The sequence below is a fragment of the Pseudophryne corroboree genome, chromosome 1, assembly GCF_028390025.1.
Source record: "Pseudophryne corroboree isolate aPseCor3 chromosome 1, aPseCor3.hap2, whole genome shotgun sequence".
In the NCBI taxonomy this organism is placed as follows: Eukaryota; Metazoa; Chordata; class Amphibia; order Anura; family Myobatrachidae; genus Pseudophryne; species Pseudophryne corroboree.
The window spans coordinates 696,660,476-696,932,554 of record NC_086444.1 but is presented as its reverse complement, the minus strand read 5'-3'; the positions used below and the strand labels follow the sequence as shown (position 1 = coordinate 696,932,554).

At 46.9% G+C, this 272,079-nt stretch overlaps 1 protein-coding gene and 1 pseudogene across 6 annotated transcripts; both read left to right on the top strand.

Moving 5' to 3' along the window:
- The first annotated feature begins 86,707 nt into the window (after positions 1-86,707).
- On the top strand, positions 86,708-262,597 carry CSNK1G2 (casein kinase 1 gamma 2). 6 transcript variants are annotated; one of them, XR_010175777.1, is made up of 14 exons: positions 86,708-86,983; positions 92,464-92,942; positions 172,004-172,044; positions 172,131-172,200; positions 185,267-185,415; positions 185,545-185,779; positions 208,358-208,443; positions 244,262-244,346; positions 245,295-245,443; positions 245,547-245,624; positions 245,699-245,805; positions 253,523-253,683; positions 253,775-254,016; positions 262,028-262,100. XR_010175777.1 is itself a non-coding variant. In XM_063914807.1 (13 exons), exons 2-12 carry the CDS (start codon positions 92,762-92,764, stop codon positions 253,668-253,670), a joined length of 1,329 nt encoding a protein of 442 aa, XP_063770877.1. In that variant the 5' UTR covers positions 86,708-86,983; positions 92,464-92,761; the 3' UTR covers positions 253,671-253,683; positions 253,775-254,536. The 6 variants fall into 6 exon arrangements, 4 of the variants coding, with proteins under 4 accessions (XP_063770877.1, XP_063770878.1, XP_063770880.1 ...); XR_010175778.1 differs by lacking the exons at positions 253,775-254,016; positions 262,028-262,100 and adding an exon at positions 246,894-247,026 and having other exon boundaries at positions 253,523-253,610; XM_063914807.1 differs by lacking the exon at positions 262,028-262,100 and having other exon boundaries at positions 253,775-254,536.
- LOC134933339 (5S ribosomal RNA) lies at positions 123,791-123,909 on the top strand (annotated as a pseudogene).
- Positions 262,598-272,079: the final 9,482 nt, after the last annotated feature.

The following is a 272,079-nucleotide window of genomic DNA, read 5'->3' as shown; positions in this document are numbered from 1 at the left end:
TGTGTGAAGAAGCGTGGTGTTCCCCAGATTTCTTAGCGGTTACTAATGGCGTACCCTTTCCCGCCAACGAATAGGTTACGCTGGGAGACATCCCCTAGGGTGGACAAGGCGTTCACACGCTTATCAAAAAAGGTGGCACTGCCGTCTCAGGATACGGCCGCCTTAAAGGAGCCTGCAGATAGAAAGCAGGAGGCAATCCTGAAGTCTGTGTATACACACTCAGGTACTATACTGAGACCTGCTATTGCTTCAGCATGGATGTGTAGTGCTGCAGCAGCATGGTCTGATTCCCTGTCAATTGATTCCCTTGACAGAGATACTATTTTGCTAACTATAGAGCATATTAAAGACGTAGTCTTTTATATATGAGAGATGCACAGAGGGACATTTGCCGGCTGGCATCTAGAATTAATGCAATGTCCATTTCTGCCAGGAGAGTATTATGGACTCAGCAGTGGACAGGTGATACTGATTCTAAAAGGCACATGGAAGTTTTGCCTTATAAGGGTGAGGAATTGTTTGGGGACGGTCTCTCGGACCTCGTGTCCACAGCAACAGCTGGGAAGTCGACTTTTTTACCTCAGGTCCCCTCACAGCCTAAGAAAGCACCGTATTATCAAGTACAGTCCTTTCGGCCTCAGAAAGGCAAGCGGGTCAGAGGCGCGTCCTTTCTGCCCAGAGGCAGGGGTAGAGGGAAAAAGCTGCACCAGACAGCCAGTTCCCAGGAACAAATATCCTCCCCTGCTTCCACTAAGTCCACCGCATGACGCTGGGGCTCCACAGGTGGAGCCAGGTGCGGTGGGGGCCCGTCTCCGGAACTTCAGCGACCAGTGGGTTCGCTCACAGGTGGATCTCTGGGTTCTACAAGTGGTATCTCAGGGATACAAGCTGGAATTCGAGAAGTCTCCCCCTCGCCGTTACCTCAAATCAGCCTTGCCAGCTACTCCCCAGGACAGGGAGGTAGTACTGGCGGCTATTCACAAGCTGTACCTCCAGCAGGTGATAATCAAAGTTCCCCTCCTTCAACAGGGACGGGGTTACTATTCCACAATGTTTGTGGTACCGAAACCAGACGGTTCGGTGAGACCCATTCTAAATTTGAAATCCTTGAACACTTATATAAGGAAGTTCAAGTTCAAAATGGAATCGCTCAGGGCGGTTATTGCAAGCCTGGAAGAGGGGGATTACATGGTATCACTGGACATCAAGGATGCTTACCTACATGTCCCCATTTACCCACCTCACCAGGTGTACCTCCGTTTTGTTGTACAGGACTGCCATTACCAATTCCAGACGTTGCCGTTTGGTCTGTCCACAGCACCGAGGGTATTTACCAAAGTAATGGCCGAAATGATGATACTCCTTCGAAAGAAGGGAGTTATAATTATCCCGTACTTGGACGATCTCCTTATAAAGGCGAGGTCCAAGGAGCAGTCGTTGATCGGAGTAGCACTATCTCAGGAAGTGCTACAACAGCACGGCTGGATTCTGAATATCCCAAAGTCGCAGCGGGTTCCTACGACGCGTCTGCTGATATTGGGCATGTTTCTGGACACAGAACAGAAGAAGGTGTTTCTCCCGGAGGAGAAGGCCAAGGAGTTGTCATCTCTGGTCAGAGACCTCCTAAAACCAAAACAGGTGTCGGTGCATCATTGCACGCGAGTCCTGGAAAAGATGGTAGCTTCTTACGAAGCAATTCCCTTCGGCAGGTTCCATGCAAGGAACTTTCAGTGGGACCTGTTAGACAAGTGTGGATCGCATCTTCAGATGCATCGGCTGATCACCCTGTCCCCGAGGGGACGGAGTGCTCATCTTCTCGAGGGCCGCAGATTCGGCACTCAGGACTGGGTCCTGGTGACCACGGATGCAAGCCTCCGAGGTTGGGGAGCAGTCACTCAGGGAAGAAACTTCCAAGGACAATGGTCGAGTCAGGAGACTTCCCTACACATAAATATTCTGGACCTAAGGGCCATTTACAATGCCCTAAGTCAAGCAGAACCCCTGCTTCAAAACCAGCCGGTGCTGATTCAGTCAGACAACATCACGGCTGTCGCCCATGTAAACCGACAAGGCGGCACAAGAAGCAGGATAGCATTGGCAGTAGCCACAAGAATTCTCCGATGGGCGGAGTATCACGTGCTAACACTGTCAGCAGTGTTCATTCCGGGTGTGGAAAACTAGGAAGCAGACTTCCTCAGCAGGCACGACCTCCACCCGGGAAAGTGGGGACTTCATCCAGAAGTCTTCACGCAGATTGTGAACCGTTGGGAACGGCCACAGGTGGACATGTTGGCGTCCCGCCTCAACAAAAAGCTAAAAAAGTATTGCGCCAGGTCAAGAGACCCTCAGGCGATAGCTGTGGACGCACTAGTGACACCGTGGGTGTACCAGTCGGTTTATGTGTTCCCTCCTCTTCCTCTCATACCCAAGGTACTGAGGATAGTAAGTAAGAGAGGAGTAAGAACTATACTCGTAGTTCCGGATTGGCCAAGAAGAACTTGGTACCCAGAACTACAAGAAATGATCTCGCAGGACCCATGGCCTCTGTCTCTCAGACAGGACCTGTTACTGCAGGGGCCTGTCTGTTCCAAGACTTACCGCGGCTGCGTTTGAAGGCTTGGCGGTTGAACGCCGGATCCTAACGGAAAAGGGCGTTCCAGATGAAGTGATTCCTACGCTGTTAAAGGCTAGGAAAGACGCTGCCTGAAGTTCAGACGTTGTTAAGGGAGTGTTGTATGTTCAGCCCCTTTTGTGCCTCCAGTGGCACCTTGGGATCTCAACGTAGTGTTGGATTTCCTAAAATCACATTGTTTTGAGCCACTTCAGACCGTGGAGTTGAAGTATCTCACGTGGAAAGTGGTCATATATTTTTGGCCTTGTCTTCGGCTAGGCGTGTGTCAGAATTGGCGGCTTTGTCATGTAAAAGCCCTTATCTGATCTTCCATATGGACAGGGCAGAATTGAGGATTCGTCCCCAATTTCTCCCTAATTTCTCCCAATTTCTCCCTAATCAGCGTTTCATTTGAACCAACCTATTGTGGTGCCTGCGGCTACTCGGGACTTGGAGGCCTCCAAGTTGCTGGATGTAGTGCGGGCCCTAAAAATCTATGTTTCCAGGACGGCTAGAGTCAGAAATAATGACTCGCTGTTTATCCTGCATGCACCCAACAAGCTGGGTGCTCCTGCCTCTAAGCAGACTATTGCTCGCTGGATCTGTAGCACGATTCAACTTGCACATTCTGCGGCGGGACTGCCGCATCCTAAATCAGTAAAAGCCCATTCCACGAGGAAGGGGGCTCTTCTTGGGCGGCTGCCCAAGGGGTCTCGGCATTACAACTTTGCCGAGCTGCTACCTGGTCGGGATCAAACACTTTTGCAAAATTCTACAAGTTTGATACCCTGGCTGAGGAGGACCTTAAGTTTGCTCATTCGGTGCTGCAGAGTCATCCGCACTCTCCCGCCCGTTTGGGAGCTTTGGTATAATCCCCATGGTCCTTACGGAGTACCCAGCATCCACTAGGACGTCAGAGAAAATAAGATTTTACTCACCGGTGAATCTATTTCTCGTAGTCCGTAGTGGATGCTGGGAGCCCGTCCCAAGTGCGGAATTCTGCAATACTTGTATATAGTTATTGCTTAACTATAGGGTTTTTTGTTCTGAGCCATCAGTTTATTGAGGCTCATTTGTTATTCATACTGTTAACTGGGTATAGTTATCACGAGTTGTACGGTGTGATTGGTGTGGCTGGTATGAGTCTTACCCTGGATTCCAAATCCTTTCCTTGTAATGTCAGCTCTTCCGGGCACAGTTTCCCTAACTGAGGTCTGAAGGAGGGGCATAGAGGGAGGAGCCAGTGCACACCAGATGTAGTACCTAATCTTTTCTTTAAAGAAGTGCCCAGTCTCCTGCGGAGCCCGTCTATTCCCCATGGTCCTTACGGAGTACCCAGCATCCACTACGGACTACGAGAAATAGATTTACCGGTGAGTAAAATCTTATTTTTACTTTCTATGTTTTTTAAAAGTTATTTTTACATATCTTCTTGTTTGATTTACTTGCATTTGAAATGATACAAAAGACAAGTAAAAGGTATAACAAATGCATATAGAGCATCTTTGCATTTGATGTACAGAATTAAATAATGTTTCTGAAATGGTATCCTAAAGAGAGCAATACAATGTATATATAAAGTCTAACAATCTTGTTGAAACATCAGATTTTTGTGATGTACAGCCTGTAAACAAGTCATCAAAAGTTGAGAAACAATACTAATGGACCATATTTAAGATCAGATCTACAAAACGTAGTGGTGAATGGTGCTAGGAGTGGGCCTGATGACTTCCTTGGTATTGCACAGCCGCAAGGAAGTCACTGTGCAGTACGGTACCACAAATATTGTAATGCTGCAGGAGCCGTCTGTAGGAGATAGACGCCTCCTATCAGCACCTGCAATCCGAGTCGGGTTTCCAAACAAATCAGAATCAGACCCAGTGTCAGGTCATCATAATCGGCACAAAAGTGCTGTGTCCATATAGTGATCAAGTAAGGTAAAATATATAAGAGAATCCGGAAAATGAAATGTAATGAGGTATACACAGTTCCAAAAAAAAATTAATTTACCATAAATTTGTTCTGTCATGAGAAAAGTAAGAGGAGTACAGGTCTTAGTATAACCTGAATACTAAATATCAAATATGTAAATTCAGAGAGCTGGCTTGTGATCAAAACACTAGTATTGCATAACTCCAGGGGACTCTTGTGCATAAACGGGACCCTGCTTGCTCCATAATCCAACTTGTGTTCCTAGAACATTGAGAATTTAAGGTACTAACCTTACTATTCTATCATGGTCTGATTTTCAGCACTCTCATTGATCTTTCTGTGACTCCATGACCTCCTCTCTCATCTGTTGTTTACCGCTTTTGGCCTGTGCTTTGTATAGTTAGTATATTCAGTTCTCCTTTTTACAGATCCCAGCAGGTTTGGTGCCAATGTATATTGTTGTTTGGAGTTTTTCATTATGCTCTGTCCAAATGCCTATCCCAGTTTAAGAGAAGCATCCCCAAATCATGACTCTGTCACCACTATGTTTCATAGTAATTATGGTGTTCTTGGGATGATCAGCTGTGTTTGTCTTTGTGTCACATCTTTTAGAAATAAGGTCAAAAAGTTAATCTGACCAGGAGACCATATTCCACATGGTTTGAGGTATCTGAATCTAGAAGGGTGGTTCGATAAGTAAGATAACAAGACCTCTCACGTGTGTAATGTTCTTTTATTTCATTATAATTTCCCACCAGAGCAGGTAGACCACTGCTTCCAGTCACGGAATTACACTGCGCCTCCTATCAATCATAATGTCCCAACATGATTTGTTAGATGGCGGGGCTGGTGGAAACATGGTCAAACATTGAGGTGCGTAGGGTGATCATATTTCTGAGTTTAAAGGGTACATGAGCAGCTGAAATTCATTGCCAGCTTGTCGAGATGTACTGTGTCATGTCAAGGAAACAGGTTTGGGAATTGGTACACTGCTTTTGATAACTGCAAGACAGATATTAAAGATGAGCATCAATCTGGCCAGCCAAGCACGTACACCACTGATGACCATTTGTTCCGCTTTGAAGGTCTGATTCAGGAAGAATGATGCACTTGAGTTAGTGATGTTGATCAGGGACGTGCGGTGAGGTAAATGGCTCAGGAGGCACTGGCTAGCACTAGAGCCAGATTTACATGCAATATATGGGCCAAATGGTACATCTGGGCATTATACACATGTGCAGCAGTATAAACTCTTGGAAATTTGGTGAGTTTTGATCAGAGATGTGCAGAAAACATAGGCAGGGGTGACTCACCTGCCATAGACTTTTTACTCCAGAGTTTTGGCTATAAAAATGATTAGAATAATACAAAGAAGATATTTCAAACATATTCTTTGTATTTTTCATATACTTTATACAATCAAAACTCTGACAGAAACGTTAGTATGACAGGAAAGGCTCTGCCTCACCCCACCGCACGTCACTGGTGTTGATGATTAACTGAACATCTCAGCAGGTACTATGCATCACAGTTACTATGCGTCACAGCTACAGCATCATTCATAAGCAACTGGTGTTTTACACTGATTTCTTCTATGCCAGGATGGATGCCTTGGTGTATGTTTGGAACAAATACGTAGTCCCCATACTTGTCTATATGGAAAAATAATCTGTACCAAGGCCATACTATTGATACAGGTTGAGTATCCCATATCCAAATATTCCAAAATACAGAATTTTTTGAGTGAAACTGAGATAGTGAATCCTTTGTTTTCTGATGGCTCAATGTAGACAAACTTTGTTTAATACACAAAGTTATTAAAAATATTGTATTAAATGACCTTCAGGCTGTGTGTATAAGGTTTATATGAAACATTAATGAATTGTGTGCTTAGACTTGGGTTCCATCGCCATGATATCTCATGCTATGCAATTATTACAAAATATGGAGAAATCCGATATCTAAAATACGTCTGGTCCCAAGCGTGAGAGGTTTTGTTAACTTATTTATTGAACCACCTTTGTATTTTACTTGCAGCATCTATGTGGCCTTGCTGTTTATATTCTATGAGATGTTTTCCATCGTGCCACTCTATTCCAGACATGTATAATATAGGAAATTGTCACCTGCACAAAGTGAACAGTTACTGATAGCAATTCCCACAGCTCCTTTAATGTTGCTATAAGCCTCTTGGTAATGGTAACCTTTGTGAACTTTCAAACGAATAATTGAATGTATAAAATACAGCCATGGCCAAAAATATTGAGAATGACACAATGTCATAAAGTCTGCTGCCTCAGTTTTTATGATGGCAATTTGCATATACGCCAGAATGTCATGAAAAGTGATCAGATGAATTGCAATCATGTCAGTGATTCTCTGATTAACACAGGTGAGAGTGTTGATGAGGACAAGGCTGGAGATCACTCATGCTGATTGAGTTAGGATAACAGACTGGAAGCTTTACAAGGAGGGTGGTGCTGAAAATCATTGTTCTACCTCTGTTAACCATGTTTACCTGCAAGGAAACAAGTGCAGTCATCATTGCTTTGCACAAAAAAGGCTTCACAGGCCAGGATATTGCTTCTAGTAAGATTGCACCTAAATCAACCATTTATCGGATCAACAAGAACTTCAAGGAGAGAGGTTTAATAGTTGTGAAGAAGACTACAGGGTGCCCAAAAACGTACAGCAAGCGCCAGTACCGTCATCTAAAGGTGATTCAGCTGCGGGATCGGAGCACCAACAGTGGAGAGCTTGCTCAGGAATGGCAGCAGGCAGGTGTGAGTGCATCTGCACGCGCAATAAGGCAAAGACTTTTGGAGGATGGCCTGGTGTCAAGAAGGGCAGCAAAGAAGCCAATTTTCTCAAGGAAAAACATCAGGGACAGACTGATATTTTGCAAAAGGTACAGGGATTGAACTCCTGAGGACTGGGGTAAAGTCCTTTTCTCTGATGAACTCCCTTTCAGATTGTTTAGTGCATCTGGAAAAACACTTGTCCGGAGAAGGAAAGGTGAGCGTTACCATCAGTCCTGTGTCATACCAACATAGTAACATAGTATCTGAGGTTGAAAAAAGACAATTGTCCATCGAGTTCAACCTATTTGTGGTCTCCTATGCATGATGATTTGACTAAAATTTCTGACTGATGCTGCTGTCAGCCGTTGCATTTTATCCCTATTTATAGTAACTATAATGCACCATACCCCTGGATATCCTTATCCATTAGGAATTTATCTAACCCATTCTTAATGGTGTTGACAGATTCCGCCATTACAACTCCCTCGGGCAGGGAATTCCAAACACGTATTGTCCTTACCGTGAAAAAGCCTTTACGCCGTATTATGCGGAATCTCCTCTAACCTGAGCGAGTGTCCACGAGTCCTCTGTGTTGATCTAACCAAAAACAGGTCCCGCGCAAGCTCTGTGTATTGTCCCCTTATATATTTGTAGATGTTGATCATATCCCCTCTTAGTCTCCGCTTTTCCAATGTAAAGATGCCTAGTCTTTCAAGCCTTTCCTTGTATTCCATCGTCTCCATGCCCTTAATTAGTTTGGTCGCCCTCCTCTGTACCTTTTCAAGCTCCAGGATATCCTTTTTGTAGTACGGTGCCCAGAATTGTACACAGTATTCAAGGTGTGGCCTCACTAGTGATTTATATAACGGGAGTATAATACTCTCGTCCCTAGCATCAATACCCCGTTTTATGCATGCTAATATCTTATTAGCCTTCTTTGCTGCAGTCCTACTTTGGGTACTACTGCTTAGCTTGCTATCTATGAGGACACCTAAGTCCTTTTCCAGTACAGAATCCCCTAATTTTACCCCATTTAGTAGGTAGGTGTAATTTTTGTTCTTGTTACCACAGTGCATTACCTTACACTTGTCTGTGTTGAAGCGCATTCTCCATTTGGCTGCCCATGCTTCTAATTTATCTAAGTCGTTCTGAAGAGACTCGGCATCCTCTGTATTTATAGCCTTACACAATTTGGTATCATCTGCAAAAATTGACACCATGCTCTCTAGACCTTCTGTTAGGTCGTTAATGAAAATATTGAACAATAGCGGTCCTAATACTGAGCCTTGCGGCACACCACTTAGCACTTCAGTCCAAGTTGAAAAAGATCCATTAACCACAACGCGCTGCTCCCTATTATCTAACCAGTTTTTGACCCAAGTGCATATTGTGCTTCCTAGCCCTGATTCTTGTAGCTTGTAGATAAGTCTCATGTGTGGTACAGTATCGAATGCTTTGGCAAAGTTTAAAAAGATTACATCCACGTCTTTACCCTGATCTAGGTTTGCGCTTACTGTTTCATAAAAGCCAAGTAAGTTGGTTTGACAGGATCTGTCCTTCATAAACCCATGTTGATTCCTTTTAATGACCTTATTGACTTCAAGGAACTTCTGAATACTATCAATTAGAATACCTTCCAATACTTTCCCCACTATAGATGTAAGACTAACTGGTCTATAATTACCTGGTTCAGCTTTACTTCCCTTTTTGACTATAGGCACTACTTCCGCTATACGCCAGTCTTTGGGAACCGTACCTGATCTAACTGAATCCTTAAAGTCAAAGATAGCGGTTTTGCCAGTTCAGAGTGAAGCTCCATTAGAACCCTTGGGTGAATACCATCGGGCCCTGGTGATTTATTAATCTTTAAATGTTTTAATCGGTCACAGACTACTTCCTCGCTTAAATAAGTACCTATCAGTGGGATATTCTCATTATTGAGATTGTGTGTCAGTCCCTGAAATGGGTCCTCTCTAGTGAATACTGTTGAAAAAAACTCATTTAGTGTGTCCGCTATGTCATTATCATTTTTGCTTAAGACTCCCAACTTGTCTTTTAAAGGGCCTATACTCTCCTTCTTTAATCTCTTGCTATTAATATATTTAAATATTTTTTTGGGATTCGCTTTGCTTTCCTTTGCTACTAGTTTTTCAGTTTCTACTTTAGCCGCTCTTATTTCCTTTTTGCAAATTTTGTTACATTCCTTATAGTGCTGAAATGACTCTGCTTCCCCGTCAGATTTGTATTTCTCTATCGTCCTAGTGGATGCTGGGGTTCCTGAAAGGACCATGGGGAATAGCGGCTCCGCAGGAGACAGGGCACAAAAAGTAAAGCTTTTCCAGATCAGGTGGTGTGCACTGGCTCCTCCCCCTATGACCCTCCTCCAGACTCCAGTTAGATTTTTGTGCCCGGCCGAGAAGGGTGCAATCTAGGTGGCTCTCCTAAAGAGCTGCTTAGAAAAAGTTTAGCTAGGTTTTTTATTTTACAGTGATTCCTGCTGGCAACAGGATCACTGCAGCGAGGGACTGAGGGGAGAAGGAGTCAACTCACCTGCGTGCAGGATGGATTGGCTTCTTGGCTACTGGACATCAAGCTCCAGAGGGACGATCACAGGTACAGCCTGGATGGTCACCGGAGCCGCGCCGCCGGCCCCCTTGCAGATGCTGAAGTCAGAAGAGGTCCAGAATCGGCGGCTGAAGACTCCTGCAGTCTTCTAAAGGTAGCGCACAGCACTGCAGCTGTGTGCCATTTTCCTCTCAGCACACTTCACACGCGGTCACTGAGGGTGCAGGGCGCTGGGGGGGGGCGCCCTGGGAGGCAAATGTAACCTATATAAAGGCTAAAAATACCTCACATATAGCCCCTAGAGGCTATATGGAGATATTTAACCCCTGCCTGATTTCTCTAAATAGCGGGAGACGAGCCCGCCAGAAAAGGGGCGGGGTCTATCTCCTCAGCACACGGCGCCATTTCCTCTCACAGCTCCGCTGGTCAGGACGGCTCCCAAGTCTCTCCCCTGCACTGCACTACAGAAACAGGGTAAAACAGAGAGGGGGGGGCAAATTTATGGCGATATTTTGATATAACAAAGCAGCTATAAGGGAGCACTTATTATAAGGCTATCCCTGATATATATATAGCGCTTTTGGTGTGTGCTGGCAAACTCTCCCTCTGTCTCCCCAAAGGGCTAGTGGGTCCTGTCTTCGTTAGGAGCATTCCCTGTGTGTCTGCTGTGTGTCGGTACGTGTGTGTCGACATGTATGAGGACGATATTGGTGTGGAGGCGGAGCAATTGCCAAATATGAGGATGTCACCCCCTAGGGAGTCGACACCAGAATGGATGCCTTTATTTATGGAACTACGGGATAGTGTCAACACGCTAAAGCAGTCGTTTGACGACATGAGGCGGCCGGACAATCAATTAGTGCCTGTCCAGGCGACTCAAACACCGTCAGGGGCTGTGAAACGCCCTTTGCCTCAGTCGGTCGACACAGACCCAGACGCAGGCACTGACTCCAGTGGTGACGGTGACGAATCAACCGTATTTTCCAGTAGGGCCACACGTTATATGATTTTGGCAATGAAGGAGGCGTTACATTTAGCTGATACTACAGGTACCACTAAACAGGGTATTATGTGGGGTGTGAAAAAACTACCTTTCTCTATCGTCCTAGTGGATGCTGGGGTTCCTGAAAGGACCATGGGGAATAGCGGCTCCGCAGGAGACAGGGCACAAAAAGTAAAGCTTTTTCCGATCAGGTGGTGTGCACTGGCTCCTCCCCCTATGACCCTCCTCCAGACTCCAGTTAGATTTTTGTGCCCGGCCGAGAAGGGTGCAATCTAGGTGGCTCTCCTAAAGAGCTGCTTAGAAAAAGTTTAGCTAGGTTTTTTATTTTACAGTGATTCCTGCTGGCAACAGGATCACTGCAGCGAGGGACTGAGGGGAGAAGGAGTCAACTCACCTGCGTGCAGGATGGATTGGTTTCTTGGCTACTGGACATCAAGCTCCAGAGGGACGATCACAGGTACAGCCTGGATGGTCACCGGAGCCACGCCGCCGGCCCCCTTGCAGATGCTGAAGTCAGAAGAGGTCCAGAATCGGCGGCTGAAGACTCCTGCAGTCTTCAAAAGGTAGCGCACAGCACTGCAGCTGTGCGCCATTTTCCTCTCAGCACACTTCACACGGCAGTCACTGAGGGTGCAGGGCGCTGGGAGGGGGGCGCCCTGGGAGGCAAATGATTACCTATAAAGGCTAAAAATACCTCACATATAGCCCTAGAGGCTATATGGAGATATTTAACCCCTGCCTAATTTTTCTAAATAGCGGGAGACGAGCCCGCCAGAAAAGGGGCGGGGCCTATCTCCTCAGCACACGGCGCCATTTCCTCTCACAGCTCCGCTGGTCAGGACGGCTCCCAAGTCTCTCCCCTGCACTGCACTACAGAAACAGGGTAAAACAGAGAGGGGGGGGCACATTTATGGCGATATTTTGATATAACAAAGCAGCTATAAGGGAGCACTTATTATAAGGCTATCCCTGATATATATATAGCGCTTTTGGTGTGTGCTGGCAAACTCTCCCTCTGTCTCCCCAAAGGGCTAGTGGGTCCTGTCTTCGTTAGGAGCATTCCCTGTGTGTCTGCTGTGTGTCGGTACGTGTGTGTCGACATGTATGAGGACGATATTGGTGTGGAGGCGGAGCAATTGCCAAATATGAGGATGTCACCCCCTAGGGAGTCGACACCAGAATGGATGCCTTTATTTATGGAACTACGGGATAGTGTCAACACGCTAAAGCAGTCGTTTGACGACATGAGGCGGCCGGACAATCAATTAGTGCCTGTCCAGGCGACTCAAACACCGTCAGGGGCTGTGAAACGCCCTTTGCCTCAGTCGGTCGACACAGACCCAGACACAGGCGATGACTCCAGTGGTGACGGTGACGAATCAACCGTATTTTCCAGTAGGGCCACACGTTATATGATTTTGGCAATGAAGGAGGCGTTACATTTAGCTGATACTACAGGTACCACTAAACAGGGTATTATGTGGGGTATGAAAAAACTACCTATAGTTTTTCCTGAATCAGAAGAATTAAATGACGTGTGTAATGAAGCGTGAGTTGCCCCTGATAAAAAGCTGATAATTTCAAAGAAATTATTGGCATTATACCCTTTCCCGCCAGAGGTTAGGGAGCGCTGGGAAACACCTCCTAGGGTGGACAAGGCGCTAACACGCTTATCTAAACAAGTGGCGTTACCCTCTCCTGAGACGGCCGCACTTAAAGATCCATCAGATAGGAGGATGGAAAATATCCAAAAAAGTATATACACACATGCAGGTGTTATACTACGACCAGCTGTAGCGACTGCCTGGATGGGCAGTGCTGGGGTAGTTTGGTCAGAGTCCCTGATTGAAAATATTGATACCCTGGACAGGGACAATATTTTACTGTCGTTAGAACAAATAAAGGATGCATTTCTTTATATGCGTGATGCACAGAGGGATATCTGCACACTGGCATCACGGGTAAGTGCTATGTCCATTTCGGCCAGAAGAGCTTTATGGACGCGACAGTGGACAGGCGATGCGGATTCAAAACGGCATATGGAAGTTTTGCCGTATAAAGGGGAGGAGTTATTTGGAGTCGGTCTATCAGATTTGGTGGCCACGGCTACAGCCGGGAAATCCACCTTTCTACCTCAAGTCACTCCCCAACAGAAAAAGGCACCGACTTTTCAACCGCAGCCCTTTCGTTCCTTTAAAAATAAGAGAGCAAAGGGCTATTCATATCTGCCACGAGGCAAAGGTCGAGGGAAGAGACAGCAACACGCAGCTCCTTCCCAGGAACAGAAGCCCTCCCCGGCTTCTACAAAAGCCTCAGCATGACGCTGGGGCTTCTCAAGCGGACTCGGGGACGGTGGGCGGTCGTCTCAAAAATTACAGCGCGCAGTGGGCTCACTCGCAGGTAGATCCCTGGATCCTGCAGATAATATCTCAAGGGTACAGGTTGGAATTAGAGACGGATCCACCTCGCCGTTTCCTGAAGTCTGCTTTACCAACGTCCCCCTCCGAAAGGGAGACGGTTTTGGAAGCCATTCACAAGCTGTACTCTCAGCAGGTGATAGTCAAGGTACCTCTTCTACAACAAGGGAAGGGGTATTATTCCACTCTTTTTGTGGTACCGAAGCCGGATGGCTCGGTAAGGCCTATTCTAAATCTGAAGTCCTTGAACCTGTACATAAAGAAGTTCAAGTTCAAAATGGAGTCACTCAGAGCAGTGATAGCGAACCTGGAAGAGGGGGACTTTATGGTATCCTTGGACATCAAGGATGCGTATCTCCACGTTCCAATTTACCCCTCACACCAGGGGTACCTCAGGTTCGTTGTACAAAACTGTCACTATCAGTTTCAGACGCTGCCGTTCGGATTGTCCACGGCACCTCGGATCTTTACAAAGGTAATGGCCGAGATGATGATTCTTCTTCGAAGAAAAGGCGTATTAATTATCCCATACTTGGACGATCTCCTAATAAGGGCGAGGTCCAGAGAACAGCTAGAGATGGGATTAGCACTGTCTCAAGAAGTGCTAAAACAGCACGGGTGGATTCTGAATATTCCAAAATCCCAGTTAATGCCGACAACTCGTCTGCTGTTCCTAGGGATGATTCTGGACACGGTTCAGAAAAAGGTTTTTCTCCCGGAGGAAAAAGCCAAGGAGTTATCCGAGCTTGTCAGGAACCTCCTAAAACCAGGAAAGGTGTCTGTACATCAATGCACAAGAGTCCTGGGAAAAATGGTGGCTTCTTACGAAGCAATTCCATTCGCCAGATTCCACGCAAGAATTTTCCAAAGGGATCTGTTGGACAAATGGTCAGGGTCGCATCTTCAGATGCACCTACGGATAACCCTGTCTCCAAGGACAAGGGTGTCTCTTCTGTGGTGGTTGCAGAGTCCTCATCTATTGGAGGGCCGCAGATTCGGCATACAGGATTGGATCCTGGTGACCACGGACGCCAGCCTGAGAGGCTGGGGAGCAGTCACACAAGGAAGAAACTTCCAGGGAGTATGGACAAGCCTGGAAACGTCTCTTCACATAAACATTCTGGAACTAAGAGCAATATACAATGCTCTAAGCCAGGCAGAACCTCTGCTTCAGGGAAAACCGGTGTTGATCCAGTCGGACAACATCACGGCAGTCGCCCATGTGAACAGACAGGGCGGCACAAGAAGCAGGAGTGCAATGGCAGAAGCTGCAAGGATTCTTCGCTGGGCAGAGAATCATGTGATAGCACTGTCAGCAGTGTTCATCCCGGGAGTGGACAACTGGGAAGCAGACTTCCTCAGCAGACACGATCTTCACCCGGGAGAGTGGGGACTTCATCCAGAAGTCTTCCACATGCTGGTAACCCGTTGGGAAAGACCAATGGTGGACATGATGGCGTCTCGCCTCAACAAAAAACTGGACAGGTATTGCGCCAGGTCAAGAGATCCGCAGGCAATAGCTGTGGACGCGCTGGTAACGCCTTGGGTGTACCAGTCGGTGTATGTGTTTCCTCCTCTGCCTCTCATACCAAAAGTATTGAGAATTATACGGCAAAGAGGCGTAAGAACGATACTAGTGGTTCCGGATTGGCCAAGAAGGACTTGGTACCCGGAACTTCAAGAGATGATCACGGAAGATCCGTGGCCTCTACCTCTAAGGAGGGACTTGCTTCAGCAGGGTCCCTGTCTGTTTCAAGACTTACCGCGGCTGCGTTTGACGGCATGGCGGTTGAACGCCGGATCCTAATGGAAAAAGGCATGCCGGAAGAAGTCATTCCTACTTTGATTAAAGCAAGGAAAGAAGTAACCGTGCAACATTATCACCGAATTTGGCGAAAATATGTTGCGTGGTGCGAAGATCGGAGTGCTCCGACGGAGGAATTTCAACTGGGTCGATTCCTACATTTCCTGCAATCAGGATTGTCTATGGGTCTCAAATTGGGATCTATTAAGGTTCAAATTTCGGCCCTGTCGATTTTCTTTCAAAAAGAATTGGCTTCAGTCCCTGAAGTCCAGACCTTTGTTAAGGGAGTGCTGCATATACAGCCCCCTGTGGTGCCTCCAGTGGCACCGTGGGATCTCAATGTAGTTTTGGATTTTCTAAAATCTCATTGGTTTGAACCACTAAATAAGGTGGATTTGAAATATCTCACTTGGAAAGTGACCATGCTTCTAGCCCTGGCTTCTGCCAGAAGAGTGTCAGAATTGGCAGCTTTATCTTACAAAAGCCCATATCTGATTTTCCATTCGGACAGGGCAGAACTGCGGACTCGTCCGCATTTTCTCCCTAAGGTGGTGTCAGCATTTCATCTGAACCAGCCTATTGTAGTGCCTGCGGCTACAAGTGACTTGGAGGACTCCAAGTTACTGGACGTTGTCAGAGCATTAAAAATATATATTGCAAGAACAGCTGGAGTCAGAAAATCTGACTCGTTGTTTATATTGTATGCACCCAACAAGATGGGTGCTCCTGCGTCTAAGCAGACGATTGCTCGTTGGATCTGTAGCACAATCCAACTGGCACATTCTGTGGCAGGCCTGCCACAGCCTAAATCTGTAAAGGCCCACTCCACAAGGAAGGTGGGCTCATCTTGGGCGGCTGCCCGAGGGGTCTCGGCATTACAACTTTGCCGAGCAGCTACGTGGTCAGGGGAGAACACGTTTGTAAAATTTTACAAATTTGATACTCTGGCTAAGGAGGACCTGGAGTTCTCTCATTCGGTGCTGCAGAGTCATCCGCACTCTCCCGCCCGTTTGGGAGCTTTGGTATAATCCCCATGGTCCTTTCAGGAACCCCAGCATCCACTAGGACGATAGAGAAAATAAGATTTTACTTACCGATAAATCTATTTCTCGGAGTCCGTAGTGGATGCTGGGCGCCCATCCCAAGTGCGGATTATCTGCATAAATTGTACATAGTTATTGTTAACTAATTCGGGTTATTGTTGTAGGAAGCCATCTTTCAGAGGCTCCGCTGTTGTCATACTGTTAACTGGGTTTAGATCACAAGTTGTACGGTGTGATTGGTGTGGCTGGTATGAGTCTTACCCGGGATTCAAAATCCTCCCTTATTGTGTACGCTCGTCCGGGCACAGTACCTAACTGGAGTCTGGAGGAGGGTCATAGGGGGAGGAGCCAGTGCACACCACCTGATCGGAAAAAGCTTTACTTTTTGTGCCCTGTCTCCTGCGGAGCCGCTATTCCCCATGGTCCTTTCAGGAACCCCAGCATCCACTACGGACTCCGAGAAATAGATTTATCGGTAAGTAAAATCTTATTATAGTTTTTCCTGAATCAGAAGAATTAAATGACGTGTGTAATGAAGCGTGGGTTGCCCCTGATAAAAAGCTGATAATTTCAAAGAAATTATTGGCATTATACCCTTTCCCGCCAGAGGTTAGGGAGCGCTGGGAAACACCTCCTAGGGTGGACAAGGCGCTAACACGCTTATCTAAACAAGTGGCGTTACCCTCTCCTGAGACGGCCGCACTTAAAGATCCATCAGATAGGAGGATGGAAAATATCCAAAAAAGTATATACACACATGCAGGTGTTATACTACGACCAGCTGTAGCGACTGCCTGGATGGGCAGTGCTGGGGTAGTTTGGTCAGAGTCCCTGATTGAAAATATTGATACCCTGGACAGGGACAATATTTTACTGTCGTTAGAACAAATAAAGGATGCATTTCTTTATATGCGTGATGCACAGAGGGATATCTGCACACTGGCATCACGGGTAAGTGCTATGTCCATTTCGGCCAGAAGAGCTTTATGGACGCGACAGTGGACAGGCGATGCGGATTCAAAACGGCATATGGAAGTTTTGCCGTATAAAGGGGAGGAGTTATTTGGAGTCGGTCTATCAGATTTGGTGGCCACGGCTACAGCCGGGAAATCCACCTTTCTACCTCAAGTCACTCCCCAACAGAAAAAGGCACCGACTTTTCAACCGCAGCCCTTTCGTTCCTTTAAAAATAAGAGAGCAAAGGGCTATTCATATCTGCCACGAGGCAGAGGTCGAGGGAAGAGACAGCAACACGCAGCTCCTTCCCAGGAACAGAAGCCCTCCCCGGCTTCTACAAAAGCCTCAGCATGACGCTGGGGCTTCTCAAGCGGACTCGGGGACGGTGGGCGGTCGTCTCAAAAATTACAGCGCGCAGTGGGCTCACTCGCAGGTAGATCCCTGGATCCTGCAGATAATATCTCAAGGGTACAGGTTGGAATTAGAGACAGATCCACCTCGCCGTTTCCTGAAGTCTGCTTTACCAACGTCCCCCTCCGAAAGGGAGACGGTTTTGGAAGCCATTCACAAGCTGTACTCTCAGCAGGTGATAGTCAAGGTACCTCTTCTACAACAAGGGAAGGGGTATTATTCCACTCTTTTTGTGGTACCGAAGCCGGATGGCTCGGTAAGGCCTATTCTAAATCTGAAGTCCTTGAACCTGTACATAAAGAAGTTCAAGTTCAAGATGGAGTCACTCAGAGCAGTGATAGCGAACCTGGAAGAGGGGGACTTCAAGGATACCATAGACATCAAGGATGCGTATCTCCACGTTCCAATTTACCCCTCACACCAGGGGTACCTCAGGTTCGTTGTACAAAACTGTCACTATCAGTTTCAGACGCTGCCGTTCGGATTGTCCACGGCACCTCGGATCTTTACAAAGGTAATGGCCGAGATGATGATTCTTCTTTGAAGAAAAGGCATATTAATTATCCCATACTTGGACGATCTCCTAATAAGGGCAAGGTCCAGAGAACAGCTAGAGATGGGATTAGCACTGTCTCAAGAAGTGCTAAAACAGCACGGGTGGATTCTGAATATTCCAAAATCCCAGTTAATGCCGACAACTCGTCTGCTGTTCCTAGGGATGATTCTGGACACGGTTCAGAAAAAGGTTTTTCTCCCGGAGGAAAAAGCCAAGGAGTTATCCGAGCTTGTCAGGAACCTCCTAAAACCAGGAAAGGTGTCTGTACATCAATGCACAAGAGTCCTGGGAAAAATGGTGGCTTCTTACGAAGCAATTCCATTCGGCAGATTCCACGCAAGAATTTTCCAAAGGGATCTGTTGGACAAATGGTCAGGGTCGCATCTTCAGATGCACCTACGGATAACCCTGTCTCCAAGGACAAGGGTGTCTCTTCTGTGGTGGTTGCAGAGTCCTCATCTATTGGAGGGCCGCAGATTCGGCATACAGGATTGGATCCTGGTGACCACGGACGCCAGCCTGAGAGGCTGGGGAGCAGTCACACAAGGAAGAAACTTCCAGGGAGTATGGACGAGTCTGGAAACGTCTCTTTCACATAAACATTCTGGAACTAAGAGCAATATACAATGCTCTAAGCCAGGCAGAACCTCTGCTTCAGGGAAAACCGGTGTTGATCCAGTCGGACAACATCACGGCAGTCGCCCATGTGAACAGACAGGGCGGCACAAGAAGCAGGAGTGCAATGGCAGAAGCTGCAAGGATTCTTCGCTGGGCAGAGAATCATGTGATAGCACTGTCAGCAGTGTTCATCCCGGGAGTGGACAACTGGGAAGCAGACTTCCTCAGCAGACACGATCTTCACCCGGGAGAGTGGGGACTTCATCCAGAAGTCTTCCACATGCTGGTAACGCCTTGGGTGTACCGGTCGGTGTATGTGTTTCCTCCTCTGCCTCTCATACCAAAAGTATTGAGAATTATACGGCAAAGAGGCGTAAGAACGATACTAGTGGTTCCGGATTGGCCAAGAAGGACTTGGTACCCGGAACTTCAAGAGATGATCACGGAAGATCCGTGGCCTCTACCTCTAAGGAGGGACTTGCTTCAGCAGGGTCCCTGTCTGTTTCAAGACTTACCGCGGCTGCGTTTGACGGCATGGCGGTTGAACGCCGGATCCTAAAGGAAAAAGGCATGCCGGAAGAAGTCATTCCTACTTTGATTAAAGCAAGGAAGGAAGTAACCGTGCAACATTATCACCGAATTTGGCGAAAATATGTTGCGTGGTGCGAAGATCGGAGTGCTCCGACGGAGGAATTTCAACTGGGTCGATTCCTACATTTCCTGCAATCAGGATTGTCTATGGGTCTCAAATTGGGATCTATTAAGGTTCAAATTTCGGCCCTGTCGATTTTCTTTCAAAAAGAATTGGCTTCAGTCCCTGAAGTCCAGACCTTTGTTAAGGGAGTGCTGCATATACAGCCTCCTGTGGTGCCTCCAGTGGCACCGTGGGATCTCAATGTGGTTTTGGACTTTCTAAAATCTCATTGGTTTGAACCACTAAATAAGGTGGATTTGAAATATCTCACTTGGAAAGTGACCATGCTTCTAGCCCTGGCTTCTGCCAGGAGAGTATCAGAATTGGCAGCTTTATCTTACAAAAGCCCATATCTGATTTTCCATTCGGACAGGGCAGAACTGCGGACTCGTCCGCATTTTCTCCCTAAGGTGGTGTCAGCATTTCATCTGAACCAGCCTATTGTAGTGCCTGCGGCTACAAGTGACTTGGAGGACTCCAAGTTACTGGACGTTGTCAGAGCATTAAAAATATATATTGCAAGGACTGCTGGAGTCAGAAAATCTGACTCGTTGTTTATATTGTATGCACCCAACAAGATGGGTGCTCCTGCGTCTAAGCAGACGATTGCTCGTTGGATCTATAGCACAATCCAACTTGCACATTCTGTGGCAGGCCTGCCACAGCCTAAATCTGTAAAGGCCCACTCCACAAGGAAGGTGGGCTCATCTTGGGCGGCTGCCCGAGGGGTCTCGGCATTACAACTTTGCCGAGCAGCTACGTGGTCAGGGGAGAACACGTTTGTAAAATTTTACAAATTTGATACTCTGGCTAAGGAGGACCTGGAGTTCTCTCATTCGGTGCTGCAGAGTCATCCGCACTCTCCCGCCCGTTTGGGAGCTTTGGTATAATCCCCATGGTCCTTTCAGGAACCCCAGCATCCACTAGGACGATAGAGAAAATAAGATTTTACTTACCGATAAATCTATTTCTCGGAGTCCGTAGTGGATGCTGGGCGCCCATCCCAAGTGCGGATTATCTGCATAAATTGTACATAGTTATTGTTAACTAATTCGGGTTATTGTTGAAGGAAGCCATCTTTCAGAGGCTCCGCTGTTATCATACTGTTAACTGGGTTTAGATCACAGGTTGTACGGTGTGATTGGTGTGGCTGGTATGAGTCTTACCCGGGATTCAAAATCCTCCCTTATTGTGTACGCTCGTCCGGGCACAGTACCTAACTGGAGTCTGGAGGAGGGTCATAGGGGGAGGAGCCAGTGCACACCACCTGATCTGGAAAAGCTTTACTTTTTGTGCCCTGTCTCCTGCGGAGCCGCTATTCCCCATGGTCCTTTCAGGAACCCCAGCATCCACTACGGACTCCGAGAAATAGATTTATCGGTAAGTAAAATCTTATTTTTTTAAATGCTCGCCTTTTCTTGCCCATAAGTTCCTTAATCTTTTTGTTAAGCCACATCGGTTTATGATTTTTATTCCTTTTTTTGCTACTCATAGGAATAAATTTGAGTGTATTTTTAGCTAGCAGGAATTTTAGTACCTCCCATTTCTCCGTAGTATTTTTTCCTAAAAACAAACCTTCCCATTCAATATCCCTGAAAAATACCCTCATCTTTTCAAAATTTGCTTTGCTAAAGTTTAGAGTCCTAGTTGAGCCAGTATAGGGCTGTTTATTGGAAACTGATATTGAATGTGACCATATTGTGGTCGCTGTTTCCTATGGGTTCCCCTACTATAATACCTGATACCAAATCCCCATTGTTTGTTAATACCATGTCTAAGATTGCATTGTACCTAGTTGGTTCCTCAATTAGTTGGACTAAGTAGTTATCATTAAGTGTGTTTAAAAACATATTTCCCCTAGCAGTATCACATGAATCGTTTTTCCAGTTTATCTCTGGATAGTTAAAATCTCCCATCACTACTATGTCTCCTACTCCTGCTGCTCTTTCAATTTGCTTTAGTAACAATTCCTCATCAGATGCGTTGATACCAGGCGGCCTATAGCATACACCCAATACTAACTTTTTTATTCCTTTTTTCCCCGCATGCAATTTCTACCCATAATGTCTCGACAGTGTCTACAGTCCCCTCATGAATATCTTCCCGTATATCAGGTTTTAAAAAACGGCTTTACGTAAAGACACACCCCTCCACCCTTTTTATTTAGTCTGTCTCTCCTAAACAGTGTATAGCCCTCCAGATTGACTGTCCAATCATGAGATTCATCCCACCAAGTTTCAGTAATGCCTATAATATCATACTGTTTGCTTGCTGCAAGTATTTCTAGTTCACCCTTTTTACCAGTAATGCTTCTGGCGTTTACATACATACAACTAAGATAAGTATTTTCCCTTGCGTTAGGGACATCTTTCACCTTATGTAGCAAAGATGACCTGTAATCGTCATTGGTTAGTGCTTTGGTAAAATCCCTTTTAGTACCCATGTTAGTAACCTTACCGCCTGCTCTTACCCTCCCCCCAACTTCTCCCCCATTTCGTTTACTACCGCCATCCCCACTATTCTCACTGCATGACCCGTAGTTTCTAGCTAAACCCTCCCCCCAGGCTCCTAGTTTAAAATCTCCTCCAACCTTCTAACCATCCTTCCCCCCCAGCACCGCTGCCCCCTCCTCATTCAGGTGCAATCCGTCACGACAAAAGAGATGGCGCCTGACTGAGAAGTCCGCCCAGTGTTCCAGGAACACAAACCCCTCTTTCCTTCACCAATCCCTAAGCCACACATTTACCTCCCTAATCTCCCTCTGCCTCCCTGGACTAGCGTGTGGCACGGGTAATAATTCCGAGAATATTACCTTAGATGTCCTTGCATTCAGTTTCTTTCCTAAGTCCCTATAGTCTTTCTTAAGGACATCCCACCTTCCGCTAACTTTGTCATTGGTGCCAACAGTAAAGCATCCTGAGACCATTCATGTGTGGGGTTGCTTCTCAGCCAAGGCTCACTCACAGTTTTGCCTAGCAACAAAACAATGGTACCAGAACACATCCTCCAAGAGCAACTTCTCCTAACCATCCAAGAACAGTTTGATGAACAATGCCTTTTCCAGCGTGATGGAGCACCTTGCCATAAGGCAAAATTAATAACTAAGTGGCTCAGGGAACAAAACATAAAAATTTTGGGTCCATGGCCAGAAAACTCCCCAGACCTTAATCCCATTGAGAATTTGTGGTTAATCCTCAAGAGGCGGTTAGACCAGTGGTTCTCAGCCTCGGTCCTTAAGTACCCCCAACAGTTCATGTTTTCCAGGTCTCCTCATAGGTTTACAAGTGAAATAATTAGCTCCACCTGTGGGTCTTTTATAATGTGTCAGTGAGTAATGAATACACCTGTTCAACTGCTAGATGACCTGGAAAACATGAACTGTTGGGGTTACTTGAGGACCGAGGTTGAGAACCACTGGGTTAGACAAACAAAAGCCCACAAATTCTGACAAACTCCAAGCATTAATTAGGAATGGGTGGCCATGAGTCAGTATGTGACCCAGAAGGTGATTGACAGCATGAAAAATAAGGGTCAACGCTGCAAATATTGGGGCAGATGTATTAACCTGGAGAAGGCATAAGGAAGTGATAAACAAGTGATAAATGCAAGGTGATAAACACACCAGCCAATCAGCTCTAATATGTACATTAACAGTTGCAAACTGATTGGATGGTGCATTTATCACTGGTTTATCACTTTCTTATGCCTTCTCAAGGTTAATACATCTGCCCCATTGACTCTTTGTATAAACTTAATGTAATTGACAATAAAAGGCCTTGACACTTATGAAATGCTTGTAATTTTACTTCAGTATACCATAGTAACAAAAAGGTCTAAAAACACTGAAGCAGCAAACTTTGTGAAAACCAATACTTGTGTCATTTTCAAAACTTTTGGCCCTGGCTGTACATTCCTTAGAACCTGTTGTGGCAATAAGAGCAGTGTTCTACAAGAAAATCAAGGGTGTTTAGCTGATAAACCCAGGGAAGTAATGTATCTGGAGGGTAGAAAATGTGTGTCTTACCTGCTTTATTGATTTCAGTGGATTTCTCCCCTGCAGCCTTGTGCAGCTGAAAGCATGTGACTAATCAACCAGAGCAGTTGTGAGGAACTCCCTAAAGAAGGCATTGTGGGAGTGTTGCTTCACTGTCTGTCTCACAGGGGAAGGAGGAGTCTAAGGTTTAAATTACTGTCTGAGCCATTTATCTGTATGATCAACACCGAAAAAGCTGGATGATAACCAAAGAGAAGATATGTTCGATAGTGGTACGGCCATCTGGGAAGCTTCTGTGAGGAGCTGAGGACCTTTGTCAGTGGCTTGTGTGAACATTAACTGTGATGGTTACTGGTCTGCAGTCATCCTAACTAAATAAACCGTAGTGCACAAGTTTAGAGTCGGTGTGTGCTTCTACTACACATCTTCATTGTCACACTGTGAACTGAGATCATCCGTGTTCTCAACAGATCACTATTTGAGGCATGCCATATAGATTGTAGTCATAACTCCTCCCAAATGCACCCAACAGATGGCGAGTCTACGCACAGACAAATAAGCATGAACGGATTTCCCCAAGTTCTAAATATCGCCAGGCAGGATCTGTTACTGCTCCTCCTCTCCAATGTGTTTTGATACCACCCTGATATCTTTATCAAGGTAATCGAATATGTTCAGTTAACTTAGACTACAACTGCTGTCCCATTCTGAAAAGTTGTGCCCACTGATACAACTAGGGTATTGCAGGTTTTGTATTGACTTCTTTATTCTAAAAATTGACCAAGTTTTTCACTCAGGTTCCCATTAGAGTTGGATAAAAGCCTGACATAATTTAACTCTATTACAGGCTTTACAATGCAGAAACCTATTTCAATAAGTATGTGCAAACCTCTTATATATCCTGTAGCATTTTAAAAATGATGAGACTAGTAGTAATTAATCAAAATCAGAACCCTTCCCACCCCCCCATCCCCATTTTGTGATTCATAGTACTGATTGGCACTGTTTAAAATTTGTGTGGCTCCTGCGGGACATGTTGCAGTATCAACACCTTGGGCTGGTTCTCCTAGCAGCTTTAGTATCGCTTTAGCTGCCTCCACCCCCAATTCTGTCATTGCAAGCAAGGCAAGACTAGCTCCTGAGTCTCTGAGCAGAGAGGATGATACTGGGCTTCCCAGATGCATGACGCAGTGATGTGCAGTGGGGTGAGGCAGAGCCTTTCCTGTCATAGTAACGTTTGCACCAGAGTTTTCTCTGACGTCCTAGTGGATGCTGGGAACTCCGTAAGGACCATGGGGAATAGCGGCTCCGCAGGAGACTGGGCACAAAAGTAAAGCTTTAGGACTACCTGGTGTGCACTGGCTCCTCCCCCTATGACCCTCCTCCAAGCCTCAGTTAGATTTTTGTGCCCGGCCGAGAAGGGTGCACACTAGGGGCTCTCCTGAGCTTCTTAGTGAAAGTTTAGTTTTAGGTTTTTTATTTTCAGTGAGACCTGCTGGCAACAGGCTCACTGCATCGAGGGACTAAGGGGAGAAGAAGCGAACCTGCCTGCTTGCAGCCAGCTTGGGCTTCTTAGGCTACTGGACACCATTAGCTCCAGAGGGACTGAACACAGGCCCAGCCTCGGAGTCCGGTCCCAGAGCCGCGCCGCCGGCCCCCTTACAGAGCCAGAAGCAAGAAGAGGTCCGGAAAAATCGGCGGCAGAAGACATCAGTCTTCAACAAGGTAGCGCACAGCACTGCAGCTGTGCGCCATTGCTCCTCAGGCACACTTCACACTCCGGTCACTGAGGGTGCAGGGCGCTAGGGAGGGGGCGCCCTGAGCAGCAATGTAAAACACCTTGGCTGGCGTAAATACACCACATATAACCCCCAGGGCTATATGGATGTATTTTAACCCCTGCCAGAATTCACCAAAAAGCGGGAGAAAAGGCCGCCGAGAAGGGGGCGGAGCCTATCTCCTCAGCACACGGGCGCCATTTTCCATCACAGCTCCGCTGGAAGGACGTCTCCCTGACTCTCCCCTGCAGTCCTGCACTACAGAAAAGGGTAAAAAAGAGAGGGGGGGCACTAATTTGGCGCAGTTTTGATAATAACAGCAGCTATAAAGGGAAAAGCACGTTATATAGTGGTATTCCTGTCTATATATAGCGCTCTGGTGTGTGCTGGCATACTCTCCCTCTGTCTCCCCAAAGGGCTAGTGGGGTCCTGTCCTCTATCAGAGCATTCCCTGTGTGTGTGCGGTGTGTCGGTACGATTGTGTCGACATGTTTGAGGAGGAAAATGAGATGGAGGCGGAGCAATTGCCTATAATAGAGTTGTCACCCCCTAGGGAGTCGACACCTGAGTGGATGAGCTTATGGAAGGAATTGCGTGACAATGTCAGCTCTTTACGAAAGACAGTTGAAGATATGAGACAGCCGGCTACTCAGCTTGTGCCTGTCCATGGGTCTCAAACGCCATCAGGGGCTCTAAAACGCCCGTTACCTCAGATGGCAGACACGGATACTGACTCCAGTGTCGACGATGATGAGACAAATGTGACTTCCAGTAGGGCCACACGTTACATGATCGAGGCAATGAAAAATGTTTTGCATATTTCTGATAATACAAGTACCACTAAAAAGGGTATTATGTTTGGTGAGAAAAAACTGCCTGTAGTTTTTCCTGTATCCGAGGAATTAAATGAAGTGTGTGATGAGGCGTGGGTTTCCCCCGATAAAAAACTGATAATTCCTAAAAGGTTATTGGCATCATACCCTTTCCCGCCAGAGGATAGGGCACGTTGGGAAACACCCCCTAGGGTGGATAAAGCGCTCACACGCTTGTCTAAACAGGTGGCACTACCCTCTCCTGATACGGCCGCCCTAAAGGAACCTGCCGACAGAAAGCAGGAGAATATCCTAAAATGTATATACACTCACACGGGTGTTATACTGCGACCGGCAATCGCCTCAGCCTGGATGTGCAGTGCTGGGGTGGCGTGGTCGGATTCCCTGACTGAAAATATTGATACCCTAGATAGGGACAGTATATTACTGACTATAGAGCATTTAAAAGATGCATTTTTATATATGCGTGATGCGCAGAGGGATATTTGCCGACTGGCATCAAGAGTTAGCGCGCTGTCCATTTCTGCAAGAAGAGGGTTATGGACGCAGCAGTGGTCAGGTGATGCGGATTCCAAAAGGCACATGGAAGTATTGCCTTATAAGGGGGAGGAGTTATTTGGGGTAGGTCTATCAGACCTGGTAGCCACGGCAACTGCTGGAAAATCCACATTTTTACCCCAGGTAGCCTCTCAACATAAGAAGACGCCGTATTATCAGGCGCAGTCCTTTCGGCCCCATAAGGGCAAGCGGGCAAAAGGCTCCTCATTTCTGCCCCGTGGCAGAGGGAGAGGAAAAAGGCTGCAGCACACAGCCAGTTCCCAGGAACAGAAGCCCTCTCCCGCCTCCGCAAAGTCCTCAGCATGACGCTGGGGCTTTACAAGCGGACTCAGGCACGGTGGGGGCCCGTCTCAAGAAGTTCAGCGCGCAGTGGGCCCACTCGCAAGTGGACCCCTGGATCCTTCAGGTGGTATCTCAGGGGTACAAATTGGAATTCGAGACGTCTCCCCCTCGCCGGTTCCTAAAGTCTGCTTTACCGACGTCTCCCTCAGACAGGGAGGCAGTATTGCAAGCCATTCACAAGCTGTATTCCCAGCAGGTGATAATCAAGGTACCCCTCCTGCAACAGGGAAAGGGGTATTATTCCACACTGTTTGTGGTACCGAAGCCGGACGGCTCGGTGAGACCAATTTTAAATCTAAAATCCTTGAACACTTACATACAGAGGTTCAAATTCAAGATGGAGTCACTCAGAGCAGTGATTGCAAACCTGGAAGAAGGGGATTATATGGTGTCTCTGGACATCAAAGATGCTTACCTACATGTCCCAATTTACCCTTCTCACCAAGGGTACCTCAGGTTTGTGGTACAGAATTGTCACTATCAGTTTCAGACGCTGCCGTTTGGCTTGTCCACGGCACCCCGGGTCTTTACCAAGGTAATGGCCGAAATGATGATACTCCTTCGAAGGAAGGGAGTTTTAGTTATCCCTTACTTGGACGATCTCCTGATAAGGGCAAGATCCAGGGAACAGTTGGAAGTCGGGGTAGCACTATCTCAGATAGTGTTGCGGCAGCACGGTTGGATTCTCAATATTCCAAAATCGCAGCTGATCCCGACGACACGCCTTCTATTCCTAGGGATGATCCTGGACACAGTCCAGAAAAAGGTTTTTCTCCCGGAGGAGAAAGCCAGGGAGTTATCCGAGCTAGTCAGAAATCTCCTAAAACCAGGCCAAGTCTCAGTGCATCAATGCACAAGGGTCCTGGGAAAAATGGTGGCTTCCTACGAAGCAATCCCATTCGGCAGATTCCACGCAAGAACCTTCCAGTGGGATCTGCTAGACAAATGGTCCGGGTCGCATCTTCAGATGCATCAGCGGATAATCTTGTCACCAAAGACAAGGGTGTCTCTCCTGTGGTGGTTGCAGAGTGCTCATCTTCTAGAGGGCCGCAGATTCGGCATTCAGGACTTGGTCCTGGTGACCACGGATGCCAGCCTGAGAGGCTGGGGAGCAGTCACACAGGGAAGAAATTTCCAGGGCTTGTGGTCAAGCCTGGAGACATCACTTCACATAAATATCCTGGAGCTAAGGGCCATCTACAATGCTCTAAGCCTAGCAAGACCTCTGCTTCAAGGTCAGCCGGTGCTGATCCAGTCAGACAACATCACGGCAGTCGCCCACGTAAACAGACAGGGCGGCACAAGAAGCAGGAGGGCAATGGCAGAAGCTGCAAGGATTCTTCGCTGGGCGGAAAATCATGTGATAGCACTGTCAGCAGTGTTCATTCCGGGAGTGGACAACTGGGAAGCAGACTTCCTCAGCAGGCACGACCTCCACCCGGGAGAGTGGGGACTTCATCCAGAAGTCTTCCACATGATTGTGAACCGTTGGGAAAAACCAAAGGTGGACATGATGGCGTCCCGCCTCAACAAAAAACTAGACAGATATTGCGCCAGGTCAAGGGACCCTCAGGCAATAGCTGTGGACGCTCTGGTAACACCATGGGTGTACCAGTCAGTGTATGTGTTCCCTCCTCTGCCTCTCATACCCAAGGTACTGAGAATTATAAGACGGAGAGGAGTAAGAACTATACTCGTGGCTCCGGATTGGCCAAGAAGGACTTGGTACCCGGAACTTCAAGAGATGCTCACAGAGGACCCGTGGCCTCTACCTCTAAGAAGGGACCTGCTCCAGCAGGGACCCTGTCTGTTCCAAGACTTACCGCGGCTGCGTTTGACGGCATGGCGGTTGAACGCCGGATCCTGAAGGAAAAAGGCATTCCGGATGAAGTCATCCCTACCCTGATCAAAGCCAGGAAGGATGTAACCGCACAACATTATCACCGTATTTGGCGTAAATATGTTGCGTGGTGCGAGGCCAGGAAGGCCCCTACAGAGGAATTTCAACTGGGTCGTTTCCTGCATTTCCTGCAAACAGGACTGTCTATGGGCCTAAAATTAGGGTCCATTAAGGTTCAAATTTCGGCCCTGTCGATTTTCTTCCAGAAAGAACTGGCTTCAGTTCCTGAAGTTCAGACGTTTGTCAAGGGGGTACTGCATATACAGCCTCCTTTTGTGCCTCCAGTGGCACCTTGGGATCTCAATGTAGTTTTGGGGTTCCTAAAATCACATTGGTTTGAACCACTCACCACTGTGGACTTAAAATATCTCACATGGAAAGTGGTAATGCTGTTGGCCCTGGCTTCGGCCAGGCGTGTGTCAGAATTGGCGGCTTTATCCTATAAAAGCCCTTACCTAATTTTTCATACGGACAGGGCAGAATTGAGGACTCGTCCTCAATTTCTCCCTAAGGTTGTTTCAGCGTTTCACCTGAACCAGCCTATTGTGGTACCTGCGGCTACTAGGGACTTGGAGGACTCCAAGTTGCTGGATGTATTCAGGGCCCTGAAAATATATGTTTCCAGGACGGCTGGAGTCAGAAAATCTGACTCGCTGTTTATCCTGTATGCACCCAACAAGCTGGGTGCTCCTGCTTCTAAGCAGACTATTGCTCGTTGGATTTGTAGTACAATTCAGCTTGCACATTCTGTGGCAGGCCTGCCACAGCCTAAATCTGTAAAAGCCCATTCCACAAGGAAGGTGGGCTCATCTTGGGCGGCTGCCCGAGGGGTCTCGGCTTGACAACTTTGCCGAGCAGCTACTTGGTCAGGGGCAAACACGTTTGCTAAATTCTACAAATTTGATACCCTGGCTGAGGAGGACCTGGAGTTCTCTCATTCGGTGCTGCAGAGTCATCCACACTCTCCCGCCCGTTTGGGAGCTTTGGTATAATCCCCATGGTCCTTACGGAGTTCCCAGCATCCACTAGGACGTCAGAGAAAATAAGAATTTACTTACCGATAATTCTATTTCTCGTAGTCCGTAGTGGATGCTGGGCGCCCATCCCAAGTGCGGATTGTCTGCAATACTTGTACATAGTTGCTGTTACAAAAATCGGGTTTTTGTTGTTGTGAGCCATCTTTTCAGAGGCTCCGCTGTTATCATGCTGTTAACTGGGTTCAGATCACAGGTTGTACGGTGTGATTGGTGTGGCTGGTATGAGTCTTACCCGGGATTCAAAATCCTTCCTTATTGTGTACGCTCGTCCGGGCACAGTATCCTAACTGAGGCTTGGAGGAGGGTCATAGGGGGAGGAGCCAGTGCACACCAGGTAGTCCTAAAGCTTTACTTTTGTGCCCAGTCTCCTGCGGAGCTGCTATTCCCCATGGTCCTTACGGAGTTCCCAGCATCCACTACGGACTACGAGAAATAGAATTATCGGTAAGTAAATTCTTATTTTTACTGTATAAAGTATGTGTAAAATACAAAGAATATGTAAGAAATATCTTTTTTGTATTATTCTAATACTTTTTATAGCCAAAACTCTGCAGTAAAAAGTCTATGGCAGGTGAGGCAGTGCCTCACCTATGTATCTTTTCCGCACCTCTCAGATCAAAACTCACAAAATTTCCAGGGGTTTATACTGCTGCACCTGTGTATAATGCCCAAATGTACCCTTTGGCTCATATATTGCGTTTAAATCTGTCTCTGGTGCTAGCTAGTGCCTCCTAAGCCGATTACCTCACCGCACGTCCCTGGCATGACGTACTATGTATTAGGGTCTCTATGGTGTGATATAGTATGTATTGGATGCACTGAGGTGTGACATACTATGTATTGGGGGCAATATGGTGTGGCATATTATGTATTAGATGCACTGAGGTGTGACATACTATTTATTGGGGGTAATATGGTGTGGCATACTATGTTTTGGATGCACTGAGGTGTGACATACTATGTATTGGGGGCAATATGGTGTGGCATACTATGTATTGGATGCACTGAGGTGTGACATACTATTTATTGGGGGCAATATGGTGTGGCATACTATGTATTGGATGCACTGAGGTGTGCCATATTATGTATTGGGGGCAATATGGTGTGGCATATTATGTATTGGATGCACTGAAGTGTGACATACTATTTATTGGGGGCAATATGGTGTGGCATACTATGTTTTGGATGCACTGAGGTGTGACATACTATGTATTGGGGGCAATATGGTGTGGCATACTATGTATAGGATGCACTAAGGTGTGACATACTATGTATTGGGGGCAATATGGTGTGGCATATTATGTATTGGATGCACTGAGGTGTGACATACTATGTATTGGGGGCAATATGGTGTGGCATACTATGTTTTGGATGCACTGAGGTGTGACATACTATTTATTGGGGGCAATATGGTGTGGCATACTATGTATTGGATGCACTGAGGTGTGACATACTATTTATTGGGGGCAATATGGTGTGGCATACTATGTATTGGATGCACTGAGGTGTGACATACTATTTATTGGGGGCAATATGGTGTGGCATTCTATGTTTTGGATGCACTGAGGTGTGACATACTATGTATTGGGGGCAATATGGTGTGGCATACTATGTATTGGATGCACTGAGGTGTGACATACTATGTAAGGGGGCAATATGGTGTGGCATACTATGTATTGGGGGCAATATGGTGTGGCATACTATGTATTGGATGTACTGAGGTGTGACATACTATGTAAGGGGGCAATATGGTGTGGCATACTATGTATTGGATGCACTGAGGTGTGACATACTATGTAAGGGGGCAATATGGTGTGGCATACTATGTATTGGATGCACTGAGGTGTGACATACTATTTATTGGGGGCAATATGGTGTGGCATTCTATGTTTTGGATGCACTGAGGTGTGACATACTATGTATTGGGGGCAATATGGTGTGGCATACTATGTATTGGATGCACTGAGGTGTGACATACTATGTAAGGGGGCAATATGGTGTGGCATACTATGTATTGGGGGCAATATGGTGTGGCATACTATGTATTGGATGTACTGAGGTGTGACATACTATGTAAGGGGGCAATATGGTGTGGCATACTATGTATTGGATGCACTGAGGTGTGACATACTATGTATTGGGGGCAATATGGTGTGGTATAGGATGTACTGGATGCACTGAGGTGTGGCATACTATGTATTGGGGGCAATATGGTGTGGCATACTATGTATTGGTTGCACTAAGGTGTGGTATAGTATGTATTGGAAGCACTGAGGTGTGGTATAGTATGTACTGGAGGAACTGTGGTGCTGCTTCAACTTTTTAAAATAACAGCATTGTTGTGGACACTTTTTTTAATTTGCTCAATAACAATAGAACTAATGGTACAAAAGTCAACTAATATTACATTTGCCGATATAAAATAAAATTCTGATAAGGACAAAATAATCAGCTTTGCAAATCAACAGCATACTATGGGCAGATACCGAGTACCAATGCAATATATAAAAGATGGATGTTGCGATTTCATCATAATGTGCAAAATAAACAAATCGGGGACTGTGCACGTGCCAGATCAAACTAAAACTAGGTACACACTATAAAATTATCTGTCAGATAATCTGCCAGATCTAACTGGTTGGAATGAAAATCTGGTAATGGATGAGAGCAAATGACAATCGACCATTTGCTCCAAAACACTGGAAAATGAACAAAACCTGTCGTTCATACAAATTGGTTAAACACGTGTAGAACGGGTGTTGCGTGATTGCTTGTAGCCCTTAGCATAATTGCTGTGGCCAGCATGCGTAAACTGAAGCAGTCTTAGTAAGTTTCATCTTACACAGATTGGCTGAGGGCCGCAGATGCTGGCAGGAGGCATCTACAGCATTTGAATTGTACAGTATTGCACAACTACATCTGTGTAATACGGTCCACATCAGAATCGGGGCCACTGTGCACTATCATTGTTATCTGTTTTCATAGGCACACGCACGGAGGGGTGCCTTGTGTGCTCAGGGACATGCTAACGTCGGGCACCCCCACACGTCAGGTCCACAGCTGCAGCACTCACTGAATGCAGTAGCCGCCCGCTGCCACATCAATATGTGGCGAGTGGGCCGTGCTAGACAGCCTCTCCTAGCCCCTCCTCCCTCAATCCCTCTTTAGGCATTGGTGGTGATGATGCAGTGACTTCATTGCCGTGCATCTGTGCTGCCGCGGGAAGAGGAGCCACCAATGCCCAGAGAGGAGTGTGACATCATGTGGGACCCACGCAGACGGCGAAAACTGACGTCTGTGACAGCTTGCAAGTGGTGGAGGACTGCATGAGGAGCGCAAAAGAGAAGGAAGAAAGAGTTGGGGAGCTACATAATTGAAGATGGGCTGCTTGAGGGGGGAGCACCCAAGAGGGGTGATATGCCACATGGTGGGGGGTGGGGGGAGAGACAGGAGGGGAGATAAGCTACATGGGGGAAGCCACAAGAAGGGAGATAAGCTACATAAGGGGGAGAGGTACATAAGTTAAGGAAGGGTACACACGGAGAGATCCGTGCTTAAATTCTAAGCAATCTGACTAGATTGCTTATGGTGCCCATACACTTGTGAGATAATTGGTACTAACCTTCAATTTCGACTGGATCTGTGAGAGAAATCGGGGGATTGTATGCACATTTTAGGTACCTTTCGACGTGATGCACGGGCATGCTGGTCGAATATCGCGTCTCAAGATAGTATGTGCTGCACTTAATTTTTATTGAATCGCGGCGTGATCCCATGTTGTTTTTTACCACTTTCGATGTATCACACCGCGATGTGCGATATGTGAAGACAGGAGCCGACTTCCTGGACACTCCTCTTCCCCTCACTGCACACATGACTGGAGAGGAGGCTGGAAGCACGCTGCTGAGCTCCCAAACACCGAACAAGGTAGGCAGGCTATATCACTGGACACTAATGATTATTATTCTTTTTTACCAACACTGGCCACCATTATGCTGCTCTACCCAGAATTATACAGACCCCATGCCCAAAATGCAGTGCCACGGCAAGCCCCATGCGGCCGCGCCCTAAACGCCATTATACTGCATCACTGGCCACCAATGACTATTATTCTTTTTTACCACCACTGTCCATCATTATGCTGCTGCACCCACCATTATACTGGCCCCATGCCCAAAATGCTGCACCACTGCAAGCTCCAGGCAGCCGCGCCCTAAACGCCATTATACTGTACCACTGGCCACCAATGACTATTATTCTTTTTTACCACTACTGTCCACCATTATGCTGCTGCACCCACCATTATACTGGCCCCATGCCCAAAATGCTGCACCACTGCAAGCTCCAGGCAGCCGCGCCCTAAACGCCATTATACTGTGCCACTGGCCACCAATTACTATTATGCTGTTTTACCAACACTGCCCACCGTTTATGCTGCTCTACCCACGATTATACAGACGCCCTGCCCAAAATGCTGTGCCACTGCAAGCCCCATGTGGCCGCGCCCTAAATGCCATTATACTGTGCCTCTGGCCACCAATTACTATTTTTCTTTTTTTACCACCACTGCTCACCATTATGCTGCTACACCCACCATTATACTGGCCCCATGCCCAAAACGCTGCACCGCTGCAAGCCCCAGGCAGCCGCGCCCTAAACGCCATTATACTGCGCCCCTGCAACCCACATCCCACCTAAATTATGCTGCTGCACCCTGCACACCAAAGTATTCTCAACTCACACCAGTAACTAGAAAACAAACTTGATTTAACCAGAATAATGAAACTTTAACTAGAAAACAAACTTTATTTAACAAGAATAATGGAACTTTTTTTCATGTTTATTAATTTTCCTTTTTGTGCATCCTGCAGATGTCCTATAAAACCGCGATTTTCTTTCCGGCTTCATCAGTCTGTACCGTGAGGAGGAGTGTCTGTGGCTGACGTCCTCACCAGACTACAGAAACAAGCAGAAGAGCTGCTTATACCCGCATGGTGGAGTATTCTAAGCCCACCTACTCTGCTGCCTCGGTGGTCTGGGTCCGGAAGAAAATCGCCAATCTACGGACAGTCTTTGTCAAAGAGAACCGCAGGGTGGAGGAGTCCAAGAGGTCAGGGGCCGGTGCAGACAAGGTGTATGTGCAGCAGCTGTGGTACTACAAAGATCTCAACTTCCTCCTGGAGAAAAGGTCAGCTAAGGAGTCCCTGGTGGTGATGGCAGAGTCTGAGGAGGGAAGTCTGGACGTGGAGGAGGCCGAAGGGGTAAGTGGCTTTTAAAATTTTTTTTACATAATACATTCCTCCTGCCATGCCACAGCTCCTTCCCCATTGAAGAAGGCATTATATTTTTCCCGGACCTCTTTTGCCCTTGCAGTGCCGCGTATAGTTGTTGCAGGTGGTCCCACCAAGCAAATCGGCGCTGTCAGCACTGGCTGGTTGAGATCTTCCGTTCCTGCTGGGAGCAAAAACATTTGCCTCGTGGCCTTGCGATGGAGCATGTTGTGTAGTATACAACATGCTGTTACTACATAGTCAATTTTGTCCACCCTATTGTTAATGGGTTTGTGGAAGATCCTGAACCAGTTGCTGAGAATGCCAAATGCATTCTCAACAACCCTGCGAGCCCTAGAAAGGCGGTAGTTAATAATGCGCCTATCGTGGTTCAGGACTCTTTGCGGGTAGCGCTTCATTTTGTGTTCGTGCAGTGTGAAGGCCTCATCTGCCATGAACACAAATCCCAGGCCATTCTTTGTTTGCTCCACAGGCGGCAGATGAATGGAGTTGTTGGTGAGCCTATCATAGAAGCGCGTATTTTTCAATGATACACCATCCGAGCAACAACCATTTGTCCCCAACATCCAGGAAAATAAATTCATAGTTTGCATTGACCACCGCCATGAGAACAATGCCTTTATAATCGAAGTAGTCCGACCCGCTGTTGGTGGGTTTGGTGATGCGCACATTTTTGCCGTCTATTGCACCACCACAGTTTGGGTAATTCCAGCGCCTGTCAAAGTCCTCTGCAATAGCTTGCCATTCTGCCACGCTTGTAGGGAACTGTAAAAGAAAAAAAAAAGAGTTTGACTATCCACTAAATATGTTTCTCTTTACCCTACAGACACCTGAAGAAGACCTCAACCGTACCCCTGCCCTCATCAACAACTCCCTAGAGGAACCAACCTCTCCACAGCGACAGGCTGGCAGGAGGAAGTCAAGGAAAACAAAATTTGTAGAAGACCCTCTACTATTGGTGGCCCGTTCACAGTTGCTCCGGAAACCGGATGAGTTTGATGTCTTTGCATCATATGTGAGCAAAACTATGCGGAAGGTTTCTGCGCAGCAGCAAGTAGAGTGCCAGCGCCTGGTGTCACAGGTTTTGTACCAAACACTCTCCGGACAACTGCCACCAGAGTGAAACGTTCATGGGCCAGAACCTCAAGTACCTGCTCCTCATCTCCCATTGACCTTCAGTTCACTACCACCTACCTACCTTACATCTACTACTCTGCATCACAGCTACCATTCCGGTTATCCGCAACCGCAGGCCCCATCCAACTAGCCTTCCTCCACTTTCCATCCTCCTCAAACCCCTCCTCATCAAACCAGCCACCCTCTCCGTTTTCATCAACCCCCACCCCCATCCACCCACCCTTCCCCCACTTTCCAATGTCCTCCTCAAACCAGCCGGTTGATGGTGCTGGGGAGCCTGAAGCCGGGCCTACCTGCATGTTTGCATTGTGCCCCTGAAAGCGCTGCCACTCAAAAAACACTGTGTATCATACTGCACCGTATATCATACTGCACTTATATATTGCAACAGATGTGGTGCATTTTGATACTACGGCGTTGAGTGGCACCGCAGCCAGGGGCACAATGCACACATGCAACTTGGTGCAGGTTGATGGAACCGGGGAGCCATCTTCCTACCCCAAGTTGCATTTGTGCATTGTGCCCCTGGCTGCGGTGCCACTCAACGCCGTAGTATCAAAATGCACCACATTGGTTGGTTGTTATATATAGCATTTTTTTATCATTTCATACATGTAATGATGCACATGTGCTGCATCATGAAAACTTTATACTGTTTGCTGACGTTTAGCAATGTTGGCCACACATACAATTATGTCTTGAAATAAAAAGCACATTTTTTCAATGCAATTTCATGTGCTTCATCATGAAAACTTTATACTGTTTGAAAAAGTTCAGCCATGTTGGCTGCATATTTTTAAAAAGTTATTTTCTCTTACGTCCTAGAGGATGCTGGGGACTCCGTAAGGACCATGGGGTATAGACTGGCTCCGCAGGAGACATGGGCACTCTAAAGACTTTAGAATGGGTGTGCACTGGCTCCTCCCTCTATGCCCCTCCTCCAGACCTCAGTTAGATCCTGTGCCCAGAGGAGACTGGGTGCACTGCAGGGGAGCTCTACGGAGTTTCTCTGAAAAATACTTTGTTAGGTTTTTTATTTTCAGGGAGCACTGCTGGCAACAGGCTCCCTGTATCATGGGACTGAGGGGAGAGAAGCAGACCTACTTAAATGATAGGCTCTGCTTCTTAGGCTACTGGACACTATTAGCTCCAGAGGGTCGGAACGCAGGTCTCACCCTCGCCGTTCGTCCCGGAGCCGCGCCGCCGTCCTCCTCACAGGGCCGGAAGATAGAAGCCGGGTGAGTATTAAGAAGAAAGAAGACTTCAAAGGCGGCAGAAGACTTCAGATCTTCACTGAGGTTATGCGCAGCGGCAACGCTGCGCACCATTGCTCCCACACATACACACACAGTGGGCACTGTAAGGGTGCAGGGCGCAGGGGGGGGCGCCCTGGGCAGCAATATTAACCTCAAGGGACACTGGCATATAGATTAGATACTACGGAGGCGGTATAATTTGAGCGGGACCGAAGCCCGCCGCTGAGGGGGCGGAGCTTGATCCTCCAGCACTTACCAGCGCCATTTTCTCCACAGCACACTGCAGAGAAGCTGGCTCCCCGGACTCTCCCCTGCTGAACACGGTTACAGAGGGCAAAACAGAGGGGTGGGGGGGGGCACATTTAAGGTGCAGTGAGTGTAATTGTCCGGTGGCGCTGGGTGTGTGCTGGCATGCTCTCTCTCTGTCTCTCCAAAGGGCCTTATTGGGGGACTGTCTCCATATAGATATATCCCTGAGTGTGTGGGGGTGTCGGTACGTGTGTGTCGGCATGTCTGAAGCGGAAGGCTCATCTAGGGAGGAGGTGGAGCAGATGATTGTGGTGTCTCCGTCGGCAACGCCGACACCTGAATGGTTGGATATGTGGAATGTTTTAAATGCAAATGTGTCTTTATTACATAAGAGATTGGACAAAGCAGAGTTCAGGGATAAAACAGGGAGTCAATCCATGGCTTTGACTGTGTCACAGAAACGTCCACTGTCCCAAGTAGCAGACACTGATACCGACACGGATTCTGACTCCAGTGTCGACTACGATGATGCGAGGTTACACCCTAGGGTGGCCAAAAGTATTCATTATATGATTATTGCAATAAAAGATGTTTTGCATATCACAGATGACCCCTCTGTTCCTGACACGAGGGTATGCATGTTTAAGGAAAAGAAACCTGAGGTAACCTTTCCCCCATCTCATGAGCTGAATGAGTTATTTGAAAAAGCTTGGGAAACTCCAGACAAGAAACTGCAGATTCCCAAGAGAATTCTTATGGTGTATCCTTTATCGGCACAGGACAGGTTACGGTGGGAATCCTCACCCAAGGTGGACAAGGCTTTAACGCGCTAATCCAAAAAGGTGGCCGAGGCTTTAACGCGCTTGTCCAAAAAGGTGGCGCTACCATCCCCAGACACGGCAGCCCTCAAGGATCCTGCTGATCGCGGACAGGAGACTACCTTAAAATCAATTTATACACATACGGGTGCCTTGCTCAGACCGGGAATAGCGTCGGCTTGAGTTTGTAGCGCTGTAGCAGCTTGAGCAGATACTTTGTCAGCTGACATTGATAGGGATACCATTTTATTGACCTTAGGTCACATTAAAGACGCAGTCTTATATATGACAGACGCTCAGAGAGACGTTGGGCTGTTAGGTTCGAGAGCCAACGCCATGGCGATTTCTACTAGGCGAGCCCTGTGGACCCGCCAATGGATGGGTGATGCCGACTCAAAGAGGCATATGGAAGTTTTGCCTTACAAGGGTGAGGTTTTATTTGGGGAAGGTCTCGCGGACCTGGTTTCCACAGCTACCGCAGGTAAATCTACTTTTTTACCTTATGTTCCCCCACAGCAAAAGAAAACACCACAATATCAGATGCAGTCCTTTCGGTCGCATAAGTCTAGAAGAGGTCGGGGCTCTTCCTTCCTCGCAAGAGGTAAGGGTAGAGGGAAAAGAATGCCTGCTACAGCTAGTTCCCAGGAGCAGAAGTCCTCCCCGGCTTCTACTAAATCCACTGCATGACGCTGGGGCTCCACTGAGGGAGTCCGCGCCGGTGGGGGCACGACTTCGACTATTCCGCCACGTCTGGGTTCAGTCACACTTGGATCCTTGGGCAATGGAAATTGTATCCCAAGGCTACAAGCTGGAATTCGAAGACGTGCCTCCTCGCCGTTTTTTCAAATCGGCTTTACCAGCTTCTTCCCCAGAAAGGGAGATAGTTTTAGCTGCAATCCAAAAACTGTGTCAACAACAAGTGGTTGTCGGGGTTCCCCTAGTTCAACAGGGGAAGGGGTACTATTCAACCCTATTTGTGGTCCCGAAACCGGATGGCTCGGTCAGACCCATTCTAAATTTAAAATCCCTAAACCTGTACTTGAAAAAGTTCAAATTCAAGATGGAATCGCTCTGGGCAGTTATCTCCAGCCTGGAAGGGGGGATTTTATGGTGTCACTAGACATAAAGGATGCATAACTTCATTTCCCCATATATCCCCCCTCATCAGGAGTACCTGAGATTCGCTGTACAGGACTGTCATTACCAGTTTCAGACGTTGCCGTTTGGGCTTTCCACGGCCCCGAGGATTTTCACCAAGGTAATGGCGGAAATGATGGTGCTCCTGCGCAGGCAGGGAGTCACAATTATCCCGTACTTGGACGATCTCCTGATAAAAGCAAGATCGAGAGATCAGTTGCTAAAAAGCGTGTCGCTCTCCCTGAGAGTGCTGCAGCAACATGGCTGAATTCTAAATCTACCAAAGTCACAGTTGGTTCCAACGACTCGGCTATCTTTCTTAGGCATGATTCTGGACATGGAACAAAAGAGGGTTTTTCTCCCGATGGAAAAAGCCCAGGAACTCCAGAACATGGTCAGAGACCTGTTAAAACCGAAAAGAGTGTCAGTCCATCAATGCACTTGAGTACTGGGAAAAATGGTGGCAACCTACGAGTCCATCCCCTTCGGCAGGTTTCATGCGAGGACATTTCAGTGGGACCTTCTGGACAAGTGGTCCGGGTCCAATCTTCAAATTCATCAGAAAATAAGCCTGTCCCCCAGGGCCAGGGTGTCTCTCCTGTGGTGGCTGCAGAGTGCTCACCTTCTAGAGGGTCACAGGTTCGGCATTCAAGACTGGGTTCTGGTGACCACGGACGCGAGCCTCCGAGGATGGGGAGCAGTCACACAAGGAAGAAATTTTCAGGGAACATGGTCAAGCCAGGAGGCTTGTCTACACATCAACATACTGGAATTAAGGGCCATATACATCGGCCTACGACAAGCGGAGAATCTTCTTCGCGAACTACCGGTTCTGATTCAATCAGACGTCATAGCCGTGGCTCATGTAAACCGCCAAGGCGGGACAAAGAGCAGAGTGGCAATGGCGGAAGCCACACTGATTCTGCGCTGGGCGGAAAATCACGTAAGCGCTCTGTCAGCAGTCTTCATTCCAGGAGTGGACAACTGGGAAGCAGACTTCCTCAGCAGACACGATCTCCATCCAGGAGAGTGGGGACTTCATCAAGAAGTTTTTGCAGAGATAACAAGTCTTTGGGGACTTCCTCAAATAGACATGATAGCGTCACGCCTCAACAAGAAGCTTCAGAGGTATTGTGCCAGGTCAAGGGTCCCTCAGGCAGTAGCGGTAGACGCCCTGGTGACACCATGGGTGTTTCAGTCGGTCTATGTATTCCCTCCTCTTCCTCTCATCTCCAAAATATTGAGAATCATAAGAAGAAAAAGAGTGGAGACAATACTCATTGTTCCAGATTGGCCTCGAAGGGCCTGGTATTCAGATCTTCAGGAGATGCTCACAGAAGATCCATGGCCTCTTCCTCTCAGGGAGGACCTGTTGCAGCAGGGGCCCTGTGTGTTCCAAGACTTACTGCGGTTACGTTTGACGGCATGGCGGTTGAACACCGAATCCTAGCTGGGAAAGGTATTCCGGAGGAAGTCATCCCTACTCTGATAAGGGCTAGGAAGGAGGTGACGGCGAAACATTATCACCGTATCTGGAGGATGTATGTTTCTTGGTGTGAAGCCAAGAATGCTCCTACGGAAGATTTCCACCTGGGCCGTTTTCTCCACTTTTTACAGACAGGAGTGGATATGGGCCTGAAGTTAGGCTCCATTAAGGTACAGATTTCGGCCCTATCTATATTCTTTCAGAAGGAATTGGCTTCTCTCCCAGAAGTCCAGACTTTTGTAAAGGGAGTGCTGCACATCCAGCCTCTTTTTGTACCCCCAGTGGCACCATGGGACCTTAACATGGTGTTACAGTTCCTTAAGTCACACTGGTTTGAACCTCTCCAAACAGTTGAGTTGAAATTTCTCACTTGGAAAGTGGTCATGTTGTTAGCCTTGGCATCTGCGAGGCGGGTGTCCGAATTGGCGGCTTTGTCTCACAAAAGCCCCTATCTGATTTTCCATGTGGATAGAGCAGAGTTGAGAACTCGTCCTCAATTTCTGCCTAAGGTGGTTTCATCGTTTCATATGAACCAACCTATTGTGGTGCCTGTGGCTACGGGGGACTTGGAGGATGTAGTCAGGGCCTTAAAAGTTTATGTAGCCAGGATGGCTCGGATTAGGAAAACAGAGGCACTGTTTGTCCTGTATGCAGCCAACAAGGTTGGCGCCCCTGCTTCTAAGCAGACTATTGCCCGCTGGATCTGTAACACGATTCAGCAGGCTCATTCTACGGCTGGATTGCCGGTACCAAATTCAGTAAAGGCCCATTCCACTAGGAAGGTGAGCTCTTCTTGGGCGGCTGCCCGAGGTGTCTCGGCATTACAACTTTGCCGAGCAGCTACTTGGTCGGGTTCAAACACTTTTGCTAAATTCTACAAGTTTGATACCTTGGCTGAGGAGGAGCTCATGTTTGCTCAATCGGTGCTGCAGAGTCATCCGCACTCTCCCGCCCGGTCTGGAGCTTTGGTATAATCCCCAAGGTCCTTACGGAGTCCCCAGCATCCTTTAGGACGTAAGAGAAAATAAGATTTTAAACCTACCGGTAAATCTTTTTCTCCTAGTCCGTAGAGGATGCTGGGCACCCGTCCCAGTGTGGACTAAATTCTGCAAGACTTGTATATAGTTTTTGCTTACATAAGGGTTATGTTACAGTTTTGATCAATCTCGGGCTGATGCTGTTTTGTTTCATACTGTTAACTGGTTCGTATATTCCATGTTATACGGTGTGGATGGTGTGGGCTGGTATGAATCTTGCCCTTAGATTAACAAAAATCCTTTCCTCGTACTGTCCATCTCCTCTGTGGCACAGTTTCTCTAACTGAGGTCTGGAGGAGGGGCATAGAGGGAGGAGCCAGTGCACAGCCATTCTAAAGTCTTTAGAGTGCCCATGTCTCCTGCGGAGCCCGTCTATACCCTATGGTCCTTACGGAGTCCCCAGCATCCTCTACGGACTAGGAGAAAAAGATTTACCGGTAGGTTTAAAATCTTATTTTTTGATATATATAAGTTGTAACGCTGTAAGGGAACAAGGTGCCCTTTCGTGGGGTAAATGGCAGCTATGCAGCAGCTGAGGAATCACACAAGTCCAGTGTGTGGTGTAACTGGCCACGACCAGATTTATTAAACAGAAAACAAAACAAACATCAAAAGAAAATACCTTGCCTGTCCGGCACTAACTAAACATAAGACGTTCCTAACTATCACTAAACAAAAACACAGAGTTCTCCAGTAAACACTGTATAGCTCACTTGTATAAGGAAGCTCCTCTCACAGAGATTCTGCAGTCTCTCCCCAGGGAATCTGCCCACACTAATCAGGCTAGCAGCCCTAAAAGGCTCTTGCACAGCTGAAAGCCCTGATTAGCCCTCTGTGAGGCAAAAGACCCGAACTGGGCCCAATGTCTGGAACTTGCCCTATCTCTCTTTCAGGGCCCTTATCCAGCTTTTCCAATAAACTGAAAAGGTTCTGATAAAACGAAACATTTTCCTAGAAGTTTTCATTTTTCTAATACATGTGTTACGTTCCTGATGCTCAGAACTAGAGAGATGTTGCGTAGTGAGTCCAGAGCACCAGGACGTGACGCTGAAATAAGGGGTGGTACGGGAATAGCCCCTAGCACCCTACCTCCATTGTTTTACCCGTGTGGTCAGTTCACGCCTGAGTGACTATGGTTTCTTGGGCCCACGGCAGCCGCGTTTGAAGGGCGAATTAGGTCTGCCCAACTCCGATGCACCCAGGTCTTAGAGTGAGACAAGGCGTGAACCGAGACAGGATAATAACAAGGGGACCTCTAACTAAAGCAAACAGAAAGCTAGGGGCTACTAACTACCCTAAAACTAAATATATGTGCGGCACGCCGCCAAAGGAAAAGAACAACAAAAGATACCACTGTCCACTCCCCCACACGGCACCGCCGAGTTCTGGGGAGGACAGTGAAAAGCGGAAACCTCCGCAAAAACCACCAATACAAAATTAACGCAAGGACTAAGCGGCCTAGGCCGCAACACGCGGCAGAAGCCGCTACTCACGAAACCGGGAGAGAACCCCAACAAGCGAGAACCCCCAGATGACTGCAACAGGTTCACTTGGACAGGAAGAATTCCCAGGACCGGCTTCAGAACTCGGGAGCACAGGGAGCAGGATAGACCAGATACAGCTGACCAGGAACAGACGTTGCAAGGCAGGAACAGCATACAGGAAGCTATCACCGGCGAGGCTGCAGTGTGCTGGCTCCCATAAAAAGACCCTGCTGGCCAATGACAGGAGGGCCAGCAAGACCAGCCCCTAGACCCTGATTACTAGTTGCCGTGCAGCTGCCCTGCTGCACGAGCAACTAATCAATCCTATCTGGCAACGGGGAACACGGTCCGCCAATGGCGTCCCCGTTGCTATGGACCCAGCGGCTGAGGACGCCCGGCGTCCTAGCGTTGCCAGGGACCCGGCGGCTACAGTACGCACGGCGTCCCGGCGTTGCTAGGCGCCGGGCGGGCAAGGAGGGAGGTGCGGCGGCCGTGAGCGTCGCTCGGAAGCAGACCAAGCGGCGCCGCGGACCGCGGCACCTAACAGTACCCCCCCCCTTGTGGAGGGGTTAAAGAACCCCTAAAGCCGGGTTTCTGAGGACATTTCTGAAAGAATAATCTCTTAAGTTTAGGGGCATGTAAATTGTTATCCAGGACCCAAGACCTTTCTTCCGGGCCATAGCCTTTCCAGTGAACCAAAAAATAAAGCCGGCCCCGAGAAACTTTGGAATCTAAAACCTTCTCCACCAAGAACTCTTGTTGCCCCTGAACATCCACTGGAGGTCTACCCTGGGAAGTCTTCCGAGGGAATCTCCTGGAAGAAAAATACTGCTTCAGAAGGGAACAGTGAAAAGTATTGCCAATTTTGAGTGATTTAGGCAAGCGTAGCCGAAAAGCAACTGGGTTGACCTTCTTAACGATAAGGAACGGTCCAATAAATTTGGGTCCCAATCTAGCCGAGGGTTGTCGGAGCTTGATGTTGCGGGTTAACAACCACACCTTATCTCCCACCTTAATAGTGCATGAGCGTCGGAATCTATCAGAAATTTTTTTTTCTCGGAAGGCAGCCTTCTTAAGGGCAAGGTGCACCTTTTTCCAAATCATTCTGAGATGGGAAGTTAAGGTCAATGAGGAGACTGGAAAATGAGGGTAAAAAGAATTGGCTCTAGGATGAAAGCCCAAGACCGAAAAGAATGGGGACTCCTTGGTGGAAGAATGACAAGAGTTATTATAGGCAAACTCGGCCAAAGGAAGAAATTCAGACAAATCATTCTGAAGTTTGGCCGAATATAGCCGTAAATACTGTTTTAACGACTGATTAACACGTTCAGTTTGTCCGTTAGACTGTGGATGGTACCCAGATGTTAAAGAGAGTTTCATATTTAATGAAGCACAAAAACGTTTCCAGAAACGGGCGAGGAATTGCGGTCCCCGATCAGAGACAATATCCCTGGGTAAACCATGGAGCCTGAACACATGGCGGAGAAACAAAACTGCCAACCCTTGAGCAGAGGGTAATCGGGGGAGAGCAATGAAGTGGGCCATCTTACTAAAACGGTCTACTACCACCCAAATGACTCGAAATCCAGCTGAAAGAGGAAGGTCCACCACGAAATCCATGGATATATGTGACCATGGCCTGAGAGGAACGGCTAGAGGCATGAGTTGCCGACCGGCAACGATCGAGATACCTTGTACTGAGCACAAACCTGACAGGAACGGACAAATTCCCTTACATCTTTAGAAAGATTAGGCCACCACACTGAGCGAGAGATTAACTCCAAGGTCTTAGTGATACCCGGATGACCAGAAACCTTATTATCATGAAACTCAGCTAGAACAGTGCCTCTCAGAAATTCAGGGACGATCTGCAGGAGTGACTTTGGGAGCCTGCTGCTGAAGCTGGACTAGCTGTGTAAATAAATCCTGTGTGAGGCCAGCCCGGATGACAGACGATGGGACTATGGGGGTAGTAGCCGGGTGGTTATTGTGAACCGGAAGAAAACAACGTGACAGGGCATCGGCTTTTGTATTCTTGGAACTGGGCCTGAAGGTGATAATAAACCTGAAACGAGTAAAAAACAGCGCCCAACGTGCCTGTCGAGCATTAAGCCGTTTAGCTGACTCAATATACTGCAGGTTCTTGTGGTCCGTAAACACCGTAATGGTATGCCTTGCTCCTTCCAGCCAGTGCCTCCACTCCTCGAAAGCCCATTTAACTGCCAACAATTCTCGATTACCAACATCATAGTTGGATTCTGCGGAGGAGAATTTTCTGGACATGAAGGCACATGGGTGTAATTCCTGAGACTCCGGGTCTTCCTGAGAAAGGATAGCCCCCACTCCAACCTCTGAGGCATCTACCTCGACAATAAAGGGGAGATCCAGGTTAGGGTGTCTGAGTACTGGAGCTGAGACAAAGGCCAGGAAGGCAGACTTGGCTTCAGGCGACCAATTGGAAGGGTCCGCTCCTTTTTTAGTCAATGCCACAATAGGAGCAACCAAACCTGAGAAGGTATGAATAAAACGCCTATAGTAATTTGCAAACCCTAAAAAGCGCTGAATTGCTTTTAAAATAAAGAAATAATATACCCCAGGAAGGACACTTCTGTGATGTGGAAATCACATTTCTCCAGTTTGGCGTATAAATGATTTTCCCGTAACTTCTGAAGGACCAGTCGCACATGGGTAATATGTTGTTCAAAAGACTCAGAGTAAATCAAAATGTCGTCTAAATAAACGACTACGAACTTTCCTAGAAAGTCGCGAAGGACGTCTTTAATGAGATCTTGAAATACAGCAGGAGCATTAGACAGCCCAAACGGCATCACCAGGTATTCATAATGTCCCGACTGTGTGCTGAAAGCCATCTTCCACCCCAGATTTTATTCGGATGAGATTGTAAGCCCCTCTAAGATCGATCTTGGAAAAGATAACGGCAGTCCGAAGCTGATCAAATAGTACTGAAATCAGTGGCAAGGGGTAGGTGTTTTTAACAGAAATTTTATTCAGAGCCCGATAATCAATACATGGTCTGAGCGACCCATCTTTTTTCTCAACAAAAAAGAGCCCTGCACTCAATGGAGATTTCGAGGGCCTAATGAAGCCTTTTTTTAGGCTCTCCTGTACATAATCATTCATTGCCGTAGTTTCCGGCCCAGACAGGGCATATAGTCTCCCTTTAGGCAAAGAGGCACCGGGAACTAAGTCAATAGCACAGTCATAGGACCGATGAGGAGGCAGAATATCCGCATTACCCTTGGAAAAAACATTGGCAAAGTCCTGATATTCCAAAGGAATAAGTTCTGGGGTGACTGCCGCAACCCGGACTGGACGGGAAATACATTCCTTAATACAAAAGGGACCCCATCGGGAAATCTCCCCAGACCGCCAATCTATGGTGGGATTATGAAAGGCAAGCCAGGGGTGACCCAAAACTACGGGGACAGCCGGACAATGGGTAAGGTAAAATTCGATTTTCTCCGAATGTAGGGCCCCCACTGTCAGTTGTACTGGAGGTGTGCGGTGAGTGATTACCCCATTAGAAAGCGGACCACCATCCAAGCCGTGCATGGTGATACGTTTATCCAAAGGTATCTGTGGAACGCCCAAAGCCTGAGCCCAACCAAGATCCATGAAATTTCCCGCAGCTCCACTGTCGACGAAGGCCGACACCAACGAACTGAGACTACCAAAGGAAATTTTTACAGGAACTAATAAGGAATCAGTAGAGGAGATCAATTGCAGACCCAAGTGAACCCCCTCACAATTCACTTGGTCAGAGCGATTCCCTGCTTATTCGGGCAATTACGTGCGATATGTCCCTTGCCACCACAATACAAGCAAAGACCAGAATTTAGCCTTCTGGTTCTTTCCTCTGGGGACAGCCGGGAGAGACCCATTTGCATGGGCTCCTCGACGTCCTCAGGGAAAGTATACACACATGGACTAGGCCTGAAACTAGCTCCTCTTTCAGCCCTCCGCTCCCGGAGACGACGATCAATTTTAATAGCAAGCTTGATGAGTTTGTCTAAAGTCTCTGGAGCGGGCTACTGAAGGAGACTGTCTTTAATAACTTCAGACAAACCGAGGCGAAACTGACTGCGCAGAGCCGGGTCATTCCAGCCACAGTCGTTCGACCAACGGAAAAACTCGGTACAATACGCCTCTGCTGGATTTTTCCCTTGCTTAAGTGCACGCAGGTGGCTCTCAGCCGACGCTTCTCTATCAGGGTCATCGTACAGAAGGCCTATAGACTCAAAAAAAGGCATCTACAGAAAGCAAGGCAACATCATCGGCTTTTAGCCCAAAAGTCCAGGTTTGCGTATCGCCTTGTAGCAAAGACATCACAATTCCGACCCGTTGAGACTCGGTACCAGAGGATCGGGGCCTTAAACAAAAATAAAGCTTACAAGCTTCCTTGAAATTAAAAAAATCCTTTCGGTTACCTGAAAAACGGTCAGGAAGGTGCATCTTTGGTTCTGGAATCATACTCGGGGAGGCTCGCAAAAGATCTTCCTGCGATCTCACCCGAAGAGTAAGATCCTGAACCATCTGAGTTAGTTCCTGAATCTGGTTGGCCAAAAGCTGGCTGGGATTCGGTCCTAATACTGCCGGATTCATGAGGCCGAATTTCAAGGCCCACCAAAAACAAATAACTCTTTATATTATTCTTTTTTTGTTGTTTGTTGGCCGGTGATAATGTTACGTTCCTGATGCTCAGAACTAGAGAGATGTTGGTAGTGAGTCCAGAGCACCAGGACGTGACGCTGAAATAAGGGGTGGTACGGGAATAGCCCCTAGCACCCTACCTCCATTGTTTTACCCGTGTGGTCAGTTCACGCCTGAGTGACTATGGTTTCTTGGGCCCACGGCAGCTGCGTTTGAAGGGCGGATTAGGTCTGCCCAACTCCGATGCCCCCAGGTCTTAGAGTGAGACAAGGTGTGAACCGAGACAGGATAATAACATGGGGACCTCTAACTAAAGCAAACAGAAAGCTAGGGGCTACTAACTACCCTAAAACTAAATATATGTGCGGCACGCCGCCAAAGGAAAAGAACAACAAAAGATACCACTGTCCACTCCCCCACACGGCACCGCCGAGTTCCGGGGAGGACAGTGAAAAGCGGAAACCTCCGCAAAAACCACCAATACAAAATTAACGCAAGGACTAAGCGGCCTAGGCTGCAACACGCGGCAGAAGCCGCTACTCACGAAACCGGGAGAGAACCCCAACACGCGAGAACCCCCAGATGACTGCAACAGGTTCACTTGGACAGGAAGGATTCCCAGGACCGGCTTCAGAACTCCAGAACTCAGGAGCACAGGGAGCAGGATCGACCAGATACAGCTGACCAGGAACAGACGTTGCAAGGCAGGAACAGCATACAGGAAGCTATCACCGGCGAGGCTGCAGTGTGCTGGCTCCCATTAAAAAGACCCTGCTGGCCAATGACAGGAGGGCCAGCAAGACCAGCCCCCAGACCCTAATTACTAGTTGCCGTGCAGCTGCCCTGCTGCACGAGCAACTAATCAATCCTATCTGGCAACGGGGAACGCGGTCCGCCAATGGCGTCCCCGTTGCTATGGACCCAGCGGCTGAGGACGCCCGGCGTCCTAGCGTTGCCAGGGACCCGGCGGCTACAGTACGCACGGCGTCCTGGTGTTGCTAGGCGCCGGGCAGGGAGGGAGGTGCGGCGGCCGTGAGCGTCGCTCGGAAGCAGACCGAGCGGCGCCGCGGACCGCGGCACCATACAACATGTAAGACAAGAACCTGGGACAAACATACCTGCCCTCAAACACTATTCCAGTGTTCTTGTCACATATCCCCCTCCCCTGTTTCGACCTAGGGGCCGGAACACTTGTAGCCCCCAAACAGAAGATGCGGGACAATGCATCTGCGTTGGCCAATTGTGTACCCGGTCTATGTTCAACAGTAAACTTAAAATCCTGCAATGCTAGAAACCATCTAGTTACCCAAGCATTCTGACCTCTATTTACATACATCCATTTTATGTAAAGGGACGTCATCTGTCACTAGTCTGAATTGTTTACCCAAGAGCTAATATCTCAAGGTATCTAGTGCCCACTTAACGGCCAAAGCCTCCTTTTCCACAATGGCATACCTTTTCTCATGCTCATTGAGTTTCCTACTCAAATAAATGATAGGGTGTTCGTCCCCATCTCTGGTTTGGGACAACACAGCCCCTATCCCTACCTCTGAGGCATCTGTCTGTACAACAAATTCTTTTGAAAAATCTGGTGTTATCAGTACAGGTTGTGAACACAAAGCCACTTTTAACGCTTGGAACGCTTTTTCTGCATCAGGGTTCCATTTCACCATATTTGACTGCTTCCCTTCGGTAAGGTCTGACAACGGCACTGCTGTGGTCTCAAAATTAGGAATAAACCATCTATAGTACCCAGTTATTCCCAAAAAAGCCATAACCTGTTTTTTATTCACTGGACGAGGCCAGTTTTGAATAGCATCAATTTTATTCAATGGGGGCCTAATCAGTCCTCTGCCTATGGTAAAGCCCAAGTATTTAACCTCCTCCATTGCGAGGCAGCACATCTTTGGGTTAGCAGTTAACCCTGCTTCTCTGCTTGAGTCCAGTACTGCTTGTACTTGAACCAAATGGGACCCCCAGTCCGTACTGTGAATTACCACATCATCCAAATAGGCAGCTGCATATTTTCTATAGGGCCTCAAAATGTTATCAATCGCCCGTTGAAAGGTTGCTGGAGCCCCATGCAACCCAAAGGGTAACATCTTATACTGGTACAGCCCCTCCGGAACCGAAAAGGCTGTTTTTTCTTTTGTGCTACCAGTTAAAGGTATTTGCCAGTAACCTTTGGTCAGGTCCAACGTGGTGAGAAACCTGGCTGTTCCCAGCCTTTCTATAAACTCATCCACACGGGGCATGGGGTATGCGTCAAATTTGGACACCTCATTTAACTTACGAAAGTCATTACAGAAGCGTATGCTACCGTCTGGCTTCGGGATAAGAACTATGGGACTGGACCACTCACTATTAGATTCCTCTATGACTCAAAGTTCTAACATGTTTTTAACTTCTTTAGAAACAGCTTCTCGCTGAGCTTCAGGAATCCTATATGGCTTTAAATGGACCTTGACCCCTGGTTTTGTGACAATGTCATGTTTTATTATGGTCGTTCGGCCAGGCAGCTCTGAAAATATCTCCCTATTTTGGATGAGAAATTCTTTAACCTGATTGTTCTGATCAGCTGATAATGTCTCTGACACCTTTTACTGCGGGAAGCAACTGAGGTGAAGACACTGAATGGCAAGGCTCCGCTGACAGAGACAACCTATCTTTCCAGGGTTTGAGTAAGTTAACATGGTAGATTTGTTCGGGTTTTCTCTTTCCCGGTTGGTATACTTTGTAATTAACCTCATTCACTTTTTCCCTAATCTCAAATGGACCCTGCCATTTAGCTAGGAACTTGCTTTCCACAGTGGGTACCAAAACAAGAACTCTACCCCCGGGAGCAAATTCCCGTATCTTGGCACTCCGGTTATATACCCTCTGTTGAGCACTTTGGGCCTGTTCCATGTGCTCTCTGACAATAGGTACCACGGCTGCAATCCTATCCTGCATTTGTGTTACATGTTCAATAACGCTTCTATAAGGAGTGGGCTGTCCTTCTCACATCTCTTTGGCAATGTCCAACAGCCCTCTGGGGTGTCTACCATACAACAAATCAAATGGAGAAAACCCCGTAGAGGACTGAGGAACTTCTCTGATGGCCATTAACAAGTAGGGCAACAAACAATCCCAGTTTTTCCCATCTCTATCAACAACCTTTTTTAACATACTTTTTAATGTTTTATTAAACCTTTCCACCAACCCATCAGTTTGGAGATGGTAGATGGACGTCCTGAGGTGAGTGACCTTAAATAATTTGCTCAATTCTTTCATGATCCTTGACATAAATGGAGTACCTTGGTCAGTCAAAATTTCTTTTTAGTATTCCCACTCTACTAAAAACCTGCACCAGCTCCCTAGCTATCGCCTTGGTTGTGATAGTGCGTAAAGGGACAGCCTCAGGATATCGAGTGGCATAGTCCATTATTACCAGGATATACTGATGGCCCCGAGCGGACTTTAACAAGGGCCCCACGAGATCCATGGCTATTCTGTCAGACGGGACTTCTATAATAGGCATGGGAACTAGTGGGCTCCTGAAATGGGGTCTAGGGGCATGATACTGGCATTCAGGACAGGAAGAACAATATTCAGACACTTCTTTATAAACCCCTGGCCAAAAGAACCTTTGTAGAACTCTTTCAGTGGTTTTTTCTGCCCCTAAATGTCCTGCTGTAACGTGACTGTGAGCTAAATCTAGTACCGTTCTCCGATAAGGCTGGGGAACTACCAGCTGTTCCACCACATCCTCACCCCTTTTGACAATGTGGTACAAGAGCTCATTACAGATGGCCATGTGGGGATACGTAACCCTGTCACCTGGTACCACAGGTTCCCCATTAACAATCTTAACATTCTCTCTAGCCTTTATTAAGGTAGGATCTTTTAACTGTTCAGACGCAAACAGATCCTTCTTTACCTCCAGGTCAGGCACGCTTTCAGTTCTAATTACTATGTCTCTGTTTCCAGCAAGAGGGCCCTCACTGGACTCCCCATCTGTCACTTCCCCAGCCAAACTAGCAAAAGGCAAAGGGTCAGAAAGTTCCGAAGACACACGTACATCCATAAAATCACTGGCTCTTTACTGCTCACATCTGTTGATAACCGTGATTCCCACAGTTTCCAAAAATGAGGAAAATCCCTCCCTATTATGGCCTCATGCACCAAGGTGGGGACCAGTCCTACTTTAACAATTGCTGACCCACAACAAGTTTCTATATTCACTTCAGTAGTGACATAATGTTGGGTATCCCCATGTACGCAAGTTACCCCAATAGGTATTTGATGGACCTTTAAGGGGTTCACTAACCCAGCTTTCACGAGGGTAACTAAACTTCCTGAATCTAGCAAGGCCTCTACCCGGTTACCCTCTAAGAACACGTCACACATTTGTTTTTCCAGCTCAGGTGAAGGTACCACAGTACAGGCTAACCTAGCAAAGAAAGACATTCTGCGACATTCAAAGGCAGCATCACATTGCATGGGTTCTTGCGTAACTGGGCAATTGGCAATAACATGACCTGGCATACCACACCTAAAACATTTAACTACACGATTATCAACCCGTTTGGGCAGCACAGACCTTTCTAACCCCATTGGCCTGTCTCCAGGGCCAGTGTTTACAGTCTCTCCAGCCTTGCGTTCTCTTAACCGCCCAGCAACGTTTTCCCACGGAACAGTCTTACCAGTCTTTACGGAAGGGCGCTGTCGAGGCTCTATGGGTTGCTGGGTGCTCATGAGTAGTTACTCTACCGCCAAATACCTCTCTACCATGTCCACTAATTGGTCAGCAGTATCCGGGTTTCCATGGCTCACCCACTTGCGCAGGACCACGGGCAAAGATCTCAAATAGCAGTCCATGACGACTCTTTCAACCATCTGGGGACCAGTTAATGTCTCTGGCTGTAGCCATTTTTTTGTCAGCTGAATAAGGTCATGCATCTGGGAGCGAGGAGGCTCTCCATGGCGTACACCCAACGATGCACCCATTGTGCTCGTACTGACAGCGTGACTCCCAGGCGGGTCAGGATCTCAGTCTTTAGTTTATCATAGTCCCGAGCCTCAGCAGGGCTTAAATCAAAGTATGCTTTTTGGGGCTCACCTGACAGAAAAGGTGCCAGCAGACTGGCCCACTGTGCTTTTGGCCAATTCTCCCACTCGGCAGTCCTTTCAAACATGGCTAGGTAGGCCTCAACATCATCAGCCTCTGTCATTTCTGCAGGAAGTGACTGGCCCGTATAGAACTAGAGCTGGTCGGAGCACTGACGGCCACATCTCGAATCTGGGCTGCAGGGCTCTGCACCACTTCTATTAAGGCCTCTCTATCCTGACGCTGTTGCCTGTAAAGTTCGTCAATAGCCACCTGCTGCTGTCTCCTATTTTCCTCCATTGCCACCTGCTGCTGTCTGTTGGCCTCCTGCTGAGCCGCTGTAGCTTGCAGCAAGGCTTTGAGCAGATCCTCCATGTCGACAGATTTTTCAGGTGGCTTTGTAGCTGCTTTCACCCAGGACATATATCAAACCCTCAGGGCGAGTCTCAGCAACTTCACACTGGGTTGTATCTGCATAAACCACCGTTTTCTGCAGTCCTCATAAAGCTGCTGCTTTCACTTATGCGCAGAACGGAATGCTTGCATTCTCCACCAAGTTGTAACACTGTAAGGGAACAAGGTGCCGTTTCCTTGGGTAAATGGCAGCAAGCAGCAGCTGTGGAATCATACAAGTCCAGTTTGTGGTGCAACTGGCCACAATCAGTTTTTATTAAGCAGAAAATAAAACAAACATCAAAAGAAAATACCTTGCCTATCCGGCACTAACTAAACACAGGATGTTCCTAACTATCACTAAACAAAAACACAGAGTTCTCCAGTAAACACTGTATAGCTCACTTGTATAAAGATATTTTTTTCTACGCAATTTCAGTGTGAAAAATAAAACATTTTGTTACACGACAAGCAATGTGTGGTGTCATTTTCTTACCTTGCAGTACTTATACTGAAGCACTTTGATAATAGCCTTGCAGGTTTCAGGTGTGATGTGTCCCAAAGCCTGCGCAGAGATAGGGATCCCATACTTCAGGTCCTCAAACGACTGTCCAGTAGCAAGGAACTGCAAGGTAGCCACGAGCCACTCCGCAGCAGGGATAGGAACCCACCATTTGGTATCCCGCTTCTGTATGAGGGGGGTCACCCTACGCAGCAACTCCTGGAAGGTGTCGTCATTCATGCGCAGAAAGTTGCGGTAGTCATCCGGGTTGTTGTCCCTGATCTCATCCAGGAGGGGCATGTAGGAGCGAGTAGGCCGCTTAAGCAGCCACTCCTTGGTCCAGCAAGATCTCTCCCTACGCCTTTGCTGGGCCCTCTCCCTGTCTCCCCTCATCTTCAGCACAAAGTAGCACATGAGAGCCTGATAGCGAGTAGAATCCATCTCTACACACAGCAGTATAGAAACGCTTTGTAATGCAAGCAGAACAAAGCAGTGCACGGTAGCTAGCAATGTGGAATGAGCAGCAGGTATAAACCAAATTTCTCTAGTCACAGAGCAGACAGAAGTGCACAGACTATAAAATGGCTGCTTGATTATATATCCCCCAGATAGGCCAACCTTCTTCTATTTTAAATTTTTATAAATCTGGCAGATAAATCTGGTGTGCTTTTGGTCAGCAAGCGATGCACTCGAATTCGATCATCCGATACCACCCGATTTCCGGTCGTAAGGGGCATGAAATAAATTGCAGGATTATATGCGCAACGTATGCACGAAAAATGCACTTTTCGGTGCGATTTGTCTCAAGGTGAACTTCAAGGGAAAATCGGGGCCGATATCGTGTCGAAGGCAATCGCACAAATGTATGGGTACCATTAGAAATTAAGCACGGATCTCTCCGTGTGTAGGGTGCCGGTGACAGTGATGCGTGGTCCCACTCGTCGCTATCGACGGCCCTAGATTTGCCAGACATGCCAAATCTAGTGTGATCGCTCATTTTACCGCTGGGTGAAATGAGCGTCTCGTCCCCTCACTCAGCACACATCGTGCTGAGCGGGGGGTAAGGTGTGCTGCTGAGCGGTCTGTGCTAGAATTTGAGGTGGGAGATATGTGTGAATAGGGAGAAATCTGTGAGGAATAAGATGTGTTGGGGGAAGCGCTGCGCGAGGTATAGGATGTGTCGGGGAAGAGCTGCGCGAGGTATAGGATGTGTCAGGGGGAAGCGCTGCGCGAGGTATAAGATGTGTCGGGGAAGCGCTGCGTGAGGTATAAGATGTGTCGGGGAAGCAATGCACAAGGTATAATATGTGTCAGGGGGAAGCACTGCACGAGGTATAAGATGTGTCAAAGGAAAGCGCTGCGCGATGTATAAGATGTGTCGGGGAAGCGCTGCGCGAAGTATAAGATGTGTCGGGGAAGAGCTACGTGAGGTATAAGATGTGTCAGGGAGAAGTGCTGCATGAGGTATAATGTGTGTGCAGGAAGTAGTTACAGGATGGACAGTGAACATGTCGATCCCAGAGTGTAGGTGTCAGCATGCTACTTACAGCATGTTAACCAGATCAAGAGCACACCTTTAAACATACTAGCTACCCAGCATGTTTACAGTTGTAACGCTGATCAAGTCAAAATGCTCTAAGTAACGTTAACCTTGCGCACTTGCCAACGCCTGGATTCTGGGATTGATGTAGTCATGGTCGATCCCACATACCCATCCCATTTCTCTTACATCCTAGAGGATACTGGGGTCCACATTAGAGCCTTGGGCACTTTAAGAAATCAATAGTGTGCACTGGTTCCTCCCTCTATGCCCCTCCTGCCAGATTCAGTTTAGAAAATGTGCCCAGAGGAGTCGGTCACGCTTATGGAAGGTCCTGAAGAGTTTTCTGCATTTATTTTGTTTGTTATTTTACAGGCACTGCTGGATGGCAACAACCTGACTGCTTCGTGGGACTTAGGGGGGAGAACGGCCCAACTTCCTAAAGAGTTAATGGTCCTGTTGCTCCGCTGACAGGACACTGAGCTCCTGAGGGAGTAATTCGCAAGCCCCACCACGGTGAGCGTACCCTCCCGCAGCACACCGCCACCCCTAACAGAGCCAGAAGAAAGAAGAGTTGTGAGTACAATGCCGGCGTCCTGGTTAGCGGATTAGCGGGGCGCTGGCAGGAATGGCGGCAAAAGGGCTGGAGCGCAGCTCTGACTGCAAGCTGCTCTTCAGGATGCTCATACAGACACACGCTGACGGTGTGTCCCACTGTGAGGGGCGTGCTGAGCCTTCGCTGATGCCCACACTGGCCACAACATGCTAACAGGGGTTTTAACTCTTGGTTAGACATTTTTTTACCTTAGGGCCAGTATAAAAAAATGTGGGAAGCCGCGCGCCATTACAGGTGGCGGGGCTTCACTCAGAACGGATCCTACAGCTCTCCAGCGCCATTTCCCTCTGCAGCTCATACAGGCTGCATTCCCAGGGACACACAGCTCCCCCACAAGGACTCCAGGTCTCCTCAGTGGTACCAGGGGGTCTTAGTAAAGGGGGGGAGCAAGTTTAAGATTATAACCACTACTAAGGTGCTTATTTCTGTGCGACCCAGCTAGGTTTTACCTTGCTAGAAGGGGCACTGTGTGGCTGACTCTGATTTCTGTGTCTCTCTGAGGACCCTGCCTACATATACTGAGTTTTCACTGGTGTGTGTGTGTGTGTGTGTGTGGGTGTGTGTGTGTGTGTGTGTGTGTGTGTGTGTGTGTGTGTGTGTAGGTGTCCCTTTACAATCATGTCCAGGGACTGTGTGTCTTGTACAGCGGAATGTTTCTCATCCCCTGGGGACTCATTACCCTGTACTCAGGATAGTGTTCACTCCCAGTCCAGTGGGGCTGAACCCCCATGATTGGCCTCCATTAAAGGGATGATTTCAAATATTTCTACTAAGCCGTCTCATACTGAGAATGAGACAAAATTCTTATGGCAGTCTATGGATGACCTGATAAATAGCGATTCAGCTCCCATACCTGCGCCCCACACTCTCGCCATTTGCCCACAAAAATGTACTCTGGCCCAAATCATGCAGGGTGATACTGATCCTGACATGTCGGATCCAGAGGAGGGTGAAGTGGATGTGAGGGGGGGGGGGCTTGTCACAGGGTATACAACTCCTCATTGAGGCTATCAGATCTGTCCTACATATTCCTGACAAGACTGAAGATGTAGAAGAGGAATCTTATTTTAACACTAAAAAGAAATCCTCAGCTACTTTCCCCGCTTCAAAGGAATTAAATGCCCTGTTTGAAGAGATGTGGGTGAACCCTGACAAAAAGTTTCAGATCCCTAAAAGGCTGATTTCTTCCTTTCCCTTTCCTGTGGAGGATAGGAAGAAATGGGAAAAACCACCGATTGTGGACGCATCAGTGTCCAGGTTGTCGCGTAAGATAGTCTTACTGGTTTCCGGGACCACGTCCTTAAAGTACACAGCTGACCATAAGATTGAGACCACTCTCAAATCTTTATACACTGCGGCTCGGGTGGGCCAGAGACCCACTATTGCTTGTGCATGGATCACTAGGGCCATTGCTAAGTGGTCAGTTAACCTAATTGACGGCTTAGATTCCTTACCCAGGGGGGAGATTATTTTACTCCTACAGCATATTCAGGATTCTGCTAACTTTATGGTGGAGGCCTTAAAGAAAATTGGTTTGCTCAACGCACGCACCACTGCCATGGCAGTGTCGGCACGTAGAGGCTTGTGGCTACGCCATTGGACTGCGGATGCGGATTCCAGGAAAGGCGTGGAAAGCCTACCATTCATGGGTGAGGCTCTTTTGGGAGATGAACTTGATACGTGGATATCCAAAGCTACAGCGGGTGTCTACATACCTACCTTCCGCAGCAACCCCAGCTAGGAATATCTACTCTACTCCAACTCTGCAGTCCTTTCGGGCCGCAAAATTTAAAGGAAAATCCAAAGGTTCTTCTACTACTATTTCCGAGGTGGTAAAAATAAACCCAGAACCCCACTGCTGCAGGTTCTCAGGAACAGACCTCTGGATCTGCTTCCTCAAAGCCTTCAGCATGAAGGTGGACCGCACTGCCTGGAAGACAGGCAGGTTGAGCCCGGTTACGTTATTTCAGTCACATATGGGCAACATCATGTCAATATCTCTGGGTCAAAGAGCTTATCGCACAGGGTTACAGACTGGAATTTCAGGAACTCCCACCTCCCCAGATTCTTCAAATCCAGCTTACCAGCTTCTACAGAAGCAGGTTTGACTTTGCAGGCAGCGATTCAAAAACTGTTACAGACTCGGGTCATTGTTCCATTTCCACTATACCTACAAAACAAGGGTTATTATTCCAGCCTGTTTGTAGTACCGAAACCGAACGGTTCGGTAAGGCCCATTTTAAACCTCAAGTCACTGAACCCGTACTTACGGGTGTTCAAATTCAAGATGGAGTCTCTGAGAGTGGTGATCTCAGGTATGGAGGAAGGGGAATTGCTGGTGTCTCTTGACATCAAGGATGCGTACCTTCACATTCCAATTTGGCCGCCTCATCAGACATATCTATGGTTTGCCCTGCAGGACTGTCACTACCAGTTTCATGCCCTACCTTTTGGCCTCTCCACGGCACCGAGGGTGTTCACCAAGGTAATGGCAGAGATGATGTTTCTCCTCTGCAAGCAAGGAGTGAACATAATACCGTACCTGAACGACCTGCTGATAAAAGCACCATCCAGGGAGAGGTTGTTGGACAGCATTGCCCTCTCAACCCGACTACTCCAGGATCACAGGTGGATTCTGAACCTACCAAAATTCCACCTGGAACCAACACAGAGGCTTCCTTTCCTGGGGATGATACTGGATACGGAGGAGCAGAAGGTATTCTTTCCATTGGAAAAGGCATTGGTAATCCAAGTGATGGTGCAGGATGTTCTAAAACCAGCCCGGATATCGGTGCATCTATGCATTCACTTTCTGGGGAAAATGTTAGCCTCTTACGAGGCTCTGCAGTACGGAAGGTTTCATGCAAGGCCGTTCCAGCTGGATCTGTTGGACAAATGGTCCAGATCGCATCTTCACATGCACCAGAGGATACGTCTGTCACCAAAAGCCGTGATTTCTCTTCTGTGGTGGCTTCAGACTTCTCACCTGACCAAGGCTCGAAGGTTCGGGATTCAAAATTAGATTCTGCTAACCACAGATGCAAGCCTCAGAGGTTGGGGAGCAGTCACCCAGGGGGAACCAAGGAAAATGGTCAAGTCAGGAAACCATTCTTACGATCAGTGTTCTGGAGTTAAGGGTCATATACAATGCCCTGCTACAGGCATCACATCTTCTTCTAGATCACGCCATTCAAGTTCAGTCGGACAATGTGACGGCAGTAATGTACATAAACCGACAGGGTGGAACGAAGAGCAGAGCAGCAATGTCAGAGGTAACAATGATTCTCCTCTGGGCAGAAAGACACGCGTGGCACTGTCGGCAATCTTCATTCCGGAAGTAGACAACTGGGAGATGGACTTCCTCAGCAGACACGACCTCCACCAAGGAGAATGGGGCCTTCACCCGCAGGTGTTCGAGTCCTTGATACGTCGGTGGGGAATTCCACAAATAGACATGATGGCCTCTCATCTCAACAAGAAGCTCAAGCAGTGTTGTTCCAGGTTGAGGGACCCACAAGCACTGGCGGTGGACGCTCTGGTGACTCCATGGGTCTACCAGATGGTTTACGTGTTTCCACCTCTTCCATTGATCCCAAGAATTCTCAAAAGAATAAAGAGGGAAAAGGTTCAAGCAATTCTCATTGCTCTGTACTGGCCAAGAAGGGCCTGGTATGTGGATCTACTGGAGATGCTCCTAGAGGACCCGTGGCATCTACCTCTTCACGAGGACCTTCTACAACAGGGTTCATTCATCTATCAAGACTTACCACGGCTATGTTTAACGGCATGGAGGTTGAGCGTCAACTTCTAGCCCGGAAAGGGTTCCCGTACAGGGTTATTCCAACCCTGATCCAAGCCAGAAAAGAGGTAACGTCTAAACATTACCACCGTATTTGGAAAAAATATGTCTCTTGGTGTGAAAACAGGACATTTCCTGCAGTGGAATTTCAACTGGGACGTTTTCTCCTTTTTCTGCAGTCAGGTGTGGATGTGGGCCTACGTTTGGGCTCCTTAAAAGTCCAGATTTCGGCCTTATCCATTTTCTACCAGAAACCATTGGCCTCCCTCCCTGAGGTTCAGACGTTCTTGAAGGGTGTACTGCACATCCAACCACCCTTTGTGCCTCCCACAGCACCTTGGGATCTCAACGTGGTGTTGCAGTTTCTACAATCGGAATGATTTGAGCCTATACAGGAGGCTGACGAAAAGTTTCTTACGTGGAAGACCGTTACACTGTTGGCCTTGGCTTCAACAAGGCGTGTATCGGAACTGGGGGTGTTGTCTCACAAAAGCCCCTATTTGATTTTTTATAAAGATAGAGCTGAACTCAGCACGTGTCAGCAATTTCTTCCTAAGGTGGTGTCTGCGTTTCATATCAACCAACCTATTGTGGTTCTGGTGCTTACCGACACCTCTGCTACCTCAATGTCCTTGGATGTTGTAACGGCTTTGAAGATCTATGTGAAGCGGACAGCTCGTCACAAAGTCTGACTCACTGTTTATCTCTTTGATCCCAAGAAAATTGGATGTCCTACTTCAAAGCAGTCTATTTATTGCTGGATCAGGCTTACTATACAGCATGCTTATTCTACGGCAAGATTGACGGTTCCTAAAATACAGGCCCACTCTACTAGGTCGGTGGGTTCTTCCTGGGCGGCTGCCCGGGGTGTCTCGGCTTCACAGCTCTGCTGAGCGGCTACTTGGTCAGGTTCGAACACATTTGCTAAGTTCTACAAGTTCGATACTTTGGACTCTGAGGACCTTCAGTTTGGTCAGTCAGTTCTGCAGGTCCCTCAGCACTCTCCCACCAGGTTTGGGAGCTTTGGTACATCCCCATGATACTAATGTGGACCCCAGTACCCTCTAGGACGTAAGAGAAAATAGGCTTTTAATTACCTACCGGTAAATACTTTTCTCGTAGTTCATAGTGGATACTGGGCGCCAGCCCAGTGCTTCATGTTTCCTCCACTCTTACTTCATTAAGTATTGTTGTTCTATGGAAGTGTTCACTGACAATGGTCCTCAGTTTTCCATTGCTAAATTTAGACAATTGCAAAGATTGAATTCATGCAATTGATTACGGCTTTACTAGTAGTTGTATGTAGTGTCTTCACCTCAGGGTAGTTAGAGTAATAATCAGTCACAACAATGTACGTTTTCCCATTACATTCAAACAAATCTGCGCCAGCTTTCTGGTACGGTCTCTCTGGCACTGCGTGAGGACTCAGTGGCTCGACTTGTTGTTTCGGTCTATACGTAAGACATAATTCACATGTAGCTGTAGTCTGTGCTATGTCTTGGTTCATTCTTGGCCAATACATAACTTCACGCGCTCTCCGCTTACATTTTTCTTCTCCTAAGTGGCCTTCATGTATCTTGCACAGCATAGTTTTTCTTAGTTGTGCAGGTATGACAAACCTATTGCCTTTGTAATAATACCATCAACAACTGTAAGGTCACTGCGGTACATCCAATAATCATGGATGAGACAGCGGGCACACATGTTTTTCTGCTTGCCAACCATTCAGAATGATATCTTTCAACACTTTCATTGTGTCATCTGTCTCAGTTTCTTTCCTAATCTGTTCTTGTCTTGCAAGAGACACTGGTAGAGAAGCTACGATCAAATTAACATAGGGTTCTATCTCTTCATCAGACTTTTGGAACCTTCACTTTTGTCCACAGCACGAGAAAGTGTATCAGCAATGTACATGTATTTGCCGGGACAGTACAGCAAGTGTACATCATATTTCTGTAGTCTAATAAGCATTGGTTGAATTCTCATGGGACAGTCATGTAATGATTTAGTCATGATAGCTACCAATGGCTTGTGGTCAGTTTCCACTGTAAATGTTTGACCATACACAAACTGATGAAATCGCTCACATGCATATGTGATCGCTAGAAGTTCTTTATCTATCTGAGCATACCTTGTTTCAGCACTTGTCAGTGCTCTTGATGCATAGATTACTGGTTGCCATGTATCCTCATGTTCTTGTAACAGCACTGAGCCTAGGCCAAATTGCGAAGCATCTGCTGAAATTCTTATTCTTTTCGCAGGATCAAAGAATTTTAGCACTGGTTGCTCTGTAATGATCTGTTTCAAGTTTTGCCAACTTTCTTCTTGTTCATGTGACCACATCCATTCGTTATCCTAGTCCAACAACCATCTAAAAGAGGCTGTTCGTTCAGAGAGTTGAGAAATAAACTTTCCTAAGTAAGTAATCATTCCTAGGAATCTTCTGACGTCGTCTTTGTTGTTAGGACGTTCCATGTTCACTATGGCTGATATTTTCCTTGGGTCTGGTTTTACACTTTGATCCAAGACCACGTCGCCCATAAAGGTAAGTGTATTCACGCCAAATTCACATTTGTCCTTGTTTAGCTTTAGATTCACTTTCTTGACAAGTCCATTACTTGTCTCAATCTAGAATCATGTTCTTCCTTTGTAGATCCCCAGACAATAATGTCATCCATCATTGTTTCAACACCTGGAATATGTTAAAAAATTATGTGTATCTTTTTGTGATATACTTCTGGAGCAGACAATATTCCATATGGTAGTCGAAGATATCTGTATCTACCTTCTGGTGTATTAAATGTACAAAGCTTTGAGCTGGCCTCATCTAGCTTCATTTTCCAGAATCCTGAAGATGCGTCTAATTTACTGAACCATTTTGTTCCCGCAAATTGCGACATGATTTCATCTCTGGTTGGTAGTTTGAAATGTTCTCGTTTATTAGCTTTGTTTAAATCTCTGGGGTCTAGACATATTCTGAGTTGTCCAGTTTTCTTTTCAACAATTACTAAGGAGCTAACCCATTCAGTAGGCTCATCAACTTTTTGTATCACACCCAAGGCTTCCATACGATTTAACTCTTGTTTCAGTTTTTCTCTCAGCGCAAATGGCACTTTTCTATAGGGGTGTATCACTGAAGAAACTTGCGTGTCTATATTTAGTTTATGCTCTCCAGGCAAATAACCTAGACCTTCAAACAAGTCTCTGTATTCTGTAAACATCGATTTGCAGTCGTCTTCTACTTGTGATGTCACCATATAAACTTTCTTTAGCAAGCTTAGTTTCTCACAGGAACTTAATCCTAGAATCGGTTGCACATTTTTATCCACAATCAGTAGAGATGTTTTAAACTGATGTCCCTTATATTTCAGTGTCACTAAGCATGTCCCTTTCACAGGAATTTCCTCCCCAGTGTACCCTGTAACTTTCACTTTGGCTGGATGAATTTTAGGTTTTACTCTAAAAGTCTTATAGTCTTGAAACGATATTAAATTCATCTGCACGCCGGTATCAAGCTTAAAGGGAATGACCATCTCGTTCACAGTTAAAGGGACAATCCATTCTTTCTTATCTGCACTGCAAAGTTCAATGCAATCCACAAAGAATTCCTCTGTTTGTTTAACAGCATGCACTTTGGTTGTTTCACTTTTCCTTTTACAGCATTTGGCAAAGTGATTAAGTCTACCACATTTCATAAGCAGGGCACATTTTAGGATTGTGAGCATTTCCACATCTACTACACATTTCCTTGTTAGACTGTGGCTTAGACTGCTTCCTTCTTGAGAATGGATGTTTGCTTGGCTCTGTTTTCTGCACTACATGTACATCAGCTTCCTTGTGTAACTTTTTGGTTTAAAATCTAGTTATTTCTGCAGATCTGTGTTAGGAATGTCTGTATTTGTGTTGCCTTGCATTGTCTCATTCCTGCCTCTAGGGGTCTCACTTGCTGCCTTAGGTCTGAATGGCAGTTGCACACTCTGTCCCTGCAGGTTGATTACCTGATTGTGAGCAGCTGTGGCCAACACCTTGTGCTGCTATTTAGCTCCAGCTCACCAGCATTCATGTGCAGATCATTGTGGTTCCGTCTGGAGTGTGACTAGGCTCTCTCCAGTTATCCTGTCCTGCTTCTGCCATACCTACATCTTGGAGACATTTCCTGCAGTTTGCCGTTACATATGCCTTGCTACAAGACTTCTAACCCTGCTGGATCAACATCTGCATTCCTGTATTATTATTTGCAGTCTGTTTCCACCCCTGCCTGATTACTACGTTTTGGTATGTTATTTTCCCCCTGCTTGGTTTAAACCCGGATTTCTTCATGTTTATTTCACCTTTGTAATTAACCTGGACTATACCTATATTCAGGCATAATCATCCTCCCTGTTTCTATAACAAGCCATTACAATTATCTGGGAATATTGTGTTCTGTTCCATGTTAATCAAGGATCCAGTTTCTGTATGCTGATATTTTACTGGTTCTTTTCTACAATAAACCTTGTTTTAATTTTCACCTGGCTTCAGCTGACCTCATTTCAGGTATGCACACACAGAGAAACCTAGTAATCCTAACAATCTGCACATAGTCACTGCCTTTTCTAGTGTTAGGTCTTGTTCTCTCAGCAGTCTCTCTCTGAGTCCATTATCAGGTATTCCACAGACAATACGATCTCTAATCAGTGAATCCTTTAAATCACCAAACTCACAGGTTTTACTGAGTGATTGCAGCTCTGTAACATACTGATCAAATCCATCTTCAGACTTCTGATCACATGTGAAAAACTTATATCTTTCATATGTCACATGTTTCCTTGGCACAAAGTAATCTTCAAACTTTTGCATTATAGAAGATAGCATCATATTCTGCCCCTCATCAAACTGAATACTATTATAAATGTCCAGCACATCCTCTCCTATCACATGGAGGAAAATAGATGCCTTAGTTTTGTCAGCCTCTGTATCTGCTCTAAATGCAGCAAGATATAAATTAAACCTTTGCTTAAATCTTTTCCAGTTGTCAGACAAGTTACCAGACATCAGCATGCCGGTTGGAGGAGCCAGTTTATCCATGGTTACTTACTGTTTGAAGAGAGGAGCACACGGCAGGCTTTGCAGACACTGAGTATCACAGCCTTACAGACTTCTGCAGGATTCTTTCACACTCTGAGAGCACTAGCAGTCCAAGTTAAACTTCTTCTGACACCATGTTTTGTTCATATGTTTGTAAATCCAGTCATAAGGACACAGAGACATGTGAGTTCACTGCTGTGCTGTTTTATTCCATCACCAACTCCAGACACACTGCACACTGGATCACCCACTTCCCAGCATCGCCCTGGTCCCAGGGACCATCACTGAAGATTCAGGCTTACACATATTAGTAAGGGAGTGTCTACAAATATTAAGCATTCTAATACACTAACATCACATTACTATAACCAGCTAATTGTTTTAGTATTGTATAAAACTGAAGTATGTATTTGCCCTGGTTGAGTGTATGTGCCAGATTACACCACTTATCAGGTTTATTTTAGAAGTAAGCCTGAAGTCTTCATAATTTCTGGCTGTAACTTCTTGGACCATACCTAATGATTGAACGGACTGTCCATTGGAGCTAGTCTCCTATTGTTCTATTACCACTTAGTGAATTGGCTGACCTTATTTTCTATTCATAGTCGAAACTAGACATTTGGTAATGGGTGGTCCCAGCTGGGCCCCCACTCCCAAAAAGAACTTCAGAGCTAATGATGTGCGCGCGCCAGAGGCGCGCACGTCGAAAAAATGGGCTTAGTCACTGAAAATGAGGCATGTCAACATGACATGCCGCCTGTTTCTTGTCACAATTCGAACATTCTTTTCAATTCCAAATGCACCTTACCTGTATCATGGTTGATCACAATATGGAACCTCTGAAGAACTGTACCCTTTAAGGCAGATGGTGTCTTCAGTCAGTATTCACTATTCATGTAGGAGATCACATCGTCCAGAAGATGCCTGTTTGTGTAGGAAAATTAACAAGGTCAGCATCATGCAACAGCGGTTCCACCAGACTTACATCTTGCCCCCTGTGTCACATCCTGCCCCCTGTGTCTCTCAGCCACACCACCATCTCCCTCTCGTGTCGTCTCTCAGCGCACCATCACCTACCCCCTGCATTGTCTTTCAGCACACCATCACCTACCCCATGTCGTCTTTCAGCACACCATCACCTACCCCCTGTGTCGTCTCTCTCAGAACACCATCACCTACCCCCTGTGTCGTCTCTCAGAACACCATCACCTACCCCCTGTGTCATCTCTCAGCACACCGCCAACTACCCCCTGTGTCATCTCTCAGCACACCGCCAACTACCCCCTGTGTCGTCTCTCAGCACACCATCACCTACCCCCTATGTCATCTCTCCGCACATCCCAACCTACCCCCTGCGTCGTCTCTCAGCACACCATCACCTACCCCCTGCATAGTCTCTCAACACACCATCACCTACCCCCTGTGTCGTCTCTCAGCACACCATCACCTACCCCCTGCGTTATCTCTCAGCCAACCATCACCAACACCGTGTCGTCTCTCAGCACACCATCACATTCTATGTCTGTATATCCCCCCCATTAATTCTCTCAGTGTGTCTCTCCCCTTCATTATATGTCTCTCAGTGTTTCTCCCCTTCATTCTGTGTCTCTCTTGCCCCCTGTGTCACATCCTGCCCCCTGTGTCTCTCAGCCACACCACCATCTCCCTCTCGTGTCGTCTCTCAGCGCACCATCACCTACCCCCTGCATTGTCTTTCAGCACACCATCACCTACCCCATGTCGTCTTTCAGCACACCATCACCTACCCCCTGTGTCGTCTCTCAGAACACCATCACCTACCCCCTGTGTCGTCTCTCAGAACACCATCACCTACCCCCTGTGTCATCTCTCAGCACACCGCCAACTACCCCCTGTGTCGTCTCTCAGCACACCATCACCTACCCCCTATGTCATCTCTCCGCACATCCCAACCTACCCCCTGCATCATCTCTCAGCACACCATCACCTACCCCCTGCATCGTCTCTCAGCACACCATCACCTACCCCCTGTGTCGTCTCTCAGCACACCATCACCTACCCCCTGCGTTATCTCTCAGCCAACCATCACCTACCCTGTGTCGTCTCTCAGCACACCATCACCTACCCTGTGAGGCACTGCTACCACAGGGAATTATTATGTGTATAAGGGACACTGCCACCGTGGGCATTATTATGTGAATAAGGGGCACTGCTATTTACAGGGGGTTTCCTTTTGTTTGTTAACTTTCACTTTACACTGTTGATATAAGTGAAGTGGAGATGGCAAATAAGGTGTCTCAAGGAAGGCCACACCTCCACACCACTGATCATGCTCCCTACATCACTAGCCGTACCCCATGTGGCGGCACACAATTAGGCCCTTTGTACATTTCAGCTCCAGGCTCATGTGAACCTTAATCTGGCACTGGGGGTGGGGGAGCAGTTTGGCTGTTAATAGCACTATACTGTGCGTATACATATCGCGCCCCAGCTTAGTTTTACTGCCGCTGTTAGGGACGCTGTGTGGCTGGCTTCAAGCTCTGTGTATTTCTGAGACTTAGCCTACATATACTGTATACACCACCCCATTGTGGTGTGGGTGTGTGTGTGGGTATCCCTTACATGTCCAGGGACTGCGTTTCTTGTACAGCTGAATGTCTGTCATCCCCTGGGGACTCACTACCCTGTACTCAGGATAGTGTGCACTCCCAGTCCAGTGGGGCTGAACCCTCATGGTTGGCTTCTATTAAAGGGATGATTTAAAATATTTCCACAAAGCTTTCCAATACTGACAAGGATACACAATACTTAAGGCAATCTATGGATGACTGGATACATAGAGATTCAGCCCCCATGCCTGCAACCCCAAAAAACGTACCCTGGCCCAATTCATGCAGGGTGACCCTGATCCTGATACGTCAGATCATGTGGAGGGTGTGATAGATGTGAGTGGGGGTGATGCCGTCCTGTCACAAGGCATTCAGGCCCTCATTGAAGCTGTCAGAAGTGTGTTACACATCCCTGACAAATCTGAGGAGGCTGAAGTGGAATCTTACTTTAATACAAAGAAAAAAATCCTCTGATACTTTCCCCGCTTCAAAGGAATTAAATATCCTCTTTGAAGAAACATTAGTTACTCCTGACAAGAAGCTTCAAATCCCAAAGAGATTCCTTTCTTTTCCCTGTAGAAGATAGGAAGAAGTGGGAAAACGCGCCAATTGTGGATACGTCTGTATCCAGGTTATCACGTAAGATAGTCTTACCGGTCTCTTGGATGGCGTCCTTGAAGGATGCGGCTGACCGCAAGATTGAGACCACTCTCAAATCTCTGTACACTTCGGCGGGGGTGGCCCAGAGACCCACTATTGCTTGTGCATGGATCGCTAAGGCCATTGCCAAATGGTCAGGCATTCTAATCGATTATTTAGATTCCTTACCGAGGGATGATGTTGTTTTACTCCTACAGCATATCCAGGATTCTGCTAACTTTATGGTTGAAGCCATCAAGGACATTGGTCTGCTCAAAGCATGCACCACTGCCATGGCAGTGTCAGCACGCAGGGGCCCATGGCTACGCTAGTTGACTGCAGATGCGGATTCCAGGCAGAGCGTGGATAGCCTGCCATTCACGGGTGAAGCTCTGTTGGGTGATGAACTGGACACATGGATATCCAAAGCTACGGCGGATAAATCTATGTTCCTTCCTTCCGCAGCAGCACCAGCTAGGAAAACCCGCAGCTGCATGCTCTCAGGATCAGGCCTCTGGTTCTGCTTCCTCCAAGCCCTCAGCATGAAGGTGGTGCACACTGCCTGGAAGACAGGCAGGTGGGAGCCCGGTTACGTTATTTCAGTCACATATGGGCAGCATCTTGCCAAGATCCCTGGGTAAAAGATCTTATCACACAGGGATACAGACTGGAGTTTTGGGAACTCCCACCTCTCAGATTCTTCAAATCAGGCTTGCCAGCTTCTCCAGAAGTGAGTTTGACCTTACAGGCAGCTATTCAAAAACTGGTACAGACTCAGGTCATTGTTCCAGTTCCGCTTCACCTACACATCAAGGGTTACTATTCCAACCTGTTTGTAGTACTGAAACCGGACGGTTCGGTAAGGCCCATTTTAAACCACAAGTCTCTGAATCTGTACTTACTGGTGTTCAAATTCAAGATGGAGTCTCTGAGTGTGGTGATCTCAGGTCTGGAGGAAGGGGAGTTCCTGGTGTCTCTGGACATCAAGGATGCGTACCTTCATATAACAATCTGGCCACCTCAACAGGCTTATCTAAGGTTTGTATTACAGGACTGTCACTACCAGTTCCAGGCACTGCCGTTTGGTCTCTCCACTGCACCGAGGGTGTTTACCAAGGTAATGGCAGAGATGATGTTTCTCCGCATGCAGGGAGTGAACATAATACTGTACCTGGATGACCTGCTGATCAAGGCACTCTTCAGAGAGAAGCTGTTATACAGCATTGCACTGTCAACCCGATTGCTCCAGGATCACGGGTGGATTCCGAACCTGCCAAGTCTCACCTGGAACCAACACGGAGGCTTCCGTTTTGGGGATGATTCTGGATACAGAGGCACAGAAGGTGTTCTTTCCAATGGAAAAGGTGTTGGTGATCCAGTCCATGGTGCGGGACGTTCTGAAACCGTCCCAGGCATCTGTACATCTTTGCATTCGCCTCCTAGTAAAGATGGTAGCCTCTTACGATACTTTACAGTAAGGAAGGTTTCACGCAAGGCCCTTCCAGCTAGGTCTATTGGACAAGTGGTCCGGATCACATCTTCACATGCACCAGAGGATAAGTCTGTCGCCAAAAGGCAGAATCTCACTTCTGTGGTTGCTTCAGTCATCTCACCTGACCAAAGGCCGGAGGTTCGGGATTCAAAATTGGATTCTGCTAACAACAGAGCAAGCCTCAGATGTTGGGGAGCAGTCACCCAAGGGGAACAGTTCCAAGGAAAATGGTCAAGTCAGGAAGCCATCAACATTCTGGAACTACAACGCCCTTCTGCTGGCGTCCCATCTTCTTCAAGATCAAGCAATTCAGGTCCAGTCGGACAACGTGACAGCGGTGTCTTACATAAACCATCAGGGCGGAACGAAGAGCAGAGCAGCCATGTCAGAGGTCACAAGAATTCTCCTCTGGGTGGAAAGGAACGCGGTGGCGTTGTCGGCAATCTTCATTCTGGGAGTAGACAACTGGGAAGCAGACTTCCTCAGCAAGCATGACCTCCATCCAGGAGAGTGGGGCCTTCACCCGCAGGTGTTTGTGTACTTGACATGTCGGTGGGGAATTCCTCAAATCGACATGATGGCCTCTCGTCTCATCAAGAAGCTCAAGCGGTATTGTTCCTGTCACTGACCTAGGTTGGGGGTGTTGTGAACTCGGGGGTTCTCCCGATGGTAGGGGAGAGGAACCACAGTTGGGTCGGAACAGGGATGGCTTGATATAGGTCTTCCTCATACAGGACTCTGACAGTAAAGCTTGGTGAAAATATTAAAGAACTTTATTGCAGAAAGGGAGCAACACAATGTCACATAGCAGAGAAGGAACGTATGGGGGGAATGTCCAGGCCTATAGGAGAACTTGTAAGCAATGGTAAAGATTCCAGGAAAAGAAGTACTTGTGAGAGTTGGTACAAGATAATAGTGACTGAAGAACTTGTGAGTGATGTTTTTAAAGATACTGATGATTTGATAAACTGGTGAACGGTGGTTAAAGACTCTGATGATTTGAAACACTTGAGAGCGGTGGTTAAAGACACTGATGATTTGTATGACTTGAGAGCGGTGACCAAGGACACTGATGACTTATAGAACTTGTGAGCGGTGATTAAAGACACTAATGATTTGTATGACTTGAGAACGGTGATTAAAGACACTGATGATTTGTGGAACTTGTGAGCGGTGGTTAAAGAGACTGATGATTTGTATAACTTGAGAGCGGTGATTAAAGACACTGATGATTTGTAGAACTTGAGAGCGCTGGTTAAAGACACTGGTAACTTGCAAAACTTGGGAGCGGGTGTTAAAGACACTGATGACTTGTAGAATTTGAGAGCGGTGTTTACAGACACTGATGACTTGTAGAACTTGAGATCGGTGTTTAGCCCGCAGCCCACGCTGACTCCAAGAAGCACTGGTGACTGAATTGCAGAGGAACACACCAGCCGCTGTATACGCTGGAACTGTGCAGCAACTGGCACCTGGAAGTGCCGGAGACACTGGGGTACGACTGCAGAGAGATTCGCCGGGAACAAGAGCACTGGCATCCACTTCAGGGGAAAAGACGATACTCAGGCGCCGAGGCTCTGCCCGGCATCTGCCTTTGAATCTCCCGCCTCCGCTGGATTGGCGGAACAGTCTGATGACGTCACCTGCTCCCTGCCCACGTGATGCCGGGTGTCATGGCGGCGCCCCTGACCCAGGGAACCGACGGGAGCCGCGCCAGCCAGACGCCGGAGCCCGTGGACCATCGAAGGCGGAGGCCGCAACACAGACCAGCAGGCACGCAGGGGTAAGCGTGGTGAATGCCGCCTATGGCGTGTGACAGTACCCCCTCCTCCAGGAGTGGCCCCCGGACACTTTCCAGGTTTTGTTGGATGTCTGGAATGGAAAATCCGCACCAGTCGGGGAGCCATAACTTCAGTAGCCTTGACCCAGCTCCTCTCCTCGGGGCCAAAACCTTTCCACTCCACCAAATACTGTAGATTCTTGTGAAGATAACGAGAGTCAAGAATAGCTTTGATTTCAAAGTCCGTTCCAGCTTCAGACTCAGCAGAGGTTGGCCTCAGGGACTTTAAATGGAACCGGTTTAAAATAAGGGGGCGAAGGAGAGAGACATGAAAGGAGTTTGGTATCCGGAGGTGGGAAGGCAATCCCAATTTGCAGACAACCAGGTTCAGGACTTGTAACACGGAGTAAGGACCAATAAACTTTGGGGCGAACTTCATAGTGGGCACCCTTAACCGGAGGTTGCGGGTGGAGAGCCATACCCTGTCACCAACCTTGTATTGGGGAGCTGCTCGTCGCTTCCTATCCGCAAAGAACTTATAGCGGCCGGAGACTCTCTTGAGATTAGCATGAGCTCGACTCCAAATTTGGCTGAAGTGCCGAAGAGTAAAGGCTGCAGCAGGAACATCCTCCGGAGGACAAATGGGGTAATTCAGGAACTTGAGGATGGAACCCATAATTAATGAAAAATGGGGACTCACCAGTCGAAGAGTGGTACAGATGATTATGGGCAAACTCGGCCCATGGCAACAGTTCCACCCAATCATCTTGCGAGGGAGAGAGAGAAACACGGAGAAAAAGTCTCTAAATCTTGATTGACGCGTTCAGTTTGCCCATTGGTTTGTGGATGGTAAGCGGATGAAAACTTGAGTTTTATTTGTAAGGCCGTACAGAGAGCTCTCCAGAATCTTGCAGTGATTTGTACCCCCCTTCCTGAGGTAAGCCGTGCAGGTGGAAATGTTCTCGGATAAATAACAAAGCCAACTTGGGAGCTGATGGTAACCCGGTCAAAGCTACAAAATGTGCCATCTTAGAAAAACGGTCGATAATTACCCAGACAGTATTGTGACCCTTGGAGAGGGGCAATTCGGTGACAAAGTCCATAGAGATATGGGTCCAAGGCCTCTGAGGAATGGACAGTGGATGCAACAACCCCGCAGGAGGCAAACAAAGAATTTTGTGCTGAGCACACTGAGGACATGAGTTGACATAATCTTGAATATCCTTCTTCATAGTGTTCCACCAGTAAGACCTTCGTAGAAACTCCCACATCTTTTGAACTCCAGGATGACCGGAAAACTTGGAAATATGAGCCCACTGCAACAACCTTGGTCGAAATTTAGCTGGTACAGACATTCTCCCAGGAGGAGGACCCAGAGCAGTGGGAGCCGCTGACATAGAAACTGGACTGAGAATCAAAGCCTTCTCAACGGAATTCTCCTCATCCAAAGCTGTTAAGGAACGGGATAAAGCATCAGCCTTGGTGTTAAAAGTCCCAGCCCGGTACTTAATAACAAACGAAAACCGAGTAAAGAAGAGCGCCCATCTAGCTTGACGGGGATTCAAGCACTGGGCCGTCTTGGGGTACAGCAAATTCTTATGATCAGTGAAAATTGTAATTAGGTTTTTAGCACCTTCCAAAAGATATCTCCATTCCTCCAAGGCAGATTTTATTGCCAAAAGCTCTTTGTCTCCAATGGTGTAATTCTGTTCCGCAGGAGAGAATTTGCGAGAATGGAAACCACATGGATGTAACTTCCCATCTGGAGCGTACTGCGAAAGCACGGCACCTATGCCTACCGTGGAAGCATCAACTTCCAAAAAGAATGGTTTTGAAAAATTTGGTTGTTGAAGTACTGGAGCGGACATAAAGGATGCCTTTAACTGAGCGAACGCTGCTACAGCTTCGGAGGACCAATGACTTGGGTCAGAACCCTTCTTGGTTAGGGCAGTAATAGGTGCCACGATGGTAGAGAATCCCTTTATGAATTTCCGGTAGTAATTTGCAAAACCCAGAAATCGTTGTACCGCTTTCAAGGAAAAAGGCTGAGTCCAGTCCCGGATGGCAGTGAGTTTCTCTGGATCCATACGAAGCTCCGTGCCCGAAATGATGTAACCAAGAAATGGAATAGAAGGAACCTCAAAAGTACATTTGGAAATCTTGCCATAAAGATGATTCTCTCGCAATCGAATAAGTACCTCTTTGACCTGTATTCTGTGCTCTGTGAGATTTTTAGAAAATATCAGAATGTCATCCAAATATACCACTACACTTAGGTATAGCATATCCCGAAAGACTTCGTTAATGAATCTCTGGAAGACGGCAGGGGCGTTGCTGAGGCCAAACGGCATTACCAGATACTCGTAATGCCCGTCCCTGGTATTGAAGGCCGTCTTCCATTCGTCCCCCTGTCGGATACGTATCGAATTATAAGCTCCCCTTAAATCAAGCTTTGTGAAAATTCAGGCTCCGCAAACTCTATCAAAAAGCTCCGTAATGAGCGGCAAAGGATATTTATTCTTAATGGTGACATCATTTAGACCACGATAGTCAATACATGGTCTCAGCCCTCCGTCCTTCTTCTTCACAAAAAAGAAACCCGCCCCCGCCGGGGAGGTAGAGGGGCGGATGAATCCTTTCTGCAGATTAGACTTGATATAGTCTGACATAGCTTGGGTCTCGGGTAATGATAAGGGATAAGTGCGACCCCGAGGTGGCATTTTCCCCGAAATGAGCTCAATGGGGCAGTCCCAGGGTCTATGCGGTGTGGTAGCTGATCGGCCGCTTGCTCCGAGAACACGTCAGAAAACTCCCGATAGGCCTCCGGAATGAGCCCTTCATCTGACTTGGAAGATACACGGAGCGGATAGACAGGGGTAAGACAATTTGAATGACAAAAAGGACTCCACGATGTTATTTGTGTCAAACTCCAGTCGACGTGAGGGTTGTGAAGTTTGAGCCAAGGAAGGCCAAGAACCAGATCGTGGGGCATCTCCCGAATCACTAGGGACTCCAGGTGTTCTTGATGCAGAGCTCCTACTTGCAGTTTGATTGGTACTGTACAACTTGAAATCAGACCGTTAGAGATTTGGGTACCATTGATAGCAGTCAACGTAATAGGTCGTTCGACCGACTGTAGCTGAAAACCCAGATCCTGGGCACAGGAAAGGGAAATAAAATTCCCTGCAGCCCCTGAGTCCAGCAGAGCCTTAACGGGTTTGGCTATTGACTCGGAGAACAGAGACACGGAGAGTAAACAGTCCACTGGTGGAGAAGGTTTAGAAGAAACCCCTAGCTCGACTCCTCCGGAACAAGCTAGGACTGCCCGTTTCCCGGGCGAGACTTGCAAAACTTGAGAAAATGATCCGCGGCTCCACAGTAGAGGCAGAGTCTACCCTCACGATGACGCTGACGTTCTTCTGGGGACAGCCGAGATCGATTAATCTGCATGGGTTCATCAGGACTTGGAATAACAGTTTGCTTAGACGGAAGAGATCGGACCCTTGATCGATCTGACCGACTACGTTCGCCACCTCGTTCCTGCATGCGAAGATCCACCTTTACACAGAGCGAGATCAACTGTTCAAAAGAATCCGGCAAATCTCTAGTGACCAACTCGTCCTTTAGACGATCGGAGAGCCCGTTCCAAAAGGCAGCCCGAAGGGCATCATTATTCCAGCGCAGTTCTGAGGCTATGGTCTGAAAATTAATCACATACTGTCCCACTGAACGAGAGCCTTGTCGGACACAAAGCAAGTCTGCAGAGGCAGCGGTCGTCCTGCCGGGCTCATCAAAGATCCTCCGGAATGACGTAATGAAATTGGTGTAACTAGAAACCAATGGATCAGATCGCTCCCATAACGGAGACACCCAATCCAACGCTGAACCCTCGAGCAAAGAAATAATGTATGCCACCTTGGACCGATCAGTAGGGAAGTTATGTGAAAGAAGTTCAAAATGTACCTCGCACTGATTGAGAAAACCACGGCAATTCTTTGGATTCCCATTGTAGCGAGAATGAGTAGGGAGCTGAAGGCGTGACCTGGTTCCAGAGGAGGATGGAACATTACTAGAGACAACCACTGGAGCGGGTACTGGAGCTGGGGCCGGTACTACTGAAGCCAGAGAAGTCTGAATTTGATCCAGCCGACCAGATAATTCCTGGAGATAATGCATCACCTGGCCCTGTGCTGCTTCCTGACTTTGTACTCGAGAAATCAAGTCCTGGATGGTACTTGCCTCTGGGCTCCGATCCTCCGGGTCCATGAGGCCTGAGTATACTGTCACTGACCTAGGTTGGGGGTGTTGTGAACTCGGGGGTTCTCCCGATGGTAGGGGAGAGGAACCACAGTTGGGTCGGAACAGGGATGGCTTGATATAGGTCTTCCTCATACAGGACTCTGACAGTAAAGCTTGGTGAAAATATTAAAGAACTTTATTGCAGGAAGGGAGCAACACAATGTCACATAGCAGAGAAGGAACGTATGGGGAGGAATGTCCAGGCCTATAGGAGAACTTGTAAGCAATGGTAAAGATTCCAGGAAAAGAAGTACTTGTGAGAGTTGGTACAAGATAATAGTGACTGAAGAACTTGTGAGTGATGTTTTTAAAGATACTGATGATTTGAAGAACTGGTGAACGGTGGTTAAAGACTCTGATGATTTGAAACACTTGAGAGCGGTGGTTAAAGACACTGATGATTTGTATGACTTGAGAGCGGTGACCAAGGACACTGATGACTTATAGAACTTGTGAGTGGTGATTAAAGACACTAATGATTTGTATGACTTGAGAGCGGTGATTAAAGACACTGATGGTTTGTAGAACTTGAGAACGGTAGTTAAAGACACTGATGATTTGTATGACTTGAGAGCGGTGATTAAAGACACTGATGGTTTGTAGAACTTGAGAACGGTAGTTAAAGACACTGATGATTTGTATAACTTGAGAGCGGTGATTAAAGACACTGATGATTTGTAGAACTTGAGAGCGGTGGTTAAAGACACTGGTAACTTGCAAAACTTGGTAGCGGTGGTTAAAGACACTGATGACTTGTAGAATTTGAGAGCGGTGTTTAAAGACACTGATGACTTGTAGAACTTGAGATCGGTGTTTAGCCCGCAGCCCACGCTGACTCCAAGAAGCACTGGTGACTGGATTGCAGAGGAACACACCAGCCGCTGTACACGCTGGAACTGTGCAGCAACTGGCACCTGGAAGTGCCGGAGACACTGGGGTACGACTGCACAGAGATTCGCCGGGAACAAGAGCACTGGCATCCACTTCAGGGGAAAAGACGATACTCAGGCGCCGAGGCTCTGCCCGGCGTCTGCCTTTGAATCTCCCGCCTCCGCTGGATTGGCAGAACAGTCTGATGACGTCACCTGCTCCCTGCCCACGTGATGTAGGGTGTCATGGCGGCGCCCCTGCCCCGGGGAACCGCCAGGAGCCGCACCAGCCAGACGCCGGAGCCCGTGGACCATCGAAGGCGGAGTAAGGGGTAAGCGCGGTGAACGCCGCCTATGGCGTGTGACAGTTCCAGGTCGAGAAACCCACAAGCAGTGGCAGTGGATGCTCTGGTTACACCGTGGGTCCACCAGATGGTATACATCTTTTCACCTATTCCTTTAATCCCGAGGATTCTCAAAAGAATAAAAAAGGAAAAGGTTCAAGCAATTCTTCTTGTTTTGGACTGGCCAAGAAGGGCTTGGTATGCAGATCTACTGGAGTTGCTCCTGGAGGACCCATGGCCTCTATCTCTTCACAAGGATCTTCTACTACAGGGGCCGTTCGTCTATCACGACTTACCGCGGCTACGTTTGACGGCATGGAGGTTGAGCGTCAGATTCTAGCCCGGATAGGGTTATTCCAACCTTGCTTCAGGCCAGAAAAGGGGTAACGTCAAAGTATTACCGCCATATTTGGAAGAAGTACGTCTCTCGGTGTGAGACCAGGAAAATTCCTGTGGCGGAATTTAAGCTGGGGCATTTTCTCCTTTTTCTGCAGACAGGAGTGGATGTGGGCCTACATTTGGGCTCTTTAAAGGTCCAGATTTCGGCCTTGTCCATTTTCTTCCAGAAGCAATTGGGGTCTCTTCCTGAGGTTCAGACTTTTTTGAAAGGTGTTCTGCACATCCAACCGCCCTTTGTGCCTCCTACGGCACCTTGGGATCTCAACGTTGTGTTACAGTTCCTCCAGTCGTATTGGTTTGAGCCCTTACAGGCAGTAGACGTTAAGTTTCTTATGTGGAAGACAGTTACACTGTTGGCTCTGGCTTCGGCCAGGCGGGTGTTAGAACTGGGGGCATTGTCTCACAAGAGCCCTACTTGATTTATCATAAAGATTGTGCTGAACTCAGACGGTGGTGTCTGCTTTTCATATCAACCAACCTATTGTGGTTCTGGTGATTACTGACACCTCTCCTTCTTCAAAGTCCTTGGATGTCATGAGGGCTTTGAAAATTTATGTGAAGCGGACGGCTTGTCACAGAAAATCTGACTCGCAGTTCGTGCTCTATGATCCCAATAAACTTGGGGGTCCTGCTTCAAAGCAATCTATTGCTCGCTGGATCTGACTTACTGTCCAACATGCTTACTCTATGGCAGGATTACCAGTTCCTAAATCGGTACAGACACTCTACTAGGTCGGTGGGTTCCTCTTGGGTGGCTGCCCGGGGTGTCTCAGCTTTACAGCTCGGCCGAGCGGCTACTTGGTCGGGTTCGAACACGTTTTCCAAGTTCTACAAGTTCGATACTTTGGCCACTGAGGACATTCAGTTTGGTCAATCTGTTCTGCAGGAACCGCAGCACTCTCCCACCCAGTTTGGGAGCTTTGGTACATCCCCATGGTTCTAATGTGGACCTCAGTATCCTCTAGGATGTAGAGTAAGAGAAAATAGGCTTTTAATTACCTACCGGTAAATCCTTTTCTCATAGTCCGTAGAGCCTGCCCGGTGCTTCGTTTTTTCTGCACTGTTACCTGGTTAGGTATTGTTGTTGGTTCAGCCGTTTGCTGTTCCTGTTCAAGTTTTGGTTAGCTTGGCTTTCCTCTAGTTTGTGTGTGCTGGTTCGAATCTCACCATTGTTCAATTAAATCCTTCTCTCGATGTATGTCTGTCTCCTCGTGCACAGTTTCTAGACTGAGTCTGGTGGGAGAGGCATAGAGGGAGGAGCCAGCCCACACTATTAATTTCTTAAAGTGCCCATGGCTCCTAGTGGACCCGTCCATACCCCATGGTACTAATGTGGACCCCAGTACCCTCTACGGACTACGAGAAAAGGATTTACCGGTAGGTAAATAAAATCCTATTATTTTAATAGGCGGGAGGATCTGACAAACCGGTTGCACGTCACTTTGTACAACATCAACATCAATTAACCGCTTTGCGCTATATGGTAATTGGCAGAATACCTCTGTTGCCCAGAGGGGGTGATCGTGCCAAGATCCTTCTACGTCGAGAGGCATATTTTATATATAGATTAGACACCGTTTGGCCAAAGGGAATTAATGAGTCGGTACATTTGAGTATCTTCTTGTGATGAGCTCGCACCATGACATTTGCTCCTCTATTCACAATATTCTTATGGATTTTATTTGTAATTTTTATTTTTATATTGATAATTTTTCGTTAGTGTTTTCTGATCAGTGATTTCTCTTCCATATGCACTATCCATATGATTCTGTATTGTTTATATAAAATTAATATGATTAGTTGCATAAAGTGTTGTGTTGTAACTTTTCTAATCATATTTTCTCTCTAATTGTCCTATATCTGCTTCCTACATGATTAATTGTATGCACGATGGTGTGGACACTGGACGCACACGATCATGTTTTGATTCTATGTAATTCCATACATACTGTTGGTGGTTGTTACCATAGCAACCTGATGCTTAATAGAATGAGTATATAACATATGCAGAGAGAGATAGATTTGGGTGGGGTGTGTTCAAACTGAAATCTATATTGCAGTGTAAAAATAAAGCAGCCAGTATTTACCCTGCACAGAAAATAAGATTTTAAACCTACCGGTAAATCTATTTCTCCTAGTTCGTAGAGGATGCTGGGGACTCCGTAAGGACCATGGGGTATAGACGGGCTCCGCAGGAGATAGGGCTCCTAAAAAGAACTTTGACTATGGGTGTGCACTGGCTCCTCCCTCTATGCCTCTCCTCCAGACCTCAGTGCCCAGAGGAGATGGACAATACAAGGCAGGATTTAGCAATCCAAGGGCAAGATTCATACCAGCCCACACCAATCATACCATGTAACCTGGAACATACATAACCAGTTAACAGTATGAACAAACGACAGTAACGGTCCAAGACCGATGTCAACTGTAACATAACCCTTATGTAAGCAACAACTATATACAAGTCTTGCAGAGTTTCCGCTCTGGGACGGGCGCCCAGCATCCTCTACGGACTAGGAGAAATAGATTTACCGGTAGGTTTAAAATCTTATTTTCTCTTACGTCCTAGAGGATGCTGGGGACTCCGTAAGGACAATGGGGTTTATACCAAAGCATACAATCGGGCGGGAGAGTGCGTATGACTCTGCAGCACCGACTGAGCAAACGCTAGGTCCTCATCAGCCAGGGTATCAAACTTGTAGAATTTAGCAAAAGTTTTTGACCCCGACCAAGTCGCCGCTCGGCAAAGTTGTAATGCCGAGACGCCTCGGGCAGCCGCCCAAGAAGAGCCCACCTTCCTAGTGGAATGGGCCTTAACCGAATTTGGTACCGGCAATCCAGCCGTAGAGTGAGCCTGCTGAATCGTATTACAGATCCAGAGAGCAATAGTCTGCTTCGAAGCAGGAGCGCCAATCTTATTGGCCGCATACAGGACAAACAGAGACTCTGTTTTCCTAATTCTAGCCGTCCTGGCTACATAAATTTTTAAGGCCCTGACTACGTCCAGGGATCTGGAATCCTCCAGGTCACTTGTAGCCACAGGCACCACAATAGGTTGATTCATATGGAACGAAGAAACCACTTTAGGCAAAAATTGCGCACGTGTCCTCAATTCAGCTCGATCCACATGAAAAATCAAGTAGGGGCTCTTGTGTGACAAAGCCGCCAATTCTGACAGTTGCCTTGCTGATGCTAAGGCCAACAACATGACCACCTTCCAGGTAAGAAATTTCAACTCAACCTTGTTAAGCGGTTCAAACCAGTGTGATTTTAGGAACTGCAACACCACGTTCAGGTCCCATGGTGCCACTGGAGGCACAAAAGGGGGCTGGATGTGCAGTACTCCCTTTACAAACGTCTGGACTTCTGGAAGAGAAGCCAATTCCTTCTGAAAGAAAATCGAGAGGGCCGAAATCTGTACCTTAACAGAGCCTAATTTCAGGCCCATATCCACTCCTGTCTGTAGGAACTAGGAAGTGGAGAAAACGACCCAGATGAAAATCTTCCGTAGGTGCATTCTTGGTCTCACACCAAGACACATACTTTCGCCAGATACGGTGATAATGTTTTATCGTCACCTCCTTCCTAGCCTTTATTAAAGTAGGGATGACCTCTTCCGGAATCCCCTTTTTCGCTAGGATTCGGCGTTCAACCGCCATGCCGTCAAACGTAACCGCGGTAAGTCTTGAAATACACAGGGTCCCTGCTGCAACAGGTCTTCCTCAGAGGAAGAGGCCAGGGATCTCCTGTGAGCATCTCTTGTAGATCCGAGTACCAGGCCCTTCGTGTTACGTCTGCAAAGACTTCTTGATGAAGTCCCCACTCTCCTGGATGGAGATCGTGTCTGCTGAGGAAGTCTGCTTCCCAGTTGTCCACTCCCGGAATGAAGACAGCTGACAGAGCGCTTACATGATTTTCCGCCCAGCGAAGGATCCTTGTGGCTTCCGCCATTGCGACTCTGCTTCTTGTCCCGCCTTGGCGGTTCACATGAGCCACTGCTGTGACATTGTCTGATTGAATCAGAACCGGTAGGTTTCGAAGAAAACTCTCCGCTTGTCGAAGGCCGTTGTAAATGGCCCTGAGTTCCAACACATTGATGTGTAGACAGGACTCCTGGTCTGACCAAAGACCCTGAAAAAAAATGTTTTTTTTTCCCTGTGTGACCGCTCCCCATCCTCTGAGGCTCGCGTCCGTGGTAACCAGGATCCAATCCTGAATTCCGAACCTGCGACCCTCTAGGAGGTGAGTACTTTGCAACCACCACAGGAGGGACACTCTGGTCCATGGGGACAGAGTTATTTTCCGATGTAAGTGCAGATGGGACCCGGACCGCTTGTCCAGAAGGTCCCATTGAAAAGTCCTTGCATGGAACCTTCCGAAGGGAATGGCCTCATAGGCCGCCACCATTTTCCCCAGAACTCGAGTGCATTGGTGAACTGACACCCTTTTCGGTTTTAGCAGGTCTCTGACCATGTTCTGGATGTCTTGGGCTTTCTCTATTGGGAGGAAGACCTTCATTTGTTCCGTATCCAGTATCATACCTAGGAACGGTAGTCGAGTTGTCGGAATCAACTGTGACTTTGGTAGATTTAAAATCCAACCGTGTTGCTGGAGCACTCTCAGAGAGAGCGCCACACTGCTCAGCAATTTCTCCCTTGATCTCGCTTTTATCAGGAGATCGTCCAAGTATGGGATAATTGTGACTCCATGCTTGCGCAGGACCACCATCATTTCCGCCATTATCTTGGTGAAAATCCTCGGGGCCGTGGAGAGTCCAAACGGCAACGTCTGAAATTGGTAATGACAATCCTGTACCGCGAATCTCAGGTATTCCTGATGGGGGGCATATATGGGGACATGAAGGTACGCATCCTTTATGTCCAGAGACACCATAAACTCACCCTCCTCCATGTTGGCTATTATCGCTCTGAGTGATTCCATTTTGAATTTGAATCTTTTTATGTACAGGTTTAGGGATTTCAGATTCAAAATAGGTCTGACCGAACCGTCCGGTTTCGGGACCACAAATAGGGTTGAGTAGTAACTTCTTCCCTGCTGGTGCAGGGGAACCTTGATTATCACTTGCTGTATACACAGCGTTTGAATTGCAGCTAACACTATATCCCTTTCCGATGTGGAAGCTGGTAGGGCCGATTTGAAAAATCGGCGCGGGGGCACCTCCTTGAATTCCAATTTGTAACCCTGGGAAACTATTTCCAACACCCAGGGATTCAGGTCCGAACTGACCCAGGCCTGACTGAAAAGTCGAAGACGTGCCCCCACCGGTGCGGACTCCCTCAGGGGATCCCCAGCGTCATGCTGTGGGTTTTGGAGTAGCCGGGGAGGACTTTTGTTCCTGGGCACCTGCCGAAGCAGGTGCTCTCTTGCCTCTGCCCTTACCTCTGGAGAGGAAAGAGGATCCCCGACCTCTTTTGGACTTGTGCGACCGAAAGGACTGCATCTGATAGGGTGTTACTTTCTTTTGCTGTTGGGGAATATATGGTAAAAAATTTGATTTACCTGCTGTAGCTGTGGAAACCAGGTCCGTCAGCCCATCCCCAAACAATACATTACCCTTATAGGGTAGTACTTCCATATGTTTTTTGGAATCCGCATCACCCGTCCATTGGCGAGTCCATAAGGATCTTCTCGCTGAGACAGACATGGCATTGGCCCTAGAAGCTAGCAATCCAATGTCCCTTTGAGCATCCCTCATAAATAAGACTGCGTCTTTAATATGGGCTAGAGTTAGGAATATAGTATCCTTATCCATATTATCAAATTGATCTGTCAGCTCATCTGTCCAAGCTGCAATTGCGCTACACACCCATGCCGACGCAATTGTCGGTCTTAGCACAGCACCCGTATGAGAATAAATACACTTTAAGGTAGTTTCTTGCCTGCGATCTGCAGGGTCCTTAAGTGCTGCTGTGTCAGGAGACGGTAGCGCCACTTTCTTGGACAAGTGCGTCAGGGCCTTGTCCACAGTGGGGGGTGATTCCCAAATCTCCCTGTCCTGCTTAAGGAAGGGGTATGCCCTATAAATTCTTTTGGGGATCTGCGGCCTCTTATCCGGAGTCTCCCAAGCTTTTCCAAAGAATTAATTTAATTCATGAGATGTGGGAAAGTTAATAAACTGTTTCTTTTCCTTAAACATGTGTACCCTTGTGTCGGGGACCGAGGGTTCATCCACAATATGCAACACATCCCTTATTGCCACAATCATACACTGAATGGTTTTAGTCACCCTAGGGTGCAATTTTACTTCGTCATAGTCGACACTGGAATCAGAATCCGTGTCGGTAGTAGTGTCTTGTGTTAAGGGACGCTTTTGAGACCCCGACGGGCCCTGTGAGTCGGTCCAATCCGAGGATTGACCCCCTGATGTCCCCCCTAATTCAGCCTTATCAAGCCTTTTATGTAAAGATGCCACACTTGCATTCAACATATGCCACATGTCCATCCAATCTGGAGTCCGCACAACCGACGGGGGGACACCACTCATTTGCTCCACCTCCTCCTTGGAGAAGCCTTCCGCCTCAGACATGTTGACACACTCGTACCGACACCCCACACACACAGGGATTAACCTATAAGGGGACAAAACCCCAACCAGGTCCTAAGGAGAGACAGAGAGAGAGTATGCCAGCACACACCAGCGCTTAAAAACACTGGAAAAAATATGTCCAGACAGCGCATTTTTATATATAATATGCCAATTCCCACTCACTGCGTCGCTAATGTGCCCCCCTCCTCTTTTTCAAGCCTGTGAAGTTCAGCAGGGGAGAGACCAGGGAGCCAGCGTTTTCCTCATGCAGCTTCTGTGGAGAAAATGGCGCTGGTTAGTGCTGAGGATCAAGCCCCGCCCACTCGACGGCAGGCTTCGGTCCCAGTGATTTTTCAATAAAATGGCGGGGGATCATAGATTTACTGCCTCCGCAGCCTAATCAAACTGTATTTGGCCAAAATGTGAGGTTTATTGCTGCCCAGGGCGCCCCCCCCTGCGCCCTGCACCCTTCAGTGCTTCTCTGTGTGTGTGTGACTGGGAGCAATGGCGTGCAGCTTACCGCTGCGCACCTTACCTCATGAAGATCTGATGTCTTCTGCCGCCTAAGATGTCTTCTGCCTTCTCTATCCGGCTTCTATCTTCGGCATCTGTGAGGAGGACGGCGCGCGGCTCCGGGACGAACCTCAGGTGAGACCTGTGTTCCGACTCCCTCTGGAGCTAATGGTGTCCAGTAGCCTTAGAAGCAGTGCCCAACTTGACAAGCCAGCTCTGCTTCTCTCTCCTCGGTCCCACGATGCAGGGAGCCTGTTGCCAACAGGACTCCCTGAAAATAAAAAACCTAACAAAATTCTTCTTCAACAGAAAACTCTGGAGGGCTCTCTGCAGTGCACCCATTCTCCTCTGGGCACAAGATCTAACTGAGGTCTGGAGGAGGGGCATAGAGGGAGGAGCCAGTGCACACCCATAGTCAAAGTTCTTTTTAGGTACCCTATCTCCTGCGGAGCCCCGTCTATACCCCATGGTCCTTACGGAGTCCCCAGCATCCTCTAGGACGTAAGAGAAACAATATAACCCACCCAAATCTCTCTCTGCACATGTTGTATCTGCTCCACCTGCAGTGCACACGGGGGGGGGGGGGGTAATTCCAAGTTGATCACAGCAGGATTTTTGTTAGCAATTGGGCAAAACCATGTGCACTGCAGGGGAGGCAGATATAACATGTGCAGAGAGAGTTAGATTTGGGTGGGGTGTGTTCAATCTGCAATCTAATTTGCAGTGTAAAAATAACGCAGAAATAAAATAACCCACCCAAATCTAACTCTTTCTGCACGTTATATCTGCCTCCTCTGCAGTGCACATGGTTTTGTCCAATTGCTATCAAAAATCCTGCTGCGATCAACTTGGAATTACCCCCATGGTGTTGCCTATTAAAGGAAGATTTTGCTTTTTGCAATCAACCTTGAATTAGGCCCTTAGTACCGATATTGAAACTGACCAAAACAAACAGTATATTACATTCACAAACGGTTGAGCAAAAAAATCCAGGTGCCCCATCAAGCGCCATTTGGCCAGCCAGTACTACTAAAGGGGTGGTCTTCAGGTTACCGGCAACCACCATACCGACACCGGAATCCCGACCACCGGCATACCGACATCTTTTCTGCCTCTTGGGGGTCCAAGACCCCCACGCGCGCCACCGTGCCTGCAAGGGACTCATTTGCGCTTGCCCAGCTGTCGGTATTCCGGCGCCGGTATGCTGGTCGCCGGGACCCCGACCACTGGCACACCATACTACATACCTCCCAACATGACCCTCTCCAGGGTGGACACAATGCTCTTCTTCTGGACTTCCCTGTTAATGTATGATTGCTGGCACCTGTGTTGAACAGGTTAATGGGTAAGAAAGGTGTTTCAGCACAGGTGATGGCAATGATACATTAAGAGGGAAGTGCAGGAGCAGAGCATTCTGTCCCTCCTGGAGAGGGTCATGTTGGGAGGTATGATACTACACCCCTACTAAAGAACATACAGTTCTCATTGTCTATTTTTTTTTTTACCAGGAACTTAATGTAAATAGCAGTACACTAGGTATCCGAATTCCGAAAGTATCTAAATAATGTTTAGCAAATTAATACACAATGAATGTAATAAAAAATGATGTACACTGTATAGTATTTTTTATTAATAAATCTTTAATTTGTTTTGTCACCTTCTTTGATTATAATCAAATTAATAGTTATCCTCATTGCGTAGCTAACACCGTTAACCCTTTTATCTATTGCACTATACAGGTTTGAAATTATAGTAGTTGTAGATACTCTATATAAATTATGCCAACTGGGAAAAGTAGCTGTTCCCGGCGGATACGTACTGGGCTGGCACTGCCCATCCCGGAGAAGTACTGCGCATGTGCTACAGCGCAGCGGCGTAGCCAAAGGGGCTCTCTGCACAGAAAGGAAAGAATTCACGGACTGAGTTTACGTATAACACATGGCACCCGGACGCCGGATATAGCGAGGTTACGTAAAAAGCGTAGTGAAAACTAAGGAGGTTGAGCTGCTGGATATGAGACGGGAGTCGGCATGAGGTTGCGGGAGAGTCCGGGGTTGCTTAGAGTTACAGGCCTGGTACCCGATTAGGTGAGAAGAGGGCTGTACTGTATCGTGATAGATAATGTTAGAGGAAAATATAGAGGACTCCCAATACACGGAGTGTACATCATTCCAGTATTTATTATTGTACATTATATACACTTAAATGTCTCGCCGTAATGCATGGGGCAGCACACAAGTTTATAACGCAGTCAGTATGTCGCTACACAACATAAACACAGAAATGCTAATTTTTATAGGTCGAAATAGTATTGACTTCCAAAACCCTACCAGAGACTGTCAGACAGCAAAACGCCGCGATAAGGAGATTACAGCCTGTTACTCCTCGGTGTGGCTTGTCACAGTGTGTTAATGGAGATAAAATGCAGCCATAAACACTATACACAACAACACAACGTCCAGCTTTGTTACTCACTTATGCAACAAGGTAAAAGGCAAGTAAGGGGTCAGACGTTGGCTTATCATACCAGGCATGAGCACATGAATTGGCTGTCTGCATTACCATTACTTGATGTGTTTTTGTTCATAGCTTAAAAACGCCAGACTGTGTAGCTACAAATAAGTTAACACTTTTTGTAGCATTTAATATATAAAAGCCCAGAATAAATTGCTAGCATAAATGTTAATATGGTAAAATGAATGTCAGTGGGATCAACTTTGTATAAGAAAATGAAAAAATTTAGCGAACCTAGGGGGGTTATTCAGAGATCTCGCGCATGTATCTCGCACATGAAGGAGGCCGCCTAGCACAGGGCACAGCCACCCAACATGTGTGAGGCCGCCTCCCGATGCGTCCTCAATTACATCAGAACTAAGGTTGCCTCTGTCAGACGGTCAGCAGACTTTTTTTTTATTGGAGCGGCTGCGGTCCCAACCCGCCCCGTTCACCCCACCTACTCAACGTTGCGTCGCCGCCCTACAGGCGCTCGCAATGTGTGTGTCTTCGCAGCCACTGTGCGCCCGCTGCGTTTGCGCAGTTTGCTGCCATTGGCAAACTGCTCTGCGGGCCGCATTAGCGGCCAGGTCTGAATCCCACTCGTAATCTACAATATGATGACTGTAAATATTACTACTTTACAATTCATAGAGCTACAGTAGCAAGTATATCAAAATGCGAGTTGATAATAGATTTCTGTATCTTTGCCCTGGTATGTATTAATTATTATTATTTTTTTTTACAGGGACAGCACTTTCGACAAGATGCTGTCCCTGTGAATTATTTTCCAGGTCATTGGAGGAGTCTTTAATATTTTCCTCACCTTATGATGCATTGTATTCCACCTCCCCCCACCACAGTGTCAGTTTCAATAAAACTGAGAATATACCATCTGAAGTACTATTAATTAATCTTTTGCGGGAGATTTTTCTGAAATCTCCTGCATTTAAATATTGGTACATAACCCCAATACTTAGGGGCTATCCAATTAGAGGTGAAAAAACATTGGATGTTTTTCGCACTTTTTTCCGATGCTTCATCAATATTTTTTTACAGGCTATCCAGTCTGGATCACCCGTAAAAAAACAAAAAACAAAAAAAAATACTTTCCTCCCGAAAACACAAAGGTTCAGTGAAACACACACACAGGTTCAGTGAAACACATACACAGGTTCAGTGAAACCTGTGTGTTTTTGGTAGAAACAGCCCAGTTTCTGGGATTTGGTTTTGAAAAAATCCCTGATAAGCCATTTCTCGCAACGACTTATCAGGGCTGATTGGATAGCCTCTGGCGGGACAATTAGCCACAGTAAATTACCACAGCTAATTTGATACCCCCCATAATTTCATATGGAAATAATTTTTGCAAGATTTTAGTATAATCGGGCTTGATACATATTCCACTTTCAAATCTGCCTTGTTTATTCTGCATGCTCATCTCTAAATTAAGACTGCTATTACAATGTATATATGGGGAACCTTCCTGCGGTTGTGTTATTTAGAGCGCCTCACTCTTCTAGGTAACTTCGTCTTCAGATTGTGTTAGCATACTTTCTCCTGTTGAAATAAGTGCCAGAGTGTATAGAGAGATCTATTAAATCCCTCCACCTCATGTGAAAAATCAGTTTTGTTACAAAAGCTCCTTCATAACAAGGCCATGGTGTTGCAACACAGTGGGATCAATTTTAAGTGGAGAAGTTTGCAGGAGATGCTCTCGAAGCCTCATTGCAACAATGTTGGAACACTGGCAACTGTACCTCAGATCACGCTGATTTCTCCCAAGTTCACCCCACAATTCTACATTTTAGTGGCAGCCCCATAGGGTTACATAGTAAAATATGCAAAGTGGTTACCAGAAGTGTGGCATATGAGCACACTACATTGCCAGTATTGCTCCTACTTTAAACAACCCCCAAAGTGTTTCCTTTAAACAAACAAGTAAATAAAAAGCAGTGCTGCAAACATTACCAACTTAAAAGTAGATATGTGGTATTTATAACTATACAAGGATAAGGGCTTTTATCAGTGATGAGACATGCTAGTGAAAGCAGTATTTTTATGGAAGTGGGTAAGGAACCATAAATGTTCTTGCTCGTCCAGAATTTCTGCTACTAAAGTGTTTCTGATACAACTATTACATGACATGTCAAAACCAATCATAAGGGGCGATTCAGTACTTTAGGGCGCCATATTGCCTGTCACTTTTTGCAATTGTTCATGTGCTGGGCGCCCATACATTTTTCAAGCTGGTCGCACCTAAATAGCCTCATAAAGCAGCTAAGCCCGTCTAAACTATTGGGTGTGACATTATGCACATTTCTGCTCACCCCCTAAGGAGAGGGCAAGCAGAAATAATGACTTCCCAATTGGAACAATAATTTAATTGGTCTGACGGGCACCCCAAAAACTATTGGATTCCCCCGCATAAGATTGGGGCACCAGTTACTTCATGCACAGAAGCAAAACTGTGCAATGTAAACAGGCAAACCTGTTCATCCAGTATTCAATTAGTACCATTGTAATTAGTAGACCAAAGCCAGAAGTAAGGGCCCTACACCTGCGCGATCCGCCGCCGAGCTGCCTGACAGCGGATACGGGCGATCCGCGGCGGGGGGGCAGTGATGGGGGCGGGGGGGGAGTGAAGTTTCTTCACTCCCCCCGTCACCCGGCTCCATAGCAGTGTAGGCAAATATGGACGAGATCGTCCATATTGGCCTTCATGCACAAGCGACGGGGCACCAGCGATGAACGAGCGCGGGGCCGCACATCGTTCATCGCTTGTGCCGCCCCACTGAAAGATATGAACGGTATCTTCATTAATGAACGAGATTGTTCATATCTTTCAGTATTATCGCCAAGTGTGTAGGGCCCATTAGACCCCACAATTCACATAGATGCCATGGACAATCTGTATAGAAAATTAGAGTGAGAGAAACCAAAGTTTTGGATTGTGCAGTAAATCACAATTTGATTTATAATAAGTTTAGCAAAGTCATTGTGGTCTTTCACAACTCTACACTGATGTCTATGTAAATCTCCAACAGTGAGACTTTGGATGCAGTCCATCTGCTATTACTATCTTTTACACATATGCTTCTCTTATGTGGAATATTCCATAGACTATGAACACTGGTTTAAGAATTTAGGGGCCTGTGTTTATGTAAACAAAACCAAAAATGAGAAATGCCCTGAAAGTTATCATTGATGTTGGACACCAGTTTCAATAATAGTAGCAATAAAAATTAACACTGCTAGGTTTTGTCTCAGAACTTTTACTGCACATGCGAGCAAGTAACACTGCAGTCATTGTGCACTATGGGAACCGGAGGCGGGAATGAGTGGGCTAACATCATCTGAAGATGGCATAAGCTAAACATTTTCAGAGCTTGATAGTACAGTGACTTATATAAGCATATATTGTATGATGGCGCTGTGCCCTCATTCTTAAAGTAACGCAGGAGATATAGGGGGTCATTCCGAGTTGACCGCTAGTGAAAAATGTTCGCAGCGATTAAGTGAAAATGCGGCACTTCTGCGCATGCGGCGCAGTGCGCACGCACGACGTACTTTCACAACAGCCAATGTATTTTTACACCGGGTCTAGCGACGCTTTACAGACGCAATGCCATCCGCAGAGTGATTGACATGAAGTGGGCGTTTCTGGGTGTCAACTGACCGTTTTCAGGGAGTGTTTGAAAAAACGCAGGCATGCCAGGTAAAACGCAGGCGTGGTTGGCCGAACACAGGGCGTGTTTGTGACGTCAAATCCGGAACTGAACAGTCTGAAGTGATTGCAAGCTAGGAGTAGGTCTGGAGCTACTCTGAAACTGCACATATTTTTTTTTTTGTAGCCGCTCTGCGATCCTTTCGTTCGCACTTCTGCTAAGGTAAAATACATTCCCAGAGGGCGGCGGCTTAGCGTTTGCACGGCTGCTAAAAACTGCTAGCGAGCGATCAACTCGGAATGACCCCCATAGGCTTAATAAATAGCCTTGTTAAATAATTTTGTGGTTATTATGCAGAAATTGCTGTTTTTCCATGATTAATGGATCAAAAGACTTGATAATTACTTCCCTTATACCCTATATACTGGATAAAGTACTTAATACACATTATTCAAAAAATAATCTGAAATTGGGAATTGAAACATACTGGCTTGATACCGACTACAGTAAAAATGACAAATTAATTGCACTCAGCAGAATGCCATTGACTCAAATCTTTAAGCCCACCCCCTTTTTTATTTTTTAGTGTGCTCTTGTATGGTTTGTGTGTATGTATGTGTATATAATATTTATGCCATACCCCATGCTTCCTTTGACATATTCATTAAGGTACAATAATGAATCAACTAATTATTTAGCACTCGACTACCCCTACGGTCTCTGAAGTGCTCTTCTAAAATATATTTATATGTTCTGATGAGTGCAATGATTATATTATTTTCTACATCATAATTTTGTCACATATTCAGTGGCTATAACACTTTGTACCCAGCTTTCAAAGAGTTCTGCCTCGTCCTCTTAAGCATCTAATAAGAGATAATTTGGTACTAATTGTCTAATTAACATACATGGGGGTATATTCAATTGTCCCACTAAACTGTTGCGTAAAAATGTTGAATATCATTGTGGTCTTCCCCCGTCCCCCCCCCGATGCTTTGCATTGGGTATTCAATTATATCTCTTATTTATGCTAAATTTTTCCCATTTTCTCACAAAAACACAAAGGATCTGGGATAAGTTCCTGGACTTAAGTGTTCTCACAAAAAAAGGGGCTGATAGCATCGGCTATTTTAATATCCCCCGTGGTACCAGTAATCCTATAATTTTATAACAAGGTTCAAAATAGTATAGGGTGTAATACCTTCATGCTAAAAATGTGCAGTAGTCAATAGCAAACTCTCTGCTGTTTGTTTTCATTAGTTTACCTTGTACTGAACTGATAATAGTTTATTGATGATGAGCTAACGTGTTACTCCACATTACAACATTTGTGTTCGTCTTCTCTGTGATATACTGTATGGGTAACGTGAATATTCATGTTAAACTAAAATTGGTATGTTTTCCAGGTGCTGGTGACCCAAGACCTTGAACATAACATCAAATCGCCATGAGTTCTCTTATAAATTCCTCAACAATTCAAGAAGACTGTTTACAAGGCAACATTTCTCATGCAGCTTCTGGCCAAGTCAACTGAAAGTACCTAGCAGGGAGGGATCCTATTTTCCCTTCCGCTGGGTCAATATGTTATTCTATTGCTGATTTGCAGGGGTGGGAGTGGGTCGGAGGAGGAAATTGTCTTTCCATGTTGGTTCCTAACCCCTGGTAGCCACCGTAACCGTGGAGAGGCCCGGCTACCACAAACTGATGGATTTTGACCCTAGGGAGGGAAAGGGGGAGTCTGAAGAAGGAGGAAGAAGGATGTCTAAAACTGGAGGAGCCAGGGGGAGCCGCAGCACAGGAGCCAATGCTGGGGTATTAATGGTGGGACCCAACTTCAGAGTGGGAAAAAAGATTGGCTGTGGCAATTTCGGGGAGCTGCGTCTTGGTAAGTCACGTATGTCAATTAACACTTAACAAATCCCCTCTTGCGCTATAAATGATATGGTATGGCTAAGAGTTCAATAAATCAAACTTGTTATTCCATATATTTTATATATTTTAATACATAAAAAAAAAAAAAATATATATATATATATATATATATATATATATATATACATGTGACCGGCACTCCAACTAAAAAATACATAAGTACCTGGGTGCCCTCCCGTGGCACTACAAGGCCCAGCAGACAGCACAAATTGGTGGGCGGCACTCCAAGGGTTTGTAAAGAAAAGACAGCTGCACAAGCTGAATTGCTTCAACGTTTCAGACGCCTTTATTGTGCAGCTGTCTTTTCTTTACAAACCCTTGGAGTGCCGCCCACCAATTTGTGCTATATATATATATATATATATTTCACAGATAAACAACTTGACCGGTCAATAAAATCACTAATACTGTATATTCCTATATAATATTATAAACTTCCTAAGGAGGTAGATCTAGGCATACTCTGTGCACAGAAAAATATAATGTTATAATGGTAAAGGTAAAACTCAGTCCGTATATTGAATTCAAAAAATCAAATACCAGCTGTAATTTGAACCGATGTAACAAATAGTATCCTTGAGAGTTACTTTGTATTGGAGTTCCTCAATGAGTTGCCGCTCGGCAAAGAAGAAGAATAATGTTAAAAGAAACCGCTCCACACTGGAGCCTTACGTGTGGCTTCCACCTGTAGTCTTAGCACGGGAGAGTCCCAATGACAGACAAGGCGGTCTCGGGCTGCGGGAACCGGCACCTGCGCTGGCGCCTGCTGTGCTGATTAATTACCCGACTTCCAAGCTCTGTGAGTCCACACCTCTATGTGCCGTCTGCAAGCACCACAGTCGCGGTCTCTCTCCTCCCGATTTTCGTCTGTCTAGAGACAGTGACGCAGGATGGCAATGCGGTTCTGGGTTCCAAAGCTGGTACAGGGGTCCAATATTCTAGGAGCCAGGGGGAGCCGCAGCACAGGAGCCAATGCTGGAGCATTAATGGTGGGACCCAACTTCAGAGTGGGAAAAAAGATTGGCTGTGGCAATTTTGGGGAGCTGCGTCTTGGTAAGTCACGTATGTCAATTAGAAGCTCATGGTTTTGGGGTTTTGTCTCTTTTTTTTTTTTGGGGGGGGGGGGGGGGGGAATCTGCCTTTGAGCTGTACATAAAATAAGAATTTACTTACCGATAATTCTATTTCTCATAGTCCGTAGTGGATGCTGGGGACTCCGTAAGGACCATGGGGAATAGCGGCTCCGCAGGAGACTGGGCACAAAAGTAAAAGCTTTAGGACTACCTGGTGTGCACTGGCTCCTCCCCCTATGACCCTCCTCCAAGCCTCGGTTAGGATACTGTGCCCGGACGAGCGTACACAATAAGGAAGGATTTTGAATCCCGGGTAAGACTCATACCAGCCACACCAATCACACCGTACAACCTGTGATCTGAACCCAGTTAACAGCATGATAACAGAGGAGCCTCTGAAAAGATGGCTCACAACAATAATAACCCGATTTTTGTAACAATAACTATGTACAAGTATTGCAGACAATCCGCACTTGGGATGGGCGCCCAGCATCCACTACGGACTATGAGAAATAGAATTATCGGTAAGTAAATTCTTATTTTCTCTAACGTCCTAAGTGGATGCTGGGGACTCCGTAAGGACCATGGGGATTATACCAAAGCTCCCAAACGGGCGGGAGAGTGCAGCACCGAATGAGAGAACTCCAGGTCCTCCTCAGCCAGGGTATCAAATTTGTAGAATTTAGCAAACGTGTTTGCCCCTGACCAAGTAGCTGCTCGGCAAAGTTGTAAAGCCGAGACCCCTCGGGCAGCCGCCCAAGATGAGCCCACCTTCCTTGTGGAATGGGCATTTACAGATTTTCTCTATCGTCCTTGTGGATGCTGGGGTTCCTGAAAGGACCATGGGGAACAGCGGCTCCGCAGGAGACAGGGCACAAAAAGTAAAGCTTTCCGATCAGGTGGTGTGCACTGGCTCCTCCCCCTATGACCCTCCTCCAGACTCCAGTTAGATTTTTGTGCCCGGCCGAGAAGGGTGCAATCTAGGTGGCTCTCCTAAAGAGCTGCTTAGAGAAAGTTTAGCTTAGGTTTTTTATTTTACAGTGAGTCCTGCTGGCAACAGGATCACTGCAACGAGGGACTTAGGGGAGAAGGAGTGAACTCACCTGCGTGCAGGATGGATTGGCTTCTTGGCTACTGGACATCAGCTCCAGAGGGACGATCACAGGTACAGCCTGGATGGTCACCGGAGCCGCGCCGCCGGCCCCCTTGCAGATGCTGAAGTAAGAAGAGGTCCAGAATCGGCGGCTGAAGACTCCTGCAGTCTTCTAAAGGTAGCGCACAGCACTGCAGCTGTGCGCCATTTTCCTCTCAGCACACTTCACACGGCAGTCACTGAGGGTGCAGGGCGCTGGGAGGGGGGCGCCCTGGGAGGCAAATGAAAACCTTTTTTGGCGAAAAATACCTCACATATAGCCCCCAGAGGCTATATGGAGATATTTAACCCCTGCCAAGATTCACTAAATAGCGGGAGACGAGCCCGCCGAAAAAGGGGCGGGGCCTATCTCCTCAGCACACAGCGCCATTTTCTCTCACAGAAAGCCTGGAGAGAAGGCTCCCAGGCTCTCCCCTGCACTGCACTACAGAAACAGGGTTAAAACAGAGAGGGGGGGCACTGATTTTGGCGATATTGAGATATATATAAAGATGCTATAAGGGAAAACACTTATATAAGGTTGTCCCTATATAATTATAGCGTTTTGGTGTGTGCTGGCAAACTCTCCCTCTGTCTCCCCAAAGGGCTAGTGTGGGTCCTGTCCTCTGTCAGAGCATTCCCGGTGTGTGTGCTGTGTGTCGGTACGTGTGTGTCGACATGTATGAGGACGATGTTGGTGAGGAGGCGGAGAAATTGCCTGTAATGGTGATGTCACTCTCTAGGGAGTCGACACCGGAATGGATGGCTTATTTAGGGAATTACGTGAGAATGTCAACACGCTGCAAGGTCGGTTGACGACGTGAGACGGCCGACAAACTATTAGTACCGGTCCAGGCGTCTCAGAAACACCGTCAGGGGCGTTAAAAACGCCCATTTACCTCAGTCGGTCGACACAGACACAGACACGGACACTGAATCCAGTGTCGACGGTGAATAAACAAACGTATTTCTCATTAGGGCCACACGTTAAGGGCAATGAAGGAGGTGTTGCATATTTCTGATACTACAAGTACCACAAAAAAGGGTATTATGTGGGAGTGAAAAAACTACCTGTAGTTTTTCCTGAATCAGATAAAATAAAATGAAGTGTGTGATGATGCGTGGGGTTACCCCGATAGCAAATATTGGCGTTATACCCTTTCCCGCCAGAAATTAGGGCGCGTTGGGAAACACCCCTTAGGGTGATAAGGCGCTCACACGCTTATCAAGTGGCGTTACCGTCTCCAGATACGGCCGCCCTCAAGGAGCCAGCTGATAGGAAGCTGGAAAGATATCCTAAAAAGTATATACACACATACGGTGGTTATACTGCGACCAGCGATCGCCATCAGCCTGGAGATGCAGTGCTGGGTTGGCTTGGTCGGATTCCCTGACTGAAAATATTTTATTCATATAGAGCATTTAATAGGATGCATTCTATATATATGTACGTGAGATGCACAGAGGGATATTTGCTCTCTGGCATCAAGATAAGTACGTTGTCCATATCACCCAGAAGATGTCATGGACACGACAGTGGTCAGGTGATACAGATCCCATACGGCACATGGAAGTATTGCCGTATAAAGGGAAGGAGTTAGTTGGGGTCGGTCCATCGGACCTGGGGACCACGGCAACAGCCGGGAAATCCAACCTTTTTACCCCAAGTTACATCTCAGCTGAAAAAGACACCGTCTTTTCAGCCTCAATCCTTCCTTTCCCATGAGGGCATGCAGGCAAAAGGCCAGTCATATCTGCCCAGACATAGAGGTAAGGGAAGTAGACTGCAGCAGGCAGCCCCTTCCCAGGAAAAGAAGCCCTCCACCGCGTCTGCCAAGTCCTCAGCATGACGCTGGGGCCATGCAAGCGGACTCAAGGTGGGGGGGTAGTCTCAAGAGTCTCAGCGCGCAGTGGGATCACTCGCAGGTTGACCCCTAGATAGTACAAGTATTATCCCAGGGGTACAGATTGGAGAGTCGAGACATCTTCTCCTCGCAGGTTTCTGAAGTCTGCTTTACCAACGGCTCCCTCCGACAGGGAGGCAGCATTGGAAACAATTCACAAGCTGTATATCCAGCAGGTGATAAATCAAAGTACCCCTCCTACAACAAGGAAAAGGGTATTATTTTTCCACACTATATTGTGGTACTGACGCCAGACGGCTTGGTGAGACATAGTCTAAACTGAAATCTTTGAACACTTACATAAAAGGTTCAAATCGAGATGGAGTCACTCAGAGCAGTGATAGCGAACCGGAAAAAAGGGGACTATATGGTGTCCCTGGACATCAAGGATTACCTCCATGTCCAAATTTGCCCTTCTCAACAAGGGTACCTCTGGTTCGTGGTACAGAACTGTCAATATCAGTTTCAGACGATGCCGTTTTGAATTATCCACGGCACCCCGGGCCTTTTACCAAGGTAATGGCCGAAAAGATGTTTCTTCAAAGAAAAAAGGCATCTAAATTATCCCTTACTTGGACGATATCCTGAAAAGGGCAAGTTCCAGAGAACAGTTGGAGGTCGGAAGAGCACTATCTAAAGTAGTTCTACGACAGCACGACTGGATTCTAAATATTCCAAGAATCGCAGCTGTTTTCCGACGATACGTCTGCTGTTCCTAGGAATGATTCTGGGCATAGTCCAGAAAAAGGTGTTCCTCCGGGAGGAAAAAGCCAAGGAGTTATTCGACCTAGTCAGAAACCTCCTAAAACCAGGCCAAGTATCAGTGCATCAATGCACAGGAGTCCTGGGAAAAATGGTGGCTTCTTACGAAGCGATTCCATTCGGCAGATCTCAGGGGATTTGCTGGACGAATGGTCCGGATCGCATTTTCAGATGCATCAGCGGATAATCCTGTCTCCAAGGACAAGGGTGTCTCTTCTGTGGGGGCTGCAGAGTGCTCATCTTTTAGAGGGCAGCACACTCAGCATTCAGGACTGTGTTCTGGGGACCACGGATACCAGCCTGAGAGGCTGGGGAGTAGTCACACAGGGAAAAAATTTCCAAGGAAGTGTGGTCAAGTCTGGAGACTTCTCTCCACATGAATATACTGGAGCTAAGGGCAATTTACAATGCTCTGAGCCTAGGAAGACTCCTGCTTCAAAGTCAACCGGTGCTGATCCAGTAGGACATCATCATGGCGGTCGCCCACGTTATCAGACGGGGCGACACAAGAAGCAGGAGGGCAATGACAGCAAGGATTCTTCGCTGGGCGGAAAATCATGTGATAACACTGTCAGCAGTGTTCATTCCGGGAGTGGGCAACTGGGAAGATTTCCTCAGCATAAATGAATTCCACCCGGAAAAGTGGAAACTTAATCTGGAAGTTTCCACATGATTGTAAACCGTTGGGAAAGACCAAAGGTGGTTATGATGGCGTCCCACCTGAAGCACCAGGTCAAGAGACACTCAGGCAATAGCTGGGACGCTCTGGTAACACCGTCGGTGTACCAGTCGGTGTATGTGTTCCATCCTCTGCTTTTCATACCCAATGTATTGAAAATGATAGGAAGGAGAGGAGTAAGAACTATACTCGTGGCTCCGGTTTGGCCAAGAAGGACTTGGTTCCCGGAACTTCAAGAGATACTAAGAAGGGTCTTGATTCGGCAAGAACCGTGTCTGTTCCGGGACTTACCGCAGCTGCGTTGACGCCAAGGCGGGTGAACGCCGGATCCTAAGGGAAAGAGGCATTCCGGAAGAGGTCATCCCTACCCTGGTCAGAGCCAGGAAGGAGGTGACCGCACAACATTATCACCACTTAGGTGAAAATATGTGCCAGGGTGTGAGTCCAGGAAGGCTCCACGGAAGAATTTCAACTAGGTTAATTTCTACATTTCCTGCAAACAGGAGTGTCTATGGGTCTCAAATTGGGTCCATTAAGGTTCAAATTTCGGCCTGTTGATTTTCTTCCAGAAAGAAATTGGCTTCAGTTCCTGAAGTCCAGAAGTTGTTAAGGGAGTACTGCATATACAGCCCCTTTGATGTCTCCAGTGGCACTGGGCGATCTCAACGTAGTTTTGGGATTCCTAAAAAATCACATTGGTTTAAACAACTCAAATCTGTGGATTTGATATATCTCACATGGAAAATGACCATGCTGTTGGGCCTGGCCTCGGCCAGGCGAGTGTCAGAATTGGCGGCTTTATCTCACAAAGCCATATCTGATTGTCCATTCGGACAGAGCAAAACTGCGGACTCGTCCCCAGTTTCTCCTTAAGGTGGTGTCAGCGTTTCACCTGAACCAGCTTATTGTGGTACCTGCGGCTACTAGGGACTTGGAGGACTCCAAGTTGCTGGATGTTATCAGGGCCCTGAAAATATAGTTTCCAGGTTGGCTGGAGTCAGGAAATCTGACTTGCTGTTTATCCTGTATGCACCCAACAATGCTGGGTGCTTCTGCTTCTAAGCAGTCGATTGCTCGTGGGATTGGTAGCACAATTCAACTTGCACATTCTGTGGCAGGCCTGCCACAGTCTAAATCTGTTAAGGCCCATTCCACAAGGAAGGTGGGCTCATCTTGGGCGGCTGCCCGAGGGGTCTCGGCATTACAACTTTGCCGAGCAGCTACGTGGTCGGGGGAGAACACGTTTGTAAAATTCTACAAATTTGATACCCTGGCAAAAGAGGACCTGGAGTTCTCTCATTCGGTGCTGCAGAGTCATCCGCACTCTCCCGCCCGTTTGGGAGCTTTGGTATAATCCCCATGGTCCTTTCAGGAACCCCAGCATCCACAAGGACGATAGAGAAAATAAGAATTTACTTACCGATAATTCTATTTCTCGGAGTCCGTAGTGGATGCTGGGCGCCCATCCCAAGTGCGGATTATCTGCAATACTTGTACATAGTTATTGCTAACTAAATCGGGTTATTGTTGTTGTGAGCCATCTTTTCAGAGGCTCCGCTGTTATCATACTGTTAACTGGGTTCAGATCACAGGTTGTACAGTGTGATTGGTGTGGCTGGTATGAGTCTTACCCGGGATTCAAAATTCCTCCCTTATTGTGTACGCTCGTCCGGGCACAGTACCTAACTGGAGTCTGGAGGAGGGTCATAGGGGGAGGAGCCAGTGCACACCACCTGATCGGAAAGCTTTACTTTTTGTGCCCTGTCTCCTGCGGAGCCGCTGTTCCCCATGGTCCTTTCAGGAACCCCAGCATCCACTACGGACTCCGAGAAATAGAATTATCGGTAAGTAAATTCTTATTTTGGCTGTGGCAGGCCTGCCACAGAATGTGCAAGCTGAATTGTACTACAAATCCAGCGAGCAATAGTCTGCTTAGAAGCAGGAGCACCCATCTTGTTGGGTGCATACAGGATAAATAGCGAGTCAGATTTTCTGACTCCACCCGTCCTGGAAACATATATTTTCAGGGCCCTGACTACGTCCAGCAACTTGGAGTCCTCCAAGTCCCTAGTAGCCGCAGGCACCACAATAGGCTGGTTCAAGTGAAATGCTGAAACCACCTTAGGGAGAAATTGAGAACGAGTCCTCAATTCTGCCCTGTCCGTATGAAAAATTAGGTAAGGGCTTTTATAGGATAAAGCCGCCAATTCTGAGACACGCCTGGCTGAAGCCAGGGCTAACAGCATTACCACCTTCCATGTGAGATATTTTAAGTCCACAGTGGAAAGTGGTTCAAACCAATGTGATTTTAGGAATCCCAAAACTACATTTAGATCCCAAGGTGCCACTGGAGGCACAAAAGGAGGTTGTATATGCAGTACCCCCTTGACAAACGTCTGTACTTCAGGAACTGAAGCCAGTTCTTTTTGGAAGAAAATCGACAGGGCCGAAATCTGAACCTTAATGGACCCTAATTTTAGGCCCATAGACAGTCCTGTTTGTAGGAAATGCAGGAAACGACCCAGTTGAAATTCCTCTGTAGGGGCCTTCCTGGCCTCGCACCACGCAACATATTTACGCCAAATACGGTGATAATGTTGTACGGTTACATCCTTCCTGGCTTTGATCAGGGTAGGGATGACCTCATCCGGAATGCCTTTTTCCTTCAGGATCCGGCGTTCAACCGCCATGCCGTCAAACGCAGCCGCGGTAAGTCTTGGAAGAGACAGGGTCCCTGCTGGAGCAGGTCCTTTCTTAGAGGTAGAGGCCACGGGTCCTCTGTGAGCATCTCTTGAAGTTCCGGGTACCAAGTCCTTCTTGGCCAATCCGGAGCCACGAGTATAGTCCTTACTCCTCTCCTTCTTATGATCCTCAGTACCTTGGGTATGAGAGGCAGAGGAGGGAACACATACACTGACTGGTACACCCATGGTGTTACCAGAGCGTCCACAGCTATTGCCTGAGGGTCCCTTGACCTGGCGCAATATCTGTCTAGTTTTTTGTTGAGGCGGGACGCCATCATGTCCACCTTTGGTTTTTCCCAACGGTTCACAATCATGTGGAAGACTTCTGGGTGAAGTCCCCACTCCCCCGGGTGGAGGTCGTGTCTGCTGAGGAAGTCTGCTTCCCAGTTGTCCACACCCGGAATGAACACTGCTGACAGCTATCACATGATTTTCTGCCCAGCGAAGAATCCTTGCAACTTCTGTCATTGCCCTCCTGCTACTTGTGCCGCCCTGTCTGTTTACGTGGGCGACTGCCGTGATGTTGTCCGACTGGATCAGCACCGGCTGACCTTGAAGCAGAGGTCTTGCTAGGCTCAGAGCATTGTAGATGGCTCTTAGCTCCAGGATATTTATGTGAAGTGATGTCTCCAGGCTTGACCACAAGCCCTGGAAATTTCTTCCCTGTGTGACTGCTCCCCAGCCTCTCAGGCTGGCATCCGTGGTCACCAGGACCCAGTCCTGAATGCCGAATCTGCGGCCCTCTAGAAGATGAGCACTCTGCAACCACCACAGGAGAGACACCCTTGTCCTTGGAGACAGGGTTATCCGCTGATGCATCTGAAGATGCGATCCGGACCATTTGTCCAGCAGATCCCACTGAAAAGTTCTTGCGTGGAATCTGCCGAATGGAATCGCTTCGTAAGAAGCCACCATTTTTCCCAGGACCCTTGTGCATTGATGCACTGACACTTGGCCTGGTTTTAGGAGGTTCCTGACTAGCTCGGATAACTCCCTGGCTTTCTCCTCCGGGAGAAACACCTTTTTCTGGACTGTGTCCAGAATCATCCCTAGGAACAGCAGACGTGTCGTCGGAATCAGCTGCGATTTTGGAATATTTAGAATCCACCCGTGCTGTCGTAGCACTACTTGAGATAGTGCTACACCGACCTCTAACTGTTCCCTGGACCTTGCCCTTATCAGGAGATCGTCCAAGTAAGGGATAATTAAGACGCCTTTTCTTCGAAGAAGAATCATCATTTCGGCCATTACCTTGGTAAAGACCCGGGGTGCCGTGGACAATCCAAACGGCAGCGTCTGAAACTGATAGTGACAGTTCTGTACCACAAACCTGAGGTACCCTTGGTGAGAAGGGCAAATTAGGACATGGAGGTAAGCATCCTTGATGTCCAGAGACACCATATAGTCCCCTTCTTCCAGGTTCGCTATCACTGCTCTGAGTGACTCCATCTTGAATTTGAACCTTTGTATGTAAGTGTTCAAGGATTTCAGATTTAAAATAGGTCTCACCGAGCCGTCCGGCTTCGGTACCACAAACAGCGTGGAATAATACCCCTTTCCCTGTTGTAGGAGGGGTACCTTGATTATCACCTGCTGGGAATACAGCTTGTGAATGGCTTCCAATACCGCCTCCCTGTCGGAGGGAGACGTTGGTAAAGCAGACTTCAGGAACCGGCGAGGGGGAGACGTCTCGAATTCCAATTTGTACCCCTGAGATACTACCTGCAGGATCCAGGGGTCCACTTGCGAGTGAGCCCACTGCGCGCTGAAATTCTTGAGACGACCCCCCACCGTACCTGAGTCCGCTTGTAAGGCCCCAGCGTCATGCTGAGGACTTGGCAGAAGCGGGGGAGGGCTTCTGTTCCTGGGAAGAGGCTGCCTGCTGCAGTCTTTTTCCCCTACCTCTGCCCCGGGGCAGATATGAGTGGCCTTTTGCCCGCTTGCCCTTATGGGGACGAAAGGATTGAGCCTGAAAAGACGGTGTCTTTTTCTGCTGAGAGGTGACCTGGGGTAAAAAGGTGGATTTCCCAGCCGTTGCCGTGGCCACCAGGTCCGATAGACCGACCCCAAATAACTCCTCCCCTTTATACGGCAATACTTCCATATGCCGTTTGGATTCCGCATCACCTGACCACTGTCGCGTCCATAACCCTCTTCTGGCAGAAATGGACAGCGCACTTACTCTTGATGCCAGAGTGCAAATATCCCTCTGTGCATCTCGCATATATAGAAATGCATCCTTTAAATGCTCTATAGTCAATAATATACTGTCCCTGTCCAGGGTATCAATATTTTCAGTCAGGGAATCCGACCAAGCCACCCCAGCACTGCACATCCAGGCTGAGGCAATTGCTGGTCTCAGTATAACACCAGTATGTGTGTATATACTTTTTAGGATATTTTCCAGCTTTCTATCAGCTGGCAACTTGAGGGCGGCCGTATTTGGAGACGGTAACGCCACTTGTTATGATAAGCGTGTGAGCGCCTTATCTACCCTAGGGGGTGTTTCCCAACGCGCCCTAACCTCTGGCGGGAAAGGGTATAATGCCAATAATTTTTTAGAAATTAGCAGTTTTTTATCGGGGGAAACCCACGCTTCATCACACACCTCATTTAATTCATCTGATTCAGGAAAAACTACGGGTAGTTTTTTCACACCCCACATAATACCCTTTTTTGTGGTACTTGTAGTATCAGAAATGTTCAAAACCTCCTTCATTGCCGTGATCATGTAACGTGTGGCCCTACTGGAAAATACGTTTGTTTCCTCACCGTCGACACTGGAGTCAGTGTCCGTGTCTGGGTCTGTGTCGACCATCTGAGGTAACGGGCGCTTTAGAGCCCCTGACGGTGTTTGAGACGCCTGGACAGGTATTAACTGTTTTTCCGGCTGTCTCATGTCGTCAACAGTCTTTTGTAAAGTGCTGACGCTATCACGTAATTCCTTCCATACGACCATCCAGTCAGGTGTCGACTCCCTAGGGGGTGACATCACTATTACAGGCAATTGCTCCGCCTCCATACCATTTTCCTCCTCATACATGTCGACACAACGTACCGACACACAGCACACACACAGGGAATGCTCTGATAGAGGACAGGACCCCACTAGCCCTTTGGGGAGACAGAGGGAGAGTTTGCCAGCACACACCAGAGCGCTATATATATACAGGGATAACCTTATATAAGTGTTTTTCCCTTATATAGCTGCTGTATTATTAATCTGCCAAATTTAGTGCCCCCCCTCTCTTGTTTTACCCTGTTTCTGTAGTGCAGGACTGCAGGGGAGAGCCAGGGAGCTTCCCTCCAACGGAGCTGTGAGGGAAAATGGCGCTTGTGTGCTGAGGAGATAGGCTCCGCCCCCTTCTCGGCGGCCTTTCTCCCGCTTTTTTAAGGAAAAACTGGCAGGGGTTAAATACATCCATATAGCCCAGGAGCTATATGTGATGTATTTTTAGCCATCTAAGGTGTTTTTATTGCGTCTCAGGGCGCCCCCCCCCCAGCGCCCTGCACCCTCAGTGACCGGAGTGTGAAGTGTGCTGAGAGCAATGGCGCACAGCTGCGGTGCTGTGCGCTACCTTATTGAAGACAGGACGTCTTCTGCCGCCGATTTCCCGGACCTCTTCAGTCTTCTGGCTCTGTAAGGGGGCCGGCGGCGCGGCTCTGGGACCCATCCATGGCTGGGCCTGTGATCGTCCCTCTGGAGCTAATGTCCAGTAGCCTAAGAAGCCCAATCCACTCTGCACGCAGGTGAGTTCGCTTCTTCTCCCCTTAGTCCCTCGGTGCAGTGAGCCTGTTGCCAGCAGGTCTCACTGAAAATAAAAAACCTAAAACTAACTTTTCACTAAGCAGCTCAGGAGAGCCACCTAGTGTGCACCCTTCTCGTTCGGGCACAAAAATCTAACTGAGGCTTGGAGGAGGGTCATAGGGGGAGGAGCCAGTGCACACCAGGTAGTCCTAAAGCTTTTACTTTTGTGCCCAGTCTCCTGCGGAGCCGCTATTCCCCATGGTCCTTACGGAGTCCCCAGCATCCACTTAGGACGTTAGAGAAAATCCTTTGTCTTATCCAATATTTAATATTTACAATTTTCAACTTCAGGTCAGCCTAATCTCTGAACTGTAGAATTAAGAATTTGGTGAGATGAAAATAAAAACAAGTTTCCTAGACACTTTAAAGCAGTCAAATCCCAGCCCAAAGGATTTTTTATGAAGTGAAGATCAACCTGAAAATGTTTTTTCTCTAACGTCCTAAGTGGATGCTGGGGACTCCGTAAGGACCATGGGGAATAGCGGCTCCGCAGGAGACTGGGCACAAAAGTAAAAGCTTTAGGACTACCTGGTGTGCACTGGCTCCTCTCCCTATGACCCTCCTCCAAGCCTCAGTTAGATTTTTGTGCCCGAACGAGAAGGGTGCACACTAGGTGGCTCTCCTGAGCTGCTTAGTGAAAAGTTAGTTTTAGGTTATTTATTTTCAGTGAGACCTGCTGGCAACAGGCTCACTGCACCGAGGGACTAAGGGGAGAAGAAGCGAACTCACCTGCGTGCAGAGTGGATTGGGCTTCTTAGGCTACTGGACATTAGCTCCAGAGGGACGATCACAGGCCCAGCCATGGATGGGTCCCAGAGCCGCGCCGCCGGCCCCCTTGCAGAGCCAGAAGACTGAAGAGGTCCGGGAAATCGGCGGCAGAAGACGTCCTGTCTTCAATAAGGTAGCGCACAGCACCGCAGCTGTGCGCTATTGCTCTCAGCACACTTCACACTCCGGTCACTGAGGGTGCAGGGCGCTGGGGGGGGGCGCCCTGAGACGCAATAAAAACACCTTAGATGGCTAAAAATACATCACATATAGCTCCTGGGCTATATGGATGTATTTAACCCCTGCCAGTTTTTCCTTAAAAAAGCGGGAGAAAGGCCGCCGAGAAGGGGGCGGAGCCTATCTCCTCAGCACACAAGCGCCATTTTCCCTCACAGCTCCGTTGGAGGGAAGCTCCCTGGCTCTCCCCTGCAGTCCTGCACTACAGAAACAGGGTAAAACAAGAGAGGGGGGGCACTAAATTTGGCAGATTAATAATACAGCAGCTATATAAGGGAAAAACACTTATATAAGGTTATCTCTGTATATATATAGCGCTCTGGTGTGTGCTGGCAAACTCTCCCTCTGTCTCCCCAAAGGGCTAGTGGGGTCCTGTCCTCTATCAGAGCATTCCCTGTGTGTGTGCTGTGTGTCGGTACGTTGTGTCGACATGTATGAGGAGGAAAATGGTATGGAGGCGGAGCAATTGCCTGTAATAGTGATGTCACCCCCTAGGGAGTCGACACCTGACTGGATGGTCGTATGGAAGGAATTACGTGATAGCGTCAGCACTTTACAAAAGACTGTTGACGACATGAGACAGCCGGAAAAACAGTTAATACCTGTCCAGGCGTCTCAAACACCGTCAGGGGCTCTAAAGCGCCCGTTACCTCAGATGGTCGACACAGACCCAGACACGGACACTGACTCCAGTGTCGACGGTGAGGAAACAAACGTATTTTCCAGTAGGGCCACACGTTACATGATCACGGCAATGAAGGAGGTTTTGAACATTTCTGATACTACAAGTACCACAAAAAAGGGTATTATGTGGGGTGTGAAAAAACTACCCGTAGTTTTTCCTGAATCAGATGAATTAAATGAGGTGTGTGATGAAGCGTGGGTTTCCCCCGATAAAAAAACTGCTAAATTCTAAAAAATTATTGGCATTATACCCTTTCCCGCCAGAGGTTAGGGCGCGTTGGGAAACACCCCCTAGGGTAGATAAGGCGCTCACACGCTTATCAAAACAAGTGGCGTTACCGTCTCCGGATACGGCCGCCCTCAAACAGCTGATAGAAAGCTGGAAAATATCCTAAAAAGTATATACACACATACTGGTGTTATACTGAGACCAGCAATCGCCTCAGCCTGGATGTGCAGTGCTGGGGTGGCTTGGTCGGATTCCCTGACTGAAAATATTGATACCCTGGACAGGGACAGTATATTATTGACTATAGAGCATTTAAAGGATGCATTTCTATATATGCGAGATGCACAGAGGGATATTTGCACTCTGGCATCAAGAGTAAGTGCGCTGTCCATTTCTGCCAGAAGAGGGTTATGGACGCGACAGTGGTCAGGTGATGCGGATTCCAAACGGCATATGGAAGTATTGCCGTATAAAGGGGAGGAGTTATTTGGGGTCGGTCTATCGGACCTGGTGGCCACGGCAACGGCTGGGAAATCCTCCTTTTTACCCCAGGTCACCTCTCAGCAGAAAAAGACACCGTCTTTTCAGGCTCAATCCTTTCGTCCCCATAAGGGCAAGCGGGCAAAAGGCCACTCATATCTGCCCCGGGGCAGAGGTAGGGGAAAAAGACTGCAGCAGGCAGCCTCTTCCCAGGAACAGAAGCCCTCCCCCGCTTCTGCCAAGTCCTCAGCATGACGCTGGGGCCTTACAAGCGGACTCAGGTACGGTGGGGGGTCGTCTCAAGAATTTCAGCGCGCAGTGGGCTCACTCGCAAGTGGACCCCTGGATCCTGCAGGTAGTATCTCAGGGGTACAAATTGGAATTCGAGACGTCTCCCCCTCGCCGGTTCCTGAAGTCTGCTTTACCAACGTCTCCCTCCGACAGGGAGGCGGTATTGGAAGCCATTCACAAGCTGTATTCCCAGCAGGTGATAATCAAGGTACCCCTCCTACAACAGGGAAAGGGGTATTATTCCACGCTGTTTGTGGTACCGAAGCCGGACGGCTCGGTGAGACCTATTTTAAATCTGAAATCCTTGAACACTTACATACAAAGGTTCAAATTCAAGATGGAGTCACTCAGAGCAGTGATAGCGAACCTGGAAGAAGGGGACTATATGGTGTCTCTGGACATCAAGGATGCTTACCTCCATGTCCCAATTTGCCCTTCTCACCAAGGGTACCTCAGGTTTGTGGTACAGAACTGTCACTATCAGTTTCAGACGCTGCCGTTTGGATTGTCCACGGCACCCTGGGTCTTTACCAAGGTAATGGCCGAAATGATGATTCTTCTTCGAAGAAAAGGCGTCTTAATTATCCCTTACTTGGACGATCTCCTGATAAGGGCAAGGTCCAGGGAACAGTTAGAGGTCGGTGTAGCACTATCTCAAGTAGTGCTACGACAGCACGGGTGGATTCTAAATATTCCAAAATCGCAGCTGATTCCGACGACACGTCTGCTGTTCCTAGGGATGATTCTGGACACAGTCCAGAAAAAGGTGTTTCTCCCGGAGGAGAAAGCCAGGGAGTTATCCGAGCTAGTCAGGAACCTCCTAAAACCAGGCCAAGTGTCAGTGCATCAATGCACAAGGGTCCTGGGAAAAATGGTGGCTTCTTACGAAGCGATTCCATTCGGCAGATTCCACGCAAGAACTTTTCAGTGGGATCTGCTGGACAAATGGTCCGGATCGCATCTTCAGATGCATCAGCGGATAACCCTGTCTCCAAGGACAAGGGTGTCTCTCCTGTGGTGGTTGCAGAGTGCTCATCTTCTAGAGGGCCGCAGATTCGGCATTCAGGACTGGGTCCTGGTGACCACGGATGCCAGCCTGAGAGGCTGGGGAGCAGTCACACAGGGAAGAAATTTCCAGGGCTTGTGGTCAAGCCTGGAGACATCACTTCACATAAATATCCTGGAGCTAAGAGCCATCTACAATGCTCTGAGCCTAGCAAGACCTCTGCTTCAAGGTCAGCCGGTGCTGATCCAGTCGGACAACATCACGGCAGTCGCCCACGTAAACAGACAGGGCGGCACAAGAAGCAGGAGGGCAATGACAGAAGTTGCAAGGATTCTTCGCTGGGCAGAAAATCATGTGATAGCACTGTCAGCAGTGTTCATTCCGGGTGTGGACAACTGGGAAGCAGACTTCCTCAGCAGACACGACCTCCACCCGGGGGAGTGGGGACTTCACCCAGAAGTCTTCCACATGATTGTGAACCGTTGGGAAAAACCAAAGGTGGACATGATGGCGTCCCGCCTCAACAAAAAACTAGACAGATATTGCGCCAGGTCAAGGGACCCTCAGGCAATAGCTGTGGACGCTCTGGTAACACCATGGGTGTACCAGTCAGTGTATGTGTTCCCTCCTCTGCCTCTCATACCCAAGGTACTGAGGATCATAAGAAGGAGAGGAGTAAGGACTATACTCGTGGCTCCGGATTGGCCAAGAAGGACTTGGTACCCGGAACTTCAAGAGATGCTCACAGAGGACCCGTGGCCTCTACCTCTAAGAAAGGACCTGCTCCAGCAGGGACCCTGTCTCTTCCAAGACTTACCGCGGCTGCGTTTGACAGCATGGCGGTTGAACGCCGGATCCTGAAGGAAAAAGGCATTCCGGATGAAGTCATCCCTACCCTGATCAAAGCCAGGAAGGATGTAACCGTACAACATTATCACCGTATTTGGCGTAAATATGTTGCGTGGTGCGAGGCCAGGAAGGCCCCTACAGAGGAATTTCAACTGGGTCGTTTCCTGCATTTCCTACAAACAGGACTGTCTATGGGCCTAAAATTAGGGTCCATTAAGGTTCAGATTTCGGCCCTGTCGATTTTCTTCCAAAAAGAACTGGCTTCAGTTCCTGAAGTACAGACGTTTGTCAAGGGGGTACTGCATATACAACCTCCTTTTGTGCCTCCAGTGGCACCTTGGGATCTAAATGTAGTTTTGGGATTCCTAAAATCACATTGGTTTGAACCACTTTCCACTGTGGACTTAAAATATCTCACATGGAAGGTGGTAATGCTGTTAGCCCTGGCTTCAGCCAGGCGTGTCTCAGAATTGGCGGCTTTATCCTATAAAAGCCCTTACCTAATTTTTCATACGGACAGGGCAGAATTGAGGACTCGTCCTCAATTTCTCCCTAAGGTGGTTTCAGCATTTCACTTGAACCAGCCTATTGTGGTGCCTGCGGCTACTAGGGATTTGGAGGACTCCAAGTTGCTGGACGTAGTCAGGGCCCTGAAAATATATGTTTCCAGGACGGCTGGAGTCAGAAAATCTGACTCGCTATTTTTCTCATAGTCCGTAGTGGATGCTGGGCGCCCATCCCAAGTGCGGATTGTCTGCAATACTTGTACATAGTTATTGTTACAAAAATCGGGTTATTATTGTTGTGAGCCATCTTTTCAGAGGCTCCTCTGTTATCATGCTGTTAACTGGGTTCAGATCACAGGTTGTACGGTGTGATTGGTGTGGCTGGTATGAGTCTTACCCGGGATTCAATATCCTTCCTTATTGTGTACGCTCGTCCGGGCACAGTATCCTAACTGAGGCTTGGAGGAGGGTCATAGGGGGAGGAGCCAGTGCACACCAGGTAGTCCTAAACCTTTTACTTTTGTGCCCAGTCTCCTGCGGAGCCGCTATTCCCCATGGTCCTTACGGAGTCCCCAGCATCCGCTACGGACTATGAGAAATAGAATTATCGGTAAGTAAATTCTTATTTTTTTTTTGGTAGGCGTATAATAAGGCTATAACATAAAGCCTCATAAACAACCTTGACTATAGAAATTTAGTTGATTCAGATCAGATATTTGTTTGACTACTTGGCATTAAGGTGTATAACACTATGCGATTTGATCCGTGAGCGATATCTCAGAGTGTATCCCCTCCTGGCCTGGGCCGCCGATATAGTACACACACTGTGCGATATCGCACAGTGACATCAGGCTGCGGCTGGGCCATGCATGCAGGTTTGGACGATAGTCCAAATTGAGTTGCATACACAGGCGACACGTGTACGATAACGATGCACGGGAGCGTTCATCGTTTGCAGCATACACACTGGACGATATGGTAAACAATTTCGCTCGAGGGTAAAAATGAGCAATATTGTTGAAAATATCTTCTAGTGTTTATGCATCTTTAGATTGTTTTTTTTTTGCCTTTAAGTACAAACAAATCCATGATTTCAATACAATACACTTTCACTTTACATTTGGTCTAATCTAAACTTATTAATGCTGCTTTCTCACACTAAAGCACAACCACCCTGTATGAGTTTGCTGATGCCACACACACTACTGAGCCTCATTTTGACTTGTTTTAAGGACATTACATCAAAGTTGGATCAGCCTGTAGTGTGTTTTTCCACTTAATTTTGAAGGTGACTCCAAATCCAGACCTCCCATGGGTTAATAAATTTGATTTCCATTGATAATTTTTGTGTGATTTTGTTGTCCGCACATTCAACTATGTAAAGAACAAAGTATTTAATAAGAATATTGTATTCATTCAGCTCTAGGATGTGTTATTTTAGTGTTCCCTTTATTTTTTTGAGCAGTATATTTTGCACAATTGGGGGCCGATTCAAGTGGCTTTTTTTTTTTTTTTTTTTTGCGAGGCCGCCACTAGAGGGTGTTCAACGTCAGCAAGTCAGTTATTCTGCCATTTGGTGCCCAGTGGCTGCAGAGGACACATTTTTTCTCACAGCCTCCCGAGGCGCAAGAAAAAATGTGTTGAACCTGGACACTTTGGGCCGTTGGACGCTCAAAGAGGGGAGGTTAGATGGGTTTAGCCATTTTAGACAGCTAAACCCAGTCTGTTTGGGTGCGACATGCACGATGTGCATGGGCACCCAAGCACAATTGAATTATGACAATTGTTTGGGCGTCTAAAAAGTCCTGTTTAGACGCCCATAACAATTCAATCAGCCCCTTGGTGTTTTCACTTGATGTTGGCCAGGGGGGCTGGCTGATCTCCTCCAGTCTGCAGTCCCTGACCTTCTAGTGAATACAGAAAATAAGAGATATCCCTGCGCACTCTAAAACAGTCTCAGTCGGTGTCAACGTGAATGTGTCACTATACACAAACCAAATACACAAGACATAACAGTTTATGGGTGTATCATTATTTAGATATATGTAAGCAGAGTGTGAGCATCTCTCTTCTTACCGTAAATACAGGTGAAACCTTAATTTGGATAGAGATCTCCACTATCCATTGTTTGGATGGAATCTTCTTATTCATGGAATATTGAGCACTACTTTTGTATGATTACCATGTTAAGAAAAGGAACTAAAGGGCAGGTACACATGGGAGATTTCTCCCGGAGATGTGTGCTGAGCGATCTATGAGTGACCGCCCAGCACACATTTCACCCCTGCTCAGCACAGCTCGATGTGTGCTGAGCGAGGTGTGGAGGACGGGGGGGACCGCTCATTTCACCCAGATCAGAGATAGCGCCAGGTACAGGCAGCACAATCTTACGTGACAGTCTGGACACTGAGGTATCCACAATCGGAGGGTTCTCCCATACCTTCCTATCCTCAGGGGGGAAAGGGAAGGAATTTAGCAACCGCTTAGGGGTTTGAAATTTCTTGTCAGGATTAACCCACACTTCTTTAAAAATGTACCAATCTAGTCAGATACTACACTTAAATTAATTTACACCGCAGGGCTCTGTGGCTGAGATAATGGACAGCGGATACTGATTCCAAAAAAGGTGTGGAAAATATTCCCTTCACGGGGGATGCCCTGTTTGGGGAGGAATTAAATAAGTGGATTTCTCAAGCAATGGTAGGTAAGTCCACCTATCTGCCATCTGCTGCGCCTCCGGCTAGATGTTCTTACCCTGGTCCCTCCTCACAGATTCTTCAGGTCAGGCTTACCAGCTGAGTCGCTTCAGAATGACTTAGTTAAATTAGAAGCTTGGGCAGCGAAATGGAGAATGTGTTTCAATACAGACAAGTTTAAGGTAATGCACTGTGGTAACAAGAACAAAAATAACACCTACCTACTAAATGGGGTAAAATTAGGGGATTCTGTACTGGAAAAGGACTTAGGTGTCCTCATAGATAGCAAACTAAGCAGTAGTACCCAAAGTAGGACTGCAGCAAAGAAGGCTAATAAGAGATTAGCATGCATAAAACGGGAAATTGTTGCTAGGGACTAGAGTATTATACTCCCATTATATACATCACTTGTGAGGCCACACCTTGAATACTGTGTACAATTCTGGGCACCTTACTACAAAAAGGATATCCTGAAGCTAGAAAAGGTTCAAAGGCGGGCGACCAAACTAATTAAGGGTATGGAGAAGCTGGAATACGAGGAAAGGCTTGCAAGACTAGGCATGTTTACACTGGAAAAGAGGAGATTAAGAGGGGACATGATCAACATTTACAAATATTTCTCTAACGTCCTAGTGGATGCTGGGAACTCCGTAAGGACCATGGGGAATAGCGGGCTCCGAAGGAGGCTGGGCACTCTAGAAAGATCTTAGACTACCTGGTGTGCACTGGCTCCTCCCACTATGACCCTCCTCCAAGCCCCAGTTAGATTTCGTGCCCGGCCGAGGTTGGATGCACACTAGGGGCTCTCCTGAGCTCTTAGAAAGTTATAGTCTTAGAATTTGTTCTTTTCAGTGAGACCTGCTGGCAACAGGCTCACTGCAGCGAGGGACTAAGGGGAGAAGAAGCGAACTCGCCTGCTTGCAGCCGGATTGGGCTTCTTAGGCTACTGGACACCATTAGCTCCAGAGGGATCGACCGCAGGCCCAGCCTTGATGTTCGGTCCCGGAGCCGCGCCGCCGTCCCCCTTACAGAGCCAGAAGCAAGAAGATGGTCCGGAAAATCGGCGGCATGAAGACTCAGTCTTCACCAAGGTAGCGCACAGCACTGCAGCTGTGCGCCATTGCTCCTCTCACACACTTCATACTCCGGTCACTGAGGGTGCAGGGCGCTGGGGGGGGGACGCCCTGAGGCAGCAATAAAAACACCTTGGCTGGCAAAAATACCTCAATATATAGCCCCAGGGGCTATATATGAGGTAAATACCCCTGCCAGAAGTCCATAAAAAACGGGAGAATAGGCCGCGAAAAAGGGGCGGAGCCTATCTCCTCAGCACACTGGCGCCATTTTCCCTCACAGCTCCGTTGGAGGGAAGCTCCCTGGCTCTCCCCTGCAGTCTACAAGGGTTAAAAAAAGAGAGAGGGGGCACTAAATTTAGGCGCAGTATACATTATATATATAGATATAAAGCTATAGGGGACATAACTCAGTTAGTCCCTGCAGTATATAGCGCTCTGGTGTGTGCTGGCATACTCTCACTCTGTCCCCCCAAAGGGCTTTTGTGGGTCCTGTCCTCGTTTAGAGCATTCCCTGTGTGTCTGCGGTGTGTCGGTACGGCTGTGTCGACATGTTGAATGAGGAGGCTTATATGGTGACGGAACAGAGGCCGATATATGTGATGTCGCCCCCTGTGGGGCCGACACCAGAGTGGATAGAGAGGTAAAAGGTATTAACCGACAGTGTCAACTCCTTACATAAAAGGGTGGATGACGTAACAGCTGTGGGACAGCCGGCTTCGCAGCCCGCGCCTGCCCAGGCGTCTCAAAGGCCATCAGGGGCTCAAAAACGCCCGCTCTCTCAGATGGCAGACACAGATGTCGACACGGAGTCTGACTCCAGTGTCGACAAGGTGGAGACATATACACAATCCAATCCGTGACTTGATCCCGGCAATAAAAAATGTGTTATACATTTCTGACTTTAACCTCTATAAATGGGTTTTAGGTTTGGGGAGAAAAAACAGGCAGTGTTTTGTTCCCCCATCAGATGAATAAATGAAGTGTGTGAAAAGCGTGGGTTCCCCCGTTAAGAAACTGGTAATTTATAAAAAGTTACTGATGGCGTACCCTTTCCCGCCAGGAGGATAAGTTACGCTGGGAGATATCCCCTAGGGTGGATAAGGCGCTCACACGTTTGTCAAAAAAGGTGGCACTGCCGTCTTAGGATACGGCCACTTTAATAGGTACCTGTTGATAAAAAAAACAGGAGGCTATCCTGAAGTCTGTATTTACACACTCAGGTACTAGACTGAGACCTGCAGATAGTGCTGCTGCAGCGTGGTTGGTGACCCTGTCAAACAGGGATAATAGTTGGCAAACATAAAAACATATTAAAGACGTTGTCTTATATATGGGGGATGCACAGAGGGATATTTTGCCGGCTGGCATCCAAAATAAATGTAATGTCCATTCTGTCAGGAGGGTATTAGAGACCTGTCACTGGACAGGTGATGCTGACTTAAAAAGCGCATAGAGAGCCTTATAAGAGTGAGGAATTATTTGGGGATGGTCTCTGGGACCTCGTATCCACAGCAACTGCTGGGAAGAAATAATTTTACCTCCGGTTTCCTCACAGAAAAAGGTACAGTCCTTTCGGCTTCAGAAAAGCAAGCGGGTCAAATGGCGCTTCCTTTCTGTACAGAGACAAGGGTAGAGGGAAAAAGCTGCACCAGTCAGCCTGTTCCCAGAATCAAGATTCTTCCCCCGCCTCCTGTGAGTACACACCATGACGCGGGTGCTCCACAGGTGTAGCCAGGTACGGTGGGGGGCCGCCTCAAAAATTTCAGCAATTAGTGGGCTCGCTCACAGGTGGATCCCTGTTTCTTCCAAGTAGTATTTCAGGGGTACAAGCTGGAATTAGAGATGTCTCCCCCCAGCTGTTTCCTAAAATATGCCTTGCTGACAACTCCCTCAAGCAGGGAGGCTGTGCTAGAGGCAATTAATAAGCGGTATTCCCAGCAGGTAATACTCAAGGTGCCCCTACTTCAACAAGGACGGGGTTACTATTCCACACGGGTTGGGGTACCGAAACCGCATGGTTCGGTGTGACCCATTTTATATTTAAAATCCTTGAACATAAAAAAATTCAAGTTCAAGATGGAATCGTTCAGGGCGGTTATTGCAAGCCTGGACGAGGGGGATTACATGGTATCCCGGGACATCAAGGATGCTTACCTGCATGTCCCCATTTACCATCCTCGCCAGGAGTACCTCAGATTTGTGGTACAGGATTACCATTACCAAGTCCAGACACTGCCGTTTGGACTGTACATGGCACCGAGGGTGTTTTATCAAGGTAATGGCCGAAATGATGATACTCCTTCAAAAAAAGGGAGTTGTAATTATCCCGTAATTGGACAATCTCGTTATAAGGGCGAGGTCCAAGGAGCAGTTGGTAGTCGGGGTAGCACTATTTTGGAAAGTACTACAACAGCATAGGTGGATTCTAAACAGTCCAAAGTCACAGCTGGTTCCTATGACACGTCTACTGTTCCTGGGGATGGTTCTGGACATAAACCAGAAATAGTGTTTCTCCCGGAGGAGAAAGCCAAGGAGTTGTCATCTCTAGTCAGAGACCTCCTGAAACCAAAATAGGTAGCGGTGCATCATTGCACGCGAGTCCTGGGAAAAATGGTAGCTTCTTACGAAGCAATCCCATTAGGCAGGTTCCATACAAGAACTTTTCAGAGGGACCTGTTGGACAAGTGGTCCGGATCGCATCTTCCGATGCATAGGCTGATAACCCTGTCTCCAAGGACCAGGGTATCTCTACTGTGGTGGCTGCAGAGTGCCCATCTTCAAGAGGGCCGCAGGTTCGGCATACAGGACTAGGTCCTAGTGACCTTGGATTCCAGCCTTTGAGGCTGGGGGGCAGTCGCATAGGGAAGAAACTTCCAGGGACTTTGGTCAAGTCAGGTTATTTCCCTACACATAAATATTCTGGATCTGAGGGCCATTTACAATGCCCTGAGGCCAGCAAGGCCTCTGCTTCAAAACCAGCCGGTACTGATCCAATCAGACAACATCACGGCAGTCGCCCATGTAATCAACAGGGCGGCACAAAAAGCAGGATGGCGATGGCAGAAGCCACAAGGATTCTCCGATAGGCGGAAAATCATGTGTTAGCACTGTCAGCAGTGTTCATTCCCGGAGTGGACAACTGGGAAGCAGATCTTCTCAACAGACACGACCTCCACCCGGGAGAATGGGGACTTCCTCCAGAAGTCTTCCAATAGGATTGTACTCCATTGGGAAAGGCCACAGGTGGACATGATGGCGTCCCGCCTTAACAAAAAGCTATAGAAGATATTGCTCCTGGTCAAGGGACCCTCAGGCGATAGCTATGGACGCTCTGGTAACACCGTGGGTGTACCAGTCGGTTTAGGTGTTCTCCCCTCTGCCTCTCATACCAAAGGTACTGAGAATAATAAGAAGGCGAGGAGTAAGAACGATACTCGTGGATGGCCAAGAAGAGCTTGGTACCCAGAACTTCAAGAATTTATATCAGAGGACCAATGGCCTCTGCCACTCAGTCAGGACCTGCGGCAGCAGGGGCCCTGTCTGTTCCAAGACTTACCGCGGCTGCGTTTGACGGCATGGCGGTTGAACGCCGGATCCTGAAGGAAAAGGGCATTCCGGAGGAAGTAATTCCTACGCTTACTAAAGCCAGGAAAGAGGTTACAGCAACTCATTATCACCGCATATGGCGAAAATATGTTGCATGGTGTGAGGCCGAAAGGGCCCCAACAGAGGAATTTCAACTAGGTCGATTTCTGCATTTCCTGCAAGCAGGAGTGACTATGGGCCTTAAATTGGGTTCCATTAAGGTACAGATCTCGGCTCTGTCGATTTTCTTTCAAAAAAGAACTAGCTTCAGTACCTGAAGTTCAGACATTTATAAAAGGAGTGCTGCATAGTCAGCCCCCGTTTGTGCCTCCTGTGGCACCTTGGGATCTCAACGTGGTTTGAGTTTTCTTAAAATCACTTTGGTTTGAACCACTAAAAACCGTGGATCTGAAATATCTCACATGGAAGGTGGTTATGTTATTGGCCTTGGCTTCTGCCAGGCGAGTATCAGAATTGGCGGCTTTGTCTTGTAAAAGCCCTTATTTGATTTTCCATATGGATAGGGCAGAATTGAGGACTCGTACCCAGTTTCTCCCTAAGGTGGTGTCAGCGTTTCACCTGAACCAGCCTATTGTGGTGCCTGCGGCTACTAAGGATTTGGAGGACTCCAAGTTGCTAGACGTTGTCAGGGCCCTGAAAATATATGTTTCCAGGACGGCTGGAGTCAGAAAATCTGACTCGCTGTTTATCCTATATGCACCCAACAAGCTGGGTGCTCCTGCTTCTAAGCAGACTATTGCTCGTTGGATTTGTAGTACAATTCAGCTTGCACATACTGTGGCAGGCCTGCCACAGCCAAAATCTGTCAATGCCCATTCCACAAGGAAGGTGGGCTCATCTTGGGCGGCTGCCCGAGGGGTCTCGGCTTTACAACTTTGCCGAGCAGCTACTTGGTCAGGGGCAAACACGTTTGCAAAATTCTACAAATTTGATACCCTGGCTGAGGAGGACCTGGAGTTCTCTCATTCGGTGCTGCAGAGTCATCCGCACTCTCCCGCCCGTTTGGGAGCTTTGGTATAATCCCCATGGTCCTTACGGAGTTCCCAGCATCCACTAGGACGTTAGAGAAAATAAGAATTTACTCACCGGTAATTCTATTTCTCGTAGTCCGTAGTGGATGCTGGGCGCCCATCCCAAGTGCGGTTTATCTGCATTACTTGTACATAGTTATTGTTAACTAAATCGGGTTATTGTTGAGCCATCTGTTGAGAGGCTGTTAACTGTGTTTCATATCACGAGTTGTACGGTGTGATTGGTGTGGCTGGTATGAGTCTTACCCGGGATTCAAAATCCTTCCTTATTGTGTACGCTCGTCCGGGCACAGTACCTAACTGAGGCTTGGAGGAGGGTCATAGTGGGAGGAGCCAGTGCACACCAGGTAGTCTAAGATCTTTCTAGAGTGCCCAGCCTCCTTCGGAGCCCGCTATTCCCCATGGTCCTTACGGAGTTCCCAGCATCCACTACGGACTACGAGAAATAGAATTACCGGTGAGTAAATTCTTATTTTAAGGGGACAATATACAGATCTTGCGCAGGACCTGTTTTTGGTTAGATCAACACAGAGAACTCGTGGACACTCGCTCAGGTTAGAGGAGAGGAGATTCCGCACAATACGGCGTAAAGGCTTTTTTACGGTAAGGACGATACGTGTTTGGAATTCCCTGCCTGAGGGAGTTGTAATGGCCGACTCAGTCAACACCTTTAAGAATGGGTTAGATAAATTCCTAATGGATAAGGATATCCAGGGTTATGGGGCATAGTCACGCACTATGGTTATTATACAAAAGAGGGGTAAAATGTAACGGCAGTCATCAACTTCAGTCAAAATTTTATACAAAATAATCGTGCATAGGAGACCACAAATAGGTTGAACCCGATGGACAATTGTCTTTTTTCAACCTTAGATACTATGGCCCTCATTCCGAGTTGTTCGCTCGCTAGCCGCTTTTCGCAGCAGTGCACACGCTAAGCCGCCGCCCTCTGGGAGTGAATCTTAGCTTAGCAGAATTGCGAACGAAGTATTCGCAATATTGCGAAAATATTTTTCTTTGCAGTTTCTGAGTAGCTCGAGACTTACTCTTCCAGTGCGATCAGTTCAGTGCTTGACGTTCCTGGTTTGACGTCACAAACACACCCAGCGTTTGTCCAGACACTCCCCCGTTTCTCCAGCCACTCCCGCGTTTTTCCCAGAAACGGCAGCGTTTTTTCACACACTCCCATAAAACGTCCAGTTTCCGCCCAGAAACACCCACTTCCTGTCAATCACACTACGATCACCAGAACGAAGAAAAAACCTCGTAATGCCGTGAGTAAAATACCAAACTTCTTAGCAAATTTACTTGGCGCAGCCGCAGTGCGAACATTGCGCATGTGCAGTTAGCGGAAAATTGCACCGATGCGAAGGAAAATAACGAGCGAACAACTCGGAATGAGGGCCAATGTTACTATGTTACTATGTATGTTACCTGTAGCAAAAGTTACCTTGCAGGACGCAATTCAAAAACTTCTACACACACAGGTGATTGTTCTGGTCTCTCCTCTGCTCAGAAGCAATGGGTTTTATTCAAGCCTATTTGTGGTTCCAAACTAGACGGTTCGGTATGGCCAATCTTGAACCTCAAATCTCTGAACCCGTATCTAAAGGTGTTCAAGATGGAATCTCTCAAAGCGGTGGTTTCTGGCCTGGAGGAAGGGGAATTCCTGGTATCCCTGGATATTTTTATTATGTATTTATTTATTTATTTATTTATTACCAGTTACTTATATAGCGCACACATATTCCGCAGCGCTTTACAGAGAATATTTGTCCATTCACATCAGTCCCTGCCCCAGTGGACCTTACAATCATGGGGGTCATTCCGAGTTGATCGCTCGCTGCCGATTTTCACAGTGCAGCGATCAGGTGAAAAAATGGCATTTATGCGCATGCGTATGCCCGCAATGCGTACGTGCGACATACGGGTACAAAGCCCTTTGTGGTTGTGCTCAGGTTTTAGCGAAGTTTTTCTTTGCACTGGCGGCCGCTAGAAGATTGACAGGAAGGGGGCGTTACTGGGTGTCAACTGACCGTTTTCAGGGAGTGTTTGCAAAAACGCAGGCGTGGCTGGGCGTTCGCTGGGCGGGTGTATGACGTCAAATCCGGACACGAATAGGCTGAAGTGATCGCAAGCGCTGAGTAGGTTCAGAGCTACTCTGAAACTGCACAAACTGTTTTTGCAGAGCTCGGCTGCACATGCGTTCGCACTTCTGCTAAGCTAAAATACACTCCCCAGTGGGCGGCGGCATAGCGTTTGCACGGCTGCTAAAACTAGCTAGCGAGCGATCAACTCGGAATGACCCACTATATTCCCTATCACATATACACACAGACACATTCACACTAGGGTAAATATTTGTTGGAAGCCAATTACCCTACCAGTATATTTTTGGATTGTGGGAGGAAACCGGATATCAAGGATACATACTGTATCTGCACATTGCGATATGGCCCCCGCATCACGCTTATCTCAGATTCACAATACAGGACTGCCACTTTCAGTTCCAGGCCTTACCCTTTGGCTTATCCACAGCATCGAGGGTGTTCACAAAAGTTATGACGGAAATTATGCTGCAGCTACGCATGATGGGTGTGAACATAGGGGATAATTCAGAGTTGATTGCAGCAGCAAGTTTATCAGTTGGGCAAAACCATGTGCACTGCAGGGGAGGCAGATATAACATTTGCAGAGAGAGTTAGATTTGGGTGGGTTATTTTGTTTCTGTGCAGGGTAAATACAGTCTGCTTTATTTTTACACTGCAATTTAGATTTCAGTTTGAACACACCCCACCCAAATCTAACTCTCTCTTCACATGTTATATCTGCCCCCCCTGCATTGCACATGGGGCCTAATTCAGAGTTGATCGCAGCAGCAAGTTTGTTAGCAGTTGGGAAAAACCATGCAGTGCACAGGAAGGGGGGGCAGATATAACGTGCAAAGAGAGTTAGATTTGGGTGGGGTGTGTTCAAACTGAAATCTGAGTTGCAGTGTAAAAATAAAGCAGCCAGTATTTACCCTGCACAGAAACAAAATAACCCACCCAAATCTAACTCTCTGCAAATGTTATATCTGCCCCACCTGCAAATTTGCTGCTGCGCTCAACTCTGAATTAGGCCCATAGGACCCGCTCGCCCGCTGCAGTTTATCTCAGCGCAGTGATTGGGTCGGAATTGCGCATGCGCCGGCCCCGAGGGCCGTCGTTCAGTAGCGATCGCCTCTGCCTGATTGACAGGCAGAGGTGGTGGCAGGGCGGGAGGGGGCTGGACGGCGGCGTTAAGCTGCCTTTAGGGGGCGCGGCCATGGGCAGCGACGATCAACTCCTGGCCAGCCGCAGGAGCTGCGCTGGCCGGGAGTTACTCCACAAATACAAAAGCATCGCCGCTGTGCGATGCTTTTGTATTTGTGCTGGGGGGGGGGGGGGGGGGGGGCGGACTGACATGCAGGGCAGACTAGCCCTGTGCTGGGCGTCCCCCCGCATGTCAGGGAAGATGATCGTAGCTGTGCTAAATTTAGCACAGCTACGATCAACTCGGAATGACCCCCATAGTCCCTTGGACAATCTCCTCATAAAGGCGATGTCCAGGGAGCTTCTGTTACAAAGTATCAATTTGACTAATCGTCTTCTTACGGACCATGGATGGATCCTCAATTTCCAAAAATCATACCTGGAACCGTCACAGAGGCTTCAGTTCCTAGGGATGATACTGGGCACTGTGTCTCAGAAAGTTTTCCTCCCTATGGACAAAGCCTTGACAATTCAGGCTATGGTCCGCTCTGTGCCCAGACCCCGCAGGATCTCGGTGCACCTTTGCTTCCGACTTCTGGGCAAAATGGTAGCCTCCTACGAGGCAATCCAATACGGAAGGTTCCATGCCCGTCCGTTCCAGCTGGATCTTTTGGACAAGTGGTCGGGGTCTCACCTGCACATGCACCAGAGGATATCCGTATCGCCGAAAGCAAGGATCTCTCGGTCATGGTGGCTACAAGTCTCTCACCTTGTGGAGGGTCGTAGTTTCGGAATCCAGTCTTGAACTCTGAGCCTCCATGGTTGGGGGCTGTGACCCAGGGGACACAGTTCCAAGGGAGGTGGTCGAGTCAGGAGTCTTCTCTTCCAATAAATGTTCTGGAACCCAGGGCGATTTACTATGCCCTTATACAGGCATCCTCTCTCCTCCAACATCAAGCCATACTGGTACAGTTGGAGGTGTACATAAACCGACAAGGCGAAACAAAAAGCAGGGCCGCAGTGCGAGAAGTCTCAAGGATACTCCTCTGGGCAGAAGCCAATGCAAGCGCCATATCGGGCATATTCATTCCGGGGGTGGACAACTGGGAAGCAGACTTCCTCAGCAGGCACGACCTTCATCCGGGGAAATGGGGCCTTCACCCTTAGGTGTTTCAGCAGCTGGTTCAATGGTGGGGCTGTCCGCTGATAGACACGATGGCTTCTCGTCTCAACATGAAGCTCCGTCGCTACTGTTCCAGGACGAGGGATCCGCAGACTGCAGCGGTGGACGCTCTGACAACGCTGTGGATGTAAAAATAGTAGAGCATGAACAGGAAGTACAAAATCTATGATTTTGATTAAATTGTCTAACAAAAGACAGCACAAAAACCGGTGAGAAATGCAGGTGCCAAGAGTTCACTCCATATGCGCCCCCCCCGTGGAAGACGCGTTTCGCCCAGGCGGGCTTGTTCACTTCCAACGTAAATTAATTTCTATACTCAGCCCAGGGTGTATTATGATCTTTAATGAGATTCCTCAAATTGATGCTTAAATACCACGATTGCATTGTTTGCCCAGCCTGAGTAACATGCTATGCATTTAAATCTTGGAAACTAATTTTCTCTTTCCACCTATGTGCTAATACCAGCACTTATTGTTAAGGGCTGATCTCTCTGGTGACACAGATAATTATTGTATTATCTATCTGATTTCTAACGCAATTTCTCACCGGTTTTTGTGCTGTCTTTTGTTAGACAATTTAACCACAATCATAGATTTTGTACTTCCTGTTCATGCTCTACTATTTTTCCGTGGACTCTCATCTGCAATCCATGGAGCACAATACCACAGATGTGGGATCTGATGAGCCGTGCCTATCGTAGAAAGCAGATCCACATATTTTCTACTTTACTTATTCATCTCTTTCTTTGGCTTTCCAAACTCTCTCCACTTTTTCTCTTATTTCGTATATAGGTGCACTCTCATTGGTGTACTATCATATAAACTCTCTACTATCATACCACGCTGCCAATGCCCGATCTCGTCCGATCTTGGAAGCCAAACAGCGTTGGGCCGGGTTAGTACCGGAAGAGGAGACTTCCTGCGAATACCTGGTGTTGTAGAGCAGGGATTATTTCCCTTTCTATGTGAGTTGTGACGCCAACAGCAGTATCACCACTAATTCTTAATTCTATGATATTCTTTCATATTTGAGGCTTACGACCAATCATTGTGGCATACGTCAGAAAGTCAGGTCCTTTTGAATGCTGGTGACTATCAATTCTTGAATTTAAGTAGCCCTATTGGGACGTACTTATCAAATAATCCTTTATGACCACTCCCCGGTCCCATCAATACAGATATTCTGTACTGGTCAGGGGAAATGGGGGTAAGATGATTAAATGTCTACAACCTTTCCAATCACACACTGTGATAAAACAGACCAGAACATTTTAAAAATCTTTAATTGTAACATCTTTATTTCACATGGATCATTTATATAGGTAATCTCTCTCCCCCTTGACAGTACATGTACTCTCTGGCTCTGGGCGCACCACCAACTAGGACCACGCCATTAATTTAAGAAAAAACAGAAGTTTTTTTCTTCCTAATTTTGTAGGGTTTATTTGTCCGATTTTGTTTTTCTTATATCAATATTGTATCAATTTGACTGGTGCCCGATCGTCCTCTGTCTAGTCATAACGCTGTGGACGTACCAGTTTGTCTATCTGTTCCCTCCGATTCCTCACATTCCCAGAGTTCTAAAAAGATTCAAAAGGGAAAGAGTTCAAGCAATTCTAAATGCCCCGGATTGGCCTCGCCGGGCCTGGTATGCGGACTTCCTGACCATGTCTCTCGAGAAGCCCTGGCCTCTACCGCTTCTAAAGGATCTTCTTCAGCAAGGGCCGTTCGTCTATCCAGACAATGCGACTACGTTTGACGACTTGGAAGTTGAGAGGGAGATTCTAGCCAGAAAAGGTCTTCCTTCCAGGGTCGTCTCGACTATGGTGCAAGCCCGAAAGGTGTTCACGTCGACGCATTACCATCATATCTGGAAGAAGTTTGTTTCTTGGTGTGAAAGTAGAAAATATTGTACGGTGGATTTTCAACTTGGATGTTTTCTGCTCTTCCTGCAAGCAGGCATGGATATAGGCCTAAGGTTAGGCTCCATCAAGGTTCAGATTTCGTCCTATTTTCTTCCAGAGACAGTTGGCTGCAATTCCGGAGGTACAAACGTTCCTGAAGGGTGTCCTTCGCACTCAGCCACCCTTTGTCCCTCCCACGGGTCCGTGAGATCTCACGGTGGTCCTGACCTTTCTTCAATCGGACTGGTTTGAACCTTTACACAGGGTGGACTTGAAATATCTTGGAAGACCGTCATGTAGCTGGCTTTGGACTCTGCTAGGCATGTGTCGGAATTGGGGGGCCTTATTCTGTAGGAGCCCTTATTTGATATTTCACAAGGATGGGGCGGAGCTCAGGACTCGCCCGCAGTTTTTGCCGAAAGTGGTATTGACTTTTCACATTAATCAACCGATAGTGGTTCTGGTATTTTCTGACACTTGGTTGCTCCAAAGTTCTTGGACGTGGTTCGGGCTTTGAGGATTTACGTCAAGAGGACAGCTCGTCACAGGAAGTCTGACTCGCTTTTTGTCCTTTACGACGTTACCAAAATTGGATGTCCAGCTTCTAAGCAGTCCATTGCCCGTTGGCTCAGGCTTACTATTCAACAGGCTTATTCTTCTGCAGTGTTGCCTCTGCCGAGTTCTATTTAGGCCCACACCACTAGGTCGGTGAGTTCCTCCTGGGCGGCTGCCCATGGCGTCTCGGCCTTACAGTTGTGCCGAGCTGCTACTTGGTCGGGTTCAAACACATTTGTTAAGTTCTATAAGTTCGATACCTTGGCCTGTGAAGACCTTCAGTTTGGACAGACGGTTTTGCAGGGATCTCAGCAATCTCTCCCACCCGTTCTGGAAGCTATGGGACTTCCCCATGGCACTAATACTTCCCAGTAGTGTTCACTCTAGGCTGTTTTAGCAGGGCGCCGCGCCCTGCCCTTTTTTAGAAGGCAAAACCCGCCCTGCCCCTTTTGCGGCACCCTGCTAGAACAGCCGCCCGCTCCCTGCCCTCCCGGCGTGTATAGATGCCGTGCGCATGCGCGCGGCATCCATTCACGCATTGGGAGAGGGCTGGGGGAAGCCCAGCACCGACGGAGGTGCTGGGCACGCCCCCAACAGTGACGTCGCCGGCCACAGACGCTCTCTATAGTAGCGTCTGTGAGCCGCACCGCCACCTAAAATGACGTAGGCGTGGCCACGCCCCCTAATTTGCGTGGCCGCCCCCCATTTCGGACGCGTGCGCGGCGAAGCCGCGTGCGCACGCACATGTGCCCCCGGAGTCCGGCGCCCTGCCCCTTTTCACTCCTAGAGTGAACACTATCCCAGTATCCCCTAGGACGTTCGAGAAAATAGGAATGTAATATCTTCCGGTAATTCCTTTTCTCGTAGTCCATAGGGGATACTGGACGCCCGCCTCAGTGCTTTGTTTTTCCTACTTCCTTGGTTTTAAGTAGTGATGAGCGGGTTCGGTTTCTCGGAAACTTAAACCCCCCCCGAACTTCACCCTTTTTACACGGGTCCGAGCCGTACTCGGATTCTCCCGTATGGCTCGATTAACCCGAGCGCGCCCGAACGTCATCATCCCGCTGTCGGATTCTCGCGAGATTCGGATTCTATATAAGCAGCCGCGCGTCGCCGCCATTTTCACTCGTGCATTGGAAATGTTAGGGAGAGGACGTGGCTGGCGTCCTCTCCGTTATTGTTGAACTTGATTGTGCATTATTGCTTAATTGTGGGGAGGGCTGGGGAGCAGCTGTATAATATAGGAGGAGTACAGTGCAGAGTTTTGCTGATCAGTGACCACCAGTTATCCGTTCTCTGCCTGAAAAAAACGCTCCATATCTGTGCTCAGTGTGCTGCATATATCTGTGCTCACACTGCTTAATTGTGGGGACTGGGGAGCAGCTGTATTATATAGCAGGAGTAAAGTGCAGAGTTTTGCTGACAGTGACCACCAGTATACGTTGTCTGCCTGAAAAACACTCCATATCTGTGCTCAGTGTGCTGCTTTATTGTGGGGACTGGGGACCACCAGTATAATATTATATAGGAGGAGTACAGTGCAGAGTTTTGCTGACCAGTGACCACCAGTATATAATATATAGTATTACGGTACAGTAGGCCACTGCTGTACCTACCTCTGTGTCGTCATTAAGTATACTATCCATCTAGATTCTATACCTGTGGTGCATTTCAGTTGTGCAGTTTGCTGACACAGTGACCACCAGTATATATAGCAGTACGGTACGGAAGGCCACTGCTGTACCTACCTCTGTGTCGTCATTAAGTATACTATCCATCTACATTCTATACCTGTGGTGCATTTTAGTTTTGCAGTTTGCTGACACAGTGACCACCAGTATACTATTTATAGCAGTACGGTACGGAAGGCCACTGCTGTACCAACCTCTGTGTCGTCATTAAGTATACTATCCATCTAGATTCTATACCTGTGGTGCATTTTAGTTTTGCAGTTTGCTGACACAGTGACCACCAGTATATATAGCGGTACGGTACGGAAGGCCACTGCTCTACCTACCTCTGTGTCGTCAAGTATACTATCCATCCATACCTGTGGTGCATTTCAGTTGTGCGCAGTATATATAGTAGTAGGCCATTGCTATTGATACTGGCATATAATTCCACACATTAAAAAATGGAGAACAAAAATGTGGAGGTTAAAATAGGGAAAAATCAAGATCCACTTCCACCTCGTGCTGAAGCTGCTGCCACTAGTCATGGCCGAGACGATGAAATGCCATCAACGTCGTCTGCCAAGGCCGATGCCCAATGTCCTAGTAGAGAGCATGTAAAATTCAAAAAACAAAAGTTCAGTAAAATGACCCAAAAATCAAAATTGAAAGCATCTGATGAGAAGCGTAAACTTGCCAATATGCCATTTACGACACGGAGTGGCAAGGAACGGCTGAGGCCCTGGCCTATGTTCATGGCTAGTGGTTCAGATTCACATGAGGATGGAAGCACTCATCCTCTCGCTAGAAAAATGAAAAGACTTAAGCTGGCAAAAGCACAGCAAAGAACTGTGCGTTCTTCTAAATCACAAATCCCCAAGGAGAGTCCAATTGTGTCGGTTGCGATGCCTGACCTTCCCAACACTGGACGGGAGGAGCTTGCGCCTTCCACCATTTGCACGCCCCCTGCAAGTGCTGGAAGGAGCACCCGCAGTCCAGTTCCTGATAGTCAAATTGAAGATGTCACTGTTGAAGTACACCAGGATGAGGATATGGGTGTTGCTGGCGCTGGGGAGGAAATTGACAAGGAGGATTCTGATGGTGAGGTGGTTTGTTTAAGTCAGGCACCCGGGGAGACACCTGTTGTCCGTGGGCCGAATATGGCCATTGACATGCCTGGTCAAAATACAAAACAAATCAGCTTTTCGGTGTGGAATTATTTCAACACAAATGCGGACAACAGGTGTCAAGCCGTGTGTTGCCTTTGTCAAGCTGTAATAAGTAGGGGTAAGGACGTTAACCACCTCGGAACATCCTCCCTTATACGTCACCTGCAGCGCATTCATCATAAGTCAGTGACAAGTTCAAAAACTTTGGGTGACAGCAGAAGCAGTCCACTGACCACTAAATCCCTTCCTCTTGTAACCAAGCTCCTGCAAACCACACCACCAACTCCCTCAGTGTCAATTTCCTCCTAACCCAGGTAAGCCAATAGTCCTGCAGGCCATGTCACTGTCGAGTCTGACGAGTCCTCTCCTGCCTGGGATTCCCTCGATGTATCCTTGAGTGTAACGCCTACTGCTGCTGGCGCTGCTGTTGTAGCTGCTGGGAGTCGATCGTCATCCCAGAGGGGAAGTCGGAAGACCACTTGTATTACTTCCAGTAAGCAATTGACTGTCCAACAGTCCTTTGCGAGGAAGATGAAATATCACAGCAGTCATCCTGTTGCAAAGCAGATAACTCAGGCCTTGGCAGCCTGGGCGGTGAGAAACGTGGTTCCGGTATCCACCGTTAATTCAGAGGCAACTAGAGACTTGATTGAGGTACTGTGTCCCCGGTACCAAATACCATCTAGGTTCCATTTCTCTAGGCAGGCGATACCGAAAATGTACACAGACCTCAGAAAAAGAGTCACCAGTGTCCTAAAAAATGCAGTTGTACCCAATGTCCACTTAACCACGGACATGTGGACAAGTGGAGCAGGGCAGACTCAGGACTATATGACTGTGACAGCCCACTGGGTAGATGTATTGCCTCCCGCAGCAAGAACAGCAGCGGCGGCACCAGTAGCAGCATCTCGCAAACGCCAACTCGTTCCTAGGCAGGCTACGCTTTGTATCACCGCTTTCCAGAAGAGGCACACAGCTGACAACCTCTTACGGAAACTGAGGAAGATCATCGCAGAATGGCTTACCCCAATTAGACTCTCCTGGGGATTTGTGACATCGTACAACGCCAGCAATATTGTGCGTGCATTACATCTGGGCAAATTCCAGCACGTCCCATGTTTTGCACATACATTGAATTTGGTGGTGCAGAATTATTTAAAAAACGACGGGGGCGTGCAAGAGATGCTGTCGGTGGCCCGAAGAATTGCGGGCCACTTTCGGCATTGCGCCGCCGCGTACAGAAGACTGGAGCACCACCAAAAAGTCCTGAACCTGCCCTGCCATCATCTGAAGCAAGAGGTGGTAACGAGGTGGAATTCAACCCTCTATATGCTTCAGAGGATGGAGGAGCAGCAAAAGGCCATTCAAGCCTATACATCTGGCCACGATATAGGCAAAGGAGGGGGAATGCACCTGACTCAAGCGCAGTGGAGAATGATTTCAACGTTGTGCAAGGTTCTGCAACCCTTTGAACTTGCCACACGTGAAGTCAGTTCAGACACTGCCAGCCTGAGTCAGGTCATTCCCCTCATCAGGCTTTTGCAGAAGAAGCTGGAGACATTGAAAGATGAGCTAAAACAGAGCGATTCCGCTAGGCATGTGGGACTTGTGGATGGAGCCCTTAATTCGCTTAACCAGGATTCACGGGTGGTCAATCTGTTGAAATCAGAGCACTACATTTTGGCCACCGTGCTCGATCCTAGATTTAAAACCTACGTTGTATCTCTCTTTCCGGCAGACACAAGTCTGCAGAGGTTCAAAGACCTGCTAGTGAGAAAATTGTCAAGTCAAGCGGAACGTGACCCGTCACCATCTCCTCCTTCACATTCTCCCGCAACTGGGGTTGCGAGGAAAAGGCTAAGAATTCCGAGCCCACCCGCTGGCGGTGATGCAGGGCAGTCTGGAGCGAGTGCTGACATCTGGTCCGGACTGAAGGACCTGCCAACGATTACTGACATGTCGTCTACTGTCACTTCATATGATTCTCTCACCATTGAAAGAATGGTGGAGGATTATATGAGTGACCGCATCCAAGTAGGCACGTCAGACAGTCCGTACGTATACTGGCAGGAAAAAGAGGCAATTTGGAGGCCCTTGCACAAACTGGCTTTATTCTACCTAAGTTGTCCTCCCTCCAGTGTGTACTCCGAAAGAGTGCTTAGTGCAGCCGCTCACCTTGTCAGCAATCGGCGTACAAGGTTACTTCCAGAAAATGTGGAGAAGATGATGTTCATCAAAATTAATTATAATCAATTCCTCCGTGGAGACATTCACCAGCAGCAATTGCCTCCACAAAGTACACAGGGACCTGAGATGGTGGATTCCAGTGGGGACGAATTAATAATCTGTGAGGAGGGGGATGTACACAGTGAAAGGGGTGAGGAATCAGAGGATGATGATGAGGTGTACATCTTGCCTCTGTAGAGCCAGTTTGTGCAAGGAGAGATTGATTGCTTCTTTTTTTGGTGGGGGCCCAAACCAACCAGTCATTTCAGTCACAGTCATGTGGCAGACCCTGTCGCTGAAATGATGGGTTCGTTAAAGTGTGCATGTCCTGTTTATACAACATAAGGGTGGGTGGGAGGGCCCAAGGACAATTCCATCTTGCACCTCTTTTTCTCTATCGTCCTAGTGGATGCTGGGGTTCCTGAAAGGACCATGGGGAATAGCGGCTCCGCAGGAGACAGGGCACAAAAAGTAAAGCTTTTCCAGATCAGGTGGTGTGCACTGGCTCCTCCCCCTATGACCCTCCTCCAGACTCCAGTTAGATTTTTGTGCCCGGCCGAGAAGGGTGCAATTCTAGGTGGCTCTCATAAAGAGCTGCTTAGAGAAAGTTTAGCTTAGGTTTTTTATTTTACAGTGATTCCTGCTGGCAACAGGATCACTGCAACGAGGGACAGAGGGGAGAAGAAGTGAACTCACCTGCGTGCAGGATGGATTGGCTTCTTGGCTACTGGACATCAGCTCCAGAGGGACGATCACAGGTACAGCCTGGATGGTCACCGGAGCCGCGCCGCCGGCCCCCTTGCAGATGCTGAAGTAAGAAGAGGTCCAGAATCGGCGGCTGAAGACTCCTGCAGTCTTCTAAAGGTAGCGCACAGCACTGCAGCTGTGCGCCATTTTCCTCTCAGCACACTTCACACGCAGTCACTGAGGGTGCAGGGCGCTGGGGGGGGGCGCCCTGGGAGGCAAATGTAAACCTATATAAAGGCTAAAAATACCTCACATATAGCCCCCAGAGGCTATATGGAGATATTTAACCCCTGCCTGTATTCACAAAATAGCGGGAGACGAGCCCGCCGAAAAAGGGGCGGGGCCTATCTCCTCAGCACACGGCGCCATTTCCTCTCACAGCTCCGCTGGTCAGGACGGCTCCCAGGTCTCTCCCCTGCACTGCACTACAGAAACAGGGTAAAACAGAGAGGGGGGGCAAATTTAATGGCAATATCTTGATATATATAAAGCAGCTATAAGGGAGCACTTATTATAAGGCTATCCCTGTCATATATAGCGCTTTTTGGTGTGTGCTGGCAGACTCTCCCTCTGTCTCCCCAAAGGGCTAGTGGGTCCTGTCTTCGTTTAGAGCATTCCCTGTGTGTCTGCTGTGTGTCGGTACGTGTGTGTCGACATGTATGAGGACGATATTGGTGTGGAGGCGGAGCAATTGCCAAATATGGGGATGTCACCTCCTAGGGGGTCGACACCAGAATGGATGCCTTTATTTATGGAATTACGGGATAGTGTCAACACGCTAAAGCAGTCGTTTGACGACATGAGGCGGCCGGACAATCAATTAGTGCCTGTCCAGGCGCCTCAAACACCGTCAGGGGCTGTAAAACGCCCTTTGCCTCAGTCGGTCGACACAGACCCAGACACAGGCACTGATTCCAGTGGTGACGGTGACGAATCAACCGTATTTTCCAGTAGGGCCACACGTTATATGATTTTGGCAATGAAGGAGGCGTTACATTTAGCTGATACTACAGGTACCACTAAACAGGGTATTATGTGGGGTGTGAAAAAACTACCTATAGTTTTTCCTGAATCAGAAGAATTAAATGACGTGTGTGATGAAGCGTGGGTTGCCCCTGATAAAAAGCTGATAATTTCAAAGAAATTATTGGCATTATACCCTTTTCCGCCAGAGGTTAGGGAGCGCTGGGAAACACCTCCTAGGGTGGACAAGGCGCTAACACGCTTATCAAAACAAGTGGCGTTACCTTCTCCTGAGACGGCCGCACTTAAAGATCCATCAGATAGGAGGATGGAAAATATCCAAAAAAGTATATACACACATGCAGGTGTTATACTACGACCAGCTATAGCGACTGCCTGGATGTGCAGTGCTGGGGTAGTTTGGTCAGAGTCCCTGATTGAAAATATTGATACCCTGGACAGGGACAATATTTTACTGTCGTTAGAACAAATAAAGGATGCATTTCTTTATATGCGTGATGCACAGAGGGATATCTGCACACTGGCATCACGGGTAAGTGCTATGTCCATTTCGGCCAGAAGAGCTTTATGGACGCGACAGTGGACAGGCGATGCGGATTCAAAACGGCATATGGAAGTTTTGCCGTATAAAGGGGAGGAGTTATTTGGAGTCGGTCTATCAGATTTGGTGGCCACGGCTACAGCCGGGAAATCCACCTTTCTACCTCAAGTCACTCCCCAACAGAAAAAGGCACCGACTTTTCAACCGCAGCCCTTTCGTTCCTTTAAAAATAAGAGAGCAAAGGGCTATTCATATCTGCCACGAGGCAGAGGTCGAGGGAAGAAACAGCAACAGGCAGCTCCTTCCCAGGAACAGAAGCCCTCCCCGGCTTCTACAAAAGCCTCAGCATGACGCTGGGGCTTCTCAAGCGGACTCGGGGACGGTGGGAGGTCGTCTCAAAAATTACAGCGCGCAGTGGGCTCACTCGCAGGTAGATCCCTGGATCCTGCAGATAATATCTCAGGGGTACAGGTTGGAATTAGAGACAGATCCACCTCGCCGTTTCCTGAAGTCTGCTTTACCAACGTCCCCTTCCGAAAGGGAGACGGTTTTGGAAGCCATTCACAAGCTGTACTCTCAGCAGGTGATAGTCAAGGTACCTCTTCTACAACAAGGGAAGGGGTATTATTCCACTCTATTTGTGGTACCGAAGCCGGATGGCTCGGTAAGGCCTATTCTAAATCTGAAGTCCTTGAACCTGTACATAAAGAAGTTCAAGTTCAAGATGGAGTCACTCAGAGCAGTGATAGCGAACCTGGAAGAAGGGGACTTTATGGTATCCTTGGACATCAAGGATGCGTATCTCCACGTTCCAATTTACCCCTCACACCAGGGGTACCTCAGGTTCGTTGTACAAAACTGTCACTATCAGTTTCAGACGCTGCCGTTTGGTTTGTCCACGGCACCTCGGGTCTTTACAAAGGTAATGGCCGAGATGATGATTCTTCTTCGAAGAAAAGGCGTATTAATTATCCCATACTTGGACGATCTCCTAATAAGGGCAAGGTCCAGAGAACAGCTAGAGATGGGATTAGCAATATCTCAAGAGGTGCTAAAGCAGCACGGATGGATTCTGAATATTCCAAAATCCCAATTAATGCCGACAACTCGTCTGCTGTTCCTAGGGATGATTCTGGACACGGTTCAGAAAAAGGTTTTTCTTCCCGAGGAAAAAGCCAAGGAGTTATCCGACCTGGTCAGGAATCTCCTAAAACCAGGAAAGGTGTCTGTACATCAATGCACGCATCTTCAGATGCACCTGCGGATAACCCTGTCTCCAAGGACAAGGGTATCTCTTCTGTGGTGGTTGTAGAGGGCTCATCTATTGGAGGGCCGCAGATTCGGCATACAGGATTGGATCCTGGTGACCACGGACGCCAGCCTGAGAGGCTGGGGAGCAGTCACACAAGGAAGAAACTTCCAGGGAGTGTGGTCGAGCCTGGAAAAGTCTCTTCACATAAACATTCTGGAACTAAGAGCAATCTACAATGCTCTAAGCCAGGCGGAACCTCTGCTTCAAGGAAGACCGGTGTTGATCCAGTCGGACAACATCACGGCAGTCGCCCATGTAAACAGACAGGGCGGCACAAGAAGCAGGAGTGCAATGGCAGAAGCTGCCAGGATCCTTCGCTGGGCGGAGAATCACGTGATAGCACTGTCAGCAGTGTTCATCCCGGGAGTGGACAACTGGGAAGCAGACTTCCTCAGCAGACACGATCTTCACCCGGGAGAGTGGGGACTTCATCCAGAAGTTTTCCACATGCTAATAAACCGTTGGGAAAGACCAATGGTGGACATGATGGCGTCTCGCCTCAACAAAAAACTGGACAGGTATTGCGCCAGGTCAAGAGATCCGCAGGCAATAGCTGTGGACGCGCTGGTAACACCTTGGGTGTACCAGTCGGTGTATGTGTTTCCTCCTCTGCCTCTCATACCAAAGGTATTGAGAATCATACGGCAAAGCGGAGTAAGAACGATACTAGTGGCTCCGGATTGGCCAAGAAGGTCTTGGTACCCGGAACTTCAAGAGATGGTCACGGACGATCCGTGGCCTCTACCTCTAAGACAGGACCTGCTTCAGCAGGGACCGTGTCTATTCCAAGACTTACCGCGGCTGCGTTTGACGGCATGGCGGTTGAACGCCAGATCCTAAAAGGAAAAGGCATTCCAGAAGAAGTCATTCCTACCTTGATTAAGGCAAGAAAGGAAGTCACCGCGAAGCATTATCACCGCATTTGGCGGAAATATGTTGCGTGGTGCGAGGATCGGAGTGCTCCGACGGAGGAATTTCAACTGGGTCGTTTCCTACATTTCCTGCAATCAGGATTGTCTATGGGTCTCAAATTGGGATCTATTAAGGTTCAAATTTCGGCCCTGTCAATATTCTTCCAAAAAGAATTGGCCTCAGTTCCTGAGGTCCAGACTTTTGTCAAAGGAGTACTGCATATACAGCCTCCTGTGGTGCCTCCGGTGGCACCGTGGGATCTAAATGTAGTTTTAGATTTCCTCAAATCCCATTGGTTTGAACCACTAAAAAATGTGGATTTGAAATATCTCACATGGAAAGTGACTATGTTACTGGCCCTGGCGTCCGCCAGGAGAGTATCTGAACTGGCGGCTTTATCTTATAAAAGCCCTTATTTAATTTTCCATTCGGATAGGGCAGAGCTGCGGACGCGTCCGCATTTTCTCCCTAAGGTGGTATCAGCGTTTCACCTGAACCAGCCTATTGTAGTGCCTGCGGCTACAAGCGACTTGGAGGACTCCAAGTTGTTGGACGTTGTCAGAGCTTTAAAAATATACATTTCAAGGACGGCTGGAGTCAGAAAATCTGACTCGCTGTTTATACTGTATGCACCCAACAAGTTGGGTGCGCCTGCTTCTAAGCAGTCGATTGCTCGTTGGATTTGTAACACAATTCAACTTGCACATTCTGTGGCAGGCCTGCCACAGCCTAAATCTGTTAAGGCCCATTCCACAAGGAAGGTGGGCTCATCTTGGGCGGCTGCCCGAGGGGTCTCGGCATTACAACTCTGCCGAGCAGCTACGTGGTCAGGGGAGAACACGTTTGTAAAATTCTACAAATTTGATACCCTGGCAAAGGAGGACCTGGAGTTCTCTCATTCGGTGCTGCAGAGTCATCCGCACTCTCCCGCCCGTTTGGGAGCTTTGGTATAATCCCCATGGTCCTTTCAGGAACCCCAGCATCCACTAGGACGATAGAGAAAATAAGAATTTACTTACCGATAATTCTATTTCTCGGAGTCCGTAGTGGATGCTGGGCGCCCATCCCAAGTGCGGATTATCTGCAATACTTGTACATAGTTATTGTTAACTAATTCGGGTTATTGTTTAGGGAGCCATCTTTCAGAGGCTCCTCTGTTATCATACTGTTAACTGGGTTTAGATCACAAGTTGTACGGTGTGATTGGTGTGGCTGGTATGAGTCTTACCCGGGATTCAAAATCCTCCCTTATTGTGTACGCTCGTCCGGGCACAGTACCTAACTGGAGTCTGGAGGAGGGTCATAGGGGGAGGAGCCAGTGCACACCACCTGATCTGGAAAAGCTTTACTTTTTGTGCCCTGTCTCCTGCGGAGCCGCTATTCCCCATGGTCCTTTCAGGAACCCCAGCATCCACTACGGACTCCGAGAAATAGAATTATCGGTAAGTAAATTCTTATTTTTTCTTTAATTTTTCTTTGCATCATGTGCTGTTTGGGGACAATTTTTTTGATGTGCCATCCTGCCTGACACTGCAGTGCCACTCCTAGATGGGCCAGGTGTTTGTGTCGGCCACTTGTGTCGCTTAGCTTAGCCATCCAGCGACCTCGGTGCAAATATTGTGAGGTGTTCAGAATAGACTGGAAATGAGTGGAAATTATGGTTATTGAGGTTAATAATACTATGGGATCAAAATGACCCCCAAATTCTATGATTTAAGCTGTTTTTTAGGGTTTTTTGTAAAAAACACCCGAATCCAAAACACACCCGAATCCGACAAAAAATTTTCGGCGAGGTTTTGCCAAAACGCGTACGAATCCAAAACACGGCCGCGGAACCGAATCCAAAACCAAAACGCAAAACCCGAAAAATGTCCGGTGCACATCACTAGTTTTAAGTACTGTACATGGTTGGGTCTGCTGTTGCTGTCCCTGTCCCTGTTTGTGTTCTGGTTAGCGTTGCTATCCTTCTGTTACTATTGTGTGTTGGTTCGTTACTTCACCGCTAAGTTTTCCTTCTCTCAAAGTATGTCCGTCTCCTCGGGCACAGTTTTTCTAGACTGAGTCTGCAGGAGGGGCATAGAGGGGAGGAGCCAGCACACACTGAAGATTTCTTAAAGTGCCAGGCTCCAATGGACCCGATCTATACCCCATGGTACTAACACTTCCCAGTATCCCCTACAGACTACGAGAAAATAAATTACCGGCAGGTATTAGATTCCTATTTCTCTGACGTCCTAGTGGATGCTGGGACTCCGTCAGGACCATGGGGATTAGCGGCTCCGCAGGAGACAGGGCACAAAAATAAAAGCTTTAGGACTAGGTGGTGTGCACTGGCTCCTCCCCCTATGACCCTCCTCCAAGCCCCAGTTAGGTTTTTGTGCCCGTCCGAGCAGGGTGCAATCTAGGTGGCTCTCCTAAAGAGCTGCTTAGAAAAAGTTATTAGGTTTTTTATTTTCAGTGAGTCCTGCTGGCAACAGGCTCACTGCAACGAGGGACTTAGGGGAGAAGAAGTGAACTCACCTGCGTGCAGGATGGATTGGCTTCTTAGGCTACTGGACACCATTAGCTCCAGAGGGATCGAACACAGGCCCAGCCATGGAGTTCGGTCCCGGAGCCGCGCCGCCGACCCCCTTGCAGATGCCGAAAAGTGAAGAGGTCCAGAAACCGGCGGCAGAAGACTTTTCAGTCTTCATGAGGTAGCGCACAGCACTGCAGCTGTGCGCCATTGTTGTCAGCACACTTCACACCAGCGGTCACTGAGGGTGCAGGGCGCTGGGGGGGGGCGCCCTGGGCAGCAATGATAATACCTTGTTCTGGCTAAAAATACATCACATATAGCCCCTGGGGCTATATGGATGTATTTAACCCCTGCCAGGTCTCACAAACACCGGGAGAAGAGCCCGCCGAAATAGGGGGCGGGGCCTATCTCCTCAGCACACAGCGCCATTTTCCTGCACAGCTCCGCTGCGAGGAAGGCTCCCAGGACTCTCCCCTGCACTGCACTACAGAAACAGGGTAAAAAAACAGAGAGGGGGGGCACTTTTTTGGCGATATTGATATATTAAGCTGCTATAAAGGAAACAACACTTCTGTAGGGTTGTTCCTATATATTTATAGCGCTTGGGTGTGTGCTGGCAAACTCTCCCTCTGTCTCCCCAAAGGGCTAGTGGGGTCCTGTCTTCGATAAGAGCATTCCCTGTGTGTCTGCTGTGTGTCGGTACGTGTGTGTCGACATGTATGAGGACGATGTTGGTGTGGAGGCGGAGCAATTGCCGGTAATGGTGATGTCACCCCCTAGGGAGTCGACACCGGAATGGATGGCTTTGTTTATGGAATTACGTGATAATGTCAGCACGTTACAAAAATCAGTTGACGACATGAGACGGCCGGCAAACCAGTTAGTACCTGTCCAGGCGTCTCAGACACCGTCAGGGGCTGTAAAACGCCCTTTACCTCAGTCGGTCGACACAGACCCAGACACGGACACCGAATCTAGTGTCGACGGTGAAGAAACAAACGTATTTTCCAGTAGGGCCACACGTTATATGATCACGGCAATGAAGGAGGCTTTGCATATCTCTGATACTGCAAGTACCACAAAAAGGGGTATTATGTGGGGTCTAAAAAAAAAAACTACCTGTAGTTTTTCCTGAATCAGAGGAATTGAATGAAGTGTGTGATGAAGCGTGGGTTAACCCCGATAGAAAACTGCTAATTTCAAAGAAGTTATTGGCATTATATCCTTTCCCGCCAGAGGTTAGGGCGCGCTGGGAAACACCCCCTAGGGTGGATAAGGCACTCACATGCTTATCAAAACAAGTGGCGTTACCGTCTCCTGAAACGGCCGCCCTCAAGGATCCAGCTGATAGGAGGCTGGAAACTACCCTGAAAAGTATATACACTCATACGGGTGTTATACTGCGACCAGCCATCGCCTCTGCATGGATGTGCAGTGCTGGGGTGGTTTGGTCGGATTCCCTGACTGAAAATATTGATACCCTGGATAGGGACAGTATTTTATTGACTATAGAGCAATTAAAGGATGCTTTTCTTTATATGCGAGATGCTCAGAGGGATATTTGCACTCTGGCATCGAGAGTAAGTGCGATGTCCATATCTGCCAGAAGAAGTTTATGGACGCGACAGTGGTCAGGTGATGCGGATTCCAAACGGCATATGGAAGTATTGCCGTATAAAGGGGAGGAATTATTTGGGGTCGGTCTATCGGATTTGGTGGCCACGGCAACAGCCGGGAAATCCACCTTTTTACCTCAGGTCCCCTCCCAACAGAAAAAGACACCGTCTTTTCAGCCGCAGTCCTTTCGTTCCTATAAGAACAAGCGGGCAAAAGGACAGTCATATCTGCCCCGAGGCAAAGGAAAGGGTAAGAGAGTGCACCAAGCAGCTCCCTCCCAGGAGCAGAAGCCCTCCCCGGCTTCTGCAAAGCCCTCAGCATGACGTTGGGGCTTTACAAGCGGACTCAGGGGCGGTGGGGGGTCGACTCAAGAATTTCAGCGCACAGTGGGCTCACTCACAGGTGGACCCCTGGATCCTGCAGGTAGTATCTCAGGGTTACAGGTTGGAATTCGAGAAGTCTCCCCCTCGCCGGTTCCTAAAGTCTGCTCTGCCAACGTCTCCCTCAGACAGGGCGACGGTATTGGAAGCCATTCACAAGCTGTATTCTCAGCAGGTGATAGTCAAGGTACCCCTCCTACAACAGGGAAAGGGGTATTATTCCACACTATTTGTGGTACCGAAGCCGGACGGCTCGGTAAGACCTATTCTAAATCTGAAATCTTTGAACCTGTACATACAAAAATTCAAGTTCAAGATGGAGTCACTCAGAGCAGTGATAGCGAATCTGGAAGAAGGGGACTTTATGGTGTCCCTGGACATCAAGGATGCTTACCTGCATGTCCCAATTTGCCCTTCACATCAAGGGTACCTCAGGTTCGTGGTGCAAAACTGTCATTATCAGTTTCAGACGCTGCCGTTTGGATTGTCCACGGCACCTCGGGTCTTTACCAAGGTAATGGCCGAAATTATGTTTCTCTGACGTCCTAGTGGATGCTGGGAACTCCGTAAGGACCATGGGGGATAGCGGCTCCGCAGGAGTCTGGGCACATCTAAAGAAAGCTTTAGGATCACCTGGTGTGCACTGGCTCCTCCCCCTATGACCCTCCTCCAAGCCCCAGTTAGATTTCTGTGCCCGACGAGAAGGGTGCACACTAGGGGCTCTCCTGAGCTCTTTGTGAAAGTTTTAGTTTAGGTTTATTATTTTCAGTGAGACCTGCTGGCAACAGGCGTACTGCATCGTGGGACTAAGGGGAGAAGAAACGGACTCACCTGCGTGCAGAGTGGATCGGGTTTCTTAGGCTACTGGACATTAGCTCCAGAGGGACGATCACAGGTTCAGCCTGGATGGGTCCCGGAGCCGCGCCGCCGGCCCCCTTACAGAGCCAGAAGAGCGAAGAGGTCCGGTGAAATCGGCGGCAGAAGACGATCCTGTCTTCAGATAAGGTAGCGCACAGCACCGCAGCTGTGCGCCATTGCTCTCAGCACACTTCACACTCCGGTCACTGAGGGTGCAGGGCGCTGGGGGGGCAGCGCCCTGAGACGCAATAAAACGATAAAAACCTTATATGGCTAAAATAAATGCATCACATATAACTCCTGGGCTATATGGATGCATTTAACCCCTGCCAAAACATACAGAAAAACGGATGATAAGGACGCCGAGAAAGGGGCGGAGCCTATCTCCTCAGCACACTGGCGCCATTTTCCCTCACAGCTCAGTTGGAGGGAAGCTCCCTGGCTCTCCCCTGCAGTCACTACACTACAGAAAGGGGTTATAAAAGAGAGGGGGGCACAAATTAGGCGCAGTATAAACAATACAGCAGCTATAAAGGGAAAAACACTTATATAAGGTTATCCCTATATATATATATATATATATATATATATATATATATATATATATATATATATATATATATATATATATATATAGCGCTCTGGTGTGTGCTGGCAAACTCTCCCTCTGTCTCCCCAAAGGGCTAGTGGGTCCTGTCCTCTATCAGAGCATTCCCTGTGTGTGTGCTGTGTGTCGGTACGTTTGTGTCGACATGTATGAGGAGAAAAATGATGTGGAGACGGAGTAGAGTGTCTGTAATAGTGTTATCACCCCCTAGGGGGTCGACACCTGAGTGGATGTACTGTTGAAATTGCGTGACAGTGTCAGCTTTGTATAAAAGACAGTGGTTGACATGAGACAGCCGGCTACTCAGCTTGTGCATGTCCAGACGTCTCATACAGGGGCTCTAAAGCGCCCGTTACCTCAGATACAGACGCCGACACGGATACTGACTCCTGTGTCGACGGTGAAGAGACAACCGTGATTTCCAATAGGGCCACTCATTGCATGATTGATGCAATGGAAAATGTTTACACTTTTCTGATAATATGAATACCACCAAAAAAAGGGGTATTATGTTTGGTGAGGAAAAACTTCCTGTAGTTTTCCTAAATCTGAAAAATAAAATGAGGTGTGTGATGATGCGTGGGTTTCCCCCCGATAACAATTGATAATTCTAAAAAGTTATTGGCAGTATACCTTTTCCCGCCAGAGGTTAGGGTGCGTTGGGAAACACCCCCTACAGGGGATAAGGCGCTCACACGCTTGTAAGAACAAGGGCTCTACCCTCTCTTGAGATGGTTGCCCTTAAGGATCCTGCTGATAAAAAGCAGGAGGGTATCCTAAAATGTATTTACACACATACTAGTGTTATACTGCGACCAGAAATCGCCTCAGCCTGGATGTGCAGTGCTGGGTTGGCGTGGTCGGATTCCCTGACTGGAAATATTGATATCCTAGATAAGGACAGTATATTATTGCCTATAGAGCAATTAAAAGATGCATTTCTATATATGCATGATGCACAGCGGAATATTTGCCGACTGGCATCAAGTATAAGTGCGTTGTATTCTACCAGTAAAGTGGTCAGGGATTCCAAACGGCATTTGGAAGTATTGCCTTAAAAAAAAAGGGGATGTACCCTAGGTCGCCTCTCAAAATAAGACGCCGTATTATCAGGCGCAGTCCTGGTTGGCAAGCGGACAAAAGGGTTCCTCTTTTCTGCTCGTGACAGAGGGAGAGGAAAATGGCTGCAGAGATCAGCCAGTTCCCAGGAACAGAAACCCTTTTCCGCCTCTGCCAAGCCCTCAGTATGACGCTAAGACTTTACAAGTTCAGGCACGGTGGGGGCCCGTTCTCAGTGAATTTCAGTGCGCAGTGGGCTCACTCGCAAGTAGACCCCGGGATCCTTCAGGTGTTATCTCAGGGGTACAAAATTGGAATTCGAGACGTATTCCCCTCGCCGTTTCCAAAAAGTCTGTTTTACCGACGTCTCCCGCTGACAGGGAGGCAGTTTTGGAAGCCATTCACAAGCTGTATTCCCAGCAGGTGATAATTAAGGTACCCCTCCTGCAACAGGGAACGGGGTATTATTCCACACTATTGTGGTACCGAAGCCAGACGGCTCGGTGAGACCGATTTTAAAATCTAAAATCTTTGAACACTTACATACAGAGGTTCAAATTCAAAATTGAGTCACTCAGAGCAGTGATTGCAAACCTGGAAGAAGGGGACTACATGATGTCTCGGGACATCAAGGATGCTTACCTTCATGTCAAAATTTACCCTTCTCACCAAGGGTATCTCAGGTTATGGTACAGAACTGTCACTATCAGTTCAGACGCTGCCGTAGGGAGGGTCCACGGCACCCCGGGTCTTTACTGAAGTAATGACCGAAATGATGATATTCCTTCAAAGGAAGGGAATTTTTAGTTATCCTTTACTTGGACGATTCCCTGATAAGGGTAAGATCCAGGGAACAGTTGGAGATCGGTGTAGCACTATCTCAGGTAGTGTTGCGGCAGCACGATTGGATTCTCAATATTCCAGATTCGCAGCTGGTTCCGACGACTTGTCTTCTGTTCCTAGGGATGATCCTGGACACAGTCCAGAAAGAAGGTGTTTCTCCCGGAGGAAAAAGCCAGGGAGTTATCCGAGCTAGTCAGGAACCTCCTAAAACCAAACCAAGTCTCAGTGCATCAATGCACAAGGGTTCTGGGTAAAAATGGTGGCTTCCTACGAAGCAATCCCATTCGGCAGATTCCACGCAAGACTTTCCAGTGGAACCTACTGGACAAATGGTCCGGGTCGCATCTTCAGATGCATCAGCGGATAACCCTGTCACCAGGGACAAGGGTATCCCTCCTGTGGTGGTTGCAGAGTGCTCATCTTCTAGAGGGCCGCAGATTCGGCATTCAGGACTGGATCCTGGTGACCACGGATGCCAGCCTGCGAGGCTGGGGAGCAGTCACACAGGGAAGATATATCCAGGGCTTATGGTCAAGCCTGGAGACATCACTTCACATAAATATCCTGAAGCTAAGGGCCATTTACAATGCTCTAAGCTTAGCAAGACCTCTGCTTCAAGGTCAGCCGGTGTTGTTCCAGTCGGACAACATTACGGCAGTCACCCACGTAAACAGACAGGGTGCCACAAGAAGCAGGAGGGCAATGGCAGAAGCTGCAAGGATTCTTCGCTGGGCGAAAAACCATGTGATAGCACTGTCAGCAGTTTTCATTCCGGGAGTGGACAACTGGGAAGCAGATTTCCTCAGCACGACCTCCACCCGGGAGAGTGGGGACTTCACCCAGAAGTCTTCCACATGATTATAAACCGTTGGGAAAAACTCGACAGGTATTGCGCCAGGTCAAGGGACCCTCAGGCAATAGCTGTAGATGCTCTGGTAACACCGTGGGTGTACCAATCAGGGTATGGGTTCCCTCCTCTGCCTCTCATACCCAAGGTACTGAGATTGATAAGATGGAGAGGAGTAAGCACTATATTAGTGGCTCCGGATTGGCCAAGAAGGACTTGGTAACCGGAACTTCAAGAGATGCTCACGGAGGATCCGTGGCCTCTACCTCTAAGAAGGGACCTGCTTCAGCGGGGACCTTGTCTGTTCCAAGACTTGCTGCGGCTGCGTTGACGGCATGGCGGTTGAACGCCGGATCCTGAAGAAAAAAGGCATTCCGGATGAAGTCATCCCTATCCTGATCAAGGCCGGGAAGGATGTAACCGAAAAACATTATCACCGCATTTGGCGAAAATATGTTGCGTGGTGCGAGGCCAGTAAGGCTCGATGGAGGAAATTCAACTGGGTCGATTCCTACATTTCCTGCAAACAGGAGTATCTATGGGCCTGAAATTGGGGTCCATTAAGGTTCAAATTTCGGCTCTGTCGATTTTCTTCCAAAAAAGAACTAGCTTCAGTCCCTGAAGTTCAGACGTTTGTTAAAGGGGTACTGCATATACAGACTCCTTTTGTGCCTTCAGTGGCACTTTGGGATCTCAAGGTGGTTTTTGGGTTCCAAAAGTCACATTGGTTTGACCCACTTAAATCTGTGGAGTTAAAATATCTCACAGAAAAAGTGGTCATGCTGTTGGCTATGGCCTGGGCCAGGCGCGTGTCAGAATTGGTGGCTTTATCCTGTAAAAGCCCTTATCTGAGTGTCCATTCGGACAGGGCGGAATTGAGGACTCGTCCTCAGTTTCTCCCTAAGGTGGTTTCAGCGTTCACCTGAACCAAACCTATTGTGGTGCCTGCGGCTACTAGGGACTTGGGGGACTCCAAGTTGCTAGACGTTGTCAGGACCCGGAAAATATATGTTTCCAGGACGGCTGGAGTCAGGAAATCTGACTTGCTGTTTATCCTGTATGCACCCAACTAGCTGGGTGCTCCTGCTTCTAAGCAGACTATTGCTCGTTGGATTTGTAGTACAATTCAGCTTGCACATTCTGTGGCAGGCCTGCCACAGCCAAAAATCTGTAAATGCCCACTCCACAAGGAAGGTGGGCTCATCTTGGGCAGCTGCCAAGGGGTCTCGGCTTTACAACTTTGCCGAGCAGTTACTTGGTCAGGAGCAAATACGTTTGTAAAATTCTACAAATTTGATACCCTGGCTGAGGAGGACCGGGAGTTCTCTCATTGGGTGCTGCAGAGTCATCCGCACTCTCCCGCCCGTTTTGGGAGCTTTGGTATAATCCCCATGGTCCTTACGGAGTTCCCAGCATCCACTAGGACGTCAGAGAAAATAAGAATTTACTTACCGATAATTCTATTTCTCGTAGTCCGTAGTGGATGCTGGGCGCCCATCCCAAGTGCGGATTGTCTGCAATACTGGTACATAATTATTGTTACCAAAAAATTCGGGTTATTGCTGTAGTGAGCCATCTTTTCTAGAGGCTCCTCTATTATCATGCTGTTAACTGGGTTCAGATCACAAGTTGTACAGTGTGATTGGTGTGGCTGGTATGAGTCTTACCCGGGATTCAAAATCCTTCCTTATTGTGTACGCTCGTCCGGGCACAGTATCCTAACTGAGGCTTGGAGGAGGGTCATAGGGGGAGGAGCCAGTGCACACCAGGTGATCCTAAAGCTTTCTTTAGATGTGCCCAGACTCCTGCGGAGCCGCTATCCCCCATGGTCCTTACGGAGTTCCCAGCATCCACTACGGACTACGAGAAATAGAATTATCGGTAAGTAAATTCTTATTTTCTTCTGCGAAGAAAAGGCGTATTAATTATCCCTTACTTGGACGATCTCCTGATAAGGGCAAGGTCCAGAGAACAGCTGGGGGACGTAGTAGCACTAACCAAAGTAGTGCTGCAACAGCACGGGTGGATTCTGAATTTTCCAAAATCTCAATTGACCCCGACGACACGTCTGCTGTTCCTGGGAATGATTCTGGACACGGTTCAGAAAAAGGTGTTTCTTCCGGAGGAGAAAGCCAGGGAGTTATCCGAACTTGTCGGGAACCTCCTAAAACCAGGAAAAGTGTCTGTGCATCAATGCACAAGAGTCCTGGGAAAAATGGTGGCTTCTTACGAAGCGATTCCATTCGGCAGATTCCACGCACGAACTTTTCAGTGGGATCTGCTGGACAAATGGTCCGGATCGCATCTGCAGATGCATCAGCGGATAACTTTGTCTCCACGGACAAGGGTGTCTCTTCTGTGGTGGTTGCAGAGTGCTCATCTGTTAGAGGGCCGCAGATTCGGCATACAGGACTGGGTCCTGGTGACCACGGATGCCAGTCTGAGAGGCTGGGGAGCGGTCACACAGGGAAGAAACTTCCAGGGAGTGTAGTCAAGCCTGGAGATGTCTCTTCACATAAATATACTGGAGCTAAGAGCGATTTACAATGCTCTAAGCCTGGCAAAACCCCTGCTTCAGGGTCAGCCGGTGTTGATCCAGTCGGACAACATCACGGCAGTCGCCCACGTAAACAGACAGGGCGGCACAAGAAGCAGGAGGGCAATGGCAGAAGCTGCAAGGATTCTTCGCTGGGCGGAAGATCATGTGATAGCACTGTCAGCAGTGTTCATTCCGGGAGTGGACAACTGGGAAGCGGACTTCCTCAGCAGACACGATCTACACCCGGGAGAGTGGGGACTTCATCCAGAAGTCTTCCACATGATTGTGAACCGTTGGGAAAAACCAAAGGTGGATATGATGGCGTCCCGCCTCAACAAAAAACTGGACAGGTATTGCGCCAGGTCAAGAGACCCTCAGGCAATAGCTGTGGACGCTCTGGTAACACCGTGGGTGTTCCAGTCAGTGTATGTGTTTCCTCCTCTGCCTCTCATACCAAAAGTACTGAGAATTATACGGCAAAGGGGAGTAAGAACGATACTCGTGGCTCCGGATTGGCCAAGAAGAACTTGGTACCCGGAACTTCAGGAGATGCTCACGGAAGATCCGTGGCCTCTACCTCTAAGACGGGACCTGCTTCAGCAGGGACCGTGTCTATTCCAAGACTTACCGCGGCTGCGTTTGACGGCATGGCTGTTGAACGCCAAATTCTAAGGGAAAAAGGCATTCCGGAAGAGGTCATCCCTACCCTGGTAAAAGCCAGGAAGGAGGTGACTGCACAACATTATCACCGCATTTGGAGAAAATATGTTGCGTGGTGTGAGGCCAGGAAGGCCCCGACGGAGGAATTTCAACTGGGTCGATTCCTACATTTCCTGCAAACAGGATTGTCTATGGGCCTCAAATTAGGGTCCATTAAGGTTCAAATTTCGGCCCTGTCGATTTTCTTCCAGAAAGAATTGGCTTCAGTTCCTGAAGTCCAGACTTTTGTAAAAGGAGTACTACATATACAGCCCCCGGTTGTGCCCCCAGTGGCTCCGTGGGATCTTAATGTAGTTTTGGATTTTCTCAAATCCCATTGGTTTGAGCCACTCAAATCGGTGGATTTGAAATATCTTACATGGAAAGTAACCATGCTACTGGCCCTTGCTTCAGCCAGGAGAGTGTCAGAATTGGCGGCTTTATCGTATAAAAGCCCATATCTGATTTTCCATTCGGACAGGGCAGAACTGCGGACGCGTCTTCAGTTTCTGCCTAAGGTGGTTTCAGCGTTTCACCTGAACCAGCCTATTGTGGTGCCTGCGGCTACTAGCGATTTGGAGGATTCCAAGTTGCTGGACGTTGTCAGGGCATTGAAAATATATATTTCAAGGACGGCTGGAGTCAGAAAATCTGACTCGCTGTTTATACTGTATGCACCCAACAAGCTGGGTGCTCCTGCTTCTAAGCAGACGATTGCTCGTTGGATTTGTAGCACAATTCAACTTGCACATTCTGTGGCAGGCCTGCCACAGCCTAAATCTATCAAGGCCCATTCCACAAGGAAGGTGGGCTCATCTTGGGCGGCTGCCCGAGGGGTCTCGGCATTACAACTCTGCCGAGCAGCTACGTGGTCGGGGGAGAACACGTTTGTAAAATTCTACAAATTTGATACCCTGGCTAAAGAGGACCTGGAGTTCTCTCATTCGGTGCTGCAGAGTCATCCGCACTCTCCCGCCCGTTTGGGAGCTTTGGTATAATCCCCATGGTCCTGACGGAGTCCCAGCATCCACTAGGACATCAGAGAAAATAAGATTTTACTTACCGATAAATCTATTTCTCGTAGTCCGTAGTGGATGCTGGGCGCCCATCCCAAGTGCGGATTGTCTGCAATACTTGTACATAGTTATTGTTAAAAAAAAAATCGGGTTGTTATTGTTGTGAGCCGTCTGTTCAGAGGCTCCTACGTTTGTCATACTGTTAACTGGGTTCAGATCACAGGTTATACGGTGTGATTGGTGTGGCTGGTATGAGTCTTACCCGGGATTCAAAATCCTTCCTTATTGTGTACGCTCGTCCGGGCACAGTATCCTAACTGAGGCTTGGAGGAGGGTCATAGGGGGAGGAGCCAGTGCACACCACCTAGTCCTAAAGCTTTTATTTTTGTGCCCTGTCTCCTGCGGAGCCGCTAATCCCCATGGTCCTGACGGAGTCCCAGCATCCACTACGGACTACGAGAAATAGATTTATCGGTAAGTAAAATCTTATTTTTTCCTATCTGCGTCAGGCAAGGTCAGCCACAATTCTTGCGACACAAGAGGCTGGAAGTGGTTATCACTGACGTCGGAGGCCCTCCTTAAAAACACCTGGGCATGCCTGTGTTTTTTTCAGACACACCCAGAAAATGGCAGGTTTGCGCCCAAAAACGCCGGCTTCCTGTCAGTCAAACAGCGGCTGCATTGCGATCATGATGTCTACGCAATTTCTGTTTCTATTTTTACTTGCGCGTGTGCAATGCGAATGCTGCACATGCGTAATTTGTTCGATAATCGGATGGATTGTGAATCGCAAAGCTTACTGAATGAGGTCCTATGTGTATTCTGTGTGGAACTCATTACTGTGTGCTTTGGGTTACATGCATGTTCTATGTGTGCAGCAGGTGTGTTCTATAATATCTGTATTGTTTGGTGGTCACTAAAATGCTCTCTATATTGCCTGGCGGTCACAAAAGTGCTCTAAGTATTTTATGGTAGTCACTAAAATTCTCTAGATACTGTATGGAGGTCATTAAAATGCTCTCAATATTGTCTGGCGGTCACAAAAGTGCTCTCCATATTGTATGGTAGTCACTAAAATGCTCTAGATATTGTATGGAGGTCATTAAAATGCTCTCCATATTGTCTGCCGGTCACTAAAATGCGCTCATTATTGTTTGGTGACAACTAAAATGTTCTCTGCATTGCATTGTAGTCACTAGAATGCTCTCCGTATTGTCTTGCAGTCCATAAAATGCTCTTCATATTGTCTGATCAAAAAAAATATTTCTACATTGCATGGCAGCAATTAGTATACTCTGTGTTGTATGACAATATTGAAAATAGCCTTTTAATTTTATAGCAGTCTCAAAATGATCTCTGAATTAAATGGCGGTGTGCAAAATGTTCTCCATATTGTATAACGGTCACAAAAAATGGTCTATGGCAATAATTAGTATATTCTGTGGTGGTCATAAAAATGCCATCTATATTGTGTGGTAGACACAAAATAATAAGATTCGTCTTCTGTGAGAGTGCCTCCATAGGCATAAAGCGCTTAAAGCCATCTGTGGATGGCGTAAATAATGTACAATAGTGATAGACATGCCCAATAGGCGGTGCCAGATACACCCAATAGGTGGTGCTAGACGCACTCCCTCTGGTGATGCACACCCTAGTAAAATTTTCTGTGCACGCCCATAGAGAGAGATATAATATAGACATAAGTAATATAGACATACATACATACATACATACATTGGTGCTTGAAAGTTTGTGAACCCCTCAGAAATGTCTATATTTCTGCTGAAATTTTGTCTAAAACTACCCGATTTTCACACAAGTCCTAAGAGTAGATAAAGAGAAACAAATCAAACAAATGAGGCAAAAAAATAAAAAAATAAAATAGACATGCTACTTTTTTTAATTAAGGCAATTGATCCAATATCACATTTCTGTGAGTAGAAGTATGTGATCCTTTGCTTTCAGCATCTGGTATGGCCCCCTTGTGCAGCAATAACTGCATGTAAACGTTTCCAGTAATTGTTGATTAGTCCTGATCATCAGCTTGGAGGAATTTTACCCCATTCCTCCGTCCAAAACAGCTTCAACTCTGATATGTTGGTGAGTTTCCTCCTGTGAACTGCTACTTTCAGGTCCTTCTATAACATTTCGATTGGATTAAGGTCAGGATTTTGACTTGGCCATTCCAAAACTTTAAATTTATTCTTCTTTAACCATCCTTTGGTCGAATGACTTGTGTGCCTTGGAGCGTTGTCTTACTGCGTGACCCACGTTCTCTTGAGATGGAGCTCATGGACAGATGTGCTGACATTTTCCTTTAGAATTTTCTGGTATAATTCAGAATGAATTGTCCCATCAATGATGGCAAGTCATCCTGGGCCAGATGCAGCAGTATCTTCTTAACATTTTCTGTATAGCAGAAAATGTTAAGCACTGTATGGAGCAATGGCTTGCCTTACTTTCAATTTTGTACTGTGTCTCTGAGTGCACACTTTCATGGCGCATGTGCTGTGCTGTAGGCGGCGTCTAACATACAGGGGCGTGGCTTCAAAGGGAAGGGGCGTGGCCACTGAATAGTACCAATTCACAGTAGTATCCATTGTTCAAATTACACCACACAGTAAGAGCCCCTTATACATGTTGCACAACACAGTAAGAGCCCCTTATGCACGTTACAGCACAGTAAGAGCCCCTACACAATGAGAGAGAAAGTGTGAGTAAAGTGTAGTGTGTGTGTGTGTGAGAGAGGGCAAGGTGTAGTGTGTGCGAGCATCCCCCCCAAGCTGCCACGATCAGCCAGTGTTCATGGCTCCCAGCGCCATCAATGCTCACCCACCACCACTGCGGAGCTGTCTCGCTGCCTCTCCCTTCAGTGTTTCGGCTCCCGACTGACCCTGCAAACGTCACGTCCCCCCTCTGGCATATGTATATATTCCAGCGATTGCTGTTAAAAAGGAGTGCACCAGGATAAACACGCCGGGCTGAACGGCTTATTTAAAAAAGTGCTGGCCACACACATTTATGCACACTGTATGAGCAGAAATTCACATTACAGCACACAGTATGAGCCGAAATTCACATTACAGCACAAGGTATGAGCCGAAATTCATATTACAGCACACGGTATGACCCACAATTCACATTACAGGCAGCACACAGTATGAGCCGAAATTCACATTACAGCACACGGTATGAACCACATTTCAGGGACAGGGAGAGAGAGTGACAGAGTGTGACAGCAGGGACAGAGAGAGTGACAGAAGGGACAGGGAAAGTGACAGCAGGGATATAGGGAAGCAGGGAAACATTACCTGATACGTGCAGCGGAGGTGCGGAAGGGACGGTTGGCTGCGGTGGAGGAGGAGCCCATGGTCTGCGGGGGATGCGGCGGTACTAAGCTGTCCGTTGTTGCTGTGGCGTTGATGTCCCTCTGACCACCGCCAGTTGTGGTCAGCTTTCAGTGGCGGTGCAGCGTGCGTTGGTCAGCGGTGGGCGGCTGTGAGATATATATATATATATATATATATATATATATATATATATTTATATATATATTTGTGGATATATATATATATATATATATATATATATATATATATATATATATATATATATACAATTTTGTTACATTTATTTTATATATTCCTCCATGTCCCTGTAGTCCAAGTGATCTGAGGGTGAGCTGCAGTCCAAGTGATCTGGCCCAGATCACTTGGACTGCAGCTCACACCCAGGTCACTTGGACTGCAGCTCATCCTCAGATCATCTGGGGGTGAGCTGCAGTCCAGGTGATCTGAGGGTGAGCTGGCCAGACACTTCCCACCCAGTACAGCTATGCAACCCCCTCCCCCCACATGCCCCCCGCCCCCTCATCTCGCCTGTGTGGTGATGCCGCGGGCCCCCGTCCCGGAGGGTGCAGGTGCTGCTGTGAGGAGTGCGGAGAACGAGGAAGGTAAGGAGCGGTTCCAGCGCTGCCCAGCGCCACATCGCATCCCCCAGCTCTCGTGTTCCCGGCCCGCTGCCTCCATACCTCCTGCTGCTATAGTGACGCCGCGCGCATGCCCCAGCATCCTGAGTGGCCGCGGCAGTGAGGGGAAAACTGTATAGCAGCGCCGAGACTGGGAGGAGACAGGTGGCCGCGGCGGTGAAGGGGGAAGACCCGAATATCAGGGACGGGGAGGAGACAGGTGGCTGCAGCGGTGAGGAGGGGACCCGAATGGCAGCGCCGGACGGGGAGGAGACAGGCGGCCGCACTGCAGCAGCATCATTTCCTCCCGTCACTCACTGTGCGCGCTGTTGTCAGACTTAAGCTCCGGCTTGGGGCGGGGGGAGGCAGAGCTGACCGTCACCTGTCTAATATTGAATGTGGTGGCGGCTGCTGGTTGCGCCCCAGATCATCCTAGTTACGGCTCTGGTCACTCATATGCATGTAAAGACTTTAAACATCGGCCAACTGCACATGATATTGACACAGCACCTGACCAATTCAGGACCTAAATTTGCAGCAACCAGTTCCCCAATTTAAAATTGAAGTTGCAAACACAAATGAGCCCTTGTAATGTAGCTACTGTGTGTATGAGTGTGTGTACATATATATAGTCACAATTACCCACAATGTGCTAAAATCTTAAAAGAAATCAATAAAACCAATCAGTGATACTTAGTCAATATAGGCTCCAATCCCAAAGGCTGTCCTTTTGCCAGTCCAATGACAGATGTAGTTTTAGTAGACTTTGGGGGTCTGTAGGATGCGCAACCACAATATCTGAAGTAACACTTCAATATCCTGGATGGATATATTCCTTGGAGACGTTTTAAGAGGTTTTCTTCTTTATATTTCTATAAAGAGACCCTCATACCAGAGTTCACCAAAAAGACACAATTCCTATATATATCTCTTTCATTCCTGTATACATCTCTTTTAATTTTAAAAAGGATCCTACATATCAAATGCAGAGTGATTTAGGTGGGCCAGGAGCCAAATGTAATAGAGTGAGAGTTTCAGAAAGTGAGAGATTTGGTAAGGGTTTTGCAGTTTTTCTCTGACGTCCTAAGTGGATGCTGGGACTCCGTAAGGACCATGGGGATAGCGGTTCCGCAGGAGACTGGGCACAACTAAAGAAAGCTTTAGGACTACCTGGTGTGCACTGGCTCCTCCCTCTATGACCCTCCTCCAGACCCCAGTTAGAATCTTGTGCCCGGCTGAGCTGGATGCACACTAGGGGCTCTCCTGAGCTCCTAGAAAAAAAAAGAAAATATGTTGCGTGGTGTGAGGCCAGGAAGGCCCAACGGAGGAATTTCAGTTGGGCCGTTTTCTGCACTTCCTACAGTCAGGGGTGACTATGGGCCTAAAATTGGGTTCCATTAAGGTCCAGATTTCGGCTCTGTCGATTTTCTTCCAGAAAGACCTGGCTTCACTGCCTGATGTTCAGACATTTGTTAAGGGAGTGCTGCATATTCAGCCCCCTTTTGTGCCTCCAGTGGCACCTTGGGATCACAACGTGGTGTTGGATTTCCTAAAGTCACATTGGTTTGAGCCACTAAAAACCGTGGATTTGAAATATCTCACGTGGAAAGTGGTCATGCTGTTGGCCTTGGCTTCGGCCAGGCGTGTGTCAGAATTGGCGGCTTTGTCATATAAAAGCCCTTATCTGATTTTCCATATGGATAGGGCAGAATTAAGGACTCGTCCCCAGTTTCTCCCTAAGGTGGTATCAGCTTTTCATTTGAACCAACCTATTGTAGTGCCTGCGGCTACTAAGGACTTGGAGGATTCCAAGTTGTTGGACGTAGTCAGGGCCCTGAAAATTTATGTTTCCAGGACAGCTAGTGTCAGGAAAATTGACTCGCTATTTATCCTGTATGCACCCAACAAGCTGGGTGCTCCTGCTTCAAAGCAGACTATTGCTCGCTGGATTTGTAGTACGATTCAGCTTGCACATTCTGCGGCTGGACTGCCGCATCCTAGATCAGTGAAAGCCCATTCCACGAGGAAGGTGGGCTCTTCTTGGGCGGCTGCCCGAGGGGTCTCGGCTTTACAACTTTGCCGAGCAGCTACTTGGTCGGGGTCAAACACATTTGCTAAATTTCTCTAACGTCCTAGTGGATGCTGGGAACTCCGTAAGGACCATGGGGAATAGCGGGCTCCGAAGGAGGCTGGGCACTCTAGAAAGATCTTAGACTACCTGGTGTGCACTGGCTCCTCCCACTATGACCCTCCTCCAAGCCTCAGTTAGATTTCGTGCCCGGCCGAGGTTGGATGCACACTAGGGGCTCTCCTGAGCTCTTAGAAAGTTATAGTCTTAGAATTTGTTATTTTCAGTGAGACCTGCTGGCAACAGGCTCACTGCAGCGAGGGACTAAGGGGAGAAGAAGCGAACTCGCCTGCTTGCAGCCGGATTGGGCTTCTTAGGCTACTGGACACCATTAGCTCCAGAGGGATCGACCGCAGGCCCAGCCTTGATGTTCGGTCCCGGAGCCGCGCCGCCGTCCCCCTTACAGAGCCAGAAGCAAGAAGATGGTCCGGAAAATCGGCGGCATGAAGACTCTGTCTTCACCAAGGTAGCGCACAGCACTGCAGCTGTGCGCCATTGCTCCTCTCACACACTTCACACTCCGGTCACTGAGGGTGCAGGGCGCTGGGGGGGGCGCCCTGAGGCAGCAATAAAAACACCTTGGCTGGCTAAAATACCTCAATATATGGCCCCAGGGGCTATATATGAGGTAAATACCCCTGCCAGAATTCCATAAAAAACGGGAGAATAGGCTGCAAAAAAGGGGCGGAGCCTATCTCCTCAGCACACTGGCGCCATTTTTCCCTCACAGCTCGGCTGGAGGGAAGCTCCCTGGCTCTTCCCTGCAATCTACAGTACAGTAAGAGGGAAAAGAGAGGGGGGGCATTAAAATTGGCACTGTATACAGTATATTATATAAAAGCTATTAGGGACATAACTCAGTTAGTCCCTGTATATATATAGCGCTCTGGTGTGTGCTGGCATACTCTTACTCTGTCCCCCCAAAGGGCTTTTGTGGGTCCTGTCCTCGTTTAGAGCATTCCCTCTGTGTCTGCGGTGTGTCGGTACGGCTGTGTCGACATGTTGAATGAGGAGGCTTATATGGTGACAGAACAGAGGCCGATATATGTGATGTCGCCCCCTGTGGGGCCGACACCAGAGGGATGGATAGGTGAAAGGTATTAACCGACAGTGTCAACTCCTTACATAAAAGGGTGGATGACGTAACAGCTGTGGGACAGCCGGCTTCGCAGCCCGCGCCTGCCCAGGCGTCTCAAAGGCCATCAGGGGCTCAAAAACGCCCGCTCTCTCAGATGGCAGACACAGATGTCGACACGGAGTCTGACTCCAGTGTCGACAAGGTGGAGACATATACACAATCCACTAGGAACATCCGTGACGTGATCCCGGCAATAAAAAATGTGTTATACATTTCTGACTTTAACCCAAGCACCTCTAAAAATGGGTTTTAGGTTTGGGGAGAAAAAACAGGCAGTGTTTTGTTCCCCCATCAGATGAATAAATGAAGTGTGTGAAAGCATGGGTTCCCCCGTTAAGAAACTGGTAATTTATAAAAAGTTACTGATGGCGTACCCTTTCCCGCCAGGTGGATAAGTTACGCTGGGAGATATCCCCTAGGGGGGATAAGGCGCTCACACGTTTGTCAAAAAAGGTGGCACTGCCGTCTTAGGATACGGCCACTTTAATAGGTACCTGTTGATAAAAAACAGGAGGCTATCCTGAAGTCTGTATTTACACACTCAGGTACTAGACTGAGACCTGCAGATAGTGCTGCTGCATCGTGGTCGGTGACCCTGTCAAACAGGGATACTAGTTGGAAAACATAAAAACATATTAAAGACGTCGTCTTATATATGGGGGATGCACAGAGGGATATTTTGCCGGCTGGCATCCAAAATAAATGTAATGTCCATTCTGTCAGGAGGGTATTAGAGACCCGTCACTGGACAGGTGATGCTGACTTAAAAAGCGCATAGAGAGCCTTATAAGGGTGAGGAATTATTTGGGGATGGTCTCTGGGACCTCGTATCCACAGCAACTGCTGGGAAGAAATAATTTTACCTCAGGTTTCCTCACAGACAAAGGTACAGTCCTTTCGGCTTCAGAAAAGCAAGCGGGTCAAATGGCGCTTCCTTTCTGTACAGAGACAAGGGTAGAGGGAAAAAAGCTGCACCAGTCAGCCTGTTCCCAGAATCAAGATTCTTCCCCCGCCTCCTGTGAGGCCACGCCATGACGCGGGTGCTCCACAGGTGTAGCCAGGTACGGTGGGGGGCCGTCTCAAAAATTTCAGCAATTAGTGGGCTCGCTCACAGGTGATCCCTGTTTCTTTCAAGTAGTATTTCAGGGGTACAAGCTGGAATTCGAGATGTCTCCCCCCAGCCGTTTCCTAAAATATGCCTTGCTGACAACTCCCTCTGGCAGGGAGGCTGTGCTAGAGGCAATTAATAAGCGGTATTCCCAGCAGGTAATACTCAAGGTGCCCCTACTTCAACAAGGACGGGGTTACTATTCCACACGGGTTGGGGTACCGAAACCGCATGGTTCGGTGTGACCCATTTTATATTTAAAATCCTTGAACACAAAAATTCAAGTTCAAGATGGAATCGCTCAGGGCGGTTATTCCAAGCCTGGACGAGGGGGATTACATGGTATCCTGGGACATCAAGGATGCTTACCTGCATGTCCCCATTTACCATCCTCGCCAGGAGTACCTCAGATTTGTGGTACAGGATTACCATTACCAAGTCCAGACACTGCCGTTTGGACTGTACATGGCACCGAGGGTGTTTTATCAAGGTAATGGCCGAAATGTTGATACTCCTTCAAAAAAAGGGAGTTGTAATTATCCCGTACTTGGACAATCTCGTTATAAGGGCGAGGTCCAAGGAGCAGTTGGTAGTCGGGGTAGCACTATTTTGGAAAGTGCTACAACAGCATGGTTGGATTCTAAACAGTCCAAAGTCACAGCTGGTTCCTATGACACGTCTACTGTTCCTGGGGATGGTTCTGGACATAAACCAGAAATAGTGTTTCTCCCGGAGGAGAAAGCCAAGGAGTTGTCATCTCTAGTCAGAGACCTCCTGAAGCCAAAATAGGTAGCGGTGCATCATTGCACGCGAGTCCTGGGAAAAATGGTAGCTTCCTACGAAGCAATCCCATTAGGCAGGTTCCATACAAGAACTTTTCAGAGGGACCTGTTGGACAAGTGGTCCGGATCGCATCTTCCGATGCATAGGCTGATAACCCTGTCTCCAAGGACCAGGGTATCTCTACTGTGGTGGCTGCAGAGTGCCCATCTTCAAGAGGGCCGCAGGTTCGGCATACAGGACTAGGTCCTAGTGACCATGGATTCCAGCCTTTGAGGCTGGGAGGCAGTCACACAGGGAAGAAATTTCCAGGGACTTTGGTCAAGTCAGGTTATTTCCCTACACATAAATATTCTGGACCTGAGGGCCATTTACAATGCCCTGAGGCCGGCAAGGCCTCTGCTTCAAAACCAGCCGGTACTGATCCAATCAGACAACATCACGGCAGTCGCCCATGTAAACCAACAGGGCGGCACAAGAAGCAGGATGGCGATGGCAGAAGCCACAAGGATTCTCCGATAGGCGGAAAATCATGTGTTAGCACTGTCAGCAGTGTTCATTCCCGGAGTGGACAACTGGGAAGCAGATCTTCTCAACAGACACGACCTCCACCCGGGAGAATGGGGACTTCCTCCAGAAGTCTTCCAATAGGATTGTACACCATTGGGAAAGGCCACAGGTGGACATGATGGCGTCCCGCCTCAACAAAAAGCTATAAAAGATATTGCACCGGGTCAAGGGACCCTCAGGCGATAGCTATGGACGCTCTGGTAACACCGTGGGTGTACCAGTCGGTTTATGTGTTCTCCCCTCTGCCTCTCATACCAAAGGTACTGAGAATAATAAGAAGGCGAGGAGTAAGAACGATACTCGTGGATGGCCAAGAAGAGCTTGGTACCCAGAACTTCAAGAATTTATATCAGAGGACCCATGGCCTCTGCCACTCAGACAGGACCTGCGGCAGCAGGGGCCCTGTCTGTTCCAAGACTTACCGCGGCTGCGTTTGTCGCCATGGCGGTTGAACGCCGGATCCTGAAGGAAAAGGGCATTCCGGAGGAAGTCATTCCTACGCTTACTAAAGCCAGGAAAGAGGTTACAGCAACTCATTATCACCGCATATGGCGAAAATATGTTGCATGGGTGAGGCCGAAAGGGCCCCAACAGAGGAATTTCAACTAGGTCGATTTCTGCATTTCCTCAAGCAGGAGTGACTATGGGCCTTAAATTGGGTTCCATTAAGGTACAGATCTCGGCTCTGTCGATTTTCTTTCAAAAAGAACTAGCTTCAGTACCTGAAGTTCAGACATTTATAAAAGGAGTGCTGCAGAGTCAGCCCCCGTTTGTGCCTCCTGTGGCACCTTGGGATCTCAACGTGGTGTTGAGTTTCTTAAAATCACATTGGTTTGAATCACTAAAAACCGTGGATCTGAAATATCTCACGTGGAAGGTGGTTATGTTATTGGCCTTGGCTTCTGCCAGGCGAGTATCAAAGTTGGCGGCTTTGTCTGGTAAAAGCCCTTATTTGATTTTCCATATGGATAGGGCAGAATTGAGGACTCGTCCCCAGTTTCTCCCAAAGGTGGTGTCAGCGTTTCACCTGAACCAGCCTATTGTGGTGCCTAGGCTACTAGGGACTTGGAGGACTCCAAGTTGCTAGACGTTGTCAGGGCCCTGAAAATATATGTTTCCAGAACGGCTAGAGTCAGAAAATCTGACTCGCTGTTTATCCTATATGCACCTAACAAGCTGGGTGCTCCTGCTTCTAAGCAGACTATTGCTCGTTGGATTTGTAGTACAATTCAGCTTGCACATACTGTGGCAGGCCTGCCACAGCCAAAATCTGTCAATGCCCATTCCACAAGGAAGGGGGGCTCATCTTGGGCGGCTGCCCGAGAGGTCTCGGCTTTACAATTTTGCCGAGCAGCTACTTGGTCAGGGGCAAACACGTTTGCAAAAATTCTACAAATTTGATACCCTGGCTGAGGAGGACCTGGAGTTCTCTCATTCAGTGCTGCAGAGTCATCCGCACTCTCCCGCCCGTTTGGGAGCTTTGGTATAATCCCCATGGTCCTTACGGAGTTCCCAGCATCCACTAGGACGTCAGAGAAAATAAGAATTTACTCACCGGTAATTCTATTTCTCGTAGTCCGTAGTGGATGCTGGGCGCCCATCCCAAGTGCGGTTTATCTGCAATACTTGTACATAGTTATGGTTAACTAAATCGGGTTATTGTTGAGCCATCTGTTGAGAGGCTCTATTGTTTCATACTGTTAACTGTGTTTCATATCACGAGTTGTACGGTGTGATTGGTGTGGCTGGTATGAGTCTTACCCGGGATTCAAAATCCTTCCTTATTGTGTACGCTCGTCCGGGCACAGTACCTAACTGAGGCTTGGAGGAGGGTCATAGTGGGAGGAGCCAGTGCACACCAGGTAGTCTAAGATCTTTCTAGAGTGCCCAGCCTCCTTCGGAGCCCGCTATTCCCCATGGTCCTTACGGAGTTCCCAGCATCCACTACGGACTACGAGAAATAGAATTACCGGTGAGTAAATTCTTATTTTTACAAGCTTGATACCCTGGCTGAGGAGGACCTAGAGTTTGCTCATTCGGTGCTGCAGAGTCATCCGCACTCTCCCGCCCGTTTGGGAGCTTTGGTATAATCCCCATGGTCCTTACGGAGTCCCAGCATCCACTTAGGACGTCAGAGAAAATAAGATTTTACTCACCGGTAAATCTATTTCTCGTAGTCCGTAGTGGATGCTGGGCGCCCATCCCATGTGCGGATTGTCTGCAATACTTGTATATAGTTATTGTTAACTAAAGGGTTATTGTTGAGCCATCCGTTCAGAGGCTCCGTTATATTTCATACTGTTAACTGGGTATAGTATCACGAGTTATACGGTGTGATTGGTGTGGCTGGTATGAGTCTTACCCGGGATTCAAAATCCTTCCTTATTGTGTCAGCTCTTCCGGGCACTGTATCCTAACTGAGGTCTGGAGGAGGGTCATAGAGGGAGGAGCCAGTGCACACCAGGTAGTCCTAAAGCTTTCTTTAGTTGTGCCCAGTCTTTTGCGGAGCCGCTATCCCCATGGTCCTTACGGAGTCCCAGCATCCACTACGGACTACGAGAAATAGATTTACCGGTGAGTAAAATCTTATTTTTTTAAAGTGCCAATCATTTACACAGCAAGATCAACCTGTTTTTTCAGTGTAAATGATTGCAACTTTAAAAAAAAAACCTGAAAAACCTTACCAAATCTCTCACTTTCTGAAACTCTCACTCTATTACATTTGGCCCCCTATGTTAAACTTGATGTGTGAGCTCATATACACCAAGCGTGCTCCCTTTTCACTATTGCATTAATCGCCCAATGCGTTTTATCAACTTCTTCTTCAGGGGTGTTCAAGGGGCTCGATTCAATTCAGCACGGATTGAAAAGTGCTGGGAATTACAGTAGCTCCCAATGCTATCCAATTCTGCACGCTTTCATGTCAGGGGAAGGCCGGATCTCATGGACTAATCAGGGTGTTTAGGCGCAGGAATGGGTATTCTCTGTCTAAAGTGCCCGCTGCAACACAAAACAGCATCGTGGACCTAAGTTTTGTCGGAGGAGTGCGAGAATAAATCCTTTAGTCAGGGATGACAGTGTGCTGAATTGAAGAGCTTCGGGAGCTCCATCTTGGCGTTATTCATTCCACGCTGAATTGAATCGAGCTCATTGTTTACACTAGCATCTCCAAAAAAGATCTCAATTCTTCTACTCGAGGATGTATAATATGCTGAATTATTAGTTGAAAATTTCCTAGCAGTATAGTTTCCTCTTTAAAATCACTCCAAATGCTACAGCTGTCTCCTGTATGTTTTCTGTTCAGTCAAATGATGAATTAACAAGGTAAAAGGGTTGTGGAGAAATTAGAGTGTCCACAAGGCTCTTAATAGGGCAGTGTGTACGTTGTTCATAAAAATTGCTGCTCATAAGAATTGATAAAGGAAGATAATCCTAAATAGGTGTGTGTTTCAGGTATATAGCAAATTGTAATGTTAATTTCTCTATAGGTGCATACACACTGGGTGTTTTTGCCCAGCGTGTATGCACAGTGATGATCGCTGACATCGCTGGGCTGAAAAGCGCTCAGTGCATACACACACTGAGCGCTTTTCCCCGCTGCCAGTGATGTCAGCGGAGGTGAGCGGCTTTCCATAGCAGGACGCTGTCGTTCATCTGCTGGTACAGGTTGAGTATCCCTTATCCAAAATGCTTGGGACCAGAGGTATTTTGGATATGGGATTTTTCCGTATTTTGAAATAATTGCATACCATAATAAGATATCATGGTGATGGGACCTAAATCTAAGCACAGAATACATTTATGTTACATATACACCTTATACACACAGCCTGAAGGTCATTTTAGCCAATATTTTTTATAACTTTGTGCATTAAACAAAGTGTGTCTACATTCACACAATTCATTTATGTTTCATATACACCTTATACACACAGCCTGAAGGTAATTTAATACAATATTTTTAATAACTTTGTGTATTAAACAAAGTTTGTGTACATTGAGCCATCAAAAAACAAAGGTTTCACTATCTCACTCTCACGCAGAAAAGTCCGTATTTCGGAATATTCCGTATTTCGGAATATTTGGATATGGGATACTCAACCTGTAACACCAGCTGATGAACGGCGTCCACCAGCGATGAAGCGGGATCGCGCATCAGCGCTCATCGCCGGGACATACACACAGTTTTGAGGTGAAAGTGGGTCTAAACACCAAAAGTGAGCTGCTTTCAGTTCAAAATCGCCCAGTGTGTATGGGCCTTATGACATTTCTCCAGATCTTGATAGAAAAGATTGTAGAACTGTATACTTGTAAAGTCGTCACATTAATTTTCAGAGTAGAAAAATTTGCAGCATCTGACTTTTTTATTCTGATTCTTCCACTAGTGTAATTTTACTTGTGAAAGTTGCAATGTTAAGGGTCCTACACACTCGCAGATCCGCCGCTGAGCTGCCCGACGGCGGATACGGCCGACGGGCGACCCGGCAGCGGGGGGGAGGTGATGGGGGTAGTGAAGTTTCCTTACTCCCCCCGTCACCCGTCTCCATAGCAATGCATGCTAATATGGACAATCTCGTCCATATTGGCCTGCATGCATAAGCGACAGGGCACCAACGATTAACGAGCGCGGGGCCACGCATCGTTAATCGTTGGTGCCTGCACACTGCACGATATGAACGAGTTCTCATTCATTAATGAACGAGAACGTTCATATCGTGCATTTTATCTGCCAGTGTGTAGGGTCCTTTAGTTTCGCTTTCAGCTAACATATATTTCCAGTCCCCTCTCATAGGGCCTTACTCAGATGTGGCTGTTCTTGCAATTGCTATTGCTGTCTTTTGCCATTCGCAGTTGCAATTGTGTGATAATATGGGTAGAAGCTAACCTGAGCATAGGGATGCCCACTGCTGTTGCATCATTTCTGTCCGGCGTACAACTGTGGGTACATTGGTACCATTGTCGCAAATCAGGTCATGTCACAGATTGTAAGTGCCTCTGAAGACGCGCAGGCTGAGCTACTCTCCCGGGACACAGACCGCTTAACTGCTAATTTATGCACGGCTAAAAAACACGTCTTAATGGCCATAACATGCCTGCGTGTACCTGACCACTCCCCATTACCACCCTCAAACACTGTCTTCCTGTCACTCACTTTGCGACTAATTCCTTGGTGTGGCCACCATTACAGTTCAACCGCTGTGCATGTGCACTGCGGCTCAGACACATGCACAAACTCAGTCCGTTTAGTTCCTGGTTTGACGTCACAAACACGCCCTGCGTTCGGCCAGCCACTCCCCCGTTTCTTCAGCCACTCCTGCGTTTTTGCCTGACACGCCTGCGTTTTTTTTTTAGCACATTCCCAGAAAACGCTCAGTTCCCACCCAGAAACGCCCCATTCCTGTCTATCACTCACCGATCAGCAGTGCGACTGAAAAGCGCCGCACGAACAACAGCAAAACTGCTACGTTTTTAGTTAAATAACTAAGCGCATGCGCGCTGCGTACCATGCGCATGTGCATTTAGCAGCAAATCGCAGCATAGTGAAAATCGGCAACGAGCAAACAACTCGGAATGACCACCATAGTTCAGTATTAAATTGCTGCAAAATCTCTACTAAGGCCTGTTTAGTGCAGGTTATAGTTGGGTCCTCTTTCACAGGAGGATAGTGACAGGCTTGAAATACAAGAAACCTGTATAGTGGAACAGGGCTCTAATGTAGACCAAGTGCTATAAGTTATTAACGCACGCAGATCTGGTTAAGAGATGTATATACTCCTGAGGAAGCCGGGTGGCCAAGGGTGGATGATGATAGTGATGATGATGGTGGTGATTATGGTTGCAAGTACTAGCAAAATACTTGTGACTGGCTCTTTGCTAAAACTGTAACACCAGTTGGTGCTCTCTTCATCACTCAGTCATCGAAGGTGCTTTTGAGGATGTATTTAAACATTTATTTCTCTGACGTCCTAGTGGATGCTGGGACTCCGTCAGGACCATGGGGAATAGCGGCTCCGCAGGAGACAGGGCACAAAATTTAAAAGTTTGACCACTAGGTGGTGTGTACTGGCTCCTCCCCCTATGACCCTCCTCCAAGCCTCAGTTAGGTTTTTGTGCCCGTCCGAGCAGGGTGCAATCTAGGTGGCTCTCCTAAAGAGCTGCTTAGAAAAAGTTTGTTAGGTTTTTTATTTTCAGTGAGTCCTGCTGGCAACAGGCTCACTGCAACGAGGGACTTAGGGGAGAAGAAGTGAACTCACCTGCGTGCAGGATGGATTTGCTTCTTAGGCTACTGGACACTAGCTCCAGAGGGACGATCACAGGTACAGCCTGGATGGGTCACCGGAGCCGCGCCGCCGACCCCCTTGAGGATGCCGAATAGAGAAGAGGTCCAGAAACCGGCGGCAGAAGACGTCTCAGTCTTCATGAGGTAGCGCACAGCACTGCAGCTGTGCGCCATTGCTCTCCGCACACTTCACACCAGCGGTCACTGAGGGTGCAGGGCGCTGGGGGGGGCGCCCTGGGCAGCAATGTAATATACCTATTCTGGCTAAAATATATCACATATAGCCCCTGGGGCTATATGGATGTATTTAACCCCTGCCAGGTTCCAAAAAAACCGGGAGAAGAAGCCCGCCGAAAAGGGGGCGGGGCCTATTCTCCTCAGCACACAGCGCCATTTTCCTGCCCAGCTCCGCTGCGAGGAAGGCTCCCAGGACTCTCCCCTGCACTGCACTACAGAAACAGGGTAAAAACAGAGAGGGGGGGGGGGCACTTATTGGCGATATTTATAATATTTGAGCTGCTATAAAGGGAACACACTTATTAAGGTTGTCCCTATATATATTTATAGCGCTTGGGTGTGTGCTGGCAAACTCTCCCTCTGTCTCCCCAAAGGGCTAGTGGGGTCCTGTCTTCTATCAGAGCATTCCCTGTGTGTCTGCTGTGTGTCGGTACGTGTGTGTCGACATGTATGAGGACGATGTTGGCGTGGAGGCGGAGCAATTGCCTGTAATGGTGATGTCACCCCCTAGGGAGTCGACACCAGAATGGATGGCTTGGTTTATGGAATTACGGGATAGTGTCAGCACGCTACAAAAGTCGGTTGACGACATGAGACAGCCGGCAAACCAGTTAGTACCTGTCCAGGCGTCTCAGACACCGTCAGGGGCTGTAAAACGCCCTTTACCTCAGTCGGTCGACACAGACCCAGACACTGACACTGAATCCAGTGTCGACGGTGAAGAAACAAACGTATTTTCCAGTAGGGCCACACGTTATATGATCACGGCAATGAAGGAGGCTTTGCATATCTCTGATACTGCAAGTACCACAAAAAGGGGTATTATGTGGGGTGTGAAAAAACTACCGATAGTTTTTCCTGAATCAGAGGAACTGAATGAAGTGTGTGATGAAGCGTGGGTTACCCCAGATAGAAAACTGCTAATTTCAAAGAAGTTATTGGCATTATACCCTTTCCCGCCAGAGGTTAGGGCGCGCTGGGAAACACCTCCTAGGGTGGATAAGGCGCTCACACGCTTATCAAAGCAAGTGGCGTTACCGTCTCCTGATACGGCCGCCCTCAAGGATCCAGCTGATAGGAGGCTGGAGAATACATTAAAAAGTATATACACACATATGGGTGTTATACTGAGACCAGCAATCGCCTCAGCCTGGATGTGCAGTGCTGGCGTGGCTTGGTCGGAGTCACTGTCTGAAAATATTGATACCCTGGATAGGGACAGTATTTTACTGACTATAGAGCAGTTAAAGGATGCATTTCTTTATATGCGAGATGCACAGAGAGATATTTGCACTCTGGCATCAAGAGTAAGTGCGATGTCCATATCTGCCAGAAGAAGTTTATGGACGCGCCAGTGGTCAGGTGATGCGGATTCCAAACGACATATGGAAGTATTGCCGTATAAGGGGGAGGAATTATTTGGGGTCGGTCTATCGGATCTGGTGGCCACGGCAACGGCCGGAAAATCCACCTTTTTACCCCAGGTCACCTCCCAGCAGAAAAAGCCGCAGTCCTTTCGTTCCTATAAGAACAAACGAGCAAAAGGACATTCCTATTTGCCCCGAGGCAAAGGAAAGGGTAAGAGACTGCAACAAGCAGCTCCTTCCCAGGAGCAGAAGCCCTCCCCGGCTTCTACAAAGGCGTCAGCATGACGCTGGGACCTTACAAGCAGACTCAGGGGCGGTGGGGGGTCGCCTCAAACATTTCAGCGCACAGTGGGCTCACTCGCAGGTGGACCCCTGGATCCTGCAGGTAGTATCTCAGGGTTACAGGTTGGAATTCGAGAAGTCCCCTCCTCGCCGTTTCCTAAAGTCTGCTTTGCCAACGTCTCCCTCCGACAGGGCGACGGTATTGGAGGCCATTCACAAGCTGTATTCTCAGCAGGTGATAGTCAAGGTACCCCTCCTACAACAGGGACAGGGGTATTACTCCACGCTATTTGTGGTACCGAAGCCGGACGGCTCGGTAAGACCGATTCTAAATCTAAAATCTCTGAACCTGTACATACAAAAATTCAAGTTCAAGATGGAGTCACTCAGAGCAGTGATAGCGAATCTGGAAGAAGGGGATTTTATGGTGTCCTTGGACATCAAGGATGCTTACCTTCATGTTCCAATTTGTCCTTCACACCAAGGGTACCTCAGGTTCGTGGTCCAAAACTGTCATTATCAGTTTCAGACGCTGCCGTTTGGATTGTCCACGGCACCCCGGGTCTTTACCAAGGTAATGGCCGAAATGATGATCCTTCTTCGAAGAGAAGGCGTCTTAATTATCCCTTACTTGGACGATCTCCTGATAAGGGCAAGATCCAGAGAACAGCTGGAGGTCGGAGTAGCACTAACCCAAGTAGTGCTCCAACAACACGGGTGGATTCTGAATTTTCCAAAATCCCAACTGATCCCGACGACACGTCTGTTGTTCCTAGGGATGATTCTGGACACTGTTCAGAAAAAGGTATTTCTTCCGGAGGAGAAAGCCAGGGAGTTATCCGATCTAGTCAGGAACCTCCTAAAACCAGGAAAAGTATCTGTGCATCAATGCACAAGAGTCCTGGGAAAAATGGTAGCTTCTTACGAAGCGATTCCATTCGGCAGATTCCATGCACGAACTTTTCAGTGGGATCTGCTGGACAAATGGTCCGGATCGCATCTGCAGATGCATCAGCGGATAAAATTGTCCACAAGGACAAGAGTGTCTCTGCTATGGTGGTTACAGAGTGCTCATCTGTTAGAGGGCCGCAGATTCGGCATACAGAACTGGGTCCTAGTGACCACGGATGCCAGCCTGAGAGGCTGGGGAGCGGTCACACAGGGAAGAAACTTCCAGGGCGTGTGATCAAGCCTGGAGACGTCTCTTCACATAAATATAGTGTTCATCCCGGGAGTGGACAACTGGGAAGCAGACTTCCTCAGCAGACACGATCTGCACCCGGGAGAGTGGGGACTTCATCCAGAAGTCTTCCACATGATTGTGGTCCATTGGGAAAGACCAATGGTGGACATGATGGCGTCCCGCATCAACAAAAAACTGGACAGGTATTGCGCCAGGTCAAGAGACCCTCAGGCAATAGCTGTAGACGCTCTGGTAACACCATGGGTGTACCAGTCAGTGTATGTGTTTCCTCCTCTGCCTCTCATACCAAAAGTACTGAGAATTATAAGGCAAAGGGGAGTAAGAACGATACTCGTGGCTCCGGATTGGCCAAGAAGAACTTGGTACCCGGAACTTCAGGAGATGCTCACGGAAGATCCGTGGCCTCTACCTCTAAGACGGGACCTGCTTCAGCAGGGACCGTGTCTATTCCAAGACTTACCGCGGCTGCATTTGACGGCATGGCGGTTGAACGCCGAATCCTAAGGGAAAAAGGCATTCCGGAAGAGGTCATCCCTACCCTGGTAAAAGCCAGGAAGGAGGTGACTGCACAACATTATCACCGCATTTGGAGAAAATATGTTGCGTGGTGTGAGGCCAGGAAGGCCCCGACGGAGGAATTTCAACTGGGTCGATTCCTACATTTCCTGTAAACAGGATTGTCTATGGGCCTCAAATTAGGGTCCATTACGGTTCAAATTTCGGCCCTGTCGATTTTCTTCCAGAAAGAATTGGCTTCAGTTCCTGAAGTCCAGACTTTTGTAAAAGGAGTACTACATATACAGCCCCCGGTTGTGCCCCCAGTGGCACCGTGGGATCTTAATGTAGTTTTGGATTTTCTCAAATCCCATTGGTTTGAGCCACTCAAATCGGTGGATTTGAAATATCTTACATGGAAAGTAACCATGCTACTGGCCCTGGCTTCAGCCAGGAGAGTGTCAGAATTGGCGGCTTTATCGTATAAAAGCCCATATCTGATTTTCCATTCGGACAGGGCAGAACTGCGGACGCGTCCTCACTTTCTGCCTAAGGTGGTTTCAGCGTTTCACCTGAACCAGCCTATTGTGGTGCCTGCGGCTACTAGCGATTTGGAGGATTCCAAGTTGCTGGACGTTGTCAGAGCATTGAAAATATATATTTCAAGGACGGCTGGAGTCAGAAAATCTGACTCGCTGTTTATACTATATGCACCCAACAAGCTGGGTGCTCCTGCTTCTAAGCAGACGATTGCTCGTTGGATTTGTAGCACAATTGAACTTGCACATTCTGTGGCAGGCCTGCCACAGCCTAAATCTGTCAAGGCCCATTCCACAAGGAAGGTGGGCTCATCTTGGGCGGCTGCCCGAGGGGTCTCGGCATTACAACTCTGCCGAGCAGCTACGTGGTCAGGGGAGAACACGTTTGTAAAATTCTACAAATTTGATACCCTGGCTAAGGAGGACCTGGAGTTCTCTCATTCGGTGCTGCAGAGTCATCCGCACTCTCCCGCCCGTTTGGGAGCTTTGGTATAATCCCCATGGTCCTGACGGAGTCCCAGCATCCACTAGGACGTCAGAGAAAATAAGATTTTACTTACCGATAAATCTATTTCTCGTAGTCCGTAGTGGATGCTGGGCGCCCATCCCAAGTGCGGATTGTCTGCAATACTTGTACATAGTTATTGTTACAAAAAAATCGGGTTGTTATTGTTGTGAGCCGTCTGTTCAGAGGCTCCTACGTTTGTCATACTGTTAACTGGGTTCAGATCACAGGTTGTACGGTGTGATTGGTGTGGCTGGTATGAGTCTTACCCGGGATTCAAAATCCTTCCTTATTGTGTACGCTCGTCCGGGCACAGTATCCTAACTGAGGCTTGGAGGAGGGTCATAGGGGGAGGAGCCAGTACACACCACCTAGTGGTCAAACTTTTAAATTTTGTGCCCTGTCTCCTGCGGAGCCGCTATTCCCCATGGTCCTGACGGAGTCCCAGCATCCACTACGGACTACGAGAAATAGATTTATCGGTAAGTAAAACCTTTTTTTTTTTTTAACCATACACAAGATCAGGGGTTCCCAAACCTTTTTGAATCACGGCGCCCAAGAGTTTCAGAAATATTTTCATGGCACCGCCAGGCCAAAAGTTTCTTACTGAGAGATTTAGAAAGAAAGAAATTAAGTAAATTGTGTTCATATGTTATCCTTAGGTTCAATTGTGTGGTGAGGGACAAGATTTCCTGCTGTTTGTCCACATATTGTATGACTGACAGCCACCAGCACTGGTTTTGCCTATTACATTGACCATAAATAATTTGAATTGGTCCCGGACCACCAACCTAGGGCACCCCTGAAGTGTCCTGAGGTTCTCTCAGGGTGCCACGGCACACAGTTTGAGAACCACTGCACAAGATAATGGCGTTATTAGAGCAGGTTTACCAGATTAAATTATGCCTCATAGCAAAAGCATCTTTTCCAAATAGCATAAGTGGTTTGCAGAATAGTTATACTATAAATATCTGATGTATGGGCTGTTTCACACGTGCCGGTATTGTAATTAATAATGTAAGGGGTAGGCTCCTTTCGCACGGGTTGCAGCCAGTAATATCCACTGAGAAGTCCGGCTGCCGTGCCGGGGCCTTGCCATCCTTGTAGGCAGTGAACCGTGTGTGTGAATGGGAGCTTTCTCACACGTTTTTTTTTCAAGCCGATCCTGCTGCTATGCTTGCGCACAGCATTCCACACTGCTCAAAGCCGTTGTGTGACAGACACTGCCGGATGGTAAAAAGTCAGCCGAGCAAAACCGCCTCGTGTGAAACAGCCCTATAGTAAGCATAAAATCTGCACTTTGTTTTTTCATTTTGTTTTTTTGTGTAGGAGTGATACAGGCCCCTTTTTGCTACCAACTCCACAGGCTTGTCCTCATAGACCCATCCTTTTTGCACTATATGACTGGTCTCGCATGGCGTGACATAGACGCTCCAGCGCAGGTAGCACATCCCAGGCTTTCGTACTTCTTTCTGAATTTGCTTGTTGTATTTTAGACTTTAAAGAGTCACCAGCCTCGCGCCCGATCTCCTGTCTTAAGTGATGAGAGATTGGGAGTCGCAATTCAAATCTTTTTAAAGTTCTGGGCACAATGCGAAAAGTGCCATTTGGGTGCCCAGATGGGTCACTTTTCGCAGATTTCTGCTTGCCAGCTTGGGGGGTTGCAGAAATGGTGACTGCATGCCTAAAGAGAGCAACAATTGTTAGTCAGGCGAATAACAATTGATGCCCCCTTTGGGGGAAGTTCAAATGTTTTGGGGGGTTTTTGGCACCCAAAGTAATGGGCGCCTATCATAGCAATTCAAGTGTTGCTCTAATTGGGCGCCCATTAATTTTTAAGTGTCCAAAAGCACCAATTTTAGCCACCGCTAAATCCGTCTTAAATGTTTTTTAACAATGTCAAAAATTGCCTATTAGCAAATGTGTGATTTAGACCCTGAAAAGCAACATCGATGTCGAATAATTTAAAATTGGTGAAAATCGATCTTTGGTAAGCTTAGTATTTTGCTGCAAAAGATTAACTACAATTATACATGACTCGATGCATGGCACAGCTCACTCCTATCAGTCTTATGCCTTTTTCTCAGGTTAGTGTCCGAGAGCAGCTGTATGCTATGCCAACACTACTGTCTGGAGTAACCATGTGTTTTTGGCATTACTGAGGTGAATACGAGGTGTACATCAGCCCCAAACTTAAGTGGACAGTACAACTAAATTATTGGTTTGATTTTATTGATGGCAGTTGTGCACCCACAGTAATCTAAATCTTATTAAATGTGATATATCAAGTACAGTATGTGCTGAATTATGATTGTTGTCCCTTTTTCCACCTGCTTCTCTCCCTCGAATTGGCATCCACACTGGTGGTCCACCTCTTGTTGATTTGACCCTGCCTAATGACCACACCTACAACATGAGACCACTTTATAAACATTTTCCAGGGCCACTTTAAATTCCTAATCTGTCCCTGATTGTCCCAATGATGTATTATGTATGCACTGTTGGCGCTCCTTATGGGGTTATTCCATTGTTATTTGAGCGCACACCAATTCAATTGTGTGAATTCAGCCAACCAAAGTGGCTAGCAGAAATGTGAGAAGTGACTTGTTTGGGCACCCAAATGGGACTTTATGCCCCACAGTTAATAATACTGTATGTAACATCATAATACCCTCTAGCTCATTTAATACCACATTACAATGAGTAGGTCCCTAGGCAAAAGTTTGTAAGGGCCCCTATGTACCACCCATAGCAGCTGCTCTCCCTGAACCTATGGTAGCTACGCTCTTGACTGTGACTTCTTTATACAAGTTGGTTAGACTTGTCCAAAAGCTGGACTATGCTAATGTAGATGACTGCACAAACTGGGGCTGATTTACACACAAATTGCAGATGTGCAGACACATTTGCTTATATGCAAAAGGTCACCTTCAGCCCTACTATTTATAGTCTTTGTGCAGTATTTTAAGGTGGGTACACACTGATAGATATATCTGCAGATCAATTGATTGGCAGATATATCTATGGACGGATCGGGCAGTGTGTTGAGCATACACACGGCCCAATCCGTCGGGAACTGGGCGGGCGTGTACACACGCCCGCCCAGTTCAGCTGTCAATCACAGCCAGCCGCCACAGCATGTGTACGGGCGGCCGGCTGTTCTCCCGTACACACACAGCGATGCGCCAATATATCGGTAGATATATTGGCCGTTGGCTGTGCTGCGTGGCCGAGGTGATATGTCTGTGAACGACTGAGTTCACAGACATATCGCCCATACACACTGGCCGACGGACCGGCGATATATCGGCCGTTCAATAGAACGGCCGATATATCGGCCAGTGTGTACCCACCTTAACGCCTTGTTTGTCTATGATGTTGTTTTTTTTTTTGTTTTTTTTTTATATTGAAATTATTTGTTTTCTCTTTTTCCAGGAAAAAACTTGTACACCAATGAATATGTAGCTATTAAACTGGTGAGTTGAGTGACATGCTCTCTAATATACATATACTTGTGTAGTACTTTATTGCCATTTACAATCCTGTTTTTTTCCCCCCATAGGAGCCTATTAAGTCCAGAGCGCCCCAATTACATTTAGAATACCGCTTCTACAAACAGCTTGGTAACTCAGGTGAGATCCAGTCTTTGGTTTCCTTGTACTTTATTGTTGTTGCTTTCCCTACTGTAACCTTTAGATCTTTTTAGGAAGGTGTATTGTACATTGCAAAACGTTTTGATCCTGGCATTCTGGATCCCAGCAGTCAGAATTCCGCTGCCAGAATCCAAACACTGCTTGGAATGCTGACGTCAATATCCCGACATGGATCGAAATGCCTGCACCAGCATCCCTAATTGATAGATCACTTAAAAAGCAAAAACTCTGTTCTGCACATTAAACGGTATGGTAAATTAATATATCTTATTTGGCTGAAACAGAGATTTGAAGTTCCATAGTAGTTGGCTTATTTCTGAATTTGTGTTATGCTTGTTTTCTAAAATCAGAATTGCTGAATGTCTTTGTTAATTTTAACAAACAAGACACCTGTCTACTTTGCCATTCTCCATCATCCCTTTGTTTGCTTGTCCCCAAACTGATGTGCTCAATGTACAGGGCTATATATATCTCTATCAATGCTACCACCATACCACCATTTACCCAAGTGGCTGTCCCACACTTCCGATATCATCACTGTGTACATACATTAACTGTTCTAACACAGGCTTAGTTGTCAGTAACAGTGCGAAGAGCGGGGTCCGCAGTTTTGTGCAATTCGCTCTTCCTTTCAGAGTAGGGGGCTGGTGCCCTCTAGTGGATAATGTGCCATATGCAGGTTTTTCCCCAGCAGGGATTCTGCACCAAGGGGCCATTTTTCCTGTGCGAACAGATGCTCGGATGTGCCTGACGGGGTCTTTCCCCACCAATCCGGTCAGGGGTAGGCGGACGGCTGTTGCAGGGGTTACTGACACTACCTCAGGGGCCGTCCACCAAAACGCTTTTCTTTTTCGCAACCACTCTTCACCAGGCTGCGGAGAAGAGGGTGGCCTTAGACAAGGATAGAAATTCTCAGCTTTCAGAAGGGGTTAGTGTACAGGTGCTTGAACGGAACCTGAGATTCTACTCCAACCTATTCCTTCTTTGGAAGCCTTACATCTGAATCTTCATGCCTTACATACCAGGTTTCTGGCGGATCATTTTCGGATGGAATCTCCGATTGGTGATCCATGGCATGGAGACCAACAAATTTTTGGACTCGCCCAGCATATACCTTTTATGTTCCTGTTTGGGCAGGTGATCACTCTCTCCTCCGGTTCACTGTCAGCAAGGCTCACTATCAGTTTCAGGCCGTACTATTCGGGGTGGCCACGTCCCTCATGTTTTTACTATGGCGGATATGGTGAGCTTGGTCGGCATGAAACGTGTTAAGGTCATCCCTTATTTGGACGTACAGTCCAGGTGCACTTGGACCACATGGTGAAGGTATTTCAGGATAACTGCTGGCTCCAAAATATTGAAAAGTCCCACAGGATACCTTATCAGCACCTGCTGGTCTTCGACATCTCTCTGCATTGAATGTTCCTGCCAGAGTCCAATGCCCGGACCCTCAAGATTGGTATAAGACGTTGCCTCATCTGTCGATCATGACACTGTTGGGCACGTTGGTCTCCACCTTCGAGAACATTTTGTATGCCAGGTTCCACTTGCAGGACTTCTAGTGGTAGATTCTCTGGCACCAAAGGCACAGGAGTAATGCGGAGGCCTTTGTATTGCCACACTCTGTGGTATTCATACTGGGAGTGGGACATTTGGTAGCGAACTGTTGGTTCATAAGTTGGGCCTTGTATCTGTGGATGTTTGACCACTAATATAAAATGTAACTTTCAATTTTTACATTAAAACTTCTGCGAAATATTGTGCTTGTGAAAATTGTGAACAAAAGATATAAGGGAATTAAAATGTTTAATCACTGTTGTCCCAATTACTTTTCAACTCAGATGTTCTGCACATGTTTTAATTTATTGTGCCATACTTTGTTACTAAAGGCCTCCTCCAGATACTATAAATGATACATTTGTATCTATCAGGGTATTGATTTGTGTCTTTTCTGGCTGTAGCCTTCCTAGTCTTATTCAGGGATGCGGTCAAGATCCTGCTGGACGGGATCCCGGCGGTCGGAATACTGACACCAGGATCCCAACCGGCACAATCCCGACATATTCTCCCTCTGTGAGTGTCCACGACACCCATAGAGGGAGAATAAATGAGTGTGCTGAGTGTAGCGAGGCACCGTGCCTGCAAGGGGCTGCATTGCACTCGCCCCCCTTTCGGGATTGTGCCGGTCGGGATCCCAGTGTCGGTATTCCTACCGCCGGGATCCCGTCCGGCGGTATCTCGTACTGATCCCCTTATTCAGGGTTCCAGTTAATATCAATAGCAGCTTGTTTATTATTTCTTCAGTGTTGGCAGTGTGCGCATCACTGCACCATTATACACCTTTTATTGATTTTACTACCAATATAATGGACCCTGTTGCTAGGCAATGAATGTGTATCTCGTATACAAACGTTTCAGACTCTCATCTGTATATATGGATGTTCTCAATTCCTTTTTCTATGTCTGTATGTTACACCTTCAACTGGAACAACCTATGCCGCAACCCTCCTTATAACAGCTTTTCAGTTGCAATGTCTCTTGTATATTTCTCTTACGTCCTGGAGGATGCTGGGGACTCCGTAAGGACCATGGGGTATAGACGGGCTCCGCAGGAGACATGGGCACTCTAAAGACTTTAGAATGGGTGTGGACTGGCTCCTCCCTCTATGCCCCTCCTCCAGACCTCAGTTAGATCCTGTGCCCAGAGGAGACTGGGTGCACTGCAGGGGAGCTCTCCTGAGTTTCTCTGAAAAAGACTTTTTGTTAGGTTTTTTATTTTCAGGGAGCATTGCTGGCAACAGGCTCCCTGCATCGTGGGACTGAGGGGAAAGAAGCAGACCTACTTGAATGATAGGCTCTGCTTCTTAGGCTACTGGACACCATTAGCTCCAGAGGGTCGGAACGCAGGTCTCACCCTCGCCATTTGCCCCGGAGCCGTGCCGCCGTCCTCCTCACAGAGCCAGGAGATAGAAGCCGGGTGAGTATTAAGAAGAAAAGAAGACTTCACAGGCGGCAGAAGACTTCAGATCTTCCCTGCTCCCACACAGACACACACAGCGGGCACTGTAAGGGTGCAGGACGCAGGGGGGGCGTCCTGGGCAGCAATAAATACCTCTAGGGACACTGGCATATAAAGTAGATACTGTGGAGGCAGTATATTAATAAATCCCCGCCAGTATAAATAATTTGAGCGGGACCGAAGCCCGCCAGTGAGGGGGCGGGGCTTGATCCTCCAGCACTAACCAGCGCCATTTTCTCCACAGCACACTGACAGAGAAGCTGGCTCCCCAGACTCTCCCCTGCTGAACAAGGTTACAGAGGGCAAAAAAGAGGGGGGGGGGGGCACATTTCATTGGCGCAGTGAGTGTATTTATACATTTATATAAAAGCGCTGTACTAACTGGGATTTTATTCCGGTGGCGCTGGGTGTGTGCTGGCATACTCTCCCTCTGTCTCTCCAAAGGGCCTTATTGGGGGACTGTCACCATATAGATATATCCCTGAGTGTGTGGGAGTGTCGGTACGTGTGTGTCGGCATGTCGGAAGCGGAAGGCTCATCTAAGGAGGAGGTGGAGCAGATGATTGTGGTGTCTCCGTCGGCAACGCCGACACCTGATTGGTTAGATATGTGGAATGTTTTAAATGCAAATGTGGCTTTATTACATAAGAGATTGGACAAAGCAGAGTCCAGGGATAAAACAGGAAGTCAATCAATGGCTTTGACTGTGTCACAGGGCCCTTCAGGGTCTCAAAAACGTCCCCTGTCCCAAGTAGCAGACACTGATACCGACACGGATTCTGACTCCAGTGTCGACTACGATGATGCGAGGTTACACCCAAGGGTGGCCAAAATTATTCATTATATGATTATTGCAATAAAAGATGTTTTACATATCACAGATGACCCCTCTGTCCCTGACACGAGGGTATGCATGTTTAAGGAAAAGAAACCTGAGGTAACCTTTCCTCCATCTCATGAGCTGAACGCGTTATTTGAAAAAGCTTGGGAAACTCCAGACAAAAAACTGCAGATTCCCAAGAGGATTCTTATGGCGTATCCTTTCCCTGCACAGGACAGGGTACGGTGGAAATCCTCGCCCAGGGTGAACAAGGCTTTAACGCGCTTATCCAAGAAGGTGGTGCTACCATCTCCAGACACGGCGGCCCTCAAGGATCCTGCTGATCGCAGACAGGAAACTACCTTAAAATCAATTTATTCACATACGGGTGCTTTGCTCAGACCGGCAATAGCATCGGCTTGGGTTTGTAGTGCGGTAGCAGCTTGGACAGATACCTTGTCAGCTGACATTGATACCCTAGATAGGGATACCATTTTATTGACCTTAGGTCACATTAAAGACGCAGTCTTATATATGAGAGACGCTCAGAGAGACGTTTGGCTACTAGGTTCAAGAGCCAACGCCACGGCAATTTCTGCTCGGCGAGCCCTGTGGAGCCGCCAATGGACGGGTGATGCCGACTCAAAGAGTCATATGGAAGTTTTGCCTTATAAGGGTGAGGTGTTATTTGGGGAAGGTCTCGCGGACCTGGTTTCCACAGCTACCGTGGGTAAATCTACTTTTTTGCCTTATGTTCCCCCACAGCAAAAGAAAACACCACAATATCAGATGCAGTCCTTTCGGTCGCATAAATCCAGAAGAGGTCGGGGCTCTTCCTTCCTCGCCAGAGGTAAGGGTAAAGGGAAAAGAATGCCTGACACGGCTAGTTCCCAGGAGCAGAAGTCCACCCCGGCTTCTACTAAATCCACTGCATGACGCCGGGGCTCCACTGAGGGAGTCCGCTCCGGTGGGGGCACGTCTTCGACTCTTCAGCCATGTCTGGGTTCAGTCAGACGTGGATCCTTGGGCGATGGAAATTGTATCCCAGGGCTACAAGCTGGAATTCGAAGAGGTGCCTCCGCGCCGATTTTTCAAATCGGCTTTACCAGCTTCTCCCCCAGAAAGGGAGATAGTTTTAGCTGCAATTCAAAAGCTGTGTCAACAGCAAGTGATTGTCAAGGTTCCCCTAGTTCAACAGGGGAAGGGGTACTATTCAACCCTGTTTGTGGTTCCGAAACCGGATGGCTCGGTCAGACCCATTCTAAATCTAAAATCCCTAAACCTGTACTTGCAAAAGTTCAAATTCAAGATGGAATCGCTCCGGGCAGTTATCTCCAGCCTGGAAGGGGGGGGATTTTATGGTGTCACTGGACATAAAGGATGCATACCTTCATGTCCCCATATATCCCCTCATCATGCGTACCTGAGATTCGCTGTACAGGGCTGTCATTACCAGTTTCAGACGTTGCCGTTTGGGCTTTCCACGGCCCCGAGGATTTTCACCAAGGTAATGGCGGAAATTATGGTGCTCCTGCGCAGGCAGGGAGTCACAATTGTCCCGTACTTGGACGATCTCCTGATAAAAGCGAGATCGAAAGATCAGTTGCTGAAAAGAGTGTTGCTCTCCCTGAGAGTGCTCCAGCAGCATGGCTGGATTCTAAATCTACCAAAGTCACAGTTGGTTCCAACGACTCTGCTATCGTTCTTAGGCATGATTCTGGACACTGAACAAAAGAGGGTTTTTCTCCCGATGGAAAAAGCCCAGGAACTCCAGAACATGGTCAGAGACCTGTTAAAACCGAACAGTGTGTCAGTTCATCAATGTACTCGAGTAATGGGAAAAATGGTGGCGACCTACGAGACGATCCCCTTTGGCAGGTTTCATGCGAGGACGTTTCAGTCGGACCTTCTGGACAGGTGGTCCGGGTCCCATCTTCAAATTCATTAGAAAATAAGCCTGTCCCCCAGGGCCAGGGTGTGTCTCCTGTGGTGGCTGCAGAGTGCTCACCTTCTAGAGGGTCGCAGGTTCGGCATTCAGGACTGGGTTCTGGTGACCACGGACGCGAGCCTCCGAGGATGGGGAGCAGTCACACAAGGAAGAAATTTTCAGGGACTATGGTCGAGCCAGGAGGCTTGTCTAAACATCAACATTCTGGAATTAAGGGCCATATACAACGGCCTACGACAAGCGGAGAATCTTCTTCGCGACCTACCGGTTCTGATTCAATCAGACGTCACAGCCGTGGCTCATGTAAACCGCCAAGGCGGAACAAGGAGCAGAGTGGCAATGGCGGAAGCCACCAGGATTCTTCACTGGGCGGAAAATCACGTAAGCGCTTTGTCAGCAGTCTTCATTCCGGGAGTGGACAACTGGGAAGCAGATTTCCTCAGCAGACACGATCTCCATCCAGGAGAGTGGGGACTTCATCAAGAAGTTTTTGCAGAGATAACAAGTCTTTGGGGACTTCCTCAAATAGACATGATGGCGTCACGCCTCAACAAGAAGATTCGGAGGTATTGTGCCAGGTCAAGGGACACCGTGGGTGTTTCAGTCGGTCTATGTGTTCCCTCCTCTTCCGCTCATCTCAAAAATATTAAGAATCATAAGACGAAAAAGAGTTCGGACAATACTCATTGTTCCAGATTGGCCTCGAAGGGCATGGTGTTCAGATCTCCAGGAGATGCTCACAGAAGATCCGTGGCCTCTTCCTCTCAGGGAGGACCTGTTACAGCAGGGTCCCTGCGTATTCCAAGACTTACCGCGGTTACGTTTGACGGCATGGCGGTTGAACACCGAATCCTAGCTGGGAAAGGTATTCCGGAGGAAGTTATCCGTACTCTGATAAAGGCTAGGAAGGAGGTGACGGCGAAATATTATCACCGTATCTGGAGGAAGTATGTATCTTGGTGTGAGGCCAAGAATGCTCCTACGGAAGATTTCCACTTGGGCCGTTTTCTCCACTTTCTACAGACACTAGTTGATATGGGCCTGAAGTTAGGCTCCATTAAGGTACAGATATCGTCCCTATCTATATTCTTTCAGAAGGAATTGGCTTCTCTCCCAGAAGTCCAGACTTTTGTAAAGGGAGTGCTGCACATCCAGCCTCCTTTTTGTGCCCCCAGTGGCACCTTGGGACCTTAACGTGGTGTTACAGTTCCTAAAATCTCACTGGTTTGAGCCTCTTCAAACAGTTGAATTAAAATTTCTCACTTGGAAGGTGGTCATGTTGTTGGCCTTGGCATCTGCAAGGTGGGTGTCCGAATTGGCGGCTTTGTCTCACAAAAGCCCCTATCTGATTTTCCATGTGGATAGAGCAGAGATGAGGACGCGTCCTCAATTTTTGCCTAAGGTGGTTTCATCGTTTCATATGAACCAACCTATTGTGGTGCCGGTGGCTACGGGAGACTTGGAGGATTCCAAGTCCCTGGATGTAGTCAGGGCCTTAAAAATTTACGTAGCTAGGATGGCTCGGATTAGGAAAACAGAGGCACTGTTTGTCCTGTATGCGGCCAACAAGGTTGGCGCTCCTGCTTCTAAGCAGACTATTGCTCGCTGGATCTGTAACACGATTCAGCAGGCTCATGCTACGGCTGGATTGCCGTTACCAAATTCGGTAAAAGCCCATTCCACTAGGAAGGTGGGCTCCTCTTGGACGGCTGCCCGAGTCGTCTCGGCGTTACAGCTTTGCCGAGCAACTACTTGGTTGGGTTCAATCATCCTTGGCAAAATTCTACACGTTTGATACCCTGGCTGATGAGGACCTCATGTTTGCACAATCGGTGCTGCAGAGTCATCCGCACTCTCCCGCCAGGTTTGGAGCTTTGGTATAATCCCCATGGTCCTTACGGAGTCCCCAGCATCCTCTAGGACAGGGCTGGCCAAACCAGTCCTCGAGATCTACCAACAGTTCATGTTTTCCAGGCCTCCTGGAGCTCTGTAGAATTGTCAGTTAGGAATGAGTGCAGCACATCTTAATTAGTAATGACTACACCTGTGCACCAGCTAGGTGGTCTGGAAAATGTGAACTGTTGGTAAATCTCGAGGACTGGTTTGGCCAGCCCAGCTCTAGGACGTAAGAGAAAATAAGATTTTAAACCTACCGGTAAATCTTTTTCTCCTAGTCCGTAGAGGATGCTGGGCGCCCGTCCCAGTGCGGACATATTTCTGCAAGGCTTGTGTATAGTTGTTGCTTATAGTTGAATGCTGGATCCCATGGTCATAATAACAATGTGACTATGGTGGAGCCCAATATCACTCTCATGCACTAGGTTAATGATCTTTATATTATTTTTAAATTATGAATGTTCACACGAAATAATGAGGGAAGCAGCTTCCCTTAGTCGAAAGTTTGTTCTGTTCCCCCAGTGCTGCGCATCTCAGTGCTAATCCCGCTAGCCACAGCGCTCTCATCCAAGATTCCAATATGTATATTCAACAGTTCCTTTTATTAAAATGCCGTCTCCGGCTACATATAAGAGCTGCTTTCATGAAATGCTTAAGTTATCTCTAATGTGGCTATCGTGACTGAACTCCCATATGTGTCACACTGTTCAATGTGTCGCATTATTGTGTGAATCTGATTGGTCAATTGATGATGTAAAGAGACCAATAGATGGTATAACATTTATACTCCGTGCTATGTTTATTTAGCTAGATCACAGGTTCTCGAACTCGGTCCTCAGGACCCCCCACGGTTCATGTATTGCAGGTCACCTGTAGATTTTTGAAATGTGGCAGTTGGTGATACACAGTGAACCTGCTGGGTGACATGGAAAACGTGAACCGTGTGGGGTCCTGAGGACCGAGTTTGAGAACCACTGAGTGGAAAGGTGTCTCTAACACGGTTACCAAAGCTGATCTCTCATATATAATACACTAATATCAGAGGTTGTGCAGCCTCATAGACATTGCAACTGAAAAGCTGTTATAAGGAGGGTTACAGCATAGGGGTGTGAAGGTTGTTCCAGTTGAAGGCGTAACATACAGACATATAAAAAGGAATTGAGACTATCCATATATACAGATGAGAGTTTGAAATGTTTGTGTGCGAGATACACATTCATTGCCTAGCAACAGGGTCCATTATATTGGTAGCAAAATCAATAAAAGGTGTATAATGGTGCAGTGATGCGCACACTGCCAACACTAAAGAAATAATAAACAAGCTGCTGTTGATATTAACTGGAACACTGAATAAGACTAGGAAGGCTACAGCCAGAACAGACACAAATCAATACTCTGATAGATACAAATGTATCATTTATAGTATCTGGAGGAGGCCTTTAGCAACAATGTATGGCACAATAAATTGAAACATGTGCAGAACATCTGAGTTGAAAAGTAATTGGGACAACAGTGATTAAACATTTTAATTCACTTATATTTTTTTCACAATTTTCACAAGCACAATATTTTGCAGAAGTTTTAATGTAAAAATTAAAAGTTACATTTTATATTAGTGGTCAAACATCGAGTGATATTTGACTTAATTAAATGAGTGTAAGTGTCCGAGAGTGCCCATGATAGGGAATACTTTTCCTCCTTTGGTTCTTGAAGCATTTCATTTTATTCCAGGACCACCTCCCCTATGAAGATATAATACAATAAGGGGAAAGGGAAAGGACTTATGCATCATTTTAAATTAAATTACAATAGGTGTTTGTGCGAACCTTTCCACTTCCGTTAACCTTCTATCGGTGGACCTCATGGCCTCTCAACACAATTTTGAGGTTCCACAGTTTTGTGTGAAATGCAGGGACACGATGGCTTTGTGGTGGTGTTGCCTCGGGTACTTAAGCGGATCAAGGATCAACAGGTGACTGTAATCCTTGTGACTCCAGTCTTGGCTAGCAGGTCTTGGTACGCCAACATTCTCAAATGGTCTGTAGGTCCCGGGTGGTGTCTTCCACTACTGCCAGATCTGCTACACGGTCTGGGGAAACCAGTTTTGTCATGAATTTACCACAGGGTATGGAATATCTTCATCTTGTGGTGTGAACATCGTAGGATTCATACCTCCACGTTTTGCCACTTGTTTCTTGGATTTCCTTCAGGGGATTTTGGAAGCCGTATTGCGTCTTCATTCTTTGAAACTGCAGACTTCTGCCCTTTTCATTAATTTCTAACACGTGTGGCCCTTCAGGGTCCAACTGCTGTTTCCTCAGCTAGTGGGAATCTTAACCTGGTTCTCCCGACTCTCAAATAGACTCCCTTTGAGCCTTTGAATTCGGTGGACCTTAAGTTTGTTACATGGCAGTTGGTCTTAATTATGGCAATTGCCTCATTTGGCGGGTTTCCAGGTTGGGTGCTTTGTCTTACAGGCCGCCATTTCTCGTATTTCTTGATGATAGGACAGTTCTCAGTACAGCTCCTACATTCCAGCCGCAGGTTGTTTTTTATTTTTCCTCTTGAACCAGGAAATTGTTCCAGTTTTTACTCAATTGGCTTTGTTAGCGTCGTATGATCCTTGCGGATCTACTTGGACAAAACTTCTGTATGCCACACAAATTCTCTGCTTGTTCTTTATGGAGCGGATGGCCGGCTACACAGCAGATCATTGCGTGTTGGTTCTATTGAATCCTAACGCAGGTCTGTTCTAGTACGGGGCGACCTCAGCCAGACCGAGTGTCTGCCTGGTCCTCTGTCCACACGTTCATTTGTTTTTACTGTTTTCATGATTTTACCTCCAGCGATGCCCTCTTTTGGCATACAGTTCTCCAGTCAGGCAGCCTGAGCGTTCCCTCCCCTGGGGATGGCTGTGGAATGTCCCATGGTCCAATGTCCTCCAGCCTTGATGAAAGTTAAGAGGATTTTTGGTCACTTAATATTGAATCCTTTCCTCTGAATCCGGCTGGAGGACACCGCGTTCCCTCCCTTATGCTTGTGGTGTTTTGTTGTTGTCCGTCCATTCCCTACAATTCTGATTATTATTTTTTTGTTCCAACAGTGTCACTGGGTTACTGCTTCTCTTTGCCAGGTTCTTTTAAAGTTGTATTGGTCTTATGGAGATTGCATGGGGAGGAGCTAATGTATAAAGGGGCAGATTTATTAAGCTCGGTGAAGTGATAAAGTGGATGGTGATAAAGGACCAGCCAATCAGATCCTAACTTCCATGTCACAGGCTGGGTTTGAAAAATGACAGGAGCTGACGGGCTGGTCCTTTATCACCTTCCAATTACAGGTTGAGTATCCCATATCCAAATATTCCGAAATACGGAATATTCCGAAATACGGAATTTTTTGAGTGAGCGTGAGATAGTGAAACCTTTGTTTTTTGATGGCTCAATGTACACAAACCTTATTTTAATACACAAAGTTATTAAAAATATTGTATTAAATGACCTTCAGGCTGTGTGTATAAGGTGTATGTGAAACATACATGAATTGTGTGAATGTACATACACATTGTTTAATGCACAAAGTTATTAAAAATATTGGCTAAAATTACCTTCAGGCTGTGTGTATAAGGTGTATATGAAACATAAATGCATTCTGTGCTTAGACTTAGGTCCCATCACCATGATATCTCATTATGGTAGGCAATTATTCCAAAATACGGAAAAATCCCATATCCAAAATACCTCTGGTCCCAAGCATTTTGGATAAGGGATACTCAACCTGTATTCACTTCACCGAGCTTAATAAATCTGCCCCAATGTTACAGTAAGTGCTAGCTCCTGCCCACCCAGCTGCAACCCCCATGATCCAGTGTCCCCCCAGTCTGATTCAGAGATAAAGATTCAACAGTAAGTGACCAAAAACCCTCCTTATTGTTTGCACTTTTTTAAGTAGGGGAAAATGTAAATGTCAACTTTTTTTTTATTTTACAAATTTTTCCCGATATCTTGCCCTTAAATTAAAACTGTACATAGTACAGTAAGGAAGGTTGAACATTTTTCATCATTAACTAATTTATTGTAAGAAAAAACAATATATGATACTTTAAGATCATGTTTAACGTATCTCCGTCACAATGCTTTAAATAATATTGCAACTGTGTTGGCATTGATGACATGCTGTTGACCTATTGGATTTCAATAGCATGAAGAGCAACAAAGTACTTCCTGTATTTATTACATTATACACTATTGCTAGCCCTCTCCTTGTATTTTACTTTCTTGTCCTTTCTCCTTATTTGCTCTTGACAGTCGTCCTATTTGTATTTATTTATTTATTTATTTTGTCAATACAGTTTTGTGCTCATTTAATAGAAGAATTTGTAGCACAAGGGGACCTACTATGAAATGGGAGGGAGTGAGTGAAAAGTAACATAAGATATTATTATTTACAGAAAAAGTGATCGATCTATGGAATAATCGCTTTGCGTTTGTGGTGGAGATTCATATAGTAAAATAAAAAAATGTATGGACAAACTTGTAAATAAACCCTTCCACAGGAAAACACCCCTTTCAAACAAAACAAACAGAAAAGGTTTGGGGGGTAATTTAGACTGCATCGCTGCAGCGGCAGCGATCGCAGTCTGAATTACTTTGGAGCCCAGTGAGATGCGGGCGGGAGGGGGCGTGCCAGTGGCGTTAGAACGCCATTGGTTGGGCGCGGTCCGGACAACGCGGAACGCGGTGGGTAGCTCCCTGCCAGGGCGCAGGAGCTGCGCATGTAGGGAGCCACTCGCCAGGTACAAAAGCATCGCTGCCGTACGATGCTGTTTTACCAGTGCGGTGGGGGTTTGGGGCCCGACATGCGGGCGGACTAGCCCTGTGCTGGGCGTCCCCCCGCATGTCAGAGTAAACGATCATAGATGTGCTAAATTTAGCACATCTGTGATCAACTCTGAATTATCCCCTTAACTAGATGAACTTTTCTCTTTTCTTTTTTGAAATGTTATTTTTTTCACATCAAAATCTGTTTCTTTGTTTGCTTTTAACACCAAAAGTTGTACACAAATCTTCACTTAACTGGCATGGTCAGATTTCATGCGACTGCGCCATCCCACCCTGACCCACCGTTTTTGATGAGGAGATCCATTCTGCAGATGTGCATAATATAATGTTTAAATATTTAAAAAAATACTTTTTAAACTTTATTAAATAAAATAAATTAAAAAAAACAATGTTATTAGCAGTTTTGAAGGGAAAAATCGTCAGTTAAGTGGTTAATTTGCACACAGTTTATTATACTTTTTCATCTTGTTCGCTCTTTTACTGTTTCTTCTCCTTATCTGACTCCTGATTTATTTTGATTTCAGAGGGTCTTCCTCAGGTGTATTATTTTGGCCCATGTGGGAAATATAATGCTATGGTTCTAGAACTGCTTGGACCCAGTCTGGAAGACCTTTTTGACCTATGTGACAGAACATTCACCCTCAAAACAGTACTGATGATTGCAGTCCAGCTAGTGAGTTGTTTTATTTTTGTGCCACATTTGCCCTGAATATGTAATATGTAACTAATCATTTTATATTTTGTCAGTTGTTTCACATATTTCGCATATTAGTTAGTAATGCATTATTTTTTTCTACTTCAGATCTCACGTATTGAGTATGTACATACAAAAAGTCTCATCTACCGGGATGTGAAGCCGGAGAACTTTTTGTTGGGTCGTCCTGGAAGTAGGCGCCAGAAAACTATCCACATAATCGACTTTGGCCTGGCCAAAGAGTACTGGGACCCAGAGACCAAAAAACATATTCCATACCGAGAACACAAGAGTTTGACTGGAACTGCAAGATACATGAGTATCAACACACATTTGGGGAAGGGTAAGCAGGACCTGAGCAGTGTGAGAAATCTATTCAGACATAAAAAGAGAGTTATGGTAGACTTACCATTATTAACTCTTTCTGCAAGGTACATTGGGTTCTACAGGGAAACATCGGGGTGTAGTGTGGATCTTGATCCAGAGGCACTAACAGGATAAAGCTTTAGGCTGTCCCAGGATGCATTGGGGCCTCCTCTATAACCCCACCTCCAGGCACTGTGACCTCAGTTTTGTTAACCAGTCCAATGCAGGAGTAGGTAAGAGAGAAGGTAGATGTTAGTCACATAGACATACATTCTCACGACAGGAGAATGGACCAGCGGCTAATGCCATACAAACCCATAGAAGCTAGGTGCGTCAGGGTGGGCACCCTGTGGAACCCAATGTACCTCGCAGAAAGAGTTAACAATGGTAAGTCTACAATAACTCTCCTTTTCTGCAGCAGGTTACATTGGTTTCCACAGGGAAACATCAGGGATGTCCTAAAGCAGTTCCTCAAGAGAGGGGACGCATCCAAAGGAAGCATCCTGGGAGGCGAAAGTATGAAGGCATAGAACCTAATAAACGTGTTCACAGAGGACCACGTAGCTGCCTTGTACAATTGTTCTGTGGACGCGCCACGGCGAGCCGCCCAAGAAGGTCCTACAGGCCGAGTAGAATGGGCATGAATAGCAGCAGGAGCTTGGAGACCAGTCTGCGCATAAGCTTGTGCAATCACCATTCTAATCCATCTGGCCAAGGTTTGTTTATTCGCAGGCCAGCCACGTTTGTGAAAACCAAACAAGACAAAAAGGGAGTCTGACCTCCTGATAGAGGCAGTCCTCTCCACATACATACGGAGAGCCCATACCACATCCAAAGACTGCTCTTTGAAGGACAAATCAGAAGAGATGAAGGTTGGAACCACAATCTCTTGGTTAAGGTGAAAAGATGACACCACCTTAGTAAATAACCTGGGCGAGTTCTAAGAACTTCCCGGTCACAATTAAATATTAGAAAGAGTGGACGACAGGACAATGCGCCTAAGTCTGACACTTCTAGCAGAGGCAATAGCCAGTAAAAACAAGACCTTGGCCGTGAGCCATTTAAGGTCCACCGTCTCAAGAGGTTCAAATAGAGACTCTTGCAGGGCATTCAGGACAACAGCCAGATCCCATGGAGCCACAGGAGGGACATAGGGAGGCTGAATCCGTAAGACACCCTGAGTGAATGTTTGAAAGTCAGGTGTAGATGCAATTTTTCTCTGAAACCATACCGACAAGGCAGATATGTGAACCTTGAGGGAGGCCAGACGAAGGCCTAAGTTCAGGCCTCTTTGCTGAAAAGCCAGAATTCTGGAAGTTCTGAATCTGTATGCATCATAATTCTTATCAGCACACCAGGTGAAGTAAGAATTCCAGACCCTTTAATAAAACCGAGCTGAAGCCGGTTTACGGGCTTTTAACATAGTTTGGATGACCGCCTCAGAGAATCCTTTGGCTCTCAGGAGTGATGCCTCAAGAGCCACGCCGTCAAAGCCAGCCTGGCCAGGTCCTGATAAAGACAAGGGCCCTGTACGAGGAGGTCTAGGCACTGAGGAATAAGAAGAGGACGCTCTGTCGAGAGACCCTGCAGGTCAGAGAACCAATGCTGTCTGAGCCACGCTGGAGCAACTAGAAGTAGAAATCCTCCTTGTTTGAACTTCCGCAGGACCCTGGGCAGAAGTGACACTGGAGGGAACACGTAGGGCAGCCGAAAGTTCCATGGAATCGCCAGTGCGTCCACGATCGCTGCTTGGGGATCCTTGATCCGAAGACCAGGACTTTGTGATTGTGTCGAGACGCCATCAGGTTTATGTCTGGTAGGCCCCACTTGTCCACTAGGAGTTGAAAGACTTCTGGATGAGTACTCCACACTCCGGCGTGCACGTCCTGGCAACTTCCCAGTTTAGGACGCCCGGAATGAACACTGCCGATATTGCTGGCAGATGGCGCTTCGCCCAACGAAGGATTTTTGACAGTTCGAGCGCTGCCTTGATGGTTTATGTATGCCACCGTAGTGACATTGTTTGACTGTACTTGAACCCGGGCCTGTTCTGTACCAGAGGCAGGGCGAGAGTCAATGCATTGTACACCACGCGCAACTCCAGAATGTTTATTGGGAGGAGTGACTCCTCCTTGGTCCAGCGACCCTGAAAAGAGTGTTGCTCCAACTCCGCACCCCTCAGATTGGCATAACATTGTTAGCAGGACCCAGTCGGGGATGCAGAAGGGACAGCCCTTGCTCAGTTGCTGGTCCTATAGCCACCAGGTCAGTGACAGATGAACCTCCGGAGTCAAAGTGACCATGTGAGATCTGATTCGATGAGGTAGACTGTCCCACTTGGAAAGGATTAATCTCTGCAGAGGGTGAGAATGAAATTTAGCGTACTCTACCATGTCAAATGCCAACACCATCAAGCCAAATAATTGCATCGTCGAGTGTATCAACACTCTGGGGCGACAAAGGAAGCATCCATATCCTGTCTTGAAGTCTCAGGACTTTTTCTGGAGACAGAAACAGTCGTTGACTATGTGTGTCCAGGGGTGCCCCCAAGTGCACCATGCTCTGAGCTGGAATCAGCGAGGATTTCTTCTAATTGATGAGCCACCCGTGGGCTGTCCGTTACAGATGACTAAAGAGGACATTGTGGGAGTTTGCCAGAATCAGCAAGTCGTCCAGGAGACTCCCTGGAGACGGAGATGGGCCGTCATTACGGCCATGACCTTAGTGAAGATCCGAGGAGCCATAGCCTGTCCAAATGGTAGAGCCTGGAGGTTGAGTGGAGGTTGCCAATAGCAAACCGCAGATACTGCAGATGCGACATGGGAATAGGTATATGCAGTTACGCATCCTGTTTATCCAGGGATACCATATAGACTCCGGGTTCCATAGCCAGTACAATTGAGCGCAGTGTTTCCATACGGAACTTGGACACTCTCACAAACTTGTTCAATGATTTGAGGTTGAGTATAGGCCGGATAGACCCATTGGGTTTCGGAACTAGAAACAAGGTCGAGTAGTAACCTCTGCCTGTCTGGGCGCCTTTATCGGATCTGAAGGGATAACCATGGTGCAAAACTGGCGAGGGGGTCTTCTCTTGAAGGAGACTGCATACCCGTGAGAGACCACATCCCGCACCCATGCGTTTGAAGTGGTCTTTAACCAGACCAGGGTAAACTGCAGAAGTCGGCCTCCAACCCTGCGATTAAATCCGTTAGTATGTGACTGAATACACAGTACACAACACCTGCGAATAAATCTGTTTTTTTGTGACTGATTACACAGTAGAATACACGTAATCAATAAATACTGTGACGCACTATATATATGACCCTGACGCACCTAGTCCCTTAGGGTACAGAATATAATGATAGATATATCCGGGAAATACTGAAAAGTGAAACCATACCTGCTATACAGGCACACACACAGTCACAGGCAATGCAGATAATCATATACAGGTTGAGTATCCCTTATCCAAAACGCTTGGGACCAGAAGTATTTTGGATATCGGATTTTTCCGTATTTTGGAATAATTGCATGCCATAATGAGATATCATGGCGATGGGACCCAAGTCTAAGCACAGAATGCATTTATGTTACATATACACCTTATACACACAGCCTGAAGGTCATTTAATACAATATTTTTAATAACTTTGTGCATTAAACAAAGTGTGTCTACATTCACACAATTCATTTATGTTTCATATACACCTTATACACATAGCCTGAAGGTCATTTAACACAATATTTTTAATAACTTTGTGTTTTAAACAAAGTTTGTGTACATTGAGCCATCAGAAAACAAAGGTTTCACTATCTCACTCTCACTCAAAAAAGTCCGTATTTCGTAATATTCCGTATTTCGGAATATTGGGATATGGGATACTCAACCTGTATGACAATAAAACTGCACTGGACTAGTATATGTATGTATGTATGTATGTATGTGTGCGCGTATGTATATATGTATGTATATATATATAATATATAATGTGTGTATATATATATGTATGTATATGAGTGTGTGTGTATGTATATATATATATATGTGTGTGTGTGTGTGTATGTATATATACACTGCTCAAAAAAATAAAGGGAACACTAAAATAACACATCCTAGATCTGAATGAATGAAATATTCTTATTAAATACTTTGTTCTTTACATAGTTCAATGTGCTGACAACAAAATCACACAAAAATTATCAATGGAAATCAAATTTATTAACCCATGGAGGTCTGGATTTGGAGTCACCCTCAATATTAAAGTGGAAAAACACACTACAGGCTGATCCAACTTTGATGTAATGTCCTTTAAAACAAGTCAAAATGAGGCTCAGTAGTGTGTATGGCCTCCACGTGCCTGTATGACCTTCTTACAACCCACACAAGTGGCTCAGGAAGTGCAGCTCATCCAGGATGGCACATCAATGCGAGCTGTGGCAAGAAGGTTTGCTGTGCCTGTCAGAGTAGTGTCCAGAGCATGGAGGCGCTACCAGGAGATAGGCCAGTACATCAGGAGATGTGGAGGAGGCCGTAGGAGGGCAACAACCCAGCAGCAGGACCGCTACCTCTGCCTTTGTGCAAGGAGGAACAGAAGGAACACTGCCATAGCCCTGCAAAATTACCTCCAGCAAGCCACAAATGTGCATGTGTCTACTCAAACGATCAGAAACAGACTCCATGAGGGTGGTATGAGGGCCCGACGTCCACAGGTGGGGGTTGTGCTTACAGCCCAACACCGTGCAGGACGTTTGGCATTTGCCAGAGAACACCAAGATTGGCAAATTCGCCACTGGTGCCCTGTGCTCTTCACAGATGAAACAGGTTCTCACTGAGCACATGTGACAGATGTGACAGAGTCTGGTGACACCAAGTAGAACGTTCTGCTGCCTGCAACATCCTCCAGCATGACCGGTTTGGCAGTGGGTCAGTAATGGTGTGGGGTGGCATTTCTTTGAGGGGCCGCACAGCCCTCCATATGCTCGCCAGAGGTAGCCTGACTGCCATTAGGTACCGAGATGAGATCCTCAGACACCTTGTGAGACCATATGCTGGTGCGGTTGGCCCTGGGTTCCTCCTGATGCAAGACAATGCTAGACCTCATGTGGCTGGAGTGTGTCAGCAGTTCCTGCAAGACGAAGGCATTGATACTATGGACTGGCCTGCCCGTTCCTCAGACCTGAATCCAATTGAGCACATCTGGGACATCATCTCTCGCTCCATCCACCAACTCTCGCTCCATTGCACCACAGACTGTCCAGGAGTTGGCGGATGCTTTAGTCCAGGTCTGGGAGGAGATCCCTCAGGAGACCATCCGCCACCTCATCAGGAGCATGCCCTGGCATTGTAGGGAGGTCATACAGGCATGAGGAGGCCACACACACTACTGAGCCTCATTTTTACTTGTTTTAGGGACATTACATCAAAGTTGGATCAGCCTGTAGTGTGTTTTTCCACTTTAATATTGAGGGTGACTCCAAATCCAGACCTCCATGGGTTAATAAATTTGATTTCCATTGATAATTTGTGTGAATTTGTTGTCAGCACATTCAACTATGTAAAGAACAAAGTATTTAATAAGAATATTTCATTTATTCAGATCTAGGATGTGTTATTTTAGTGTTCCCTTTATTTTTTTGAGCAGTATATATATATATGTGTGTGTATGTATGTATGTATGTATGTATTACCAGTCAATAGTTTGGACACACTTTCTGCTGCGGGGGTACACAGGGAATGACATTGGGGTGTAGAGTAGGATTTTGATCCGAGGCACCGACAGGCTAAAAGCTTTGACCTTCTTCCCAGAATGCATAGCGCCGCCTCCGTGCATAGGCGCTCAGTTTTGTAGTTGGTGCCATGCAGTGCAGACATACAACAGGTGGGCTGCTCCAGCGGCCCTCAGAAGATCTTTTCTAAGTGAATATTGAAGACTTCAAGGGCTGCAGCGAGACATTGTGAGTGTTAGATGTCAGTCAGACATCTCCTGCTGCAGCTCCATCATCTTCCCCAGCGGCGAAGTATACTCCTGCGCCCTGGTTGCCGGGTACTTACAGCGGAGGCTCTGGTTTTCATCAGTCAGACACACACACCACAGTTCTCCAGGATCGCGTGGCCACACTTAGGGAGGAGGTAAGAGGGTCCCCTAGGTGGGACCCGCTGGAAGCTGCGATCCGACATGGCCGGTGGGAGGCGGGCCGTGCGTGCTGGCGTGGACACTGTGGCAGTACAGGGACCCCACTAGACCACCAGGGCAAGGGCACAGGTCGGATTCTCTAAAAAATCTGTTTGCTAAGGCCTGCAGTACCCGGTGGTGAAGTCCAGCAAGGGGATAAGGCTCTGACCTGTAGCCCCTCCCCCAGCCCCAGGGCGCCATTTAGAGTAAATGTTCCCGCCCTGGAGCTGCATCTCTCTCTCTCTCTCTCTCTCTCTCTCTGTGTCTCTCTCTCTCTCTCTCTCTGTCTCTCCCTCACTCCCTTTCAGCGTTTGGGCGCCATTACACAGAGCTGCGCTGATCCTGGGACTGTTTGGGCAAATCCTCCTTTGTAAAGCCGCCTGCATGTCCGCGCTGTGCATTTTACAGGACACTTAAGTATTTTACATGTCTGCTGACAGTGTTAGTTAAGAAACAGTGCATCTAGTCAGGGTTATATAGTACAAGTACCCTGTGATATACATCCAGTCTTTACTGTGCATTGATATATCTATTTTAGTCTTGCTTTGTATTGCTAGTCCAGTGCAGTATTATTGTATGTCTTAATTTCTGCATTCTACAATGTGACTATGTGTGTGTGCATATAGCTGCTGTGTGACCTCCATTTCGTGTTTCTCACTCAGATTGCTATCCCTATATTCTGTAACCTGAGGTGGCTAAGTGTGTCAGGTTTATTAGTTTATGTAGGTGTTTCACAGGATATGCTTATTGTGTATTTCTGCTGCGGGGTACACTGGGCTCCACAAGTCTGGACAATGGGGTGTAGAGTAGGATCTTGATCCGAGGCACCAACAGGCTCAAAGCTTTGACTGTTCCCAGAATGCACTGCGCCGCCTCCTATATCACCCCGCCTCCCAGCACAGGAGCTCAGTTTGTTAGTTGGTGCTGCAGTCAGCAGGCACTTAACAGAGGGGCTGCACCATGCAGCCCTAAAAAGGCTTTTTTTCTGAAGAAAATGTGAAGACTTCAGGGCAGCAGCAGGGGTAAATGTCTTCTGACATTCTCTGCTGCAGCTCCAGCTCTCCCCAGCGGCGCTGTACACTCCCGAGCCCTGGTTGCCGGGTACCTACAGCGGGACCCGGTCTTTATCGCGATCTGGCGTGGTCAGTGGGAGGCGGGCCGTGCGCGCTGGCAGGTGGACACTGTGGCAGTACAGGCGATCCCACTAGATCACCAGGGCATGGGCGCAGGTCAGTTTTTCTCTTAAAACCGATTTTACTATCGCCCACAGTACCTGGTGGTTTTGCCAGCAAGGGGGATAAGGCTTAGAACTGAAGCCCCTTCCCCAGCCCCAGGGCGCCATTTCCAGCAAGTGTTCCTGCCCTGGAGCTACATCTCTGTCTTTTCCTCACTCCCAGTCAGTGTCTGCGGCGCCATTACTCCTCAGCTCACTGTTCCTGGGACTGCTTGGGCAAATCCTCGTATGTAAAGCCGCCTGGTTGTCAGCGCTGTGCCTTTACATGACACTTAAGTATTCTACCTGCCTTTTTATTCAGTGTTAGTAAGAAAGAGTGCATTTAGTCAGGGGTTTATAGTACAATTACCCTGTGATATACATCCAGTTTCTTACTGTGTAGTGTTATATCTATTGACTATATAGATGTGTAAGCTAGTCCAGTGCAGTATTATTGTCTGTAATAACCTCTGCATTGTACAAACTGTGACTATTTGTGTGTGCATTGATAGCTGAGTGGTGTCCATCTCGTGTCTTTCACTCAACTTACTATCCCTATATTCTATAACCTGAGGGGGCTTGGTGCGTCAGGTGTTATTTAATATAGGATTTTCACAAAGATATACTGTATTACATATTTTTCTCTGTGATTTAGTCACCATATCTCTCCTTTATCTCTGCTGGTGCTGACTACACTGCGCAGGGGTTTGGGTTTAGGGATATAGTGCTGCTAATAATTGTACTGTGTTACCTCATACTGCAAGTTATATCATGTCTGCTTCTGAGGGTAACGGTTCTGGGGCGGAACACACTGCTGGTGTTGCTGAAGCCACAGGCACATATGAGGAGAATATAGCAGCTTTGGGCTCTGGTTCTGGGGGCTCCTTGCCCCCCAGTGGGACTGTGGCAACGGAGGCACATACTGACCCTCCGTGGGCCGCTTTTTCCACGCTTCTGCATACGCTAGTTCATAAACTAACACCCCCTATGGGACCCCTATGCCGGTACAACCGTATGTGGTCCCTGCAGCTAACCCGCCGTGGGCGGATGATTTATCTGCTCAATTAAAGAAGTTGAACCAGTCCCTGACTACTAAAAAGTCTGACCAACGCTCGCCTAAGTCCAAGAGGTCCTCTAAGCGAGCGCTCGTCTCCTCACAATCCACTGCTGTCACTGACACCTCGTCTGATGAAGACAGCACATACACTGACGAAGATACGGTTGTTGTGGATGTTCCTGATCTTTTGGAGGCTATCAAGTTAATTCTGCAGATTACGGATGATCCCGAGCCATCCGTTCCTCCTAAGAAACCAGATAGGTTCAAGCGTCAGAAGGTGATTAAACAAGTTTTACCTCACTCTGACCACCTAGTGGATATACGTCAGGAACCCTGGCAAAGCCCGGGTACGAAGTTTGTGGCTCAAAAGAATATGCTGGCTCGCTATCCCCTCACGCCAGAGCTGTCTAAGAATTGGGAAACGCCTCCTCCAGTAGACTCACATGTGGCTAGGATGGTGGTTTCCTCAGCTCTACCTGTCACTACCGTCACGTCTCTAAAAGAGCCTACGAATAAATGTGTTGAGGGTTGTCTAAAAGCGATTTACACCCTCATGGGTGCTGCACAAAGGCCCACTATTGCCGCTACATGGGCGGCAGAGGCTATTGAAGCATGGGCCTTGGAGTTAGAAGCTGAAATCTCCTCTGACCATGCTAGACAATGCTGGTCATATATTGTCACAGCTTCTCGCTATATTAAAGAGGCGGCTTCTGATGCCGGTATCCTAGCAGCCAAGGCCTCTACTACGTCAGTCCTGGCTCCCAGGATATTGTGGCTGAGATCCTGGTCTGTGGATCTGGACTCTAGAAAAACCCTGGAGGTACTCCCTTTCAAGGGAGATATTCTGTTTGGGGAGGACTTAAATAAGATAGTGGCTGACTTGGCTACTGCCAAAACTGCCGGTCTGCCTAATACAGCTCCTTCTGTGTCGAAGGCCAAAGGCACGTCCTTTCGCCCCTTTCGTCCTTCAGGTAAAGCAAAAGGTCAGGCGTACCATAAGCAGGCCCGCACTTCCAAACCTGGTAAGCCTAAGCCCAAAAGAGCCTGGGCTGCCCGTCAGCCAGCAGCCAAGACCGATAAGCCTGCCGCATCCGGATCCCAGGGTGGGGGGCCGGCTTCTAGGGTATACCCAGGAATGGTTGAAGACCACTTCAGATGCCTGGGTACGGGAAGTCGTCACTCGAGGTTACGCCATAGCCTTCAAAAACCGACCCCCTCATCGATTTTGCCAGACAAAGGCAAACACTCTGCATTCGGTGGTACAGACCCTCCTGGATACAGGAGTCGTAGTACAGGTGCCTCTTGCTCAGAGGGGCCGGGGGTACTATTCTCCGCTGTTTCTAGTCCCGAAACCGAATGGGTCCTCCCGGCCCATTCTCAACCTCAAGGCACTGAACAGGTTTGTGAAGGTTTCCAAGTTCCGAATGGAAACCCTTCGCTCTATAGTTCTGGCCTTGGAACCTGGGGACTACATGGTCTCCCTGGGCATACAGGATGCTTACCTGCATATTCCTATAGCAGTGTCACATCAACAATACCTGAGCTTCGCTAGTGGCAACCTACATTACCAGTTTCGGACGTTACCTTTTGGTTTAACAACGGCTCTGCGAGTCTTCACCAAAGTTATGGCGGTGACGACGGTGGTACTCCGCCGTCAAGGGGTCAGGATACTGCCGTATCTGGACGACTTGTTAATCATGGCAAATTCCCCAGATCTTCTCCTGCGTCATCTGGATATGACGGTCCGGTTTCTACAAGCCCACGGGTGGCTCATCAACTGGAAGAAATCTTCTCTGGTCCCTGCTCAGAGCATGGTGCACCTGGGAGCGCTGTTGGACACTCACAACCAAAGGTTGTTTTTGTCTCAGGAGAAAGTCCTGAAGCTTCAGGACAGGATTCGTTGCTTCCTTTCTCGTCCGCAAGTGTCGATACATTCGGCAATGCAGGTGCTGGGCCTCATGGTGTCAGCATTCGACATGGTGGAGTATGCTCAATTCCATTCTCGCCCCCTCCAGAAGCTGATTCTAGCCAAGTGGGACGGCCTGCCTCACCAGATCAGGTATCAAATGATCTCTTTGACTCCGGAGGTCTGACTGTCGCTGCTCTGGTGGCTCCAGGACCAACAATTGTGCAGGGGCCGTCCCTTCTGGATATCCAACTGGGTCCTGTTGACGACAGATGCCAGTCTAAGAGGTTGGGGCGCGGTGCTGGAGCAGCACTCCTTGCAGGGTCGGTGGACCAAGGAGGAATCTCTCCTCTCGATCAACATTCTGGAATTGCGGGCGGTCTTCAATGCGTTGAACCTAGCCCAGCATTTGATTCAGAACCGTCCTGTTCAAGTACAGTCGGACAACGCCACCACAGTGGCTTACATAAATCATCAGGGCGGCACTCGAAGCCGTTTAGCAATGAAGGAAGCCTCACGGATTCTATGTTGGGCAGAACGCCATCTACCGTCAATATCGGCAATATTCATTCAGGGAGTCCTGAATTGGGAAGCGGACTTTCTCAGTCATCAGGACGTGCATGCCGGCGAGTGGGGCCTCCATCCAGAAGTGTTTCAACTCCTCGTGGAAAGGTGGGGTCTTCCAGATGTGGATCTGATGGCGTCTCGACACAATCACAAGGTTCCGATCTTCGGAGCAAGGACAAGGGATCCTCAAGCAGCATTCGTGGATGCGTTGGCGGTGTTCCCTCTGGGGTCACTCCTGCCCAGGGTAATTCGGAAGTTCAAGCAAGAAAAAGGAAATCTGCTTCTCATAGCTCCGGCGTGGCCCAGACGGCACTGGTGCTCAGACCTGCAAGGCCTATCGTCGGAGCGTCCAATTCTACTTCCGCAACGCCCAGACCTTCTCGTTCAGGGCCCTTGTGTCTACCAGGAGCTAGCCCGGCTTTCTTTGACGGCGTGGCTCTTGAAGTTTCCGACTTGAGGGCTAAGGATTTTTCTGAAGAGGTCATTAAAACTATGTTGCGGGCCCGTAAACCGGCTTCTGCTCGGATTTTCCATAGGGTCTGGCATTCATACTTTGTTTGGTGCGCATCTAACGATTATGACGCTTCCAAGTTTAGTACAGCCAAACTGTTGTCTTTTCTGCAGCAGGGCCTAGATTTAGGCCTGCGTCTGGCCTCCCTCAAGGTTCATATTTCTGCCTTGTCGGTGTGGTTTCAGAGAAAAATTGCGACTTTACCTGATGTTCATACACTCAGGGTGTGTTGCATATCCAACCTCCTTATGTCCCACCTGCGGCTCCTTGGGACTTGTCGGTGGTTTTGGAGGCGTTGCAGGAGCCTCCATTTGAACCTCTTGGTTCAGCTGACCTTAAGTGGCTTTCCCTTAAGGTGGTCTTCTTTTAGGCTATTGCCTCTGCTAGAAGAGTGTCGGATCTGGGTGCCTTGTCTTGTAGTTCCCCATATCTGATTTTTCACCGTGACCGGGCGGTTCTTAGGACTCGTCCCAGATATTTACCTAAGGTGGTTTCTTCGTTCCACCTTAATCAGGAGATTGTGGTTCCAGCCTTTGTCTCTCCTGATTTGTCTCCCAAAGAGCGATCTTTGGATGTGGTACGGGCTCTCCATATCTATGTGAAGAGAACTGCTTCAATTCGAAAATCTGATTCTCTCTTTGTTTCTCTGACGTCCTAGTGGATGCTGGGAACTCCGTAAGGACCATGGGGGATAACGGGCTCCGAAGGAGGCTGGGCACTCTAGAAAGATTTATGACTACCTGGTGTGCACTGGCTCCTCCCACCATGACCCTCCTCCAAGCCTCTGTTAGATTTTGTGCCCGGCCGAGGTTGGATGCACACTAGGGGCTCTCCTGAGCCCTTAGAAAGAAAGTATAGATTTAGGTTTTTTATTTTCAGTGAGACCTGCTGGCAACAGGCTCACTGCAGCGAGGGACTAAGGGGAGAAGAAGCGAACTCGCCTGCTTGCAGCCGGATTGGGCTTCTTAGGCTACTGGACACCATTAGCTCCAGAGGGATCCAACCGCAGGCCCAGTCCTTGGTGTTCGGTCCCGATGCCGCGCCGCCGTCCCCCTTACAGAGCCAGAAGCAAGAAGAGGTCCGGAAAATCGGCGGCAGAAGACATCAGTCTTCTCCAAGGTAGCGCACAGCACTGCAGCTGTGCGCCATTGCTCCTCACACACACTTCACACTCCGGTCACTGAGGGTGCAGGGCGCTGGGGGGGCGCCCTGAGAAGCAATTATAACACCTTGGCTGGCAAAAATACCACAATATATAGCCCTAGAGGCTATATATGTGGAAAATACCCCTGCCAGAATCCAGAAAAAAGCGGGAGAATAGGCCGCGGAAAAGGGGCGGAGCTATCTCCTGCAGCACACTGGCGCCATTTCTCCTTCACAGATCCACTGGAAGGAAGCTCCCTGGCTCTCCCCTGCAGTCTACACTACAGAAAAGGGTAAAAAAAAGAGAGGGGGGGGCACTAAATTTAGGCGCTGTATAAATTATATAGAAAAAGCAGCTATAGGGGACATAACTCAGTTAGTCCCTGCATTATATAGCACTCTGGTGTGTGCTGGCATACTCTCACTCTGTCCCCCCGAAGGGCTTTTGTGGGTCCTGTCCTCTGTTGGAGCATTCCTTGTGTGTGTGCGGTGTGTCGGTACGGCTGTGTCGACATGTTTGATGAGGATAATGATGTGGAGACGGAGCAGATGCCTTTAGAAGGGATGTCACCCCCTGCGGGGCAGACACCTGAGTGGTTGAGCTTATGGAAAGAAATGAGTGCACGTATAGACTCCTTACATAAGAAATTTGACGACATGCCAAATGTGGGACAGCCGACTTCTCAGCTCGTACCTGTCCAGGCGTCGCACAGGTCATCAGGGGCTCTAAAACGCCCGCTACCTCAGACCGCAGACCCAGATGTCGACACTGATACTGACACCAGTGTCGACGACGATGAGTCTAATCTGATGCCCACTAAGGCCATTCACTGCATGATTGAGGCAATGAAAGAGGTGTTACACATTTCTGATATAAATACAGGTACCACTAAAAAGGGTATTATGTTTGGGGAGAAAAAACTACCCGTAGTTTTTCCCCCATCAGATGAATTAAATGAAGTGTGTGAAGAAGCGTGGGCTTTCCCTGATAAAAAATTGGTAATTCCTAAGAAGGTACTAATGGCGTTCCCTTTCCCGCCAGAGGATAGGTCACGTTGGGAAACACCTCCTAGGGTGGATAAAGCGCTCACACGTTTGTCAAAAAAGGTGGCACTACCGTCTCCGGATACGGCCGCCCTCAAGGAACCTGCTGATAGAAAGCAGGAGGCGATCCTGAAGTCTGTTTATACACACTCAGGCATTATACTTAGGCCAGCTATTGCGTCAGCTTGGATGTGCAGTGCTGCCGCTGCGTGGTCAGATAAACTGTCAGAAAATATTGACACATTAGACAGAGACACGATCCTGTTAACCATAGACCATATAAAAGACTCAGTCTTATATATGAGAGATGCACAGAGGGAAATCTGCCGACTGGCATCTAAAGTTAGTGCATTGTCCATTTCTGCTAGGAGAGGCTTATGGACTCGCCAGTGGACAAGAGATGCAGATTCTAAAAGGCACATGGAAGTGTTGCCATATAAAGGTGAGGAATTATTTGGGGATGGTCTCTCGGACCTAGTTTCCACAGCAACGTCTGGGAAGTCAGCATTTTTACCCCATGTCCCCTCACAGCCTAAGAAGGCGCCGTTTTATCCGGTTCAGTCCTTTCGGACCCAGAAAAACAGGCGTGGAAAAGGCGGGTCTTTTCTATCCAGAGGCAGAGGTAGGGGAAAAAGGCTGCAACAAACAGCAGGTTCCCAGGAGCAAAAGTCCTCCCCCGCTTCTTCTGCCAAGTCCGCCGCATGACGGTGGGGCTCCACAGGCGGAGCCTGGTACGGTGGGGGGCCGCCTCAAGAATTTCAGCGATCAGTGGGCTCGCTCACAGGTGGATCCCTGGATCCTTCAAATAGTATCTCAGGGGTACAAACTGGAATTCGAGGCGTCTCCACCCCACCGGTTCCTAAAATCTGCCTTGCCGATTGCTCCCTCAGACAGGGAGGCGGTGCTAGCGGCGATTCACAAGCTGTATTCCCAGCAGGTGATAATCAAGGTACCCCTACTTCAACAAGGCCGGGGTTACTATTCCACACTATTTGTGGTACCGAAACCGGACGGTTCGGTGAGACCCATTTTAAATTTGAAATCCTTGAACACATACATAAAAAAATTCAAGTTCAAGATGGAATCGCTCAGGGCGGTTATTGCGAGCCTGGAAGAGGGGGATTACATGGTATCCCTGGACATCAAGGATGCTTACTTGCATGTCCCCATTTACCATCCTCACCAGGAGTACCTCAGATTTGTGGTACAGGATTGCCATTACCAATTCCAGACGCTGCCGTTTGGACTGTCCACGGCACCGAGGGTATTTACCAAGGTGATGGCGGAAATGATGATACTCCTTCGAAAAAAGGGAGTTTTAATTATCCCGTACTTGGACGATCTCCTAGTAAAAGCGAGGTCCAAGGAACAGTTGTTGGTGGGAGTAGCACTATCTCAGGAGGTGCTGCACCAGCACGGCTGGATTCTAAATATCCCGAAGTCACAGCTGGTTCCGACGACACGGCTACTGTTCCTGGGTATGATTCTGGATACAGTCCAGAAAAAAGTGTTTCTCCCGGAGGAGAAAGCCAGGGAGTTGTCATCTCTAGTCAGAGACCTCCTGAAACCAAAACAGGTATCAGTGCATCGCTGCACGCGGGTCCTGGGAAAGATGGTGGCTTCTTACGAAGCAATTCCCTTCGGCAGGTTCCATGCCAGAATCTTTCAGTGGGACCTGTTGGACCAGTGGTCCGGATCGCATCTTCAGATGCATCGCTTGATAACCCTGTCTCCAAGAACCAGGGTGTCTCTACTGTGGTGGCTGCAGAGTGCCCATCTTCTAGAGGGCCGCAGGTTCGGCATACAGGACTGGGTCCTGGTGACCACGGATGCCAGCCTTCGAGGCTGGGGGGCAGTCACACAGGGAAGAAACTTCCAAGGACTATGGTCGAGTCAGGAGACTTCCCTTCACATAAATATTCTGGAACTAAGGGCCATCTACAATGCCCTAAGTCAAGCAAAATCCCTGCTCCTACACCAGCCGGTGCTGATCCAGTCAGACAACATCACGGCAGTCGCCCATGTAAATCGACAGGGCGGCACAAGAAGCAGGATGGCGATGGCAGAAGCCACAAGAATTCTCCGATGGGCGGAGAATCATGTACTAGCACTGTCAGCAGTGTTCATTCCGGGAGTGGACAACTGGGAAGCAGACTTCCTCAGCAGACACGACCTCCACCCGGGAGAGTGGGGACTTCATCCAGAAGTCTTCCAGATGCTGGTAAACCGTTGGGAAAAACCACAGATGGACATGATGGCGTCCCGCCTCAACAAAAAGTTAAAAAGATATTGCGCCAGGTCAAGGGACCCTCAGGCGGTAGCTGTGGACGCTCTAGTGACACCGTGGGTGTACCAGTCGGTTTATGTGTTCCCTCCTCTGCCTCTCATACCAAAGGTATTGAGAATAATAAGAAAGCGAGGAGTAAACACCATTCTCGTGGTTCCGGATTGGCCAAGACGAGCGTGGTACCCGGAACTTCAAGAGATGCTATCAGAGGACCCGTGGCCTCTACCGCTCAGACAGGACCTGCTACAGCAGGGGCCCTGTCTGTTCCAAGACTTACCGCGGCTGCGTTTGACGGCATGGCGGTTGAACACCGGATCCTAAAGGAAAAGGGTATTCCGGAAGAAGTCATTCCTACGCTTATTAAGGCCAGGAAAGATGTTACGGCAAAGCATTATCACCGCATATGGCGGAAATATGTTGCATGGTGCGAGGCCAAAAAGGCCCCAACAGAGGAATTTCAACTAGGTCGATTTCTGCATTTCCTGCAAGCAGGAGTGAATATGGGCCTAAAACTAGGCTCCATTAAAGTACAGATCTCGGCTCTGTCGATTTTTCTTTCAAAAAGAACTAGCTTCAGTACCTGAAGTTCAGACATTTGTGAAAGGAGTGCTGCATATTCAGCCCCCATTTGTGCCTCCTGTGGCACCTTGGGATCTCAACGTGATGTTGAGTTTCTTAAAATCACATTGGTTTGAGCCAGTAAAAACCGTGGATCTGAAATATCTCACGTGGAAAGTGGTCATGTTATTGGCCTTGGCTTCAGCCAGGCGAGTGTCAGAATTGGCGGCTTTATCATGTAAAAGCCCTTATCTGATTTTCCATATGGATAGGGCAGAATTGAGGACTCGTCCCCAATTTCTCCCTAAGGTGGTGTCAGCGTTTCACCTGAACCAGCCTATTGTGGTGCCTGCGGCTACTAAGGATTTGGAGGACTCCAAGTTGCTAGACGTTGTCAGGGCCCTGAAAATATATGTTTCCAGGACGGCTGGAGTCAGAAAATCTGACTCGTTGTTTATCCTGTATGCACCCAACAAGCTGGGTGCTCCTGCTTCTAAGCAGACTATTGCTCGCTGGATTTGTAGTACAATTCAGCTTGCACATTCTGTGGCAGGCCTGCCACAGCCAAAATCTGTGAATGCCCATTCCACAAGGAAGGTGGGCTCATCTTGGGCGGCTGCCCGAGGGGTCTCGGCTTTACAACTTTGCCGAGCAGCTACTTGGTCAGGGGCAAACACGTTTGCAAAATTCTACAAATTTGATACCCTGGCTGAGGAGGACCTGGAGTTCTCTCATTCAGTGCTGCAGAGTCATCCGCGCTCTCCCGCCCGTTTGGGAGCTTTGGTATAATCCCCATGGTCCTTACGGAGTTCCCAGCATCCACTAGGACGTCAGAGAAAATAAGAATTTACTCACCGGTAATTCTATTTCTCGTAGTCCGTAGTGGATGCTGGGCGCCCATCCCAAGTGCGGATTGTCTGCAATACTTGTAAATAGTTATTGTTAACTAAAGGGTTATTGTTGAACCATCTGTTGAGAGGCTCAGTTGTTTTCATACTGTCAAACTGGATATAGTATCACGAGTTGTACGGTGTGATTGGTGTGACTGGTAAGAGTCTTACCCGGGATTCTAAATCCTTCCTTATTATGTCAGCTCGTCCGGGCACAGTGTCCTAACTGAGGCTTGGAGGAGGGTCATGGTGGGAGGAGCCAGTGCACACCAGGTAGTCATAAATCTTTCTAGAGTGCCCAGCCTCCTTCGGAGCCCGCTATCCCCCATGGTCCTTACTGAGTTCCCAGCATCCACTACGGACTACGAGAAATAGAATTACCGGTGAGTAAATTCTTATTTTTTTTGGGATTTCACAAACGTGGCTGGCCTGCTCACAAGCAGACCCTGGCCAGATGGATTAGAATGGTGATTGCACATGTTTATGTGAAGGCTGGTCTGTCAGCTCCTGTTCACATTACGGCCCATTCTACTCGGTCTGTTGAACCTTCTTTGCGGCCCAACGCGGTGCGTCCCTTGAACAATTGTGCAAGGCGGCTACGTGGTCCTCCGGGAACACGTTCATAAGGTTCTATGCCTTCGATACTGCCGCTTCCCAGGATGCTTCCTTTGGACGCCGGGTTCTTGTGCCCGCTACAGTGCGTCCCCTCCCATAAGGAACTGCTTTGGGACATCCCCAATGTCCGGACTTGTGGAGCCCAGTGTACCCCGCAGCAGAAAACGAGTTTTATTGTAAGAACTTACCTTTGTTAAAACTCTTTCTGTGAGGTACACTGGGCTCCACAAGGCGCCCACCATGACGCACTTAGCTTCTTTGGGTTCATATGGCATTAGCCGCTGACACTTCTCCCGTCGTGAGAGTGTGGTGTATGTGGCTACTAACCGTTGTCGTCTCTTTTCCTGCTACTGCATTGGGCTGGTTAACTAAACTTAGCTCCTGTGCTGGGAGGCGGGGTGATATAGGAGGCGGCGCTGTTCATTCTGGGAACAGTCAAAGCTTTGAGCCTGTTGGTGCCTCGGATCAAGATCCTACTCTACACCCCATTGTCCAGACTTGTGGAGCCCAGTGTACCTCGCAGAAAGAGTTTTAACAAAGGTAAGTTCTTACCATAAAACTCGTTTTTTCTCTGTGATTTTTAGTCACCGTATACCTCTTGAATCCTCTGTCTGTGCTGATACACTACACAGGGGGTTCTTGTCAGGTGTTGTGCTGCTGACATTGTACTGGGTTGCCTTGAATTGAGCTTTCAGATATGTCAGCTACAAGGGGCAACAGAACTGGAGCCTGATCCCACATTGCGTGGTGTTGGTGCTGCAGACACGTTGGAGGAAAACATAGCAGCAGAGTGTTCTGGTTCTGGGGGTTCCTTACCCTCCAGTGGGACCGTAGGAACGGGGGTTCAAAATGACCCACCTTGGGCTACTTTCTCCACGTTTTAAAGTACGCTAGTAACTAAACTTACGCCCCCTATGGGACCTCATGTGTCGGTACAACCGCTTATGGTCCCTGCGGTTAATCCGCCATGGGCAGGTCACCTATCCAATCAGTTACAGCTAGTGAACCAATCACTGACCAAACACATATCTAACCTTCGCCCGCCTAAAACCAAGGGGTCCTCTAAGTGGGCCATTACTTCCTCACAATCCACCCACGTCCCAGACACCTCGTCTGACGAGGATGGTGTATATACTGACCCCACAGACACTAATCCAGATACTTCTGATGGAGAATCGGTCTCACGGGTGGATGTTCCTGACTTATTGGAGGCTATCAGGCTAATTCTTCAAATTACTGATGACCCAGAGCCTGACGCTGCTCCTAAGAAACCAGATAGGTTTAAACGTCAGAAAGTAGTTAAACAAGTTTTACCTCATTCTGACCATTTAGTTGACATTCGTCAGGAATCCTGGGAAAATCCAGGAAAGAAATTCACACCTCACAAGAAGATGCTGGCTCACTATCCCCTCGCTGAGGAGCTAAGTAAGAATTGGGAAACACCCCCGTCAGTGGATTCGCAGGTGGCGTGGCTGGTGGTATCCTCAACTCTGCCTGTAACTACCGTCACGTCTCTGACAGGAAACCGACGGATAAGCATGTGGAGGGTTGCTTAAAGGCGATTTACACCCTGGCTGGTGCTATGCATTGGCCCACTATTACAGCGACATAGGCTGCAGAGGCTATTGAAGTGTGGGCTCAGGAGCTGGAAGCAGAGCTGCCTTCCAACTTCTCTGATAATGCTAGATAATGTCGATCGTATATTGTCACAGCTTCTCGTTACATTAAGGAGGCGGTTTCTGATGCCGGTATTCTGGCGGCCAAGGCTTCTACTACGTCCATTCTGGCTCGCCGTATTCTTTGGCTACGATCCTAGTCTGTGGATCTGAATTCTAAGAAAATCCTGGAGGTGCTCCCTTTTAAGGGAGACATTCTTTTTGGAGAGGACCTCAACAAGATAGTGGCTGACTTGGCTTCTGCTTAAACAGCGTGTCTACCTAGTACTGCTCCTATGATTCCGAAGGCTAAGAGTACTTCTTTTTGCTCCTTTCATCCTTCAGGGAAAGCAAAGGGTCAGGCGTACCTGAAACAGGCTCGCACTTCCAAACCCACTAAGCCCAAACCTAAACAAGCCTGGGCTGCCCGTCAGCCTGCTTCCAAAACTGACAAGCCGGCTGCATGATGGGGCGGGCCTCCCTCTGGGGGATCCCAGAGTGGGGGGCTGACTTCTAGGGTTTACCCAGGAATGGTTGAAGACCACTTCCGATGCCCGGGTACGGGAAGTCGCCATTCGAGCCTTCAAAAATCGTCCCCCTCATCGATTTTGTCTGACAGATGTCCCTTCGGATCAGGTGAAGGCAAAAACTCTTCATTCGGTGGTCACAGGAGTGATAGTACAGGTGCCTCTGGCTCAGAGAGGCAAGGGATACTATTCACCGCTATTTTTAGTCCCGATACCGAATGGGTCATCCCAGCCCATTCTCAACCTCAAGTCCTTGAACAAATTTGTGACGGTCTGGAAACTCTTTGCTCTATTATTTTGGCATTGGAACCCGGGGATTATATGGTCTCCCAGGACATACAGGATGCTTACCTGCATATTCCTATTGCAATGTCACATCAGCAGTACCTGAGGTTTGCTGTTGGCAACCTCCATTACCAATTCCGGGCATTACCTTTTGGTTTGACCACGGCCCTGCGAGTCTTCACCAAGGTCATGGCGGTTATGACGGCTGTACTCCGCCGTCAAGGGGTCAGGATCCTCCCGTATCTGGACGACTTGTTGATCCTGGCGAATTCCCCAGAAATTCTCCTACGCCATCTGGAAATGACGCTCCAGTTTCTGAAAGCCCACGGGTGGCTCATCAACTGGAAGAAATCTTCCCTGGTCCCTGCTCAGAGCATGGTGCACCTAGGGGCGGTTGTTCTTGTCTCAGGAGAAGGTCCTGAAACTTCAGGACAAGATAATATGCTTCCTGTCTCGTCCGCAAGTGTCGATACATTCAGCGATGCAAGTGCTAGGTCTCATGGCGTCGGCTTTCGACATGGTGGAGTACACTCAATTCCATTCCCGCCCTCTGCAGAAATTGATTCTTGCCAAGTGGGACGGCCTGCCTCACCGGATCAGGTCTCACATGATCTCCTTGATGCATTCTGGGAAGAAGGTCAAAGCTTTTAGCCTGTTGGTGCCTCGGATCAAGATCCTACTCTACACCCCAATGTCATTCCCTGTGGAGCCCAGTGTACCTCGCAGAAAGAGATTTAACAACGGTAAGTTCTTACCATAAATCTCATTTTTTCATTCAAATGAATGAGAAAGTGTGTCCAAACTTTTGACTGGTACTGTATAACACAGCGCAGCCCTAGACCGGAGGTATTATATCAGAATACTCGTATAATATATCCTGTAATAGGTACACTTTTTCTTAACTAACGCTGTCTGTATGAAGACATGTAGAATACTCATGTGTGTGTAAAGTCACAGAGCTGTATACAGGCTGCTTTATAAGGGAGACCTTGCCCTGCAGTCCCAGAGACTAGCCGCCACTATACTTATAAGATGGCGCTCAGCGTCTCAGTGAGGGAAAGTGTGAGGCAGCTCCAGGGCAGGAAAATCTGCAGTAGATGTCGCCCTGGGCCGGGGAGAAGCTACAGGTCAAGCGCCGGCTCCCCTATGCTGGACTTCCACCCCAAGTACTAGCGTTAGTACACCCGACCTGTGCTCTATATCCCTGGTGGTCTAGTGGGGTCCCTGCTTGGTGACAGTGTCCACGCCAGCGCTGCAACCCGTCTCCCTAGGTCGCAGACGGGACCCTGAGAGACCCTCTTACCTCCTCCCCGTAGCAGCCACGCGAACCAGGAGAGAGACCTTTGACCGTGTGCCTAAAGCCGGAGCGTCTTCACCATAAGTACATGGGAACAGGCCGTGGGAGTATGCGACGCTGCTTGGGAGGTGATGGAGCTGCAGCCCTGAAGAAATTTTCTGTCAGAAAAAGCTTTTTCAAGGCTGCCCAGTGCAGCCCACCTGACCTTCTGCTGCAGACACCAACTGAAACTGAGCTCACAGTGCCTTGAGGCAGGGTTATAGAGGAGGCCCCAATGCATCCAGGGACAGCATAAAGCTTTAGCCTCTGTTGGTGCCTCTGGATCAAGATCCACTCTACACCCCGATGTTTCCCTGTAACCTGCTGCAGAAATAAGAGATTGAAGAAGTAACTTATGCAACAGCTGCCTGTTCTTGAATAGACCTTTCTATTAAAGGTCTATTTAAAGGTCTATCTACTAAAGGTTTTTGAACCTTTAATTGAAAAACATAACCTTTGCACTGTACCTCGCCCCTCCCTGACTTGCCTTCCACCTTTTCCTCTCTCCCATTCCAATCCTGATCCCACAAGGCCCTCTTCCTCTCCTCTAGCCTTCTCCCAACTATTCCCTCCTGTTCCATCCTATTTTTCTACTTCACACCTCCCCCCCAGTCACATGTTGTAGATTACTTTTTGAAACTATTACATTGTACTATGACTGTTTGTTTGACTTTGTTCTAATTATTGTTGAAGATTTGTGTTCATATATTGTTACATGATGTTTATATTACTAATAGATTTTTTTTTAAAAGTAAACTTTTTCCTTTCATTGGTGTACTTAGAACAGAGCCGCAGAGATGATCTAGAAGCGTTGGGACATATGTTCATGTATTTCCTCAGAGGAAGTCTGCCCTGGCAGGGTCTCAAGGTATGAATGGATGGCAAAGTCTTTCTTAAGGGATCATTTATTTCACTTGTATTCCTTTTAATATGGCAGATTCAACAGACATATATAAAGAACATAGAGGTCAATCCAATTAGGTGAGAGTTGGCTTGTGCGAGCCATTTTCATCAATTCCAAACTCGCATTGCTTTTTCAGAGAAAATGTTTCCTTTTTTTAGTGTGCACCATCCTGAGGGTGTGAAATGGTAGGAAAAAATCTTAATTTTAAAGTAAAAATGTCTGTACTTGCTTCAGAGGCCCTTGCCAACCCCCCTAATGACTTATTAGGCATTTGTGAGTTTTCAGTTAAATTTCCCCCAAATCAACTTTTTGTTGCACCCCAAATTTAATTAAAGTATTTATTTTAACAATTTTGTTTAAAAAATAAATAAAAATAATTAAAATCAGCCATTTAATACCTTTTAAGAGCATTCCTAATCCCCATTAACAGCCTTTCTCTTACGTCCTAGAGGATGCTGGGGTCCACATTAGTACTATGTGTGTATAGACGGGTCCACTAGGAGCCACTGGCACTTTAAGAATTTAATAGTGTAGGCTGGCTCCACCCTCTATGCCCCTCCTACCAGACTTCGTTTAGAAAATGTGCCCAGAGGAGTCGGTCACAGCTAGGGGAGCTTCTAGAGCTTCTTTAGTTTTATTTTTTTTCTAAGAGTTAGTTAGGGAAAGGGAGGCTGCTGGCAACAGCCTCCCTGCTTCGTGGGACATGGGGGGGGGGGGGGGGGAGGGGAAGTAGTGTCCGCCCTGAGGGGTTTGAGCCACTATCTCCGCTGACAGTACACTGAGCTCCTGAGGGTGATGATCGTTAGCCGCGACAGGCGACCGCTCACTCCCGCAGCATGCCACCACACCCTAACAGAGCCAGTAGATTCCGGTGGTGAGTGAGTTACCGGCCCCCACAGCAAGCTCCCCGCTGGTATGAAGATGGCGGCAACAGGGTGGGAGAGCAGTACTAACTGCGCTCTGGAGGCTCAGCGGTACACAGTGCGGCACTTTGAGGGGTGCCCTGAGCCAGCACCTATTCCCTACACTGGTCACCAAAGCTGTCAGGGACCTCGGTAACGCTGTCAGCACCATTCCTCAGGCCAGTATAAAGAAGTGTTTGAGTAAGGGAAAGGGAAAAGAAGAAGGGAACTGTTGCACAGGAATAACAATATCTATCACATATGAATATATGGTTAATAATTCAAAACCCCAAATCTAAATACCATAAAAATCGGTCATACGGAGAGTGAGGGTGCTACCACTGATCAGGCAAGAGTACCTATAGTGAATAATAAGGGAAGAAAAGAAAAAGGATCTGTTTCCGGTGCACAAGGTAGTAAATTGTTTAAGTAAAATATAACCTTTATTTTGTATCTTAAAAATTATTATGAATGTGAAGACATGTTTTTATTACATGTCTGCAAGGTCTGACTATTGCGAAATATTAAAAAACATGTAACATTAGTGTGATGACACAACAACACTGTGAATTAAAGAAAAAATAAACAATAAACAATTATTAAAAACCTCTGAGCGTCTCTTTCGTGTCTGTCCTCTACAATTTATGTCTCTTGTACAAAACCCTTATGCTGTTTATCTGCTACAGAAGATGATATATATATTCTTAGAGTATAGTATCAATGTGCTTCTATGGGCATTATAATATGTTACTTGAGGGGAGGGTTAGATACAATTGTATTCCTTGTTAATCATAGACTTATAACAAAGTATCACTTTTAGTACTCCTGTCAAGAACCTTGACTAGTTGCCCAGAAATGATGTTGTAAAGAACTCTATAATACAGTGATCGTCTGTATTATGCAACTATTATTGTGTGATCTCCCATAAAGTGCATTTAATGGGAGGTCATCGTGACATCCAGATCCTGTTAATCCAAAAAATGTTTATAGTGCAGATAGGACCAATCTGTCAAATATTTATTTAGATAAATAGGGGATTTTCTTCCCCCTCCCCCCCCCTCTCCGGACATATAGAATCGTGAGAAGATATATATAAATATATGTATGATGAAGTGTGGCTTAAAGTAACTCTTACATATAGAATCAAATTTCAGTATAAAATGAAAACACACTTCACGTATGGATTAGGTCAGCCAGTCACCTCTCACATATAGTGTCAGGTGTCACTGTGTCATATAGAGGGTTTTTTTCTGACACGTAGGCTAGTGAAAAAGTATATATATAGATATATGTATGGTGAGGTGTGATTTAGAGTACCTCTTGCATATAATATCAGGTTTCAAAGTAGAGATGCACTTCACATATGTATTAGGTCAGCCAGTCACTTCTCTCATATAGTGTCTGGTGTCACTCACATAAGCTTGACAATGGGTATTAGTGGATCATCTCTCATTTATAGTGTCAGATGTAAATCCACCTATCTCTCAATAATGCTGTACCATATTATGATTTCATATTTAAAGTGGTGAGTGTATTTTTAAAAGAATATAAATAGTTCATACATTAGCATCACCAGATCTCTCATATAGTATTGCCAGATCCCTATAGTGACTCGTAAGACGGCATGACCCCATATATATTATAATCCAATTTCCTACAATCTCTCACTTATTTATGTCCGGTCCTATTGTATTAGAATAAATAAATACAATATTTTGTGGTAATCCGGTATATATATATATAGATGTTAATATATGTAGTTGCAGATGATTAAATTATTTGTTTCCGTTCTGGATTTATAAAAATCCTCATGCCCATATCATACACAGTAAATCAACTGAAAAGTTTTTATTAATATACAGACGTACAGATAGCCATATGTGAATTTCCCTGTTATATTTGGGAATCCTTCGGCTATTACAGGTGCCAAATGGAAGTCGTTGTGTGTAGCCAAATAAAAGTTATATATAGTCGTCTAGGCAATGAGATCTTTTGTCTATGATACTCAGAATAGACTATTCTTGCATATATATCTGACTCATAATGAGTAGTCTGAATTCAATAATGAGTGATCACAGTAATCTCTACCTATTTAAATTTGCCATTGATCGCTCCACTGATATATAATAATACACTGCTATAATTTCCATTAATATAGTGCTTATGGTATAATATGAAAAATACGAATGCCCTCATCACTGCCGTGATTTGAGTTTAGTAAATTCCCGAGATGACACTTTGAAGAAAAAACACCATCTCGGTCAAAATCGGGACCTTAGTAAATATACCCCTATATGAGAGAAGTGACTGGCTGACCTAATACATATGTGAAGTGCATCTCTACTTTGAAACCTGATATTATATGCAAGAGGTACTCTAAATCACACCTCACCATACATATATCTATATATATACTTTTTCACTAGCCTACGTGTCAGAAAAAAACCCTCTATATGACACAGTGACACCTGACACTATATGTGAGAGGTGACTGGCTGACCTAATCCATACGTGAAGTGTGTTTTCATTTTATACTGAAATTTGATTCTATATGTAAGAGTTACTTTAAGTCACACTTCACCATACATATATTTATATATATCTTCTCACGATTCTATAAGTCCGGGTGGGTGGGGGGGGGGGGGGGGGGGGGGGGGGGGGGGAGAAAATCCCCTAAATATATAAATAAATATTTGACAGATTGGTCCTATCTGCACTATAAACATTTTTTGGATTAACAGGATCTGGATGTCACGATGACCTCCCATTAAATGCACTTTATGGGAGAACACACAATAATAGTTGCATAATACAGACGATCACTGTATTATAGAGTTCTTTACAACATCATTTCTGGGCAACTAGCCAAGGTTCTTGACAGGAGTACTAAAAGTGATACTTTGTTATAAGTCTATGATTAACAAGGAATACAATTGTATCTAACCCTCCCCTCAAGTAACATATTATAATGCCCATAGAAGCACATTGATACTATACTCTAAGAATATATATATCCTCTTCTGTAGCAGATAAACCGCATAAGGGTTTTGTACAAGAGACATAAATTGTAGAGGACAGGCACGAAAGAGACGCTCAGAGGTTTTTAATAATTGTTTATTGTTTATTTCTCTGGCTGGGTCCACAGGATTATCCACAGGATAACATTGGGATATTGTCGAGCGACAGCGAAAATGGCACCAACACGGTCACAAGCTTTCTGGCCTCCCAGGATGCATTGGGGCCTCCACTATATAGTCCCGCCCACTGACTCAGTCAGTTCAGTTTTTTGCTTGGTGCGGCAGGAAGCCGCATGGTCACAGGGCTGCTGTGAGAGCAGCCTCAAGTTTTCATTATTTTATTTTTATAGACTTTCTATAGTGTTTTTTAGAGCGACTTATCTTAACAGCGTCTTAAACACATATTAGAAAGAGTCTCTCCAACATCTCCCAACCGGGTCGCAACAACGCTTACCTTCGGGTATCAGTGCTGTCTCGACGGGCGTCTGTGTCGGATGTTCTAGCAGGTCCAGCAGACGTAACCACGCTGTGGCCGGAGCATGGGGAGACGGTGAGTCTATGGACTTCCTCTTACTAGAGGGGTCAGGACACAGCTACACTGATTTGGTGGAGACTACAAACAGTGTGTTGATGCGCCGAACATCTCGAGTGTGACAGCGCTGCGCTCTGGGGATCATAGGCGCCAGGACTAGGTAGAGGCCGCGATCCTGGGAGTTTAAGTCAACAGGGGGATTCAGACGCTCTCCTGGCCGTCCCTCCTCAGAGTTCATGGACAGTTCCCGCGTGTCTCTCGTTTCATGAACTGAATGACCTCACTTCCGGCTCAGAAGCTACCACGAGGGTACTCGGTCGCAGCTTAGATGCTGCGGTTGTGTACACTGGAGATAAAACCCGCCAGACCGAGTCGCAGGCCTTAGCGTCTGCATACACGTGGAAGTCGCTCAGCGTCCGTGTCCGTTGGTGAGCGTCCGTGTCCGTTATCAGTTATCAAGAGCGGCAGTGTACACCAGTAGTGTCTGAATCCACTCAGCGTCTTACGAGCGTATTTGCTTGGATATGGAAGTGTGGTGAGTCTCCCTGTATCCCGCTCTATGGAAGCAGGGTATACAGTACTAAAAATTCTCTCTACTTCTTAGTATGCGTTGTTAATTTTTAGTACCTATTGCATATGAGACTTGTTTATTACTGTGTTTTTTGCATGCTATGTTGAAAAAAGAACCAGTTTAAAACAGAAGTACAATTTTCCTACTTATGTATAAGTTGTTATGGAGGTTGTATTCTCATATGACAATGTCTAATGCTTTAACATGTGACTGACTGCTAGTATGTGTGCTGACTTTTCTGTGTAATGTCAGTCCTGTTCTGACCCTTAAATCAGGTGCACTGTGGTCAGATTGATCTCACCTCTATATACTGACATATAGGGTGTTTTTCAGTCACAAAATTGTGTAGTCAATAACAGATTATTACTATGTCTGTGAGCGGCAAAAGTGATGAGGAGAATTTATCAAGCACTCCTATAGCCCTAACATGCTTATCTTGTAAGTCAGGGGTAATTGATATGAATCAATTGGTCACTGATAAGGGGTCGTGTTAAGGGGTATACTTTTTCCTTCTCTATTCCCCTCCTTTTCTCTGTCTGATTCTATTGCTTGTATTATATTACTATATTTCATATCTTTGAAGCAAATGTATAATTTTAACCCTTTAGTGATTTATAATTGTTCATCACTAATTGTGTACCTTTTATAAGCAAACCCGCAGAGGTTGCATCTAGACATATATATCTTTAAATCATTAGGAATATTCTGTTCATATAAGAATGCACGCCAGTCATATAGAATGTAAATCATAAGAATGTATTTCAACAAACAATTGCTACTCATAGAATTCACTTTTATCATTAAACAGTATTGGTCAAATACAATGCAAGTCACCATATAATAGTTTCACAGATTTAAACTATATAAGGAACAAATAGGATGAAAGAAGTGTGAGAGATGTATGTACTGTACTGTATGTGTGTATTTATTACTGGGGAGATATTACTCAAAGCACTCGGCTAAATCCTAGATTTATTGATATATATTGGACAATATATATATATCTTAGAGAAATACCTTAGGGGATTGGTTTGGTATATGTATGTGTGTGTGTTTGTGTGTGGGTGGGGGAGGGGCAGCATGTGGCTGCATTGTCCACAGACCGCATGGGACAGAAGCTAGACTCCATTTTGGGAAAACTCCCATGATTCCAAAGTATGTAACATATGGTTCAAAAGGGAATGCCAGCAGCCATTTTAGATTTGCAAGTTCAAACACATGGCATTCTTTGCTACACCATAATCACATAGCAGAAGCCATAAGACTCCACTATATTCCAACTTATATTACAATTCCAAGCCATCTAATCACCTTTCACAATTCCAAGCCATCTAATCACCTTTCACAATTCCAAGCCATCTAATCACCTTTCACAATTCCAAGCCATCTAATCACCTTTCACAATTCCAAGCCAACACAGTATCTCAATAACCAGAGCATAGTGTATGCTGTCCATATTATATGAACCATCACAAGACCAGATCACCAGGTAACCACAAGTATCAGCCTGCCATTGCTACAAGCACATGCTATATTTCAGCAAGATGCACTATATAAAACCACTACAATCTGTTATAAATCACCATCCACAAATGTATACCAGGAATGCTATGCTACAGATTGTCTACTGTTCCAATTCATTACAGATTTCATAGAGTATTATCACCAACACATAACAATCACATGATTGCACAAGTACTATTAACCTTAAAGTCAAATGTATTTACATATTTAACTATTCTATGCCAATCATTTCACAACTACTTTACCACAAACACATATTTAACTATTCTATGCTATTTATCTATGAGATATTGTGTATGATACTTAGCCTTAGTAAGGAGATCGGTCCTGGTGATGAGCAAGCCATGCTTCTGAGAGCTAGATTGATTCTGAGTGAGTGAGCTCTGATTTCAAGTGGGTACAGTATATTCATACCTGTGGGTGCGTCTTTCACAGCATGTGGGCTAGCTGTATCAGTGAGCTGAGCTGGCCATGTGCTGGTTATTTAAATGCTAATTGGCCAAGGCTACAGTGTAGGGATGTTAATTCGGCTTCAGGTTACAGAAGCCAATATTATCATTCATTCTTTGTATCTCTAAAATGGATATATGGAATTACTCTGTAACAGTCACTTATGAGGGTTTGTGTGCAAACTGTTTCGCTTTTCAGCGAAGTAAAAGACAGGAGTTGGTTCAACCACCAACAGAGCCACCATGGAATATGTTCGCAAAGACTCTATCTTCTATAGCGGACAAGTTAACTACAGTAGCACCACCTCAGGGGTTAGGTTACACTATGAACCCATACATGCAGCTCCCTTCCTATGGTTTGGTTCCAGTAGCCTCTACAAGCAACCAAGGGGCAGGTAAGACTAAGACAGATACGTCTGTGTGGCAGATTACACAAGATGATACATCGGATGATGATGAGGAAACAATAGATTCAACTCCGTATGATGATCAGTCGCAGAGCTTTAGTTCAGAAGATGTAGCTGAACTTATTAATGCCGTGAAGGCTGTGCTTTCTTTGGAAGAGCCAGCCAAGACAGCGTTAAAAGAAAAAGCACCTGTATTTAAACTAACAAAATCAGTGAAAGCTGAATTTCCAGCTTCAGATGAGTTGACGGAAATGATGGATGAGTCTTGGGCAGCGCCCAATAAAAAGTATAAGATTCCTAAGAGATGGGATTCTTATTATCCATTTCCTGCTGTGGATTGTTCGAAGAGAGAAATTCCTCCAAAAGTAGATGCACATGTTCTGCGACTCGTGCATAAATCTGCTTTACCACTGTCACCTACCTCATTGAATGATGTCACAGACAGAAGGGTAGAGAGCCTATTGAAAAATATTTTTTCTCTTGTAGGAGCAGTGGTAAGACCTGCTATGGCTTCGGCCTGGGTAGCAAAGCAATGGGCGAATGGATAGAGGAACTAGAGAATGACATCCCCTCTCCTACTAGGGAGCAAGAGGATCGTTTAAGACAATCTGCCCAGTATTTAGAAGAAGCAGCAATTGATGTAGGCACTGTTGCTTCTAAAGCTTCAGCCTTGACAGTAGTCGCTCGCAGAGCAGTTTGGCTACGGACCTGGAAGGCGGATGCGGAGTCCAAGAAAGAATTGGAAGCATTGCCTTTCGTGGGTAATATATTATTTGGAAATCCTCTATCGGATATCCTAGAATCAGAGGCTGAATCGAAAAAGGTCAGATTTCCGGCTGCTTATAACCCTAAGTCCAAGGGTTTAACATTTCGCTCTTTTCGTTGGCAAAGCGAAAGCTAAAGAGGAGCCTAAGCAACCCCAGTTTAAATCCAGGGGTAGGAAGCAGTGGGCTAGCAAGAAGCCAGCTTCCAAACCTGAACAGAAACCCTCAGCCTGACGGGCCTCCGCCTGGAGGATTCCAGGGTTGGGGGCCGACTCCTTCAATTTGCACACATATGGCAACAGTCAACAACAGATACCTGGGTGCAGAAGGTAGTATCTCAGGGGTATGGGTTCCCATTCAGGAGGCAGCCTCCTCAAAGATTTTTTTTGCACCAGCCCGTCTCGTATAGAGTCGAAGGCCAATGCCCTGCAAGAAGCAGTCCAAAAATTACTGCAGTCAGGTGTGATTGTCCCAGTACCTCCATCACAAAAGGGACAGGGGTATTACTCCAATCTATTTCTAATCCAGAAACCAAATGGGTCATATCGACCAATTCTAAATCTGAAAATGTTGAACAGATACTTATGGATCCCGAAGTTCCACATGGAGACGTTACGCTCCATAATGTTGGCTATGGAACCGGGAGATTACATGGTATCTCTGGATGTACGGGATGCTTACCTACGTGTGCCTATAGCACTATCACATCAGTGTTACCTCAGGTTTGCCATCCTCAAGGAACACTTCCAGTTCCAAGCTCTGCCCTTCGGGCTAGCTACAGCACCCAGGGTGTTTACCAAGATCATGGTGGTTATGGCAGCTTGTCTGCGCAAACAAGGGATAAGAATATTCCCATACCTAGACGACCTGTTAATCTAAGCACAGCCGCAAGATTTACTGTTGAGCCATCTCCAACAGATGATAGTTTGTTTACAGAGACACGGGTGGCTCATAAATTGGGAAAAGTCGTCCCTGAATCCGTCACAGCGGATGGTTCATTTGGGAGCCATATTGGATTCAGACCTACAGAAAGTTCTCTTACCAGAGAAAAAGATAGTCCAAGGTGCAGGTCATGGCTCAGGAAGCGTTGCAAGCCCAGACAATGTCAGTCCATGCAGTAATGCGACTATTGGGTCTGATGGTATCAACCTTCGACATGGTGGAATATGCGCAATTCCAATCCAGACCGTTGCAACATTTAATTTTGACCAAATGGAACGGAAATCATTGAACGATAAAGAAACAGATGATAAAGATTCCACTAAATGTAAAAAGGTCTCTAGCGTGGTGGCTACAGACAGACCATTTAAACAAGGGGCGACCCTTTTGGATAAAAGAGTGGCAAGTCCTGACAACAGATGCCAGCCTGCAAGGCTGGGGGGCGGTACTCGGAAGCCTATGGTTCCAAGGAAAATGGACCGCAAGGGAAAGTCGCCTGCCGATAAATCTGTTGGAGATAAGAGCCATTTACTTGGCTCTGGTTCAGGCAAAGGACAATATACAAGGAAGACCAGTCCAGATCCGCACAGACAATGCGACGGCAGTAGCATACCTCAATCATCAAGGATGAACTCACAGCAAGAGTCTGATGGAGGAAGTAATCCCCATTCTAAAATGGGCAGAACTCCATCTCCCGGCATTGTCAGCAGTATTTGTCCCGGGTGTACTAAATTGGGTAGCGGATTTTCTCAGTCAGCACACCATTCAGGAAACCGAATGGGCACTACACCCAGAAGTGTTTCAGACACTGGTGAACAGATGGGGTCTACCAGAGATAGACCTTATGGCGTCTCGTCTAAACAACAAAGTTCCGAGGTACGGATCAAGAACAAGGGACCCAGGAGCGGTCCTGATAGACGCACTGTCAGTAGAATGGAGGTTTCAACTGGCATATCTGTTCCCACCAATGTCTCTGTTACCCAGAGTAGTGAGAAAGATAAAACAGGCAAAAGGAGCAATCATTCTAATAGCTCCAGCTTGGCCAAGAAGGCATTGGTACACAGATCTGTTAAGAATGTCCGTGGAAGCACCGATACTGCTCCCTCAACGTCCAGATCTGCTAATGCAGGGTCCTTGTTGTCACAGTCATCTGGATCGCCTATCTTTGACGGCGTGGCTGTTGAAACCTCTATCCTAGAGGCTAAAGGATTTTCGAAACAAGTAATCCAAACTATGCTTAGAGCAAGAAAGCCTTCTTCGGCCCGTGTGTATCATAGAATATGGAAAGCCTATATTCACTGGTGTACTGGAAAAAATTACAATCCGAGATCTTTTAAAGTAGCTAGGATTTTGGATTTCCTTCAGGCAGGATTGGATAAAGGGTTGAAAGTTGCTTCCTTGAGGGTGCAAGTCTCAGCGTTGACTGTATGGTTTCAGCAGAAGATTGCTGACCTTCAGGATGTGCGTACATTTTTCCAAGGAGTAGTACATATTCAACCTCCATTTGTTCCTCCTGCAGCTCCCTGGGATTTGAATTTAGTTCTTAAATTTCTCCAGGGTCCTTTGTTTGAACCACTTGAGAGAGCAGATCTTAAGTGGTTAACGGTTAAAGTTCTTTTTTTACTGGCATTGGCGTCAGCCAGAAGAGTGTCAGATTTGGGAGCATTATCATGTAAGTCTTCTTTCCTAAGTTTTTTTCCAGACAGCAGTTCTCAGAATGAGATCTAGCTATCTTCCAAAGGTGGTATCAAAGTTTCACCTGAATGAAGAAATTGTAGTCCCAGCTTTTCAGATATCGGGACTATCTGCGGGAGAATCGTCGCTGGACGTGGTCCGGGCTTTAAGAATCTACATAGATCGTACTAGTGCCATCAGGAAAACAGATTCTCTCTTCATCCTCTACGGATTCCATAGAAGAGGATGGCCTGCTAGTAAACAGACGCTGGCGAGATGGCTCCGAATGGTAATAGCAGAAGCTTATTCTCATGCTGATCTCCCTATTCCGGCTAATGTCTCTGCACACTCTACACGTAAGGTAGGTCCTTCTTGGGCAGCACAACAGGGTGCTTCAGCAGAACAGATGGTCTTCCATAAACACATTCATCAGACATTATGCCTTGGATACTTTTGCCTCTCATGACGCAGACTTCGGGCAAAAGGTCCTCCTGTGTAATCAGGAGCATCCCCACCACTAAAATGGCTTTGGGAATCCCAATGTTATCCTGTGGATAATCCTGTGGACCCAGGCATAGAAATATACGTTATGGTAAGAACTTACCGTTGATAACGTGATTTCTCTTATGTCCACAGGTATCCACAGGGATCCCACCCTGACTCATCTGATTTGAGGATCTAGACAATCACTAAAACCTCTTCCTTCTTGTATGGAAGGATGTGCATGTGTGTTCTTATCGCCTGTACAGGTCTCTACCTAATGTTCCTGCCTAAAATCGCTGTGGAAAGAACTGAACTGACTGAGTCAGTGGGTGGGACTATATAGTGGAGGCCCCAATGCATCCTGGGAGGCCAGAAAGCTTGTGACCGTGTTGGTGCCATTTTCGCTGTCGCTCGACAATATCCCAATGTTATCCTGTGGATACCTGTGGACATAAGAGAAATCACGTTATCAACGGTAAGTTCTTACCATAACGTATATTTTTTCTTTAATTCACAGTGTTGTTGTGTCATCACACTAATGTTACATGTTTTTTAATATTTCGCAATAGTCAGACCTTGCAGACATGTAATAAAAACATGTCTTCACATTCATAATAATTTTTAAGATACAAAATAAAGGTTATATTTTACTTAAACAATTTACTACCTTGTGCACTGGAAACAGATCCTTTTTCTTTTCTTCCCTCAGTATAAAGAAGTGAAAAGCGGGAAGCAGCACCATGTTCAGGGGGCAGAGCTTCTCCTTAGAGTGGACCCAGCAGTGTTCAGCACCATTTTCCTGCCTGCAGATCCAGTACAGAGACGCTGACAGGGAAAGCTGTCCCTCCATGCAACTCCAGCTATCCTGTGCGGTACCAGGGGGTTGTAGAAGGGGGGGGGGGAGGGAGGCTGTGTAAATACTGTGTAGTCTATTAAGGTACACACAGTCAGCGCCAGGTAGCTGTATTATATCTACCTAGGGAAGCACTGTGTGTGGTTTGGCTCCAATCTCTGTGTTTCTCTGTGGCAGGCTTGGGGGCAAACTGTGTCTGACATTTTCCTGTGTGTGTGGGGATGTTTGTTTCTTACATAGCCATGTCTAGGGACTCTGTCTCTTATGCTGCATAGGACATGTACACAGGAATGTAATGTTTTGTCTCAGATCCCTATTACTGAGCCTGAGTGGTTGACCTCTATTAAGGGAATGATCTCTCAGATCTCTACTAGGGTAGCTCATACTGAGACTGAAGCTCAGGTATTAAAGAAGTCTATGGCAGTTTGGTCAGGTTCTGTTCCTATTCCTTCAAAATCCCCTAGCATATACCCACAAAAATGTGCACTTGCCCAGATTATGCAAGATGACACGGATACCGACTCTGACACGGCTGACTGTGATGGAGATGTGCTGAGGGGAGGGGGGCATCCCTGGCTAAGGGGGTGCAGCTCATGATTGAGGCTATTAGAGATGTGTTAAACATTTCTGACACAACACCTGAGCAGATTGAGGAGGCTTACTTCACTGAGAATAAGAAAGCCTCGCTAACCTTCCCTGCATCTAAAGAATTAAACTCTTTATTTGAAATATCCTGGGATGACCCAGAGAAAAAATTCCAGATCTCCAAAAGGGTTTTGGTTGCCTTTCCTTTCCCTGAGGAGGATAGAAAAAATGTGAAAACCCACCCATAGTTGACACAGCTGTCTCCAGACTGTCAAAGAAAGTGGTTTTACCTGTCCCTGGGTCTACCGCGTTAAAAGAACCGGCTGATCGTAAGATTGACACTACGCTCAAATCCATATGCACTGCTTCAGGGGTGGCGTTGAGGCCCACTTATTGCCTGTGCATGGATTTCTAAAGCTATTGTAAAGTGGTCAGGCATGTTACTAGAGGATTTGGATTCAATGGATAGAAGTGACATTTGAATTATTTTTACGTAACATACAGGATTCTGCGGGGTTCATGGTGGAATCCATGAAGGTCCTGGTTACGCTGAGTGCAAGGGTATCTTCCATGTCTGTTTTGGCTCGCAAGGGTCTCTGGCTACGCCAATGGTCTGCAGACGCGGAATCCAGGAGAAGTGTGGAGAACCTACCCTACACAGGTCAGACTCTATTTGGGGAAGCATTGGATGCGTGAATTTCCACGGCAACCGTGGGTAAGTCACCTTTTCTTCCCTCAGCTACGCCTTCTATGAAGAAACCCTTTTCTTCATCTGCATCACAGTCCTTTTGGACCGCTAAGACAAAAAAGTCCAAGCCTCCTACCACCTTCTTTAGAGGTGGTCGTGCAAAATCCAAAAAGCCTGCACCCGCAGGCTCCCAGGACCAGAAACCGGCTTCTTGTTGCTCAAAATCCTCAGCATGGCGGTGGTCCGCGAAGCCTGAAAGATGGGCTGGTGGGTGCGAGCTCAGACGTTTCAGCCACGTCCGAGTGTCTTCCGGCCTGGATACCTGGGTACAGGATATTGTGTCCCAGGGGTACAGACTGGAGTTTCAAGAACTTCCGCCGCACCGATTCTTCAAATCAGGCTTGCCAGTTTTGCTGACAGACAGGGCTATCCTACAGGAAGCCATCCAAAAATTGGAAGTCACAGGTCATTGTCCCTGTTCCACCTCATATGCAAACCAAGGGTGGTTATACAAACCTTTTCGTGGTACTGAAACCGGATGGATAGGTCAGACCGATTTTGAACTTGAAATCGTTAAACCCTTATCTGAGGGAGTTCAAATTCAAAATGGAGTCTCTGGGAGCAGTGATCTCAGCCCTGGAGGAGGGAGAGTTTCTTGTATCTCAGGATATCAAGGATGCGTACCTCCACATTCCGATTTGGCCTCCACACCAGGCTTATCTCAGATTTGCACTGTTGGACTGTCACTATCAGTTCCAGGCGCTGCCATTCAGCCTCTCCACGGCACCGAGGATGTTCACCAAGGTGATGGCAAAGATGATGGTTCTCCGCAGACAGGGGGTGTACATAATACCATATATGAACGACCTGCTGATAGTCATCGTCCAGGGAGAAATTGTTACAGTCCATTTCTCTCACGACTTATCTACTCAGCGATCACGGTTGGATCCTGAACCTTCCGAAGTCACATTTGAAGCCAACAAGGAGATTGTCGTTCCTGGGAATGATCCTCGACACGGAGGTGCAGAGGGTGTTTCTACCGGAGGAGAAAGTGGTGGTGATTTAAACAATGGTCCGGGATGTCCTGAAACCAGCCCGGGTATCCGTTCATCAGTGCATTCGCCTTCTGGGGAAGATGGTTGCCTCTTACGAGGCTCTACAGTACGGAAGATTTCATGCTCTGTCATTCCAACTGGATCTCCTAGACAAGTGGTCGGGATCTCACCTACAAATGCACCAGAGGATACGTCTGTCGCCGAAAGCAAGGATTTCACTCCTCTGGTGGCTACAACTGCCTCACCTTCTGGAGGGCCGCAGGTTCAGAACTGTATCCTTCTAACCACGGATGCAAGTCTCAGAGGTTGGGGCGCAGTCACACAAGGGGAAACCTTCCAAGGAAAGTGGTCGTCAGGAATCCCTTCTTCCAATAAACATCCTGGAGCTAAGAGCCGTGCACAATAGTCTTCTACAAGCAGCACAACTTCTGCACGATCAGGCCATTCACGTGCAGTCGGACAATGTAACGACAGTGGCCTATATAAACCGACAGGGCGGAACGAAGAGCAGAGCTGCAATGTCAGAGAAACAGAAAAAGCAATGTAGTGCTATTGGTCATAAATGAGAAGGCAGGTCATAAAAACAACACAATTTAATTGTATATGCAAGAATTAATAAACAACATGATGTGCACTTGATAAAAATAAATAGCAAATTCTCAGTAGACTAAAACAGCGTTACTCCCATTAGGTCTATTGATGTTTGATAAGGAAAGTTCAGAGAACCTGTTCCATTGAGTTCAGGGACAAGGTTTCCCCTTGTTTTAGTCTACTGAGAATTTGCTGTTTATTTCTCTTACGTCCTAGAGGATGCTGGGGACTCCGTAAGGACCATGGGGATAGACGGGCTCCGCAGGAGACATGGGCACTAAAAAGTACTTTAGATATGGGTGTGCACTGGCTCCTCCCTCTATGCCCCTCCTCCAGACCTCAGTTTGATACTGTGCCCAGAGGAGACTGGGTGCATTACAGGGAGCTCTCCTGAGTTTCTCTGAAAGAAAGAATTTTGTTAGGTTTTTTATTTTCAGGGAGCCCTGCTGGCAACAGGCTCCCTGCATCGTGGGACTGAGGAGAGAGAAGCAAACCTACTTAAATGCTAGGCTCTGCTTCTTAGGCTACTGGACACCATTAGCTCCAGAGGGAGTCGGAACGCAGGTCTCCCCTCGCAGTTCGTCCTGGAACCGCGCCGCCGTCCTCCTCACAGAGCCGGAAGATAGAAGCCGGGTGAGTATGAGAAGACAAAAGACTTCAGAGGCGGCAGAAGACTTCAGATCTTCTCTGAGGTAACGCTGTGCGCCATTGCTCCCACACATATGGCAGGCACTGATAGGTGCAGGGCACAGGGGGGGGGGGGGGGGGGACGCCCGCGCCCTGGGCAGCAATTTTAAGCCTCTAGGACTGGCACAAATATATATATAGGCTCTGCGGGCTGTATATAGGAAACCCCAGCCAGTTTTTAAAGAAATCAAGCGGGACCGAAGCCCGCCGCTGAGGGGGCGGAGCTTGATCCCTCAGCACTCACCAGCACCATTTTCTCCACAGCACACCACTGAGAAGCTGGCTCCCCGGACTCTCCCCTGCTGAACACGGTGACAGAGGGTTTTAAAGAAGGGGGGGGGGCACATAATTTGGCGCAGTGAATATATATATATATATACTAAAAGTGCTATATCTATCTGGGAATTTTTTCCAGGGTCAGTGGCGCTGGGTGTGTGCTGGCATACTCTCTCTCTGTCTCTCCAAAGGGCCTTGTTGGGGAACTGTCTCCAGATTAGAGATTTCCCTGAGTGTGTGGGGTGTGGGTACGCGTGTGTCGGCATGTCTGAAGCGGAAGGCTCTTCTAGGGAGGAGGTGGAGCAAATAAGTGTGGTGTCTCCGTCGGCAACGCCGACACCTGACTGGTTGGATATGTGGAATGTTTTAAATACAAATGTGAATTTATTACACAAAAGGTTGGACAAAGCAGAGTCCAGGGAATGTACAGGGAGTCAAGCCCTGCCTTTCACTATGTCGCAGGGACCTTCTGGGTCTCAAAAGCGCCCACTATCCCAAATAGTAGACACTGATACCGACACGGATTCTGACTCCAGTGTCGACTACGATGATGTGAAGTTGCAGCCAAAATTGGCTAAAAATATTCATTATATGATCATTGCAATAAAAGATGTGTTGCATATCACAGATGACCCCTCGGTACCGGACACGAGGGTGCGCATATATAAGGAAAAGAAACCTGAGGTTACTTTTCCCCCTTCACATGAGCTAAATGAGTTGTTTGAAAGGGCTTGGGAAACTCCAGACAAGAAACTGCAGATTCCCAAAAGGATTCTTACGGTGTATCCTTTCTCGGCTAAGGATAGGTTACGGTGGGAATCCTCCCCAAGGGTGGACAAAGCGTTGACACGCTTATCCAAAAAAGGTAGCGCTGCCATCTCAAGATACCGCAACCCTCAAAGATCCTGCTGATCGCAGGCAGGAGACTACCTTGAAGTCAATTTACACACATACTGGTACATTACTCAGACCGGCGATAGCGTCGGCTTGGGTTTGTAGCGCTGTAGCAGCGTGGACAGATACCTTATCTGCTGATATTGATACGCTGGATAAGGAAACCATTTTATTGACCTTGGGTCATATTAAGGATGCGGCCCTATATATGAGGGATGCTCAGAGAGACGTGGGCCTACTGGGTTCCAGAGCCAACGCTATGGCGATTTCTGCTAGGCGAGCCCTATGGACCCGACAATGGACGGGTGATGCCGACTCGAAGAGGCATATGGAGATTTTGCCTTACAAGGTTGAGGAATTGTTTGGGGAAGGTCTCACGGACCTGGTTTCCACAGCTACTGCAGGTAAGTCAACTTTTTTGCCTTATGTTTCCTCACAGCCTAAGAAAACGCCACATTATCAGATGCAGTCCTTTCGGTCGCATAAATCCAAGAGAGTACGGGGATCTTCCTTTCTTGCCAGAGGTAAGGGCAAGGGGAAAAAGCTGCCAACTACAGCTAGTTCCCAGGAGCAGAAGTCCTCCCCGGCTTCTACAAAATCCACCGCATGACACTGGGGCTCCGCTGAGGGAGTCCGCCCCAGTGGGGGCACGTCTTCGACTTTTCAGCCATGTCTGGGTTCAATCACAGGTGGATCCCTGGGCAATAGACATTGTTTCCCAGGGTTACAGGCTGGAATTCGAAGAGGTGCCTCCTCGCCGGTTTTTCAAATCGGCCCTACCGGCTTCTTCCCCAGAGAGGGAGGTAGTTTTAAATGCGATTCAAAAATTGTGTCTTCAACAAGTGGTGGTCAAAGTGCCCCTGCTTCAGCAGGGGATGGGGTATTACTCAACCCTGTTTGTGGTCCCGAAACCGGACGGTTCGGTCAGACCCATTCTGAATATAAAATCCTTAAACCTATACTTAAAGAGGTTCAAGTACAAGATGGAATTGCTCAGAGCGGTCATCGCCAGCCTGGAGGGGGAGGATTATATGGTGTCCCTGGACATAAAGGATGCATACCTTCATGTCCCCATATATCCTCCTCATCAGGCGTTCCTGAGATTTGCTGTACAGGATTGTCATTACAGGTTGAGTATCCCATATCCAAATATTCCGAAATACGGAATATTCCGAAATACGGACTTTTTTGACTGAGAGTGAGATAGTGAAAACTTTGTTTTTTGATGGCTCAATGTACACAAACTTTGTTTAATACATAAAGTTATTAAAGATATTGTATTAAATGACCTCCAGGCTGTGTGTATAAGGTACATATGAAACATAAATGAATTGTGTGAATGTAGACACACTTTGTTTAATGCACAAAGTTACAAAAAATATTGGCCAAAATGACCTTCAGGCTGTGTGTATAAGGTGTATATGTAACATAAATGCATTCTGTGCTTAGATTTAGGTCCCATCACCATGATATCTCATTATGGTATGCAATTATTCCAAAATACGGAAAAATCCGATATCCAAAATACCTCTGGTCCCAAGCATTTTGGATAAGGGATACTCAACCTGTACCAATTTCAGACGTTGCCGTTTGGGCTTTCCACGGCCCCAAGGGTTTTCACCAAGGTAATGGCGGAAATGATGGTGCTCCTGCGCAGGCAGGGAGTCACAATTATCCCGTACTTGGACGATCTCCTAATAAAAGCGAGATCAAGAGAGCAGTTGCTGAACAGCGTATCACTCTCCCTGAGGGTGTTGCAGCAGCACGGCTGGATTCTCAATCTACCAAAGTCACAATTGGTTCCAACGAACCGATTGCCTTTCTTAGGAATGATTCTGGATACAGAACAGAAAAGGGTTTTTCTCCCGATGGAAAAGGCCCGGGAACTCCAGAACTTGGTCAGGGACCTGTTGAAGCCGAAAAGGGTGTCGGTGCATCAATGCACTCGAGTTCTGGGAAAGATGGTGGCGTCTTACGAGGCCATTCCATTCGGCAGGTTCCATGCAAGGACTTTTCAGTGGGACCTTCTGGACAAGTAGTCTGGGTCACATCTACATATACATCAGATGATCAGCCTGTCCCCAAGGGACAGGGTATCTCTCCTGTGGTGGCTGCAGAGTGCTCACCTTCTAGAGGGTCGCAGGTTCGGCATTCAGGACTGGATTCTGGTAACCACTGACGCGAGCCTCCGAGGATGGGGAGCAGTCACACAGGGAAGAAACTTCCAAGGTCTGTGGTCAAGCCAGGAGGCTTGTCTACACATCAACGTACTGGAATTAAGGGCCATATACAACGGCCTTCGTCAATCGGAGAATTTGCTTCGCGACCTACCGGTTCTGATTCAGTCAGACAACATCACCGCAGTGGCTCATGTAAACCGCCAAGGCGGAACAAAGAGCAGAGTGGCAATGACAGAAGCCACCAGGATTCTTCGCTGGGCGGAAAATGATGTAAGCGCTCTGACAGCAGTCTTCATTCCGGGAGTGGACAACTGGGAAGCTGACTTCCACAGCAGACACAATCTACATCCCGGAGAGTGGGGACTTCATCTGGAAGTCTTTGCAGAGATTACAAGTCAGTGGGGGCTGCCTCAAATAGACATGATGGCGTCACGCCTCAACAAGAAGCTTCCGAGATATTGCGCCAGATCAAGGGACCCTCAGGCGATAGCAGTGGACGCCTTGGTCACACCGTGGGTGTTCCAGTCGGTCTATGTGTTCCCTCCTCTTCCTCTCATCTCAAAGATATTGAGAATCATAAGACGAAGTGGAGTACAGACAATTCTCATTGTTCCAGATTGGCCTCGAAGGGACTGGTATCCGGATCTGCAGGAAATGCTCACAGAAGATCCGTGGCCTCTTCCTCTCAGAGAGGACCTGTTGCAACAGGGGCCCTGCCTATTCCAAGACTTACCACGGCTGAGTTTGACAGGTTGGCGGTTGAACGCCGGATCCTAGCTGAAAAGGGCATTCCGGATGAGGTCATTCCTACTCTGATAAAGGCTAGGAAGGAGGTGACGGCGAAACATTATCACCGTATTTGGAGGAAGTATGTGTCTTGGTGTGAGTCCAAGAATGCTCCTCCGGAAGAATTCCATCTGGGCCGTTTTCTTCGCTTCCTCCAGACTGGAGTGAATTTGGGCCTAAAATTAGGCTACATTAAAGTTCAGATTTCGGCCCTATCCATTTTCTTTCAGAAGGAATTGGCTTCTCTCCCAGAAGTCCAGACTTATGTGAAGGGAGTGCTGCATATCCAGCATCCTTTTGTGCCTCCAGTGGCACCATGGGACCTTAACGTGGTGTTAAGGTTCCTTAAGTCTCACTGGTTTGAGCCGCTTCAAACGGTGGAATTAAAGTATCTCACTTGGAAGTTTGTCATGTTGTTGGCCTTGGCATCTGCTAGGAGAGTATCTGACTTAGCGGCTTTGTCTCACAAAAGCCCCTATCTGATCTTCCATGTAGACAGAGCTGAGTTGAGGACTCGTCCTCAATTTTTGCCTAAGGTGGTTTCCTCTTTTCATATTAACCAACCTATTGTGGTGCCTGTGGCTACGCGGGACTTGGAGGATTCCGAGTCCCTTGATGTGGTCAGGGCATTGAAAATGTATGTAGCCAGAACGGCTCAGGTTAGGAAAACAGAGGCACTGTTTGTCCTGTATGCAGCCAACAAGGTTGGCGCTCCTGCTTCTAAGCAGACTATTGCTCGCTGGATCTGTAACACGATTCAGCAGGCTCATTCTACAGCTGGATTGCCGTTGCCAAATTCGGTAAAGGCCCATTCCACTAGGAAGGTGGGCTCTTCTTGGGCGGCTGCCCGAGGTGTCTCGGCATTACAGCTTTGCCGAGCGGCGACTTGGTCGGGTTCAAACACCTTTGCAAAGTTTTACAAGTTTGATACCCTGGCTGATGAGGACCTTATGTTTGCTCAATCGGTGCTGCAGAGTCATCCGCACTCTCCTGCCCGTTTTGGAGCTTTGGTATAATCCCCATGGTCCTTACGGAGTCCCCAGCATGCTCTAGGACGTAAGAGAAAATAAGATTTTAAACCTACTGGTAAATCTTTTTCTCCTAGTCCGTAGAGGATTCTGGGCGCCCATCCCAGTGCGGACAAAATTCTGCAAGACTTGTATATAGTTATTGCTTACATAAGGGTTATGTTACGGTTTTGATCAGTCTCTGGCTGATGCTGTTTTGTTTCATACTGTTAACTGGTACGTATATTCCATGTTATACGGTGTGGATGGTGTGGGCTGGTATGAATCTTGCCCTTAGATTAACAAAATCCTTTCCTCGTACTGTCTGTCTCCTCTGGGCACAGTTTTCTAATTGAGGTCTGGAGGAGGGGCATAGAGGGAGGAGCCAGTGCACACCCATATCTAAAGTTCTTTTTAGTGCCCATGTCTCCTGCGGAGCCCGTCTATCCTCATGGTCCTTACGGAGTCCCCAGCATCCTCTACGGACTAGGAGAAAAAGATTTACCGGTAGGTTTAAAATCTTATTTTTTATCAAGTGCACATCATGTTGTTTATTAATTCTTGCATATACAATTAAATTGTGTTGTTTTTATGACCTTCCTTCTCAATTTTGACAAATAGCGCTACATTGCTTTTTCTGTTTGTATGTATTGGGGTCTGACTAACCCCTTGTGTTTTAGTGGCTGTGGTGAACCCCCTCATCTAGCGCCAGGACTAGACCACGTAGGGGTTTTTTCCCTTTCTGCAAAATCAGAGGTAACAAAAATCCTGCTCCGCAATCTTCATTCCGGGAGTGGACAACTGGGAAGTGGACTTCCTTAGCAGGCACGATCTCCATCCGGGAGAATGGGGCCTCCATCCGGAGGTGTCCAGTCGTAGGGGTGTACCTCAAATAGACATGATGGCCTTGCATCTCAACAAGAAACTTCGGAGGTACTGTTCCAGGTCGAGAGACCCACAAGCAGTGGCGGTGGATGCCCTGGTAACACCGTGGGTGTTCAAATCAGTGTATGTGTTCCCTCCACTTCCACTCATTCCAAGAATTATAAAGCTTGTAAAAAGAACAAGAGTTCAGGCGATCCTCATTGCTCCGGACTGGCCAAGGAGGGCTTGGTACGCGGATCTGCTGGATCTACTGCTGGATGATCCAAGGCCTCTTCCTCTTCGGGAGGATCTTCTACAACAGGGGCCGTTCGCTTATCAAGACTTACCACGGATATGTTTTACGGCATGGAGGTTGAACGCCAGATATTACCTGGGAAGGGCATTCCAAACAAGGTTATTCCTACCCTGATACAGGCTAGGAAAGGAGTTACGTCTAAACATTACCATCGCATTTGGAAAAAGTATGTGTCTTGGTGTGAATCCAAGAAGTTTCCTGCGGTGGAGTTTCAACTTGGTCAGTTTCTCCTCTTCCTGCAAGCAGGTGTGGATATGGGCCGGCGTTTGGGATCCATAAAGGTCCAGATTTCGGCTTTATCCATTTTCTTCCAGAAACAATTGGCTGCCCTCCCTGAGGTTCAGACCTTTTTGAAAGGGGTTCTGCACACCCAGCCTCCCTTTGTGGCGCAGACGGCACCCTGGGATCTTAAAGTGGTGTTTCAGTTCCTGCAATCGGATTGGTTTGAGCCCTTACAGGAGGCTGAGGTCAAGTTTCTCATGTAATAAAGAAATGAGACTGCGCTTATACTTTGACCACAAATTTATCAATATTTAAAACACGAATACATATATAATACACATATACCGGCCGGTTTTTATAAAATTACACATATATTAAGATAATCCTAATAAAAAATTGAGCCTCTGAGCCTTACCAAAATACCAGGAATTTAAACACAGATAAAGCTTGTTAAATCATGCGTCTCCAAACACAGTGTATATTATCAGAACTCAGTCCTAATACAGCATTCACTTGGAGCTATTCCAACTTCACCTCCATGTTTATTGATGGATTAATAAAGTTAATATAACATGCAGCTGCCTCCAAAAGGTTATTGTTTTGAAACTGGTTAGTAGTTCATGCACATATGTCATGCAACATATGGTAATTATATCCAGCAGCATACAACATTTGCAGTACACCATGCGATGTACTAGCTTTTTGTACCTCTCCCCGTGGCTGTAAGGGCAAACAGCTTCCTATCCGGGATCTCAGGCTTGTATGGTATTGTAGCCACGGCCCCCGCTCTGTAATACCGATATTACCGGCATTATACTGCAGGGGGCGTGGCTGTGATGACACGATTCAGCAGGAATCGGATCATTGACTGCCAGGACCGACCACTTTACTCACTAAGTGGGTGGCTGGGCAGAAGGGATCTTGAAAATCAGGAGAGTTGTCTGCTCTTCCAGGGGGCTGATAAAGCTGAATATTTATCGTATATAATACCCTTTATGAGGTCTAAGAACACTGTACGCTGTTTACGTATGAAGTACCGTAAGGGTACGCTCGTTGCGTAACAATCGCTTAGCCGTAGTCGACACGTTCGCTCACGGCCAAGAGATCACAGGCAGGCACGCTATTGGCTGCTGACTAACGTAATGATTCGTTATAGCGTAGCGGACGCTCGGGACCACGAGGGGATCACCAGCGGCGCTGACGCTAACAATGTTAAACCTTTAAATCTAAACCATAAACAATGTAATATGCTGTAAAACCTTAGTGTATAGATAGAGTGTAAATGCAACACAGTGTAACCTTATTAACTCAAAAGCTGTATGAGCGTCACCGACGCTCTGAGAATACTTAACACTATAAGAAATACACAGATACCTGGGCTTAGGGTCCAACGCCTAATATATATATATTATGAATGATATACTTGCAAAAGAATTAATACAAATACAAATCATACACTACAATATAACATAGACTACCTAACCAGATAACTACACAGGAAATATAATACAATTACTATTTAAGAGAAAATAAGAGAGAAAGAGGAGAAGAGAGAGAGAGAAATTGACCCACAATAACAAGAAGATCAATATAGTTGCGGAGAAACACTTACGCACAAGGGGAAACGATCGCATGCGCCTCGATATCCAGCTCCCGATTATCAGCAATGAGAACCGTTGAAGAGAGTGAACTGGATATGGTCGGCCTGCCTATTTATGCCCCACACACAATACAATTCAATGGTCCCTACAATCTCATTGTTCATTGGACACAGGAATTCGGCTTCGCATTATAACAAAAGGTCATAGGTTGATTCATACAGGTGGGCTGTGACTGCTTCCAACTGTTCAGGTGGGTGGGATACTGGGTTTCCCGCCGCATGACTAAATAAGAACAAATAATAGTAAATGGACATAAACTTCTTATGTCCATAACTATTCGCACGAGCGATTAATCCGCTCCAAACCAACACCGGAATATTGCTATTTAAATACTCTTCCGATGGGTACCAAACACCACTGTATGACCCCTGTTAGACCCTTCGTACAATACAAAGAGGGATCTCTCTGTTCAGGAACATGCTATATTAACCAAACTTTCAGAATCTATCAAAGGGACCATGATCTACAAAATACATTATATAGTGAAAATATGTAACGATTGAGTCGCACGCTACGATCACATAAACTCTACCGTAAATACGCATACCGTGCGCCTGCGGGTGCCCGCGACTGTGAGTATGCGCACGTACGGGAGAGCGTACGCATGCGCAGCACGGACCTGTGTGAGGTGCAAATATGGTAGTGTGCATAGAGATATTTTTCTGACTTTGACAGTCCACCCTTTGGCAGTCAACAATAACTGCCACCTTCTAAAACATTTCAAAAAGAGAAAAATATATGTCAGGGGTTAATACATTTACATGGTTGGGTAGGGGAGGAGAGGAGAAGGTAGGAAAAGGGTATGACCTAGTAAGATAGCAGAAGCATGTGTGTATGAATCCGTGCTTGGGGGTCATGTATCATCGTGCCGTACGTGTTTTAAATCAAGCTTCGAGGTATTGCGAAGTATACATTTGAATTCCTTCTTATCCCGTGGTACGGGTCTGTGGATGGGCTGTCAAACTTTACCGAGCTCTTTTCGGCTTTGGTTGTAACAAAATGGGGGAGCACATTTTAGTTGATGATACATGAATGGGGGAGATATGTGATTGCTGATATCTGTGCCTGTATTCCCTATCGACTATGTGTGTCATTACCTGAGGGTTGTAGAAATGAAGAAAAGACATGATTACGGTAAATGCGGTGGTATTCTATGTCAGGTAAATGTACATTCGTCGATTGAGGTCTTGTTTGGTGTCTGTTGAATGCAGTCTTCTTTTTGCTTTTGCCCATAAGGTGCGAGCAAAAGCTGTCAATGTCCATAGATTTACAAAAGTGTTGGGCTAGCGTAATTTTAAAATTTCTAGGGAACCTGGGGATCCATGGCATAGTTCATCAAAAATCTGTGTATCAGGTTGTCAAAACTTCTTCTTTAATCCCTCTGTTGTCTGTATATCGGCTCATCAAATTCCTCGTCCAAGTGGGTCTTTTTACCTTGGAGGAAACGGAAAAACAGGTGAAAGAAACGGACCGTAGAAATCGCATTTTCATCACATCATTGTTTCTACATTTGGGTCATAAATCAAGTCCATTGGAATTACAGTTTCCTCACTCCTCAAACTCATTACCCTGGTACGGTGTTTGCACCTCATTAGAGCCTGACCGCATCTAAATATCAAACCGATCGTTATGATAACACCTAAGATACATAGGAGAAACTTCCCAACATCCATTATGACTCCTTGAGCCCAGTCTCCTAAACCTGAGAACCAATTTCGCGGGTTCAACCATGACACCCAACCAGTCAGCTCATTACCTACAGCAGCAAGAGTGAGATTGTGTCTCCTGCGAAATTCCCACTTCAGTTGGAGAATATCGTCCATCTTTTGGTCTATGACCTCGACCGGGTCCTCGGTGCTATTCGTAATATATGTGCAACATTTCACGCCGTATTGTGTTGCCAGTGTGACACAATATCCGCCTGTCACTGCTGTGAGGTAATTAAGAACCATTCTATGCTGTACCAGTTCTGTTTTATAAGCCTGAAGTTCTCTTCCAGTATACCTAAACGTGTCATCATACATTTCAGTGATATTATCTAACAAATTGGCGAGCGCAGATATGTATTTATAATTCAACACTCCTCTAGCGGTGCGAGTGATATCTAACGCGATTAGAAACTGAATCCCGGTGGATTCATGGATCATGTCAGAGGCCGGATGCTCTGTTCTTTCTATCAGGTGCCGTTTAACTACGTGCTCGTAATGGGTGTGAGTATAAGGAGTTTGGGCAACACGGTGTATGTCTTTCATTTTGTCATGTGATACAGTCATTACTTCAGGCAGTACTTTTCCAATATAACACAATCCTTCAGAGTTTGGGGCAAGCCACTTATACGCCTTTCTCCCGCATATGAAATATGCATCATCGGGGAGAACATATGGGACGGAGTAGGACATAACCATATTACACACCTTCCATGTGAAATCTCCTAACCCTAATTCTTCCATCTGCTTAGTACACGTATCAGGTTGTACGATATGTGCACAGTATCCTGGTGATACCTCTCCAACTCTCGTAATCCTATTTCCTAAGGTATACCTATACCGGAAAGATTTTCCTCTACTGGCTATGTGGCGTATAAGCTCTGTATCTGTAGGCATTCTATCTGCTCTATGTGAAAAGGTCATGGTTTGATTACTCCATGACACTTCCCAATTTCCCGGCTTTCGGGGATTGGAGATGTTAAAACATAATAGGGACCTATCCACATGGTATTGGTGGAGCTTCAAACTAGGAGGGCTGGAGATATTAAACCTCCTGTCCACCGGTCTCCCACCACTTAACTCAAGTACCTCCCCTAACGTTAAAGGAAATGGTACTAGCCCTGATTTGCTATGACCTTGAGGTACTTGAGAGCATACCCAACAATCTGTTTTATTTAACACACTACCCACTAAGGAGTGATAGTCACTCAATGGATGCCGGTCCATATGGATATTAAAACTGGATTGGCATTTCTTTATGCACCCATCCTCAATGACATTGTTACAGAGCCGACAGATACAGTTTTCTTCAGCTAACAATCCTTCACAATTCCTTCTATGGTCAATGCTATCGGATCGTTTTCTGATACTCGCCTTTGCTTGTTGATTATGTTGTTCTTGGAAAACTACGCCTCCATCTCTGTCATCAGAACCCATTCCAGAACCTCTCTCGACCTCCATGGTACTCTCGCCGGAACAGACTGCTCTGGTCAACATCATGGTCAACAGGAAAATCCGGATCACAGTCTCTTGGGGCAAGTCCATCTTGTAGGAGGAAACGGAGAAGAATGAGAAGGGGGAAAAAAAATAATTTGAGGGAGAGGGGAATGGAAGTTGGAGAAAAACAATAAAAGGGAACAGGGGATCGACAACTGCTTTTGGTCTTGTGATTTTCAATGCTCAGGTGCCGCCTCAATCTTCCTGGAACAGACACTCCAGTGATACAACCTCTACCGTCTGTTCCTTATCACGGGACCTCGCTGGATCAGCAACCTTTCTACAGTGGGACGAATGAACCCAAGTCTCTCTCTCAGCAACCTTCAATGCTGTAGTGCTAGTCAATAAGACCTGGTATGGTCCTTCCCATCTGTCAATAAGGCAACCTGAGCGTAGAAAATTCCGTATCATTACATAATCCCCAGGTTCAATGTCATGACAATTACTATCTGGTAAATCAGGAATCACTAACTTCAGATTATCATTTTGATTCCTTAACTGTTTACTCATGTTAATCAAGTATTTTACAGTCACTTCATTGTTACACTTCAAATCATCCTGAGGGTTAATCATAACATGCGGTTGTCGACCAAACAAGATTTCAAAGGGAGACAGATTAAGAGGGGACCTGGGAGTGGCTCTGACGCTGTACAGTACAATGGGTAAAGCTTCTGGCCATGTCAATCCTGTCTCTGCCATTACTTTACTCAGTTTATTTTTAATAGTGCTGTTCACTCTTTCCACTTTCGCACTCGCCTGTGGACGGTATGGAGTGTGCAGCTTGCTATCAATTCCCATCAATTTACACATTCCTTGAAAGACATCACCTGTAAAATGGGTACCCCTATCACTTTCTATAATTCTAGGGATACCATATCTACATACAAATTCCTGCACAATTTTCTTAGCAGTAAACATAGCGGTATTTGTGGCCGCTGGAAATGCTTCGACCCAATTTGAGAAAACATCTATACAAACAAGTACATATTTCAAATTTCGACAAGGGGGTAATTGAATAAAGTCAATCTGTATTACCTGGAAAGGGCCGCCGGCAGGTGGGATATGAGATGGTTCTGTAGGTATTGCCTTTCCGATGTTCTTTCTCAGACAGGTAAGGCATGACATTGCCCTTTTACTCGCATGAGATGAAAATCCTGGGGCACACCAATATGCTCTTACCAACTTGCACATCCCTTCCTTGCCCAGATGAGTCAGCCCGTGAGCTGCCTCAGCTAAACATGGAAGGTATGCTCTGGGGGCCACTGGTTTACCGTGTCCATCCGTCCAGAGTCCTGAGGACTCCTGACCATATCCTTTTGCCTTCCAGACTGCCTTTTCCTGTGTGGAACACAAATTTTGCATCTCACACAACTTCTGTGTGTTGATGGTATTAAATACCATCAGTTGTGTGGTGTCTGTCTGTCTGGGGGTAGCAGCTGCTAATTTAGCAGCTTCGTCTGCTCGGCTGTTACCAAGTGATACTGGGTCTTGGCTATATGTGTGTGCTTTACATTTGATAACAGCCACTCTGTCGGGTTCCTGTATCGCTGTTAGAAGCCTTTTTATATGAGCTGCATGCGCTACCGGTGTACCAGCTGCCGTCATGAAATTTCTGAGGCGCCATAGGGCTCCGAAATCATGGACTACCCCGAATGCGTATCTAGAATCGGTGTAGATATTGGCTGATTTGCCCTTAGCCAATTCACATGCTCTGGTTAGGGCGACCAGTTCAGCAACCTGGGCTGAGTGAGGTGGGCCTAGCGGTTCCGCTTCTATGGTGCCTTGGTCATCTACGACTGCGTATCCAGTACACAAGTCTCCCGAGTCTGACTGTCTATGACAACTACCGTCCGTGTAGAACGTAAGTTCTACATCTTCCAGTGGGTTGTCACTGATGTCAGGCCTTGCGGTAAAATTTTGGGTCAAATATTCCATACATTCATGTGTGTCTTCCTTTGTGTTAAATTCTCCTTCCCCACCACTCTCATCCTCCACCCTTTGTGCCTGTCCAGGCACACCTGGGAGATATGTTGCAGGATTTAATGCACTGCATCTCCTTATGGTGATGTTTACGGGGGCCATTAGTGCCAATTCCCATCTTGTAAACCGCGCTGATGAGACGTGCCTGGTTTGGGCAGAATTTAACAAGGCTGACACTGCATGTGGTGTATGAATTGTGAGGTTGTGACCTAGCACGACGTCTTCGCTTTTCGTTACTAGCAATGCTATCGCAGCAACGCTTCGCAAGCATGTGGGGAGGGATCGCGCTACCGTATCTAGCTGAGCGCTGTAATATGCTACTGGCCTGCTGGCATCACCGTGCTTTTGGGTTAGTACGCCTGCCGCGCAACCAGCACTTTCTGTTCCGTATAGTTCAAAGGGTTTCCCATAGTCTGGCATACCCAATGCTGGTGCCTGCGTTAGGCACTGTTTAAGTCTCTCAAATGCTGTCTCAGACTCGTCTGTATGCGAAATCCGATCAGGTTTGTTTGAGGAGACCATCTCCTGCAAGGGTAACGCTAGAATGGAAAACCCTGGGATCCAGTTACGGCAATACCCACACATTCCTAAAAATGTTCTGATCTGTTGCTGGGTTTGTGGCAGAGTCATGTCTCTAATTGCTTGAATTCTATCAGCGGTCAGGTGTCTCAGTCCTTGTGTTAGACAGTGTCCCAAATATTTTACCTTAGTTTGGCATAATTGCAACTTGTCTTTGGAAACCTTGTGTCCTGTGTCTGAAAGATGAAACAGGAGCTGTTTCGTATCCTTCAGGGATGCTTCCAATGAATCAGAACACAGTAGTAGATCATCCACGTACTGTATTAATACTGATCCATTCACTGGTTGGAAAGACTATAAACAATCATGCAAAGCCTGAGAAAATATACTTGGGCTATCTATGAATCCTTGTGGTAATCGAGTCCATGTGTATTGGACTCCTCTGTATGTAAATGCAAACAAATATTGACTGTCAGGGTGCAGAGGTACCGAAAAGAAAGCGGAGCAGAGGTCAATAACAGTGAAAAATTTCGCAGTGGGAGGGATTTGCATTAGGATGACAGCTGGATTTGGCACTACGGGGAACTGACTCTCAACTATTTTGTTAATCCCCCTTAGATCCTGCACTAGCCGGTAACCCCTCCCCCCACTCTTTTTAACAGGGAAGATGGGACTATTGGCAGTGCTGGACGTTCTTACCAGAATGCCCTGTTGTAGCAAGCGCTCTATTACGGGATACACTCCTAACTCCACCTCTGGCTTCAGAGGGTACTGTGGGATTTTTGGAGCTATCCTACCATCTTTTACTTGTACAACTACCGGAGCTACGTTTGCCATTAATCCAGTGTCCTGTCCATCTTTAGTCCAAAGTGACTCTGGTATCTGAGATGTCATTTCTTCTACTTGGGAGGGAGTCCTATTTGTCATAATGGTATGTGACATTAATTTTGACGGGGAGTCTAACATGTCTCGCACTTCCTGAGCGTGATTCTCAGGTATGTCCAAGAATACACCTTCAGGAGTACAATAAATGACGCACCCCATTTTACACAGTAAGTCTCTTCCCAGGAGATTAGTCGGTGCCGATGCAGCCAGCAAAAAGGAATGCTTGGTATGTAAAGGCCCTACTGTAATCTCGGCTGGTTTGCTAACAGGGTAGTGCTGGACTACTCCCGTTACCCCTATGGCTGGAATTGTCTTACCAGTGGTTCTCATGCCCACTGTCGAATTTATCACTGATTTGGCCGCCCCTGTGTCTACAAGAAAGTTTAATGATTTACCAGCTACATTGATTGCAATTTCTGGTTCACTTCCAAGGCTTGCAATCAATTTTACTGGCTGCAGATTACAGGTATGGCCACACCCCTATTGGGTATGGTGACCTCCCTGAATCCCGCTGGCAGCAACTACTTGTGATGGAGTTAATTGGGAGCTACCAGAGGCTTGCCAGTCTCTGTTCGGGGGATATCTTTTTGTTTCCCCTGTATGTGGCTCATAACTCCGTTTCTGCGGACCCTGATCCCAATGTCGTGTGTCGTGTCGTTGTCTAGGGGGTTGGTATGAGTTTCGTGAATTCTTCACTCTACAATCTCGTGCCATGTGTCCCTGTTTATGACAAGAATAACAAGTAACCACATTTGACTTACCCACAGGGTTTGGTGATATAAACAAAGGCTGCCTTGTGGTCAGGGCCTGTATACTTACTGCCATTAACTTATCACCTTGTTGTTCCCTGTGTCTGGTGATGTTCCTATCGTGATCAATAGCAGCCTCTCTCAAAGTAGCCACAGACAGACCTCGCCAACATGGTTGTGTGGTCTGTACCCTAGTCTTCAATGACTCTTTTAAACCATCCATCAGTACCGATACTGCTACTTCTCGATGGTTTATGTTTGTTTTAATGTCCTCTATGCCTGTGTATTTTGCCATTTCTGATAATGCTCTGTGAAAATACTCTGTAGCTGTTTCTGACTCCTTCTGTTTAATGGAGAATATTTTGTTCCATTTAACTACGGCTGGGAAATACTCCTTTAACTGTAAACTTATTCTTTTTACATTGTCTTTGTTGTATACTTCTGTAAGAGGTACATCCTGATCTAATCCACAGTCAGCTAAAAATTGAGCTGCGTCGACATTGGAGGGTAAACATGCTCTCAGCAATATCTGCCAGTCTTTATTGTTGGGCTCTACAGTGTTACCTAGGTCTCTGATGTATTTTTGGCTGGCAACTAAGTCTTTTCTAGGGTCAGGGAATTCCGACACTATGGTCCTTAATTCCATTCGGGAAAATGGGCTGTACATGGCAATGTTCCTAACAGGAGTGACTCCTGAAGTGTCTGTTTTCCCATTTGGAACTACTATTACCTTAACAGGATTAACTCTAACAACCTCATTCTGTGTAGATTCTACAGGCTGTGGTGAAATAGTTTCAGCATAGTGTATGGTGCCATACTTACCCGTTGATACGACCTCACCTATCCCTCCGCTAGGGGCCTTTGTTACTAATCTCGGGGGTGGAGCTGTGCCTACTGTGGTCTCTGCTATGGTGGCTGCTAGAGAGAGCGCTGAAATTGTTGCCGATTCGTCCTCTTGATCACACTCCTGAGGAAAGTTCAAAACAGGGTACAACTTGCACGGGTTAATACTTGCATTGGTTAATTGGTTAACATTATCTTTAACATTTACACAGTTGCTAAGTGTTTGTGTGTTACACCTTAGTGCGTCATTCTCCGCAACCAATTTTTCTCCCGATATATATGGTGGCGGTGGGGCCGTGGCTATCAGTTTTCTGATCGAGCCAGATCCCGCCGCCTGAGCCAATCCTCTCTGTATGTCACCCTCCTGTTGCCACAACTGTAAATAATCATAATGCTTGATTCGTCTCTTGGCTGATTTAATGAGACATATCCTTCTCCTTAAATTCGTTAACACTTCTGTGCTGAAGCTACCTACTCTTGGGAATTTCTCCCCGTCATGTACCGTCATTCTCTCCCATTCATCACATAAAGCTTCTGTGTGACTTCCGTATTTCTCACACATTACGTACATTGCCGACCCGACTGGTCGGTTCACTGAATCAACCCGAACCGAGGTTGATCGCCCCCTACCTGAACAAGTGGCCCCCATAGTTCGAAGGTGTTGCTTTATTCAGCCAACCCTTACGCAAACCAAAATGTTCAAAATAGGCTGACGGTGGCGGTTTACCGAGTACCCCACTCACTCGCCCACGCCGACCAATACGACCTGATCACACCGATATGGTGCTGGCGTACTCGACCCAGGGCCCCTGCGACCTGAACCTCTATTTACTGGAACCTGTGAGGGTGATCCGAAGAACACTTACTCTTTCCAGTAACTATTGGTTGTTGGATAGTTCCTGAGTGAGCAGCGAACCTCCCTTAAAATAAAAAAAATTACACAAATCACGTTAGAATGTACAAATAGCGTTTATGACCTTCGTACACAAATAGTACCGGTCAGGTTTACTAATGCACACAATTACGTGCGGTACAATCGTTCAGCACATAAGCAACTAATCTTATGTACGGAGCGACCAGTGGAATCGAAAATTACGGCTGCGAATTCCTTCAGCCAGAGCTTGTATGGCCTATATGGGTGTTGCACCAACCCTTTTAGGTGTTGTGCCTGTGGACTGTATAGCGGACTTCCTTGTCTGCTGTACCTGAACCTGCTGGTCTGCTATGACCTCCTGGTCTGTTACAGTATGACCTCCTGGTCTGCTACACTCTAATGCTCAAATTGTATGTTTTAACCAGGGATGCCTCCCTAGCCACCATGTACGTCACTTACACGCATGTACCTCACGAGAACTCGACTTTTCTTGTGGTTCAACCTCAAAAATTGTAAAAACAAACACTCACTCACCACATATACACTTTTGTTTCTATTTCTATTTCTGCGCAGAAATTTCTCTTTAGACCAGATGTGTTACAAATTAGGAGAAGGATCTGTTAATTTAAATTTCGAATGTTAAAATAGATTTGCGCGATTTATCGCCTTGCGTTATTTACCGCGTTGCGCTATTTATCGCGTTGAAAAAAATTAACACTTGTGATTTGAGTTACGTGGGCGTACCCGTACGCTCCGTTGCGTAATATACGCTGCGTGCGTCGGCCCTTGGGTTGCGTACGCAAGTCTCAGTCCTTTGTTAGAGACACGTGTACGCAAAGCAAAGATCCACCGTAACACAATTTATACGTTTATCAATGTAGATGATCCTTTATCATCTACCGCGCACCACACTGACTTCGCCTTGTCTCTCAGGCACAGCTGTGTGTTTGTCTATACTTTAACTATATTACCTTTACTCTTAAACTATGAAATAGCGGCAAATCTCTCTTAGCACGTTTATCAACTATAAAACTGGCAAACAGGAGAGTGATATACGAAAATACACAAATGAAAAAAAGAAATGCAGATATATATGTGTGCGTGCGTGTGTACGCAAGACAGAAAAATAAACAGTTTTAAAAGAGACTAGCGTGTTGTTCTTACCTCCGGTTCCCGGATTCCTTCAGCACCCTTTACTAAGAGAAGCAGACGCTTATCCAAACAGCACTACGAGGAATATGATCTCCCGCCCTTTGCTGCTGGATAATGTCTGCTGAAATTACCTAGTGCAGATGTGTGAAGGACAGGACTAGCCCCCAATTGATAAAGCTGAATATTTATCGTATATAATACCCTTTATGAGGTCTAAGAACACTGTACGCTGTTTACGTATGAAGTACCGTAAGGGTACGCTCGTTGCGTAACAATCGCTTAGCCGTAGTCGACACGTTCGCTCACGGCCAAGAGATCACAGGCAGGCACGCTATTGGCTGCTGACTAACGTAATGATTCGTTATAGCGTAGCGGACGCTCGGGACCACGAGGGGATCACCAGCGGCGCTGACGCTAACAATGTTAAACCTTTAAATCTAAACCATAAACAATGTAATATGCTGTAAAACCTTAGTGTATAGATAGAGTGTAAATGCAACACAGTGTAACCTTATTAACTCAAAAGCTGTATGAGCGTCACCGACGCTCTGAGAATACTTAACACTATAAGAAATACACAGATACCTGGGCTTAGGGTCCAACGCCTAATATATATATATTATGAATGATATACTTGCAAAAGAATTAATACAAATACAAATCATACACTACAATATAACATAGACTACCTAACCAGATAACTACACAGGAAATATAATACAATTACTATTTAAGAGAAAATAAGAGAGAAAGAGGAGAAGAGAGAGAGAGAGAGAGAAATTGGCCCACAATAACAAGAAGATCAATATAGTTGCGGAGAAACACTTACGCACAAGGGGAAACGATCGCATGCGCCTCGATATCCAGCTCCCGATTATCAGCAATGAGAACCGTTGAAGAGAGTGAACTGGATATGGTCGGCCTGCCTATTTATGCCCCACACACAATACAATTCAATGGTCCCTACAATCTCATTGTTCATTGGACACAGGAATTCGGCTTCGCATTATAACAAAAGGTCATAGGTTGATTCATACAGGTGGGCTGTGACTGCTTCCAACTGTTCAGGTGGGTGGGAAACTAGGTTTCCCGCCGCATGGATAAGTAAGTGCAAATAATAGTAAATGGACATAAACTTCTTATGTCCATAACTATTCGCACGAGCGATTAATCCGCTCCAAACCAACACCGGAATATTGCTATTTAAATACTCTTCCGATGGGTACCAAACACCACTGTATGACCCCTGTTAGACCCTTCGTACAATACAAAGAGGGATCTCTCTGTTCAGGAACATGCTATATTAACCAAACTTTCAGAATCTATCAAAGGGACCATGATCTACAAAATACATTATATAGTGAAAATATGTAACGATTGAGTCGCACGCTACAATCACATAAACTCTACCGTAAATACGCATACCGTGCGCCTGCGGGTGCCCGCGACTGTGAGTATGCGCACGTACGGGAGAGCGTACGCATGCGCAGCACGGACCTGTGTGAGGTGCAAATATGGTAGTGTGCATAGAGATATTTTTCTGACTTTGACAGGGCCGGGAGGGAGAGAAGGCAAGTACGGTGTATGGTGATTAGGAGGGCTGACAGTATTATTTGGGACTGAGTCAAACCCGTCTTTTTTTTCTTTTAGGCTGACACATTAAAGGAAAGATACCAGAAGATTGGGGACACCAAAAGATCCACTCCTGTAGAAGTCTTGTGTGATAATTTCCCTGGTGAGTATATGTACACATGCATACATACATACATACATACATACATACATACATACATACATAAAATTTACATACATACTGAAACAGTATGTATGACCAATATTTTGACTATTCACTAAATGTTAGAAAGATCTTGAGTAGTTTGTGGAGTTAGGTGAGTAGATGAGTCTGTGTGAATACAAGGACAGCAGCTTGCACTTCTTACCGCCGTATATAGGCCCTCATTCCGAGTTGTTCGCTCGCAAGGCGATTTTAGCAGAGTTACACACGCTAAGCCGCCGCCTACTGGGAGTGAATCTTAGCTTCTTAAAATTGCGAACGATGTATTCGCAATATTGCGATTACAAACTACTTAGCAGTTTCAGAGTAGCTTCAGACTTACTCGGCATCTGCGATCAGTTCAGTGCTTGTCGTTCCTGGTGTGACGTCACAAACACACCCAGCGTTCGCCCAGACACTCCTCCGTTTCTCCAGCCACTCCTGCGTTTTTTCCGGAAACGGTAGCGTTTTCATCCACACGCCCATAAAACGCCGTGTTTCCGCCCAGTAACACCCATTTCCTGTCAATCACATTACGTTCGCCGGAGCGAAGAAAAAGCCGTGAGTAAAAAAACTATCTTCATAGCAAAATTACTTGGCGCAGTCGCAGTGCGAACATTGCGCATGCGTACTAAGCAGAAAAACGCTGCGATGCGAAGAAAATTACCGAGCGAACGACTCGGAATGAGGGCCATAATAACTTGAATTTGTAGTGCAAGGTGTGTGTTTTCTTTCTTTCTTTATATCTGTGTTCATCTCTCTCTGCTGCTCTTGTGTATCTTTTTATATGTCTTTCTGTTCGTTTTTCTTCCTTTTTTTCCCCCCTTATGTGGACCAATGTGTTTACAACTCGGCATACTGACCGATGTGCGTGGTAATCCAAGTAACACTTTTCCCTATCCCTCACAGATGAGATGGCAACCTACCTTCGTTATGTTCGCCGTCTGGACTTTTTTGAAAAACCAGATTATGATTATCTTCGTCGACTCTTTACGGACCTTTTGGATCAGCGAGGACTCATCTTTGATTACGAATATGATTGGGTGGGGAAAACATTGGTGAGTTTTGACAGAAATTAGCAACTATACCCGGGTGAGCGAGTAAAATGTTTTATAAATGTCACGTTTAGTGGTTTAATATTGTTTCATCTCTTGTTCTTAGCCTACTCCTATAGGCTCTGTAACGGGTGATGCTCCCACACCATCACAGAACAAGAATCAACCACATTTAAAGCATCAGGTAGGAGAAGTAGAGTGCATTGGATTAAGGTGAAATTTTACACATTTTAAACATTTCATTTATTCTGTTTATAGGGCTTAAATTCCACCAATGGGGATCTGAACATTGATGATCCAACAGCTGGTCATTCCAATGCTCCCATAACTGCGCACACGGGAGTGGATGTGACAGATGACACCAAGTAAGTAATTGCTCATTGACTTGTGGGTTTGGAAATGCTGTTTTTCAGTGTTAAAGTAATGTTGGATTTGTATACTATTACTTTCAATGTAAAACTGTAGAGCTATGATAATTGCTGGTTTTATATACACATTTCTTTTTTTTTTTTTAATCTCATGGATGAACACTTGTAAGGCCATTTGGCAGGGCCATCTTTACTGTCTGTTTTATGTGATTGTGGATGCCAATGTACATGTAAATTAGCGTTTTTTTATGACAGCGCATGTTTCAAATCGGTGCATGTGATCCACCGTGCAGAATCACAGAGTACCGCTTAAGCCACACTGACTCTGGGATGTATTGGCTAATGACTGGGAGGTGGCTAAGCAGATGCATAAAGATAATTCATCTTATGGGTGTGTTATGGGAGTGTGGCAGATGTGTCGCAGGGTTTGTTGCAAACTCAGCCCCTTAATCACGTATACTATAGGCCATACTCTGATGGACATTGTGCCCCTAACATGGGATTGTGCAGGTTCTGATTGTTGGGACTGCAGACGCACACTTGTATACCAGGGGAAGGGCTTTTACTTGCATTATCATAAAGTCGCAGACACGACTACAGCAAAAAAACGCTGATGCGGTCAGATCAGCCCTTAAATGTAATTTTATTTTGAAAATACGTAATAACTACTTTCTATTAAGTAGAAAATAACAAAGCATAAATTACACTTGAGCTTAAAGTGCAAAATGCTATGACAGGTAAAATTAGAGTAATTCCACATTTTCTTTCTATACCCCTTCATTTGTGTGATGTGGTAGATGTGTTAGAGTCAGTCTATCTGTCTGTATGCAATGTGAGGGTTATCCTTTGGTTATATGTATGTATATATTAGGCTTCACATGGATGTTGTTGAGTGCTTTTGAATAAAACATTTACAGTTAGTGCAATAAACCAATGCAAGTGAATGGACCAGTACACACACACGCGCCTTTTTGACAACCATTCACTTCATTCTGAAATGAGTGATGCCTATTCTCTGGGAATTCCAATTTTGTTCCCGTATGGACGCCTTTGACAAAATATCTTCCTGTGTCACTGCAATGAAGTGTATATTGAGGAGTAGCAATAAAGTATACCATGGAGCATTTGAACTGACCTCTCCTGGTCACAGTGATTGCTACAAGAAGTGGATTAAAGGGTGTCTATGACCGGATGATATGTCAAACAGTAAGGTGTAAGGTAATTATACCTTTTTATTTATTAATATTTCCACATTCAATATTATTAGAAATGTATATACTGCATGGACTCGGGTGTTTGTTAGGATGCAACTTTAATGTTTCTTCTTAATTAAAGCTCATTGCAGCATCAGAATCTTAGGATTGCTATTGTCACACAATTTCCCAGTGATGTCATTTGGGAATTTCTCCATGGTAGAAGGCCTGGGACTTGTGTATTGGAGTTATTAGTAAGAAACATAGAGAAACCCTATAGCAGTATCTAATCCAACTTCTCTCCCCTGGCTAATAGAGTGGTTGAAATGTGTATATATAATATAATATAAAAACCTTGTCATTTCAATCACTTTATTTCATCAGCAAAATTTTGGCAAAAATACTCCGTACCAATTCCTTTTCTGGATAAATCTACGGTATTGTTCTGATTATCTACAAATTACCACAGAAAGAATTATGGATAGGTATATTGTTTTGTGTAGTGTACCTTAAAGTTGCACTTCCACTTTGCGTCATCACCTTTTCAGAGCCCAGATGGCTGCTTTAAGCATTTCCGCGTCTCCTCTGTTCCTCTCTCAGCCCCAGATGAAATGTAAAACCAAAAGATTGGTCATTCCACTCACACACAGCGTCCATTTAACCACTTAACGGACAATTTTTTTCCCCCCCAAAACTACTCAGAAATTGTTGAGGTTTTATATTAGGTATAGAACATGAATTTGACCCTGTCCAAAATGATTTTAATTTAAAAAAAAAAAAAAAATTTTGCAAAAAATAATTTCTCTGACGTCCTAGTGGATGCTGGGAACTCCGTAAGGACCATGGGGAATAGACGGCTCCGCAGGAGACTGGGCACATCTAAAGAAAGATTTAGGACTATCTGGTGTGCACTGGCTCCTCCCCCTATGACCCTCCTCCAAGCCTCAGTTAGATTTCTGTGCCCGGCTGAGCTGGATGCACACTAGGGGCTCTCCTGAGCTCCTAGGAAGAAAGTATATGTTAGGTTTTTTATTTTCAGTGAGACAGCAATATTAACACCTTGGCTGGCGAACTGACACCATATATAGCCCCTGGGGCTATATAGGTGTTTATTAACCCCTGCCAGAACTTTTACAATAGCGGGAGAAAGCCCGCCGAAAAAGGGGCGGAGCCATCTCCCTCAGCACACTGGCGCCATTTTCCCTCACAGCCCCGCTGGAGGGATCGCTCCCTGGCTCTCCCCTGCAGTCCTGCACTACAGAAAAGGGTTAAAAAGAGAGGGGGGGCACAAATTAGGCGCAGTATAAATATATTATGCAGCTATAAGGGAAAAACACTCTGTATAGTGATATCCCTGTGATATATAGCGCTCTGGTGTGTGCTGGCATACTCTCCCTCTGTCTCCCCAAAGGGCTTTGTGGGGTCCTGTCCTCTGTCAGAGCATTCCCTGTGTGTGTGCTGTGTGTCGGTACTGCTGTGTCGACATGTATGATGAGGATAATGATGTGGAGGCGGAGCAAATGCCTGTAAATGGGATGTCACCCCCTTGCGGGGTCGACACCGGTGTGGATGGACTTATGGAAGGAATTACGTGACAGTGTCAACTCCTTACATAAAAGGTTTGACGACATAGGACAGCCGGCTGCTCAGCTTGTGCCTGTCCAAGCGTCTCAAATGTCATCAGGGGCTCTAAAACGGGCGCTACCTCAGATGGCAGACACAGATGTTGACACGGATACCGACTCCAGTGTCGACGACGATGAGACTAGTGTACCTTCCAATAGGGCCACCCGTTACATGATTGAGGCAATGAAAAATGTATTACACATTTCTGATAATACCCCAGGTACCACAAAAAAGGGTATTATGTTTGGTGACAGAAAACTACCAGTAGTTTTCCTGCATCTGAGAAATGGATATGAGGTGTGTGAGGAAGCGTGGACTTCCCCCGATAAGAAATTGATAATTTCTAAGCAGCGTACCCTTTTCCGCCAGAGGATAGGTCACGTTGGGAAATACCCCCTAGGGTAGAAAAAGCGGTTACACGCTTATTAAAAAAGGTGGCACTACCGTCTCCGGATACGGCCGCCCTGAAGTACCTGCTGATAGAAAGCAGAAAACTACCCTTAAAGCTATATACACACACACGGGCATTATATTGAGACCTGCTATTGCCTCGGCATGGATGTGCAGTGCGGCAGCTGCGTGGTCAGATTCCCTGTCGGATAATATTGAAACCATGGATAGGGACAATATTTTGCTGAAAATAGAGCATATAAAAGACGCTGTCTAATACATGCGTGATGCACAGAGGGATATTTGCCGACTGGCATCACTAATAAGCGATATGTAAAACCATTGCCGCCAGATGGGGGTTATGGACTCTGCAATGGTCGGGCGATGCCGATTCAAAACGGCACATGGCAGTTTGCCCTATAAGGGGGTGGAACTGTTTGGGGATGGTCTTTCAGACCTCGTTTCCACAGCTACGGCTGGGAAATCAAAACTTTTGCCACAAGCTACCCCACAGCAAAAGTAAGCACTGTATTATCAGGTACAGTCCCTTCGGCCCCAGAAAAGTAGAGGACTAGAGGCTCATCTTTTCTGCCAAGAGGAAAAGGTAGAGGGAAAAAGCTGCAGCACACAGCTAGTTCCCAAGAGCAGAAGTCCTCCCCTGCGTCCGGTAAGTCTACAGCATGACGCTGGGGCTGCTCAGGCGGACCCGGGTATGGTGGGGGCCCCTCTCAGAAATTCAGCGCACAGTGGGCTCTCTCACAGGTGGATCCCTGGGTTCTTCAAACAGTGTCTCAGGGGTACAGGCTGAAATTCGAGACGTCTCCCCCCCGCCGTTTCCTAAAATCTGCCTTACCGGCAACTCCCTCTGCCAGGGAGGCAGTGTTGGTGGCTATCCAAAAAACTGTATTCACAGCAAGTGATTATCAAGGTACCCCTCCTTCAACAGGAAAAGGGTTACTTTTCCACAATGTTTGTGGTACCGAAACCGGACGGTTCGGTGAGACCCATCTTAAATTTAAAATCCTTGAACACATATAACAAAAGATTCAAGTTCAAGATGGAATCGCTCGGGGCGATTATTGCGAACCTGGACGAGGGGGATTACAGGGTCTCTCTGGACATCAAGGATACTTACCTGCATGTCCCCATTTGCCCTCCTCACCAGGAGTACCTCAAGGTTGTGGTACAGGACTGTCACTATCAGTTCCAGACGCTGCCGTTTGGATTATACACGGCACCGAGGGTCTTTACCTGGGTAATGACCGAAATGATGATACTCCTTCGCAAGAAGGGAGTTTAATTATCCCGTACTTGGACGATCTCCTGATAAAGGCGAGCTCCAAGGAACAGTTGGTAAGGGGGTAGCACTTTCTCGGGAAGTGCTGCAACAGCAGGGCTGGATTCTCAATTCCAAAGTCACAGCTGGTCCCGACGACACGTCTTCTGTTCCTGGGAATGATTCTGGAAACAGACCAGAAAAAAGTGTTTCTTCCAATGGAAAAAGCCGAGGAGTTGTCATCTCTAGTCAGAAACCTCCTAAGACCGGGACAGGTGTCGGTACATCAATGCACACGAGTCCTGGGAAAAATGGTAACTTCGTACGAAGCAATTCCATTAGGAAAGTTCCACGCAAGGAATTTCCAGTGGGACCTGTTGGACAAATGGTCCGGGTCCCATCTCCAGATACAGCAGCGGAAAACCCGGTCGGCAAGAACCAGGGTGTCGCTGCGGTGGTGGCTGCAGAGGGCTCATCTACAAGAGAGCCGCAGATTCGGAATACAGGACTGGGTCCAGGTGACCACGGATGCCAGCCTTCGGGGCTGGGGTGCAGTCACACAGGGAGTGAAATTCCAAGGACTGTGGTCCAAACAGGAGATTTCACTTCACATAAATTTTCTGGAGCTAAGAGCCATTTACAAGGCCCTAACCCAAACAAGGCCCCTGCTTCAAAACCAGCCGTACTGATCCAATCAGACAACATCACGGTGCTCGCCCATATAAACAGGCAGGGCGGCACAAGAAGCAGGAGGGCAATGGCAGAAGCCACAAGGATTCCCCGTTGGGCGGAAAATCATGTGGTAGCACTGGCAGCAGTGTTCATTCCGGGAGTGGACAACTGGGAAGCAGCCTTCCGCAGCAGACTCCACCCAGGAGAATAGGGACTTCATCCAGAAGTCTTCCAAATGCTGGTAAACCGTTGGAAAAGACCACAGGTGGACATGATGGCGTCCCGCCTCAATAAAAAGATATTGCGCCAGGTCGAGAGAACCTCAGGCGATCGCTGTGGACGCTCTAGTGACACCACGGGTGTACCAGTCGGTTTATGTGTTCCCTCCTCTCCCTCTCATACCCAAGGTTCTGAGGATAATAAGAAAAAGAGGAGTAAGAACTATACTCATTGTTCCGGATTGGCCAAGAAGGGCTTGGTACCAGGAACTTCAAGAGATGATCTCAGAGGACCCATGGCCTCTGCCACTCAGACAGGATCTGCGGCAGCAGGGGCCCTGTCTGTTAAAAGACTTACCGCGACTGCGTTGACGGCATGGCGGTTGAACGCCGGATCCTGAGTGAAAAAGGCATTCCGGAGGAAGTCATTCTTATCCTGATCAAAGCCAGGAAGGATGTCAGCCTGAAGTTCAGACGTTGTAAGGGAGTGCTGCATATTCAGCCCCTTTTTGTGCCCCAGTGGCACCTTGGGATCCCAATGTGGTTTCGGAGTTCCTGGAATCACATTGTTTTGAGCAACTTAAAACCGTGGATTTGAAATATCTCACATGAAAAGTGGTCATGTGTTGGCTCTGGCTTCGGCCAGGCATGTGTCAGAATTGGCGGCTTTGTCATGAAAAAGCCCTTACCTGACTATCAATATGGATAGGGCAGAGTTGAGGACTCGTCCTCACGTTCTCCCGAAAGGGGTATCAGTCTTTCACTTGAACCAACCTATTGTGGTGCCTGCGGCTACTAGGGACTTGGAGGATTCCAAGTTACTGGACGTAGTCAGGGCCCTGAAAATGTATATTTCCAGGACGGCTGGAGTCAGGAAAACTGACTCGCTGTTTATCCTGGATGCACCCAACAAGCTGGGTGCTCCTGCTTCTAAGCAGACTAAACGCGCTGGATTTGTAGCACTATTCAGCTTGCGCATTCTGCGGTGGACTACCGCAGCCGAAATCTGTAAAAGCCCATTCCACAAGGAAGGGGGCTCATCTTGGGCGGCTGCCCGAGGGGTCTCGGCTTTACAACTTGGCCGAGCTGCTACTTGGTCAGGGGCAAACACGTTTGCAAAATTCTAAAAAAATTGATACCCTGGCTGTGGAGGACCTTGAGTTCTCTCATTCGGTGCTGCAGAGTCATCCGCACTCTCCCGCCCGTTTGGGAGCTTTGGTATGATCCCCATGGTCCTTACGGAGTTCCCAGCATCCACTAGGACGTCAGAGAAAATAAGATTTTACTCACCGGTAAATCTATTTCTCGTAGTCCGTAGTGGATGCTGGGCGCCCATCCCAAGTGCGGATTGTCTGCAATACTTGTACAAAGTTATTGTTACAAATATCGGGTTGTTATGGCAAGCCATCTGTTCAGAGGCTCCATTTGTTATCATACTGTTAACCGGGGTTCCTATCACGAGTTATATGGTGTGATTGGTGTGGCTGGTATGAGTCTTACCCGGGATTCAAAATCCTTCCTTATTGTGTCAGCTCTTCCGGGCACAGTGTCCTAACTGAGGCTTGGAGGAGGGTCATAGGGGGAGGAGCCAGTGCACACCAGATAGTCCTAAATCTTTCTTTAGATGTGCCCAGTCTCCTGCGGAGCCGTCTATTCCCCATGGTCCTTACGGAGTTCCCAGCATCCACTACGGACTACGAGAAATAGATTTACCGGTGAGTAAAATCTTATTTTTTCAAACATCAGAAAATCGACTGGGAACATCGTGACTTTAGTTTTTAGAGTTTTTCAGCTACACGGAAACGGGAGGACCGGGAGTTGGGTGGAGGGGTTAGGGTCGATGATTTACACTAACCAGCGACTGCTATGGTCTGCAGCCGCTTGTGATGGGGGATCCTGCTGTGCTGACCGATCAGCAATCATCGGCAGCATGGCAACACTGGGGGAGGGTGCAGGGAGGCAGCGACCAGGTCAGATAAAGCACTTGTGACCATGCCAGGCAAGTGGTTAAAGATGGTGAGCTTTATTGACTTTAACAGTACTGTACTGTAAAAATGGAAGAGCCATGGGGGTAGGAAAAAGGCTGCATTTGGCATATTGGGAAATATGTAGCTTTAATCAATTTCACTTAGTACATTGATGGAAGTCCCTCCCTTTAGTGATCCTGCTTTCACTGTATTTCCCAAGAAGAGTCTTAGTACTGATATTAAGCTGTGGCCTCTGTATTTGTAAAATCTATCTATTATTACCAGAAGAGGCCACTGTGCTTCATACAAATATAACATTTGCTTGGTAGAATTTAAACCCCATATAATATTCCTAAATGCTTCATTTTCTAGAGCACATTTTGAAGAATTGTTGGAAATCTATTTTAAATTGGACGTTACAGCAATACAATCACAAAGAACAGACTCCTTTGTAAAAGGGAATATGGACACATCTGTGGCGCCTACATGTACAGCCCTTTTTAAAGTAGTATTGGAATGATGTCATACTGTAGGTATGGATTATTATACTATTATGCAAAATTACAATATATGTTTTGTAAGGTTTGATGTTCAATTTCTAAATAAATAGTGTTTTCCTTTAAGAATACAGAGAAACATGGAGAATATCTTGGAAACAGAGTCATTTTCAGTAAGGAAACAGCTATAGCAGTAACTGCTCTCCTGGATTGTCTGATGTCTCAACTGCCAAATTCCAAGGACAGGATGCTCACAGGAATGAAACCCCTAAAAATGTACTCCGATAAGAAGAATTAAAAACTGATCCCTATGGCTATGAAATAATGAAGCAACCTCGACTAAGAGCTACAATAGAACCTGCAGATGAAGTTGGTAATTTCTGCAACTACATCATCATCACTGCTGCATGAATGACTACTGTATTTAGTGGGAAGTTCTGCAGACAATATTCCATAGGTTGACCTCACATTATCCTTTGACACTTTTATACCCAAATCTTTCTCTAGCACCCTTTGTGTTCCACACCTGTATCATGCTCCCATCCATTTCAAAGACGTGCACCAACACTCCACCACATAAATATGTACAGTCCACCGCACAAATTACTTTTCACAGACATAAGAGTGGTTAACAGATAACATCTCCCACTACTTTACTTTTCACACTCAATTGTCTGTGCATATGGACCCAACTAATTGGCCACCCACTTCTCCCAACACCCCATACTTTTAGAATGTTTGTTTTAAGTTTATATTTTCTATATAATGTTCTTAGGTTTTTACGGTTTTGGCAGTTTTATTTTTTTCACGGTTATACCCAACACTTATTTTGTTTTTTGTGTTTACATTTTTGTTAAACTGCTTAAATTATTATATGCAGAAGTTATTTACAAAAAATGTAAAATAAAATAATACACCCTTAACAATGTTTTCAGGGTTTTTTTTTTTTGTTATTAACGATTAGATTTTATTATATTATTATTTTTGATTATAGCATTTTATTATATTGATAGGGTAATTCCCCAGAAGGTAAAACTAAATTTTTGGGCAGACCTGTCTTTTATTTTAAGCGCATGTCATTGATTCCTAACATTTTGCAGTAAAAGCAGTCCTCAAAATTGTAATCCTATTTGCAGCGCAGGACGCTTTGTGTCTGTTGTACCCATAATTACATGGGAAGAACATTCATACATTGTGAAATACACTTACTTGTATCGGAGTGCACATTCTGCTAAACTTAGAGTGCATCCGGAATGTATTCACAGCACTTCACATTTTCAAACTTTTTGTTATGTTACAGCCATATTCCAAAATGGAGTAAAAAAAAATTTCCACAAAATTCTACACACAGTACCCCATAATGACAATGGGGTATATTCAAATAAAGTAAGATCCATTCCAACATGCATTTGTCGGAATGGATCCGACAAGGGCTATTCAATCAATGGCCAAATCAGACAGGATTTGGCCGTTCCTGTCCATCTCAATCTGACTTTAAAAAAAGTTGGATTGAGATTAGGGACCTGAGAGGGGGAGAGCCGCGGGGAGACGGGGGAGAGCAGCGTAGTGCCGTAGCAGGAGGATGTGGCACCGCAGCCAGACCTCACGGCAGCGTCCACCTGGCTCCAGCAAGCGGGACCTCGCTTGCTGGAGCCGGGTGGACGCTACCGTGAGCTGTGGCAGTGCCCCATCTTCCTGCTGTGCTGTAGCTGCTGCTTTCCCCCGTCTCCCCGCTGCTCTCCCCATCTCCCCCTCTCAGGTCCCTCATCTTTATCCGACTTTTTATAAAGTCGGATTGAGATGGTTGGAAATGGGGCCAAAACCTGTCGAATTTGGCCCCGTTTCCGACAGATGCATGCGGATCGGCGGCTATTCCGCCAATCCACATGCTTTACGACAAGTTGGAATTCCCGACTTGTCGATAATTTTGGGGTGTATTGAATAGGTCGGAACCCCTTCCGACCTAAATAAGTCGAAAACTGCCGTCTTTCAGATGGCAGCTTTCGACTGCAATTGAATATACCCTAATGTGTGAAAAAATATATATATTTTTTTTTTTTTAGATTTTTGCTAATTTATTAAAAATAAAAAACTAAGAAATCACATGTACATAAGTATTCACAGTCTTTTGCTCGTTGATATTATGTTGATGTACCTTTGGCAGCAATTACAGCCTCAGGTCTTTTTGAATATGAAGCCACAAGCTTGGCACACCTATCTTTGGGCAGTTTCTCATTGGTGGATTGCTGCAGATATGGTTGTCCTTCTGGAAGGTTCTCCTCTCTCCACAGAGGAATGCTGTAGCTCTGACAGAGTGACCATCGGGTTCTTGGTCACTTCCCTAACTAGGGCCTTTCTCCCCCGATCACTCAGTTTAGATGGCCGGCCAGTGCTAGGAAGAGTCCTGTTGGTTCCGAACTTCTTCCATTTACGGATGATGGAGGCCACTATTCTCATTGGGAACTTCAAAGCAGAAGAGATTTTTCTGTACCCTTCCCCAGATTTGTGCCTCGAGGCAATCCTGTCTCGGAGGTCTACAGACAATTTCTTTGACTTCATGCTTTGTTTGTGCTCGAACATGCACTTTCAAGTGTGGGACCTTATAGAGACAGTTGTGTGCCTTTCCAAATCATGTCCATCCAATCAACTGAATTTACCACAGGTGGACTCCAGTTAAGCTGTAGGAATATCTCAGGGATGATCAGTGGAAACAGGATGCACTTGAGCTCAATTTTGAGCTTCATGGCAAAGGCTGTGAATACTTATGTACATGTGATTTCTTAGTTTTTTTAAATTTTAATAAATTTGCAAAAATCTCAAAAAAAACTTTTTTCACGTAATTATTGGGTATTGTGTATAGAATTTTGAGGGAACAAATTTATTTATTCCATTTTGGAATTAGGCTGTAACATAACAAAATGTGGAAATACTTTCCACAAAATGTGCGAATACTTTCCGGATGCACCGTATATGCATGTCTTAGCTTGTGATTCAAGATTTTCCTGGATAAATATTTTAGAATATAGCAGCATTATATTTGTTGCTAAGCTGAAAGCCTTGGGGGTATATTCAATTGCAGTTGAAAGCTGCCGCAGTTTTCGACTTTTTTCGTTTGGAAGGGGTTCCGACCTATTCAATACACCCCAGAATTATCCGACAAGTCGGAATTCCGACTTGTCGGAAAGCACATGGGCCGATCCGCGTGCTTCTGTTGGAAACGGAGCCAAATCCGGCAGCTTGCTGGAGCTGGGTGGACGCTGCTGTGAGTGGCGGCGGTGCCCCATCTTCCTACAACGCTGTTGTAGCCGTTGCTCTCCCCCATCTCCCTGCTGCTCTCTCCCGTCTCCTCCTCTCAGCTCCCTCATCTCAATCCAACTTTTTTTAAAGTTGGATTGATATGGTCAGGAACGGCCAAATCCTGTCTGATTTGACCATTCATTGAATAGCCCATGTCGGATCCATTCCAACAAATGCATGTCGGAATGGATCCGACTTTAATTGAATGTATATTATAGAGACATTAGACAGTGGATTTTCTTTATCTTCAAGGTGCTTTGGGTAGCCTTCCATTACTTGTGACCTTTCCCTAAAGTTGTAAAGATTCTAGAATCACCTCAATTGCCAGCAACTCCTAAGTCAGTGGCAATAACATTGTAGGGTCAACAGCTACAATGAAAACAATTGATATACTTCTGAGTGGCATCTGTATCTCTAAGCGGTCTTTTCAGTTAGCCAGGGAAGCTTCCATGGATTAACTGCAGGATGCAGATTCTGCTCACAGTCTATGGAGGTTTGAACAAAATCTGCCTACAGTAATGCACGGAAAAATGTGCATCAGGAGCTGCAGATGGTAGCTCGTGGCTAATTACGTCAGCCCATATATGCTTGTAAAAGCAATTTTAGAAATATAATCCAATAATGTGGAAAAAGCTTGTAAATGAGTATAATACATCATTTGAAGCTTGTCTTTATTTGGTTAACAGTAGTGGCAGCTCCTACTTATGTTTGGTAGGAGGACTACTGCTACCCCCGTGCCTGGAGATGAAGCAGCCAGTCCCCGGGTTCTGGCAGGTGCTGGGACCGGCGCATGTGTAGATCCCACAGTACGACAAATTCCCGGCTTCTATGGACTGCACCTACTGGATCAAGCTCTCTGCTTATCGCAGCCCGGTCTGGCAGTCCCGGAGGGAGGAAACACCTCCCAATGGGACGGCCTTGTGTGTCTGTGACTGACAAGTAGTACTTCCAAGAGGAAGTCACTGCCAGTCACAATGAAGCCAGTTTAGTCACGGACTGCATCTGGCTCCCTGACACTGAGCTGGGTGGCGGATTTTACCTGTGGGGGCTGCAGTCCTGCAGCTCATAGGTAAAAAAGGTTAGAGGAGATATGGCGTTGACCTTTATTGCATTATTAATGGAATCTATACACTTTAGGAATAAGGGTGTTGGTGAGTAGCGCAGAGACCACCTGTCACTAAGGGCCTAAGTTGTTGCGCTGCTGCTGTTTGTTTGGGGTTTTCTTGCTAATGGGCATGTGTCCATGTAGAGTTGCAGTTCTAATTCAGGTGGACACAGGGAGAAGTCTATTGAAAATGTAGTGGGTTTTCCTGTGTGATAACAGGCAGGTGTCTTAGTGCACGCACAGAGATGGTCCATGTTAATGGGAGTGTCGCAGGAGTGTCTGTGAAAGTTGTTGTGTACATAGATGCTCGATGGCTCATAGGAGGCCACACATAGATGAAGAAGCGGTTCAGGTTTTGATGGTGTAACCTATGGTTGCATCTAAGTATGCACAAATCGGTATTACTACGTGTATGGACACTGATAGTTGGTGTGTCTCAGTCCTTGCACGTACAGTAAACGGAAGAACTGTGTAGTGGCATTTGCATAAAGTTGCAGACAAGCCACTACTTAAACAGGTACTATGGGGGTAATTCTGAGTTGATCGCAGCAGGAACTTTGTTAGCAGTTGGGCAAAACCATGTGCACTGCAGGGGAGGCAGATATAACATGTGCAGAGAGAGTTAGACTTGGGTGGGTTATTTTGTTTCTGTGCAGGGTAAATACTGGCTGCTTTATTTTTACACTGCAATTTAGATTTCAGTTTGAACACACCCCACCCAAATTTAACTCTCTCTGCACATGTTATATCTGCCTCCCCTGCAGTGCACGTGGTTTTGCCCAACTGCTAACAAAGGGGGTAATTCTGAGTTGATCGCTGCAGCAAGTTTGTTAACAATTGGGCAAAACCATGTGCACTGCAGGGGGGGGGGGGGGGGGGCAGATATAACATGTGCAGAGAGAGTTAGATTTGGGTGGGTTATTTTGTTTCTGTGCAGGGTAAATACTGGCTGCTTTATTTTTACACTGCAATTTAGATTTCAGTTTGAACACGCCACACCCAAATCTAACTCTCTGCACATGTTATATCTGCCCCTCCTGCAGTGCACATGGTTTTGCCCAACTGCTAACAAATTTGATGCTGCGATCAACTCAGAATTAGGCCCAAAGTTCCTGCTGTGATCAACTCTGAATTACCCCCTATATGTGGAATTTTTCAGACGCTTCATCTTTTGAATCCAGCTCACATACTGAGTACAGTGTTTAAGTTTTCAGGAGTGGGGCAGTAACTGAGTCAATTGTTTTCTGCCTGCTCCTTTGTTTGACAGCCATTAACACCATTTATTATTGCAGTCATCTTAAGGCCACTGGGAGCGCAGTTGGAAATTCATTAAGTTTGAATGCATTAGGAAAAACAAGCCACACCCGTACATATCAGTTAATTTGTTTGAAAGTAACCTGGTGTCCTTGTTCAGTAGCAGATGAATACAGTAAAGAGCCCAGTACATAAATTTTAAATGGGTCCTCCCAGTATACCAGTCTTACCTAAACATATTCTTATGTTTTAACGATTTGCATGCTTCATGCATTAATATATTATGCCATATGTGCTCCACGTATCATGCTGCACTTGTCTCAACATACTTTGGTGTAGATTCAGTGAAGCTTGAGGTCCCACTGGGGGCACTTCCAGCTATTGCAGTAAGTAAAATATTGCTACTTTGGCTTGCGCCTCTGTGTGAGTAGAAATAAACAATGTCTCTTACCTGTAAGATCCCTCAAGTCTTCTAGAGGACATTAGGCTGATTTCCCCTGCCTATAATATTTACCTGGTGAAAACTTTTCGGAAAATAAACTCTTAAATCACACCATAAATGGCAAAAAAAAAAAAACTATGCTATTGCTAATGTTCATTAATAGAAAATATGTCAGTAGCAATATCCATCAAGAACTAAAATGACGTTGCTTACTCATAAGGCACAATTAAGCTTAGAAATATCACATCTGATGGTGCCATACTCCAGATTGCCATTATAATGGAGATAAGTTGGTTGAGGCATAACCACCATCTCTTGATAGTTGTCGAATGCACAGTGTGTACAGAAACGTTATTTTAAGTACTAGGACCACAAAAAACAGTGTTCAAAACTGAATGCGGTTTGTACATTCCAATTACTTCGCACTGTAACAGGAAATCCCAGTGACCTTCCCATGTAATGTCACTAGGGATTTCCACAGGGGCAGCAGGACCTTGCTTCTTGTTTTGGGATAACAAACATACCATTACTTTTAGTTCCATGCTGATACAGCTCTATTAGTTACTACTCTTATCTATTTAACAATTGCATAATGCTACCCCGTCTCCTCAGTGCGCCCGCTGTGGAAACCTGGGCATGAATCCCAATGGTACGTAACGGAGCAGGGGGGAGCCGTGATGGGAGTAGGGGAGAACACCGGGGAGTCTAGCAACAGAGGGTGGGACTGGGTCAAGGGTGGGGGACAGAAATTGAGGTGGCCCACTTTATACTAGTTATGAAACAAAGGTTTTAAAAGAAGAAAATATATTGTTAGGATTTCTCTGAATATATAAAAATAAAACAAAAAATAATGAAAAAATACTTTTTTTTTAATTTTCTCTCTCTCTCTCTCTCTTTCTGCAGCCAATGTATGTAAAATAAAATATTTCAATATGTTACCAAAATAAACCTTGTGTGCCATAGGAAAAAAAACTGTACTTTTTGCAAAACCATCAAAATGGGCTCAGTCATAAAAGATTTACAGAAGTTTTTAGAATAACAAAAAAAAAAAAAAATCCACACACTTATCCCAATATGCCTTCCCTGGGCGTGATGTGTGACTGACCTAGAATGAATGTGGACTCAAACCTTCCTACTTTTGTTGCTCCTGTCTCGTATCCAGTTTACTATCAATCTGTACGAGGCTTGTGCCCAGTGCCATCATGCCATTAGGGCAGGGGTTCCCAACCTATTTCATGTCCGGCACTCCTTAGAAATGTTCGACTTATGCTTGCACCCCCTACACTTTTGAAGATGAAGTTAAATGTCTAAGTATTGAATCACAAACTGAACCAAATACAGTATGGCGGGTGAACAATTTAAACTCAAAATCAAGAAATAAGGTTTTAATTCAGGGCATAAAATGTTTGTGAGTAATAATGTGAGCAATTACCAAAAATGGTAAACTGAAATCAATGACAGTTGTGAACATTAACATCAGATTACTTTTTTGTTCCAGTTTGTTCATGATTATGTCAAAACGCGTAACTTTCTTGCTGAATGCGAGCCGCAGGTCTTTCTCTGGATTTACAGAAGTGTGTTGTGGCAAATGTAATGAGGACATGGAGTTATTTTCCACCAAGTCTCACCCTCAGACGTCAAAATGCATACTGAAACAGTGACAGCAGTGATGTAACTGGCAGCCGCGCCTTGGCTCGCTGACTGGATAGTTTTGGCCAGCACCAGCCAAGCATTGTCACAACTCCTGAAATGCCATCTTGCACCCCCTGGAGGTGTGGACACCCCAGGTTGGGAACCCCTGCATTAGGGGAAGTAACATGGAAAAGATTTACACTTTTACTGGGATCTTATAACCGTCATACACTGTTCTCAGGGAAGATTTCATTTAAGATAAATATTTGAGTTTGTACTCATGGATTGAACTTTCTGGATCATAGAAAGTAACTTTTTTTTCCATACATAAAATAAGATATTCATCCTCCAGTAGTATGCAACCAAGAAAATATTATATTGAAGAAAACCAAATAAACAAATGTTTTTATTATTATCTTTTATTTATATGGCGCCACAAGGGATCCGCAGCGCCCATTACACAGTACATAATAACATGAGCAAACAAGAAAACCGCACTTACAGTACAAGACGATATAGGACAGGTATAGAAAACCCGAGGTTAGGTGCCATCAAAGGGAGTATGGAAATGTTAGTTGTTAATCAGTGAATGGGTGTATATGTGTAGTGTTCTATGCTTGTAAACGGTTTCTTCTTCCTTTTTTCTCCAGATGCTGCTGTTTTTTCAAAAGGAGAAAGAGGAAAAATATTCAGCAAAAATGACCTCAACTTTTCTTGAAAGTGCTCACATAGAGCAGGCGTACTCTCTTTCCAGACAGCAGTCCCTTCTCCAAGCAACAGCAAAGGCAATGCAGAGCAGGGAGTGGATTTGTCTTTCCCATATTATCTGCTTCTTCTTGGACCTGACAGAAAAAGAAAAGAAAGATACACTCTGCAATCTGCAGACGATAGCAAGCAAGGGGAAAAGTGGAAGATGCTGCTCCTCAGAAGAGAGGTACTGGAAGCAAACTTAAAAAAATGCAAGTGAACACCTGACATTAACTTTAAACCAAAGTGGAGTTCTGTGTATGGAGGCAAAGAGAAACCGTGCATTAAATCCCCTCTCTTCTTTCATCCAGGACTCAGACTTAGCGTGAGAGTATGTTATACATAGATGTAAAGTTCTCTATTAACATTTGCATTGAACCTTGTATTCTACTACGTTATATCTGGCTATGCTAAGCCGTAAGGTTAGGGAATTTTGCTCCACTCCAGAAAAATAAATAATCCCTCATACTGTTTCTTGCTGTTTGCTATTTAAAGGTTCAGTCCCTTGTAACATAAAACAGGTTATTAGCTAACCAACTAATAGTTTTTGTACAGCTTTACAAACTCTCTTGTTTTGCTATGGATAGTGTCAATGCAGCCAGCTTCATAAGGCATATCCATGGTATATTGTAATCTGGCATGGAGCCAGTGTCAGAAGAAGATAAACACTGGGGTCCTGGGGCAAGTATACACAAGGCACATAAAGCAGGGGACTATTATACCATACATTTCAATCTCTTTCCATTCTAACCCATCAATTGTACATGTTGCCATGATGTAACATTTTGTTATTTAATAGTGCATGAAAACTAGCTGCAAACGATGCTACTTAATTTTATAATGTATGTTAATATGATAATGCATTTAACTATGAGACTAAAACAAAGTACAGCCTCCGTCACGGGCCCCTTCCTCTCCAGCAGCCAGAGCCAACTGTGCATGCGCAGGTTTCCGGGAACATGGTGCCCGCGCTTTGTTCCCGGGGGACACCTCCAGTGTGCATGCGCAAATCACTTGGAAATGGCCGTGGCAGCCATTCTCCAAGTGATTTGTGCAAGCACTGCAGAGTCGCCGCCTTGGGACTCCGGAGGGGTAGGTATACTCTGTGTGCAGTCTGGCCTGTGTGCACCGCACACACTGCACCCATTATAGAAATGCCTAGGCATTCACATAATTGTTGCAACACCAGTAATGGAACACACAGGAAACTGGTAAACACACACCTCTGCAAATCAGATAAAGAATGAACACACTACTGTATATAGCCAAAACACCAGAAGTAGTGCCTAAGCAAGTCAAGTGATTACTGGAATAATACAACACATTATAGTATGATTTATGATGAATGACATCCCTAAAAAATGGTGTATGATGAATTGTAAAAATTGTCATTTTATTCATATATTTTAGTATTGTTAATTTATATAGCACCATAATTTTATGCAGTGCATTACAGATTAATATTTGTACCATACATCTGTCCCTAACTCATTGGAGTTTACAGGCTACATTCTTTGTATGTAAAAAAGAACTATATATCTAGTCCTGCGCTAATCCATATAAACATGTAACACAAACAAGTGAAATCACAGTGACAGGTGTACACTGAATAGTAATGATAAATACTAAGCTTTGGTGCATAGAATGGTTATCCAACATCTGTATCAGGTTCTCATAAAAGACATTCAGAATGTGGTCGAGCCTTTAGACCTCAGAAATCTGAAACAATAATAAAAGTGCCTCCCTCACATGGGCTTATTCAGCAGTGGCAGGGAATGCAAAATCAAGAGATAATAGTGCAGGAATCTTCACAAAGGAACACAGATTTATTACAAGTTGCACTTACAAACATAATAAAAAACAGCTTCACAACATCCTCTAATGGCACAAACTGCAAAGCTTCATGTATCTCACGGAGTCCCACTGTTGGTGTGCGTGGTGACAGGCAAAGTACAGAAAGAAGACGCTATATGTGTAGTATAAAGCACATATTGAATGGATCCGACAAGGGCTATTCAATGAATCCAACTTGTCGGATTTAGCCGTTCCTGACCATCTCAATCCAACTTTAAAAAAAGTCGTATTGAGATGAGGGACCTGAGAGGAGGAGACGGGGGAGAGCAGCGGCTACAGCAGCGTAGCGCCGTAGCAGGAGGACATGACATTGCTAGCAGACCTCATGGTAGCGTCCACCCGGATCCTGGAAGAGGGGCCTCGCTTGCTGGAGCCGGGTGGAAGCTGCCGTGAGGTCTGGTGGTGGTGCCCCATCCTCCTGCTGTGCTGTGCTGTAGCCACTGCTTTCCCCCTTCTGCCCACTGCTCTCCCCGTCTCCACCTCTCAGGTCCCTCCTCTCAATACGATTTTTTTTTAAGTCGGATCGAGATTGTCGGAATCGGGGTCAAAACCTGTCGGATTTGGCCCCATTTCCGACAGAAGCACGTGGATCGGTGGCTATTCTGCCGATCCACGTGCTTTCTGACAAGTCGGAATTCCTGACTTGTCGGATAATTTTGGGGTGTATTGAATAGGTCGGAACCCCTTTCAGACCTAAAAAAGTCGAAAACTGCCGTCTTTCCGACAGACAGCAGCTCTCGACTGCAATTGAATATACCCCTAAGTCCTTTTTTGAGGAGATAGGGCTCTGTGCCCTCTCACGGATCATATAACACTTCTGGAAATGCACCCACTCCATTCATATCTTATAAATTTTGTCTTCCTGCAAAACAAAATTCTGTATTTGCATATGGGTTCAAAAGTATACACAGTTGTGCACTTAATCCGTACTGTGTGAGGAATCCTCTATCCACAAAACACATTTCACAAGTTGGGTAATGCGATCCAAAGAAGAGACTGAACCTTTAAATATGTTATTGCTTTTTGTGTTGATTGATCCTTTGGGTCTGACACCTAAATTATTTCACCTTGATACCTTACTCCTATTACAAATTCTATTAGTTACATGTCACTTTTGTCACTTTAGTTGTAGCAGTGGCTGACCATTTATTTGTCATTGCTACATTCTAATTTCATTTTGGACTATGGATTTTTAATTTTTTTTTAGACTATTTTGAACCCTTTTAATAAAATGTGAACAAATATTTTTTCACAATACTTCATTTGTCTTTAGAAATAACATGCATTGAGTGTGTGGGGCATAAAATGGCTTTATAATGGAGAAAAAGTTATTGTATATAACTAAATAACAAGGGTTTTCCAATGCCTGACCTCTAAGTGGATATACTGTATTTAAACATTGGTGCTCAGGCATTTGCAAAAGCTCACTGTAACAAGTGGCAGCCAATCAGGTGTCTATTTTCCTAAACTACTAGAAAATTGAAAGCTGGATTCTTGCTGGTTACAATTAGTTACTGTACATTTTTGCAGCTACCTGTGTACCATATTTCAAATTATGGGGGTATATGTAATAGGGTCCAAGTTTACTAGAGGTGCCGGATGTCAGCCGAGAATGGCCATATTTTTAAAGCGGCAATCATTTACAAGGCAAAACCAACCTTGTAAATGATTGCCACTTTAAAAATACGGCCATTCTCAGCTGACTTCCCGCAACTCCAGCAGACTCGGACCCTATTACATATACCCCATGGCCCCTTAGGTTTTCTTTTACATTACTACATTTATTTATGATTTCAGAAAATGCCCTTGTATTAATGAATCTATTTGTATTTTATTTTTAGCGTACCTTTAAACATTCTGTTACGAACTAAAGCAGGAAACCCCAATACTAAAGAAGGATGTATAAAGTGATTCAAGAAGTGTTCTTATTTTTATAGTCGTTTATGGCAAAGTGACTTGTTATTGTTGATTATATGTGTACCTGTATACATCTTTTAGCCATCTGTGTGTGTGTGTGTGTGTGTGTGTGTGTGTGTGTGTGTGTGTGTGTGTGTGTGTGTGTGTGTGTGTGTGTGTGTGTGTGTGTGTGTGTGTGTGTATATATATATATATATATATATATATATGAGAGAGCTCATGAAATTATTTTAGTTGGGTCTGATTTAAACACAAAAAAATTATAACTTCGTTATTTATGTCTCAAGACATTTTAGTCTTAAAATAATGACATAAAGTGATCCATGACTGCGATACTTACTGATACTGTCTGTAGAAGCGTGTCTTTTTTTGACTTCCTATTAACTATGTTTTCACACCTGTCCTTTACTGGGGTGGTCTTCAGGTTGCCGGCGGCCGGGCTTCAGACGACCACCATACCGGCACTGGAATCCCGGCCTCCGGCATACCGACAGATTTTCTCCCTCTTGGGGGTCCACGACCCCCCTGGAGGGAGAATTGCGTGCCACCGTGCCCGCAGTGAGCCCACAAGGGGCTCATTTGCGCTCGCCCAGCTGTCGGTTTGCCAGCGGTCGGGATTCCGGCGCCGGTATGCTGGCCGCCGGGAGCCCAACCGCCGGCATCACATACTACACCCCTTTACTGACCTGTAACAATGTAGGTTATCTTAATATGAGTTCATGTTGTTCTGTCATGTCGAAAATGGATCCAACTGAAACAAACAACATTCACTACAGACCACATACAATTTATTAGAAAAATCATAACACACATAGTAAAGCATTCATTTGACATTAAATCAGCAATGTTTATTATACATTAATATTCTTAATAAAAAGGTACCATTGTCTAAATGTTCAGTTTCACTTGTATTTCTCGGAGATGTAAGAAAAATAGTTATAGAATAGCATTTCTCTAACGTCCTAAGTGGATGCTGGGGACTCCGTCAGGACCATGGGGAATAGCGGCTCCGCAGGAGACAGGGCACAAAAATAAAGCTTTAGGATTAGGTGGTGTGTACTGGCTCCTCCCCCTATGACCCTCCTCCAAGCCTCAGTTAGGTTTTTGTGCCCGTCCGAGCAGGGTGCAATCTAGGTGGCTCTCCTAAAGAGCTGCTTAGAAAAAGTTTTTAGGTTTTTTATTTTCAGTGAGTCCTGCTGGCAACAGGCTCACTGCATCGAGGGACTTAGGGGAGAGAATTTCAACTCACTTGCGTGCAGGATGGATTGGATTCTTAGGCTACTGGACACCATTAGCTCCAGAGGGAGTCGGAACACAGGTCTCACCCTGGGGTTCGTCCCGGAGCCGCGCCGCCGACCCCCCTTACAGATGCTGAAGATTGAAGGTCCGGAAACAGGCGGCAGAAGGCTCTTCAGTCTTCATGAAGGTAGCGCACAGCACTGCAGCTGTGCGCCATTGTTGTCACACACTTCACACCAAGCGGTCACGGAGGGTGCAGGGCGCTGCTGGGGGCACCCTGGGCAGCAATATTTAATACCTTTATGGCAAAAGAATACATCACATATAGCCATTGAGGCTATATGTATGTATTTAACCCATGCCAGATATCTAAAACTCCGGGAGAAAAGCCCGCCGAAATAGGGGGCGGGGCTTATTCTCCTCAGCACACAGCGCCATTTTCCTGCTCAGCTCCGCTGTGAGGAAGGCTCCCAGGACTCTCCCCTGCACTGCACTACAGAAACAGGGTAAAACAGAGAGGGGGGGCATTTTTTGGCGATATTTTTATATATTTAAGCTGCTATAAGGAACAACACTTATATAAGGTTGTTCCCATATATATTATAGCGCTTGGGTGTGTGCTGGCAAACTCTCCCTCTGTCTCCCCAAAGGGCTAGTGGGGTCCTGTCTTCGATAAGAGCATTCCCTGTGTGTCTGCTGTGTGTCGGTACGTGTGTGTCGACATGTATGAGGACGATGTTGGTGTGGAGGCAGAGCAATTGCCGATAATGGTGATGTCACCCCCCAGGGAGTCGACACCGGAATGGATGGCTTTGTTTATGGAATTACGTGATAATGTCAGCACATTACAAAAATCAGTTGACGACATGAGACGGCCGGCAAACCAGTTAGTACCTGCCCAGGCGTCTCAGACACCGTCAGGGGCTGTAAAGCGCTTTTTACCTCAGTCGGTCGACACAGACCCAGACACAGACACTGAATCTAGTGTCGACGGTGATGAAACAAACGTATTTTCAAGTAGGGCCACACGTTATATGATCACGGCAATGAAGGAGGCTTTGCATATCTCTGATACTGCAAGTACCACAAAAAGGGGTATTATGTGGGGGGTGAAAAAACTACCTGTAGTTTCTCTATCGTCCTAGTGGATGCTGGGGTTCCTGAAAGGACCATGGGGAATAGCGGCTCCGCAGGAGACAGGGCACAAAAGTAAAGCTTTCCGATCAGGTGGTGTGCACTGGCTCCTCCCCCTATGACCCTCCTCCAAGCCAGTTAGATTTTTGTGCCCGGCCGAGAAGGGTGCAATCTAGGTGGCTCTCCTAAAGAGCTGCTTAGAAAAGTTTAGCTTAGGTTTTTTATTTTACAGTGAGTCCTGCTGGCAACAGGATCACTGCAACGAGGGACTTAGGGGAGAAGAAGTGAACTCACCTGCGTGCAGGATGGATTGGCTTCTTGGCTACTGGACATCAGCTCCAGAGGGACGATCACAGGTACAGCCTGGATGGTCACCGGAGCCTTGCCGCCGGCCCCCTTGCAGATGCTGAAGTAAGAAGAGGTCCAGAATCGGCGGCAGAAGACTCCTCAGTCTTCTAAAGGTAGCGCACAGCACTGCAGCTGTGCGCCATTTTCCTCTCAGCACACTTCACACGGCAGTCACTGAGGGTGCAGGGCGCTGGGAGGGGGGCGCCCTGGGAGGCAAATGAATACCTATTTTGGCTAAAAATACCTCACATATAGCCTCCGGAGGCTATATGGAGATATTTAACCCCTGCCAGAATCCGTTAAGAGCGGGAGACGAGGCCGCCGAAAAAGGGGCGGGGCCTATCTCCTCAGCACACAGCGCCATTTTCCCTCACAGAAAGGCTGGAGGGAAGGCTCCCAGGCTCTCCCCTGCACTGCACTACAGAAACAGGGTTAAAACAGAAAGGGGGGGCACTAATTTGGCGTTAGAAATATATAATAAAGATGCTATAAGGGAAAACACTTATATAAGGTTGTCCCTATATAATTATAGCGTTTTTGGTGTGTGCTGGTAAACTCTCCCTCTGTCTCTCCAAAGGGCTAGTGGGTCCTGTCCTCTATCAGAGCATTCCCTGTGTGTGTGCTGTGTGTCGGTACGTGTGTGTCGACATGTATGAGGACGATGTTGGTGAGGAGGCGGAGCAATTGCCTGTAATGGTGATGTCACTCTCTAGGGAGTCGACACCGGAATGGATGGCTTATTTAGGGAATTACGTGATAATGTCAACACGCTGCAAGGTCGGTTGATGACATGAGACGGCCGACAAACAATTAGTACCGGTCCAGACGTCTCAAAAACACCGTCAGGGGTTTTTAAAACGCCCGTTTACTTTAGTCGGTCGACACAGACAGGGACACTGAATCCAGTGTCGACGGTGAATAAACAAACGTATTCCTTATTAGGGCCACACGTTAAAGGCAATGAAGGAGGTGTTACATATTTCTGATACTACAAGTACCACAAAAGAGGGTATTATGTGGGATGTGAAAAAACTACCGTAGTTTTTCCTGAATCAGATAAATTAAATAAAGTGTGTGATGATGCGTGGGTTCCCCCCGATAGAAAATTATGGGCGGTATACCCTTTCCCGCCAGAAGTTAGGGCGCGTTGGGAAACACCCCTTAGGGTGGATAAGACGCTCACACGCTTATCAAAACAAGTGGCGGTACCGTCTATAGATAGGGCCGTCCTCAAGGACCAGCTGACAGGAGGCTGGAAAATATCATAAAAAGTATATACACACATACTGGTGTTATACTGCGACCAGCGATCGCCTCAGCCTGGATGTGCAGAGCTGGGGTGGCTTGGTCGGATTCCCTGACTAAAAATATTGATACCCTTGACAGGGACAGTATTTTATTGACTATAGAGCATTTAAAGGATGCATTTCTATATATGCGAGATGCACAGAGGGATATTTGCACTCTGGCATCAAGAGTAAATGCGATGTCCATATCTGCCAGAAGATGTTATGGACACGACAGTGGTCAGGTGATGCAGATTCCAAACGGCACAAAGGTGTATTGCCGTATAAAGGAAGAGGAGTTATTTGGGGTCGGTCCATCGGACCTGGTGGCCACGGCAACTGCTGGAAAATCCGCCGTTTTTACCCTAAGTCACATCTCTGCAGAAAAAGACACCGTCTTTTCAGCCTCAGTCCTTTCGTCCCTATAAGATCATATCTGCCCAGGGATAGAGGAAAGGGAAGAAGACTGCAGCAGGCAGCCCATTCCCAGGAACAGAAGCGTTCCACCGCTTCTGACAAGTTCTCAGCATGGCGCTGAGACCGTACAGGACCCCTGGATCCTACAAGTAGTATCCCAGGGGTACAGATTGGAATGTCGAGACGTTTCCCCTTCGCAGGCTCCTGAAGTCTGTTTTACCAAGGTCTCCCTCCGACAAGGAGGCAGTATGGGAAAAAATTCACAAGCTGTATTCCCAGCAGGTGATAATTAAATTACCCCTCCTACTACAAGAAAAGGGGTATTATTCCACACTATATTGTGGTACTGAAGCCAGAAGGCTAGGTGAGACTTATTCTAAAAAAATTTTTGAACACTTACAAAGGTTCAAATCAAGATGGAGTCACTCAGAGCAGTGATAACGAACCAGGAAGAAGGGGACTATATAGTGTCCCGGGACATCAGGGATGCTTACCTCTATGTCCCAAATTTGCCCTTCTCACTAAGGGTACCTCAGGTTCGTGGTGCAGAACTGTCACTATCAGTTTCAGACGCTGCCGTTTGGATTGTCCACGGCACCCCGGGTCTTTACCAAGGTAATGGCCGAAATGATGATTCTTCTTCGAAGAAAAGGCGTCTTAATTATCCCTTACTTGGACGATCTCCTGATAAGGGCATAGTCCAGGGAACAGTTGGAGGTCGGAGTAGCACTATCTAGGATACTGCTACAACAGCACGGGTGGATTCTAAATATTCCAAAATCGCAGCTGATCCCGACGACACGTCTGCTGTGCCTAGGGATGATTCTGGACACAGTCCAGAAAAAGGTGTTTCTCCCGGAAGAGAAAGCCAGGGAGTTATCCGAGCTAGTCAGGAACCTCCTAAAAACAGTGCATCATTGCACAAGGGTCCTGGTAAAAATGGTGGCTTCCTACGAAGCAATTCCATTCGGCAGATTTCACGCAAGAACTTTTCAGTGGGATCTGCTGGACAAATGGTCCGGATCGCATCTTCAGATGCATCAGCGGATAACCCTATATCCAAGGACAAGGGTGTCTCTCCTGTGGTGGTTATAGAGTGCTCATCTTCTAGAGGGCCGCAGATTCGGCATTCAGGATTGGATGCTGGTGACCACGGAGCCCAGCCCGAGAGGCTGGGGAGCAGTCACACAAGGAAAAAATTTCCAGGGAGTGTGATCAAGTCTGGAGACTTTTCTCCACATAAATATACTGGAGCTAAGGGTAAATTTATAATGCTCTAAGCTTAGCAAGACCTCTGCTTCAAGGTCAGCCGGTATTGATCCAGTGGGAAAAACATCACGGCAGTCGCCCACGTAAACAGACAGGGCGACACAAGAAGCAGGAGGGCAATGGCAAAAACTGCAAGGACTTTTCGCTGGGCGGAAAATCATGTGATAGCACTGTCAGCAGTGTTTCATCCCGGGAATGGAAACTGGGAAGCAGACTTCCTCAGCAGGCACGACCTCCACCCGGGAGAGTGGAAACTTCATCGGGAAGTTTTTTCCACATGATTGTAAACCGTTGGGAAATACCAAAGGTGGACATGATGGCGTCCCGTCTGAACAAAAAACGGGACAGGTATTGCGCCAGGTCAAGAGACCCTCAGGCAATAGCTGTGGACGTTCTGGTAACACCGTGGGTGTACCAGTCGGTGTATGTGTTCCCTCCTCTGCTTCTCATACCTAAGGTGCTGAGAATTATAAGACGTAGAGGAGTAAGAA

Bases quoted from the DNA above. Each gene is read 5' to 3' on its own strand.
- CSNK1G2 (XM_063914807.1), top strand. From the start codon at position 92,762: ATGGATTTTGACCCTAGGGAGGGAAAGGGGGAGTCTGAAGAAGGAGGA. The intron at 172,045-172,130 runs GTGAGTTGAGTG...TTCCCCCCATAG, and splicing joins AATATGTAGCTATTAAACTG to GAGCCTATTAAGTCCAGAGC. The intron at 172,201-185,266 runs GTGAGATCCAGT...TTTTGATTTCAG, and splicing joins CAAACAGCTTGGTAACTCAG to AGGGTCTTCCTCAGGTGTAT.